This window comes from Drosophila miranda, chromosome XL, assembly GCF_003369915.1.
Source record: "Drosophila miranda strain MSH22 chromosome XL, D.miranda_PacBio2.1, whole genome shotgun sequence".
Lineage (NCBI taxonomy): Eukaryota > Metazoa > Arthropoda > Insecta > Diptera > Drosophilidae > Drosophila > Drosophila miranda.
In genome coordinates this window covers 11,867,245-12,104,009 of record NC_046673.1, presented here as the reverse complement: position 1 = coordinate 12,104,009, position 236,765 = coordinate 11,867,245, and the positions used below count along the sequence as shown (strand labels likewise).

General features: G+C 43.5%; 31 protein-coding genes, 1 long non-coding RNA gene and 1 pseudogene across 46 annotated transcripts; 26 read left to right on the top strand and 7 right to left on the bottom strand.

Moving 5' to 3' along the window:
• Window positions 1-15,412: 15,412 nt before the first annotated feature.
• LOC108165505 lies at window positions 15,413-16,459 on the top strand. Of its 2 annotated transcripts, none has more exons than XM_017301572.2 (2): window positions 15,413-15,666; window positions 15,721-16,459. In XM_017301572.2, exon 2 carries the CDS (start codon window positions 15,742-15,744, stop codon window positions 16,399-16,401), a length of 660 nt encoding a protein of 219 aa, XP_017157061.1. In that variant the 5' UTR covers window positions 15,413-15,666; window positions 15,721-15,741; the 3' UTR covers window positions 16,402-16,459. The 2 variants fall into 2 exon arrangements, with proteins under 2 accessions (XP_017157061.1, XP_017157054.1); XM_017301565.2 differs by having other exon boundaries at window positions 15,724-16,456.
• A 5,454-nt stretch (window positions 16,460-21,913) lies between these two features.
• Window positions 21,914-23,274, top strand: LOC117186006. The gene is made up of 2 exons (XM_033386039.1): window positions 21,914-22,645; window positions 22,705-23,274. Exons 1-2 carry the CDS (start codon window positions 21,980-21,982, stop codon window positions 23,056-23,058), a joined length of 1,020 nt encoding a protein of 339 aa, XP_033241930.1. The 5' UTR covers window positions 21,914-21,979; the 3' UTR covers window positions 23,059-23,274.
• Window positions 23,275-24,456: 1,182 nt separating this feature from the next.
• Window positions 24,457-27,077, top strand: LOC117186001 (condensin complex subunit 2-like). The gene is made up of 4 exons (XM_033386032.1): window positions 24,457-24,562; window positions 24,616-24,947; window positions 25,015-26,448; window positions 26,508-27,077. The coding sequence occupies exons 2-4, from the start codon at window positions 24,732-24,734 to the stop codon at window positions 26,859-26,861; spliced, it is 2,004 nt and encodes a 667-aa protein (XP_033241923.1). The 5' UTR covers window positions 24,457-24,562; window positions 24,616-24,731; the 3' UTR covers window positions 26,862-27,077.
• Window positions 27,078-30,722: 3,645 nt separating this feature from the next.
• On the top strand, window positions 30,723-33,352 carry LOC117185995 (condensin complex subunit 2-like). Its single transcript, XM_033386022.1, has 4 exons — window positions 30,723-30,825; window positions 30,879-31,210; window positions 31,278-32,723; window positions 32,783-33,352. Exons 2-4 carry the CDS (start codon window positions 30,995-30,997, stop codon window positions 33,134-33,136), a joined length of 2,016 nt encoding a protein of 671 aa, XP_033241913.1. The 5' UTR covers window positions 30,723-30,825; window positions 30,879-30,994; the 3' UTR covers window positions 33,137-33,352.
• Window positions 33,353-36,282: 2,930 nt separating this feature from the next.
• Window positions 36,283-43,709, top strand: LOC117185996 (condensin complex subunit 2-like). Of its 4 annotated transcripts, XM_033386023.1 has the most exons (5): window positions 36,283-36,383; window positions 36,437-36,768; window positions 36,836-36,968; window positions 41,768-43,080; window positions 43,140-43,709. In XM_033386023.1, exons 2-5 carry the CDS (start codon window positions 36,553-36,555, stop codon window positions 43,491-43,493), a joined length of 2,016 nt encoding a protein of 671 aa, XP_033241914.1. In that variant the 5' UTR covers window positions 36,283-36,383; window positions 36,437-36,552; the 3' UTR covers window positions 43,494-43,709. The 4 variants fall into 4 exon arrangements, with proteins under 4 accessions (XP_033241914.1, XP_033241915.1, XP_033241916.1 ...); XM_033386024.1 differs by having other exon boundaries at window positions 36,348-36,768; XM_033386025.1 differs by lacking the exons at window positions 36,283-36,383; window positions 36,437-36,768; window positions 36,836-36,968 and adding exons at window positions 41,102-41,182; window positions 41,236-41,567 and having other exon boundaries at window positions 41,635-43,080.
• Window positions 37,982-38,828, top strand: LOC117186008 (condensin complex subunit 2-like). The gene is made up of 2 exons (XM_033386041.1): window positions 37,982-38,199; window positions 38,259-38,828. Exons 1-2 carry the CDS (start codon window positions 38,047-38,049, stop codon window positions 38,610-38,612), a joined length of 507 nt encoding a protein of 168 aa, XP_033241932.1. The 5' UTR covers window positions 37,982-38,046; the 3' UTR covers window positions 38,613-38,828.
• Window positions 43,710-47,630: 3,921 nt separating the features above from the next.
• On the top strand, window positions 47,631-50,194 carry LOC117185994 (condensin complex subunit 2-like). 2 transcript variants are annotated; one of them, XM_033386020.1, is made up of 4 exons: window positions 47,631-47,732; window positions 47,786-48,117; window positions 48,185-49,630; window positions 49,690-50,194. In XM_033386020.1, exons 2-4 carry the CDS (start codon window positions 47,902-47,904, stop codon window positions 50,041-50,043), a joined length of 2,016 nt encoding a protein of 671 aa, XP_033241911.1. In that variant the 5' UTR covers window positions 47,631-47,732; window positions 47,786-47,901; the 3' UTR covers window positions 50,044-50,194. The 2 variants fall into 2 exon arrangements, with proteins under 2 accessions (XP_033241911.1, XP_033241912.1); XM_033386021.1 differs by having other exon boundaries at window positions 47,695-48,117.
• A 3,919-nt stretch (window positions 50,195-54,113) lies between these two features.
• On the top strand, window positions 54,114-56,743 carry LOC117185998 (condensin complex subunit 2-like). The gene is made up of 4 exons (XM_033386028.1): window positions 54,114-54,216; window positions 54,270-54,601; window positions 54,669-56,114; window positions 56,174-56,743. The coding sequence occupies exons 2-4, from the start codon at window positions 54,386-54,388 to the stop codon at window positions 56,525-56,527; spliced, it is 2,016 nt and encodes a 671-aa protein (XP_033241919.1). The 5' UTR covers window positions 54,114-54,216; window positions 54,270-54,385; the 3' UTR covers window positions 56,528-56,743.
• A 2,260-nt stretch (window positions 56,744-59,003) lies between these two features.
• LOC117185997 (condensin complex subunit 2-like) lies at window positions 59,004-61,607 on the top strand. Its single transcript, XM_033386027.1, has 4 exons — window positions 59,004-59,080; window positions 59,134-59,465; window positions 59,533-60,978; window positions 61,038-61,607. The coding sequence occupies exons 2-4, from the start codon at window positions 59,250-59,252 to the stop codon at window positions 61,389-61,391; spliced, it is 2,016 nt and encodes a 671-aa protein (XP_033241918.1). The 5' UTR covers window positions 59,004-59,080; window positions 59,134-59,249; the 3' UTR covers window positions 61,392-61,607.
• Window positions 61,608-66,145: 4,538 nt separating this feature from the next.
• Window positions 66,146-68,785, top strand: LOC117185990 (condensin complex subunit 2-like). Its single transcript, XM_033386014.1, has 4 exons — window positions 66,146-66,234; window positions 66,288-66,619; window positions 66,687-68,156; window positions 68,216-68,785. The coding sequence occupies exons 2-4, from the start codon at window positions 66,404-66,406 to the stop codon at window positions 68,567-68,569; spliced, it is 2,040 nt and encodes a 679-aa protein (XP_033241905.1). The 5' UTR covers window positions 66,146-66,234; window positions 66,288-66,403; the 3' UTR covers window positions 68,570-68,785.
• Window positions 68,786-69,944: 1,159 nt separating this feature from the next.
• LOC117186007 lies at window positions 69,945-71,076 on the top strand. Its single transcript, XM_033386040.1, has 3 exons — window positions 69,945-70,046; window positions 70,100-70,431; window positions 70,499-71,076. Exons 2-3 carry the CDS (start codon window positions 70,216-70,218, stop codon window positions 71,066-71,068), a joined length of 786 nt encoding a protein of 261 aa, XP_033241931.1. The 5' UTR covers window positions 69,945-70,046; window positions 70,100-70,215; the 3' UTR covers window positions 71,069-71,076.
• Window positions 71,040-72,574, top strand: LOC117186005 (condensin complex subunit 2-like). The gene is made up of 2 exons (XM_033386038.1): window positions 71,040-71,945; window positions 72,005-72,574. The coding sequence occupies exons 1-2, from the start codon at window positions 71,142-71,144 to the stop codon at window positions 72,356-72,358; spliced, it is 1,158 nt and encodes a 385-aa protein (XP_033241929.1). The 5' UTR covers window positions 71,040-71,141; the 3' UTR covers window positions 72,359-72,574.
• Window positions 72,575-77,058: 4,484 nt separating this feature from the next.
• Window positions 77,059-79,680, top strand: LOC117185992 (condensin complex subunit 2-like). 2 transcript variants are annotated; one of them, XM_033386017.1, is made up of 4 exons: window positions 77,059-77,147; window positions 77,201-77,532; window positions 77,600-79,051; window positions 79,111-79,680. In XM_033386017.1, exons 2-4 carry the CDS (start codon window positions 77,317-77,319, stop codon window positions 79,462-79,464), a joined length of 2,022 nt encoding a protein of 673 aa, XP_033241908.1. In that variant the 5' UTR covers window positions 77,059-77,147; window positions 77,201-77,316; the 3' UTR covers window positions 79,465-79,680. The 2 variants fall into 2 exon arrangements, with proteins under 2 accessions (XP_033241908.1, XP_033241909.1); XM_033386018.1 differs by having other exon boundaries at window positions 77,120-77,532.
• A 3,268-nt stretch (window positions 79,681-82,948) lies between these two features.
• Window positions 82,949-85,195, top strand: LOC117185915 (annotated as a pseudogene).
• Window positions 85,196-89,133: 3,938 nt separating this feature from the next.
• Window positions 89,134-91,770, top strand: LOC117185991 (condensin complex subunit 2-like). 2 transcript variants are annotated; one of them, XM_033386015.1, is made up of 4 exons: window positions 89,134-89,237; window positions 89,291-89,622; window positions 89,690-91,141; window positions 91,201-91,770. In XM_033386015.1, the coding sequence occupies exons 2-4, from the start codon at window positions 89,407-89,409 to the stop codon at window positions 91,552-91,554; spliced, it is 2,022 nt and encodes a 673-aa protein (XP_033241906.1). In that variant the 5' UTR covers window positions 89,134-89,237; window positions 89,291-89,406; the 3' UTR covers window positions 91,555-91,770. The 2 variants fall into 2 exon arrangements, with proteins under 2 accessions (XP_033241906.1, XP_033241907.1); XM_033386016.1 differs by having other exon boundaries at window positions 89,196-89,622.
• Window positions 91,771-92,749: 979 nt separating this feature from the next.
• On the top strand, window positions 92,750-106,239 carry LOC117185999 (condensin complex subunit 2-like). 2 transcript variants are annotated; one of them, XM_033386030.1, is made up of 5 exons: window positions 92,750-92,852; window positions 92,906-93,237; window positions 93,305-93,457; window positions 104,352-105,632; window positions 105,692-106,239. In XM_033386030.1, exons 2-5 carry the CDS (start codon window positions 93,022-93,024, stop codon window positions 106,043-106,045), a joined length of 2,004 nt encoding a protein of 667 aa, XP_033241921.1. In that variant the 5' UTR covers window positions 92,750-92,852; window positions 92,906-93,021; the 3' UTR covers window positions 106,046-106,239. The 2 variants fall into 2 exon arrangements, with proteins under 2 accessions (XP_033241921.1, XP_033241920.1); XM_033386029.1 differs by lacking the exons at window positions 92,750-92,852; window positions 92,906-93,237; window positions 93,305-93,457 and adding exons at window positions 103,645-103,746; window positions 103,800-104,131 and having other exon boundaries at window positions 104,199-105,632.
• On the top strand, window positions 98,236-100,852 carry LOC117186000 (condensin complex subunit 2-like). The gene is made up of 4 exons (XM_033386031.1): window positions 98,236-98,337; window positions 98,391-98,722; window positions 98,790-100,223; window positions 100,283-100,852. Exons 2-4 carry the CDS (start codon window positions 98,507-98,509, stop codon window positions 100,634-100,636), a joined length of 2,004 nt encoding a protein of 667 aa, XP_033241922.1. The 5' UTR covers window positions 98,236-98,337; window positions 98,391-98,506; the 3' UTR covers window positions 100,637-100,852.
• Window positions 106,240-109,052: 2,813 nt separating the features above from the next.
• LOC117186004 (condensin complex subunit 2-like) lies at window positions 109,053-111,532 on the top strand. The gene is made up of 4 exons (XM_033386037.1): window positions 109,053-109,154; window positions 109,208-109,539; window positions 109,607-110,971; window positions 111,031-111,532. The coding sequence occupies exons 2-4, from the start codon at window positions 109,324-109,326 to the stop codon at window positions 111,382-111,384; spliced, it is 1,935 nt and encodes a 644-aa protein (XP_033241928.1). The 5' UTR covers window positions 109,053-109,154; window positions 109,208-109,323; the 3' UTR covers window positions 111,385-111,532.
• Window positions 111,533-114,586: 3,054 nt separating this feature from the next.
• LOC117185993 (condensin complex subunit 2-like) lies at window positions 114,587-117,045 on the top strand. The gene is made up of 3 exons (XM_033386019.1): window positions 114,587-114,903; window positions 114,971-116,416; window positions 116,476-117,045. Exons 1-3 carry the CDS (start codon window positions 114,688-114,690, stop codon window positions 116,827-116,829), a joined length of 2,016 nt encoding a protein of 671 aa, XP_033241910.1. The 5' UTR covers window positions 114,587-114,687; the 3' UTR covers window positions 116,830-117,045.
• Window positions 117,046-120,703: 3,658 nt separating this feature from the next.
• Window positions 120,704-138,722, top strand: LOC108165003 (condensin complex subunit 2-like). 3 transcript variants are annotated; one of them, XM_033386012.1, is made up of 5 exons: window positions 120,704-120,759; window positions 120,813-121,144; window positions 121,212-122,720; window positions 122,780-123,005; window positions 138,420-138,722. In XM_033386012.1, exons 2-5 carry the CDS (start codon window positions 120,929-120,931, stop codon window positions 138,545-138,547), a joined length of 2,079 nt encoding a protein of 692 aa, XP_033241903.1. In that variant the 5' UTR covers window positions 120,704-120,759; window positions 120,813-120,928; the 3' UTR covers window positions 138,548-138,722. The 3 variants fall into 3 exon arrangements, with proteins under 3 accessions (XP_033241903.1, XP_033241904.1, XP_033241902.1); XM_033386013.1 differs by lacking the exons at window positions 122,780-123,005; window positions 138,420-138,722 and adding exons at window positions 127,557-128,737; window positions 128,797-129,352 and having other exon boundaries at window positions 121,212-121,344; XM_033386011.1 differs by lacking the exon at window positions 138,420-138,722 and having other exon boundaries at window positions 122,780-123,349.
• LOC117186003 (condensin complex subunit 2-like) lies at window positions 132,239-134,782 on the top strand. Its single transcript, XM_033386036.1, has 4 exons — window positions 132,239-132,340; window positions 132,394-132,725; window positions 132,793-134,163; window positions 134,223-134,782. Exons 2-4 carry the CDS (start codon window positions 132,510-132,512, stop codon window positions 134,574-134,576), a joined length of 1,941 nt encoding a protein of 646 aa, XP_033241927.1. The 5' UTR covers window positions 132,239-132,340; window positions 132,394-132,509; the 3' UTR covers window positions 134,577-134,782.
• Window positions 138,723-144,411: 5,689 nt separating the features above from the next.
• On the top strand, window positions 144,412-152,365 carry LOC117186002 (condensin complex subunit 2-like). Of its 3 annotated transcripts, none has more exons than XM_033386035.1 (5): window positions 144,412-144,514; window positions 144,568-144,899; window positions 144,967-145,666; window positions 151,134-151,747; window positions 151,807-152,365. In XM_033386035.1, the coding sequence occupies exons 2-5, from the start codon at window positions 144,684-144,686 to the stop codon at window positions 152,158-152,160; spliced, it is 1,884 nt and encodes a 627-aa protein (XP_033241926.1). In that variant the 5' UTR covers window positions 144,412-144,514; window positions 144,568-144,683; the 3' UTR covers window positions 152,161-152,365. The 3 variants fall into 3 exon arrangements, with proteins under 3 accessions (XP_033241926.1, XP_033241925.1, XP_033241924.1); XM_033386034.1 differs by having other exon boundaries at window positions 144,413-144,514; window positions 144,967-145,099; window positions 150,510-151,747; window positions 151,807-152,364; XM_033386033.1 differs by lacking the exons at window positions 144,412-144,514; window positions 144,568-144,899; window positions 144,967-145,666 and adding exons at window positions 149,823-149,924; window positions 149,978-150,309 and having other exon boundaries at window positions 150,377-151,747; window positions 151,807-152,363.
• Window positions 152,366-171,842: 19,477 nt separating this feature from the next.
• Window positions 171,843-172,679, top strand: LOC108151562. The gene is made up of 2 exons (XM_017280237.2): window positions 171,843-172,099; window positions 172,171-172,679. Exons 1-2 carry the CDS (start codon window positions 171,869-171,871, stop codon window positions 172,480-172,482), a joined length of 543 nt encoding a protein of 180 aa, XP_017135726.1. The 5' UTR covers window positions 171,843-171,868; the 3' UTR covers window positions 172,483-172,679.
• Window positions 172,680-176,975: 4,296 nt separating this feature from the next.
• On the bottom strand, window positions 176,976-177,538 carry LOC108151877. Its single transcript, XM_017280777.2, has one exon. The coding sequence runs from the start codon at window positions 177,439-177,441 to the stop codon at window positions 177,322-177,324; it is 120 nt and encodes a 39-aa protein (XP_017136266.1). The 5' UTR covers window positions 177,442-177,538; the 3' UTR covers window positions 176,976-177,321.
• A 1,794-nt stretch (window positions 177,539-179,332) lies between these two features.
• On the bottom strand, window positions 179,333-180,322 carry LOC108151511. 2 transcript variants are annotated; one of them, XM_017280168.2, is made up of 2 exons: window positions 180,150-180,322; window positions 179,333-180,083 (listed from the first exon to the last, which is right to left on the bottom strand). In XM_017280168.2, exons 1-2 carry the CDS (start codon window positions 180,179-180,181, stop codon window positions 179,414-179,416), a joined length of 702 nt encoding a protein of 233 aa, XP_017135657.1. In that variant the 5' UTR covers window positions 180,182-180,322; the 3' UTR covers window positions 179,333-179,413. The 2 variants fall into 2 exon arrangements, with proteins under 2 accessions (XP_017135657.1, XP_017135649.1); XM_017280160.2 differs by having other exon boundaries at window positions 179,333-180,098; window positions 180,150-180,319.
• A 20,165-nt stretch (window positions 180,323-200,487) lies between these two features.
• LOC108165180 lies at window positions 200,488-202,553 on the bottom strand. Its single transcript, XM_017301250.2, has 2 exons — window positions 202,399-202,553; window positions 200,488-202,325 (listed from the first exon to the last, which is right to left on the bottom strand). Exon 2 carries the CDS (start codon window positions 202,320-202,322, stop codon window positions 200,832-200,834), a length of 1,491 nt encoding a protein of 496 aa, XP_017156739.1. The 5' UTR covers window positions 202,323-202,325; window positions 202,399-202,553; the 3' UTR covers window positions 200,488-200,831.
• Window positions 202,554-208,408: 5,855 nt separating this feature from the next.
• On the bottom strand, window positions 208,409-208,862 carry LOC108151482. Its single transcript, XR_004473189.1, has 3 exons — window positions 208,702-208,862; window positions 208,549-208,641; window positions 208,409-208,489 (listed from the first exon to the last, which is right to left on the bottom strand). It is a non-coding gene; the product is annotated as an uncharacterized LOC108151482 (long non-coding RNA).
• Window positions 208,863-212,379: 3,517 nt separating this feature from the next.
• LOC108151461 lies at window positions 212,380-212,948 on the bottom strand. The gene is made up of 2 exons (XM_017280086.2): window positions 212,797-212,948; window positions 212,380-212,735 (listed from the first exon to the last, which is right to left on the bottom strand). The coding sequence occupies exons 1-2, from the start codon at window positions 212,881-212,883 to the stop codon at window positions 212,523-212,525; spliced, it is 300 nt and encodes a 99-aa protein (XP_017135575.1). The 5' UTR covers window positions 212,884-212,948; the 3' UTR covers window positions 212,380-212,522.
• Window positions 212,949-213,878: 930 nt separating this feature from the next.
• On the top strand, window positions 213,879-214,560 carry LOC108151944. The gene is made up of 3 exons (XM_017280879.2): window positions 213,879-213,991; window positions 214,050-214,130; window positions 214,189-214,560. The coding sequence occupies exons 1-3, from the start codon at window positions 213,917-213,919 to the stop codon at window positions 214,435-214,437; spliced, it is 405 nt and encodes a 134-aa protein (XP_017136368.1). The 5' UTR covers window positions 213,879-213,916; the 3' UTR covers window positions 214,438-214,560.
• A 3,490-nt stretch (window positions 214,561-218,050) lies between these two features.
• On the top strand, window positions 218,051-218,519 carry LOC108152322. Of its 2 annotated transcripts, XM_033386076.1 has the most exons (3): window positions 218,051-218,236; window positions 218,300-218,402; window positions 218,437-218,519. In XM_033386076.1, the coding sequence occupies exons 1-2, from the start codon at window positions 218,065-218,067 to the stop codon at window positions 218,380-218,382; spliced, it is 255 nt and encodes an 84-aa protein (XP_033241967.1). In that variant the 5' UTR covers window positions 218,051-218,064; the 3' UTR covers window positions 218,383-218,402; window positions 218,437-218,519. The 2 variants fall into 2 exon arrangements, with proteins under 2 accessions (XP_033241967.1, XP_017137057.1); XM_017281568.2 differs by having other exon boundaries at window positions 218,300-218,490.
• A 459-nt stretch (window positions 218,520-218,978) lies between these two features.
• On the top strand, window positions 218,979-222,223 carry LOC108151281 (sodium-coupled monocarboxylate transporter 1). Its single transcript, XM_017279813.2, has 5 exons — window positions 218,979-219,559; window positions 220,321-220,480; window positions 220,550-220,615; window positions 220,676-221,766; window positions 221,837-222,223. The coding sequence occupies exons 1-5, from the start codon at window positions 219,318-219,320 to the stop codon at window positions 222,102-222,104; spliced, it is 1,827 nt and encodes a 608-aa protein (XP_017135302.1). The 5' UTR covers window positions 218,979-219,317; the 3' UTR covers window positions 222,105-222,223.
• Window positions 222,224-224,993: 2,770 nt separating this feature from the next.
• Window positions 224,994-225,318, bottom strand: LOC108155830 (F-box/WD repeat-containing protein A). Its single transcript, XM_017286973.2, has one exon. It carries the CDS (start codon window positions 225,308-225,310, stop codon window positions 225,077-225,079), a length of 234 nt encoding a protein of 77 aa, XP_017142462.1. The 5' UTR covers window positions 225,311-225,318; the 3' UTR covers window positions 224,994-225,076.
• Window positions 225,319-226,206: 888 nt separating this feature from the next.
• LOC108152233 lies at window positions 226,207-226,625 on the bottom strand. Its single transcript, XM_017281426.2, has 2 exons — window positions 226,521-226,625; window positions 226,207-226,458 (listed from the first exon to the last, which is right to left on the bottom strand). Exons 1-2 carry the CDS (start codon window positions 226,566-226,568, stop codon window positions 226,318-226,320), a joined length of 189 nt encoding a protein of 62 aa, XP_017136915.1. The 5' UTR covers window positions 226,569-226,625; the 3' UTR covers window positions 226,207-226,317.
• Between the last annotated feature and the right edge of the window lie 10,140 nt (window positions 226,626-236,765).

The window sequence follows — 236,765 nt, the reverse complement described above, 5'->3', positions numbered from 1 at the left end:
AGCTTTGTGGCTTCCGTTTCTGTTGTTTTTGCTCCTCTCGCTCTCTCTATATTTGTTGCTGTTGCTTTCGACGTTCTTGTTGTTGTCCTTCACCGCCATTCGCGCGATTTGCCAAACAAATTACAAATTGGGTTTAACTACTATTTTTTTTACCCTTTGCGATACCTAATACTCTAAGGATTTTAGGCAGAGGGTATACTGGCTTTGTGTAGCTTTGGTTAATGTTGGGAAAGGGCGACCATAGAATGAACAGTGCCCTCGATCGGATGTAATAGAAAGAAGTTACTACATTCTAAAACATGGAACAGTCAGAATCAAGATTTTTCCATTCTCCAAGGGAAATATTTTTGGGCAAGAAGAGCGGTGCTATCCAAGAGGAAGTCTGGCCAAAATAGAAGACTTTGATTTAAATAGATGCCGTTTTCTTTATGTTTGAGGCCACATAAGCTATCGAACTGGAGACATGTCAATGAGTAGCGCGTATTCTATAGTCCATAGAATATCGACTCTTCTACCCCGTTGTTGTCACTGCATGGGAGTAGATGTTGTGTGTGTGAATGGGGGGGGGGGGGCTATTTTTTTCGCTGCCATCGCATTTTGCCTGGTCCAGTGTGGCCGGCCACCTTTCTGCGGTTGCCCGGCTCGGGCTTCCCCTCTCTACGGTATTTTTTATTGTTGTTTGATTTTCGCGGTCGCGCGTTTGGCTTTTCATTTCATTTAACACGCCCGCCAATGTTTTTGCGGCGTTGGCTGTGTCAACATATCGCTCGCCAGCCCCAGCCCCAGCGATCCTTTCGCCAGGACGCACTTTTTGCCCCATGTTAGAAGTGCACTAGACCCCCCGCTCGTCAGGTGGTTGAGGGTCTCGTTTTGGCGCTGGAGTGGTATCAGCTGGGGTTGGGTCTCGGCTTGGACGGTAAAATATCAACATTGGAATACATTTGCCAAATTCAAAAGCACAAAAAAGGGTTTTTGAAATGAGAAAAGGCGCTGAAAACTCCTTGTTTGTTTATATTTCAAGAAGACTGGAGGTCAGTCGATGGTTAAGGAGGGTGCGTACAAATAGAGCTGGGAGAAATTGGGGAGAAAAAAAAGCTACATATAGTAGGAACCCAAATAGCATAATTTTGTGATAAGCATTCTGCGCTACAAAAAGTACTTTTCTGAATAGTGATGGCTTCTTAGATGTCCCGACTAAAGCTTTTAGTTAGCTAGTTTTCCATGATATTGAGTTAGGAAAAAACCTTCAAATATTTCGTTTTCAATGCCGAATCGAAACTGTTCCTTCCCTGGAGGAGGATACCAAATATGAGTACTGCTATAAAGAAAAGCACCGAATATTTATATGCAATCTATGTCTGAGGAATGCTTAAGTAACCCAGGAAAACCATGAACCCCATTCGTATATAAATGGAACCTGCAAACGTTTGCCCGCCAGCCACCACCCACCATATCAATCTCATGTTCCGGAAAGGGATATACCCAACCCTATATATTTTTTTTTTAGTTTAAGGCCAAAGGAAAAAATTCACAGCGTATATAAATTTTATAGCAATTTGCGCATTTAATTAAAATTATGATAAAAGCATGCAAAATATTTCACAAGCTTTCAGACTTGTACTCGTATGGCCAGGACTCAGATACATATATACATACATGTATATATCAGAACATATACACATACATATATATAAATCGCAGATGGGAGCAAAAAAATGTGAATAAATGCGGGGACACAAGAAAGAAGCGGGAGAAGAAATTAAAATAAAAATTGCTCATAGCAAAAATCTTGCGCTGTAATTACATCATTTATGCAGGACGAATATGTCGTTGTGTTTTTCGCTCCCTGACCCACTCCTATGCCCGGATCCGGGACAAACCCCCGGACAACGCGTACATATGCCAAGCATGTGTGCATGTGTTGGTGGCAGCCGGCAAATGCCTTTCAAATAAATACGAAACGGTCAGCGGAATAATAATCAGCAGAGACTACTACAACCACGACCAAGACCACGACTACAGCGACGACGACGACGTGGAGTCTCAGTGTCTCAGTGACAAGGCGACACGTACAGTCCCAGTCACAGCACGGGCCTTGGATACCGGAATACAACGAAGAGATCAGCGTTACGCTGTCTACAACAGGAAGCGGATATGTACAACACAAAGACAGAGAGAGAGACAGAGAGAGAAGCCATAGAATGTTTGGGGCAGCTGCATGAACTTTTCAGAGCTCTACAAGGATAAAGCTTCTAGAGGATCGTGTCGTTGTGATGGAAGATTGTTCATGCATGGGCTCATGTACATATGAGTTTTCAATCGTAATGCGAGTGTTAATGTACTTAAAAACTATAACATATTCGTTATTATTCAAACACTTACATATAATTTGAATCCAACTCTTTTCACTGTTTATCAAAAATATTGTTTACTCGTTTATGACTTGAACTATAATGATTTTAACCATATGAAATGTTGAGTTCAAAAACGTAGCCTCTCTCTTTTGAAATTCATAAAAATCATCATTCATAAAAAAAAGATATTATAAATTAATCATATCAGAAAATCAAGTAATAGTCGAAGGAATTGACAAAAATCAGGCTAATAGTTGCAAACACTGGCCAAAAATCTTCTTTAATCAGTTTCCATGAAAGAAATATAACAAAAACAAAAAATATCGTGTTAGATATCCAATAAATTGCACAAAAATTCTATCTAGTATATCCCCTTTTGATCTGCAGCGAAAAATCCTCGAAATTGGGTCGCCATTGGCCTGGTCGTTAACTGCTTAACGCGTGTGAATAGTTTTTGACTGCTTGATCGGCTTGCACTGCTTTTGACTACTTGCTAGAGTGTAGAGCAGCAGTGTTTTGGCATCACTGACTAATAGAAGGGCTCTCTTTTTCTCTCGTTCTTCCTGACGCTTACTCACTCACTCTCTCTCTCTCTCTCTCGCTCGCAAACTCATTATTAACTGCTGTTGCCTTTGTGCCACGCCTCCCCTTTCCCCGCCTTCGTGGTCGGCATACATTTAATATGAGAAAATGGTTTCAATTTTTTATACGCTCATTTTTCTATGCTATGCTTTGCTAAGCACACACAAAAAACGCATAATGCTCGAGAGTGTCCTGTGGGGGGCGTTGGGGGAGTGGGAGTTGCCTCCTGCAGGAGAGTGGGCTTGGGGCTCTATTCGTGCTGATGTCGCCGCGATACTTCCGCCAAAGTGGCACAAACAGTTGCACAAAAAACCAGAAGAAAAAAACACATATAATATTATATATCAGAGTTGCGATTGCTCTCGTGCCAGCTGCTTGTGGGATGCAAAATGTACAACCAAAAATAATGTATTGTGAAAAAAATGGTATATATCAGGACTCGTATGCATATACATACATACATACGTGTATATCCCTGCACATATGAATGTAAAAGAGCACTAATTTTGTAAGGACACGCGCTCCACGGGACGGACGGCCAGCTCACGTAGGAAGCAGAGCAGAGCAGAGCAGAGCAGAGCAGAGCAGAGCGAGGCATGTGGCACATAAGTAGACGACGACTAGGACGACGGACGACTACGGCGATGATACGAGTGTAAAAAAAACGCGGACATACATACGGACTAGAACCCACGGATACGAGTACACGCTCGCGGACACATACACAGATGCGTACGCTAAATGGCCGCTGGCCGCTGGCTGCTGGCTGCTGGCCCTGGCATGGCCATCGTCATCTCTCCATGGCGGCTTCCGCTTGTGCATATTAAGCGTGAAGGATAATAATTTTACACACACCCAACCCTTCCGTCCGTCACTGGTCCGCCCACACACACACACACAAACATAAAGCATAGTACTGCCTTTTTTTCGGTTAGCAAAAATGGGTATTAATATTACTTATGGTTAAATATACGGGAGGGCTCACGACGTCTGTCTGCGGTCTGGGGAGCGCAGTGACAACGGAAGTGCAGGCAGAAGAGAAAGATATAGAATAAATAGAGGAACGGGGCAGCATGAAAGACAGGATATAGCAGACTGTGTGTGGCGGATAGGTCATCGGTTCATGGTGTATAGCCTAGGATCTTCGGTGACCATTTCCTCTAATCAAAAAAAGAAAAACAATTTAAAGATGCTTAAAAAGTGAATAGAGTGGCATTTGAGAACCCTGACTTTATACACATGAAGTCTGAGCTCTGTGGATGATTTTTGTCTACTCCTCGTAAGAAATAGCAACGCAGCAGAATCCTTCAATCAATCAGATGGCCACTTTGTCAGTCGTTCAATCAATCAGAGCATACTTCTTGGAATCCTCTTTGTTATGAGTAGCTTTAAATGGCGGACTTGCTTAGGCTTGCCCGAAAGACCTTTTAAATTGATTCAAAACGTTAATTTTGGCGATCAGCTTGTCGTACTCCTACTGGCCTTCAGAATCTGCTGCCTAACACAATCTGAAACCCATTCCCTTTCCGAAATGAACAATTAATGTTGTGGACTTCAATTAGACATCGGGGGGAGGACGAATACCAATTTGCTGCACTCCTCTGTGGGTGCCTGGGCACCGTCTTGGCTGCGACTCCTGCCAGGTGGAAATCAACCCATACCGTTGATGACTGTTGCTGCTGCCTCCTGTTGCTGCTGCTGCTGGTGCCCCTGTTTAACCAATTCGAAAATGCTGCAGCTAATCACATACAATTCAATTCGTTTTACAATTTCAACTAATTTCCATTTCAATTAACTTGCTAAAATGTAATTTAGAGCGTAGCACCAGGAGGCTCTCTGCTAGTGGCCAGGAGTCGAGGAGTCCAGGGACCCAGACCTCAGACAGAGACCATCAACGTGGTAAGCTGACCAAAAATCGCGTGGAAACTGTTCGGAAGGAGTATGACGACGACGCCAACAGACAGTTTCCCGTACACACCGACATATATACATATATAGCTACAGGCAGAAATCTGTGCGGTTGGTATGCGCTCAAAATCGTAATTGGACTACAACTGTAAAATCAAACAACTGACTCAACGGACAGACAGATTGAGAGAGTGCGGGAGTGAGTAACTGAAAGGACTGACTGCCGCCTGTCTGTCTGTCCGAAAGCTTGGCTGTCCCACTGCTTGGTTGGGCAGGTGCAGTAAACTGCCTGTTCTGTTCGGTTCGCTCTAGCTCTGCTTACCCCTGCTTTCCCCACCTACTCGTAGCTCTGCCTTGGCACGAGCGTACTGTAGTGTTGCTCACTGACGAACCTGACAAAGGCAGAAACGAATCATGCACATGGATGAATTTTTACCACTGCCAGTTGCCGCTGACTGGGCCATCCCTCGACTAGGGTATACCCTGTGCCAGAGTATGAGTAACCTGAAAAGAGTATGTACAGAGGTTCAAAGCCAATGGAAAGGGATAAATGTGGCGAATGCAATTACAAATTATATTTGTAAAGAAAGACAGATGCTTTAAAAGGCAGGTCTACTTAGGTCAGAGCCCCATCGAAGTCCATATACCCACAGTTTACAAAAAGTTAACAAAAATTATTTTTCGTATCTCTAGTACTCGTACTACGTTATATCTAGTTACTTTCCCTCTCACAGTCGTTATACAAGCCATGGTGAAGCGCCATGAAGTGCCATGGTATAAAACTTAGGGGCCTGAACGTTCCAGCTGCCTGATGCAACAGTTGGAAAATTGTGATTAAGTTTGGAAATTCAGTGAAATTTTCTCCGTGGAAATTCATTCAGTGAATACATCATATTACGTGGCAAGCAGTAAAGCATTTGAGGATCCTAATTATAACTGCAAAACAGTTTAAACTTCCCTGCAAAACTGCTTTGCAGATTCTGCTACCAAGCATTGTGAGCAAGCGAGGGGCGGATGGTAAGGTGGTGCGACGCGCTGGTTCCGAGGCAATTTCAATAAATCAAAAACATTTCGAAAATAATTCAAAAATTTGTCTTCAACTCATTTGCGAGCACATTAAAATGCACATTTCACAATTACGAAATTTATGAATCCTTTTTGTGTCTGTCCCAGTCTGTACCACCCGGCCCTCGTCCTCTCCACCATTCGTGCTTATGTATATTTATGTCAAAAATAAAAAGGCGTGGAGGGACAGGAATCCACCACCCTGAGGAGGGGCGAAAAAGTTTATTTAAGCGTTAAAATGGGGAACGCGGAGACTTGCGCAGGTGAAATTTCACGTGTAATAAATTTTTTGGCTTTGCCAGAATGTAAAAGGAGATTGAGGAGAGTTCGGTGGCAGTGGCAGGAGCTTGGAATCGGCGGAGGCTAGTCCCAGACGCAACAACGGATGCGCCCATCCGCCAAAGTTACGAACGACAAATTTTAATGTGGATTTGTGGCCCAGGCAGCAGGATAGCGTTGTAATCTGAACGAGTGGTGATCCCACTGAAAATGTAGAGAAAAGGCGTAAGGTAACCAAATCATCGGTTGATGGGATCTGCTGCTGTGCTTTCGGGTGATCTTCCGATTAAGTACAATGTTTTAGAAGTGGGAACAGTAACCTACATACTATTGAAAATATGTATCTGATGATCTTTAGCTTGTAATTAAGTTTATATCTGAGTAACCATTCGATCATTACTGATGCACAGTGCACAGGCGCACTTTTTTTGGAGGTGGAACTGGAGTTCTTCTGTCAGCCCCCTCTGGAGCCAAAGAAATATGAAAAGTCAAAGTTTTCACTGCGCTGGCAAGGACAACGCAATGGCAATGACAATGTTTCCGCTGCGTATAACTTTTGCTCAAGGATTTATTGTTAACTGAGGCTCTGGCTCTGAATGCAGGAGTAAGAGCAGGAGTACTCTGGGCTCAGGGTGCTGGGTACTGTGTACTGGGTGCTGGCTAAACCGAGTTGTCATAGCGACACATCCCATAGGCACTGCCACTCTGACTGTTACTCCGACTCCGAGTGCGGCTGCGGCAGTGACTACGACTGCGACTTCGAATACGTGTGTGCGTGTGCAACTCTGGTTGCCGCCTCAAAAGCCATTTGTGCTTAATTGCGTGTAGGGCAACTAATGAGCGGAGTTATATACCCAACCAGGAGTCGTAACAGGCGGCAAGGACAGCAGCCAACACCCAGCAGCGAGAATCCAGCATCCAGCAGGGCACCAGGGCCGGGCCGCTATGCGCCTGTTTATAATTTTTCCAAGAGGAGTAGCCGGGAATTTATTTGTAACGCAGCGAAATATTTATATTTTCTTCTTCAAATAAAATGTAACATTAATTTGCGAATGAGAGAGACGGCGACGGTAATGGGCATACTCGTAGAGCAGTATAGAGCAGAGAGTGAGAGAGAGATACCGAGATACAGAGGAGTAGCAAGGAGCAAGGACTAGAGATAGAACAACTTTCTGCCATTTGAATTATGCGTGCCAAAGGGTTTTATCCCGGTGCTGCCTATGGCCTGGGAGGCCATTAAGCGCAAATTATATTGGCCGAAAAAGTGTTGTAAATTGCCAGACAAATGACTCGCCAAGGTGTTAATATTGATCACGATTATGGGGGCAGGGATGGTAAGTTCAGAAAGTCTCTGCAACATAAATGGGGATGAGACAGATTACGAGAAGAGTGGCCTACAATTAGGGAATGAGAATTCGTAAAAGAAACATGTTCATATCCTGTTTTTGTGAGCAGTAGCGAAAATGTTGTAGTGTTTCTATTAGAGCCTTGCATGAACCCACTGTATTCATAAAATCACAGCTATACTCATTCCTCTTTAGTCCCTTAATCAATAGGAATCCTTCATTCCTTCTCTCTACCAGAATATCAAATGGAGAGTGATCTCGAAAAATGACGATACCTGCTTCGTTCAGTCTGTTTTGGACGAGTGATTCGATGCAATGGGAAAGCTGATTTGAACTGACCGAACGAATCGAGCACCGAATCCCACCGAATCGATTAGGCTGCCTCTTCATGCAAGGATCTAGTTTCTATTGATCATAAACTCACTTCCATTGAAAATACATTGAATCTACCACTTAATCTATTTAAGTCTTACATTTTGTATTTTAATTCTAATCTTTAAATTAATTCTAATAATCAATTCCTATATATTTTATCACTCCTTTGTGTTTCACTTCTTTCAATAAAGATGAATGTGTCTTTACATTTGTCCAACTATATCTATTAATTTGTATATTCAGTATACAGCCGTATGGTTTTCTTGTATTCCTTAATCACAGCACAATGTACAGCTGAATTCACTCATGAATTAGAAAAATACCTTTTAGCAACATCTAGTATTGCTTTCTTCTGCTTTTCCTTTAAGTAAAATTTCGTCTGCAACGTGCACAACTGTACCAAAAAATGCTGATGACAGAAGGAAAGCCCACATTTAGCAACAGCAACACACCAATACAGCAAATCCGCCGGATAGAGTCCAGAACTTGCGGTCACTGATTCATACGACCGGGGTTCTGGTCTGGGGTTCGGATTTGGGATACGGGTCCGTTCTTTGGATATGGATAGAGATGGGGTTGGGGGCTGACAGCAGCTGCTGTATCGTTGTTTCTGTATCTCATTTCTCCATCCGCTAACTGCCGCTGGCGCGGAGGATGGGGGATGAGGGCCAACCTTCTTACGAATGTAATTTTTATTTACACAATTTTAAGCTAATATTACGCTCGAGCCACGCCCCAAAGCCGGACGTAGCCGAATCTGTGGACGAACAAAAAAAAAACAGAAGCAAAAGCAGCGGCAATGGCAATGGCAGAAGCTGAACAAGAACATGGCTGAAAAAAAACGACAGAGAATTTGTCCCAAAAAAGGATTAATGAAATAAAATTATCTCTTTTTCGGCGTAACGTGAGCCCCAGCGGAGTGGGGGGTATTAAGGGGAGGGGGTGTGTGGCGTGTAATGCGCCCTTGCCTACTCATTTCCCACCTATCTATACGCCCCTCCTCCATTGCTGTTTTCTGGGTGTACTTCATTTCCTTTTTACGAGTATTATAATGCCTATTTCCATCTCGCTTGCCTTGTCCAATTCTTTTTGTTACTTTCCGTGATGCATACCTTTTTGAAAGGGTATTACACCTTTGGCGAGAAGATTGCAACGAAGTCCCATTAAAAAATACTACAGTTCATTGCCACTTTTCCAGTATATATGTATGTATCTATATTTCTAATATTAAATACTGCCTCTCGTACTTCGATCTCCAGACTCGATGTTCTCCGAGAAAAACCTATGCCAGCTCCAGGAAAACTCTTTAGCCTCTCTTTGAAGCAACTTTCAGATGCACTTGCATTTTTATATGTGCAGAACTTAAATCGTAAATTTTACAGATACATTTTTATAAGCTTCACCTTCAGAATTGATGGATATCGGTCTTTCTTCGATTTTGTATGAGAATAATTAATTTATTTCCATATTATCCAATTTCTATACAGAGGCGATATTGAATGGGCTATTTATTCTTATCATGAATATAGTTTTAAGTGGGTTAAAAAATTTGTACAAAAATATTTTGAAATCATTTGAAGCAAGTGAGAGCACCATATCTTTACTATATCATATATTTATGTATATTTCTGATATAAGAACAAAATATCTTCAAGGGTATTTCTACCTTCGGCTTACTAACATATTTAATTAAAATTTTTTTTTTTGTGACATCGTGTGTCTGTGGAATTTTTTCGCGTATTCGTACTCGTATTTGGTGAGCAGTGGGTCGGTGGTTAGAAGGCAAGGACCGAGACTGGGCTGGTAAACGGATCTGCTCGGGGCAGCCTCATCAAGTGGGAACACGTACAAATCCTTTGTGTGCCGAGCCTGCTCCGAGCCGAGGCCGAACTTGCTTCCTGCTTAACGTTCAAAGTGCGTGTCTCTGCAGATAAATTCTGCTTGTTTTTCCCCCACATTTCCACGCTTTTTTCCATGGTAATTCCCATATTTTAACATTTTTAAATGCATTCAAATTAAGTAGAGCGAAGGGCAGGGTGGCAGCGCTCAAAGGGTTGCACAAACAACACGGAGAAGATAGCTAAATTGCATATAAATAAGAAAAAAAGGAGAGAAGAGGACTTCTATTGCCCCTCCCATTCAATTCCAGATGTTGCACGGATCGGCGTTAATTGGCTACGCTACTGGGGAAAAGGTGCTCGGTAGATGCGAAGTTGGGGCAGTAATCAAGACCACTCCGAAAGAAGCATCTGCTGGTTAATGTTCTCTATATACGAGTGCCTTCGAAATTGAAACCTGCATTCGGTTTGCTCCATTGAATTCAAATGGAAATTAATGAAAAATGGGGAAAATTAGGAAAAAAGCGCTTGCGGAAAATGAGCTTACATCAAATTAATAGCAATAAATCAACACAAATTAAATCCAAGTGAATTGTCAAAAGTAAGGTTCAATCAATGTTGATTGAGATTTTCTTAAATTGCGGTAGCAGTCCGTCCGTCCATTAGGTCCTCAATTATTATTAAACGGTTCTGTTCAGTGAGTTAGTTATACATTGAACAGCTTAAAAAAGGCAATGAGAACAGACGAACGAAAATGTGCGTGTGAGCATGTCGCAATTGCGTGACTCAAGTACTAGGGGCACGAAATGATCGAAATCAACAACGACAATTGGAACGGCGACCAGTGCGCCAGTTCGTAATTGACACAGAAAAAATTACCGAGAACGCCAACAAGTAAATCGAGCATTTAAATCCACTTCGTTCCTTCGTATCGCATTCGATTACGAAACAGATATGGTTTATCAGCTCATCCGAAAGTGCTTATTGATGCTATGGACAAAGAATGTCACCGAAATCAAACATGTGTCAGAAAAGTACATCAGTGCACATCAGAAAAGTACAAATACCAGAAATTGAGACGCCACCAGAACAATCGGCACGGATCCAGATTCAAACCTGTTCCCAAAGTCCTACTGCTAGTCCTATATACTCTTTCCCCAATTCGACCATTCTGCTTGGATACTCTAGCGGTAACTTCTGTCCTCTCTTCAGTTCTTTCAATTCCATCGTGCTCCTGACTTGCTGTTGAAATTGAACTTTAAGCTTTTTTAATTAAGAATCTTCAGGTTTATCCAAAATCCTTTCAAAGCCTCGACGTCGTCCATTCCCCTCCCTCCAGCAATCCTTCTGAAAATGTCTGAATTCCATTTCGGAATTAATTCAATTATGCACAAATGTCAAGATGAAATTGTGGCTGGATTGAAATTTTCGCTGACACATAATGGGTTAATGGCACGTGGAGTTAACTGCCATACACCTGGGCCCCGGCCCCCTCAGCCCCTTGCCCAGACTGCCTCGAAGAGTCGTTGCCCGAAAGTTGATCAAACAAAGGACATAAAGATTTGAAAAACTCGCGCATCATTTCAGTCAACCAAATGGCTATAGTCTGTCCTTTGGATCCACCAGTCCTTTGCCCCTGTCTCTGTCTCTGCCTCTGCCTCTGCTACTGCCTCCCCTCTTTCCTATGCCAGCTTAAGCCGAGTCCTTGGCTCTGGCTAAATGAAATACATAAATGTCATTCATTCATTCATTTATGCAAAACTTGTAATAATGACAATCGTCCTAGCCGGAGCTGAACGACACTGTGAGAGCGAAAGTTCTGGCTGAAGAACTGAAGATGTGGCACCTCCACTTCCCCTCAGCAGCGGCCCAACCTTTTGCCAAATACAAAAATAAATTACCAGCCAAAAAAGAGAAAAGAAACGGGAAAAGAAGGATTGCTGTGAAGGCATTTGATACTCGAAGCATTAGATACACTTTAGGTTTGAAAGGTTTGAAAAAGAAGAGTCGGTGCTTAGCTATAGCCAAATATCTTTATGTTAAAGAACATTACGAGAAAACCGTATCGTTTCAGATACATACTCTATATGTGTACACTATATATGCTCTTCCTCTGAAAAGCATTCTGAAGGGTGTACATGAAAATAGACTGGAAACTGAAAATTAAAATTTTCTGTTGACACCGAAAGATTTTCGTGGCAATCCCGACGATGGCTGTCAAAAATTTTGTGTGTACGCGCGCGAAAAATTTTTCTGCTAAGGTGCGATGAATTTTCCTACTGTCCCTCCACCCACCCAACATCTCCGCTGTATCCCCTTCCCTTTACCTAGTACCTTCGCCTGCTACCGTTGCTGTTACTGTTGCTGTTGTTGTGCGGTAATAAAATTCTTAATGTGCCATTAAATCCTTCCACTGGCAACGTCATCAGCGCGTCATGACTTTTGTCGACGCCAAAAAGCGGAGCAGCACCAGTAGAGGGAACAGGACTGGGAGTGGGAGTGGGAGTTTTGGGTTGGAGCTATAGTCCGACTTGAGACTGAAGTTGTCTTGGAATTCCGCCAGGCAGTCGACGGGGAGAATGAGAATGGGGAAAATCTAACGAAAATGTTCGCTACGAAATGGCACGTAAATAAATTGCAAAGATTTGTCGTTCCAACCAAAAATGGAAGATGGGCACACAGACACGCCCACTCCGAGCAACCCCTTTGTTGAGCACCTGCACTGGAGGAAGAAGAGGTAGAGGATGAGGAAGCTTCTGTGCGGTTTGCCTGCTGTCAGGGCCAAAAGAAAGCGGACAACAAATGAGTTAACATTTTTGGGACGTATAGCAGGGGCACCACTCTGTCATCATGATTATTGTCATTTGGTTGAGGTGATTCAATGCATTTAGATTGCATAATTAAGTTATCCCCTTCACCTACCAACAGCCAACAGCCACATTTTCGATTGAACGCCCCCGAAGTACGGCATTTGAAATGGCGATTGGAATGGTACTCGTACCAGATAGCCGTTGTCGTGTTCGTCTCGCCTCTGATCATATAAGTCGTCAGTGTTCCATCTTTTTATATTTTTAACACCAGTATATTGCTTTTATTCGCCTGCATATGCGCTTATGTATATATATGTACATATATTCGAAAATTTGTCAAATATGCAATGGATGTGAGTGATGAAACGACGAAGGGAAAACTAAGTGCTCGCTCCTTTGCCACAGTTTTGCTGGAACAGCTCAAGCGATGGGAGAAACTAAGAATTTGCCAGTTCCCAGGCCCTAAAGCTTAGAGTGTCCAAAAAGATCCCAAATACCACCAAATAATCTAGGGCCGCCCTCGCATATCTTGCGGCGGTCTAGAACCTTCCCATTCAACGAATTGCAGTTCGGGTTCACGAGAAAAATGATATATATTGTAATATATATACATATGTATATATTATATATTACTGAATACATAAGAAATTAATAAATGAAAGTTAAAGGAACAAGTCGCCAGAACTCAGCGAGCATACCCTCACTTAGAGTCAACTAAGCCACTGCCACACAGTTGTCAAATCAATCTTTTAGCGAATACAGTTGTTCTTTATAATTGCTTTGAGCTACACGATCTTTTCTTCGATGGCGCCAAGTATTTTTTACAGTACACGGTGCTGACGGCCAGATTATTCTGCAGATGTTTGTTTAGGGCCGACTCGGCTTCCACCAAGCAATACATATTGGCAAAGCGAGCACTTCGCAGATGACATCCACGTCCAGTGAGGATATGGGCATCTTGCCCGAACACAGATAGCCGAGGATTATCTAGAGTGCCTCCAACGGCGCATCCACACCCAGCCGAATCTGGCGTTGCTTTGACTCGGACATGGTTCCGTAGAGCAGAGTACAAAAGTATTCACCCCCACATGGAACGACACGTCTGAGTAGAGCTCGATAATGCAGAGGCGGTCCATGTCAGCCAAGACAGAGCAGTGGTATTTCTTAGCCGAACGGATTCCCTGTGCGTGGACCAAAGGGTGTTTTTGATTATGTTTGTAATCTGCTTACTGTACTTACTTTATTTAATTTTTTTTTTTGCAGTTTCTTGTTTAAAAGCACAATTTTTCGTGTCAATCGCTTGGCTACAGTAAGAAACATCGTTTGATTGTATCGATATATTGAATAGACTACGATAATTTTAATAAATATTTATTTGAGGGGATTATATCCTATTTAAACGCACAGGACGGATCTCTCTACTCTTGTGTTGCCAAAATGGAGTCACTTAACTATAAGAACCTTAGCAGAACCATCCCAAAAATTAGATCTCCCGATACAGATATGAACACAAAGTTACCATCCGCTAATACAGTAACAGCACGTAATATTACTTCCTACACTTGACAGTCCATAACGAGTTCCATCCCTATCGAATAACTCACTACACACTGCTACATGCACAAATCAGCACTTTAAAATCAATCCGAGAAACATGAAACAAACAAATTACTTACCTATTCTGTGAAATAATTACAGTTGCGTATTAGCTGGTGCTGTTTTTTGCTTAACAATCGATCGATCTGAAATACTTATTTTCTTTTTCCAGTGTGCTTGCCCTTTCTCCCACCATTTTGTCACTTACTTCTCCTTTTGTTGCGGGGGAATGCATTTCGATTGTCGGTCTCCACTGGCCTCCTCTTCGAGTGTTTAATATTTCTCTCTCTGGTTTTGCCGGTGCCGCACAACAAAAGCTGGCTCTGGATGGCCACTTGTCGATATTTAACATAATTGTGGCATTGTGCAGATTTCACCCACGCACTGGCCTACACCCTTTGCTCGGGCGAAATCAAAAAGAGTTCAAGTGTCAACGTTTAAGTCGTCGGTGGCTCCGAAGTGCCACCTCAGGCAGTTAATGGACGGGGCCTGTGTTGGCTCCCAGTCGGATTCGTTCGGTCTTCAGGGCTCAGCTCAGGGCGGATGTGAAAATGCTGCAAGATGTCGTGCCTATAATTACTCTTTCATACTCGTATATTACTCGTATAAATATACATATGTATGTACCTATGTGAAATGCTTAAGCATTTATGCCAGCTTTGAGACCATGTTTGAAGTATTCCAAATTGTTCTGCAAATGGATAATAATGGCACAGCTCGGAGTAAAAGAACGATCGGTTGGGCATAGACATAGGAGTAGTCCTTTATTTGGGAGTCGACAATTTCGTCGTTAAAGACATTCTGCAGATTTAAAGCCTCAATATCTAGCCAAAGATGAGATAAATGAATGCCAAAAGGTAGGTATAAATTGGGTTACAATTTAAATGTAACTTCAATGATTTAAGTTTATAAATATAGCCAGGTAACTAATAGATAATTATTCAAAAAATGTGCCTTCATCGAATCCAAGTCCTTGATCCGCCTATATCCTATTCAAATAGTTCCCGCTATCCTCTTTACGACTTTCAGTTTTGGAAGCCCCTTTTTCCTTAACGGAGTCTTGGAGTGTCCTGATATCTCCGCCACTATCCTTTTTAGAGATCTTGTAGTCAAGCACTTAATATTCTTCGACGAAATGTCGCTCTGAGCATTTTCCTGCTTCATGCTGTTGTCGTAGACATTCTTTTATAGGACCCCAGTAGGCACTTGATATTTTGACTGTCAAAAATCTATAGATGTCAAAATCGATAGACTTTATTTAGTTTCTTTCGAGCATTCAAACAGTGAACATCAGCAGTACACAAACAAAATTCAAAATTCAATATAATTCCAATGCACGGCCAATAATTCTTTTTCTAGAGCACAAACAGTAAATCTCTAAAAAAATCAAATCAAAATTCATAAACTTACAAAATTTCAATATCTTTAAATTTTCCCGTTTACCATTACCATTTATCAACATCAGGACGATATCCTCTTCGTTAATATTTCCCGGTCGGTTATTCAATAAAAGGTGGGTGGAAGTGAAATTTGTAGTTGAAAATGAATAGTAAGAAGATCGTTCCAGCAGTCAATCTACTCTTCAATCATGAAACGTGTCAGTGCATTGTTCCGTCCTGCTGTGAAGTCGTCCATGAGCTCAGTTAGCCTCTTTTCGGAGGATGTCTGTGTCGCCCCGGTGCTCAAAATTCGGCGCAGTGTAAGCCACAGCGTCATCCATAGCGTCAACTACTTTGACAAGGAGACCAATCGTAATACTCGGAAGAATCGCTTGACTGGAAGCGACTCAGGGCTCTTCCGGGGCAGGAACATAAGTGACGCTAACAAGTCCCGTGACGCTGCCCGCGGAACGCCACACACAGAAATGACGACTGCAACAGATGAGCAGAAGACAACGGACTACCGAGAATACGCCCGCTACCGCAACTCGATCCGTGAGGAGAACATGTGGCGCGAACCAAGCCACCCAGAGACCAACTGGTTGAAGCCCCGCAGCTCTTCGGCCTACAAGCCGGATTTTGCCAACACCGAGAACAATATCCTAAAGCGGAACTTTATGCGCAGCCCGGACGAGAAGTCAAAGCATATGCTGAACCACGACCTAACCCAGGCCGTGCAGAAGCTGCGCTTTATCCCTAGCCCTGCCCCAATGTCGGCCACAGCCCAAGTGGTGCGCCAGGCTGCCGAGGCCTTCAAGTCGCTTCCCAAGGCCTTTGAGAACAAAACCCCCTCTGAAAAGGAAGAGTAGAGCCACATAAATTTTAAAAAACTAGGAATAATTAAATCTTGAATGCATCTTGAAACAATTGACTTTTTTATCGGAAAATTATGTTGTTTTTTAGAGAGATTATTTTGATGGAAAACAAATCAATTAAAAAGACGCTAGACACTGGCGCTGCACTCGCGCTGCATCTGGAATATCCGTATCGAATATATAACATTCCTTTCCCTGAATATCTAAGGGCCACTGACTCGACACCGACACTCTCTTCACTGTGATACGATACGCGTATATGTACGGTGGCGAGTACTCGTGCTATCAATAAGAAAGCACGAAGAAAGCAGGAGAGGAGGGTAGAATATGGATGGCAACACCTTCGCTACGGCCATTAATTTTTACTGCTTTTGGGTTTTCAATTTTCCTCCAAGAAGGAGACACGACGAGGACGCGGATGCCATTTAACGCTGCATAGAAAATCAAACGCAAAAGGTCAAAGACAAAGACAAGAAGTGGATGTAGTGGCAGGGTAGTGGTGGTGGTGAAGGGGAAAGCACCTTGTGATATATGCCAAGCCCTCTGTCTCTCTCTGTCTGACTGTCGCAGCAACCACGGGTCTTGGGCCTCCCCATCCACTCAACCGCCAAATGGACAGGACCAGTAACCCTTTATCGAGTCAGAGCAGGAGCTGGAGCTGGAGCTAAAGCAGGAGCAGGAGCAGGAGCTGGCAAGTGTTGATTTAGGGTTGCAAACAGAAATTATGATAATGCCTGTGAAAACAACAGAACTCCGAGTGGAAGGGACACCAAGAGATATATAGACAGAGGAGACAAGAGGAGGGGAAAACCCCAAAAGCAAAGGAAAATATATTAAATGTTATTGAGAGGAACTAATTTTCATTAAAAGGATTAAAAAGCATTTGGCAAAATAGAAGAAGGAGGCTGGTAGATGATGCTTGAGGATGGTCCAGGGTGGAATGGTGAGTGGTGGTAACCGCGACGTTGTCGCTGGTTATGAATTAACATAAAAATCATAAAAATATGACACTATGAGGCCAACGCCAACACCAGCATGGGCCATGGGCATGGGCCATGGGCATGGGCCATGGGCATGGGCATGGGTATCTACAGCATCATTTCTTCTAGGGGCGTAGTCTTGAAAGGAGAAGCTCTTGAGGAACTCATAAGCCGAAACCAAGCCAGACATGCTGAAAAGTACTTTAATGATGATTATAAAGTTGTAAATTAGATTTGAAAATCAATGCGAACTTCATATCATACAGTTTGGTAAAGTTGGTAGAATTAACCCCTTTTCATCTGAGCCCATGGTCACCAACATCGTAATCATCATCATCATCACGAACGTGTGATGCTCATTAAGCGAGGGGCTGCGAAAGGGGTGGCTGATGGGTGGCGGATGGTTAAGTGGGAGGACATTGATGGCAATGCGCGACAATCAACACGAGGCGCGCTGATAGCGCACAGCGGGCCGGAGTGGCCGATGTCTGACTGTGGGTGGAGTTACTCCGGAGTTACTTGGATTTCGGGTTCGCTTCTCTTCCCACCGTTCGGTGGGAGGATTAGTAATGGCCGTGGTTGGGGTTAAAGGTGGGCCAGCTCATGCTTGCCATCGTTTTGATGATACCAAATGCTGATGACGATACCGAACCACCTCAGCATCAGCATTAGCATCAACCCAATCCCCTGGCCTGGGCTCTGTTCTATTCTGTGGAACGTTGTTTGCTTTTTTGTGGGCGTCGCTGCTGCCACTTAGTAACTCACCCGCAGTTTATTATTTTCAAAATATTTAAATTTTTTGGTAATAAGCGAAAAATGGTTTTAATATAACCGAATGGGCGGACGTACTGGCGCGGACGTGCCTGATGACGATGATGCCAAAGATGATGCTGACGATGTGGCTCTTCCCATCGCCGTTTCTGCTCCTTCGTAGGTAATCCACCTCGTTGGGCAGGGGGTGAAGGCATTAGGGGGATGATTGGATCACCTGGCAGGTGCAGATTATCCCAGGGAATATTTAGTCACCTATAGAAAACCTTCTTTTAGTAGGAGAATATGGGTAGAGAAAGAGTCGAGGGCGATCTGTAGAGATTATTAATTGATAAATACATATGTATTAAATTAGAGACTTTTTGGACTGGTTCTAGCGTGGGAATTCTTCGATAAAAATCGAAATTGTTCGATTGATTCCAATAACTAACTTGCTTTACAGCTGGGATTTTTCGACAAATTTTATTATTTATTAATATTTCATAAACAACTTTGAGTGGTCCCCTCATTACTATAAAATAGTCATTACAATTATAACGGAAGTTACCTTTTTCCATTTCTAAATCCATGTATTAAATAGGTCAAGTTCCTTAAGATACAAAAGCTGCAAGTAGATTAAAAATTCCATATAATTTTTCCAACATTTTCCACAGAATTGCCTTTAAATTTCTCTCTATGAAATGTACTCCCTAGAGCAAGCATACTCTTTGAATTAGCTATGCGAATGATGCAGCCATAAAGAAGTTCATTAGATGCCAAACAACAGACAGCGTCGAGTCGAGTCGAGTAGAGCTCCATGGAGGTCCAAGGCTGGTTCAATAGACAAAGGCATCTACAGGAATATTTTGTTCATGCATTATAATCATTATCATTATTAGCATTATTGTCAGGCAGGACAGAGTCGCCCAGAGTCGACTGCATAGGGAAGAGGTAAGAGCAGACAGCTCTCCTCTGAATTATGCAATACAGTCCAAAGGGAATGTAAGGGAACGTTGGGGTTTGGTTAGGTGAAGAATGGAATGGAATGGAATGGTGACCCAACTCGTTCATTTCGTTTTCGTTGTCAAATGCAAAAATCGCGAGCCGAAAGGCAGTTTCCTTTTCCTTTTCCCATCACTCCTCTTCCTCCTCTCTCTCTCTCTCTCTGGCGGAGGGAAATTTTCCAAAAATTCTATTATTATTAATAGAGGCAAGAGAGGAGAGAGCTGAAGTTGAAGCTGCCACTGGATCTGTAGCGAGGCGGCCATGACGACTGCGACTACGACTACGACGACGACTGTGCCTTGGTATGCGTTTGTCTTTTGCGCCCGAGAGTCGACTACAATAACCCCGAAAAATGCACACAGTTTGCATTATAATGCGAAATTTTCGATTGCTCATTTGTGGCATTTACTTTTTACTATAAAAGTTTTATAGCCAGTCGGCTGGCTGGAGGATGCCGCGACAAGGACGAGCAACGACAACGGGAAGGGGAACGGCAATGTCGACGACAGCTACAAAATTTTACACAATGTCATCAACGTTGGCTGACAATGTTGGAGGAGGTTCGTTGGACTGCCACAGCCACAGCCTCTGCCACTGCGACAATTGTGTGCAATTTTTGGGCACTAAACTTAAAGGATTACTCTTGGCTAATTTCGCAATGCTTTGGCCAAGGTAAAGGGACTTGGCCAGCGAATAAGGCGGGCTCTCAAGAGCCTTGTCCATCGTCTAAGGTCCTGTTGTTTAGGCTGCTCGACAGCATCTTTGATGTTACTCCCGCGCCTTCGGACAGACAGCCCCGAAGGCAATGCTTTGTCTCGATGGTTCAGGGAATGGTTCAGGCTGGGACCCTGCAGGTGGCTAGATTTTGGGGTTGGACTTGAAAGGATTTTGTGAAACTTTCGTCTATTCGGTTGCTTATTCTGTTGTGCAGCTGAAATCGTTGGCATTCCCATAGAATTGTCTGAGGAACGCATTAAATGCATTATATTTACCTGTTTCTATATATCAAATCTAATTAAAAACATATGGATTTATTTGGCATTGCCAAACACAAGAAACTATTTTTCTTCGATTTTTCAACATTTAAAAATAAAAATGCATACAAAAATAATCAGTTTAGCAGTTTTAAGTTTAATATTACAAGGCGGTAAGCTGAAGCTACAAAATGTTTGGATACGATTTATAGATACATTTATCAGATTTTCACAATTTAAAATGTACTGCAATCATTCTAACCAGATGTAACCTCTGAAAAAAATTAAAAAATTAACTAAAATTTTTTTGTATTAAAAAACCCACCATGAAAAATACTGCAATTCATTAAAAAGCCCGAAATCTATTAGAAATAGTGTTGTGTTGCTCATGAGTGAGTGAAAAAAAAGCGTTAAACTAAACCAGTTCCTTCGAAACTGTTCTTTTTTGCTCATTTGTTCTATTTGGGTTACAAGTTCATTTTTGCTGACTTGTTCTCTATGCCTGTTTTCCTTGGACACTTTTCATATTTTCTTATTTTGCCTATCAACCACATCGCAAATACGTTTTATCTCTTCTTCTTCTCCATATTTTAGCTTTTTTGCCGCTAATCACGCAACCAGGGATATAAAAAAGTAATAAAAATATCAACACCTTGCACAGCTATCGAAACTATCGTTGCCATTTTGACAATTTTTTGACAGTACAAATAATTTTGATATTCATATATTTGTTAAAATCATTGAACCTGAACATCCTAGCGTGCAAACCGGTATTGTGGCATTTGTAAACTATAATTTTCGTTTATTTATATTGCGCTTTCAGCCCTGCGCGTGTGAGTGTGGTTATCCAGATTTCGCAGATTACCAACGCAGCCCAATCAAACGAAATTAGTAAAAATCCGGTGAAAATTTGTTTGTTACGCACACCCCAGCATTGTAATGATGCCGCCACGCTCGGAGAGTCCAGTGCGTCGATCTGCAAACAAGCACAAGAGTTCAACTCTCGAGTCCATTGAGGAGAACGAGACGGTACGCTCTTCCTTGGATCTGTACAACTGCAATAAGCTGAGCATAGCCAATGCCTGGGATATATCGTTGATTGATACACTGGCCAATCTAATGGATAGCCCTCACAAAAAGCTAAGCAGCTTCAGGGTGCGTTTTACTCTTTAACCCTCCGACAAATATGGAGAGCTCCTAACCTACTTTTCTACTTTCACAGATGGCTGGCTCTTTGCTGCAGGTCTTGTGCAAGGTCTACGGCCTGCGTGTAGACTCCATCTACATCGATGCATGTCGTATATCGGCGGGTTTGAATGCTCGCACCTTGACGGGCTTACCTGAGGGACCTCCAGGTGATGGCGAAGAAAGGAATTTATCAACGTTGGCAAAGAACAAGGAAAAGTTGAATGCGCGTTTGGATATGGTACCCATGCAGGACCCTATATTTGCAAAGCTCAATTCGACGGTGGGCTCCCTCGATGCCTCCGATCGAATGATGCACAACATTCTGCCCAGCGTGGACTTTGAGATGCGGCTACGCCCGACTTACAAATTCTTTGATGACACCGAGGGGACGGATGAGCTCATGGATAGCGAAACGCTGAGTGCTGGCGCCAAGGAGTGGCCCGATGAAGAGTTGTGCAATGCGGAATGGCTGCACAAACTGTACAACCGTACGGATGATCTAAATCTGCGGCCACTCCACACGGGTTATGTGATAACCAATCCCAATACCCCCAATACCAAGCCACAGTCGGGATCTATTTCAGAGGCGGTCCCTTCATATGATGACGATGCTGAGGGCTGGATAATGCGCACGATATTGGTGGGAATCGCACAGAGCTATCCGTGGCCTTTGACATGAATGCCGAGTGTGAGCCCATGCCGGATATAGAAGCCGGTCCTCCCATTATCTTAGATATACAATCGAATGATTTGCAGGAGCTCACCGCCGAAGAGCAGACGGTCATCACCAATTGCCGCCGTCCGCGCACCACTCTGGACCAGACGACTGGCCCAAAGGATGCTGTGACTGTTAGCAACCCGAAGAAAACCAAAACCGCTGCCGCTGCCGCTGCCGCCAAGCCACGCATGAAGGAGTTGCACTATGGAAAAGGCAAAGAGGAGCTCTTCCAGCCTCTTGATGCCAACATAAAGCAGCAAAAGGTCAACTATCAAAAGAAATGCGATGCCCGAAAGCTGATGCCCACGAAATCCAACAATGAAGCGGATTACCAAGTTAGCCAGCGATTTGGTAAAGCCGATCTGGTTGAGAGTCTGGGCAATGATGTGGATATGGATAGGGGCTTACACCACGGTGATGCCGATAGAGAGCTCTTTGACAATGAAAATTTCACCACAGATGATTCTGTCATGAACCGAATGTCGGCAGCGGACATTGAAGATCCCATGGACATGATGAATAAGGATTCATGTGGGGATATGCCCAATCAAAGCCAAAGCATGCATGAGGGTGAGGATACAATCATGGAGATATCCACCGAATTTAAGGGTGCACCAAGGCAGGTGGGTCTTTGAGGGATATACCATTCCTAAGGGTATATCAAATATCACTTATTTTTCAGGTCAGCAAAGTGATTGGGCCATTTGCGAAGCGTGCCAAGGTGATCGACATGAAGAATCTCAAGAATAGCTGCCATTATTTGATCCAGAAACAATTCCTCAGTTCTGTCAATGAGGCATCGATACCCTCCCTCCCACTGTCAAAGGAAGAAAGCTACGCCAAGGGTACCGCCAGCTTCCAGGAGGTTTACCGATCGTTGCCTGATGTGTTGAGTGACGAAACGAAAGATTCTCTGTGCCCATCGGTGGCCCTCAATGCGGTTCTCCATTTGGCCAACGATATGAAACTGCGACTCATTCCACAAGAGAATCTAGAGGATTTTCAAATCCGGCAAGTTCTGGATGACGAAGTTTAATGACGAGCTTTAAAAAAAACTGAATTCTGATACAATGCTAGAAGTAATCAATCTTCACACAATTTTAAATACATTTTCATGCAACAACACATACAAAAAACTAAACGAAACGAATCAGGGCTCTTCTCCAATGTGTTCTCGGATGAATTTTTAATTCTATCTCTCAAGTCCTAAGATTTGCAACATATAAACAATAAATTAATATTTTTGAGAGCACATGTACCTTTTTGAACATTTTTGAACCTTTTTTGTTTGTTCTACATGGAACTACATATATCTTCAACCCACTACAGCGGAGACGTTTGTGTAATACTTGATAATTATGAAAATTTAGAATAGTTTTTCTAAATAAAAGAGACCGTAAAACTTGGGTGACTGCAAATTATTGTATTTTACGACGACGAAAAAAAAGGAGTGCGTGCGTTCGTTTCAATAGATTTTTCTCGACTTTTTTCATATATTCAAAACAATTTCTTCTTCGCCTATCTTACCTACGGTGGCAAAGCGGGGCGAATTCGCCAAGAGCGAGAGAGCGAACTTTTATTGCGCTCCCGCTTTGCCCTAGCCTAACTTACAATAGACTTCATAAAATTCGATCCTAATAAAAAAGCCTATTATACGCCAAATGGCGCTACACTGGCCCCGTTGAAGGCCTGGAAGGCTTCAAACCAGTGGCAGAAGCGCCAACTTGTGAATTGGCCTCCTGAACGTGTCTCCGCTGCTCGTCCTTAGGTCGACCACTCTGACGCTTCCGTCCTGCCCGGCGGTAGAACATAGAACAGCTTTTTGGTCGCTCATGCAACATTTTGGTATTGTATAGTCTTTGGTAAAATTTGTTTGTATTAAAAAAACCCACCATGAAAAATACTGCAATTCATTAAAAAGCCCGAAATCTATTAGAAATTGTGTTGTGTTGCTCATGAGTGAGTGAAAAAAAAGCGTTAAACTAAACCAGTTCCTTCGAAACTGTTCTTTTTTGCTCATTTCTTCTATTTGGGTTACAAGTTCATTTTTGCTGACTTGTTCTCTATGCCTGTTTTCCTTGGACACTTTTCATATTTTCTTATTTTCCCTATCAACCACATCGCAAATACGTTTTATCTCTTCTTCTTCTCCATATTTTAGCTTTTTTGCCGCCAATCACGCAACCAGGGATATAAAAAAGTAATAAAAATATCAACACCTTGCACAGCTATCGAAACTATCGTTGCCATTTTGACAATTTTTTGACAGTACTGTAAGATATGAATATTAGTTTATAAGATTTAAATATTAGTTTAAGATTTACTCATCGATAGTATTATAAGAAATACCAATGTACTCGATATATCGATACTTGTCCTCGACAAGTATCGATATGCCAACACACATTCATTCGAATACGCCGATCAAGAAAGAAGAACATATAATAAAACCGTGCTATTAAAAGTTTACAGTACAAATAATTTTGATATTCATATATTTGTTAAAATCATTGAACCTGAACATCCTAGCGTGCAAACCGGTATTGTGGCATTTGTAAACTATAATTTTCGTTTATTTATATTGCGCTTTCAGCCCTGCGCGTGTAAGTGTGGTTATCCAGATTTCGCAGATTACCAACGCAGCCCAATCAAACGAAATTAGTAAAAATCCGGTGAAAATTTGTTTGTTACGCACACCCCAGCATTGTAATGATGCCGCCACGCTCGGAGAGTCCAGTGCGTCGATCTGCAAACAAGCACAAGAGTTCAACTCTCGAGTCCATTGAGGAGAACGAGACGGTACGCTCTTCCTTGGATCTGTACAACTGCAATAAGCTGAGCATAGCCAATGCCTGGGATATATCGTTGATTGATACACTGGCCAATCTAATGGATAGCCCTCACAAAAAGCTAAGCAGCTTCAGGGTGCGTTTTACTCTTTAACCCTCCGACAAATATGGAGAGCTCCTAACCTACTTTTCTACTTTCACAGATGGCTGGCTCTTTGCTGCAGGTCTTGTGCAAGGTCTACGGCCTGCGTGTAGACTCCATCTACATCGATGCATGTCGTATATCGGCGGGTTTGAATGCTCGCACCTTGACGGGCTTACCTGAGGGACCTCCAGGTGATGGCGAAGAAAGGAATTTATCAACGTTGGCAAAGAACAAGGAAAAGTTGAATGCGCGTTTGGATATGGTACCCATGCAGGACCATTCGACGGTGGGCTCCCTCGATGCCCCCGATCGAATGATGCACAACATTCTGCCCAGCGTGGACTTTGAGATGCGGCTACGCCCGACTTACAAATTCTTTGATGACACCGAGGGGACGGATGAGCTCATGGATAGCGAAACGCTGAGTGCTGGCGCCAAGGAGTGGCCCGATGAAGAGTTGTGCAATGCGGAATGGCTGCACAAACTGTACAACCGTACGGATGATCTAAATCTGCGGCCACTCCACACGGGTTATGTGATAACCAATCCCAATACCCCCAATCCCAAGCCACAGTCGGGATCTATTTCAGAGGCGGTCCCTTCATATGATGACGATGCTGAGGGGCTGGATAATGCGCACGATATTGGTGGGAATCGCACAGAGCTATCCGTGGCCTTTGACATGAATGCCGAGTGTGAGCCCATGCCGGATATAGAAGCCGGTCCTCCCATTATCTTAGATATACAATCGAATGATTTGCAGGAGCTCACCGCCGAAGAGCAGACGGTCATCACCAATTGCCGCCGTTTAAAGAAAACCGCCGAATTCATTGACGATCTGAGGCCAGTGGATGGTGTCACTAGGCTGGACTATTCATACAGACCCATGGATCAGATCTCACAGCTTTGTGCGGCTCCTGCGCATTGGAAATTCAGGATCACTCGTCCGTGCACCACTCTGGACCAGACGACTGGCCCAAAGGATGCTGTGACTGTTGGCAACCCAAAGAAATCCAAAACCGCTGCCGCTGCCGCTGCCGCTGCCGCCAAGCCACGCATGAAGGAGTTGCACTATGGAAAATGCAAAGAGGAGCTCTTCCAGCCTCTTGATGCCAACATAAAGCAGCAAAAGGTCAACTATCAAAAGAAATGCGATGCCCGAAAGCTGATGCCCACGAAATCCAACAATGAAGCGGATTACCAAGTTAGCCAGCGATTTGGTGAAGCCGATCTGGTTGAGAGTCTGGGCAATGATGTGGATATGGATAGGGGCTTACACCACGGTGATGCCGATAGAGAGCTCTTTGACAATGAAAATTTCACCACAGATGATTCTGTCATGAACCGAATGTCGGCAGCGGACATTGAAGATCCCATGGACATGATGAATAAGGATTCATGTGGGGATATGCCCAATCAAAGCCAAAGCATGCATGAGGGTGAGGATACAATCATGGAGATATCCACCGAATTTAAGGGTGCACCAAGGCAGGTGGGTCTTTGAGGGATATACCATTCCTAAGGGTATATAAAATATCACTTATTTTTCAGGTCAGCAAAGTGATTGGGCCATTTGCGAAGCGTGCCAAGGTGATCGACATGAAGAATCTCAAGAACAGCTGCCATTATTTGATCCAGAAACAATTCCTCAGTTCTGTCAATGAGGCATCGATACCCTCCCTCCCACTGTCAAAGGAAGAAAGCTACGCCAAGGGTACCGCCAGCTTCCAGGAGGTTTACCGATCGTTGCCTGATGTGTTGAGTGACGAAACGAAAGATTCTCTGTGCCCATCGGTGGCCCTCAATGCGGTTCTCCATTTGGCCAACGATATGAAACTGCGACTCATTCCACAAGAGAATCTAGAGGATTTTCAAATCCGGCAAGTTCTGGATGACGAAGTTTAATGACGAGCTTTTAAAAAAACTGAATTCTGATACAATGCTAGAAGTAATCAATCTTCACACAATTTTAAATACATTTTCATGCAACAACACATACAAAAAACTAAACGAAACGAATCAGGGCTCTTCTCCAATGTGTTCTCGGATGAATTTTTAATTCTATCTCTCAAGTCCTAAGATTTGCAACATATAAACAATAAATTAATATTTTTGAGAGCACATGTACCTTTTTGAACATTTTTGAACTTTAGATCTAACAGAAGTGTGGATACCAAATTTGGTTGCTCTAGCTGTTATAGTCTCTGAGATCCTTGAAATCACATTTTGCAATAGGCAAAGCCAGCCATGAAACCTGTTTGTTAGAGAGAGACAGAGCGAGAGAGAATGAAATTGGTTTCTTGATTTTGGCTATAATAATTGTACGATCTTGTTCAGATTTTTCACTCTAAAAGATGTAGTTTGCCTCTACGGTTATGCGTTTTCTGTTTTCTCGTATCTTTGAAATTGTGGATTCCACAGATTTTCGCCTTTGGTGGGGTCGGAAGTTGGCGGGGTGAAGTTTTGAAATATTCTTGTAACAGTGACATATCAAAGAAGTCCGGATATAAAATATCGTTGCTCTAGCTCTCTAGGCTATAAGCCTTTGAGCACTAGGCGCTGATAGGGACGGACAGACGGACGGACGGACAGTCGGATAGACAGCTATTGATGCTGATCAAGAATATATGTATTTATATATATATACTTTATGGCGTCGGAAACGATTCATTCTGGACGTTACACACATCCACTTTCACCACAGATCTCATATACCCCTATACTCATTTTGAGTATCGGGTATGAAAATGCGTGTTATCAAGGTCGAAGAATTTGGAGAGGGATATTGTTTGGTTTAATTATCTGTCCATGTTTCTAGGTTAGAGGTCGTCTAAGTCGGCAATTGATGCTGATAAAGAATATATATATTTAATGGGGTCGGAAACGCTTCCTTCTTGACATTATACACATCCACTTTGACCACAAATCTAATATACCCCAATACTCATTTTGAGTATCGGGTATAATTAAGTATCGTTTCCGTTAAAACCCACATTAAAAGCACCAACGGCATCGAAAAAGGAAATTCCGTGACGAAACGATGCCAAAACGGTATTTTTCGATATTTTATTACCAGGCGAACAGAAAAACCAGAAAGCGACTTCCTCAGTTAACAGCAGAACCCGCGTTAACAGCATACTGTTGCGCCTAACAGGCCACTGGAAGCAGGCTGGCCACAGGCTGTTGACATAACAGATGATGTTAGAGGTGCCCGCCGATACTTGCAGAGGCGTATTGTAAGTTTCTGATTTTCGTTTACTTTCCGGTTGAAATTATATTTTCTCTGGTTTTCTGATGCTTTGGTGATTGATTTTGGATCAAATTTTAACTAACCTATTGGCCCTCGCTATGATGCACCTATCAATCTTGGCAGCGTAAAGCTTCATGGTCTCGTCATAGAGTCATATAAGCTTCATATAGCACTTCACGGTCTTCTCAGTACGGCGCTTTAACTCCTATAAGTTTTTACAGAGATTCAGGAGTCTGCTGACGTCTGCACATCTTCGAAAGTTGGACCATTGGTCGATTTTTGGTCGAGGTTATGCTAGTTTGCCGATGTTCCTTCTTCTCCGATGTAATCTTCTTTCGGTGAGAAGCCCGAGGCTGTGTAACCATCGCATTTCAATGGATTTATTTTACTTTTATAGCGAAGGAAAAGCTGTATTTGAAGTGAAAAGATCTGTGGAAGTTGTACTTTGATTGGTGGACTTTTAACAAAATATTCGTTAAATGTGTTATGACCTCTATTGAATGATAAGTTTGGAAAAAAAGTGCCTACCAAGTGCTCTAGTAATTCCTTTGGAACATTATAATGGGAATTAATTCATAAGCGAGAAGGGTGACGAGTGCGGCATATTAGTTTCTCCGAATTCGCAAGAAAACCATTCTTCTCGTCTTACTCCAAAATGTACTTCCGCTCAAGTATGCATCCACCTAACTTCGGGTTTCACTCTAGTATATCTTCGGACGGCTCTTTCTGGTTTATTTGGTTGTAGTTATCGTTGGTTTATGTAGATGCTGGTTCCTGGGAAATTCGAGGTCTTTCCCAGATCTACTAAGAAATCGATGGACTTTGACGACCTCGTTCTTGGAGGGGGGTCAATTGGTTTTTCTTTCCCAGTGTCGAACGTAGTAAGATTTCCAGCCCTATGATACGAGACTGTTAAAGCTGTGTCACTATTGTAAGGTCCAAATACCTTTTATTTTTCTTAATCCAAAATGAATAATGTAGTCCACCAGAACTTCAATTTACTTGGCACGTGTTTGATTGCACAACGTTTTCAAATTCACTTGGATATATATATTTGTATAAAAAGACACATCCGAATTCGCACAGCTTCACTATAGCAATGATCTAGCCAGAAGTTCTATTACTTGCATTAGCCCTTACGATCGGAACTTTACCTTCCACAACCAACGGGGTAATCGTACGATTTTAGACAAAGCTTACACCTTGCTTCCCTAGATAACGGAGTAATCGTACGATGCTAGGCAAAGCTTACACATAGCTTCCACGACTAACGGAGTAATCGTATGATTTCTAGTAAAGCTTTAAAACATAACTCCCACAGATCCACGCTGCTTCTCTAAATTAGACATTAAGCTCTTCAATGGAAGCTTTAACTACTGCTCTCTTGTAATTGATCTCTTATCTTGTTTTTGTAAAGAGCAGAGTTAATGTTAAACGCGAGGGCCGTACTCCCAAGCTGTTCTCTGGAGTTTTAGAGTCACAACTGGCCACTACAGATTTGCAACATATAAACAATAAATTAATATTTTTGAGAGCACATGTACCTTTTTGAACATTTTTGAACCTTTTTTGTTTGTTCTACATGGAACTACATATATCTTCAACCCACTACAGCGGAGACGTTTGTGTAATACTTGATAATTATGAAAATTTAGAATAGTTTTTCTAAATAAAAGAGACCGTAAAACTTGGGTGACTGCAAATTATTGTATTTTACGACGACGAAAAAAAAGGAGTGCGTGCGTTCGTTTCAATAGATTTTTCTCGACTTTTTTCATATATTCAAAACAATTTCTTCTTCGCCTATCTTACCTACGGTGGCAAAGCGGGGCGAATTTGCCAAGAGCGAGAGAGCGAACTTTTATTGCGCTCCCGCTTTGCCCTAGCCTAACTTACAATAGACTTCATAAAATTCGATCCTAATAACAATTATTATACGCCAAATGGCGCTACACTGGCCCCGTTGAAGGCCTGGAAGGCTTCAAACCAGTGGCAGAAGCGCCAACTTGTGAATTGGCCTCCTGAACGTGTCTCCGCTGCTCGTCCTTAGCTCGACCACTCTGACGCTTCCGTCCTGCCCGGCGGTAGAACATAGAACAGCTTTTTGGTCGCTCATGCAACATTTTGGTATTGTATAGTCTTTGGTAAAATTTTTTTGTATTGAAAAAACCCACCATGAAAAATACTGCAATTCATTAAAAAGCCCGAAATCTATTAGAAATTGTGTTGTGTTGCTCATGAGTGAGTGAAAAACAAGAGTTAAACTAAACCAGCTCCTTCGAAACTGTTCTTTTTTGCTCATTTGTTCTATTTGGGTTACAAGTTCATTTTTGCTGACTTGTTCTCTATGCCTGTTTTCCTTGGACACTTTTCATATTTTCTTATTTTCCCTATCAACCACATCGCAAATACGTTTTATCTCTTCTTCTTCTCCATATTTTAGCTTTTTTGCCGCTAATCACGCAACCATGGATATAAAAAAGTAATAAAAATATCAACACCTTGCACAGCTATCGAAACTATCGTTGCCATTTTGACAATTTTTTGACAGTACAAATAATTTTGATATTCATATATTTGTTAAAATCATTGAACCTGAACATCCTAGCGTGCAAACCGGTATTGTGGCATTTGTAAACTATAATTTTCGTTTATTTATATTGCGCTTTCAGCCCTGCGCGTGTAAGTGTGGTTATCCAGATTTCGCAGATTACCAACGCAGCCCAATCAAACGAAATTAGTAAAAATCCGGTGAAAATTTGTTTGTTACGCACACCCCAGCATTGTAATGACGACGCCACGCTCGGAGAGTCCAGTGCGTCGATCTGCAAACAAGCACAAGAGTTCAACTCTCGAGTCCATTGAGGAGAACGAGACGGTACGCTCTTCCTTGGATCTGTACAACTGCAATAAGCTGAGCATAGCCAATGCCTGGGATATATCGTTGATTGATACACTGGCCAATCTAATGGATAGCCCTCACAAAAAGCTAAGCAGCTTCAGGGTGCGTTTTACTCTTTAACCCTCCGACAAATATGGAGAGCTCCTAACCTACTTTTCTACTTTCACAGATGGCTGGCTCTTTGCTGCAGGTCTTGTGCAAGGTCTACGGCCTGCGTGTAGACTCCATCTACATCGATGCATGTCGTATATCGGCGGGTTTGAATGCTCGCACCTTGACGGGCTTACCTGAGGGACCTCCAGGTGATGGCGAAGAAAGGAATTTATCAACGTTGGCAAAGAACAAGGAAAAGTTGAATGCGCGTTTGGATATGGTACCCATGCAGGACCCTATATTTGCAAAGCTCAATTCGACGGTGGGCTCCCTCGATGCCTCCGATCGAATGATGCACAACATTCTGCCCAGCGTGGACTTTGAGATGCGGCTACGCCCGACTTACAAATTCTTTGATGACACCGAGGGGACGGATGAGCTCATGGATAGCGAAACGCTGAGTGCTGGCGCCAAGGAGTGGCCCGATGAAGAGTTGTGCAATGCGGAATGGCTGCACAAACTGTACAACCGTACGGATGATCTAAATCTGCGGCCACTCCACACGGGTTATGTGATAACCAATCCCAATACCCCCAATCCCAAGCCACAGTCGGGATCTATTTCAGAGGCGGTCCCTTCATATGATGACGATGCTGAGGGGCTGGATAATGCGCACGATATTGGTGGGAATCGCACAGAGCTATCCGTGGCCTTTGACATGAATGCCGAGTGTGAGCCCATGCCGGATATAGAAGCCGGTCCTCCCATTATCTTAGATATACAATCGAATGATTTGCAGGAGCTCACCGCCGAAGAGCAGACGGTCATCACCAATTGCCGCCGTTTAAAGAAAACCGCCGAATTCATTGACGATCTGAGGCCAGTGGATGGTGTCACTAGGCTGGACTATTCATACAGACCCATGGATCAGATCTCACAGCTTTGTGCGGCTCCTGCGCATTGGAAATTCAGGATCACTCGTCCGTGCACCACTCTGGACCAGACGACTGGCCCAAAGGATGCTGTGACTGTTGGCAACCCAAAGAAAACCAAAACCGCTGCCGCTGCCGCTGCCGCCAAGCCACGCATGAAGGAGTTGCACTATGGAAAATGCAAAGAGGAGCTCTTCCAGCCTCTTGATGCCAACATAAAGCAGCAAAAGGTCAACTATCAAAAGAAATGCGATGCCCGAAAGCTGATGCCCACGAAATCCAACAATGAAGCGGATTACCAAGTTAGCCAGCGATTTGGTAAAGCCGATCTGGTTGAGAGTCTGGGCAATGATGTGGATATGGATAGGGGCTTACACCACGGTGATGCCGATAGAGAGCTCTTTGACAATGAAAATTTCACCACAGATGATTCTGTCATGAACCGAATGTCGGCAGCGGACATTGAAGATCCCATGGACATGATGAATAAGGATTCATGTGGGGATATGCCCAATCAAAGCCAAAGCATGCATGAGAGTGAGGATACAATCATGGAGATATCCACCGAATTTAAGGGTGCACCAAGGCAGGTGGGTCTTTGAGGGATATACCATTCCTAAGGGTATATAAAATATCACTTATTTTTCAGGTCAGCAAAGTGATTGGGCCATTTGCGAAGCGTGCCAAGGGGATCGACATGAAGAATCTCAAGAACAGCTGCCATTATTTGATCCAGAAACAATTCCTCAGTTCTGTCAATGAGGCATCGATACCCTCCCTCCCACTGTCAAAGGAAGAAAGCCACGCCAAGGGTACCGCCAGCTTCCAGGAGGTTTACCGATCGTTGCCTGATGTGTTGAGTGACGAAACGAAAGATTCTCTGTGCCCATCGGTGGCCCTCAATGCGGTTCTCCATTTGGCCAACGATATGAAACTGCGACTCATTCCACAAGAGAATCTAGAGGATTTTCAAATCCGGCAAGTTCTGGATGACGAAGTTTAATGACGAGCTTTTAAAAAAACTGAATTCTGATACAATGCTAGAAGTAATCAATCTTCACACAATTTTAAATACATTTTCATGCAACAACACATACAAAAAACTAAACGAAACGAATCAGGGCTCTTCTCCAATGTGTTCTCGGATGAATTTTTAATTCTATCTCTCAAGTCCTAAGATTTGCAACATATAAACAATAAATTAATATTTTTGAGAGCACATGTAGCTTTTTGAACATTTTTGAACTTTAGATCTAACAGAAGTGTGGATACCAAATTTGGTTGCTCTAGCTGTTATAGTCTCTGAGATCCTTGAAATCACATTTTGCAATAGGCAAAGCCAGCCATGAAACCTGTTTGTTAGAGAGAGACAGAGCGAGAGAGAATGAAATTGGTTTCTTGATTTTGGCTATAATAATTATACGATCTTGTTCAGATTTTTCACTCTAAAAGATGTAGTTATACCTAGTTATATGTGTATATGTATTTAGGACTTATGTGTAGAGAATATGGCGTAAAAGAAATTAAATTGGAAAGAAGAGAAAAATATGATAATTATATAACTAGAAGGCAAACGTGAAAGAAAAATTAGTAGCCGATCCGCTTTAAATTATGGCACGGATATGGTTGTTTTATATACCGGAATAGAAGTTTTATAAGACAGATTTATATATCGAAAATACTCGAGAATTCCGTTTAAGGAAGTTCGTAACTCACTCATACTTTATACGAATTATCCGGCGTGTCCGTTGAGCTCAAGGGGCGACGTAGGAACATATTCTGAGGAAGGGAGAAAAATTATGAATATACAGGTCTTCACTTCTAATTCGGATGAAACACCGACTCAACGGCTGATCTTAAAAAAATGTGGTTTTCATTTGCGCTAATTTCTAATTATGGGTAATTATATACATTATTGGTTTTTTTCTTTTTAAATCTATACAATACAAAAATAGTTAGTGCGTAGCCTAATCTTTAATAAATGGAAAATCTCATGACGAGACTCAAAACTAATACTTTGGTACATTTTCATACGACGACTATTAAACGGCAGTGTGGATCGCCGCAGAATAATGTTTTATTTTCACAGTTTGAGAACCACTCCACACACTGCGAAGAACTATATGCGAAAGCCTTAGCCGCGCGCTTAATTCATAAGCGAGAAGGGTGACGAGTGCGGCATATTAGTTTCTCCGAATTCGCAAGAAAACCATTCTTCTCGTCTTACTCCAAAATGTACTTCCGCTCAAGTATGCATCCACCTAACTTCGGGTTTCACTCTAGTATATCTTCGGACGGCTCTTTCTGGTTTATTTGGTTGTAGTTATCGTTGGTTTATGTAGATGCTGGTTCCTGGGAAATCCGAGGTCTTTCCCAGATCTACTAAGAAATCGATGGACTTTGACGACCTCGTTCTTGGAGGGGGGTCAATTGGTTTTTCTTTCCCAGTGTCGAACGTAGTAAGATTTCCAGCCCTATGATACGAGACTGTTAAAGCTGTGTCACTATTGTAAGGTCCAAATACCTTTTATTTTTCTTAATCCAAAATGAATAATGTAGTTCACCAGAACTTCAATTTACTTGGCACGTGTTTGATTGCACAACGTTTTCAAATTCACTTGGATATATATATTTGTATAAAAAGACACATCCGAATTCGCACAGCTTCACTATAGCAATGATCTAGCCAGAAGTTCTATTACTTGCATTAGCCCTTACGATCGGAACTTTACCTTCCACAACCAACGGGGTAATCGTACGATTTTAGACAAAGCTTACACCTTGCTTCCCTAGATAACGGAGTAATCGTACGATGCTAAGCAAAGCTTACACATCGCTTCCACGACTAACGGAGTAATCGTACGATGCTAAGCAAAGCTTACACATAGCTTCCACGACTAACGGAGTAATCGTATGATTTCTAGTAAAGCTTTAAGACATAACTCCCAAAGATCCACGCTGCTTCTCTAAATAAGACATTAAGCTCTTCAAAGGCATCTTTAACTGCTGCTCTCTTGTAATTGATCTCTTATCTTGTTTTTGTAAAGAGCAGAGTTAATGTTAAACGCGAGGGCCGTACCTCCCAAGCTGTTCTCTGGAGTTTTAGAGTCACAACTGGCCACTACAGATTTGCAACATATAAACAATAAATTAATATTTTTGAGAGCACATGTACCTTTTTGAACATTTTTGAACCTTTTTTGTTTGTTCTACATGGAACTACATATATCTTCAACCCACTACAGCGGAGACGTTTGTGTAATACTTGATAATTATGAAAATTTAGAATAGTTTTTCTAAATAAAAGAGACCGTAAAACTTGGGTGACTGCAAATTATTGTATTTTACGACGACGAAAAAAAAGGAGTGCGTGCGTTCGTTTCAATAGATTTTTCTCGACTTTTTTCATATATTCAAAACAATTTCTTCTTCGCCTATCTTACCTACAGTGGCAAAGCGGGGCGAATTCGCCAAGAGCGAGAGAGCGAACTTTTATTGCGCTCCCGCTTTGCCCTAGCCTAACTTACAATAGACTTCATAAAATTCGATCCTAATAACAATTATTATACGCCAAATGGCGCTACACTGGCCCCGTTGAAGGCCTGGAAGGCTTCAAACCAGTGGCAGAAGCGCCAACTTGTGAATTGGCCTCCTGAACGTGTCTCCGCTGCTCGTCCTTAGGTCGACCACTCTGACGCTTCCGTCCTGCCCGGCGGTAGAACATAGAACAGCTTTTTGGTCGCTCATGCAACATTTTGGTATTGTATAGTCTTTGGTAAAATTTGTTTGTATTAAAAAAACCCACCATGAAAAATACTGCAATTCATTAAAAAGCCCGAAATCTATTAGAAATTGTGTTGTGTTGCTCATGAGTGATTGAAAAAAAATAGTTAAACTAAACCAGCTCCTTCGAAACTGTTCTTTTTTGCTCATTTGTTCTATTTGGGTTACAAGTTCATTTTTGCTGACTTGTTCTCTATGCCTGTTTTCCTTGGACACTTTTCATATTTTCTTATTTTCCCTATCAACCACATCGCAAATACGTTTTATCTCTTCTTCTTCTCCATATTTTAGCTTTTTTGCCGCTAATCACGCAACCATGGATATAAAAAAGTAATAAAAATATCAACACCTTGCACAGCTATCGAAACTATCGTTGCCATTTTGACAATTTTTTGACAGTACAAATAATTTTGATATTCATATATTTGTTAAAATCATTGAACCTGAACATCCTAGCGTGCAAACCGGTATTGTGGCATTTGTAAACTATAATTTTCGTTTATTTATATTGCGCTTTCAGCCCTGCGCGTGTGAGTGTGGTTATCCAGATTTCGCAGATTACCAACGCAGCCCAATCAAACGAAATTAGTAAAAATCCGGTGAAAATTTGTTTGTTACGCACACCCCAGCATTGTAATGACGACGCCACCCTCGGAGAGTCCAGTGCGTCGATCTGCAAACAAGCGCAAGAGTTCAACTCTCGAGTCCATTGAGGAGAACGAGACGGTACGCTCTTCCTTGGATCTGTACAACTGCAATAAGCTGAGCATAGCCAATGCCTGGGATATATCGTTGATTGATACACTGGCCAATCTAATGGATAGCCCTCACAAAAAGCTAAGCAGCTTCAGGGTGCGTTTTACTCTTTAACCCTCCGACAAATATGGAGAGCTCCTAACCTACTTTTCTACTTTCACAGATGGCTGGCTCTTTGCTGCAGGTCTTGTGCAAGGTCTACGGCCTGCGTGTAGACTCCATCTACATCGATGCATGTCGTATATCGGCGGGTTTGAATGCTCGCACCTTGACGGGCTTACCTGAGGGACCTCCAGGTGATGGCGAAGGCGGCGATGGGGCTCCCAGTCAACAGCAGCAGGCGGCACCTAAGCTCAAGCGCCAGAAAAGGAATTTATCAACGTTGGCAAAAAACAAGGAAAAGTTGAATGCGCGTTTGGATATGGTGCCCATGCAGGACCCTATATTTGCAAAGCTCAATTCGACGGTGGGCTCCCTCGATGCCCCCGATCGAATGATGCACAACATTCTGCCCAGCGTGGACTTTGAGATGCGGCTACGCCCGACTTACAAATTCTTTGATGACACCGAGGGGACGGATGAGCTCATGGATAGCGAAACGCTGAGTGCTGGCGCCAAGGAGTGGCCCGATGAAGAGTTGTGCAATGCGGAATGGCTGCACAAACTGTACAACCGTACGGATGATCTAAATCTGCGGCCACTCCACACGGGTTATGTGATAACCAATCCCAATACCCCCAATCCCAAGCCACAGTCGGGATCTATTTCAGAGGCGGTCCCTTCATATGATGACGATGCTGAGGGGCTGGATAATGCGCACGATATTGGTGGGAATCGCACAGAGCTATCCGTGGCCTTTGACATGAATGCCGAGTGTGAGCCCATGCCGGATATAGAAGCCGGTCCTCCCATTATCTTAGATATACAATCGAATGATTTGCAGGAGCTCACCGCCGAAGAGCAGACGGTCATCACCAATTGCCGCCGTCCGCGCACCACTCTGGACCAGACGACTGGCCCAAAGGATGCTGTGACTGTTAGCAACCTAAAGAAAACCAAAACCGCTGCCGCTGCCGCTGCCGCCAAGCCACGCATGAAGGAGTTGCACTATGGAAAATGCAAAGAGGACCTCTTCCAGCCTCTTGATGCCAACATAAAGCAGCAAAAGGTCAACTATCAAAAGAAATGCGATGCCCGAAAGCTGATGCCCACGAAATCCAACAATGAAGCGGATTACCAAGTTAGCCAGCGATTTGGTAAAGCCGATCTGGTTGAGAGTCTGGGCAATGATGTGGATATGGATAGGGCTTACACCACGGTGATGCCGATAGAGAGCTCTTTGACAATGAAAATTTCACCACAGATGATTCTGTCATGAACCGAATGTCGGCAGCGGACATTGAAGATCCCATGGACATGATGAATAAGGATTCATGTGGGGATATGCCCAATCAAAGCCAAAGCATGCATGAGGGTGAGGATACAATCATGGAGATATCCACCGAATTTAAGGGTGCACCAAGGCAGGTGGGTCTTTGAGGGATATACCATTCCTAAGGGTATATAAAATATCACTTATTTTTCAGGTCAGCAAAGTGATTGGGCCATTTGCGAAGCGTGCCAAGGGGATCGACATGAAGAATCTCAAGAACAGCTGCCATTATTTGATCCAGAAACAATTCCTCAGTTCTGTCAATGAGGCATCGATACCCTCCCTCCCACTGTCAAAGGAAGAAAGCTACGCCAAGGGTACCGCCAGCTTCCAGGAGGTTTACCGATCGTTGCCTGATGTGTTGAGTGACGAAACGAAAGATTCTCTGTGCCCATCGGTGGCCCTCAATGCGGTTCTCCATTTGGCCAACGATATGAAACTGCGACTCATTCCACAAGAGAATCTAGAGGATTTTCAAATCCGGCAAGTTCTGGATGACGAAGTTTAATGACGAGCTTTTAAAAAAACTGAATTCTGATACAATGCTAGAAGTAATCAATCTTCACACAATTTTAAATACATTTTCATGCAACAACACATACAAAAAACTAAACGAAACGAATCAGGGCTCTTCTCCAATGTGTTCTCGGATGAATTTTTAATTCTATCTCTCAAGTCCTAAGATTTGCAACATATAAACAATAAATTAATATTTTTGAGAGCACATGTACCTTTTTGAACATTTTTGAACTTTAGATCTAACAGAAGTGTGGATACCAAATTTGGTTGCTCTAGCTGTTATAGTCTCTGAGATCCTTGAAATCACATTTTGCAATAGGCAAAGCCAGCCATGAAACCTGTTTGTTAGAGAGAGACAGAGCGAGAGAGAATGAAATTGGTTTCTTGATTTTGGCTATAATAATTGTACGATCTTGTTCAGATTTTTCACTCTAAAAGATGTAGTTTGCCTCTACGGTTATGCGTTTTCTGTTTTCTCGTATCTTTGAAATTGTGGATTCCACAGATTTTCGCCTTTGGTGGGGTCGGAAGTTGGCGGGGTGAAGTTTTGAAATATTCTTGTAACAGTGACATATCAAAGAAGTCCGGATATAAAATATCGTTGCTCTAGCTCTCTAGGCTATAAGCCTTTGAGCACTAGGCGCTGATAGGGACGGACAGACGGACGGACGGACAGTCGGATAGACAGACATGGCTCTATCGACTCGGCTATTGATGCTGATCAAGAATATATATATATATATACTTTATGGGGTCGGAAACGCTTCATTCAGGACGTTACACACATCCACTTTCACCACAGATCTCATATACCCCTATACTCATTTTGAGTATCGGGTATGAAAATGCGTGTTATTAAGGTCGAAGAATTTGGAGAGGGATATTGTTTGGTTTAATTATCTGTCCATGTTTCTAGGTTAGAGGTCGTCTAAGTCGGCAATTGATGCTGATAAAGAATATATATATTTAATGGGGTCGGAAACGCTTCCTTCTTGACATTATACACATCCACTTTGACCACAAATCTAATATACCCCAATACTCATTTTGAGTATCGGGTATAATTAAGTATCGTTTCCGTTAAAACCCACATTAAAAGCACCAACGGCATCGAAAAAGGAAATTCCGTGACGAAACGATGCCAAAACGGTATTTTTCGATATTTTATTACCAGGCGAACAGAAAAACCAGAAAGCGACTTCCTCAGTTAACAGCAGAACCCGCGTTAACAGCATACTGTTGCGCCTAACAGGCCACTGGAAGCAGGCTGGCCACAGGCTGTTGACATAACAGATGATGTTAGAGGTGCCCGCCGATACTTGCAGAGGCGTATGTTAAGTTTCTGATTTTCGTTTACTTTCCGGTTGAAATTATATTTTCTCTGGTTTTCTGATGCTTTGGTGATTGATTTTGGATCAAATTTTAACTAACCTATTGGCCCTCGCTATGATGCACCTATCAATCTTGGCAGCGTAAAGCTTCATGGTCTCGTCATAGAGTCATATAAGCTTCATATAGCACTTCACGGTCTTCTCAGTACGGCGCTTTAACTCCTATAAGTTTTTACAGAGATTCAGGAGTCTGCTGACGTCTGCACATCTTCGAAAGTTGGACCATTGGTCGATTTTTGGTCGAGGTTATGCTAGTTTGCCGATGTTCCTTCTTCTCCGATGTAATCTTCTTTCGGTGAGAAGCCGGAGGCTGTGTAACCATCGCATTTCAATGGATTTATTTTACTTTTATAGCGAAGGAAAAGCTGTATTTGAAGTGAAAAGATCTGTGGAAGTTGTACTTTGATTGGTGGACTTTTAACAAAATATTCGTTAAATGTGTTATGACCTCTATTGAATGATAAGTTTGGAAACAAAGTGCCTACCAAGTGCTCTAGTAATTCCTTTGGAACATTATAATGGGAATTAATTCATAAGCGAGAAGGGTGACGAGTGCGGCATATTAGTTTCTCCGAATTCGCAAGAAAACCATTCTTCTCGTCTTACTCCAAAATGTACTTCCGCTCAAGTATGCATCCACCTAACTTCGGGTTTCACTCTAGTATATCTTCGGACGGCTCTTTCTGGTTTATTTGGTAAAATTTTTTTGTATTAAAAAAACCCACCATGAAAAATACTGCAATTCATTAAAAAGCCCGAAATCTATTAGAAATTGTGTTGTGTTGCTCATGAGTGAGTGAAAAAAAAGAGTTAAACTAGACCAGTTCCTTCGAAACTGTTCTTTTTGCTCATTTGTTCTATTTGGGTTACAAGTTCATTTTTGCTGACTTGTTCTCTATGCCTGTTTTCCTTGGACACTTTTCATATTTTCTTATTTTCCCTATCAACCACATCGCAAATACGTTTTATCTCTTCTTCTTCTCCATATTTTAGCTTTTTTGCCGCCAATCACGCAACCAGGGATATAAAAAAGTAATAAAAATATCAACACCTTGCACAGCTATCGAAACTATCGTTGCCATTTTGACAATTTTTTGACAGTACAAATAAGTTGATATTCATATATTTGTTAAAATCATTGAACCTGAACATCCTAGCGTGCAAACCGGTATTGTGGCATTTGTAAACTATAATTTTCGTTTATTTATATTGCGCTTTCAGCCCTGCGCGTGTAAGTGTGGTTATCCAGATTTCGCAGATTACCAACGCAGCCCAATCAACCAAAATTAGTAAAAATCCGGTGAAAATTTGTTTGTTACGCACACCCCAGCATTGTAATGATGCCGCCACGCTCGGAGAGTCCAGTGCGTCGATCTGCAAACAAGCGCAAGAGTTCAACTCTCGAGTCCATTGAGGAGAACGAGACGGTACGCTCTTCCTTGGATCTGTACAACTGCAATAAGCTGAGCATAGCCAATGCCTGGGATATATCGTTGATTGATACACTGGCCAATCTAATGAATAGCCCTCACAAAAAGCTAAGCAGCTTCAGGGTGCGTTTTACTCTTTAACCCTCCGACAAATATGGAGAGCTCCTAACCTACTTTTCTACTTTCACAGATGGCTGGCTCTTTGCTGCAGGTCTTGTGCAAGGTCTACGGCCTGCGTGTAGACTCCATCTACATCGATGCATGTCGTATATCGGCGGGTTTGAATGCTCGCACCTTGACGGGCTTACCTGAGGGACCTCCAGGTGATGGCGAAGAAAGGAATTTATCAACGTTGGCAAAGAACAAGGAAAAGTTGAATGCGCGTTTGGATATGGTACCCATGCAGGACCCTATATTTGCAAAGCTCAATTCGACGGTGGGCTCCCTCGATGCCTCCGATCGAATGATGCACAACATTCTGCCCAGCGTGGACTTTGAGATGCGGCTACGCCCGACTTACAAATTCTTTGATGACACCGAGGGGACGGATGAGCTCATGGATAGCGAAACGCTGAGTGCTGGCGCCAAGGAGTGGCCCGATGAAGAGTTGTGCAATGCGGAATGGCTGCACAAACTGTACAACCGTACGGATGATCTAAATCTGCGGCCACTCCACACGGGTTATGTGATAACCAATCCCAATACCCCCAATCCCAAGCCACAGTCGGGATCTATTTCAGAGGCGGTCCCTTCATATGATGACGATGCTGAGGGGCTGGATAATGCGCACGATATTGGTGGGAATCGCACAGAGCTATCCGTGGCCTTTGACATGAATGCCGAGTGTGAGCCCATGCCGGATATAGAAGCCGGTCCTCCCATTATCTTAGATATACAATCGAATGATTTGCAGGAGCTCACCGCCGAAGAGCAGACGGTCATCACCAATTGCCGCCGTTTAAAGAAAACCGCCGAATTCATTGACGATCTGAGGCCAGTGGATGGTGTCACTAGGCTGGACTATTCATACAGACCCATGGATCAGATCTCACAGCTTTGTGCGGCTCCTGCGCATTGGAAATTCAGGATCACTCGTCCGCGCACCACTCTGGACCAGACGACTGGCCCAAAGGATGCTCTGATTGTTGGCAACCCAAAGAAAACCAAAACCGCTGCCGCTGCCGCTGCCGCCAAGCCACGCATGAAGGAGTTGCACTATGGAAAAGGCAAAGAGGAGCTCTTCCAGCCTCTTGATGCCAACATAAAGCAGCAAAAGGTCAACTATCAAAAGAAATGCGATGCCCGAAAGCTGATGCCCACGAAATCCAACAATGAAGCGGATTACCAAGTTAGCCAGCGATTTGGTAAAGCCGATCTGGTTGAGAGTCTGGGCAATGATGTGGATATGGATAGGGGCTTACACCACGGTGATGCCGATAGAGAGCTCTTTGACAATGAAAATTTCACCACAGATGATTCTGTCATGAACCGAATGTCGGCAGCGGACATTGAAGATCCCATGGACATGATGAATAAGGATTCATGTGGGGATATGCCCAATCAAAGCCAAAGCATGCATGAGGGTGAGGATACAATCATGGAGATATCCACCGAATTTAAGGGTGCACCAAGGCAGGTGGGTCTTTGAGGGATATACCATTCCTAAGGGTATATAAAATATCACTTATTTTTCAGGTCAGCAAAGTGATTGGGCCATTTGCGAAGCGTGCCAAGGGGATCGACATGAAGAATCTCAAGAACAGCTGCCATTATTTGATCCAGAAACAATTCCTCAGTTCTGTCAATGAGGCATCGATACCCTCCCTCCCACTGTCAAAGGAAGAAAGCTACGCCAAGGGTACCGCCAGCTTCCAGGAGGTTTACCGATCGTTGCCTGATGTGTTGAGTGACGAAACGAAAGATTCTCTGTGCCCATCGGTGGCCCTCAATGCGGTTCTCCATTTGGCCAACGATATGAAACTGCGACTCATTCCACAAGAGAATCTAGAGGATTTTCAAATCCGGCAAGTTCTGGATGACGAAGTTTAATGACGAGCTTTTAAAAAAACTGAATTCTGATACAATGCTAGAAGTAATCAATCTTCACACAATTTTAAATACATTTTCATGCAACAACACATACAAAAAACTAAACGAAACGAATCAGGGCTCTTCTCCAATGTGTTCTCGGATGAATTTTTAATTCTATCTCTCAAGTCCTAAGATTTGCAACATATAAACAATAAATTAATATTTTTGAGAGCACATGTACCTTTTTGAACATTTTTGAACTTTAGATCTAACAGAAGTGTGGATACCAAATTTGGTTGCTCTAGCTGTTATAGTCTCTGAGATCCTTGAAATCACATTTTGCAATAGGCAAAGCCAGCCATGAAACCTGTTTGTTAGAGAGAGACAGAGCGAGAGAGAATGAAATTGGTTTCTTGATTTTGGCTATAATAATTGTACGATCTTGTTCAGATTTTTCACTCTAAAAGATGTAGTTTGCCTCTACGGTTATGCGTTTTCTGTTTTCTCGTATCTTTGAAATTGTGGATTCCACAGATTTTCGCCTTTGGTGGGGTCGGAAGTTGGCGGGGTGAAGTTTTGAAATATTCTTGTAACAGTGACATATCAAAGAAGTCCGGATATAAAATATCGTTGCTCTAGCTCTCTAGGCTATAAGCCTTTGAGCACTAGGCGCTGATAGGGACGGACAGACGGACGGACGGACAGTCGGATAGACAGACATGGCTCTATCGACTCGGCTATTGATGCTGATCAAGAATATATATATATATATACTTTATGGGGTCGGAAACGCTTCATTCTGGACGTTACACACATCCACTTTCACCACAGATCTCATATACCCCTATACTCATTTTGAGTATCGGGTATGAAAATGCGTGTTATTAAGGTCAAAGAATTTGGAGAGGGATATTGTTTGGTTTAATTATCTGTCCATGTTTCTAGGTTAGAGGTCGTCTAAGTCGGCAATTGATGCTGATAAAGAATATATATATTTAATGGGGTCGGAAACGCTTCCTTCTTGACATTATACACATCCACTTTGACCACAAATCTAATATACCCCAATACTCATTTTGAGTATCGGGTATAATTAAGTATCGTTTCCGTTAAAACCCACATTAAAAGCACCAACGGCATCGAAAAAGGAAATTCCGTGACGAAACGATGCCAAAACGGTATTTTTCGATATTTTATAACCAGGCGAACAGAAAAACCAGAAAGCGACTTCCTCAGTTAACAGCAGAACCCGCGTTAACAGCATACTGTTGCGCCTAACAGGCCACTGGAAGCAGGCTGGCCACAGGCTGTTGACATAACAGATGATGTTAGAGGTGCCCGCCGATACTTGCAGAGGCGTATGTTAAGTTTCTGATTTTCGTTTACTTTCCGGTTGAAATTATATTTTCTCTGGTTTTCTGATGCTTTGGTGATTGATTTTGGATCAAATTTTAACTAACCTATTGGCCCTCGCTATGATGCACCTATCAATCTTGGCAGCGTAAAGCTTCATGGTCTCGTCATAGAGTCATATAAGCTTCATATAGCACTTCACGGTCTTCTCAGTACGGCGCTTTAACTCCTATAAGTTTTTACAGAGATTCAGGAGTCTGCTGACGTCTGCACATCTTCGAAAGTTGGACCATTGGTCGATTTTTGGTCGAGGTTATGCTAGTTTGCCGATGTTCCTTCTTCTCCGATGTAATCTTCTTTCGGTGAGAAGCCCGAGGCTGTGTAACCATCGCATTTCAATGGATTTATTTTACTTTTATAGCGAAGGAAAAGCTGTATTTGAAGTGAAAAGATCTGTGGAAGTTGTACTTTGATTGGTGGACTTGTAACAAAATATTCGTTAAATGTGTTATGACCTCTATTGAATGATAAGTTTGGAAAAAAAGTGCCTACCAAGTGCTCTAGTAATTCCTTTGGAACATTATAATGGGAATTAATTCATAAGCGAGAAGGGTGACGAGTGCGGCATATTAGTTTCTCCGAATTCGCAAGAAAACCATTCTTCTCGTCTTACTCCAAAATGTACTTCCGCTCAAGTATGCATCCACCTAACTTCGGGTTTCACTCTAGTATATCTTCGGACGGCTCTTTCTGGTTTTTTTTGGTTGTAGTTATCGTTGGTTTATGTAGATGCTGGTTCCTGGGAAATCCGAGGTCTTTCCCAGATCTACTAAGAAATCGATGGACTTTGACGACCTCGTTCTTGGAGGGGGGTCAATTGGTTTTTCTTTCCCAGTGTCGAACGTAGTAAGATTTCCAGCCCTATGATACGAGACTGTTAAAGCTCTGTCACTATTGTAAGGTCCAAATACCTTTTATTTTTCTTAATCCAAAATGAATAATGTAGTCCACCAGAACTTCAATTTACTTGGCACGTGTTTGATTGCACAACGTTTTCAAATTCACTTGGATATATATATTTGTATAAAAAGACACATCCGAATTCGCACAGCTTCACTATAGCAATGATCTAGCCAGAAGTTCTATTACTTGCATTAGCCCTTACGATCGGAACTTTACCTTCCACAACCAACGGGGTAATCGTACGATTTTAGACAAAGCTTACACCTTGCTTCCCTAGATAACGGAGTAATCGTACGATGCTAAGCAAAGCTTACACATCGCTTTCACGACTAACGGAGTAATCGTACGATGCTAAGCAAAGCTTACACATAGCTTCCACGACTAACGGAGTAATCGTATGATTTCTAGTAAAGCTTTAAAACATAACTCCCACAGATCCACGCTGCTTCTCTAAATTAGACATTAAGCTCTTCAATGGAAGCTTTAACTACTGCTCTCTTGTAATTGATCTCTTATCTTGTTTTTGTAAAGAGCAGAGTTAATGTTAATCGCGAGGGCCGTACCTCCCAAGCTGTTCTCTGGAGTTTTAGAGTCACAACTGGCCACTACAGATTTGCAACATATAAACAATAAATTAATATTTTTGAGAGCACATGTACCTTTTTGAACATTTTTGAACCTTTTTTGTTTGTTCTACATGGAACTACATATATCTTCAACCCACTACAGCGGAGACGTTTGTGTAATACTTGATAATTATGAAAATTTAGAATAGTTTTTCTAAATAAAAGAGACCGTAAAACTTGGGTGACTGCAAATTATTGTATTTTACGACGACGAAAAAAAAGGAGTGCGTGCGTTCGTTTCAATAGATTTTTCTCGACTTTTTTCATATATTCAAAACAATTTCTTCTTCGCCTATCTTACCTACGGTGGCAAAGCGGGGCGAATTCGCCAAGAGCGAGAGAGCGAACTTTTATTGCGCTCCCGCTTTGCCCTAGCCTAACTTACAATAGACTTCATAAAATTCGATCCTAATAACAATTATTATACGCCAAATGGCGCTACACTGGCCCCGTTGAAGGCCTGGAAGGCTTCAAACCAGTGGCAGAAGCGCCAACTTGTGAATTGGCCTCCTGAACGTGTCTCCGCTGCTCGTCCTTAGGTCGACCACTCTGACGCTTCCGTCCTGCCCGGCGGTAGAACATAGAACAGCTTTTTGGTCGCTCATGCAACATTTTGGTATTGTATAGTCTTTGGTAAAATTTTTTTGTATTAAAAAAACCCACCATGAAATATACTGCAATTCATTAAAAAGCCCGAAATCTATTAGAAATTGTGTTGTGTTGCTCATGAGTGAGTGAAAAAAAAGAGTTAAACTAAACCAGTTCCTTCGAAACTGTTCTTTTTTGCTCATTTGTTCTATTTGGGTTACAAGTTCATTTTTGCTGACTTGTTCTCTATGCCTGTTTTCCTTGGACACTTTTCATATTTTCTTATTTTCCCTATCAACCACATCGCAAATACGTTTTATCTCTTCTTCTTCTCCATATTTTAGCTTTTTTGCCGCCAATCACGCAACCAGGGATATAAAAAAGTAATAAAAATATCAACACCTTGCACAGCTATCGAAACTATCGTTGCCATTTTGACAATTTTTTGACTGTACTGTAAGATATGAATATTAGTTTATAAGATTTGAATATTAGTTTAAGATTTACTCATCGATAGTATTATAAGAAATACCAATGTACTCGATATATCGATACTTGTCCTCGACAAGTATCGATATGCCAACACACATTCATTCGAATACGCCGATCAAGAAAGAAGAACATATGTATAATAAATCCGTGCTATTAAAAGTTTACAGTACAAATAATTTTGATATTCATATATTTGTTAAAATCATTGAACCTGAACATCCTAGCGTGCAAACCGGTATTGTGGCATTTGTAAACTATAATTTTCGTTTATTTATATTGCGCTTTCAGCCCTGCGCGTGTGAGTGTGGTTATCCAGATTTCGCAGATTACCAACGCAGCCCAATCAAACGAAATTAGTAAAAATCCGGTGAAAATTTGTTTGTTACGCACACCCCAGCATTGTAATGACGCCGCCACGCTCGGCGAGTCCAGGGCGTCGATCTGCAAACAAGCGCAAGAGTTCAACTCTCGAGTCCATTGAGGAGAACGAGACGGTACGCTCTTCCTTGGATCTGTACAACTGCAATAAGCTGAGCATAGCCAATGCCTGGGATATATCGTTGATTGATACACTGGCCAATCTAATGGATAGCCCTCACAAAAAGCTAAGCAGCTTCAGGGTGCGTTTTACTCTTTAACCCTCCGACAAATATGGAGAGCTCCTAACCTACTTTTCTACTTTCACAGATGGCTGGCTCTTTGCTGCAGGTCTTGTGCAAGGTCTACGGCCTGCGTGTAGACTCCATCTACATCGATGCATGTCGTATATCGGCGGGATTGAATGCTCGCACCTTGACGGGCTTACCTGAGGGACCTCCAGGTGATGGCGAAGAAAGGAATTTATCAACGTTGGCAAAGAACAAGGAAAAGTTGAATGCGCGTTTGGATATGGTACCCATGCAGGACTCTATATTTGCAAAGCTCAATTCGACGGTGGGCTCCCTCGATGCCTCCGATCAAATGATGCACAACATTCTGCCCAGCGTGGACTTTGAGATGCGGCTACGCCCGACTTACAAATTCTTTGATGACACCGAGGGGAAGGATGAGCTCATGGATAGCGAAACGCTGAGTGCTGGCGCCAAGGAGTGGCCCGATGAAGAGTTGTGCAATGCGGAATGGCTGCACAAACTGTACAACCGTACGGATGATCTAAATCTGCGGCCACTCCACACGGGTTATGTGATAACCAATCCCAATACCCCCAATCCCAAGCCACAGTCGGGATCTATTTCAGAGGCGGTCCCTTCATATGATGACGATGCTGAGGGGCTGGATAATGCGCACGATATTGGTGGGAATCGCACAGAGCCATCCGTGGCCTTTGACATGAATGCCGAGTGTGAGCCCATGCCGGATATAGAAGCCGGTCCTCCCATTATCTTAGATATACAATCGAATGATTTGCAGGAGCTCACCGCCGAAGAGCAGACGGTCATCACCAATTGCCGCCGTTTAAAGAAAACCGCCGAATTCATTGACGATCTGAGGCCAGTGGATGGTGTCACTAGGCTGGACTATTCATACAGACCCATGGATCAGATCTCACAGCTTTGTGCGGCTCCTGCGCATTGGAAATTCAGGATCACTCGTCCGCGCACCACTCTGGACCAGACGACTGGCCCAAAGGATGCTCTGACTGTTGGCAACCCAAAGAAAACCAAAACCGCTGCCGCTGCCGCTGCCGCCAAGCCACGCATGAAGGAGTTGCACTATGGAAAAGGCAAAGAGGAGCTCTTCCAGCCTCTTGATGCCAACATAAAGCAGCAAAAGGTCAACTATCAAAAGAAATGCGATGCCCGAAAGCTGATGCCCACGAAATCCAACAATGAAGCGGATTACCAAGTTAGCCAGCGATTTGGTAAAGCCGATCTGGTTGAGAGTCTGGGCAATGATGTGGATATGGATAGGGGCTTACACCACGGTGATGCCGATAGAGAGCTCTTTGACAATGAAAATTTCACCACAGATGATTCTGTCATGAACCGAATGTCGGCAGCGGACATTGAAGATCCCATGGACATGATGAATAAGGATTCATGTGGGGATATGCCCAATCAAAGCCAAAGCATGCATGAGGGTGAGGATACAATCATGGAGATATCCACCGAATTTAAGGGTGCACCAAGGCAGGTGGGTCTTTGAGGGATATACCATTCCTAAGGGTATATAAAATATCACTTATTTTTCAGGTCAGCAAAGTGATTGGGCCATTTGCGAAGCGTGCCAAGGTGATCGACATGAAGAATCTCAAGAACAGCTGCCATTATTTGATCCAGAAACAATTCCTCAGTTCTGTCAATGAGGCATCGATACCCTCCCTCCCACTGTCAAAGGAAGAAAGCTACGCCAAGGGTACCGCCAGCTTCCAGGAGGTTTACCGATCGTTGCCTGATGTGTTGAGTGACGAAACGAAAGATTCTCTGTGCCCATCGGTGGCCCTCAATGCGGTTCTCCATTTGGCCAACGATATGAAACTGCGACTCATTTCACAAGAGAATCTAGAGGATTTTCAAATCCGGCAAGTTCTGGATGACGAAGTTTAATGACGAGCTTTTAAAAAAACTGAATTCTGATACAATGCTAGAAGTAATCAATCTTCACACAATTTTAAATACATTTTCATGCAACAACACATACAAAAAACTAAACGAAACGAATCAGGGCTCTTCTCCAATGTGTTCCTGGATGAATTTTTAGTTCTATCTCTCAAGTCCTAAGATTTGCAACATATAAACAATAAATTAATATTTTTGAGAGCACATGTACCTTTTTGAACATTTTTGAACTTTAGATCTAACAGAAGTGTGGATACCAAATTTGGTTGCTCTAGCTGTTATAGTCTCTGAGATCCTTGAAATCACATTTTGCAATAGGCAAAGCCAGCCATGAAACCTGTTTATTAGAGAGAGACAGAGCGAGAGAGAATGAAATTGGTTTCTTGATTTTGGCTATAATAATTATACGATCTTGTTCAGATTTTTCACTCTAAAAGATGTAGTTTGCCTCTACGGTTATGCGTTTTCTGTTTTCTCGTATCTTTGAAATTGTGGATTCCACAGATTTTCGCCTTTGGTGGGGTCGGAAGTTGGCGGGGTGAAGTTTTGAAATATTCTTGTAACAGTGACATATCAAAGAAGTCCGGATATAAAATATCGTTGCTCTAGCTCTCTAGGCTATAAGCCTTTGAGCACTAGGCGCTGATAGGGACGGACAGACGGACGGACGGACAGTCGGATAGACAGACATGGCTCTATCGACTCGGCTATTGATGCTGATCAAGAATATATATATATATATATACTTTATGGGGTCGGAAACGCTTCATTCTGGACGTTACACACATCCACTTTCACCACAGATCTCATATACCCCTATACTCATTTTGAGTATCGGGTATGAAAATGCGTGTTATTAAGGTCGAAGAATTTGGAGAGGGATATTGTTTGGTTTAATTATCTGTCCATGTTTCTAGGTTAGAGGTCGTCTAAGTCGGCAATTGATGCTGATAAAGAATATATATATTTAATGGGGTCGGAAACGCTTCCTTCTTGACATTATACACATCCACTTTGACCACAAATCTAATATACCCCAATACTCATTTTGAGTATCGGGTATAATTAAGTATCGTTTCCGTTAAAACCCACATTAAAAGCACCAACGGCATCGAAAAAGGAAATTCCGTGACGAAACGATGCCAAAACGGTATTTTTCGATATTTTATTACCAGGCGAACAGAAAAACCAGAAAGCGACTTCCTCAGTTAACAGCAGAACCCGCGTTAACAGCATACTGTTGCGCCTAACAGGCCACTGGAAGCAGGCTGGCCACAGGCTGTTTACATAACAGATGATGTTAGAGGTGCCCGCCGATACTTGCAGAGGCGTATGTTAAGTTTCTGATGTTCGTTTACTTTCCGGTTGAAATTATATTTTCTCTGGTTTTCTGATGCTTTGGTGATTGATTTTGGATCAAATTTTAACTAACCTATTGGCCCTCGCTATGATGCACCTATCAATCTTGGCAGCGTAAAGCTTCATGGTCTCGTCATAGAGTCATATAAGCTTCATATAGCACTTCACGGTCTTCTCAGTACGGCGCTTTAACTCCTATAAGTTTTTACAGAGATTCAGGAGTCTGCTGACGTCTGCACATCTTCGAAAGTTGGACCATTGGTCGATTTTTGGTCGAGGTTATGCTAGTTTGCCGATGTTCCTTCTTCTCCGATGTAATCTTCTTTCGGTGAGAAGCCCGAGGCTGTGTAACCATCGCATTTCAATGGATTTATTTTACTTTTATAGCGAAGGAAAAGCTGTATTTGAAGTGAAAAGATCTGTGGAAGTTGTACTTTGATTGGTGGACTTGTAACAAAATATTCGTTAAATGTGTTATGACCTCTATTGAATGATAAGTTTGGAAAAAAAGTGCCTACCAAGTGCTCTAGTAATTCCTTTGGAACATTATAATGGGAATTAATTCATAAGCGAGAAGGGTGACGAGTGCGGCATATTAGTTTCTCCGAATTCGCAAGAAAACCATTCTTCTCGTCTTACTCCAAAATGTACTTCCGCTCAAGTATGCATCCACCTAACTTCGGGTTTCACTCTAGTATATGTTCGGACGGCTCTTTTTGGTTTATTTGGTTGTAGTTATCGTTGGTTTATGTAGATGCTGGTTCCTGGGAAATTCGAGGTCTTTCCCAGATCTACTAAGAAATCGATGGACTTTGACGACCTCGTTCTTGGAGGGGGGTCAATTGGTTTTTCTTTCCCAGTGTCGAACGTAGTAAGATTTCCAGCCCTATGATACGAGACTGTTAAAGCTGTGTCACTATTGTAAGGTCCAAATACCTTTTATTTTTCTTAATCCAAAATGAATAATGTAGTCCACCAGAACTTCAATTTACTTGGCACGTGTTTGATTGCACAACGTTTTCAAATTCACTTGGATATATATATTTGTATAAAAAGACACATCCGAATTCGCACAGCTTCACTATAGCAATGATCTAGCCAGAAGTTCTATTACTTGCATTAGCCCTTACGATCGGAACTTTACCTTCCACAACCAACGGGGTAATCGTACGATTTTAGACAAAGCTTACACCTTGCTTCCCTAGATAACGGAGTAATCGTACGATGCTAAGCAAAGCTTACACATAGCTTCCACGACTAACGGAGTAATCGTATGATTTCTAGTAAAGCTTTAAAACATAACTCCCACAGATCCACGCTGCTTCTCTAAATAAGACATTAAGCTCTTCAATGGAAGCTTTAACTGCTGCTCTCTTGTAATTGATCTCTTATCTTGTTTTTGTAAAGAGCTGAGTTAATGTTAAACGCGAGGGCCATACCTCCCAAGCTGTTCTCTGGAGTTTTAGAGTCACAACTGGCCACTACAGATTTGCAACATATAAACAATAAATTAATATTTTTGAGAGCACATGTACCTTTTTGAACATTTTTGAACCTTTTTTGTTTGTTCTACATGGAACTACATATATCTTCAACCCACTACAGCGGAGACGTTTGTGTAATACTTGATAATTATGAAAATTTAGAATAGTTTTTCTAAATAAAAGAGACCGTAAAACTTGGGTGACTGCAAAATATTGTATTTTACGACGACGAAAAAAAAGGAGTGCGTGCGTTCGTTTCAATAGATTTTTCTCGACTTTTTTCATATATTCAAAACAATTTCTTCTTCGCCTATCTTACCTACGGTGGCAAAGCGGGGCGAATTCGCCAAGAGCGAGAGAGCGAACTTTTATTGCGCTCCTGCTTTGCCCTAGCCTAACTTACAATAGACTTCATAAAATTCGATCCTAATAACAAAGCCTATTATACGCCAAATGGCGCTACACTGGCCCCGTTGAAGGCCTGGAAGGCTTCAAACCAGTGGCAGAAGCGCCAACTTGTGAATTGGCCTCCTGAACGTGTCTCCGCTGCTCGTCCTTAGGTCGACCACTCTGACGCTTCCGTCCTGCCCGGCGGTAGAACATAGAACAGCTTTTTGGTCGCTCATGCAACATTTTGGTATTGTATAGTCTTTGGTAAAATTTTGTTGTATTAAAAAAACCCACCATGAAAAATACTGCAATTCATTAAAAAGCCCGAAATCTATTAGAAATTGTGTTGTGTTGCTCATGAGTGAGTGAAAAAAAAGAGTTAAACTAAACCAGTTCCTTCGAAACTGTTCTTTTTTGCTCATTTGTTCTATTTGGGTTACAAGTTCATTTTTGCTGACTTGTTCTCTATGCCTGTTTTCCTTGGACACTTTTCATATTTTCTTATTTTCCCTATCAACCACATCGCAAATACGTTTTATCTCTTCTTCTTCTCCATATTTTAGCTTTTTTGCTAAAATACTTAAAAAAGTAATAAAAATATCAACACCTTGCACAGCTATCGAAACTATCGTTGCCATTTTGACAATTTTTTGACAGTACTGTAAGATATGAATATTAGTTTATAAGATTTAAATATTAGTTTAAGATTTACTCATCGATAGTATTATAAGAAATACCAATGTACTCGATATATCGATACTTGTCCTCGACAAGTATCGATATGCCAACACACATTCATTCGAATACGCCGATCAAGAAAGAAGAACATATAATAAAACCGTGCTATTAAAAGTTTACAGTACAAATAATTTTGATATTCATATATTTGTTAAAATCATTGAACCTGAACATCCTAGCGTGCAAACCGGTATTGTGGCATTTTTAAACTATAATTTTCGTTTATTTATATTGCGCTTTCAGCCCTGCGCGTGTAAGTGTGGTTATCCAGATTTCGCAGATTACCAACGCAGCCCAATCAAACGAAATTAGTAAAACTCCGGTGAAAATTTGTTTGTTACGCACACCCCAGCATTGTAATGACGACGCCACGCTCGGAGAGTCCAGTGCGTCGATCTGCAAACAAGCGCAAGAGTTCAACTCTCGAGTCCATTGAGGAGAACGAGACGGTACGCTCTTCCTTGGATCTGTACAACTGCAATAAGCTGAGCATAGCCAATGCCTGGGATATATCGTTGATTGATACACTGGCCAATCTAATGGATAGCCCTCACAAAAAGCTAAGCAGCTTCAGGGTGCGTTTTACTCTTTAACCCTCCGACAAATATGGAGAGCTCCTAACCTACTTTTCTACTTTCACAGATGGCTGGCTCTTTGCTGCAGGTCTTGTGCAAGGTCTACGGCCTGCGTGTAGACTCCATCTACATCGATGCATGTCGTATATCGGCGGGTTTGAATGCTCGCACCTTGACGGGCTTACCTGAGGGACCTCCAGGTGATGGCGAAGAAAGGAATTTATCAACGTTGGCAAAGAACAAGGAAAAGTTGAATGCGCGTTTGGATATGGTACCCATGCAGGACTCTATATTTGCAAAGCTCAATTCGACGGTGGGCTCCCTCGATGCCTCCGATCAAATGATGCACAACATTCTGCCCAGCGTGGACTTTGAGATGCGGCTACGCCCGACTTACAAATTCTTTGATGACACCGAGGGGACGGATGAGCTCATGGATAGCGAAACGCTGAGTGCTGGCGCCAAGGAGTGGCCCGATGAAGAGTTGTGCAATGCGGAATGGCTGCACAAACTGTACAACCGTACGGATGATCTAAATCTGCGGCCACTCCACACGGGTTATGTGATAACCAATCCCAATACCCCCAATCCCAAGCCACAGTCGGGATCTATTTCAGAGGCGGTCCCTTCATATGGTGACGATGCTGAGGGGCTGGATAATGCGCACGATATTGGTGGGAATCGCACAGAGCTATCCGTGGCCTTTGACATGAATGCCGAGTGTGAGCCCATGCCGGATATAGAAGCCGGTCCTCCCATTATCTTAGATATACAATCGAATGATTTGCAGGAGCTCACCGCCGAAGAGCAGACGGTCATCACCAATTGCCGCCGTTTAAAGAAAACCGCCGAATTCATTGACGATCTGAGGCCAGTGGATGGTGTCACTAGGCTGGATAATTCATACAGACCCATGGATCAGATCTCACAGCTTTGTGCGGCTCCTGCGCATTGGAAATTCAGGATCACTCGTCCGCGCACCACTCTGGACCAGACGACTGGCCCAAAGGATGCTGTGACTGTTGGCAACCCAAAGAAAACCAAAACCGCTGCCGCTGCCGCTGCCGCCAAGCCACGCATGAAGGAGTTGCACTATAGAAAATGCAAAGAGGAGCTCTTCCAGCCTCTTGATGCCAACATAAAGCAGCAAAAGGTCAACTATCAAAAGAAATGCGATGCCCGAAAGCTGATGCCCACGAAATCCAACAATGAAGCGGATTACCAAGTTAGCCAGCGATTTGGTGAAGCCGATCTGGTTGAGAGTCTGGGCAATGATGTGGATATGGATAGGGGCTTACACCACGGTGATGCCGATAGAGAGCTCTTTGACAATGAAAATTTCACCACAGATGATTCTGTCATGAACCGAATGTCGGCAGCGGACATTGAAGATCCCATGGACATGATGAATAAGGATTCATGTGGGGATATGCCCAATCAAAGCCAAAGCATGCATGAGGGTGAGGATACAATCATGGAGATATCCACCGAATTTAAGTGTGCACCAAGGCAGGTGGGTCTTTGAGGGATATACCATTCCTAAGGGTATATCAAATATCACTTATTTTTGAGGTCAGCAAAGTGATTGGGCCATTTGCGAAGCGTGCCAAGGTGATCGACATGAAGAATCTCAAGAACAGCTGCCATTATTTGATCCAGAAACAATTCCTCAGTTCTGTCAATGAGGCATCGATACCCTCCCTCCCACTGTCAAAGGAAGAAAGCTACGCCAAGGGTACCGCCAGCTTCCAGGAGGTTTACCGATCGTTGCCTGATGTGTTGAGTGACGAAACGAAAGATTCTCTGTGCCCATCGGTGGCCCTCAATGCGGTTCTCCATTTGGCCAACGATATGAAACTGCGACTCATTCCACAAGAGAATCTAGAGGATTTTCAAATCCGGCAAGTTCTGGATGACGAAGTTTAATGACGAGCTTTTAAAAAAACTGAATTCTGATACAATGCTAGAAGTAATCAATCTTCACACAATTTTAAATACATTTTCATGCAACAACACATACAAAAAACTAAACGAAACGAATCAGGGCTCTTCTCCAATGTGTTCTCGGATGAATTTTTAATTCTATCTCTCAAGTCCTAAGATTTGCAACATATAAACAATAAATTAATATTTTTGAGAGCACATGTACCTTTTTGAACATTTTTGAACTTTAGATCTAACAGAAGTGTGGATACCAAATTTGGTTGCTCTAGCTGTTATAGTCTCTGAGATCCTTGAAATCACATTTTGCAATAGGCAAAGCCAGCCATGAAACCTGTTTGTTAGAGAGAGACAGAGCGAGAGAGAATGAAATTGGTTTCTTGATTTTGGCTATAATAATTGTACGATCTTGTTCAGATTTTTCACTCTAAAAGATGTAGTTTGCCTCTACGGTTATGCGTTTTCTGTTTTCTCGTATCTTTGAAATTGTGGATTCCACAGATTTTCGCCTTTGGTGGGGTCGGAAGTTGGCGGGGTGAAGTTTTGAAATATTCTTGTAACAGTGACATATCAAAGAAGTCCGGATATAAAATATCGTTGCTCTAGCTCTCTAGGCTATAAGCCTTTGAGCACTAGGCGCTGATAGGGACGGACAGACGGACGGACGGACAGTCGGATAGACAGCTATTGTTGCTGATCAAGAATATATATATATATATATACTTTATGGCGTCGGAAACGATTCATTCTGGACGTTACACACATCCACTTTCACCACAGATCTCATATACCCCTATACTCATTTTGAGTATCGGGTATGAAAATGCGTGTTATCAAGGTCGAAGAATTTGGAGAGGGATATTGTTTGGTTTAATTATCTGTCCATGTTTTTAGGTTAGAGGTCGTCTAAGTCGGCTATTGATGCTGATCAAGAATATATATACTTTATGGGGTTGGAAACGATTCCTTCTGGACGTTACACACATCCACTTTTACCACAAATCTAATATACCCCAATACTCATTTTGAGTATCGGGTATAATTAAGTATCGTTTCCGTTATAACCCACATTAAAAGCACCAACGGCATCGAAAAAGGAAATTCCGTGACGAAACGATGCCAAAACGGTATTTTTCGATATTTTATTACCAGGCGAACAGAAAAACCAGAAAGCGACTTCCTCAGTTAACAGCAGAACCCGCGTTAACAGCATACTGTTGCGCCTAACAGGCCACTGGAAGCAGGCTGGCCACAGGCTGTTGACATAACAGATGATGTTAGAGGTGCCCGCCGATACTTGCAGAGGCGTATTGTAAGTTTCTGATTTTCGTTTACTTTCCGGTTGAAATTATATTTTCTCTGGTTTTCTGATGCTTTGGTGATTGATTTTGGATCAAATTTTAACTAACCTATTGGCCCTCGCTATGATGCACCTATCAATCTTGGCAGCGTAAAGCTTCATGGTCTCGTCATAGAGTCATATAAGCTTCATATAGCACTTCACGGTCTTCTCAGTACGGCGCTTTAACTCCTATAAGTTTTTACAGAGATTCAGGAGTCTGCTGACGTCTGCACATCTTCGAAAGTTGGACCATTGGTCGATTTTTGGTCGAGGTTATGCTAGTTTGCCGATGTTCCTTCTTCTCCGATGTAATCTTCTTTCGGTGAGAAGCCCGAGGCTGTGTAACCATCGCATTTCAATGGATTTATTTTACTTTTATAGCGAAGGAAAAGCTGTATTTGAAGTGAAAAGATCTGTGGAAGTTGTACTTTGATTGGAGGACTTGTAACAAAATATTCGTTAAATGTGTTATGACCTCTATTGAATGATAAGTTTGGAAAAAAAGTGCCTACCAAGTGCTCTAGTAATTCCTTTGGAACATTATAATGGGAATTAATTCATAAGCGAGAAGGGTGACGAGTGCGGCATATTAGTTTCTCCGAATTCGCAAGAAAACCATTCTTCTCGTCTTACTCCAAAATGTACTTCCGCTCAAGTATGCATCCACCTAACTTCGGGTTTCACTCTAGTATATCTTCGGACGGCTCTTTCTGGTTTATTTGGTAAAATTTTTTTGTATTAAAAAATCCCACCATGAAAAATACTGCAATTCATTAAAAAGCCCGAAATCTATTAGAAATTGTGTTGTGTTGCTCATGAGTGAGTGAAAAAAAAGAGTTAAACTAGACGAGTTCCTTCGAAACTGTTCTTTTTTGCTCATTTGTTCTATTTGGGTTACAAGTTCATTTTTGCTGACTTGTTCTCTATGCCTGTTTTCCTTGGACACTTTTCATATTTTCTTATTTTCCCTATCAACCACATCGCAAATACGTTTTATCTCTTCTTCTTCTCCATATTTTAGCTTTTTTGCCGCCAATCACGCAACCAGGGATATAAAAAATTAATAAAAATATCAACACCTTGCACAGCTATCGAAACTATCGTTGCCATTTTGACAATTTTTTGACAGTACAAATAAGTTGATATTCATATATTTGTTAAAATCATTGAACCTGAACATCCTAGCGTGCAAACCGGTATTGTGGCATTTGTAAACTATAATTTTCGTTTATTTATATTGCACTTTCAGCCCTGCGCGTGTAAGTGTGGTTATCCAGATTTCGCAGATTACCAACGCAGCCCAATCAACCAAAATTAGTAAAAATCCGGTGAAAATTTGTTTGTTACGCACACCCCAGCATTTTAATGACGCCGCCACGCTCGGCGAGTCCAGGGCGTCGATCTGCAAACAAGCGCAAGAGTTCAACTCTCGAGTCCATTGAGGAGAACGAGACGGTACGCTCTTCCTTGGATCTGTACAACTGCAATAAGCTGAGCATAGCCAATGCCTGGGATATATCGTTGATTGATACACTGGCCAATCTAATGGATAGCCCTCACAAAAAGTTAAGCAGCTTCAGGGTGCGTTTTACTCTTTAACCCTCCGACAAATATGGAGAGCTCCTAACCTACTTTTCTACTTTCACAGATGGCTGGCTCTTTGCTGCAGGTCTTGTGCAAGGTCTACGGCCTGCGTGTAGACTCCATCTACATCAATGCATGTCGTATATCGGCGGGTTTGAATGCTCGCACCTTGACGGGCTTACCTGAGGGACCTCCAGGTGATGGCGAAGAAAGGAATTTATCAACGTTGGCAAAGAACAAGGAAAAGTTGAATGCGCGTTTGGATATGGTACCCATGCAGGACCCTATATTTGCAAAGCTCAATTCGACGGTGGGCTCCCTCGATGCCTCCGATCGAATGATGCACAACATTCTGCCCAGCGTGGACTTTGAGATGCGGCTACGCCCGACTTACAAATTCTTTGATGACACCGAGGGGACGGATGAGCTCATGGATAGCGAAACGCTGAGTGCTGGCGCCAAGGAGTGGCCCGATGAAGAGTTGTGCAATGCGGAATGGCTGCACAAACTGTACAACCGTACGGATGATCTAAATCTGCGGCCACTCCACACGGGTTATGTGATAACCAATCCCAATACCCCCAATCCCAAGCCACAGTCGGGATCTATTTCAGAGGCGGTCCCTTCATATGATGACGATGCTGAGGGGCTGGATAATGCGCACGATATTGGTGGGAATCGCACAGAGCTATCCGTGGCCTTTGACATGAATGCCGAGTGTGAGCCCATGCCGGATATAGAAGCCGGTCCTCCCATTATCTTAGATATACAATCGAATGATTTGCAGGAGCTCACCGCCGAAGAGCAGACGGTCATCACCAATTGCCGCCGTTTAAAGAAAACCGCCGAATTCATTGACGATCTGAGGCCAGTGGATGGTGTCACTAGGCTGGACTATTCATACAGACCCATGGATCAGATCTCACAGCTTTGTGCGGCTCCTGCGCATTGGAAATTCAGGATCACTCGTCCGCGCACCACTCTGGACCAGACGACTGGCCCAAAGGATGCTCTGACTGTTGGCAACCCAAAGAAAACCAAAACCGCTGCCGCTGCCGCTGCCGCCAAGCCACGCATGAAGGAGTTGCACTATGGAAAAGGCAAAAAGGAGCTCTTCCAGCCTCTTGATGCCAAAATAAAGCAGCAAAAGGTCAACTATCAAAAGAAATGCGATGCCCGAAAGCTGATGCCCACGAAATCCAACAATGAAGCGGATTACCAAGTTAGCCAGCGATTTGGTAAAGCCGATCTGGTTGAGAGTCTGGGCAATGATGTGGATATGGATAGGGGCTTACACCACGGTGATGCCGATAGAGAGCTCTTTGACAATGAAAATTTCACCACAGATGATTCTGTCATGAACCGAATGTCGGCAGCGGACATTGAAGATCCCATGGACATGATGAATAAGGATTCATGTGGGGATATGCCCAATCAAAGCCAAAGCATGCATGAGGGTGAGGATACAATCATGGAGATATCCACCGAATTTAAGGGTGCACCAAGGCAGGTGGGTCTTTGAGGGATATACCATTCCTAAGGGTATATAAAATATCACTTATTTTTCAGGTCAGCAAAGTGATTGGGCCATTTGCGAAGCGTGCCAAGGTGATCGACATGAAGAATCTCAAGAACAGCTGCCATTATTTGATCCAGAAACAATTCCTCAGTTCTGTCAATGAGGCATCGATACCCTCCCTCCCACTGTCAAAGGAAGAAAGCTACGCCAAGGGTACCGCCAGCTTCCAGGAGGTTTACCGATCGTTGCCTGATGTGTTGAGTGACGAAACGAAAGATTCTCTGTGCCCATCGGTGGCCCTCAATGCGGTTCTCCATTTGGCCAACGATATGAAACTGCGACTCATTCCACAAGAGAATCTAGAGGATTTTCAAATCCGGCAAGTTCTGGATGACGAAGTTTAATGACGAGCTTTTAAAAAAACTGAATTCTGATACAATGCTAGAAGTAATCAATCTTCACACAATTTTAAATACATTTTCATGCAACAACACATACAAAAAACTAAACGAAACGAATCAGGGCTCTTCTCCAATGTGTTCTCGGATGAATTTTTAATTCTATCTCTCAAGTCCTAAGATTTGCAACATATAAACAATAAATTAATATTTTTGAGAGCACATGTAGCTTTTTGAACATTTTTGAACTTTAGATCTAACAGAAGTGTGGATACCAAATTTGGTTGCTCTAGCTGTTATAGTCTCTGAGATCCTTGAAATCACATTTTGCAATAGGCAAAGCCAGCCATGAAACCTGTTTGTTAGAGAGAGACAGAGCGAGAGAGAATGAAATTGGTTTCTTGATTTTGGCTATAATAATTGTACGATCTTGTTCAGATTTTTCACTCTAAAAGATGTAGTTTGCCTCTACGGTTATGCGTTTTCTGTTTTCTCGTATCTTTGAAATTGTGGATTCCACAGATTTTCGCCTTTGGTGGGGTCGGAAGTTGGCGGGGTGAAGTTTTGAAATATTCTTGTAACAGTGACATATCAAAGACGTTACACACATCCACTTTCACCACAGATCTCATATACCCCTATACTCATTTTGAGTATAGGGCATAAAAACTCCTCCCTATATGATTTTCAGTATAAAAGGCATTTCGTTAATATATTTGTGAAATTGCATGGGAATGCACTATCTTTCCTAGCAGCCCTAGCGGCAGAAATGGAATTACAAAATAATGGCGGTGCTGGCCTCAGATGTGTGGTCCAAATATGTTCTAAAAAAAAAACGAGGGGGAACGTTGTGAGTTGCTGCGTACACCGCAACTCTACAGTTATACCCGATACTAAGTCAGTATGGCTCTCCTGCGGCAGACGCCGCTAATATTGAACCACACGACAAAGAGTGCGTGCGAGAGAGACAGAAAATCAGTCTGAGCGTGACGTCGGGCGCTGCGTGGCCACTGCAAATTGATTTCTTGCTTTTGGCTACAAAAATGATCTGATCTGATCCAGATTCAGCAATCTGATAGATATGGTCATTCTGCGTTTTTAGTTTTCTCGAATGTGCAATTTTGTGGATGCAACAGATTTTCGTCCTTTGTGGGGGCGGAAGGGGGTGGGGCGAAATTCTGAGATATACGTCTTATAGTGAGATCTAACAGAAGTGCGGATACCAAATTTGGTTACTCTAGCCTTAATAGTCTCTGAGATTTGTGGATGCCCCAGATTTTCGTCCTTTGCGGGGGCGGAAGGGGGTGTGTTGCGAAATTTGGACACGAAACGGTCAAGGTCCGATATCACAGGAGTGTGGATACCAAATTTGGTTGCTCTGGATCTTATAGGTTCTGAGATCCTTGAACTCATATTTTGCAATTGGCAAAACCGACCATGAAGCCTGTGTGTTAGAGAGAGACAGAGCGAGAAAGAATGAAATTGTTTTCTTGATTCTGGCTATAATAATTATACGATCTAATTGAGATTTTACACTTTAGAACATATAGTCATCCTCTACGACTCTGCGTTTTTGGTTTTATCGTATCTTTAAAAATGTGGATGCCACAGATTTTCGTCCTTTGTGGGGGCGGAAGTGGGCGGGGCGAAGTTTTGAAATATTTTTGTAGCAGTGACATATCGCAGAAGTCTGGATCCAAAACATCGTTGCTCTAGCTCTTATAGTCTTTGAGCACTAGGCGCTGAAGGGGACGGACGGACGGACGGACGGACGGACGGACGGACAGACGGACAGACAGACAGGGCTCAATCGACTCGGCTATTGATGCTGATCAAGAATATATATACTTTATGGGGTCGGAAACGATTCCTTCTGGACGTTACACACATCCACTTTTACCACAAATCTAATATACCCCAATACTCATTTTGAGTATCGGGTATAATTAAGTATCGTTTCCGTTAAAACCCACATTAAAAGCACCAACGGCATCGAAAAAGGAAATTCCGTGACGAAACGATGCCAAAACGGTATTTTTCGATATTTTATTACCAGGCGAACAGAAAAACCAGAAAGCGACTTCCTCAGTTAACAGCAGAACCCGCGTTAACAGCATACTGTTGCGCCTAACAGGCCACTGGAAGCAGGCTGGCCACAGGCTGTTTACATAACAGATGATGTTAGAGGTGCCCGCCGATACTTGCAGAGGCGTATGTTAAGTTTCTGATGTTCGTTTACTTTCCGGTTGAAATTATATTTTCTCTGGTTTTCTGATGCTTTGGTGATTGATTTTGGATCAAATTTTAACTAACCTATTGGCCCTCGCTATGATGCACCTATCAATCTTGGCAGCGTAAAGCTTCATGGTCTCGTCATAGAGTCATATAAGCTTCATATAGCACTTCACGGTCTTCTCAGTACGGCGCTTTAACTCCTATAAGTTTTTACAGAGATTCAGGAGTCTGCTGACGTCTGCACATCTTCGAAAGTTGGACCATTGGTCGATTTTTGGTCGAGGTTATGCTAGTTTGCCGATGTTCCTTCTTCTCCGATGTAATCTTCTTTCGGTGAGAAGCCCGAGGCTGTGTAACCATCGCATTTCAATGGATTTATTTTACTTTTATAGCGAAGGAAAAGCTGTATTTGAAGTGAAAAGATCTGTGGAAGTTGTACTTTGATTGGTGGACTTTTAACAAAATATTCGTTAAATGTGTTATGACCTCTATTGAATGATAAGTTTGGAAAAAAAGTGCCTACCAAGTGCTCTAGTAATTCCTTTGGAACATTATAATGGGAATTAATTCATAAGCGAGAAGGGTGACGAGTGCGGCATATTAGTTTCTCCGAATTCGCAAGAAAACCATTCTTCTCGTCTTACTCCAAAATGTACTTCCGCTCAAGTATGCATCCACCTAACTTCGGGTTTCACTCTAGTATATCTTCGGACGGCTCTTTCTGGTTTATTTGGTTGTAGTTATCGTTGGTTTATGTAGATGCTGGTTCCTGGGAAATCCGAGGTCTTTCCCAGATCTACTAAGAAATCGATGGACTTTGACGACCTCGTTCTTGGAGGGGGGTCAATTGGTTTTTCTTTCCCAGTGTCGAACGTAGTAAGATTTCCAGCCCTATGATACGAGACTGTTAAAGCTGTGTCACTATTGTAAGGTCCAAATACCTTTTATTTTTCTTAATCCAAAATGAATAATGTAGTCCACCAGAACTTCAATTTACTTGGCACGTGTTTGATTGCACAACGTTTTCAAATTCACTTGGATATATATATTTGTATAAAAAGACACATCCGAATTCGCACAGCTTCACTATAGCAATGATATAGCCAGAAGTTCTATTACTTGCATTAGCCCTTACGATCGGAACTTTACCTTCCACAACCAACGGGGTAATCGTACGATTTTAGACAAAGCTTACACCTTGCTTCCCTAGATAACGGAGTAATCGTACGATGCTAAGCAAAGCTTACACATCGCTTCCACGACTAACGGAGTAATCGTATGATTTATAGTAAAGCTTTAAAACATAACTCCCACAGATCCACGCTGCTTCTCTAAATTAGACATTAAGCTCTTCAATGGAAGCTTTAACTACTGCTCTCTTGTAATTGATCTCTTATCTTGTTTTTGTAAAGAGCAGAGTTAATGTTAAACGCGAGGGCCGTACCTCCCAAGCTGTTCTCTGGAGTTTTAGAGTCACAACTGGCCACTACAGATTTGCAACATATAAACAATAAATTAATATTTTTGAGAGCACATGTACCTTTTTGAACATTTTTGAACCTTTTTTGTTTGTTCTACATGGAACTACATATATCTTCAACCCACTACAGCGGAGACGTTTGTGTAATACTTGATAATTATGAAAATTTAGAATAGTTTTTCTAAATAAAAGAGACCGTAAAACTTGGGTGACTGCAAATTATTGTATTTTACGACGACGAAAAAAAAGGAGTGCGTGCGTTCGTTTCAATAGATTTTTCTCGACTTTTTTCATATATTCAAAACAATTTCTTCTTCGCCTATCTTACCTACGGTGGCAAAGCGGGGCGAATTCGCCAAGAGCGAGAGAGCGAACTTTTATTGCGCTCCCGCTTTGCCCTAGCCTAACTTACAATAGACTTCATAAAATTCGATCCTAATAACAATTATTATACGCCAAATGGCGCTACACTGGCCCCGTTGAAGGCCTGGAAGGCTTCAAACCAGTGGCAGAAGCGCCAACTTGTGAATTGGCCTCCTGAACGTGTCTCCGCTGCTCGTCCTTAGGTCGACCACTCTGACGCTTCCGTCCTGCCCGGCGGTAGAACATAGAACAGCTTTTTGGTCGCTCATGCAACATTTTGGTATTGTATAGTCTTTGGTAAAATTTTTTTGTATTAAAAAAACCCACCATGAAAAATACTGCAATTCATTAAAAAGCCCGAAATCTATTAGAAATTGTGTTGTGTTGCTCATGAGTGAGTGGAAAAAAAGAGTTAAACTAAACCAGTTCCTTCGAAAGTGTTCTTTTTTGCTCATTTGTTCTATTTGGGTTACAAGTTCATTTTTGCTGACTTGTTCTCTATGCCTGTTTTCCTTGGACACTTTTCATATTTTCTTATTTTCCCTATCAACCACATCGCAAATACGTTTTATCTCTTCTTCTTCTCCATATTTTAGCTTTTTTGCCGCTAATCACGCAACCAGGGATATAAAAAAGTAATAAAAATATCAACACCTTGCACAGCTATCGAAACTATCGTTGCCATTTTGACAATTTTTTGACAGTACAAATAAGTTGATATTCATATATTTGTTAAAATCATTGAACCTGAACATCCTAGCGTGCAAACCGGTATTGTGGCATTTGTAAACTATAATTTTCGTTTATTTATATTGCGCTTTCAGCCCTGCGCGTGTAAGTGTGGTTATCCAGATTTCGCAGATTACCAACGCAGCCCAATCAAACGAAATTAGTAAAAATCCGGTGAAAATTTGTTTGTTACGCACACCCCAGCATTGTAATGACGCCGCCACGCTCGGCGAGTCCAGGGCGTCGATCTGCAAACAAGCGCAAGAGTTCAACTCTCGAGTCCATTGAGGAGAACGAGACGGTACGCTCTTCCTTGGATCTGTACAACTGCAATAAGCTGAGCATAGCCAATGCCTGGGATATATCGTTGATTGATACACTGGCCAATCTAATGGATAGCCCTCACAAAAAGCTAAGCAGCTTCAGGGTGCGTTTTACTCTTTAACCCTCCGACAAATATGGAGAGCTCCTAACCTACTTTTCTACTTTCACAGATGGCTGGCTCTTTGCTGCAGGTCTTGTGCAAGGTCTACGGCCTGCGTGTAGACTCCATCTACATCGATGCATGTCGTATATCGGCGGGTTTGAATGCTCGCACCTTGACGGGCTTACCTGAGGGACCTCCAGGTGATGGCGAAGAAAGGAATTTATCAACGTTGGCAAAGAACAAGGAAAAGTTGAATGCGCGTTTGGATATGGTACCCATGCAGGACTCTATATTTGCAAAGCTCAATTCGACGGTGGGCTCCCTCGATGCCCCCGATCGAATGATGCACAACATTCTGCCCAGCGTGGACTTTGAGATGCGGCTACGCCCGACTTACAAATTCTTTGATGACACCGAGGGGACGGATGAGCTCATGGATAGCGAAACGCTGAGTGCTGGCGCCAAGGAGTGGCCCGATGAAGAGTTGTGCAATGCGGAATGGCTGCACAAACTGTACAACCGTACGGATGATCTAAATCTGCGGCCACTCCACACGGGTTATGTGATAACCAATCCCAATACCCCCAATCCCAAGCCACAGTCGGGATCTATTTCAGAGGCGGTCCCTTCATATGATGACGATGCTGAGGGGCTGGATAATGCGCACGATATTGGTGGGAATCGCACAGAGCTATCCGTGGCCTTTGACATGAATGCCGAGTGTGAGCCCATGCCGGATATAGAAGCCGGTCCTCCCATTATCTTAGATATACAATCGAATGATTTGCAGGAGCTCACCGCCGAAGAGCAGACGGTCATCACCAATTGCCGCCGTTTAAAGAAAACCGCCGAATTCATTGACGATCTGAGGCCAGTGCATGGTGTCACTAGGCTGGACTATTCATACAGACCCATGGATCAGATCTCACAGCTTTGTGCGGCTCCTGCGCATTGGAAATTCAGGATCACTCGCCCGCGCACCACTCTGGACCAGACGACTGGCCCAAAGGATGCTCTGACTGTTGTCAACCCAAAGAAAACCAAAACCGCTGCCGCTGCCGCTGCCGCTGCCGCTGCCGCTGCCGCTGCCGCCAAGCCACGCATGAAGGAGTTGCACTATGGAAAATGCAAAGAGGAGCTCTTCCAGCCTCTTGATGCCAACATAAAGCAGCAAAAGGTCAACTATCAAAAGAAATGCGATGCCCGAAAGCTGATGCCCACGAAATCCAACAATGAAGCGGATTACCAAGTTAGCCAGCGATTTGGTGAAGCCGATCTGGTTGAGAGTCTGGGCAATGATGTGGATATGGATAGGGGCTTACACCACGGTGATGCCGATAGAGAGCTCTTTGACAATGAAAATTTCACCACAGATGATTCTGTCATGAACCGAATGTCGGCAGCGGACATTGAAGATCCCATGGACATGATGAATAAGGATTCATGTGGGGATATGCCCAATCAAAGCCAAAGCATGCATGAGGGTGAGGATACAATCATGGAGATATCCACCGAATTTAAGGGTGCACCAAGGCAGGTGGGTCTTTGAGGGATATACCATTCCTAAGGGTATATAAAATATCACTTATTTTTCAGGTCAGCAAAGTGATTGGGCCATTTGCGAAGCGTGCCAAGGTGATCGACATGAAGAATCTCAAGAACAGCTGCCATTATTTGATCCAGAAACAATTCCTCAGTTCTGTCAATGAGGCATCGATACCCTCCCTCCCACTGTCAAAGGAAGAAAGCTACGCCAAGGGTACCGCCAGCTTCCAGGAGGTTTACCGATCGTTGCCTGATGTGTTGAGTGACGAAACGAAAGATTCTCTGTGCCCATCGGTGGCCCTCAATGCGGTTCTCCATTTGGCCAACGATATGAAACTGCGACTCATTCCACAAGAGAATCTAGAGGATTTTCAAATCCGGCAAGTTCTGGATGACGAAGTTTAATGACGAGCTTTTAAAAAAACTGAATTCTGATACAATGCTAGAAGTAATCAATCTTCACACAATTTTAAATACATTTTCATGCAACAACACATACAAAAAACTAAACGAAACGAATCAGGGCTCTTCTCCAATGTGTTCTCGGATGAATTTTTAATTCTATCTCTCAAGTCCTAAGATTTGCAACATATAAACAATAAATTAATATTTTTGAGAGCACATGTACCTTTTTGAACATTTTTGAACCTTTTTTGTTTGTTCTACATGGAACTACATATATCTTCAACCCACTACAGCGGAGACGTTTGTGTAATACTTGATAATTATGAAAATTAAGAATAGTTTTTCTAAATAAAAGAGACCGTAAAACTTGGGTGACTGCAAATTATTGTATTTTACGACGACGAAAAAAAGGAGTGCGTGCGTTCGTTTCAATAGATTTTTCTCGACTTTTTTCATATATTCAAAACAATTTCTTCTTCGCCTATCTTACCTACGGTGGCAAAGCGGGGCGAATTCGCCAAGAGCGAGAGAGCGAACTTTTATTGCGCTCCCGCTTTGCCCTAGCCTAACTTACAATAGACTTCATTAAATTCGATCCTAATAACAATTATTATACGCCAAATGGCCTGGAAGGCTTCAAACCAGTGGCAGAAGCGCCAACTTGTGAATTGGCCTCCTGAACGTGTCTCCGCTGCTCGTCCTTAGGTCGACCACTCTGACGCTTCCGTCCTGCCCGGCGGTAGAACATAGAACAGCTTTTTGGTCGCTCATGCAACATTTTGGTATTGTATAGTCTTTGGTAAAATTTTTTTGTATTAAAAAAACCCACCATGAAAAATACTGCAATTCATTAAAAAGCCCGAAATCTATTAGAAATTGTGTTGTGTTGCTCATGAGTGAGTGAAAAAAAAGAGTTAAACTAAACCAGTTCCTTCGAAACTGTTATTTTTTGCTCATTTGTTCTATTTGGGTTACAAGTTCATTTTTGCTGACTTGTTCTCTATGCCTGTTTTCCTTGGACACTTTTCATATTTTCTTATTTTCCCTATCAACCACATCGCAAATACGTTTTATCTCTTCTTCTTCTCCATATTTTAGCTTTTTTGCCGCCAATCACGCAACCAGGGATATAAAAAAGTAATAAAAATATCAACACCTTGCACAGCTATCGAAACTATCGTTGCCATTTTGACAATTTTTTGACAGTACTGTAAGATATGAATATTAGTTTATAAGATTTAAATATTAGTTTAAGATTTACTCATCGATAGTATTATAAGAAATACCAATGTACTCGATATATCGATACTTATGCTCGACAAGTATCGATATGCCAACACACATTCATTCGAATACGCCGATCAAGAAAGAAGAACATATAATAAAACCGTGCTATTAAAAGTTTACAGTACAAATAATTTTGATATTCATATATTTGTTAAAATCATTGAACCTGAACATCCTAGCGTGCAAACCGGTATTGTGGCATTTTTAAACTATAATTTTCGTTTATTTATATTGCGCTTTCAGCCCTGCGCGTGTAAGTGTGGTTATCCAGATTTCGCAGATTACCAACGCAGCCCAATCAACCAAAATTAGTAAAAATCCGGTGAAAATTTGTTTGTTACGCACACCCCAGCATTGTAATGATGCCGCCACGCTCGGAGAGTCCAGTGCGTCGATCTGCAAACAAGCGCAAGAGTTCAACTCTCGAGTCCATTGAGGAGAACGAGACGGTACGCTCTTCCTTGGATCTGTACAACTGCAATAAGCTGAGCATAGCCAATGCCTGGGATATATCGTTGATTGATACACTGGCCAATCTAATGGATAGCCCTCACAAAAAGCTAAGCAGCTTCAGGGTGCGTTTTACTCTTTAACCCTCCGACAAATATGGAGAGCTCCTAACCTACTTTTCTACTTTCACAGATGGCTGGCTCTTTGCTGCAGGTCTTGTGCAAGGTCTACGGCCTGCGTGTAGACTCCATCTACATCGATGCATGTCGTATATCGGCGGGTTTGAATGCTCGCACCTTGACGGGCTTACCTGAGGGACCTCCAGGTGATGGCGAAGAAAGGAATTTATCAACGTTGGCAAAGAACAAGGAAAAGTTGAATGCGCGTTTGGATATGGTACCCATGCAGGACCCTATATTTGCAAAGCTCAATTCGACGGTGGGCTCCCTCGATGCCCCCGATCGAATGATGCGCAACATTCTGCCCAGCGTGGACTTTGAGATGCGGCTACGCCCGACTTACAAATTCTTTGATGACACCGAGGGGACGGATGAGCTCATGGATAGCGAAACGCTGAGTGCTGGCGCCAAGGAGTGGCCCGATGAAGAGTTGTGCAATGCGGAATGGCTGCACAAACTGTACAACCGTACGGATGATCTAAATCTGCGGCCACTCCACACGGGTTATGTGATAACCAATCCCAATACCCCCCCTAACCAAGCCACAGTCGGGATCTATTTCAGAGGCGGTCCCTTCATATGATGACGATGCTGAGGGGCTGGATAATGCGCACGATATTGGTGGGAATCGCACAGAGCTATCCGTGGCCTTTGACATGAATGCCGAGTGTGAGCCCATGCCGGATATAGAAGCCGGTCCTCCCATTATCTTAGATATACAATCGAATGATTTGCAGGAGCTCACCGCCGAAGAGCAGACGGTCATCACCAATTGCCGCCGTTTAAAGAAAACCGCCGAATTCATTGACGATCTGAGGCCAGTGGATGGTGTCACTAGGCTGGACTATTCATACAGACCCATGGATCAGATCTCACAGCTTTGTGCGGCTCCTGCGCATTGGAAATTCAGGATCACTCGTCCGCGCACCACTCTGGACCAGACGACTGGCCCAAAGGATGCTCTGACTGTTGGCAACCCAAAGAAAACCAAAACCGCTGCCGCTGCCGCTGCCGCCAAGCCACGCATGAAGGAGTTGCACTATGGAAAAGGCAAAGAGGAGCTCTTCCAGCCTCTTGATGCCAACATAAAGCAGCAAAAGGTCAACTATCAAAAGAAATGCGATGCCCGAAAGCTGATGCCCACGAAATCCAACAATGAAGCGGATTACCAAGTTAGCCAGCGATTTGGTAAAGCCGATCTGGTTGAGAGTCTGGGCAATGATGTGGATATGGATAGGGGCTTACACCACGGTGATGCCGATAGAGAGCTCTTTGACAATGAAAATTTCACCACAGATGATTCTGTCATGAACCGAATGTCGGCAGCGGACATTGAAGATCCCATGGACATGATGAATAAGGATTCATGTGGGGATATGCCCAATCAAAGCCAAAGCATGCATGAGGGTGAGGATACAATCATGGAGATATCCACCGAATTTAAGGGTGCACCAAGGCAGGTGGGTCTTTGAGGGATATACCATTCCTAAGGGTATATAAAATATCACTTATTTTTCAGGTCAGCAAAGTGATTGGGCCATTTGCTAAGCGTGCCAAGGTGATCGACATGAAGAATCTCAAGAACAGCTGCCATTATTTGATCCAGAAACAATTCCTCAGTTCTGTCAATGAGGCATCGATACCCTCCCTCCCACTGTCAAAGGAAGAAAGCTACGCCAAGGGTACCGCCAGCTTCCAGGAGGTTTACCGATCGTTGCCTGATGTGTTGAGTGACGAAACGAAAGATTCTCTGTGCCCATCGGTGGCCCTCAATGCGGTTCTCCATTTGGCCAACGATATGAAACTGCGACTCATTCCACAAGAGAATCTAGAGGATTTTCAAATCCGGCAAGTTCTGGATGACGAAGTTTAATGACGAGCTTTTAAAAAAACTGAATTCTGATACAATGCTAGAAGTAATCAATCTTCACACAATTTTAAATACATTTTCATGCAACAACACATACAAAAAACTAAACGAAACGAATCAGGGCTCTTCTCCAATGTGTTCTCGGATGAATTTTTAATTCTATCTCTCAAGTCCTAAGATTTGCAACATATAAACAATAAATTAATATTTTTGAGAGCACATGTAGCTTTTTGAACATTTTTGAACTTTAGATCTAACAGAAGTGTGGATACCAAATTTGGTTGCTCTAGCTGTTATAGTCTCTGAGATCCTTGAAATCACATTTTGCAATAGGCAAAGCCAGCCATGAAACCTGTTTGTTAGAGAGAGACAGAGCGAGAGAGAATGAAATTGGTTTCTTGATTTTGGCTATAATAATTGTACGATCTTGTTCAGATTTTTCACTCTAAAAGATGTAGTTTGCCTCTACGGTTATGCGTTTTCTGTTTTCTCGTATCTTTGAAATTGTGGATTCCACAGATTTTCGCCTTTGGTGGGGTCGGAAGTTGGCGGGGTGAAGTTTTGAAATATTCTTGTAACAGTGACATATCAAAGAAGTCCGGATATAAAATATCGTTGCTCTAGCTCTCTAGGCTATAAGCCTTTGAGCACTAGGCGCTGATAGGGACGGACAGACGGACGGACGGACAGTCGGATAGACAGACATGGCTCTATCGACTCGGCTATTGATGCTGATCAAGAATATATATATATATATACTTTATGGGGTCGGAAACGCTTCATTCTGGACGTTACACACATCCACTTTCACCACAGATCTCATATACCCCTATACTCATTTTGAGTATCGGGTATGAAAATGCGTGTTATTAAGGTCGAAGAATTTGGAGAGGGATATTGTTTGGTTTAATTATCTGTCCATGTTTCTAGGTTAGAGGTCGTCTAAGTCGGCAATTGATGCTGATAAAGAATATATATATTTAATGGGGTCGGAAACGCTTCCTTCTTGACATTATACACATCCACTTTGACCACAAATCTAATATACCCCTATACTCATTTTGAGTATAGGGCATAAAAACTCCCCCCTATATGATTTTCAGTATAAAAGGCATTTCGTTAATATATTTGTGAAATTGCATGGGAATGCACTATCTTTCCTAGCAGCCCTAGCGGCAGAAATGGAATTACAAAATAATGGCGGTGCTGGCCTCAGATGTGTGGTCCAAATATGTTCTAAAAAAAAAACGAGGGGGAACGTTGTGAGTTGCTGCGTACACCGCAACTCTACAGTTATACCCGATACTAAGTCAGTATGGCTCTCCTGCGGCAGACGCCGCTAATATTGAACCACACGACAAAGAGTGCGTGCGAGAGAGACAGAAAATCAGTCTGAGCGTGACGTCGGGCGCTGCGTGGCCACTGCAAATTGATTTCTTGCTTTTGGCTACAAAAATGATCCGATCTGATCCAGATTCAGCAATCTGATAGATATGGTCATTATCTATGATTCTGCGTTTTTAGTTTTCTCGAATGTGCAATATTGTGGATGCAACAGATTTTCGTCCTTTGTGGGGGCGGAAGTGGGCGGGGCGAAGTTTTGAAATATTTTTGTAGCAGTGACATATACCAGAAGTCTGGATCCAAAACATCGTTGCTCTAGCTCTTATAGTCTTTGAGCACTAGGCGCTGAAGGGTGTCCGTCCCCTGACAGACTGACAGACGGACGGACGGACAGAAAGACAGGGCTCAATCGACTCGGCTATTGATGCTGATCAAGAATATATATACTTTATGGGGTCGGAAACGATTCCTTCTGGACGTTACACACATCCACTTTTACCACAAATCTAATATACCCCAATACTCATTTTGAGTATCGGGTATAATTAAGTATCGTTTCCGTTAAAACCCACATTAAAAGCACCAACGGCATCGAAAAAGGAAATTCCGTGACGAAACGATGCCAAAACGGTATTTTTCGATATTTTATTACCAGGCGAACAGAAAAACCAGAAAGCGACTTCCTCAGTTAACAGCAGAACCCGCGTTAACAGCATACTGTTGCGCCTAACAGGCCACTGGAAGCAGGCTGGCCACAGGCTGTTTACATAACAGATGATGTTAGAGGTGCCCGCCGATACTTGCAGAGGCGTATGTTAAGTTTCTGATGTTCGTTTACTTTCCGGTTGAAATTATATTTTCTCTGGTTTTCTGATGCTTTGGTGATTGATTTTGGATCAAATTTTAACTAACCTATTGGCCCTCGCTATGATGCACCTATCAATCTTGGCAGCGTAAAGCTTCATGGTCTCGTCATAGAGTCATATAAGCTTCATATAGCACTTCACGGTCTTCTCAGTACGGCGCTTTAACTCCTATAAGTTTTTACAGAGATTCAGGAGTCTGCTGACGTCTGCACATCTTCGAAAGTTGGACCATTGGTCGATTTTTGGTCGAGGTTATGCTAGTTTGCCGATGTTCCTTCTTCTCCGATGTAATCTTCTTTCGGTGAGAAGCCCGAGGCTGTGTAACCATCGCATTTCAATGGATTTATTTTACTTTTATAGCGAAGGAAAAGCTGTATTTGAAGTGAAAAGATCTGTGGAAGTTGTACTTTGATTGGAGGACTTGTAACAAAATATTCGTTAAATGTGTTATGACCTCTATTGAATGATAAGTTTGGAAAAAAAGTGCCTACCAAGTGCTCTAGTAATTCCTTTGGAACATTATAATGGGAATTAATTCATAAGCGAGAAGGGTGACGAGTGCGGCATATTAGTTTCTCCGAATTCGCAAGAAAACCATTCTTCTCGTCTTACTCCAAAATGTACTTCCGCTCAAGTATGCATCCACCTAACTTCGGGTTTCACTCTAGTATATCTTCGGACGGCTCTTTCTGGTTTATTTGGTTGTAGTTATCGTTGGTTTATGTAGATGCTGGTTCCTGGGAAATCCGAGGTCTTTCCCAGATCTACTAAGAAATCGATGGACTTTGACGACCTCGTTCTTGGAGGGGGGTCAATTGGTTTTTCTTTCCCAGTGTCGAACGTAGTAAGATTTCCAGCCCTATGATACGAGACTGTTAAAGCTGTGTCACTATTGTAAGGTCCAAATACCTTTTATTTTTCTTAATCCAAAATGAATAATGTAGTCCACCAGAACTTCAATTTACTTGGCACGTGTTTGATTGCACAACGTTTTCAAATTCACTTGGATATATATATTTGTATAAAAAGACACATCCGAATTCGCACAGCTTCACTATAGCAATGATCTAGCCAGAAGTTCTATTACTTGCATTAGCCCTTACGATCGGAACTTTACCTTCCACAACCAACGGGGTAATCGTACGATTTTAGACAAAGCTTACACCTTGCTTCCCTAGATAACGGAGTAATCGTACGATGCTAAGCAAAGCTTACACATAGCTTCCACGACTAACGGAGTAATCGTATGATTTCTAGTAAAGCTTTAAAACATAACTCCCACAGATCCACGCTGCTTCTCTAAATTAGACATTAAGCTCTTCAATGGAAGCTTTAACTACTGATCTCTTGTAATTGATCTCTTATCTTGTTTTTGTAAAGAGCAGAGTTAATGTTAAACGCGAGGGCCGTACCTCCCAAGCTGTTCTCTGGAGTTTTAGAGTCACAACTGGCCACTACAGATTTGCAACATATAAACAATAAATTAATATTTTTGAGAGCACATGTACCTTTTTGAACATTTTTGAACCTTTTTTGTTTGTTCTACATGGAACTACATATATCTTCAACCCACTACAGCGGAGACGTTTGTGTAATACTTGATAATTATGAAAATTTAGAATAGTTTTTCTAAATAAAAGAGACCGTAAAACTTGGGTGACTGCAAATTATTGTATTTTACGACGACGAAAAAAAAGGAGTGCGTGCGTTCGTTTCAATAGATTTTTCTCGACTTTTTTCATATATTCAAAACAATTTCTTCTTCGCCTATCTTACCTACGGTGGCAAAGCGGGGCGAATTCGCCAAGAGCGAGAGAGCGAACTTTTATTGCGCTCCCGCTTTGCCCTAGCCTAACTTACAATAGACTTCATAAAATTCGATCCTAATAACAATTATTATACGCCAAATGGCGCTACACTGGCCCCGTTGAAGGCCTGGAAGGCTTCAAACCAGTGGCAGAAGCGCCAACTTGTGAATTGGCCTCCTGAACGTGTCTCCGCTGCTCGTCCTTAGGTCGACCACTCTGACGCTTCCGTCCTGCCCGGCGGTAGAACATAGAACAGCTTTTTGGTCGCTCATGCAACATTTTGGTATTGTATAGTCTTTGGTAAAATTTTTTTGTATTAAAAAAACCCACCATGAAAAATACTGCAATTCATTAAAAAGCCCGAAATCTATTAGAAATTGTGTTGTGTTGCTCATGAGTGAGTGGAAAAAAAGAGTTAAACTAAACCAGTTCCTTCGAAAGTGTTCTTTTTTGCTCATTTGTTCTATTTGGGTTACAAGTTCATTTTTGCTGACTTGTTCTCTATGCCTGTTTTCCTTGGACACTTTTCATATTTTCTTATTTTCCCTATCAACCACATCGCAAATACGTTTTATCTCTTCTTCTTCTCCATATTTTAGCTTTTTTGCCGCTAATCACGCAACCAGGGATATAAAAAAGTAATAAAAATATCAACACCTTGCACAGCTATCGAAACTATCGTTGCCATTTTGACAATTTTTTGACAGTACAAATAAGTTGATATTCATATATTTGTTAAAATCATTGAACCTGAACATCCTAGCGTGCAAACCGGTATTGTGGCATTTGTAAACTATAATTTTCGTTTATTTATATTGCGCTTTCAGCCCTGCGCGTGTAAGTGTGGTTATCCAGATTTCGCAGATTACCAACGCAGCCCAATCAAACGAAATTAGTAAAAATCCGGTGAAAATTTGTTTGTTACGCACACCCCAGCATTGTAATGACGCCGCCACGCTCGGCGAGTCCAGGGCGTCGATCTGCAAACAAGCGCAAGAGTTCAACTCTCGAGTCCATTGAGGAGAACGAGACGGTACGCTCTTCCTTGGATCTGTACAACTGCAATAAGCTGAGCATAGCCAATGCCTGGGATATATCGTTGATTGATACACTGGCCAATCTAATGGATAGCCCTCACAAAAAGCTAAGCAGCTTCAGGGTGCGTTTTACTCTTTAACCCTCCGACAAATATGGAGAGCTCCTAACCTACTTTTCTACTTTCACAGATGGCTGGCTTTTTGCTGCAGGTCTTGTGCAAGGTCTACGGCCTGCGTGTAGACTCCATCTACATCGATGCATGTCGTATATCGGCGGGTTTGAATGCTCGCACCTTGACGGGCTTACCTGAGGGACCTCCAGGTGATGGCGAAGAAAGGAATTTATCAACGTTGGCAAAGAACAAGGAAAAGTTGAATGCGCGTTTGGATATGGTACCCATGCAGGACTCTATATTTGCAAAGCTCAATTCGACGGTGGGCTCCCTCGATGCCCCCGATCGAATGATGCACAACATTCTGCCCAGCGTGGACTTTGAGATGCGGCTACGCCCGACTTACAAATTCTTTGATGACACCGAGGGGACGGATGAGCTCATGGATAGCGAAACGCTGAGTGCTGGCGCCAAGGAGTGGCCCGATGAAGAGTTGTGCAATGCGGAATGGCTGCACAAACTGTACAACCGTACGGATGATCTAAATCTGCGGCCACTCCACACGGGTTATGTGATAACCAATCCCAATACCCCCAATCCCAAGCCACAGTCGGGATCTATTTCAGAGGCGGTCCCTTCATATGATGACGATGCTGAGGGGCTGGATAATGCGCACGATATTGGTGGGAATCGCACAGAGCTATCCGTGGCCTTTGACATGAATGCCGAGTGTGAGCCCATGCCGGATATAGAAGCCGGTCCTCCCATTATCTTAGATATACAATCGAATGATTTGCAGGAGCTCACCGCCGAAGAGCAGACGGTCATCACCAATTGCCGCCGTTTAAAGAAAACCGCCGAATTCATTGACGATCTGAGGCCAGTGCATGGTGTCACTAGGCTGGACTATTCATACAGACCCATGGATCAGATCTCACAGCTTTGTGCGGCTCCTGCGCATTGGAAATTCAGGATCACTCGTCCGCGCACCACTCTGGACCAGACGACTGGCCCAAAGGATGCTCTGACTGTTGGCAACCCAAAGAAAACCAAAACCGCTGCCGCTGCCGCTGCCGCTGCCGCCAAGCCACGCATGAAGGAGTTGCACTATGGAAAATGCAAAGAGGAGCTCTTCCAGCCTCTTGATGCCAACATAAAGCAGCAAAAGGTCAACTATCAAAAGAAATGCGATGCCCGAAAGCTGATGCCCACGAAATCCAACAATGAAGCGGATTACCAAGTTAGCCAGCGATTTGGTAAAGCCGATCTGGTTGAGAGTCTGGGCAATGATGTGGATATGGATAGGGGCTTACACCACGGTGATGCCGATAGAGAGCTCTTTGACAATGAAAATTTCACCACAGATGATTCTGTCATGAACCGAATGTCGGCAGCGGACATTGAAGATCCCATGGACATGATGAATAAGGATTCATGTGGGGATATGCCCAATCAAAGCCAAAGCATGCATGAGGGTGAGGATACAATCATGGAGATATCCACCGAATTTAAGGGTGCACCAAGGCAGGTGGGTCTTTGAGGGATATACCATTCCTAAGGGTATATAAAATATCACTTATTTTTCAGGTCAGCAAAGTGATTGGGCCATTTGCGAAGCGTGCCAAGGTGATCGACATGAAGAATCTCAAGAACAGCTGCCATTATTTGATCCAGAAACAATTCCTCAGTTCTGTCAATGAGGCATCGATACCCTCCCTCCCACTGTCAAAGGAAGAAAGCTACGCCAAGGGTACCGCCAGCTTCCAGGAGGTTTACCGATCGTTGCCTGATGTGTTGAGTGACGAAACGAAAGATTCTCTGTGCCCATCGGTGGCCCTCAATGCGGTTCTCCATTTGGCCAACGATATGAAACTGCGACTCATTCCACAAGAGAATCTAGAGGATTTTCAAATCCGGCAAGTTCTGGATGACGAAGTTTAATGACGAGCTTTTAAAAAAACTGAATTCTGATACAATGCTAGAAGTAATCAATCTTCACACAATTTTAAATACATTTTCATGCAACAACACATACAAAAAACTAAACGAAACGAATCAGGGCTCTTCTCCAATGTGTTCTCGGATGAATTTTTAATTCTATCTCTCAAGTCCTAAGATTTGCAACATATAAACAATAAATTAATATTTTTGAGAGCACATGTAGCTTTTTGAACATTTTTGAACTTTAGATCTAACAGAAGTGTGGATACCAAATTTGGTTGCTCTAGCTGTTATAGTCTCTGAGATCCTTGAAATCACATTTTGCAATAGGCAAAGCCAGCCATGAAACCTGTTTGTTAGAGAGAGACAGAGCGAGAGAGAATGAAATTGGTTTCTTGATTTTGGCTATAATAATTGTACGATCTTGTTCAGATTTTTCACTCTAAAAGATGTAGTTTGCCTCTACGGTTATGCGTTTTCTGTTTTCTCGTATCTTTGAAATTGTGGATTCCACAGATTTTCGCCTTTGGTGGGGTCGGAAGTTGGCGGGGTGAAGTTTTGAAATATTCTTGTAACAGTGACATATCAAAGAAGTCCGGATATAAAATATCGTTGCTCTAGCTCTCTAGGCTATAAGCCTTTGAGCACTAGGCGCTGATAGGGACGGACAGACGGACGGACGGACAGTCGGATAGACAGACATGGCTCTATCGACTCGGCTATTGATGCTGATCAAGAATATATATATATATATACTTTATGGGGTCGGAAACGCTTCATTCTGGACGTTACACACATCCACTTTCACCACAGATCTCATATACCCCTATACTCATTTTGAGTATCGGGTATGAAAATGCGTGTTATTAAGGTCGAAGAATTTGGAGAGGGATATTGTTTGGTTTAATTATCTGTCCATGTTTCTAGGTTAGAGGTCGTCTAAGTCGGCAATTGATGCTGATAAAGAATATATATATTTAATGGGGTCGGAAACGCTTCCTTCTTGACATTATACACATCCACTTTGACCACAAATCTAATATACCCCTATACTCATTTTGAGTATAGGGCATAAAAACTCCCCCCTATATGATTTTCAGTATAAAAGGCATTTCGTTAATATATTTGTGAAATTGCATGGGAATGCACTATCTTTCCTAGCAGCCCTAGCGGCAGAAATGGAATTACAAAATAATGGCGGTGCTGGCCTCAGATGTGTGGTCCAAATATGTTCTAAAAAAAAAACGAGGGGGAACGTTGTGAGTTGCTGCGTACACCGCAACTCTACAGTTATACCCGATACTAAGTCAGTATGGCTCTCCTGCGGCAGACGCCGCTAATATTGAACCACACGACAAAGAGTGCGTGCGAGAGAGACAGAAAATCAGTCTGAGCGTGACGTCGGGCGCTGCGTGGCCACTGCAAATTGATTTCTTGCTTTTGGCTACAAAAATGATCCGATCTGATCCAGATTCAGCAATCTGATAGATATGGTCATTATCTATGATTCTGCGTTTTTAGTTTTCTCGAATGTGCAATATTGTGGATGCAACAGATTTTCGTCCTTTGTGGGGGCGGAAGTGGGCGGGGCGAAGTTTTGAAATATTTTTGTAGCAGTGACATATACCAGAAGTCTGGATCCAAAACATCGTTGCTCTAGCTCTTATAGTCTTTGAGCACTAGGCGCTGAAGGGTGTCCGTCCCCTGACAGACTGACAGACGGACGGACGGACAGAAAGACAGGGCTCAATCGACTCGGCTATTGATGCTGATCAAGAATATATATACTTTATGGGGTCGGAAACGATTCCTTCTGGACGTTACACACATCCACTTTTACCACAAATCTAATATACCCCAATACTCATTTTGAGTATCGGGTATAATTAAGTATCGTTTCCGTTAAAACCCACATTAAAAGCACCAACGGCATCGAAAAAGGAAATTCCGTGACGAAACGATGCCAAAACGGTATTTTTCGATATTTTATTACCAGGCGAACAGAAAAACCAGAAAGCGACTTCCTCAGTTAACAGCAGAACCCGCGTTAACAGCATACTGTTGCGCCTAACAGGCCACTGGAAGCAGGCTGGCCACAGGCTGTTTACATAACAGATGATGTTAGAGGTGCCCGCCGATACTTGCAGAGGCGTATGTTAAGTTTCTGATGTTCGTTTACTTTCCGGTTGAAATTATATTTTCTCTGGTTTTCTGATGCTTTGGTGATTGATTTTGGATCAAATTTTAACTAACCTATTGGCCCTCGCTATGATGCACCTATCAATCTTGGCAGCGTAAAGCTTCATGGTCTCGTCATAGAGTCATATAAGCTTCATATAGCACTTCACGGTCTTCTCAGTACGGCGCTTTAACTCCTATAAGTTTTTACAGAGATTCAGGAGTCTGCTGACGTCTGCACATCTTCGAAAGTTGGACCATTGGTCGATTTTTGGTCGAGGTTATGCTAGTTTGCCGATGTTCCTTCTTCTCCGATGTAATCTTCTTTCGGTGAGAAGCCCGAGGCTGTGTAACCATCGCATTTCAATGGATTTATTTTACTTTTATAGCGAAGGAAAAGCTGTATTTGAAGTGAAAAGATCTGTGGAAGTTGTACTTTGATTGGAGGACTTGTAACAAAATATTCGTTAAATGTGTTATGACCTCTATTGAATGATAAGTTTGGAAAAAAAGTGCCTACCAAGTGCTCTAGTAATTCCTTTGGAACATTATAATGGGAATTAATTCATAAGCGAGAAGGGTGACGAGTGCGGCATATTAGTTTCTCCGAATTCGCAAGAAAACCATTCTTCTCGTCTTACTCCAAAATGTAATTCCGCTCAAGTATGCATCCACCTAACTTCGGGTTTCACTCTAGTATATCTTCGGACGGCTCTTTCTGGTTTATTTGGTAAAATTTTTTTTATTTAAAAAAACCCACCGTGAAAAATACTGCAATTCATTAAAAAGCCCGAAATCTATTAGAAATTGTGTTGTGTTGCTCATGAGTGAGTGAAAAAAAAGAGTTAAACTAAACCAGTTCCTTCGAAACTGTTCTTTTTTGCTCATTTGTTCTATTTGGGTTACAAGTTCATTTTTGCTGACTTGTTCTCTATGCCTGTTTTCCTTGGACACTTTTCATATTTTCTTATTTTCCCTATCAACCACATCGCAAATACGTTTTATCTCTTCTTCTTCTCCATATTTTAGCTTTTTTGCCGCCAATCACGCAACCAGGGATATAAAAAAGTAATAAAAATATCAACACCTTGCACAGCTATCGAAACTATCGTTGCCATTTTGACAATTTTTTGACAGTACTGTAAGATATGAATATTAGTTTATAAGATTTAAATATTAGTTTAAGATTTACTCATCGATAGTATTATAAGAAATACCAATGTACTCGATATATCGATACTTATGCTCGACAAGTATCGATATGCCAACACACATTCATTCGAATACGCCGATCAAGAAAGAAGAACATATAATAAAACCGTGCTATTAAAAGTTTACAGTACAAATAATTTTGATATTCATATATTTGTTAAAATCATTGAACCTGAACATCCTAGCGTGCAAACCGGTATTGTGGCATTTTTAAACTATAATTTTCGTTTATTTATATTGCGCTTTCAGCCCTGCGCGTGTAAGTGTGGTTATCCAGATTTCGCAGATTACCAACGCAGCCCAATCAACCAAAATTAGTAAAAATCCGGTGAAAATTTGTTTGTTACGCACACCCCAGCATTGTAATGATGCCGCCACGCTCGGAGAGTCCAGTGCGTCGATCTGCAAACAAGCGCAAGAGTTCAACTCTCGAGTCCATTGAGGAGAACGAGACGGTACGCTCTTCCTTGGATCTGTACAACTGCAATAAGCTGAGCATAGCCAATGCCTGGGATATATCGTTGATTGATACACTGGCCAATCTAATGGATAGCCCTCACAAAAAGCTAAGCAGCTTCAGGGTGCGTTTTACTCTTTAACCCTCCGACAAATATGGAGAGCTCCTAACCTACTTTTCTACTTTCACAGATGGCTGGCTCTTTGCTGCAGGTCTTGTGCAAGGTCTACGGCCTGCGTGTAGACTCCATCTACATCGATGCATGTCGTATATCGGCGGGTTTGAATGCTCGCACCTTGACGGGCTTACCTGAGGGACCTCCAGGTGATGGCGAAGAAAGGAATTTATCAACGTTGGCAAAGAACAAGGAAAAGTTGAATGCGCGTTTGGATATGGTACCCATGCAGGACCCTATATTTGCAAAGCTCAATTCGACGGTGGGCTCCCTCGATGCCTCCGATCGAATGATGCACAACATTCTGCCCAGCGTGGACTTTGAGATGCGGCTACGCCCGACTTACAAATTCTTTGATGACACCGAGGGGACGGATGAGCTCATGGATAGCGAAACGCTGAGTGCTGGCGCCAAGGAGTGGCCCGATGAAGAGTTGTGCAATGCGGAATGGCTGCACAAACTGTACAACCGTACGGATGATCTAAATCTGCGGCCACTCCACACGGGTTATGTGATAACCAATCCCAATACCCCCCCTAACCAAGCCACAGTCGGGATCTATTTCAGAGGCGGTCCCTTCATATGATGACGATGCTGAGGGGCTGGATAATGCGCACGATATTGGTGGGAATCGCACAGAGCTATCCGTGGCCTTTGACATGAATGCCGAGTGTGAGCCCATGCCGGATATAGAAGCCGGTCCTCCCATTATCTTAGATATACAATCGAATGATTTGCAGGAGCTCACCGCCGAAGAGCAGACGGTCATCACCAATTGCCGCCGTTTAAAGAAAACCGCCGAATTCATTGACGATCTGAGGCCAGTGGATGGTGTCACTAGGCTGGACTATTCATACAGACCCATGGATCAGATCTCACAGCTTTGTGCGGCTCCTGCGCATTGGAAATTCAGGATCACTCGTCCGCGCACCACTCTGGACCAGACGACTGGCCCAAAGGATGCTCTGACTGTTGGCAACCCAAAGAAAACCAAAACCGCTGCCGCTGCCGCTGCCGCCAAGCCACGCATGAAGGAGTTGCACTATGGAAAAGGCAAAGAGGAGCTCTTCCAGCCTCTTGATGCCAACATAAAGCAGCAAAAGGTCAACTATCAAAAGAAATGCGATGCCCGAAAGCTGATGCCCACGAAATCCAACAATGAAGCGGATTACCAAGTTAGCCAGCGATTTGGTAAAGCCGATCTGGTTGAGAGTCTGGGCAATGATGTGGATATGGATAGGGGCTTACACCACGGTGATGCCGATAGAGAGCTCTTTGACAATGAAAATTTCACCACAGATGATTCTGTCATGAACCGAATGTCGGCAGCGGACATTGAAGATCCCATGGACATGATGAATAAGGATTCATGTGGGGATATGCCCAATCAAAGCCAAAGCATGCATGAGGGTGAGGATACAATCATGGAGATATCCACCGAATTTAAGGGTGCACCAAGGCAGGTGGGTCTTTGAGGGATATACCATTCCTAAGGGTATATAAAATATCACTTATTTTTCAGGTCAGCAAAGTGATTGATCCCACTGTCAAAGGAAGAAAGCTACGCCAAGGGTACCGCCAGCTTCCAGGAGGTTTACCGATCGTTGCCTGATGTGTTGAGTGACGAAAGGAAAGATTCTCTGTGCCCATCGGTGGCCCTCAATGCGGTTCTCCATTTGGCCAACGATATGAAACTGCGACTCATTCCACAAGAGAATCTAGAGAAGAATCTAGATTTTCAAATCCGGCAAGTTCTGGATGACGAAGTTTAATGACGAGCTTTTAAAAAAACTGAATTCTGATACAATGCTAGAAGTAATCAATCTTCACACAATTTTAAATACATTTTCATGCAGCAACACATACAAAAAACTAAACGAAACGAATCAGGGCTCTTCTCCAATGTGTTCTCGGATGAATTTTTAGTTCTATCTCTCAAGTCCTAAGATTTGCAACATATAAACAATAAATTAATATTTTTGAGAGCACATGTACCTTTTTGAACATTTTTGAACTTTAGATCTAACAGAAGTGTGGATACCAAATTTGGTTGCTCTAGCTGTTATAGTCTCTGAGATCCTTGAAATCACATTTTGCAATAGGCAAAGCCAGCCATGAAACCTGTTTGTTAGAGAGAGACAGAGCGAGAGAGAATGAAATTGGTTTCTTGATTTTGGCTATAATAATTGTACGATCTTGTTCAGATTTTTCACTCTAAAAGATGTAGTTTGCCTCTACGGTTATGCGTTTTCTGTTTTCTCGTATCTTTGAAATTGTGGATTCCACAGATTTTCGCCTTTGGTGGGGTCGGAAGTTGGCGGGGTGAAGTTTTGAAATATTCTTGTAACAGTGACATATCAAAGAAGTCCGGATATAAAATATCGTTGCTCTAGCTCTCTAGGCTATAAGCCTTTGAGCACTAGGCGCTGATAGGGACGGACAGACGGACGGACGGACAGTCGGATAGACAGACATGGCTCTATCGACTCGGCTATTGATGCTGATCAAGAATATATATATATATATACTTTATGGGGTCGGAAACGCTTCATTCTGGACGTTACACATATCCACTTTCACCACAGATCTCATATACCCCTATACTCATTTTGAGTATCGGGTATGAAAATTCGTGTTATTAAGGTCGAAGAATTTGGAGAGGGATATTGTTTGGTTTAATTATCTGTCCATGTTTCTAGGTTAGAGGTCGTCTAAGTCGGCAATTGATGCTGATAAAGAATATATATATTTAATGGGGTCGGAAACGCTTCCTTCTTGACATTATACACATCCACTTTGACCACAAATCTAATATACCCCAATACTCATTTTGAGTATCGGGTATAATTAAGTATCGTTTCCGTTAAAACCCACATTAAAAGCACCAACGGCATCGAAAAAGGAAATTCCGTGACGAAACGATGCCAAAACGGTATTTTTCGATATTTTATTACCAGGCGAACAGAAAAACCAGAAAGCGACTTCCTCAGTTAACAGCAGAACCCGCGTTAACAGCATACTGTTGCGCCTAACAGGCCACTGGAAGCAGGCTGGCCACAGGCTGTTTACATAACAGATGATGTTAGAGGTGCCCGCCGATACTTGCAGAGGCGTATGTTAAGTTTCTGATGTTCGTTTACTTTCCGGTTGAAATTATATTTTCTCTGGTTTTCTGATGCTTTGGTGATTGATTTTGGATCAAATTTTAACTAACCTATTGGCCCTCGCTATGATGCACCTATCAATCTTGGCAGCGTAAAGCTTCATGGTCTCGTCATAGAGTCATATAAGCTTCATATAGCACTTCACGGTCTTCTCAGTACGGCGCTTTAACTCCTATAAGTTTTTACAGAGATTCAGGAGTCTGCTGACGTCTGCACATCTTCGAAAGTTGGACCATTGGTCGATTTTTGGTCGAGGTTATGCTAGTTTGCCGATGTTCCTTCTTCTCCGATGTAATCTTCTTTCGGTGAGAAGCCCGAGGCTGTGTAACCATCGCATTTCAATGGATTTATTTTACTTTTATAGCGAAGGAAAAGCTGTATTTGAAGTGAAAAGATCTGTGGAAGTTGTACTTTGATTGGTGGACTTGTAACAAAATATTCGTTAAATGTGTTATGACCTCTATTGAATGATAAGTTTGGAAAAAAAGTGCCTACCAAGTGCTCTAGTAATTCCTTTGGAACATTATAATGGGAATTAATTCATAAGCGAGAAGGGTGACGAGTGCGGCATATTAGTTTCTCCGAATTCGCAAGAAAACCATTCTTCTCGTCTTACTCCAAAATGTACTTCCGCTCAAGTATGCATCCACCTAACTTCGGGTTTCACTCTAGTATATCTTCGGACCGCTCTTTCTGGTTTATTTGGTTGTAGTTATCGTTGGTTTATGTAGATGCTGGTTCCTGGGAAATCCGAGGTCTTTCCCAGATCTACTAAGAAATCGATGGACTTTGACGACCTCGTTCTTGGAGGGGGGTCAATTGGTTTTTCTTTCCCAGTGTCGAACGTAGTAAGATTTCCAGCCCTATGATACGAGACTGTTAAAGCTGTGTCACTATTGTAAGGTCCAAATACCTTTTATTTTTCTTAATCCAAAATGAATAATGTAGTCCACCAGAACTTCAATTTACTTGGCACGTGTTTGATTGCACAACGTTTTCAAATTCACTTGGATATATATATTTGTATAAAAAGACACATCCGAATTCGCACAGCTTCACTATAGCAATGATCTAGCCAGAAGTTCTATTACTTGCATTAGCCCTTACGATCGGAACTTTACCTTCCACAACCAACGGGGTAATCGTACGATTTTAGACAAAGCTTACACCTTGCTTCCCTAGATAACGGAGTAATCGTACGATGCTAAGCAAAGCTTACACATAGCTTCCACGACTAACGGAGTAATCGTATGATTTCTAGTAAAGCTTTAAAACATAACTCCCACAGATCCACGCTGCTTCTCTAAATTAGACATTAAGCTCTTCAATGGAAGCTTTAACTACTGCTCTCTTGTAATTGATCTCTTATCTTGTTTTTGTAAAGAGCAGAGTTAATGTTAAACGCGAGGGCCGTACCTCCCAAGCTGTTCTCTGGAGTTTTAGAGTCACAACTGGCCACTACAGATTTGCAACATATAAACAATAAATTAATATTTTTGAGAGCACATGTACCTTTTTGAACATTTTTGAACCTTTTTTGTTTGTTCTACATGGAACTACATATATCTTCAACCCACTACAGCGGAGACGTTTGTGTAATACTTGATAATTATGAAAATTAAGAATAGTTTTTCTAAATAAAAGAGACCGTAAAACTTGGGTGACTGCAAATTATTGTATTTTACGACGACGAAAAAAAAGGAGTGCGTGCGTTCGTTTTAATAGATTTTTCTCGACTTTTTTCATATATTCAAAACAATTTCTTCTTCGCCTATCTTACCTACGGTGGCAAAGCGGGGCGAATTCGCCAAGAGCGAGAGAGCGAACTTTTATTGCGCTCCCGCTTTGCCCTAGCTTAACTTACAATAGACTTCATAAAATTCGATCCTAATAACAATTATTATACGCCAAATGGCGCTACACTGGCCCCGTTGAAGGCCTGGAAGGCTTCAAACCAGTGGCAGAAGCGCCAACTTGTGAATTGGCCTCCTGAACGTGTCTCCGCTGCTCGTCCTTAGGTCGACCACTCTGACGCTTCCGTCCTGCCCGGCGGTAGAACATAGAACAGCTTTTTGGTCGCTCATGCAACATTTTGGTATTGTATAGTCTTTGGTAAAATTTTTTTGTATTAAAAAAACCCACCATGAAAAATACTGCAATTCATTAAAAAGCCCGAAATCTATTAGAAATTGTGTTGTGTTGCTCATGAGTGAGTGAAAAAAAAGAGTTAAACTAAACCAGTTCCTTCGAAACTGTTCTTTTTTGCTCATTCGTTCTATTTGGGTTACAAGTTCATTTTTGCTGACTTGTTCTTTATGCCTGTTTTCCTTGGACACTTTTCATATATTCTTATTTTCCCTATCAACCACATCGCAAATACGTTTTATCTCTTCTTCTTCTCCATATTTTAGCTTTTTTGCCGCCAATCACGCAACCAGGGATATAAAAAAGTAATAAAAATATCAACACCTTGCACAGCTATCGAAACTATCGTTGCCATTTTGACAATTTTTTGACAGTACAAATAATTTTGATATTCATATATTTGTTAAAATCATTGAACCTGAACATCCTAGCGTGCAAACCGGTATTGTGGCATTTGTAAACTATAATTTTCGTTTATTTATATTGCGCTTTCAGCCCTGCGCGTGTAAGTGTGGTTATCCAGATTTCGCAGATTACCAACGCAGCCCAATCAAACGAAATTAGTAAAAATCCGGTGAAAATTTGTTTGTTACGCACACCCCAGCATTGTAATGACGACGCCACGCTCGGAGAGTCCAGTGCGTCGATCTGCAAACAAGCGCAAGAGTTCAACTCTCGAGTCCATTGAGGAGAACGAGACGGTACGCTCTTCCTTGGATCTGTACAACTGCAATAAGCTGAGCATAGCCAATGCCTGGGATATATCGTTGATTGATACACTGGCCAATCTAATGGATAGCCCTCACAAAAAGCTAAGCAGCTTCAGGGTGCGTTTTACTCTTTAACCCTCCGACAAATATGGAGAGCTCCTAACCTACTTTTCTACTTTCACAGATGGCTGGCTCTTTGCTGCAGGTCTTGTGCAAGGTCTACGGCCTGCGTGTAGACTCCATCTACATCGATGCATGTCGTATATCGGCGGGTTTGAATGCTCGCACCTTGACGGGCTTACCTGAGGGACCTCCAGGTGATGGCGAAGAAAGGAATTTATCAACGTTGGCAAAGAACAAGGAAAAGTTGAATGCGCGTTTGGATATGGTACCCATGCAGGACCCTATATTTGCAAAGCTCAATTCGACGGTGGGCTCCCTCGATGCCCCCGATCGAATGATGCGCAACATTCTGCCCAGCGTGGACTTTGAGATGCGGCTACGCCCGACTTACAAATTCTTTGATGACACCGAGGGGACGGATGAGCTCATGGATAGCGAAACGCTGAGTGCTGGCGCCAAGGAGTGGCCCGATGAAGAGTTGTGCAATGCGGAATGGCTGCACAAACTGTACAACCGTACGGATGATCTAAATCTGCGGCCACTCCACACGGGTTATGTGATAACCAATCCCAATACCCCCAATCCCAAGCCACAGTCGGGATCTATTTCAGAGGCGGTCCCTTCATATGATGACGATGCTGAGGGGCTGGATAATGCGCACGATATTGGTGGGAATCGCACAGAGCTATCCGTGGCCTTTGACATGAATGCCGAGTGTGAGCCCATGCCGGATATAGAAGCCGGTCCTCCCATTATCTTAGATATACAATCGAATGATTTGCAGGAGCTCACCGCCGAAGAGCAGACGGTCATCACCAATTGCCGCCGTTTAAAGAAAACCGCCGAATTCATTGACGATCTGAGGCCAGTGGATGGTGTCACTAGGCTGGACTATTCATACAGACCCATGGATCAGATCTCACAGCTTTGTGCGGCTCCTGCGCATTGGAAATTCAGGATCACTCGTCCGCGCACCACTCTGGACCAGACGACTGGCCCAAAGGATGCTCTGACTGTTGGCAACCCAAAGAAAACCAAAACCGCTGCCGCTGTCGCTGCCGCTGCCGCCAAGCCACGCATGAAGGAGTTGCACTATGGAAAATGCAAAGAGGAGCTCTTCCAGCCTCTTGATGCCAACATAAAGCAGCAAAAGGTCAACTATCAAAAGAAATGCGATGCCCGAAAGCTGATGCCCACGAAATCCAACAATGAAGCGGATTACCAAGTTAGCCAGCGATTTGGTGAAGCCGATCTGGTTGAGAGTCTGGGCAATGATGTGGATATGGATAGGGGCTTACACCACGGTGATGCCGCTAGAGAGCTCTTTGACAATGAAAATTTCACCACAGATGATTCTGTCATGAACCGAATGTCGGCAGCGGACATTGAAGATCCCATGGACATGATGAATAAGGATTCATGTGGGGATATGCCCAATCAAAGCCAAAGCATGCATGAGGGTGAGGATACAATCATGGAGATATCCACCGAATTTAAGGGTGCACCAAGGCAGGTGGGTCTTTGAGGGATATACCATTCCTAAGGGTATATAAAATATCACTTATTTTTCAGGTCAGCAAAGTGATTGGGCCATTTGCGAAGCGTGCCAAGGGGATCGACATGAAGAATCTCAAGAACAGCTGCCATTATTTGATCCAGAAACAATTCCTCAGTTCTGTCAATGAGGCATCGATACCCTCCCTCCCACTGTCACAGGAAGAAAGCTACGCCAAGGGTACCGCCAGCTTCCAGGAGGTTTACCGATCGTTGCCTGATGTGTTGAGTGACGAAAGGAAAGATTCTCTGTGCCCATCGGTGGCCCTCAATGCGGTTCTCCATTTGGCCAACGATATGAAACAGCGACTCATTCCACAAGAGAATCTAGAGGATTTTCAAATCCGGCAAGTTCTGGATGACGAAGTTTAATGACGAGCTTTTAAAAAAACTGAATTCTGATACAATGCTAGAAGTAATCAATCTTCACACAATTTTAAATACATTTTCATGCAACAACACATACAAAAAACTAAACGAAACGAATCAGGGCTCTTCTCCAATGTGTTCTCGGATGAATTTTTAATTCTATCTCTCAAGTCCTAAGATTTGCAACATATAAACAATAAATTAATATTTTTGAGAGCACATGTACCTTTTTGAACATTTTTGAACCTTTTTTGTTTGTTCTACATGGAACTACATATATCTTCAACCCACTACAGCGGAGACGTTTGTGTAATACTTGATAATTATGAAAATTTAGAATAGTTTTTCTAAATAAAAGAGACCGTAAAACTTGGGTGACTGCAAATTATTGTATTTTACGACGACGAAAAAAAAGGAGTGCGTGCGTTCGTTTCAATAGATTTTTCTCGACTTTTTTCATATATTCAAAACAATTTCTTCTTCGCCTATCTTACCTACGGTGGCAAAGCGGGGCGAATTCGCCAAGAGCGAGAGAGCGAACTTTTATTGCGCTCCCGTTTTGCCCTAGCCTAACTTACAATAGACTTCATAAAATTCGATCCTAATAACAATTATTATACGCCAAATGGCGCTACACTGGCCCCGTTGAAGGCCTGGAAGGCTTCAAACCAGTGGCAGAAGCGCCAACTTGTGAATTGGCTTCCTGAACGTGTCTCCGCTGCTCGTCCTTAGCTCGACCACTCTGACGCTTCCGTCCTGCCCGGCGGTAGAACATAGAACAGCTTTTTGGTCGCTCATGCAACATTTTGGTATTGTATAGTCTTTGGTAAAATTTTTTTGTATTAAAAAAACCCACCATGAAAAATACTGCAATTCATTAAAAAGCCCGAAATCTATTAGAAATTGTGTTGTGTTGCTTATGAGTGAGTGAAAAAAAAGAGTTAAACTAAACCAGTTCCTTCGAAACTGTTCTTTTTTGCTCATTCGTTCTATTTGGGTTACAAGTTCATTTTTGCTGACTTGTTCTCTATGCCTGTTTTCCTTGGACACTTTTCATATTTTCTTATTTTCCCTATCAACCACATCGCAAATACGTTTTATCTCTTCTTCTTCTCCATATTTTAGCTTTTTTGCCGCCAATCACGCAACCAGGGATATAAAAAAGTAATAAAAATATCAACACCTTGCACAGCTATCGAAACTATCGTTGCCATTTTGACAATTTTTTGACAGTACAAATAATTTTGATATTCATATATTTGTTAAAATCATTGAACCTGAACATCCTAGCGTGCAAACCGGTATTGTGACATTTGTAAACTATAATTTTCGTTTATTTATATTGCGCTTTCAGCCCTGCGCGTGTAAGTGTGGTTATCCAGATTTCGCAGATTACCAACGCAGCCCAATCAAACGAAATTAGTAAAAATCCGGTGAAAATTTGTTTGTTACGCACACCCCAGCATTGTAATGACGCCGCCACGCTCGGAGAGTCCAGTGCGTCGATCTGCAAACAAGCGCAAGAGTTCAACTCTCGAGTCCATTGAGGAGAACGAGACGGTACGCTCTTCCTTGGATCTGTACAACTGCAATAAGCTGAGCATAGCCAATGCCTGGGATATATCGTTGATTGATACACTGGCCAATCTAATGGATAGCCCTCACAAAAAGCTAAGCAGCTTCAGGGTGCGTTTTACTCTTTAACCCTCCGACAAATATGGAGAGCTCCTAACCTACTTTTCTACTTTCACAGATGGCTGGCTCTTTGCTGCAGGTCTTGTGCAAGGTCTACGGCCTGCGTGTAGACTCCATCTACATCGATGCATGTCGTATATCGGCGGGTTTGAATGCTCGCACCTTGACGGGCTTACCTGAGGGACCTCCAGGTGATGGCGAAGAAAGGAATTTATCAACGTTGGCAAAGAACAAGGAAACCCATTGACGAAAGGAAAGATTCTCTGTGCCCATCGGTGGCCCTCAATGCGGTTCTCCATTTGGCCAACGATATGAAACTGCGACTCATTCCACAAGAGAATCTAGAGGATTTTCAAATCCGGCAAGTTCTGGATGACGAAGTTTAATGACGAGCTTTTAAAAAAACTGAATTCTGATACAATGCTAGAAGTAATCAATCTTCACACAATTTTAAATACATTTTCATGCAACAACACATACAAAAAACTAAACGAAACGAATCAGGGCTCTTCTCCAATGTGTTCTCGGATGAATTTTTAATTCTATCTCTCAAGTCCTAAGATTTGCAACATATAAACAATAAATTAATATTTTTGAGAGCACATGTACCTTTTTGAACATTTTTGAACTTTAGATCTAACAGAAGTGTGGATACCAAATTTGGTTGCTCTAGCTGTTATAGTCTCTGAGATCCTTGAAATCACATTTTGCAATAGGCAAAGCCAGCCATGAAACCTGTTTATTAGAGAGAGACAGAGCGAGAGAGAATGAAATTGGTTTCTTGATTTTGGCTATAATAATTATACGATCTTGTTCAGATTTTTCACTCTAAAAGATGTAGTTTGCCTCTACGGTTATGCGTTTTCTGTTTTCTCGTATCTTTGAAATTGTGGATTCCACAGATTTTCGCCTTTGGTGGGGTCGGAAGTTGGCAGGGTGAAGTTTTGAAATATTCTTGTAACAGTGACATATCAAAGAAGTCCGGATATAAAATATCGTTGCTCTAGCTCTCTAGGCTATAAGCCTTTGAGCACTAGGCGCTGATAGGGACGGACAGACGGACGGACGGACAGTCGGATAGACAGACATGGCTCTATCGACTCGGCTATTGATGCTGATCAAGAATATATATATATATATACTTTATGGGGTCGGAAACGCTTCATTCTGGACGTTACACACATCCACTTTCACCACAGATCTCATATACCCCTATACTCATTTTGAGTATCGGGTATGAAAATGCGTGTTATTAAGGTCGAAGAATTTGGAGAGGGATATTGTTTGGTTTAATTATCTGTCCATGTTTCTAGGTTAGAGGTCGTCTAAGTCGGCAATTGATGCTGATAAAGAATATATATATTTAATGGGGTCGGAAACGCTTCCTTCTTGACATTATACACATCCACTTTGACCACAAATCTAATATACCCCTATACTCATTTTGAGTATAGGGCATAAAAACTCCTCCCTATATGATTTTCAGTATAAAAGGCATTTCGTTAATATATTTGTGAAATTGCATGGGAATGCACTATCTTTCCTAGCAGCCCTAGCGGCAGAAATGGAATTACAAAATAATGGCGGTGCTGGCCTCAGATGTGTGGTCCAAATATGTTCTAAAAAAAAAACGAGGGGGAACGTTGTGAGTTGCTGCGTACACCGCAACTCTACAGTTATACCCGATACTAAGTCAGTATGGCTCTCCTGCGGCAGACGCCGCTAATATTGAACCACACGACAAAGAGTGCGTGCGAGAGAGACAGAAAATCAGTCTGAGCGTGACGTCGGGCGCTGCGTGGCCACTGCAAATTGATTTCTTGCTTTTGGCTACAAAAATGATCCGATCTGATCCAGATTCAGCAATCTGATAGATATGGTCATTATCTATGATTCTGCGTTTTTAGTTTTCTCGAATGTGCAATATTGTGGATGCAACAGATTTTCGTCCTTTGTGGGGGCGGAAGTGGGCGGGGCGAAGTTTTGAAATATTTTTGTAGCAGTGACATATACCAGAAGTCTGGATCCAAAACATCGTTGCTCTAGCTCTTATAGTCTTTGAGCACTAGGCGCTGAAGGGTGTCCGTCCCCTGACAGACTGACAGACGGACGGACGGACAGAAAGACAGGGCTCAATCGACTCGGCTATTGATGCTGATCAAGAATATATATACTTTATGGGGTCGGAAACGATTCCTTCTGGACGTTACACACATCCACTTTTACCACAAATCTAATATACCCCAATACTCATTTTGAGTATCGGGTATAATTAAGAATCGTTTCCGCTAAAACCCACATTAAAAGCACCAACGGCATCGAAAAAGGAAATTCCGTGACGAAACGATGCCAAAACGGTAATTTTCGATATTTTATTACCAGGCGAACAGAAAAACCAGAAAGCGACTTCCTCAGTTAACAGCAGAACCCGCGTTAACAGCATACTGTTGCGCCTAACAGGCCACTGGAAGCAGGCTGGCCACAGGCTGTTGACATAACAGATGATGTTAGAGGTGCCCGCCGATACTTGCAGATTCGTATGTTAAGTTTCTGATTTTCGTTTACTTTCCGGTTGAAATTATATTTTCTCTGGTTTTCTGATGCTTTGGTGATTGATTTTGGATCAAATTTTAACTAACCTATTGGCCCTCGCTATGATGCACCTATCAATCTTGGCAGCGTAAAGCTTCATGGTCTCGTCATAGAGTCATATAAGCTTCATATAGCACTTCACGGTCTTCTCAGTACGGCGCTTTAACTCCTATAAGTTTTTACATCTTCGAAAGTTGGACCATTGGTCGATTTTTGGTCGAGGTTATGCTAGTTTGCCGATGTTCCTTCTTCTCCGATGTAATCTTCTTTCGGTGAGAAGCCCGAGGCTGTGTAACCATCGCATTTCAATGGATTTATTTTACTTTTATAGCGAAGGAAAAGCTGTATTTGAAGTGAAAAGATCTGTGGAAGTTGTACTTTGATTGGTGGACTTTTAACAAAATATTCGTTAAATGTGTTATGACCTCTATTGAATGATAAGTTTGGAAAAAAAGTGCCTACCAAGTGCTCTAGTAATTCCTTTGGAACATTATAATGGGAATTAATTCATAAGCGAGAAGGGTGACGAGTGCGGCATATTAGTTTCTCCGAATTCGCAAGAAAACCATTCTTCTCGTCTTACTCCAAAATGTACTTCCGCTCAAGTATGCATCCACCTAACTTCGGGTTTCACTCTAGTATATCTTCGGACGGCTCTTTCTGGTTTATTTGGTTGTAGTTATCGTTGGTTTATGTAGATGCTGGTTCCTGGGAAATCCGAGGTCTTTCCCAGATCTACTAAGAAATCGATGGACTTTGACGACCTCGTTCTTGGAGGGGGGTCAATTGGTTTTTCTTTCCCAGTGTCGAACGTAGTAAGATTTCCAGCCCTATGATACGAGACTGTTAAAGCTGTGTCACTATTGTAAGGTCCAAATACCTTTTATTTTTCTTAATCCAAAATGAATAATGTAGTCCACCAGAACTTCAATTTACTTGGCACGTGTTTGATTGCACAACGTTTTCAAATTCACTTGGATATATATATTTGTATAAAAAGACACATCCGAATTCGCACAGCTTCACTATAGCAATGATCTAGCCAGAAGTTCTATTACTTGCATTAGCCCTTACGATCGGAACTTTACCTTCCACAACCAACGGGGTAATCGTACGATTTTAGACAAAGCTTACACCTTGCTTCCCTAGATAACGGAGTAATCGTACGATGCTAAGCAAAGCTTACACATAGCTTCCACGACTAACGGAGTAATCGTATGATTTCTAGTAAAGCTTTAAAACATAACTCCCACAGATCCACGCTGCTTCTCTAAATTAGACATTAAGCTCTTCAATGGAAGCTTTAACTACTGCTCTCTTGTAATTGATCTTTTATCTTGTTTTTGTAAAGAGCAGAGTTAATGTTAAACGCGAGGGCCGTACCTCCCAAGCTGTTCTCTGGAGTTTTAGAGTCACAACTGGCCACTACAGATTTGCAACATATAAACAATAAATTAATATTTTTGAGAGCACATGTACCTTTTCTCCACTACAGCGGAGACGTTTGTGTAATACTTGATAATTATGAAAATTTAGAATAGTTTTTCTAAATAAAAGAGACCGTAAAACTTGGGTGACTGCAAATTATTGTATTTTACGACGACGAAAAAAAAGGAGTGCGTGCGTTCGTTTCAAGAGATTTTTCTCGACTTTTTTCATATATTCAAAACAATTTCTTCTTCGCCTATCTTACCTACGGTGGCAAAGCGGGGCGAATTCGCCAAGAGCGAGAGAGCGAACTTTTATTGCGCTCCCGCTTTGCCCTAGCCTAACTTACAATAGACTTCATAAAATTCGATCCTAATAACAATTATTATACGCCAAATGGCGCTACACTGGCCCCGTTGAAGGCCTGGAAGGCTTCAAACCAGTGGCAGAAGCGCCAACTTGTGAATTGGCCTCCTGAACGTGTCTCCGCTGCTCGTCCTTAGGTCGACCACTCTGACGCTTCCGTCCTGCCCGGCGGTAGAACATAGAACAGCTTTTTGGTCGCTCATGCAACATTTTGGTATTGTATAGTCTTTGGTAAAATTTTTTTGTATTAAAAAAACCCACCATGAAAAATACTGCAATTCATTAAAAAGACCGAAATCTATTAGAAATTGTGTTGTGTTGCTCATGAGTGAGTGAAAAAAAGAGTTAAACTAAACCAGTTCCTTCGAAACTGTTCTTTTTTGCTCATTCGTTCTATTTGGGTTACAAGTTCATTTTTGCTGACTTGTTCTCTATGCCTGTTTTCCTTGGACACTTTTCATATTTTCTTATTTTCCCTATCAACCACATCGCAAATACGTTTTATCTCTTCTTCTTCTCCATATTTTAGCTTTTTTGCCGCTAATCACGCAACCAGGGATATAAAAAAGTAATAAAAATATCAACACCTTGCACAGCTATCGAAACTATCGTTGCCATTTTGACAATTTTTTGACAGTACAAATAATTTTGATATTCATATATTTGTTAAAATCATTGAACCTGAACATCCTAGCGTGCAAACCGGTATTGTGGCATTTGTAAACTATAATTTTCGTTTATTTATATTGCGCTTTCAGCCCTGCGCGTGTGAGTGTGGTTATCCAGATTTCGCAGATTACCAACGCAGCCCAATCAAACGAAATTAGTAAAAATCCGGTGAAAATTTGTTTGTTACGCACACCCCAGCATTGTAATGACGACGCCACCCTCGGAGAGTCCAGTGCGTCGATCTGCAAACAAGCGCAAGAGTTCAACTCTCGAGTCCATTGAGGAGAACGAGACGGTACGCTCTTCCTTGGATCTGTACAACTGCAATAAGCTGAGCATAGCCAATGCCTGGGATATATCGTTGATTGATACACTGGCCAATCTAATGGATAGCCCTCACAAAAAGCTAAGCAGCTTCAGGGTGCGTTTTACTCTTTAACCCTCCGACAAATATGGAGAGCTCTAAACCTACTTTTCTACTTTCACAGATGGCTGGCTCTTTGCTGCAGGTCTTGTGCAAGGTCTACGGCCTGCGTGTAGACTCCATCTACATCGATGCATGTCGTATATCGGCGGGTTTGAATGCTCGCACCTTGACGGGCTTACCTGAGGGACCTCCAGGTGATGGCGAAGAAAGGAATTTATCAACGTTGGCAAAGAACAAGGAAAAGTTGAATGCGCGTTTGGATATGGTACCCATGCAGGACTCTATATTTGCAAAGCTCAATTCGACGGTGGGCTCCCTCGATGCCTCCGATCAAATGATGCACAACATTCTGCCCAGCGTGGACTTTGAGATGCGGCTACGCCCGACTTACAAATTCTTTGATGACACCGAGGGGACGGATGAGCTCATGGATAGCGAAACGCTGAGTGCTGGCGCCAAGGAGTGGCCCGATGAAGAGTTGTGCAATGCGGAATGGCTGCACAAACTGTACAACCGTACGGATGATCTAAATCTGCGGCCACTCCACACGGGTTATGTGATAACCAATCCCAATACCCCCAATCCCAAGCCACAGTCGGGATCTATTTCAGAGGCGGTCCCTTCATATGATGACGATGCTGAGGGGCTGGATAATGCGCACGATATTGGTGGGAATCGCACAGAGCTATCCGTGGCCTTTGACATGAATGCCGAGTGTGAGCCCATGCCGGATATAGAAGCCGGTCCTCCCATTATCTTAGATATACAATCGAATGATTTGCAGGAGCTCACCGCCGAAGAGCAGACGGTCATCACCAATTGCCGCCGTTTAAAGAAAACCGCCGAATTCATTGACGATCTGAGGCCAGTGGATGGTGTCACTAGGCTGGATAATTCATACAGACCCATGGATCAGATCTCACAGCTTTGTGCGGCTCCTGCGCATTGGAAATTCAGGATCACTCGTCCGCGCACCACTCTGGACCAGACGACTGGCCCAAAGGATGCTGTGACTGTTGGCAACCCAAAGAAAACCAAAACCGCTGCCGCCAAGCCACGCATGAAGGAGTTGCACTATGGAAAATGCAAAGAGGACCTCTTCCAGCCTCTTGATGCCAACAAAAAGCAGCAAAAGGTCAACTATCAAAAGAAATGCGATGCCCGAAAGCTGATGCCCACGAAATCCAACAATGAAGCGGATTACCAAGTTAGCCAGCGATTTGGTAAAGCCGATCTGGTTGAGAGTCTGGGCAATGATGTGGATATGGATAGGGGCTTACACCACGGTGATGCCGATAGAGAGCTCTTTGACAATGAAAATTTCACCACAGATGATTCTGTCATGAACCGAATGTCGGCAGCGGACATTGAAGATCCCATGGACATGATGAATAAGGATTCATGTGGGGATATGCCCAATCAAAGCCAAAGCATGCATGAGGGTGAGGATACAATCATGGAGATATCCACCGAATTTAAGGGTGCACCAAGGCAGGTGGGTCTTTGAGGGATATACCATTCCTAAGGGTATATAAAATATCACTTATTTTTCAGGTCAGCAAAGTGATTGGGCCATTTGCGAAGCGTGCCAAGGGGATCGACATGAAGAATCTCAAGAACAGCTGCCATTATTTGATCCAGAAACAATTCCTCAGTTCTGTCAATGAGGCATCGATACCCTCCCTCCCACTGTCAAAGGAAGAAAGCTACGCCAAGGGTACCGCCAGCTTCCAGGAGGTTTACCGATCGTTGCCTGATGTGTTGAGTGACGAAAGGAAAGATTCTCTGTGCCCATCGGTGGCCCTCAATGCGGTTCTCCATTTGGCCAACGATATGAAACTGCGACTCATTCCACAAGAGAATCTAGAGGATTTTCAAATCCGGCAAGTTCTGGATGACGAAGTTTAATGACGAGCTTTTAAAAAAACTGAATTCTGATACAATGCTAGAAGTAATCAATCTTCACACAATTTTAAATACATTTTCATGCAACAACACATACAAAAAACTAAACGAAACGAATCAGGGCTCTTCTCCAATGTGTTCTCGGATGAATTTTTAATTCTATCTCTCAAGTCCTAAGATTTGCAACATATAAACAATAAATTAATATTTTTGAGAGCACATGTAGCTTTTTGAACATTTTTGAACTTTAGATCTAACAGAAGTGTGGATACCAAATTTGGTTGCTCTAGCTGTTATAGTCTCTGAGATCCTTGAAATCACATTTTGCAATAGGCAAAGCCAGCCATGAAACCTGTTTGTTAGAGAGAGACAGAGCGAGAGAGAATGAAATTGGTTTCTTGATTTTGGCTATAATAATTATACGATCTAGTTCAGATTTTTCACTCTAAAAGATGTAGTTATACCTAGTTATATGTGTATATGTATATAGGACTTATGTGTAGAGAATATGGCGTAAAAGAAATTAAATTGGAAAGAAGAGAAAAATATGATAATTATATAACTAGAAGGCAAACGTGAAAGAAAAATTAGTAGCCGATCCGCTTTAAATTATGGCACGGATATGGTTGTTTTATATACCGGAATAGAAGATTTATAAGACATTTATATTTCGAAAATACTCGAGAATTCCGCTTAAGGAAGTTCGTAACTCACTCATACTTTATACGAATTATCCGGCGTGTCCGTTGAGCTCAAGGGGCGACGTAGGAACATATTCTGAGGAAGGGAGAAAAATTATGAATATACAGGTCTTCACTTCTAATTCGGATGAAACACGGACTCAACGGCTGATCTTAAAAAAATGTGGTTTTCATTTGCGCTAATTTCTAATTATGGGTAATTATATACATTATTGGTTTTTTTTTTTTTTTTCTTTTTAAATCTATACAATACAAAAATAGTTAGTGCGTAGCCTAATCTTTAATAAATGGAAAATCTCATGACGACTATTAAACGGCAGTGTGGATCGCCGCAGAATAATGTTTTATTTTCACAGTTTGAGAACCACTCCACACACTGCGAAGAACTATATGCGAAAGCCTTAGCCGCGCGCTTAATTCATAAGCGAGAAGGGTGACGAGTGCGGCATATTAGTTTTTTCGAATTCGCAAGAAAACCATTCTTCTCGTCTTACTCCAAAATGTACTTCCGCTCAAGTATGCATCCACCTAACTTCGGGTTTCACTCTAGTATATCTTCGGACGGCGGTTTATTTGGTTTATTTGGTTGTAGTTATCGTTGGTTTATGTAGATGCTGGTTCCTGGGAAATCCGAGGTCTTTCCCAGATCTACTAAGAAATCGATGGACTTTGACGACCTCGTTCTTGGAGGGGGGTCAATTGGTTTTTCTTTCCCAGTGTCGAACGTAGTAAGATTTCCAGCCCTATGATACGAGACTGTTAAAGCTGTGTCACTATTGTAAGGTCCAAATACCTTTTATTTTTCTTAATCCAAAATGAATAATGTAGTCCACCAGAACTTCAATTTACTTGGCACGTGTTTGATTGCACAACGTTTTCAAATTCACTTGGATATATATATTTGTATAAAAAGACACATCCGAATTCGCACAGCTTCACTATAGCAATGATATAGCCAGAAGTTCTATTACTTGCATTAGCCCTTACGATCGGAACTTTACCTTCCACAACCAACGGGGTAATCGTACGATTTTAGACAAAGCTTACACCTTGCTTCCCTAGATAACGGAGTAATCGTACGATGCTAAGCAAAGCTTACACATCGCTTCCACGACTAACGGAGTAATCGTATGATTTCTAGTAAAGCTTTAAAACATAACTCCCACAGATCCACGCTGCTTCTCTAAATTAGACATTAAGCTCTTCAATGGAAGCTTTAACTACTGCTCTCTTGTAATTGATCTCTTATCTTGTTTTTGTAAAGAGCAGAGTTAATGTTAAACGCGAGGGCCGTACCTCCCAAGCTGTTCTCTGGAGTTTTAGAGTCACAACTGGTCACTACAGATTTGCAACATATAAACAATAAATTAATATTTTTGAGAGCACATGTACCTTTTCTCCACTACAGCGGAGACGTTTGTGTAATACTTGATAATTATGAAAATTTAGAATAGTTTTTCTAAATAAAAGAGACCGTAAAACTTGGGTGACTGCAAATTATTGTATTTTACGACGACGAAAAAAAAGGAGTGCGTGCGTTCGTTTCAAGAGATTTTTCTCGACTTTTTTCATATATTCAAAACAATTTCTTCTTCGCCTATCTTAACTACGGTGGCAAAGCGGGGCGAATTCGCCAAGAGCGAGAGAGCGAACTTTTATTGCGCTCCCGCTTTGCCCTAGCCTAACTTACAATAGACTTCATAAAATTCGATCCTAATAACAATTATTATACGCCAAATGGCGCTACACTGGCCCCGTTGAAGGCCTGGAAGGCTTCAAACCAGTGGCAGAAGCGCCAACTTGTGAATTGGCCTCCTGAACGTGTCTCCGCTGCTCGTCCTTAGGTCGACCACTCTGACGCTTCCGTCCTGCCCGGCGGTAGAACATAGAACAGCTTTTTGGTCGCTCATGCAACATTTTGGTATTGTATAGTCTTTGGTAAAATTTTTTTGTATTAAAAAAACCCACCATGAAAAATACTGCAATTCATTAAAAAGACCGAAATCTATTAGAAATTGTGTTGTGTTGCTCATGAGTGAGTGAAAAAAAGAGTTAAACTAAACCAGTTCCTTCGAAACTGTTCTTTTTTGCTCATTCGTTCTATTTGGGTTACAAGTTCATTTTTGCTGACTTGTTCTCTATGCCTGTTTTCCTTGGACACTTTTCATATTTTCTTATTTTCCCTATCAACCACATCGCAAATACGTTTTATCTCTTCTTCTTCTCCATATTTTAGCTTTTTTGCCGCTAATCACGCAACCAGGGATATAAAAAAGTAATAAAAATATCAACACCTTGCACAGCTATCGAAACTATCGTTGCCATTTTGACAATTTTTTGACAGTACAAATAATTTTGATATTCATATATTTGTTAAAATCATTGAACCTGAACATCCTAGCGTGCAAACCGGTATTGTGGCATTTGTAAACTATAATTTTCGTTTATTTATATTGCGCTTTCAGCCCTGCGCGTGTGAGTGTGGTTATCCAGATTTCGCAGATTACCAACGCAGCCCAATCAAACGAAATTAGTAAAAATCCGGTGAAAATTTGTTTGTTACGCACACCCCAGCATTGTAATGACGACGCCACCCTCGGAGAGTCCAGTGCGTCGATCTGCAAACAAGCGCAAGAGTTCAACTCTCGAGTCCATTGAGGAGAACGAGACGGTACGCTCTTCCTTGGATCTGTACAACTGCAATAAGCTGAGCATAGCCAATGCCTGGGATATATCGTTGATTGATACACTGGCCAATCTAATGGATAGCCCTCACAAAAAGCTAAGCAGCTTCAGGGTGCGTTTTACTCTTTAACCCTCCGACAAATATGGAGAGCTCTAAACCTACTTTTCTACTTTCACAGATGGCTGGCTCTTTGCTGCAGGTCTTGTGCAAGGTCTACGGCCTGCGTGTAGACTCCATCTACATCGATGCATGTCGTATATCGGCGGGTTTGAATGCTCGCACCTTGACGGGCTTACCTGAGGGACCTCCAGGTGATGGCGAAGAAAGGAATTTATCAACGTTGGCAAAGAACAAGGAAAAGTTGAATGCGCGTTTGGATATGGTACCCATGCAGGACTCTATATTTGCAAAGCTCAATTCGACGGTGGGCTCCCTCGATGCCTCCGATCAAATGATGCACAACATTCTGCCCAGCGTGGACTTTGAGATGCGGCTACGCCCGACTTACAAATTCTTTGATGACACCGAGGGGACGGATGAGCTCATGGATAGCGAAACGCTGAGTGCTGGCGCCAAGGAGTGGCCCGATGAAGAGTTGTGCAATGCGGAATGGCTGCACAAACTGTACAACCGTACGGATGATCTAAATCTGCGGCCACTCCACACGGGTTATGTGATAACCAATCCCAATACCCCCAATCCCAAGCCACAGTCGGGATCTATTTCAGAGGCGGTCCCTTCATATGATGACGATGCTGAGGGGCTGGATAATGCGCACGATATTGGTGGGAATCGCACAGAGCTATCCGTGGCCTTTGACATGAATGCCGAGTGTGAGCCCATGCCGGATATAGAAGCCGGTCCTCCCATTATCTTAGATATACAATCGAATGATTTGCAGGAGCTCACCGCCGAAGAGCAGACGGTCATCACCAATTGCCGCCGTTTAAAGAAAACCGCCGAATTCATTGACGATCTGAGGCCAGTGGATGGTGTCACTAGGCTGGATAATTCATACAGACCCATGGATCAGATCTCACAGCTTTGTGCGGCTCCTGCGCATTGGAAATTCAGGATCACTCGTCCGCGCACCACTCTGGACCAGACGACTGGCCCAAAGGATGCTGTGACTGTTGGCAACCCAAAGAAAACCAAAACCGCTGCCGCCAAGCCACGCATGAAGGAGTTGCACTATGGAAAATGCAAAGAGGACCTCTTCCAGCCTCTTGATGCCAACAAAAAGCAGCAAAAGGTCAACTATCAAAAGAAATGCGATGCCCGAAAGCTGATGCCCACGAAATCCAACAATGAAGCGGATTACCAAGTTAGCCAGCGATTTGGTAAAGCCGATCTGGTTGAGAGTCTGGGCAATGATGTGGATATGGATAGGGGCTTACACCACGGTGATGCCGATAGAGAGCTCTTTGACAATGAAAATTTCACCACAGATGATTCTGTCATGAACCGAATGTCGGCAGCGGACATTGAAGATCCCATGGACATGATGAATAAGGATTCATGTGGGGATATGCCCAATCAAAGCCAAAGCATGCATGAGGGTGAGGATACAATCATGGAGATATCCACCGAATTTAAGGGTGCACCAAGGCAGGTGGGTCTTTGAGGGATATACCATTCCTAAGGGTATATAAAATATCACTTATTTTTCAGGTCAGCAAAGTGATTGGGCCATTTGCGAAGCGTGCCAAGGGGATCGACATGAAGAATCTCAAGAACAGCTGCCATTATTTGATCCAGAAACAATTCCTCAGTTCTGTCAATGAGGCATCGATACCCTCCCTCCCACTGTCAAAGGAAGAAAGCTACGCCAAGGGTACCGCCAGCTTCCAGGAGGTTTACCGATCGTTGCCTGATGTGTTGAGTGACGAAAGGAAAGATTCTCTGTGCCCATCGGTGGCCCTCAATGCGGTTCTCCATTTGGCCAACGATATGAAACTGCGACTCATTCCACAAGAGAATCTAGAGGATTTTCAAATCCGGCAAGTTCTGGATGACGAAGTTTAATGACGAGCTTTTAAAAAAACTGAATTCTGATACAATGCTAGAAGTAATCAATCTTCACACAATTTTAAATACATTTTCATGCAACAACACATACAAAAAACTAAACGAAACGAATCAGGGCTCTTCTCCAATGTGTTCTCGGATGAATTTTTAATTCTATCTCTCAAGTCCTAAGATTTGCAGCATATAAACAATAAATTAATATTTTTGAGAGCACATGTAGCTTTTTGAACATTTTTGAACTTTAGATCTAACAGAAGTGTGGATACCAAATTTGGTTGCTCTAGCTGTTATAGTCTCTGAGATCCTTGAAATCACATTTTGCAATAGGCAAAGCCAGCCATGAAACCTGTTTGTTAGAGAGAGACAGAGCGAGAGAGAATGAAATTGGTTTCTTGATTTTGGCTATAATAATTATACGATCTAGTTCAGATTTTTCACTCTAAAAGATGTAGTTATACCTAGTTATATGTGTATATGTATATAGGACTTATGTGTAGAGAATATGGCGTAAAAGAAATTAAATTGGAAAGAAGAGAAAAATATGATAATTATATAACTAGAAGGCAAACGTGAAAGAAAAATTAGTAGCCGATCCGCTTTAAATTATGGCACGGATATGGTTGTTTTATATACCGGAATAGAAGATTTATAAGACATTTATATTTCGAAAATACTCGAGAATTCCGCTTAAGGAAGTTCGTAACTCACTCATACTTTATACGAATTATCCGGCGTGTCCGTTGAGCTCAAGGGGCGACGTAGGAACATATTCTGAGGAAGGGAGAAAAATTATGAATATACAGGTCTTCACTTCTAATTCGGATGAAACACGGACTCAACGGCTGATCTTAAAAAAATGTGGTTTTCATTTGCGCTAATTTCTAATTATGGGTAATTATATACATTATTGGTTTTTTTTTTTTTTTCTTTTTAAATCTATACAATACAAAAATAGTTAGTGCGTAGCCTAATCTTTAATAAATGGAAAATCTCATGACGACTATTAAACGGCAGTGTGGATCGCCGCAGAATAATGTTTTATTTTCACAGTTTGAGAACCACTCCACACACTGCGAAGAACTATATGCGAAAGCCTTAGCCGCGCGCTTAATTCATAAGCGAGAAGGGTGACGAGTGCGGCATATTAGTTTTTTCGAATTCGCAAGAAAACCATTCTTCTCGTCTTACTCCAAAATGTACTTCCGCTCAAGTATGCATCCACCTAACTTCGGGTTTCACTCTAGTATATCTTCGGACGGCGGTTTATTTGGTTTATTTGGTTGTAGTTATCGTTGGTTTATGTAGATGCTGGTTCCTGGGAAATCCGAGGTCTTTCCCAGATCTACTAAGAAATCGATGGACTTTGACGACCTCGTTCTTGGAGGGGGTCAATTGGTTTTTCTTTCCCAGTGTCGAACGTAGTAAGATTTCCAGCCCTATGATACGAGACTGTTAAAGCTGTGTCACTATTGTAAGGTCCAAATACCTTTTATTTTTCTTAATCCAAAATGAATAATGTAGTCCACCAGAACTTCAATTTACTTGGCACGTGTTTGATTGCACAACGTTTTCAAATTCACTTGGATATATATATTTGTATAAAAAGACACATCCGAATTCGCACAGCTTCACTATAGCAATGATATAGCCAGAAGTTCTATTACTTGCATTAGCCCTTACGATCGGAACTTTACCTTCCACAACCAACGGGGTAATCGTACGATTTTAGACAAAGCTTACACCTTGCTTCCCTAGATAACGGAGTAATCGTACGATGCTAAGCAAAGCTTACACATCGCTTCCACGACTAACGGAGTAATCGTATGATTTCTAGTAAAGCTTTAAAACATAACTCCCACAGATCCACGCTGCTTCTCTAAATTAGACATTAAGCTCTTCAATGGAAGCTTTAACTACTGCTCTCTTGTAATTGATCTCTTATCTTGTTTTTGTAAAGAGCAGAGTTAATGTTAAACGCGAGGGCCGTACCTCCCAAGCTGTTCTCTGGAGTTTTAGAGTCACAACTGGTCACTACAGATTTGCAACATATAAACAATAAATTAATATTTTTGAGAGCACATGTACCTTTTCTCCACTACAGCGGAGACGTTTGTGTAATACTTGATAATTATGAAAATTTAGAATAGTTTTTCTAAATAAAAGAGACCGTAAAACTTGGGTGACTGCAAATTATTGTATTTTACGACGACGAAAAAAAAGGAGTGCGTGCGTTCGTTTCAAGAGATTTTTCTCGACTTTTTTCATATATTCAAAACAATTTCTTCTTCGCCTATCTTAACTACGGTGGCAAAGCGGGGCGAATTCGCCAAGAGCGAGAGAGCGAACTTTTATTGCGCTCCCGCTTTGCCCTAGCCTAACTTACAATAGACTTCATAAAATTCGATCCTAATAACAATTATTATACGCCAAATGGCGCTACACTGGCCCCGTTGAAGGCCTGGAAGGCTTCAAACCAGTGGCAGAAGCGCCAACTTGTGAATTGGCCTCCTGAACGTGTCTCCGCTGCTCGTCCTTAGGTCGACCACTCTGACGCTTCCGTCCTGCCCGGCGGTAGAACATAGAACAGCTTTTTGGTCGCTCATGCAACATTTTGGTATTGTATAGTCTTTGGTAAAATTTTTTTGTATTAAAAAAACCCACCATGAAAAATACTGCAATTCATTAAAAAGCCCGAAATCTATTAGAAATTGTGTTGTGTTGCTCATGAGTGATTGAAAAAAAAGAGTTAAACTAAACCAGCTCCTTCGAAACTGTTCTTTTTTGCTCATTTGTTCTATTTGGGTTACAAGTTCATTTTTGCTGACTTGTTCTCTATGCCTGTTTTCCTTGGACACTTTTCATATTTTCTTATTTTCCCTATCAACCACATCGCAAATACGTTTTATCTCTTCTTCTTCTCCATATTTTAGCTTTTTTGCCGCTAATCACGCAACCATGGATATAAAAAAGTAATAAAAATATCAACACCTTGCACAGCTATCGAAACTATCGTTGCCATTTTGACAATTTTTTGACAGTACAAATAATTTTGATATTCATATATTTGTTAAAATCATTGAACCTGAACATCCTAGCGTGCAAACCGGTATTGTGGCATTTGTAAACTATAATTTTCGTTTATTTATATTGCGCTTTCAGCCCTGCGCGTGTGAGTGTGGTTATCCAGATTTCGCAGATTACCAACGCAGCCCAATCAAACGAAATTAGTAAAAATCCGGTGAAAATTTGTTTGTTACGCACACCCCAGCATTGTAATGACGACGCCACCCTCGGAGAGTCCAGTGCGTCGATCTGCAAACAAGCGCAAGAGTTCAACTCTCGAGTCCATTGAGGAGAACGAGACGGTACGCTCTTCCTTGGATCTGTACAACTGCAATAAGCTGAGCATAGCCAATGCCTGGGATATATCGTTGATTGATACACTGGCCAATCTAATGGATAGCCCTCACAAAAAGCTAAGCAGCTTCAGGGTGCGTTTTACTCTTTAACCCTCCGACAAATATGGAGAGCTCCTAACCTACTTTTCTACTTTCACAGATGGCTGGCTCTTTGCTGCAGGTCTTGTGCAAGGTCTACGGCCTGCGTGTAGACTCCATCTACATCGATGCATGTCGTATATCGGCGGGTTTGAATGCTCGCACCTTGACGGGCTTACCTGAGGGACCTCCAGGTGATGGCGAAGGCGGCGATGGGGCTCCCAGTCAACAGCAGCAGGCGGCACCTAAGCTCAAGCGCCAGAAAAGGAATTTATCAACGTTGGCAAAGAACAAGGAAAAGTTGAATGCGCGTTTGGATATGGTGCCCATGCAGGACCCTATATTTGCAAAGCTCAATTCGACGGTGGGCTCCCTCGATGCCCCCGATCGAATGATGCACAACATTCTGCCCAGCGTGGACTTTGAGATGCGGCTACGCCCGACTTACAAATTCTTTGATGACACCGAGGGGACGGATGAGCTCATGGATAGCGAAACGCTGAGTGCTGGCGCCAAGGAGTGGCCCGATGAAGAGTTGTGCAATGCGGAATGGCTGCACAAACTGTACAACCGTACGGATGATCTAAATCTGCGGCCACTCCACACGGGTTATGTGATAACCAATCCCAATACCCCCAATCCCAAGCCACAGTCGGGATCTATTTCAGAGGCGGTCCCTTCATATGATGACGATGCTGAGGGGCTGGATAATGCGCACGATATTGGTGGGAATCGCACAGAGCTATCCGTGGCCTTTGACATGAATGCCGAGTGTGAGCCCATGCCGGATATAGAAGCCGGTCCTCCCATTATCTTAGATATACAATCGAATGATTTGCAGGAGCTCACCGCCGAAGAGCAGACGGTCATCACCAATTGCCGCCGTCCGCGCACCACTCTGGACCAGACGACTGGCCCAAAGGATGCTGTGACTGTTAGCAACCTAAAGAAAACCAAAACCGCTGCCGCTGCCGCTGCCGCCAAGCCACGCATGAAGGAGGTGCACTATGGAAAATGCAAAGAGGACCTCTTCCAGCCTCTTGATGCCAACATAAAGCAGCAAAAGGTCAACTATCAAAAGAAATGCGATGCCCGAAAGCTGATGCCCACGAAATCCAACAATGAAGCGGACTACCAAGTTAGCCAGCGATTTGGTAAAGCCGATCTGGTTGAGAGTCTGGGCAATGATGTGGATATGGATAGGGGCTTACACCACGGTGATGCCGATAGAGAGCTCTTTGACAATGAAAATTTCACCACAGATGATTCTGTCATGAACCGAATGTCGGCAGCGGACATTGAAGATCCCATGGACATGATGAATAAGGATTCATGTGGGGATATGCCCAATCAAAGCCAAAGCATGCATGAGGGTGAGGATACAATCATGGAGATATCCACCGAATTTAAGGGTGCACCAAGGCAGGTGGGTCTTTGAGGGTTATACCATTCCTAAGGGTATATAAAATATCACTTATTTTTCAGGTCAGCAAAGTGATTGGGCCATTTGCGAAGCGTGCCAAGGGGATCGACATGAAGAATCTCAAGAACAGCTGCCATTATTTGATCCAGAAACAATTCCTCAGTTCTGTCAATGAGGCATCGATACCCTCCCTCCCACTGTCAAAGGAAGAAAGCTACGCCAAGGGTACCGCCAGCTTCCAGGAGGTTTACCGATCGTTGCCTGATGTGTTGAGTGACGAAACGAAAGATTCTCTGTGCCCATCGGTGGCCCTCAATGCGGTTCTCCATTTGGCCAACGATATGAAACTGCGACTCATTCCACAAGAGAATCTAGAGGATTTTCAAATCCGGCAAGTTCTGGATGACGAAGTTTAATGACGAGCTTTTAAAAAAACTGAATTCTGATACAATGCTAGAAGTAATCAATCTTCACACAATTTTAAATACATTTTCATGCAACAACACATACAAAAAACTAAACGAAACGAATCAGGGCTCTTCTTCAATGTGTTGTCGGATGAATTTTTAATTCTATCTCTCAAGTCTTAAGATTTGCAACATATAAACAATAAATTAATATTTTTGAGAGCACATGTAGCTTTTTGAACATTTTTGAACTTTAGATCTATCAGAAGTGTGGATACCAAATTTGGTTGCTCTAGCTGTTATAGTCTCTGAGATCCTTGAAATCACATTTTGCAATAGGCAAAGCCAGCCATGAAACCTGTTTGTTAGAGAGAGACAGAGCGAGAGAGAATGAAATTGGTTTCTTGATTTTGGCTATAATAATTATACGATCTTGTTCAGATTTTTCACTCTAAAAGATGTAGTTATACCTAGTTATATGTGTATATGTATATAGGACTTATGTGTAGAGAATATGGCGTAAAAGAAATTAAATTGGAAAGAAGAGAAAAATATGATAATTATATAACTAGAAGGCAAACGTGAAAGAAAAATTAGTAGCCGATCCGCTTTAAATTATGGCACGGATATGGTTGTTTTATATACCGGAATAGAAGATTTATAAGACATTTATATTTCGAAAATACTCGAGAATTCCGTTTAAGGAAGTTCGTAACTCACTCATACTTTATACGAATTATCCGGCGTGTCCGTTGAGCTCAAGGGGCGACGTAGGAACATATTCTGAGGAAGGGAGAAAAATTATGAATATACAGGTCTTCACTTCTAATTCGGATGAAACACCGACTCAACGGCTGATCTTAAAAAAATGTGGTTTTCATTTGCGCTAATTTCTAATTATGGGTAATTATATACATTATTGGTTTTTTTCTTTTTAAATATATACAATACAAAAATAGTTAGTGCGTAGCCTAATCTTTAATAAATGGAAAATCTCATGACGAGACTCAAAACTAATACTTTGGTACATTTTCATACGACGACTATTAAACGGCAGTGTGGATCGCCGCAGAATAATGTTTTATTTTCACAGTTTGAGAACCACTCCACACACTGCGAAGAACTATATGCGAAAGCCTTAGCCGCGCGCTTAATTCATAGGCGAGAAGGGTGACGAGTGCGGCATATTAGTTTCTCCGAATTCGCAAGAAAACCATTCTTCTCGTCTTACTCCAAAATGTACTTCCGTTCAAGTATGCATCCACCTAACTTCGGGTTTCACTCTAGTATATCTTCGGACGGCTCTTTCTGGTTTATTTGGTTGTAGTTATCGTTGGTTTATGTAGATGCTGGTTCCTGGGAAAACCGAGGTCTTTCCCAGATCTACTAAGAAATCGATGGACTTTGACGACCTCGTTCTTGGAGGGGGGTCAATTGGTTTTTCTTTCCCAGTGTCGAACGTAGTAAGATTTCCAGCCCTATGATACGAGACTGTTAAAGCTGTGTCACTATTGTAAGGTCCAAATACCTTTTATTTTTCTTAATCCAAAATGAATAATGTAGTCCACCAGAACTTCAATTTACTTGGCACGTGTTTGATTGCACAACGTTTTCAAATTCACTTGGATATATATATTTGTATAAAAAGACACATCCGAATTCGCACAGCTTCACTATAGCAATGATCTAGCCAGAAGTTCTATTACTTGCATTAGCCCTTACGATCGGAACTTTACCTTCCACAACCAACGGGGTAATCGTACGATTTTAGACAAAGCTTACACCTTGCTTCCCTAGATAACGGAGCAATCGTACGATGCTAAGCAAAGCTTACACATAGCTTCCACGACTAACGGAGTAATCGTATGATTTCTAGTAAAGCTTTAAAACATAACTCCCACAGATCCACGCTGCTTCTCTAAATTAGACATTAAGCTCTTCAATGGAAGCTTTAACTACTGCTCTCTTGTAATTGATCTTTTATCTTGTTTTTGTAAAGAGCAGAGTTAATGTTAAACGCGAGGGCCGTACCTCCCAAGCTGTTCTCTGGAGTTTTAGAGTCACAACTGGCCACTACAGATTTGCAACATATAAACAATAAATTAATATTTTTGAGAGCACATGTACCTTTTCTCCACTACAGCGGAGACGTTTGTGTAATACTTGATAATTATGAAAATTTAGAATAGTTTTTCTAAATAAAAGAGACCGTAAAACTTGGGTGACTGCAAATTATTGTATTTTACGACGACGAAAAAAAAGGAGTGCGTGCGTTCGTTTCAATAGATTTTTCTCGACTTTTTTCATATATTCAAAACAATTTCTTCTTCGCCTATCTTACCTACGGTGGCAAAGCGGGGCGAATTCGCCAAGAGCGAGAGAGCGAACTTTTATTGCGCTCCCGCTTTGCCCTAGCCTAACTTACAATAGACTTCATAAAATTCGATCCTAATAACAATTATTATACGCCAAATGGCGCTACACTGGCCCCGTTGAAGGCCTGGAAGGCTTCAAACCAGTGGCAGAAGCGCCAACTTGAGAATTGGCCTCCTGAACGTGTCTCCGCTGCTCGTCCTTAGGTCGACCACTCTGACGCTTCCGTCCTGCCCGGCGGTAGAACATAGAACAGCTTTTTGGTCGCTCATGCAACATTTTGGTATTGTATAGTCTTTGGTAAAATTTTTTTTGTATTAAAAAAACCCACCATGAAAAATACTGCAATTCATTAAAAAGCCCGAAATCTATTAGAAATTGTGTTGTGTTGCTCATGAGTGAGTGAAAAAAAAGAGTTAAACTAAACCAGTTCCTTCGAAACTTCTTTTTTGCTCATTTGTTCTATTTGGGTTACAAGTTCATTTTTGCTGACTTGTTCTCTATGCCTGTTTTCCTTGGACACTTTTCATATTTTCTTATTTTCCCTATCAACCACATCGCAAATACGTTTTATCTCTTCTTCTTCTCCATATTTTAGCTTTTTTGCCGCTAATCACGCAACCAGGGATATAAAAAAGTAATAAAAATATCAACACCTTACACAGCTATCGAAACTATCGTTGCCATTTTGACAATTTTTTGACAATACAAATAATTTTGATATTCATATATTTGTTAAAATCATTGAACCTGAACATCCTAGCGTGCAAACCGGTATTGTGGCATTTGTAAACTATAATTTTCGTTTATATTGCGCTTTCTGCCCTGCGCGTGTGAGTGTGGTTATCCAGATTTCGAAGATTACCAACGCAGCCCAATCAAACGAAATTAGTAAAAATCCGGTGAAAATTTGTTTGTTACGCACACCCCAGCATTGTAATGACGCCGCCGCGCTCGGAGAGTCCAGTGCGTCGATCTGAAAACAAGCGCAAGAGTTCAACTCTCGAGTCCATTGAGGAGAACGAGACGGTACGCTCTTCCTTGGATCTGTACAACTGCAATAAGCTGAGCATAGCCAATGCCTGGGATATATCGTTGATTGATACACTGGCCAATCTAATGGATAGCCCTCACAAAAAGCTAAGCAGCTTCAGGGTGCGTTTTACTCTTTAACCCTCCGACAAATATGGAGAGCTCCTAACCTACTTTTCTACTTTCACAGATGGCTGGCTCTTTGCTGCAGGTCTTGTGCAAGGTCTACGGCCTGCGTGTAGACTCCATCTACATCGATGCATGTCGTATATCGGCGGGTTTGAATGCTCGCACCTTGACGGGCTTACCTGAGGGACCTCCAGGTGATGGCGAAGAAAGGAATTTATCAACGTTGGCAAAGAACAAGGAAAAGTTGAATGCGCGTTTGGATATGGTACCCATGCAGGACCCTATATTTGCAAAGCTCAATTCGACGGTGGGCTCCCTCGATGCCCCCGATCGAATGATGCACAACATTCTGCCCAGCGTGGACTTTGAGATGCGGCTACGCCCGACTTACAAATTCTTTGATGACACCGAGGGGACGGATGAGCTCATGGATAGCGAAACGCTGAGTGCTGGCGCCAAGGAGTGGCCCGATGAAGAGTTGTGCAATGCGGAATGGCTGCACAAACTGTACAACCGTACGGATGATCTAAATCTGCGGCCACTCCACACGGGTTATGTGATAACCAATCCCAATACCCCCAATCCCAAGCCACAGTCGGGATCTATTTCAGAGGCGGTCCCTTCATATGATGACGATGCTGAGGGGCTGGATAATGCGCACGATATTGGTGGGAATCGCACAGAGCTATCCGTGGCCTTTGACATGAATGCCGAGTGTGAGCCCATGCCGGATATAGAAGCCGGTCCTCCCATTATCTTAGATATACAATCGAATGATTTGCAGGAGCTCACCGCCGAAGAGCAGACGGTCATCACCAATTGCCGCCGTTTAAAGAAAACCGCCGAATTCATTGACGATCTGAGGCCAGTGGATGGTGTCACTAGGCTGGACTATTCATACAGACCCATGGATCAGATCTCACAGCTTTGTGCGGCTCCTGCGCATTGGAAATTCAGGATCACTCGTCCGCGCACCACTCTGGACCAGACGACTGGCCCAAAGGATGCTCTGACTGTTGGCAACCCAAAGAAAACCAAAACCGCTGCCGCTGCCGCTGCCGCCAAGCCACGCATGAAGGAGTTGCACTATGAAAAATGCAAAGAGGAGCTCTTCCAGCCTCTTGATGCCAACATAAAGCAGCAAAAGGTCAACTATCAAAAGAAATGCGATGCCCGAAAGCTGATGCCCACGAAATCCAACAATGAAGCGGATTACCAAGTTAGCCAGCGATTTGGTGAAGCCGATCTGGTTGAGAGTCTGGGCAATGATGTGGATATGGATAAGGGCTTACACCACGGTGATGCCGATAGAGAGCTCTTTGACAATGAAAATTTCACCACAGATGATTCTGTCATGAACCGAATGTCGGCAGCGGACATTGAAGATCCCATGGACATGATGAATAAGGATTCATGTGGGGATATGCCCAAGCAAAGCCAAAGCATGCATGAGGGTGAGGATACAATCATGGAGATATCCACCGAATTTAAGGGTGCACCAAGGCAGGTGGGTCTTTGAATGATATACCATTCCTAAGGGTATATAAAATATCACTTATTTTTCAGGTCAGCAAAGTGATTGGGCCATTTGCGAAGCGTGCCAAGGTGATCGACATGAAGAATCTCAAGAACAGCTGCCATTATTTGATCCAGAAACAATTCCTCAGTTCTGTCAATGAGGCATCGATACCCTCCCTCCCACTGTCAAAGGAAGAAAGCTACGCCAAGGGTACCGCCAGCTTCCAGGAGGTTTACCGATCGTTGCCTGATGTGTTGAGTGACGAAAGGAAAGATTCTCTGTGCCCATCGGTGGCCCTCAATGCGGTTCTCCATTTGGCCAACGATATGAAACTGCGACTCATTCCACAAGAGAATCTAGAGGATTTTCAAATCCGGCAAGTTCTGGATGACGAAGTTTAATGACGAGCTTTTAAAAAAACTGAATTCTGATACAATGCTAGAAGTAATCAATCTTCACACAATTTTAAATACATTTTCATGCAACAACACATACAAAAAACTAAACGAAACGAATCAGGGCTCTTCTCCAATGTGTTCTCGGATGAATTTTTAATTCTATCTCTCAAGTCCTAAGATTTGCAACATATAAACAATAAATTAATATTTTTGAGAGCACATGTAGCTTTTTGAACATTTTTGAACTTTAGATCTAACAGAAGTGTGGATACCAAATTTGGTTGCTCTAGCTGTTATAGTCTCTGAGATCCTTGAAATCACATTTTGCAATAGGCAAAGCCAGCCATGAAACCTGTTTGTTAGAGAGAGACAGAGCGAGAGAGAATGAAATTGGTTTCTTGATTTTGGCTATAATAATTATACGATCTTGTTCAGATTTTTCACTCTAAAAGATGTAGTTTGCCTCTACGGTTATGCGTTTTCTGTTTTCTCGTATCTTTGAAATTGTGGATTCCACAGATTTTCGCCTTTGGTGGGGTCGGAAGTTGGCGGGGTGAAGTTTTGAAATATTCTTGTAACAGTGACATATCAAAGAAGTCCGGATATAAAATATCGTTGCTCTAGCTCTCTAGGCTATAAGCCTTTGAGCACTAGGCGCTGATAGGGACGGACAGACGGACGGACGGACAGTCGGATAGACAGCTATTGATGCTGATCAAGAATATATATATATATATATACTTTATGGCGTCGGAAACGATTCATTCTGGACGTTACACACATCCACTTTCACCACAGATCTCATATACCCCTATACTCATTTTGAGTATCGGGTATGAAAATGCGTGTTATCAAGGTCGAAGAATTTGGAGAGGGATATTGTTTGGTTTAATTATCTGTCCATGTTTCTAGGTTAGAGGTCGTCTAAGTCGGCTATTGATGCTGATCAAGAATATATATACTTTATGGGGTCGGAAACGATTCCTTCTGGACGTTACACACATCCACTTTTACCACAAATCTAATATACCCCAATACTCATTTTGAGTATCGGGTATAATTAAGTATAGTTTCCGTTAAAACCCACATTAAAAGCACCAACGGCATCGAAAAAGGAAATTCCGTGACGAAACGATGCCAAAACGGTATTTTTCGATATTTTATTACCAGGCGAACAGAAAAACCAGAAAGCGACTTCCTCAGTTAACAGCAGAACCCGCGTTAACAGCATACTGTTGCGCCTAACAGGCCACTGGAAGCAGGCTGGCCACAGGCTGTTGACATAACAGATGATGTTAGAGGTGCCCGCCGATACTTGCAGAGGCGTATTGTAAGTTTCTGATTTTCGTTTACTTTCCGGTTGAAATTATATTTTCTCTGGTTTTCTGATGCTTTGGTGATTGATTTTGGATCAAATTTTAACTAACCTATTGGCCCTCGCTATGATGCACCTATCAATCTTGGCAGCGTAAAGCTTCATGGTCTCGTCATAGAGTCATATAAGCTTCATATAGCACTTCACGGTCTTCTCAGTACGGCGCTTTAACTCCTATAAGTTTTTACATCTTCGAAAGTTGGACCATTGGTCGATTTTTGGTCGAGGTTATGCTAGTTTGCCGATGTTCCTTCTTCTCCGATGTAATCTTCTTTCGGTGAGAAGCCCGAGGCTGTGTAACCATCGCATTTCAATGGATTTATTTTACTTTTATAGCGAAGGAAAAGCTGTATTTAAAGTGAAAAGATCTGTGGAAGTTGTACTTTGATTGGTGGACTTTTAACAAAATATTCGTTAAATGTGTTATGACCTCTATTGAATGATAAGTTTGGAAAAAAAGTGCCTACCAAGTGCTCTAGTAATTCCTTTGGAACATTATAATGGGAATTAATTCATAAGCGAGAAGGGTGACGAGTGCGGCATATTAGTTTCTCCGAATTCGCAAGAAAACCATTCTTCTCGTCTTACTCCAAAATGTACTTCCGCTCAAGTATGCATCCACCTAACTTCGGGTTTCACTCTAGTATATCTTCGGACGGCTCTTTCTGGTTTATTTGGTTGTAGTTATCGTTGGTTTATGTAGATGCTGGTTCCTGAGAAATCCGAGGTCTTTCCCAGATCTACTAAGAAATCGATGGACTTTGACGACCTCGTTCTTGGAGGGGGTCAATTGGTTTTTCTTTCCCAGTGTCGAACGTAGTAAGATTTCCAGCCCTATGATACGAGACTGTTAAAGCTGTGTCACTATTGTAAGGTCCAAATACCTTTTATTTTTCTTAATCCAAAATGAATAATGTAGTCCACCAGAACTTCAATTTACTTGGCACGTGTTTGATTGCACAACGTTTTCAAATTCACTTGGATATATATATTTGTATAAAAAGACACATCCGAATTCGCACAGCTTCACTATAGCAATGATCTAGCCAGAAGTTCTATTACTTGCATTAGCCCTTACGATCGGAACTTTACCTTCCACAACCAACGGGGTAATCGTACGATTTTAGACAAAGCTTACACCTTGCTTCCCTAGATAACGGAGTAATCGTACGATGCTAAGCAAAGCTTACACATAGCTTCCACGACTAACGGAGTAATCGTATGATTTCTAGTAAAGCTTTAAAACATAACTCCCACAGATCCACGCTGCTTCTCTAAATAAGACATTAAGCTCTTCAATGGAAGCTTTAACTGCTGCTCTCTTGTAATTGATCTCTTATCTTGTTTTTGTAAAGAGCAGAGTTAATGTTAAACGCGAGGGCCGTACCTCCCAAGCTGTTCTCTGGAGTTTTAGAGTCACAACTGGCCACTACAGATTTGCAACATATAAACAATAAATTAATATTTTTGAGAGCACATGTACCTTTTTGAACATTTTTGAACCTTTTTTGTTTGTTCTACATGGAACTACATATATCTTCAACCCACTACAGCGGAGACGTTTGTGTAATACTTGATAATTATGAAAATTTAGAATAGTTTTTCTGAATAAAAGAGACCGTAAAACTTGGGTGACTGCAAATTATTGTATTTTACGACGACGAAAAAAAAGGAGTGCGTGCGTTCGTTTCAAGAGATTTTTCTCGACTTTTTTCATATATTCAAAACAATTTCTTCTTCGCCTATCTTACCTACGGTGGCAAAGCGGGGCGAATTCGCCAAGAGCGAGAGAGCGAACTTTTATTGCGCTCCCGCTTTGCCCTAGCCTAACTTACAATAGACTTCATAAAATTCGATCCTAATAACAATTATTATACGCCAAATGGCGCTACACTGGCCCCGTTGAAGGCCTGGAAGGCTTCAAACCAGTGGCAGAAGCGCCAACTTGTGAATTGGCCTCCTGAACGTGTCTCCGCTGCTCGTCCTTAGGTCGACCACTCTGACGCTTCCGTCCTGCCCGGCGGTAGAACATAGAACAGCTTTTTGGTCGCTCATGCAACATTTTGGTATTGTATAGTCTTTGGTAAAATTTTTTTGTATTAAAAAAACCCACCATGAAAAATACTGCAATTCATTAAAAAGCCCGAAATCTATTAGAAATTGTGTTGTGTTGCTCATGAGTGATTGAAAAAAAAGAGTTAAACTAAACCAGCTCCTTCGAAACTGTTCTTTTTTGCTCATATGTTCTATTTGGGTTACAAGTTCATTTTTGCTGACTTGTTCTCTATGCCTGTTTTCCTTGGACACTTTTCATATTTTCTTATTTTCCCTATCAACCACATCGCAAATACGTTTTATCTCTTCTTCTTCTCCATATTTTAGCTTTTTTGCCGCTAATCACGCAACCATGGATATAAAAAAGTAATAAAAATATCAACACCTTGCACAGCTATCGAAACTATCGTTGCCATTTTGACAATTTTTTGACAGTACAAATAATTTTGATGTTCATATATTTGTTAAAATCATTGAACCTGAACATCCTAGCGTGCAAACCGGTATTGTGGCATTTGTAAACTATAATTTTCGTTTATTTATATTGCGCTTTCAGCCCTGCGCGTGTGAGTGTGGTTATCCAGATTTCGCAGATTACCAACGCAGCCCAATCAAACGAAATTAGTAAAAATCCGGTGAAAATTTGTTTGTTACGCACACCCCAGCATTGTAATGACGACGCCACCCTCGGAGAGTCCAGTGCGTCGATCTGCAAACAAGCGCAAGAGTTCAACTCTCGAGTCCATTGAGGAGAACGAGACGGTACGCTCTTCCTTGGATCTGTACAACTGCAATAAGCTGAGCATAGCCAATGCCTGGGATATATCGTTGATTGATACACTGGCCAATCTAATGGATAGCCCTCACAAAAAGCTAAGCAGCTTCAGGGTGCGTTTTACTCTTTAACCCTCCGACAAATATGGAGAGCTCCTAACCTACTTTTCTACTTTCACAGATGGCTGGCTCTTTGCTGCAGGTCTTGTGCAAGGTCTACGGCCTGCGTGTAGACTCCATCTACATCGATGCATGTCGTATATCGGCGGGTTTGAATGCTCGCACCTTGACGGGCTTACCTGAGGGACCTCCAGGTGATGGCGAAGGCGGCGATGGGGCTCCCAGTCAACAGCAGCAGGCGGCACCTAAGCTCAAGCGCCAGAAAAGGAATTTATCAACGTTGGCAAAGAACAAGGAAAAGTTGAATGCGCGTTTGGATATGGTGCCCATGCAGGACCCTATATTTGCAAAGCTCAATTCGACGGTGGGCTCCCTCGATGCCCCCGATCGAATGATGCACAACATTCTGCCCAGCGTGGACTTTGAGATGCGGCTACGCCCGACTTACAAATTCTTTGATGACACCGAGGGGACGGATGAGCTCATGGATAGCGAAACGCTGAGTGCTGGCGCCAAGGAGTGGCCCGATGAAGAGTTGTGCAATGCGGAATGGCTGCACAAACTGTACAACCGTACGGATGATCTAAATCTGCGGCCACTCCACACGGGTTATGTGATAACCAATCCCAATACCCCCAATCCCAAGCCACAGTCGGGATCTATTTCAGAGGCGGTCCCTTCATATGATGACGATGCTGAGGGGCTGGATAATGCGCACGATATTGGTGGGAATCGCACAGAGCTATCCGTGGCCTTTGACATGAATGCCGAGTGTGAGCCCATGCCGGATATAGAAGCCGGTCCTCCCATTATCTTAGATATACAATCGAATGATTTGCAGGAGCTCACCGCCGAAGAGCAGACGGTCATCACCAATTGCCGCCGTTTAAAGAAAACCGCCGAATTCATTGACGATCTGAGGCCAGTGGATGGTGTCACTAGGCTGGACTATTCATACAGACCCATGGATCAGATCTCACAGCTTTGTGCGGCTCCTGCGCATTGGAAATTCAGGATCACTCGTCCGCGCACCACTCTGGACCAGACGACTGGCCCAAAGGATGCTGTGACTGTTAGCAACCCAAAGAAAACCAAAACCGCTGCCGCTGCCGCTGCCGCTGCCGCCAAGCCACGCATGAAGGAGTTGCACTATGGAAAATGCAAAGAGGACCTCTTCCAGCCTCTTGATGCCAACATAAAGCAGCAAAAGGTCAACTATCAAAAGAAATGCGATGCCCGAAAGCTGATGCCCACGAAATCCAACAATGAAGCGGATTACCAAGTTAGCCAGCGATTTGGTGAAGCCGATCTGGTTGAGAGTCTGGGCAATGATGTGGATATGGATAGGGGCTTACACCACGGTGATGCCGATAGAGAGCTCTTTGACAATGAAAATTTCACCACAGATGATTCTGTCATGAACCGAATGTCGGCAGCGGACATTGAAGATCCCATGGACATGATGAATAAGGATTCATGTGGGGATATGCCCAATCAAAGCCAAAGCATGCATGAGGGTGAGGATACAATCATGGAGAAATCCACCGAATTTAAGGGTGCACCAAGGCAGGTGGGTCTTTGAGGGATATACCATTCCTAAGGGTATATAAAATATCACTTATTTTTCAGGTCAGCAAAGTGATTGGGCCATTTGCGAAGCGTGCCAAGGTGATCGACCTGAAGAATCTCAAGAACAGCTGCCATTATTTGATCCAGAAACAATTCCTCAGTTCTGTCAATGAGGCATCGATACCCTCCCTCCCACTGTCAAAGGAAGAAAGCTACGCCAAGGGTACCGCCAGCTTCCAGGAGGTTTACCGATCGTTGCCTGATGTGTTGAGTGACGAAACGAAAGATTCTCTGTGCCCATCGGTGGCCCTCAATGCGGTTCTCCATTTGGCCAACGATATGAAACTGCGACTCATTCCACAAGAGAATCTAGAGGATTTTCAAATCCGGCAAGTTCTGGATGACGAAGTTTAATGACGAGCTTTTAAAAAAACTGAATTCTGATACAATGCTAGAAGTAATCAATCTTCACACAATTTTAAATACATTTTCATGCAACAACACATACAAAAAACTAAACGAAACGAATCAGGGCTCTTCTCCAATGTGTTCTCGGATGAATTTTTAATTCTATCTCTCAAGTCCTAAGATTTGCAACATATAAACAATAAATTAATATTTTTGAGAGCACATGTAGCTTTTTGAACATTTTTGAACTTTAGATCTAACAGAAGTGTGGATACCAAATTTGGTTGCTCTAGCTGTTATAGTCTCTGAGATCCTTGAAATCACATTTTGCAATAGGCAAAGCCAGCCATGAAACCTGTTTGTTAGAGAGAGACAGAGCGAGAGAGAATGAAATTGGTTTCTTGATTTTGGCTATAATAATTATACGATCTTGTTCAGATTTTTCACTCTAAAATATGTAGTTATACCTAGTTATATGTGTATATGTATATAGGACTTATGTGTAGAGAATATGGCGTAAAAGAAATTAAATTGGAAAGAAGAGAAAAATATGATAATTATATAACTAGAAGGCAAACGTGAAAGAAAAATTAGTAGCCGATCCGCTTTAAATTATGGCACGGATATGGTTGTTTTATATACCGGAATAGAAGTTTTATAAGACATTTATATTTCGAAAATACTCGAGAATTCCGTTTAAGGAAGTTCGTAACTCACTCATACTTTATACGAATTATCCGGCGTGTCCGTTGAGCTCAAGGGGTGACGTAGGAACATATTCTGAGGAAGGGAGAAAAATTATGAATATACAGGTCTTCACTTCTAATTCGGATGAAACACCGACTCAACGGCTGATCTTAAAAAAATGTGGTTTTCATTTGCGCTAATTTCTAATTATGGGTAATTATATACATTATTGGTTTTTTTCTTTTTAAATCTATACAATACAAAAATAGTTAGTGCGTAGCCTAATCTTTAATAAATGGAAAATCTCATGACGAGACTCAAAACTAATACTTTGGTACATTTTCATACGACGACTATTAAACGGCAGTGTGGATCGCCGCAGAATAATGTTTTATTTTCACAGTTTGAGAACCACTGCACACACTGCGAAGAACTATATGCGAAAGCCTTAGCCGCGCGCTTAATTCATAAGCGAGAAGGGTGACGAGTGCGGCATATTAGTTTCTCCGAATTCGCAAGAAAACCATTCTTCTCGTCTTACTCCAAAATGTACTTCCGCTCAAGTATGCATCCACCTAACTTCGGGTTTCACTCTAGTATATCTTCGGACGGCGGTTTATTTGGTTTATTTGGTTGTAGTTATCGTTGGTTTATGTAGATGCTGGTTCCTGGGAAATCCGAGGTCTTTCCCAGATCTACTAAGAAATCGATGGACTTTGACGACCTCGTTCTTGGAGGGGGGTCAATTGGTTTTTCTTTCCCAGTGTCGAACGTAGTAAGATTTCCAGCCCTATGATACGAGACTGTTAAAGCTGTGTCACTATTGTAAGGTCCAAATACCTTTTATTTTTCTTAATCCAAAATGAATAATGTAGTCCACCAGAACTTCAATTTACTTGGCACGTGTTTGATTGCACAACGTTTTCAAATTCACTTGGATATATATATTTGTATAAAAAGACACATCCGAATTCGCACAACTTCACTATAGCAATGATCTAGCCAGAAGTTCTATTACTTGCATTAGCCCTTACGATCGGAACTTTACCTTCCACAACCAACGGGGTAATCGTACGATTTTAGACAAAGAGTACACCTTGCTTCCCTAGATAACGGAGTAATCGTACGATGCTAAGCAAAGCTTACACATAGCACATAGCCACAGATCCACGCTGCTTCTCTAAATTAGACATTAAGCTCTTCAATGGAAGCTTTAACTACTGCTCTCTTGTGTGGACGTTGACATGCAATGACTGCATCTTTCAAGAGGCGATGCAGTTACTGCACCGTCAAGTGGCCCGTGTGACACCAGCAGAAGGCTGTTACGCGCGGATCCCAGGCAAAACGCAGCCCTCCTCCCGCCCAACCGACCGAGGGGCGCTGCCGCATGACGCGCGGTGCGTAGCCGAACCAAACGCGAACATGCAAGAAAGATAGCTATTAGACTAACATACGAGGAAAATTAGTACTAAACTTACTAAGAAACTAAGCATGCAATCAAAGTACAAATACCACTACAGTTACTAATTAATAGAAAGGTGTGTAAGGATTAATAATTTAATAAGAGGAAGAGAATTAGTGGTGGATATAATATGGTAGAGGGAATTATAATCCGAGCATAAGACCGTAAACGGTTCGTGCAAGGAATAATTCGATCTACAAAGTGGAAGGAACAACGGTATAAAATTTCTAGTCAGTCTAATAGGAATCGTGAAGTTTATGCGGCTCAACAGATCAGGGCTGTCTATGTCACCCCTGATCAAGTTTTGCATAAATATCACACCAAGCATTTTTCTACGGTTAACTAAGGATGGGAGGTTTACTAATAGTAGTCTACTAGAGTAAGATGGGAGTCTTACACCCGCATCCCAGTTGAGGCCCCGCAGAGCAAAGAGTAAAAAGTTTTTCTGTACTGATTCTATTGTAATTGATCTCTTATCTTGTTTTTGTAAAGAGCAGAGTTAATGTTAAACGCGAGGGCCGTACCTCCCAAGCTGTTCTCTGGAGTTTTAGAGTCACAACTGGCCACTACAGATTTGCAACATATAAACAATAAATTAATATTTTTGAGAGCACATGTACCTTTTTGAACATTTTTGAACCTTTTTTGTTTGTTCTACATGGAACTACATATATCTTCAACCCACTACAGCGGAGACGTTTGTGTAATACTTGATAATTATGAAAATTTAGAATAGTTTTTCTAAATAAAAGAGACCGTAAAACTTGGGTGACTGCAAATTATTGTATTTTACGACGACGAAAAAAAAGGAGTGCGTGCGTTCGTTTCAAGAGATTTTTCTCGACTTTTTTCATATATTCAAAACAATTTCTTCTTCGCCTATCTTACCTACGGTGGCAAAGCGGGGCGAATTCGCCAAGAGCGAGAGAGCGAACTTTTATTGCGCTCCCGCTTTGCCCTAGCCTAACTTACAATAGACTTCATAAAATTCGATCCTAATAACAATTATTATACGCCAAATGGCGCTACACTGGCCCCGTTGAAGGCCTGGAAGGCTTCAAACCAGTGGCAGAAGCGCCAACTTGTGAATTGGCCTCCTGAACGTGTCTCCGCTGCTCGTCCTTAGGTCGACCACTCTGACGCTTCCGTCCTGCCCGGCGGTAGAACATAGAACAGCTTTTTGGTCGCTCATGCAACATTTTGGTATTGTATAGTCTTTGGTAAAATTTTTTTGTATTAAAAAAACCCACCATGAAAAATACTGCAATTCATTAAAAAGCCCGAAATCTATTAGAAATTGTGTTGTGTTGCTCGTGAGTGAGTGAAAAAAAAGAGTTAAACTAAACCAGTTCCTTCGAAACTGTTCTTTTTTGCTCATTCGTTCTATTTGGGTTACAAGTTCATTTTTGCTGACTTGTTCTCTATGCCTGTTTTCCTTGGACACTTTTCATATTTTCTTATTTTCCCTTTCAACCACATCGCAAATACGTTTTATCTCTTCTTCTTCTCCATATTTTAGGTTTTTTGCCGCCAATCACGCAACCAGGGATATAAAAAAGTAATAAAAATATCAACACCTTGCACAGCTATCGAAACTATCGTTGCCATTTTGACAATTTTTTGACAGTACAAATAATTTTGATATTCATATATTTGTTAAAATCATTGAACCTGAACATCCTAGCGTGCAAACCGGTATTGTGGCATTTGTAAACTATAATTTTCGTTTATTTATATTGCGCTTTCAGCCCTGCGCGTGTGAGTGTGGTTATCCAGATTTCGCAGATTACCAACGCAGCCCAATCAAACGAAATTAGTAAAAATCCGGTGAAAATTTGTTTGTTACGCACACCCCAGCATTGTAATGACGACGCCACGCTCGGAGAGTCCAGTGCGTCGATCTGCAAACAAGCGCAAGAGTTCAACTCTCGAGTCCATTGAGGAGAACGAGACGGTACGCTCTTCCTTGGATCTGTACAACTGCAATAAGCTGAGCATAGCCAATGCCTGGGATATATCGTTGATTGATACACTGGCCAATCTAATGGATAGCCCTCACAAAAATCTAAGCAGCTTCAGGGTGCGTTTTACTCTTTAGCCCTCCGACAAATATGGAGAGCTCCTAACCTACTTTTCTACTTTCACAGATGGCTGGCTCTTTGCTGCAGGTCTTGTGCAAGGTCTACGGCCTGCGTGTAGACTCCATCTACATCGATGCATGTCGTATATCGGCGGGCTTGAATGCTCGCACCTTGACGGGCTTACCTGAGGGACCTCCAGGTGATGGCGAAGAAAGGAATTTATCAACGTTGGCAAAGAACAAGGAAAAGTTGAATGCTCGTTTGGATATGGTACCCATGCAGGACCCTATATTTGCAAAGCTCAATTCGACGGTGGGCTCCCTCGATGCCTCCGATCGAATGATGCACAACATTCTGCCCAGCGTGGACTTTGAGATGCGGCTACGCCCGACTTACAAATTCTTTGATGACACCGAGGGGACGGATGAGCTCATGGATAGCGAAACGCTGAGTGCTGGCGCCAAGGAGTGGCCCGATGAAGAGTTGTGCAATGCGGAATGGCTGCACAAACTGTACAACCGTACGGATGATCTAAATCTGCGGCCACTCCACACGGGTTATGTGATAACCAATCCCAATACCCCCAATCCCAAGCCACAGTCGGGATCTATTTCAGAGGCGGTCCCTTCATATGATGACGATGCTGAGGGGCTGGATAATGCGCACGATATTGGTGGGAATCGCACAGAGCTATCCGTGGCCTTTGACATGAATGCCGAGTGTGAGCCCATGCCGGATATAGAAGCCGGTCCTCCCATTATCTTAGATATACAATCGAATGATTTGCAGGAGCTCACCGCCGAAGAGCAGACGGTCATCACCAATTGCCGCCGTCCGCGCACCACTCTGGACCAGACGACTGGCCCAAAGGATGCTGTGACTGTTAGCAACCTAAAGAAAACCAAAACCGCTGCCGCTGCCGCTGCCGCTGCCGCCAAGCCACGCATGAAGGAGTTGCACTATGGAAAATGCAAAGAGGACCTCTTCCAGCCTCTTGATGCCAACAAAAAGCAGCAAAAGGTCAACTATCAAAAGAAATGCGATGCCCGAAAGCTGATGCCCACGAAATCCAACAATGAAGCGGATTACCAAGTTAGCCAGCGATTTGGTAAAGCCGATCTGGTTGAGAGTCTGGGCAATGATGTGGATATGGATAGGGGCTTACACCACGGTGATGCCGATAGAGAGCTCTTTGACAATGAAAATTTCACCACAGATGATTCTGTCATGAACCGAATGTCGGCAGCGGACATTGAAGATCCCATGGACATGATGAATAAGGATTCATGTGGGGATATGCCCAATCAAAGCCAAAGCATGCATGAGGGTGAGGATACAATCATGGAGATATCCACCGAATTTAAGGGTGCACCAAGGCAGGTGGGTCTTTGAGGGATATACCATTCCTAAGGGTATATAAAATATCACTTATTTTTCAGGTCAGCAAAGTGATTGGGCCATTTGCGAAGCGTGCCAAGGGGATCGACATGAAGAATCTCAAGAACAGCTGCCATTATTTGATCCAGAAACAATTCCTCAGTTCTGTCAATGAGGCATCGATACCCTCCCTCCCACTGTCAAAGGAAGAAAGCTACGCCAAGGGTACCGCCAGCTTCCAGGAGGTTTACCGATCGTTGCCTGATGTGTTGAGTGACGAAACGAAAGATTCTCTGTGCCCATCGGTGGCCCTCAATGCGGTTCTCCATTTGGCCAACGATATGAAACTGCGACTCATTCCACAAGAGAATCTAGAGGATTTTCAAATCCGGCAAGTTCTGGATGACGAAGTTTAATGACGAGCTTTTAAAAAAACTGAATTCTGATACAATGCTAGAAGTAATCAATCTTCACACAATTTTAAATACATTTTCATGCAACAACACATACAAAAAACTAAACGAAACGAATCAGGGCTCTTCTCCAATGTGTTGTCGGATGAATTTTTAATTCTATCTCTCAAGTCCTAAGATTTGCAACATATAAACAATAAATTAATATTTTTGAGAGCACATGTAGCTTTTTGAACATTTTTGAACTTTAGATCTAACAGAAGTGTGGATACCAAATTTGGTTGCTCTAGCTGTTATAGTCTCTGAGATCCTTGAAATCACATTTTGCAATAGGCAAAGCCAGCCATGAAACCTGTTTGTTAGAGAGAGACAGAGCGAGAGAGAATGAAATTGGTTTCTTGATTTTGGCTATAATAATTATACGATCTTGTTCAGATTTTTCACTCTAAAAGATGTAGTTATACCTAGTTATATGTGTATATGTATATAGGACTTATGTGTAGAGAATATGGCGTAAAAGAAATTAAATTGGAAAGAAGAGAAAAATATGATAATTATATAACTAGAAGGCAAACGTGAAAGAAAAATTAGTAGCCGATCCGCTTTAAATTATGGCACGGATATGGTTGTTTTATATACCGGAATAGAAGATTTATAAGACATTTATATTTCGAAAATACTCGAGAATTCCGTTTAAGGAAGTTCGTAACTCACTCATACTTTATACGAATTATCCGGCGTGTCCGTTGAGCTCAAGGGGCGACGTAGGAACATATTCTGAGGAAGGGAGAAAAATTATGAATATACAGGTCTTCACTTCTAATTCGGATGAAACACCGACTCAACGGCTGATCTTAAAAAAATGTGGTTTTCATTTGCGCTAATTTCTAATTATGGGTAATTATATACATTATTGGTTTTTTTCTTTTTAAATATATACAATACAAAAATAGTTAGTGCGTAGCCTAATCTTTAATAAATGGAAAATCTCATGACGAGACTCAAAACTAATACTTTGGTACATTTTCATACGACGACTATTAAACGGCAGTGTGGATCGCCGCAGAATAATGTTTTATTTTCACAGTTTGAGAACCACTCCACACACTGCGAAGAACTATATGCGAAAGCCTTAGCCGCGCGCTTAATTCATAAGCGAGAAGGGTGACGAGTGCGGCATATTAGTTTCTCCGAATTCGCAAGAAAACCATTCTTCTCGTCTTACTCCAAAATGTACTTCCGTTCAAGTATGCATCCACCTAACTTCGGGTTTCACTCTAGTATATCTTCGGACGGCTCTTTCTGGTTTATTTGGTTGTAGTTATCGTTGGTTTATGTAGATGCTGGTTCCTGGGAAAACCGAGGTCTTTCCCAGATCTACTAAGAAATCGATGGACTTTGACGACCTCGTTCTTGGAGGGGGGTCAATTGGTTTTTCTTTCCCAGTGTCGAACGTAGTAAGATTTCCAGCCCTATGATACGAGACTGTTAAAGCTGTGTCACTATTGTAAGGTCCAAATACCTTTTATTTTTCTTAATCCAAAATGAATAATGTAGTCCACCAGAACTTCAATTTACTTGGCACGTGTTTGATTGCACAACGTTTTCAAATTCACTTGGATATATATATTTGTATAAAAAGACACATCCGAATTCGCACAGCTTCACTATAGCAATGATATAGCCAGAAGTTCTATTACTTGCATTAGCCCTTACGATCGGAACTTTACCTTCCACAACCAACGGGGTAATCGTACGATTTTAGACAAAGCTTACACATCGCTTCCACGACTAACGGAGTAATCGTACGATGCTAAGCAAAGCTTACACATCGCTTCCACGACTAACGGAGTAATCGTACGATGCTAAGCAAAGCTTACACATAGCTTCCACGACTAACGGAGTAATCGTATGATTTCTAGTAAAGCTTTAAAACATAACTCCCACAGATCCACGCTGCTTCTCTAAATTAGACATTAAGCTCTTCAATGGAAGCTTTAACTACTGCTCTCTTGTAATTGATCTCTTATCTTGTTTTTGTAAAGAGCAGAGTTAATGTTAAACGCGAGGGCCGTACCTCCCAAGCTGTTCTCTGGAGTTTTAGAGTCACAACTGGCCACTACAGATTTGCAACATATAAACAATAAATTAATATTTTTGAGAGCACATGTACCTTGTCTCCACTACAGCGGAGACGTTTGTGTAATACTTGATAATTATGAAAATTTAGAATAGTTTTTCTAAATAAAAGAGACCGTAAAACTTGGGTGACTGCAAATTATTGTATTTTACGACGACGAAAAAAAGGAGTGCGTGCGTTCGTTTCAATAGATTTTTCTCGACTTTTTTCATATATTCAAAACAATTTCTTCTTCGCCTATCTTACCTACGGTGGCAAAGCGGGGCGAATTCGCCAAGAGCGAGAGAGCGAACTTTTATTGCGCTCCCGCTTTGCCCTAGCCTAACTTACAATAGACTTCATAAAATTCGATCCTAATAACAATTATTATACGCCAAATGGCGCTACACTGGCCCCGTTGAAGGCCTGGAAGGCTTCAAACCAGTGGCAGAAGCGCCAACTTGTGAATTGGCCTCCTGAACGTGTCTCCGCTGCTCGTCCTTAGGTCGACCACTCTGACGCTTCCGTCCTGCCCGGCGGTAGAACATAGAACAGCTTTTTGGTCGCTCATGCAACATTTTGGTATTGTATAGTCTTTGGTAAAATTTTTTTGTATTAAAAAAACCCACCATGAAAAATACTGCAATTCATTAAAAAGCCCGAAATCTATTAGAAATTGTGTTGTGTTGCTCGTGAGTGAGTGAAAAAAAAGAGTTAAACTAAACCAGTTCCTTCGAAACTGTTCTTTTTTGCTCATTCGTTCTATTTGGGTTACAAGTTCATTTTTGCTGACTTGTTCTCTATGCCTGTTTTCCTTGGACACTTTTCATATTTTCTTATTTTCCCTATCAACCACATCGCAAATACGTTTTATCTCTTCTTCTTCTCCATATTTTAGGTTTTTTGCCGCCAATCACGCAACCAGGGATATAAAAAAGTAATAAAAATATCAACACCTTGCACAGCTATCGAAACTATCGTTGCCATTTTGACAATTTTTTGACAGTACAAATAATTTTGATATTCATATATTTGTTAAAATCATTGAACCTGAACATCCTAGCGTGCAAACCGGTATTGTGGCATTTTTAAACTATAATTTTCGTTTATTTATATTGCGCTTTCAGCCCTGCGCGTGTGAGTGTGGTTATCCAGATTTCGCAGATTACCAACGCAGCCCAATCAAACGAAATTAGTAAAAATCCGGTGAAAATTTGTTTGTTACGCACACCCCAGCATTGTAATGACGACGCCACGCTCGGAGAGTCCAGTGCGTCGATCTGCAAACAAGCGCAAGAGTTCAACTCTCGAGTCCATTGAGGAGAACGAGACGGTACGCTCTTCCTTGGATCTGTACAACTGCAATAAGCTGAGCATAGCCAATGCCTGGGATATATCGTTGATTGATACACTGGCCAATCTAATGGATAGCCCTCACAAAAAGCTAAGCAGCTTCAGGGTGCGTTTTACTCTTTAACCCTCCGACAAATATGGAGAGCTCCTAACCTACTTTTCTACTTTCACAGATGGCTGGCTCTTTGCTGCAGGTCTTGTGCAAGGTCTACGGCCTGCGTGTAGACTCCATCTACATCGATGCATGTCGTATATCGGCGGGTTTGAATGCTCGCACCTTGACGGGCTTACCTGAGGGACCTCCAGGTGATGGCGAAGGCGGCGATGGGGCTCCCAGTCAACAGCAGCAGGCGGCACCTAAGCTCAAGCGCCAGAAAAGGAATTTATCAACGTTGGCAAAGAACAAGGAAAAGTTGAATGCGCGTTTGGATATGGTGCCCATGCAGGACCCTATATTTGCAAAGCTCAATTCGACGGTGGGCTCCCTCGATGCCCCCGATCGAATAATGCACAACATTCTGCCCAGCGTGGACTTTGAGATGCGGCTACGCCCGACTTACAAATTCTTTGATGACACCGAGGGGACGGATGAGCTCATGGATAGCGAAACGCTGAGTGCTGGCGCCAAGGAGTGGCCCGATGAAGAGTTGTGCAATGCGGAATGGCTGCACAAACTGTACAACCGTACGGATGATCTAAATCTGCGGCCACTCCACACGGGTTATGTGATAACCAATCCCAATACCCCCAATCCCAAGCCACAGTCGGGATCTATTTCAGAGGCGGTCCCTTCATATGATGACGATGCTGAGGGGCTGGATAATGCGCACGATATTGGTGGGAATCGCACAGAGCTATCCGTGGCCTTTGACATGAATGCCGAGTGTGAGCCCATGCCGGATATAGAAGCCGGTCCTCCCATTATCTTAGATATACAATCGAATGATTTGCAGGAGCTCACCGCCGAAGAGCAGACGGTCATCACCAATTGCCGCCGTCCGCGCACCACTCTGGACCAGACGACTGGCCCAAAGGATGCTGTGACTGTTAGCAACCTAAAGAAAACCAAAACCGCTGCCGCTGCCGCTGCCGCTGCCGCCAAGCCACGCATGAAGGAGTTGCACTATGGAAAATGCAAAGAGGACCTCTTCCAGCCTCTTGATGCCAACAAAAAGCAGCAAAAGGTCAACTATCAAAAGAAATGCGATGCCCGAAAGCTGATGCCCACGAAATCCAACAATGAAGCGGATTACCAAGTTAGCCAGCGATTTGGTAAAGCCGATCTGGTTGAGAGTCTGGGCAATGATGTGGATATGGATAGGGGCTTACACCACGGTGATGCCGATAGAGAGCTCTTTGACAATGAAAATTTCACCACAGATGATTCTGTCATGAACCGAATGTCGGCAGCGGACATTGAAGATCCCATGGACATGATGAATAAGGATTCATGTGGGAATATGCCCAATCAAAGCCAAAGCATGCATGAGGGTGAGGATACAATCATGGAGATATCCACCGAATTTAAGGGTGCACCAAGGCAGGTGGGTCTTTGAGGGATATACCATTCCTAAGGGTATATAAAATATCACTTATTTTTCAGGTCAGCAAAGTGATTGGGCCATTTGCGAAGCGTGCCAAGGGGATCGACATGAAGAATCTCAAGAACAGCTGCCATTATTTGATCCAGAAACAATTCCTCAGTTCTGTCAATGAGGCATCGATACCCTCCCTCCCACTGTCAAAGGAAGAAAGCTACGCCAAGGGTACCGCCAGCTTCCAGGAGGTTTACCGATCGTTGCCTGATGTGTTGAGTGACGAAACGAAAGATTCTCTGTGCCCATCGGTGGCCCTCAATGCGGTTCTCCATTTGGCCAACGATATGAAACTGCGACTCATTCCACAAGAGAATCTAGAGGATTTTCAAATCCGGCAAGTTCTGGATGACGAAGTTTAATGACGAGCTTTTAAAAAAACTGAATTCTGATGCAATGCTAGAAGTAATCAATCTTCACACAATTTTAAATACATTTTCATGCAACAACACATACAAAAAACTAAACGAAACGAATCAGGGCTCTTCTCCAATGTGTTGTCGGATGAATTTTTAATTCTATCTCTCAAGTCCTAAGATTTGCAACATATAAACAATAAATTAATATTTTTGAGAGCACATGTAGCTTTTTGAACATTTTTGAACTTTAGATCTAACAGAAGTGTGGATACCAAATTTGGTTGCTCTAGCTGTTATAGTCTCTGAGATCCTTGAAATCACATTTTGCAATAGGCAAAGCCAGCCATGAAACCTGTTTGTTAGAGAGAGACAGAGCGAGAGAGAATGAAATTGGTTTCTTGATTTTGGCTATAATAATTATACGATCTTGTTCAGATTTTTCACTCTAAAAGATGTAGTTATACCTAGTTATATGTGTATATGTATATAGGACTTATGTGTAGAGAATATGGCGTAAAAGAAATTAGATTGGAAAGAAGAGAAAAATATGATAATTATATAACTAGAAGGCAAACGTGAAAGAAAAATTAGTAGCCGATCCGCTTTAAATTATGGCACGGATATGGTTGTTTTATATACCGGAATAGAAGATTTATAAGACATTTATATTTCGAAAATACTCGAGAATTCCGTTTAAGGAAGTTCGTAACTCACTCATACTTTATACGAATTATCCGGCGTGTCCGTTGAGCTCAAGGGGCGACGTAGGAACATATTCTGAGGAAGGGAGAAAAATTATGAATATACAGGTCTTCACTTCTAATTCGGATGAAACACCGACTCAACGGCTGATCTTAAAAAAATGTGGTTTTCATTTGCGCTAATTTCTAATTATGGGTAATTATATACATTATTGGTTTTTTTCTTTTTAAATATATACAATACAAAAATAGTTAGTGCGTAGCCTAATCTTTAATAAATGGAAAATCTCATGACGAGACTCAAAACTAATACTTTGGTACATTTTCATACGACGACTATTAAACGGCAGTGTGGATCGCCGCAGAATAATGTTTTATTTTCACAGTTTGAGAACCACTCCACACACTGCGAAGAACTATATGCGAAAGCCTTAGCCGCGCGCTTAATTCATAAGCGAGAACGGTGACGAGTGCGGCATATTAGTTTCTCCGAATTCGCAAGAAAACCATTCTTCTCGTCTTACTCCAAAATGTACTTCCGTTCAAGTATGCATCCACCTAACTTCGGGTTTCACTCTAGTATATCTTCGGACGGCTCTTTCTGGTTTATTTGGTTGTAGTTATCGTTGGTTTATGTAGATGCTGGTTCCTGGGAAAACCGAGGTCTTTCCCAGATCTACTAAGAAATCGATGGACTTTGACGACCTCGTTCTTGGAGGGGGGTCAATTGGTTTTTCTTTCCCAGTGTCGAACGTAGTAAGATTTCCAGCCCTATGATACGAGACTGTTAAAGCTGTGTCACTATTGTAAGGTCCAAATACCTTTTATTTTTCTTAATCCAAAATGAATAATGTAGTCCACCAGAACTTCAATTTACTTGGCACGTGTTTGATTGCACAACGTTTTCAAATTCACTTGGATATATATATTTGTATAAAAAGACACATCCGAATTCGCACAGCTTCACTATAGCAATGATATAGCCAGAAGTTCTATTACTTGCATTAGCCCTTACGATCGGAACTTTACCTTCCACAACCAACGGGGTAATCGTACGATTTTAGACAAAGCTTACACCTTGCTTCCCTAGATAACGGAGTAATCGTACGATGCTAAGCAAAGCTTACACATCGCTTCCACGACTAACGGAGTAATCGTACGATGCTAAGCAAAGCTTACACATAGCTTCCACGACTAACGGAGTAATCGTATGATTTCTAGTAAAGCTTTAAAACATAACTCCCACAGATCCACGCTGCTTCTCTAAATTAGACATTAAGCTCTTCAATGGAAGCTTTAACTACTGCTCTCTTGTAATTGATCTCTTATCTTGTTTTTGTAAAGAGCAGAGTTAATGTTAAACGCGAGGGCCGTACCTCCCAAGCTGTTCTCTGGAGTTTTAGAGTCACAACTGGCCACTACAGATTTGCAACATATAAACAATAAATTAATATTTTTGAGAGCACATGTACCTTTTCTCCACTACAGCGGAGACGTTTGTGTAATACTTGATAATTATGAAAATTTAGAATAGTTTTTCTAAATAAAAGAGACCGTAAAACTTGGGTGACTGCAAATTATTGTATTTTACGACGACGAAAAAAAAGGAGTGCGTGCGTTCGTTTCAATAGATTTTTCTCGACTTTTTTCATATATTCAAAACAATTTCTTCTTCGCCTATCTTACCTACGGTGGCAAAGCGGGGCGAACTCGCCAAGAGCGAGAGAGCGAACTTTTATTGCGCTCCCGCTTTGCCCTAGCCTAACTTACAATAGACTTCATAAAATTCGATCCTAATAACAATTATTATACGCCAAATGGCGCTACACTGGCCCCGTTGAAGGCCTGGAAGGCTTCAAACCAGTGGCACAAGCGCCAACTTGTGAATTGGCCTCCTGAACGTGTCTCCGCTGCTCGTCCTTAGCTCGACCACTCTGACGCTTCCGTCCTGCCCGGCGGTAGAACATAGAACAGCTTTTTGGTCGCTCATGCAACATTTTGGTATTGTATAGTCTTTGGTAAAATTTTTTTGTATTAAAAAAACCCACCATGAAAAATAGTGCAATTCATTAAAAAGCCCGAAATCTATTAGAAATTGTGTTGTGTTGCTTATGAGTGAGTGAAAAAAAAGAGTTAAACTAAACCAGTTCCTTCGAAACTGTTCTTTTTTGCTCATTCGTTCTATTTGGGTTACAAGTTCATTTTTGCTGACTTGTTCTCTATGCCTGTTTTCCTTGGACACTTTTCATATTTTCTTATTTTCCCTATCAACCACATCGCAAATACGTTTTATCTCTTCTTCTTCTCCATATTTTAGCTTTTTTGCCGCCAATCACGCAACCAGGGATATAAAAAAGTAATAAAAATATCAACACCTTGCACAGCTATCGAAACTATCGTTGCCATTTTGACAATTTTTTGACAGTACAAATAATTTTGATATTCATATATTTGTTAAAATCATTGAACCTGAACATCCTAGCGTGCAAACCGGTATTGTGGCATTTGTAAACTATAATTTTCGTTTATTTATATTGCGCTTTCAGCCCTGCGCGTGTAAGTGTGGTTATCCAGATTTCGCAGATTACCAACGCAGCCCAATCAAACGAAATTAGTAAAAATCCGGTGAAAATTTGTTTGTTACGCACACCCCAGCATTGTAATGACGCCGCCACGCTCGGAGAGTCCAGTGCGTCGATCTGCAAACAAGCGCAAGAGTTCAACTCTCGAGTCCATTGAGGAGAACGAGACGGTACGCTCTTCCTTGGATCTGTACAACTGCAATAAGCTGAGCATAGCCAATGCCTGGGATATATCGTTGATTGATACACTGGCCAATCTAATGGATAGCCCTCACAAAAAGCTAAGCAGCTTCAGGGTGCGTTTTACTCTTTAACCCTCCGACAAATATGGAGAGCTCCTAACCTACTTTTCTACTTTCACAGATGGCTGGCTCTTTGCTGCAGGTCTTGTGCAAGGTCTACGGCCTGCGTGTAGGCTCCATCTACATCGATGCATGTCGTATATCGGCGGGTTTGAATGCTCGCACCTTGACGGGCTTACCTGAGGGACATCCAGGTGATGGCGAAGAAAGGAATTTATCAACGTTGGCAAAGAACAAGGAAACCCATTGACGAAAGGAAAGATTCTCTGTGCCCATCGGTGGCCCTCAATGCGGTTCTCCATTTGGCCAACGATATGAAACTGCGACTCATTCCACAAGAGAATCTAGAGGATTTTCAAATCCGGCAAGTTCTGGATGACGAAGTTTAATGACGAGCTTTTAAAAAAACTGAATTCTGATACAATGCTAGAAGTAATCAATCTTCACACAATTTTAAATACATTTTCATGCAACAACACATACAAAAAACTAAACGAAACGAATCAGGGCTCTTCTCCAATGTGTTCTCGGATGAATTTTTAATTCTATCTTTCAAGTCCTAAGATTTGCAACATATAAACAATAAATTAATATTTTTGAGAGCACATGTACCTTTTTGAACATTTTTGAACTTTAGATCTAACAGAAGTGTGGATACCAAATTTGGTTGCTCTAGCTGTTATAGTCTCTGAGATCCTTGAAATCACATTTTGCAATAGGCAAAGCCAGCCATGAAACCTGTTTATTAGAGAGAGACAGAGCGAGAGAGAATGAAATTGGTTTCTTGATTTTGGCTATAATAATTATACGATCTTGTTCAGATTTTTCACTCTAAAAGATGTAGTTTGCCTCTACGGTTATGCGTTTTCTGTTTTCTCGTATCTTTGAAATTGTGGATTCCACAGATTTTCGCCTTTGGTGGGGTCGGAAGTTGGCGGGGTGAAGTTTTGAAATATTCTTGTAACAGTGACATATCAAAGAAGTCCGGATATAAAATATCGTTGCTCTAGCTCTCTAGGCTATAAGCCTTTGAGCACTAGGCGCTGATAGGGACGGACAGACGGACGGACGGACAGTCGGATAGACAGACATGGCTCTATCGACTCGGCTATTGATGCTGATCAAGAATATATATATATATATACTTTATGGGGTCGGAAACGCTTCATTCTGGACGTTACACACATCCACTTTCACCACAGATCTCATATACCCCTATACTCATTTTGAGTATCGGGTATGAAAATGCGTGTTATTAAGGTCGAAGAATTTGGAGAGGGATATTGTTTGGTTTAATTATCTGTCCATGTTTCTAGGTTAGAGGTCGTCTAAGTCGGCAATTGATGCTGATAAAGAATATATATATTTAATGGGGTCGGAAACGCTTCCTTCTTGACATTATACACATCCACTTTGACCACAAATCTAATATACCCCTATACTCATTTTGAGTATAGGGCATAAAAACTCCTCCCTATATGATTTTCAGTATAAAAGGCATTTCGTTAATATATTTGTGAAATTGCATGGGAATGCACTATCTTTCCTAGCAGCCCTAGCGGCAGAAATGGAATTACAAAATAATGGCGGTGCTGGCCTCAGATGTGTGGTCCAAATATGTTCTAAAAAAAAAACGAGGGGGAACGTTGTGAGTTGCTGCGTACACCGCAACTCTACAGTTATACCCGATACTAAGTCAGTATGGCTCTCCTGCGGCAGACGCCGCTAATATTGAACCACACGACAAAGAGTGCGTGCGAGAGAGACAGAAAATCAGTCTGAGCGTGACGTCGGGCGCTGCGTGGCCACTGCAAATTGATTTCTTGCTTTTGGCTACAAAAATGATCCGATCTGATCCAGATTCAGCAATCTGATAGATATGGTCATTATCTATGATTCTGCGTTTTTAGTTTTCTCGAATGTGCAATATTGTGGATGCAACAGATTTTCGTTCTTTGTGGGGGCGGAAGGGGGTGGGGCGAAATTCTGAGATATACGTTTTATAGTGAGATCTAACAGAAGTGCGGATACTAAATTTGGTTACTCTAGCCTTAATAGTCTCTGAGATTTGTGGATGCCCCAGATTTTCGTCCTTTGCGGGGGCGGAAGGGGGTGTGTTGCGAAATTTGGACACGAAACGGTCAAGCTCCGATATCACAGGAGTGTGGATACCAAATTTGGTTGCTCTGGATTTTATAGGTTCTGAGATGCTTGAACTCATATTTTACAATTGGCAAAACCGACCATGAAGCCTGTGTGTTAGAGAGAGACAGAGCGAGAAAGAATGAAATTGTTTTCTTGATTCTGGCTATAATAATTATACGATCTAATTGAGATTTTACACTCTAGAACATATAGTCATCCTCTACGATTCTGCTTTTTTGGTTTTATCGTATCTTTAAAAATGTGGATGCCACAGATTTTCGTCCTTTGTGGGGGCGGAAGTGGGCGGGGCGACGTTTTGAAATATTTTTGTAGCAGTGACATATCGCAGAAGTCTGGATCCAAAACATCGTTGCTCTAGCTCTTATAGTCTTTGAGCACTAGGCGCTGAAGGGGACGGACGGACGGACGGACAGACGGACAGACAGACAGGGCTCAATCGACTCGGCTATTGATGCTGATCAAGAATATATATACTTTATGGGGTCGGAAACGATTCCTTCTGGACGTTACACACATCCACTTTTACCACAAATCTAATATACCCCAATACTCATTTTGAGTATCGGGTATAATTAAGAATCGTTTCCGCTAAAACCCACATTAAAAGCACCAACGGCATCGAAAAAGGAAATTCCGTGACGAAACGATGCCAAAACGGTATTTTTCGATATTTTATTACCAGGCGAACAGAAAAACCAGAAAGCGACTTCCTCAGTTAACAGCAGAACCCGCGTTAACAGCATACTGTTGCGCCTAACAGGCCACTGGAAGCAGGCTGGCCACAGGCTGTTGACATAACAGATGATGTTAGAGGTGCCCGCCGATACTTGCAGAGGCGTATTGTAAGTTTCTGATTTTCGTTTACTTTCCGGTTGAAATTATATTTTCTCTGGTTTTCTGATGCTTTGGTGATTGATTTTGGATCAAATTTTAACTAACCTATTGGCCCTCGCTATGATGCACCTATCAATCTTGGCAGCGTAAAGCTTCATGGTCTCGTCATAGAGTCATATAAGCTTCATATAGCACTTCACGGTCTTCTCAGTACGGCGCTTTAACTCCTATAAGTTTTTACATCTTCGAAAGTTGGACCATTGGTCGATTTTTGGTCGAGGTTATGCTAGTTTGCCGATGTTCCTTCTTCTCCGATGTAATCTTCTTTCGGTGAGAAGCCCGAGGCTGTGTAACCATCGCATTTCAATGGATTTATTTTACTTTTATAGCGAAGGAAAAGCTGTATTTGAAGTGAAAAGATCTGTGGAAGTTGTACTTTGATTGGTGGACTTTTAACAAAATATTCGTTAAATGTGTTATGACCTCTATTGAATGATAAGTTTGGAAAAAAAGTGCCTACCAAGTGCTCTAGTAATTCCTTTGGAACATTATAATGGGAATTAATTCATAAGCGAGAAGGGTGACGAGTGCGGCATATTAGTTTCTCCGAATTCGCAAGAAAACCATTCTTCTCGTCTTACTCCAAAATGTACTTCCGCTCAAGTATGCATCCACCTAACTTCGGGTTTCACTCTAGTATATCTTCGGACGGCTCTTTCTGGTTTATTTGGTTGTAGTTATCGTTGGTTTATGTAGATGCTGGTTCCTGGGAAATCCGAGGTCTTTCCCAGATCTACTAAGAAATCGATGGACTTTGACGACCTCGTTCTTGGAGGGGGGTCAATTGGTTTTTCTTTCCCAGTGTCGAACGTAGTAAGATTTCCAGCCCTATGATACGAGACTGTTAAAGCTGTGTCACTATTGTAAGGTCCAAATACCTTTTATTTTTCTTAATCCAAAATGAATAATGTAGTCCACCAGAACTTCAATTTACTTGGCACGTGTTTGATTGCACAACGTTTTCAAATTCACTTGGATATATATATTTGTATAAAAAGACACATCCGAATTCGCACAGCTTCACTATAGCAATGATCTAGCCAGAAGTTCTATTACTTGCATTAGCCCTTACGATCGGAACTTTACCTTCCACAACCAACGGGGTAATCGTACGATTTTAGACAAAGCTTACACCTTGCTTCCCTAGATATCGGAGTAATCGTACGATGCTAAGCAAAGCTTACACATCGCTTTCACGACTAACGGAGTAATCGTACGATGCTAAGCAAAGCTTACACATAGCTTCCACGACTAACGGAGTAATCGTATGATTTCTAGTAAAGCTTTAAAACATAACTCCCACAGATCCACGCTGCTTCTCTAAATTAGACATTAAGCTCTTCAATGGAAGCTTTAACTACTGCTCTCTTGTGTGGACGTTGACATGCAATGACTGCATCTTTCAAGAGGCGATGCAGTTACTGCACCGTCAAGTGGCCCGTGTGACACCAGCAGAAGGCTGTTACGCGCGGATCCCAGGCAAAACGCAGCCCTCCTCCCGCCCAACCGACCGAGGGGCGCTGCCGCATGACGCGCGGTGCGTAGCCGAACCAAACGCGAACATGCAAGAAAGATAGCTATTAGACTAACATACGAGGAAAATTAGTACTAAACTTACTAAGAAACTAAGCATGCAATCAAAGTACAAATACCACTACAGTTACTAATTAATAGAAAGGTGTGTAAGGATTAATAATTTAATAAGAGGAAGAGAATTAGTGGTGGATATAATATGGTAGAGGGAATTATAATCCGAGCATAAGACCGTAAACGGTTCGTGCAAGGAATAATTCGATCTACAAAGTGGAAGGAACAACGGTATAAAATTTCTAGTCAGTCTAATAGGAATCGTGAAGTTTATGCGGCTCAACAGATCAGGGCTGTCTATGTCACCCCTGATCAAGTTTTGCATAAATATCACACCAAGCATTTTTCTACGGTTAACTAAGGATGGGAGGTTTACTAATAGTAGTCTACTAGAGTAAGATGGGAGTCTTACACCCGCATCCCAGTTGAGGCCCCGCAGAGCAAAGAGTAAAAAGTTTTTCTGTACTGATTCTATTGTAATTGATCTCTTATCTTGTTTTTGTAAAGAGCAGAGTTAATGTTAAACGCGAGGGCCGTACCTCCCAAGCTGTTCTCTGGAGTTTTAGAGTCACAACTGGCCACTACAGATTTGCAACATATAAACAATAAATTAATATTTTTGAGAGCACATGTACCTTTTTGAACATTTTTGAACCTTTTTTGTTTGTTCTACATGGAACTACATATATCTTCAACCCACTACAGCGGAGACGTTTGTGTAATACTTGATAATTATGAAAATTTAGAATAGTTTTTCTAAATAAAAGAGACCGTAAAACTTGGGTGACTGCAAATTATTGTATTTTACGACGACGAAAAAAAAGGAGTGCGTGCGTTCGTTTCAAGAGATTTTTCTCGACTTTTTTCATATATTCAAAACAATTTCTTCTTCGCCTATCTTACCTACGGTGGCAAAGCGGGGCGAATTCGCCAAGAGCGAGAGAGCGAACTTTTATTGCGCTCCCGCTTTGCCCTAGCCTAACTTACAATAGACTTCATAAAATTCGATCCTAATAACAATTATTATACGCCAAATGGCGCTACACTGGCCCCGTTGAAGGCCTGGAAGGCTTCAAACCAGTGGCAGAAGCGCCAACTTGTGAATTGGCCTCCTGAACGTGTCTCCGCTGCTCGTCCTTAGGTCGACCACTCTGACGCTTCCGTCCTGCCCGGCGGTAGAACATAGAACAGCTTTTTGGTCGCTCATGCAACATTTTGGTATTGTATAGTCTTTGGTAAAATTTTTTTGTATTAAAAAAACCCACCATGAAAAATACTGCAATTCATTAAAAAGACCGAAATCTATTAGAAATTGTGTTGTGTTGCTCATGAGTGAGTGAAAAAAAGAGTTAAGCTAAACCAGTTCCTTCGAAACTGTTCTTTTTTGCTCATTTGTTCTATTTGGGTTACAAGTTCATTTTTGCTGACTTGTTCTCTATGCCTGTTTTCCTTGGACACTTTTCATATTTTCTTATTTTCCCTATCAACCACATCGCAAATACGTTTTATCTCTTCTTCTTCTCCATATTTTAGCTTTTTTGCCGCTAATCACGCAACCAGGGATATAAAAAAGTAATAAAAATATCAACACCTTGCACAGCTATCGAAACTATCGTTGCCATTTTGACAATTTTTTGACAGTACAAATAATTTTGATATTCATATATTTGTTAAAATCATTGAACCTGAACATCCTAGCGTGCAAACCGGTATTGTGGCATTTGTAAACTATAATTTTCGTTTATTTATATTGCGCATTCAGCCCTGCGCGTGTGAGTGTGGTTATCCAGATTTCGCAGATTACCAACGCAGCCCAATCAAACGAAATTAGTAAAAATCCGGTGAAAATTTGTTTGTTACGCACACCCCAGCATTGTAATGACGACGACACCCTCGGAGAGTCCAGTGCGTCGATCTGCAAACAAGCGCAAGAGTTCAACTCTCGAGTCCATTGAGGAGAACGAGACGGTACGCTCTTCCTTGGATCTGTACAACTGCAATAAGCTGAGCATAGCCAATGCCTGGGATATATCGTTGATTGATACACTGGCCAATCTAATGGATAGCCCTCACAAAAAGCTAAGCAGCTTCAGGGTGCGTTTTACTCTTTAACCCTCCGACAAATATGGAGAGCTCTTAACCTACTTTTCTACTTTCACAGATGGCTGGCTCTTTGCTGCAGGTCTTGTGCAAGGTCTACGGCCTGCGTGTAGACTCCATCTACATCGATGCATGTCGTATATCGGCGGGTTTGAATGCTCGCACCTTGACGGGCTTACCTGAGGGACCTCCAGGTGATGGCGAAGAAAGGAATTTATCAACGTTGGCAAAGAACAAGGAAAAGTTGAATGCGCGTTTGGATATGGTACCCATGCAGGACTCTATATTTGCAAAGCTCAATTCGACGGTGGGCTCCCTCGATGCCTCCGATCAAATGATGCACAACATTCTGCCCAGCGTGGACTTTGAGATGCGGCTACGCCCGACTTACAAATTCTTTGATGACACCGAGGGGACGGATGAGCTCATGGATAGCGAAACGCTGAGTGCTGGCGCCAAGGAGTGGCCCGATGAAGAGTTGTGCAATGCGGAATGGCTGCACAAACTGTACAACCGTACGGATGATCTAAATCTGCGGCCACTCCACACGGGTTATGTGATAACCAATCCCAATACCCCCAATCCCAAGCCACAGTCGGGATCTATTTCAGAGGCGGTCCCTTTATATGATGACGATGCTGAGGGGCTGGATAATGCGCACGATATTGGTGGGAATCGCACAGAGCTATCCGTGGCCTTTGACATGAATGCCGAGTGTGAGCCCATGCCGGATATAGAAGCCGGTCCTCCCATTATCTTAGATCGAATGATTTGCAGGAGCTCACCGCCGAAGAGCAGACGGTCATCACCAATTGCCGCCGTTTAAAGAAAACCGCCGAATTCATTGACGATCTGAGGCCAGTGGATGGTGTCACTAGGCTGGATAATTCATACAGACCCATGGATCAGATCTCACAGCTTTGTGCGGCTCCTGCGCATTGGAAATTCAGGATCACTCGTCCGCGCACCACTCTGGACCAGACGACTGGCCCAAAGGATGCTGTGACTGTTGGCAACCCAAAGAAAACCAAAACCGCTGCCGCTGCCGCTGCCGCCAAGCCACGCATGAAGGAGTTGCACTATGGAAAATGCAAAGAGGACCTCTTCCAGCCTCTTGATGCCAACAAAAAGCAGCAAAAGGTCAACTATCAAAAGAAATGCGATGCCCGAAAGCTGATGCCCACGAAATCCAACAATGAAGCGGATTACCAAGTTAGCCAGCGATTTGGTAAAGCCGATCTGGTTGAGAGTCTGGGCAATGATGTGGATATGGATAGGGGCTTACACCACGGTGATGCCGATAGAGAGCTCTTTGACAATGAAAATTTCACCACAGATGATTCTGTCATGAACCGAATGTCGGCAGCGGACATTGAAGATCCCATGGACATGATGAATAAGGATTCATGTGGGGATATGCCCAATCAAAGCCAAAGCATGCATGAGGGTGAGGATACAATCATGGAGATATCCACCGAATTTAAGGGTGCACCAAGGCAGGTGGGTCTTTGAGGGATATACCATTCCTAAGGGTATATAAAATATCACTTATTTTTCAGGTCAGCAAAGTGATTGGGCCATTTGCGAAGCGTGCCAAGGGGATCGACATGAAGAATCTCAAGAACAGCTGCCATTATTTGATCCAGAAACAATTCCTCAGTTCTGTCAATGAGGCATCGATACCCTCCCTCCCACTGTCAAAGGAAGAAAGCTACGCCAAGGGTACCGCCAGCTTCCAGGAGGTTTACCGATCGTTGCCTGATGTGTTGAGTGACGAAACGAAAGATTCTCTGTGCCCATCGGTGGCCCTCAATGCGGTTCTCCATTTGGCCAACGATATGAAACTGCGACTCATTCCACAAGAGAATCTAGAGGATTTTCAAATCCGGCAAGTTCTGGATGACGAAGTTTAATGACGAGCTTTTAAAAAAACTGAATTCTGATACAATGCTAGAAGTAATCAATCTTCACACAATTTTAAATACATTTTCATGCAACAACACATACAAAAAACTAAACGAAACGAATCAGGGCTCTTCTTCAATGTGTTCTCGGATGAATTTTTAATTCTATCTCTCAAGTCCTAAGATTTGCAACATATAAACAATAAATTAATATTTTTGAGAGCACATGTAGCTTTTTGAACATTTTTGAACTTTAGATCTAACAGAAGTGTGGATACCAAATTTGGTTGCTCTAGCTGTTATAGTCTCTGAGATCCTTGAAATCACATTTTGCAATAGGCAAAGCCAGCCATGAAACCTGTTTGTTAGAGAGAGACAGAGCGAGAGAGAATGAAATTGGTTTCTTGATTTTGGCTATAATAATTATACGATCTAGTTCAGATTTTTCACTCTAAAAGATGTAGTTATACCTAGTTATATGTGTATATGTATATAGGACTTATGTGTAGAGAATATGGCGTAAAAGAAATTAAATTGGAAAGAAGAGAAAAATATGATAATTATATAACTAGAAGGCAAACGTGAAAGAAAAATTAGTAGCCGATCCGCTTTAAATTATGGCACGGATATGGTTGTTTTATATACCGGAATAGAAGATTTATAAGACATTTATATTTCGAAAATACTCGAGAATTCCGTTTAAGGAAGTTCGTAACTCACTCATACTTTATACGAATTATCCGGCGTGTCCGTTGAGCTCAAGGGGCGACGTAGGAACATATTCTGAGGAAGGGAGAAAAATTATGAATATACAGGTCTTCACTTCTAATTCGGATGAAACACGGACTCAACGGCTGATCTTAAAAAAATGTGGTTTTCATTTGCGCTAATTTCTAATTATGGGTAATTATATACATTATTGGTTTTTTTTTTTTTTTCTTTTTAAATCTATACAATACAAAAATAGTTAGTGCGTAGCCTAATCTTTAATAAATGGAAAATCTCATGACGACTATTAAACGGCAGTGTGGATCGCCGCAGAATAATGTTTTATTTTCACAGTTTGAGAACCACTCCACACACTGCGAAGAACTATATGCGAAAGCCTTAGCCGCGCGCTTAATTCATAAGCGAGAAGGGTGACGAGTGCGGCATATTAGTTTTTTCGAATTCGCAAGAAAACCATTCTTCTCGTCTTACTCCAAAATGTACTTCCGCTCAAGTATGCATCCACCTAACTTCGGGTTTCACTCTAGTATATCTTCGGACGGCGGTTTATTTGGTTTATTTGGTTGTAGTTATCGTTGGTTTATGTAGATGCTGGTTCCTGGGAAATCCGAGGTCTTTCCCAGATCTACTAAGAAATCGATGGACTTTGACGACCTCGTTCTTGGAGGGGGTCAATTGGTTTTTCTTTCCCAGTGTCGAACGTAGTAAGATTTCCAGCCCTATGATACGAGACTGTTAAAGCTGTGTCACTATTGTAAGGTCCAAATACCTTTTATTTTTCTTAATCCAAAATGAATAATGTAGTCCACCAGAACTTCAATTTACTTGGCACGTGTTTGATTGCACAACGTTTTCAAATTCACTTGGATATATATATTTGTATAAAAAGACACATCCGAATTCGCACAGCTTCACTATAGCAATGATCTAGCCAGAAGTTCTATTACTTGCATTAGCCCTTACGATCGGAACTTTACCTTCCACAACCAACGGGGTAATCGTACGATTTTAGACAAAGCTTACACCTTGCTTCCCTAGATAACGGAGTAATCGTACGATGCTAAGCAAAGCTTACACATCGCTTCCACGACTAACGGAGTAATCGTATGATTTCTAGTAAAGCTTTAAAACATAACTCCCACAGATCCACGCTGCTTCTCTAAATTAGACATTAAGCTCTTCAATGGAAGCTTTAACTACTGCTCTCTTGTAATTGATCTCTTATCTTGTTTTTTTAAAGAGCAGAGTTAATGTTAAACGCGAGGGCCGTACCTCCCAAGCTGTTCTCTGGAGTTTTAGAGTCACAACTGGCCACTACAGATTTGCAACATATAAACAATAAATTAATATTTTTGAGAGCACATGTACCTTTTCTCCACTACAGCGGAGACGTTTGTGTAATACTTGATAATTATGAAAATTTAGAATAGTTTTTCTAAATACAAGACCGTAAAACTTGGGTGACTGCAAATTATTGTATTTTACGACGACGAAAAAAAAGGAGTGCGTGCGTTCGTTTCAATAGATTTTTCTCGACTTTTTTCATATATTCAAAACAATTTCTTCTTCGCCTATCTTACCTACGGTGGCAAAGCGGGGCGAATTCGCCAAGAGCGAGAGAGCGAACTTTTATTGCGCTCCCGCTTTGCCCTAGCCTAGCTTACAATAGACTTCATAAAATTCGATCCTAATAACAATTATTATACGCCAAATGGCGCTACACTGGCCCCGTTGAAGGCCTGGAAGGCTTCAAACCAGTGGCAGAAGCGCCAACTTGTGAATTGGCCTCCTGAACGTGTCTCCGCTGCTCGTCCTTAGGTCGACCACTCTGACGCTTCCGTCCTGCCCGGCGGTAGAACATAGAACAGCTTTTTGGTCGCTCATGCAACATTTTGGTATTGTATAGTCTTTGGTAAAATTTTTTTGTATTAAAAAAACCCACCATGAAAAATACTGCAATTCATTAAAAAGCCCGAAATCTATTAGAAATTGTGTTGTGTTGCTCATGAGTGATTGAAAAAAAGAGTTAAGCTAAACCAGTTCCTTCGAAACTGTTCTTTTTTGCTCATTTGTTCTATTTGGGTTACAAGTTCATTTTTGCTGACTTGTTCTCTATGCCTGTTTTCCTTGGACACTTTTCATATTTTCTTATTTTCCCTATCAACCACATCGCAAATACGTTTTATCTCTTCTTCTTCTCCATATTTTAGCTTTTTTGCCGCTAATCACGCAACCAGGGATATAAAAAAGTAATAAAAATATCAACACCTTGCACAGCTATCGAAACTATCGTTGCCATTTTGACAATTTTTTGACAGTACAAATAATTTTGATATTCATATATTTGTTAAAATCATTGAACCTGAACATCCTAGCGTGCAAACCGGTATTGTGGCATTTGTAAACTATAATTTTCGTTTATTTATATTGCGCTTTCAGCCCTGCGCGTGTGAGTGTGGTTATCCAGATTTCGCAGATTACCAACGCAGCCCAATCAAACGAAATTAGTAAAAATCCGGTGAAAATTTGTTTGTTACGCACACCCCAGCATTGTAATGACGACGCCACGCTCGGAGAGTCCAGTGCGTCGATCTGCAAACAAGCGCAAGAGTTCAACTCTCGAGTCCATTGAGGAGAACGAGACGGTACGCTCTTCCTTGGATCTGTACAACTGCAATAAGCTGAGCATAGCCAATGCCTGGGATATATCGTTGATTGATACACTGGCCAATCTAATGGATAGCCCTCACAAAAAGCTAAGCAGCTTCAGGGTGCGTTTTACTCTTTAACCCTCCGACAAATATGGAGAGCTCCTAACCTACTTTTCTACTTTCACAGATGGCTGGCTCTTTGCTGCAGGTCTTGTGCAAGGTCTACGGCCTGCGTGTAGACTCCATCTACATCGATGCATGTCGTATATCGGCGGGTTTGAATGCTCGCACCTTGACGGGCTTACCTGAGGGACCTCCAGGTGATGGCGAAGGCGGCGATGGGGCTCCCAGTCAACAGCAGCAGGCGGCACCTAAGCTCAAGCGCCAGAAAAGAAATTTATCAACGTTGGCAAAGAACAAGGAAAAGTTGAATGCGCGTTTGGATATGGTGCCCATGCAGGACCCTATATTTGCAAAGCTCAATTCGACGGTGGGCTCCCTCGATGCCCCCGATCGAATGATGCACAACATTCTGCCCAGCGTGGACTTTGAGATGCGGCTACGCCCGACTTACAAATTCTTTGATGACACCGAGGGGACGGATGAGCTCATGGATAGCGAAACGCTGAGTGCTGGCGCCAAGGAGTGGCCCGATGAAGAGTTGTGCAATGCGGAATGGCTGCACAAACTGTACAACCGTACGGATGATCTAAATCTGCGGCCACTCCACACGGGTTATGTGATAACCAATCCCAATACCCCCAATCCCAAGCCACAGTCGGGATCTATTTCAGAGGCGGTCCCTTCATATGATGACGATGCTGAGGGGCTGGATAATGCGCACGATATTGGTGGGAATCGCACAGAGCTATCCGTGGCCTTTGACATGAATGCCGAGTGTGAGCCCATGCCGGATATAGAAGCCGGTCCTCCCATTATCTTAGATATACAATCGAATGATTTGCAGGAGCTCACCGCCGAAGAGCAGACGGTCATCACCAATTGCCGCCGTCCGCGCACCACTCTGGACCAGACGACTGGCCCAAAGGATGCTGTGACTGTTAGCAACCTAAAGAAAACCAAAACCGCTGCCGCTGCCGCTGCCGCTGCCGCCAAGCCACGCATGAAGGAGTTGCACTATGGAAAATGCAAAGAGGACCTCTTCCAGCCTCTTGATGCCAACAAAAAGCAGCAAAAGGTCAACTATCAAAAGAAATGCGATGCCCGAAAGCTGATGCCCACGAAATCCAACAATGAAGCGGATTACCAAGTTAGCCAGCGATTTGGTAAAGCCGATCTGGTTGAGAGTCTGGGCAATGATGTGGATATGGATAGGGGCTTACACCACGGTGATGCCGATAGAGAGCTCTTTGACAATGAAAATTTCACCACAGATGATTCTGTCATGAACCGAATGTCGGCAGCGGACATTGAAGATCCCATGGACATGATGAATAAGGATTCATGTGGGGATATGCCCAATCAAAGCCAAAGCATGCATGAGGGTGAGGATACAATCATGGAGATATCCACCGAATTTAAGGGTGCACCAAGGCAGGTGGGTCTTTGAGGGATATACCATTCCTAAGGGTATATAAAATATCACTTATTTTTCAGGTCAGCAAAGTGATTGGGCCATTTGCGAAGCGTGCCAAGGGGATCGACATGAAGAATCTCAAGAACAGCTGCCATTATTTGATCCAGAAACAATTCCTCAGTTCTGTCAATGAGGCATCGATACCCTCCCTCCCACTGTCAAAGGAAGAAAGCTACGCCAAGGGTACCGCCAGCTTCCAGGAGGTTTACCGATCGTTGCCTGATGTGTTGAGTGATGAAACGAAAGATTCTCTGTGCCCATCGGTGGCCCTCAATGCGGTTCTCCATTTGGCCAACGATATGAAACTGCGACTCATTCCACAAGAGAATCTAGAGGATTTTCAAATCCGGCAAGTTCTGGATGACGAAGTTTAATGACGAGCTTTTAAAAAAACTGAATTCTGATACAATGCTAGAAGTAATCAATCTTCACACAATTTTAAATACATTTTCATGCAACAACACATACAAAAAACTAAACGAAACGAATCAGGGCTCTTCTCCAATGTGTTGTCGGATGAATTTTTAATTCTATCTCTCAAGTCCTAAGATTTGCAACATATAAACAATAAATTAATATTTTTGAGAGCACATGTACCTTTTTGAACATTTTTGAACTTTAGATCTAACAGAAGTGTGGATACCAAATTTGGTTGCTCTAGCTGTTATAGTCTCTGAGATCCTTGAAATCACATTTTGCAATAGGCAAAGCCAGCCATGAAACCTGTTTATTAGAGAGAGACAGAGCGAGAGAGAATGAAATTGGTTTCTTGATTTTGGCTATAATAATTATACGATCTTGTTCAGATTTTTCACTCTAAAAGATGTAGTTTGCCTCTACGGTTATGCGTTTTCTGTTTTCTCGTATCTTTGAAATTGTGGATTCCACAGATTTTCGCCTTTGGTGGGGTCGGAAGTTGGCGGGGTGAAGTTTTGAAATATTCTTGTAACAGTGACATATCAAAGAAGTCCGGATATAAAATATCGTTGCTCTAGCTCTCTAGGCTATAAGCCTTTGAGCACTAGGCGCTGATAGGGACGGACAGACGGACGGACGGACAGTCGGATAGACAGCTATTGATGCTGATCAAGAATATATATATATATATATACTTTATGGCGTCGGAAACGATTCATTCTGGACGTTACACACATCCACTTTCACCACAGATCTCATATACCCCTATACTCATTTTGAGTATCGGGTATGAAAATGCGTGTTATTAAGGTCGAAGAATTTGGAGAGGGATATTGTTTGGTTTAATTATCTGTCCATGTTTCTAGGTTAGAGGTCGTCTAAGTTGGCAATTGATGCTGATAAAGAATATATATACTTTATGGGGTTGGAAACGATTCCTTCTGGACGTTACACACATCCACTTTTACCACAAATCTAATATACCCCAATACTCATTTTGAGTATCGGGTATAATTAAGTATCGTTTCCGTTAAAACCCACATTAAAAGCACCAACGGCATCGAAAAAGGAAATTCCGTGACGAAACGATGCCAAAACGGTATTTTTCGATATTTTATTACCAGGCGAACAGAAAAACCAGAAAGCGACTTCCTCAGTTAACAGCAGAACCCGCGTTAACAGCATACTGTTGCGCCTAACAGGCCACTGGAAGCAGGCTGGCCACAGGCTGTTGACATAACAGATGATGTTAGAGGTGCCCGCCGATACTTGCAGAGGCGTATTGTAAGTTTCTGATTTTCGTTTACTTTCCGGTTGAAATTATATTTTCTCTGGTTTTCTGATGCTTTGGTGATTGATTTTGGATCAAATTTTAACTAACCTATTGGCCCTCGCTATGATGCACCTATCAATCTTGGCAGCGTAAAGCTTCATGGTCTCGTCATAGAGTCATATAAGCTTCATATAGCACTTCACGGTCTTCTCAGTACGGCGCTTTAACTCCTATAAGTTTTTACAGAGATTCAGGAGTCCGCTGACGTCTGCACATCTTCGAAAGTTGGACCATTGGTCGATTTTTGGTCGAGGTTATGCTAGTTTGCCGATGTTCCTTCTTCTCCGATGTAATCTTCTTTCGGTGAGAAGCCCGAGGCTGTGTAACCATCGCATTTCAATGGATTTATTTTACTTTTATAGCGAAGGAAAAGCTGTATTTGAAGTGAAAAGATCTGTGGAAGTTGTACTTTGATTGGTGGACTTTTAACAAAATATTCTTTAAATGTGTTATGACCTCTATTGAATGATAAGTTTGGAAAAAAAGTGCCTACCAAGTGCTCCAGTAATTCCTTTGGAACATTATAATGGGAATTGGAAGGGTATTATGGTTCCTGATTATTAAGAACTGTGGAGTTTTCTATCCCAAAGTTTTGGTCTCGGAAACTTTTATCAACTTGAGTGGGAGTTCTGTTCCCACGGCTGCCACCTGCCACTTGCTTCTGCCCTTTTGGGTGTCTGTTCATAAGCCATAAAAATGCCAAAAACTCATTGACTTATGGAGGCATTAGCCTTCGCTCCCTAAATGGGCAGAGTTAATGCCTGCAGGAGGGAAAATTCAAATTGGATTGCTCAAATATACCTATATATACATACATACATACAATACAGAATATGTATTACTTATTACTATATAAACGAGTACATCTATCTATATATAAATTAGCATTTTTGTGCGACCGACGGTCGCCTTGGAATGGTTTATTAATGGCAAATTAAAAGCAATAAAAAACAGATGTGCTTAACGTGGCATATTCTAAGCAATGGGGAAGGGGGTGCTTTCAGTGGGTGACGGGGGTGGTGCAGGTGTTGGAGGTGGTGGAGGGGCGGCTATGGGTTGCAGCTCATCAGGCTTTCTGGGTGGCGTGGCGCACCTTTTGCCAAGTTCGGCGACTTTGCTGTTGTCGTTATGAAAATTACTTTGCTCTTTGCTGTTGCGGCACTTTGACTGGAGGTCCGAGTGTGGGGAAGGGGGCTGGAAAATGTTTGAGGGTGGGGGAAGCACTTGTGCAAAAAACCGAAAGCAGAAGGAGGAAAAAATAAAGTTTTGCATTTGAAATTTTCGTTAGTCTGTTGCTGTGTTGCCCTCAGCTCTCAGCCGTTTATGTAGTTTATCATTTCGCAAACTCCTCTCCGGTGGCGCCCCATTATCCCCGCACCCATCAGCCCCGCTGTGGGACCATTCAGGTGGGTAATTTTAATTTTAAGCTTGAGTAATGACAATATTTACTTCCACTCTATCGTTATAGTCAAGCGGTACAGCTCTTTAATGTCATTTTGATTCGAGATTTTCCACTTGCCCTTGGCTTCACCCTGGGCTCCAGCTGTTGTCCTCCTCCTCGTCAGGAAACTCTGGCGTGGCTATAAGCATGTGAAAGCCATTAGATTTTTAAGATTTGCAAAAGAAATTTTCGCAAATTGCTTGTTCCGGTCAAAGGAATGAGAAATCAAGTTTTAGTTTGAAAAGTTTATTGCTATGTAATGGCGGAAATCAACAAACTCCTCGGTATATCAAAAATATCACAAAAATATCTTTAGTCCTCTCACCATTGGCTTGGCATATACGTAACTCTTCACGAAGTACGAGTAGCCTGTTCCATAAAAATATGCCCTATTGCACTTAAGCGCAAAAAGAAGAAGAAATACATTTGATGGCCAGGAAGGAGTCAGATTTTCTCCAACTCTCAGAGCTCTGCCGACAACTTTTCACAGTCGGAACAATAAGATGCATCTGTTTATAGAACTTCTGATAGAGATTGTTGAACATAAACAAGCGAAACATTCGCACAACCGTCTCACACCCTTTCCAGCACTCGCTCCAGAAGATCAACAAAAGTCATAAAAATATAGATATAAGAATGCATACATACGATTACATACATATGTGCTCCGATATGTGTGTAAATTTGGAGGAATACACGGAGCTTAGGAGCGTAGGACACTTGAAAAAACGTCGACATTGTCTATAGAAATTCTTGTGTCTAACAGAAAGATGAGAATAATTTCTGTGCTTGTTAACAATGCAAACTCTCGCTCACACACACATACACATGGGTACTCCCATAACCTTGCCCTGCCCCCTGTCCCCTGCACTGCTCTGCCTCCCACAACAATTACACATCACACGGTTAGGGGAATGGAAGGGTTGTATGTGCAAGGGAGTGGGGTGGAAAAAGTTCAAGGCAAGTAAAAAACAAAAGCAATTGGCGCTGTCCCACCTCCCTGCTTCTTTTTACGGGTGTACTCTTTAAAAGGGTATGGGGATTTTGAGCAGACCTTTGAAATACATTTCAGAAGGGTATCCTCTTTAATATTCTAAAGGTTCTGTAAAGGCAGATCGGACTTGAAGATGCCACAGGAACACTCTTAGAGAAATGCAATTGGAATTGGCAACTTTTATTCGAGAAAACATACTATAATGAAATTGTATTCTGAATGGTCCTCTGCTTAATTAAGAAAATGATATAGAAAGATATTTTGTCTCTTTTAAGTCGGCATTCATAGTCCGATGGATCTTCAAGGGTATCTGTAGCTTCGCCTTTGAATTCACCTTTTAATACTTATTTTGTGTTGTATTCCTTTCTCTCTAGGTCCAAAGAGTTGACTCGTATCTTAGCCAAGATTCCCCAGTCTAGGTGTGGGGCTGACGGTGGATGGGGCATGGTCTAGGGTTGGGGTTTGTGTCAGAACCGGCAGAAGTTCGGCTAAAATGTGAGCGGAGCACTAATCTCGTTTATGTTGCGTAAAATGCATGTAATTCGTGCAAACAAAACGTCTCCGCCGTGTAGGCTGTGTGGCAGTCAGGCGGCAGGCACTGATGCATAGATACAGCTCTGATAATTGTGTGACATATATGTGAAATGAATGGAAAGAGCGCCAGCGAAAGGGCATCAAGTGCGTGAAATGTGACGGGGTAAAGGACGCACTTCTTGGGAGTCTATGGGCACGGGAATACCCTAAACTTGTGCAAAGGAATTCCATTTAATTTGTTATTTGATTGCTTTTCTCTTGATTCTCATAGATAAGATTCTTTTAGTATTTCTGCAGTCATCTATAATCATTCGTTAATGGTCCATACATTTCGCGTTCATAATTTTTCAATGAATGAATGAATCCTTCTATCATTTAGATATAACTTTTAGCTCGATTAAATGTTCCTTACTCTCCGATCTGTAGAACTCTCTTTCTTGCCCTTCGATTTATTGTTTTTCCTTCATTGCTTCTCTCTTCGACTCTATATATGTAGACTTGTTTTCTGTGCCTTCGTCTTGGGATCCTCCCTTTGTTTCGATCATCTAGGCTCTACTCAAAGAAGGGCATCCCAACATTATGCCATTCAATGTGGTATGAGTGAGAACATCAATGAGCAGAAAAAAATTATGAAGCTCATCAAAATGTGCGCTGAATTGTAAAATTGCCGCCTCCCCGAAACTGGAGGCAGGAGGCTACGGGGACCTTGGGATGGGAGCAAGTTATGCGTAATTCTTATCTGAGGCAATTAAAAGTACTTTTTTCTTTCTTTTTGACTTCCGTTGCTGAAGACGTCAGTGGCACACAACAAAGGCGCCAGCCATCATATGTACATACTCGCATACACTCGGATGAGATTGGGGAAGACGTTTGTAAGGGGCTTGGAGTTGGGGCAGGAGTCTCTGCCGGGAGCTTGTAAAACTTTGGCTCTTTGTGTTGATGTGTTTATTAATGTCGGGTGCCGCCTCGTTCTCTTACGATTTCACTGATTTGAAGAAACATTTCACGGAACTACAAACATCTTTCCCGAATGTCAAATACTTGGATACCAAAGACTTTCAATCGATTCAACTATTTTTGATAGCTCTTACGAAAAGATAGCGAGAGAAAGAAACAAAAAGGACCGTTGAGAGGATCCCAGCGAACATCCTGCTACCCTGCTCATTCGTGCCGTACCGCACCGTACCCCAATACTCGTACGAACCATAAATCTGTTTAATCAAATCGCACAGGCCGAAGGCCGCTGATTGATTGAGATGTCACACTAAATGCGCTACCGCTGTCGCTTGAGAGAATTTACAAAGCGGGGGGAAAAAATTAAAAGGAAAACGCATCAAAAATGCCAAATGAAACATAAATGTCACAGGGATCAGGGAACCGGGGCACCGGGGGGACAACCGCAACCCGTAGAATGGTAAGGGTGGGGTGGGGGGAGAAAAAAAAAAAGTGAAGAAAATATCCATTTACCAACCGACCAGGCAACCCTCCTCGTGTGCGTTATTTTTTTTTTTTTGATAAGCATGAAAAAATGCACAAAAAACTGGGAATTGTTTTAGATGCCGGGCGGGGACCCACTGACTGACTGCCAGACCGACTGACTGACGGACGGACAGACGGAGGCAGCCTTCGCCCAAAACAGAATCCTTAAAAAATAGTGCTACTTAAAAGTGAAAAGTGAAACAGGAACAGCAACAGTAACAGCCACAACGGACGGAAGGAATGAAAAGTGGAATAGGCCAGTGGGCGGGGTGGGATGAAGAGGGGTGTCGTGCGGGTGTCAGTGGCCAGCAAATGTTTTATCGCTTATACTTTTTATTTCTGCGTTTGTTAAGTTGGAAAAATGGCCGTCGATTAATTTAATAGAGACAAAAAGCCTTCGCACACAAATGAGCCTCCAGCTCGTATTCGCAACCGAATGGGAAGTGGATGGGGAATGGGAATAGTAGCGGGGTGGAGGATGTAGCAGGGGTTGACGTACCATTGGAGTGTACCATTGGTGGACCAGGTAACAGTGTTTGAAGCTCCATTGGATACCAGTTCAGAATCCTTTGAAAAAATAGTTGAATAAGCGATATGATTAATGTATAGACATATAAATATGTGTTCTTAGGATAATTTTGTAGAAACAGAAATGGGCTTAAGGCAAAAGAAAAGTTATTTGAAGCTAAAATTTCAGTGTTGGCTTAATAGCAGTGTTGCCAAAAAGTGTTGGCAAACTGTGTTGGCAAACTGTGCTGCCAAACATATACATAAATGGTACCCAATTCAAATAAATGTGCTGTAAAGTCGCTTAGAGCTCACAGTACTTCCCCCCTTGAGTGGTATTGGTCTGCACAATTTCTGAGTTCCCATAGATAACGAGAAAAAGGGAGGTAGCGCTGGTAGATGATCATCAGCCCCTGCCTGCTCGGCATGGAGATTACCCAACTGACCTCTGGAATGGCCGGCGAAGTTCGGTGAAGTCTCCCAGTAGACCCGCCAACGCTCCCGGGTAACTTTTCATATCAAACAACAACGATAATATAAAATAACAGACATTTGTCCAAACGTTTAGCCATTTATTAGGGAGAGCCCGAGTCCATCCGCCGCTGCCCCTTTGGAGAATAAATAAAAAAAGGAAACAGGAGTATCGACCCATTAGTGGGCATGTGTTGGTGTTTGTGACTCTGTCTCAGTTAAAAAAAAAAAATAAATAAACAGATTGTAGACTGAAGCATATAAAACTAATGAAATCCTTATTAATATGCTTTGGACCTTTGCTGTTTGCTTTGGACGCCCTTGTGGCGTCGTCTCGTTGATGCTGATGTTCGTTCATCTGCCATCATCCCCGTTCCGGACCCAAAACCCAGGATCCGGAGAACACAGAACATAGAACCGAGAACCCAAAAAACTCAAACCCAAACGAGCAAATTGAATATGCAATGAATTGTAAAACGCAAAAGTTTTGCATACAACAAGAAATATACATACATAAGTATGTATATAGATATACGAGTACGAGTATATGCGGGTACATATAAGTATAGTGTAGAAGCGGAGTATGGAGAGGGGAGGGAGAAGTGGAGCTTGGTCAGCTTTGAATAGAAAAAATGTACGCACATTTTTCAGCGCATATTATGTAATTTTTCACATTTCTCCATGCTGTTTCTTCAAACGCTCAAACCCAATCTCCCCCATACCCATCCGCATCTCCATCCCCAACCAGACCCATTCTGACTGACCATTTTTTTATGCTCCTTCTTTTTCTGTCTTTGGGTATTCCATTACATTTTCTTTTCAGTTTTCGTTTTTTTTTTATTTTTTTTTGGTGTGGTGTTTGGCCAGAAGGGAAATGCGTCCAATCAGCTGCCTGCAGCTGTCGCACGATTGGTTGTCTTTGGACTTGTGGCCCCGAAATCGAAGCCAGAAAGGGACCTCATTGCTTTTGTCTCTCTCTCTCTGTCTCTCTTACCCTCTTCTTTTATATATATGTGTGTGTGTGTGTGTGTGTGTGGGGGGTTGGGGGCAGCTATTGATATCTGATGCGTATTCAATAGCTTTCGATGCGGAGGAGCTCGCGCCTGCGTCTCCATGTGGGGGTTAAACCGAGCACTGCACTCAACGACCAACCCTTTGATGCGTGTGTGGGGCCACGTGGTGGAGTAAATGCGTGTGTGTACGTTAGCGTGTCTGTGTGTGTGTGCATGGGTAGAAGAGGTGGTAGGAGTGTCGACGGTCAGCATCTGTGTGCGTGTGTAAGGGTTATATTTTAGGTTTCGTCATATTTGGGCACCATCTTGGTGATCTCTTAGAGGCAGTAAATATCAATGGGAGCCATTGGAACCTATAATTTCAAATAGATTGGAAAAATCGATTTAAACTTGTCCTATCCACAGAAAATGACTCGAACAATAAATACAAAATAGTTCCAAAATGCTATATTCGAAGTTCCGACTAGTCGGGAACAGTTTCCCTTTCCTCCCACAAAAGAAAAAGAGATTTAAACGGCACTAGACATAATCTCCATGTAAATTTCATTCTCTAAATTCTCTTCCTCTTATTAAATTATTAATCCTTACACACCTTTCTATTAATTAGTAACTGTAGTGGTATTTGTACTTTGATTGCATGCTTAGTTTCTTAGTAAGTTTAGTACTAATTTTCCTCGAATGTTAGTCTAATAGCTATCTTTCTTGCATGTTCGCGTTTGGTTCGGCTACGCACCGCGCGTCATGCGGCAGCGCCCCTCGGTCGGTTGGGCGGGAGGAGGGCTGCGTTTTGCCTGGGATCCGCGCGTAACAGCCTTCTGCTGGTGTCACACGGGCCACTTGACGGTGCAGTAACTGCATCGCCTCTTGAAAGATGCAGTCATTGCATGTCAACGTCCACACTATAGATTTGTTGACTATCTTGGTGTACATTTTAAAGAACGATCATTGAGGGATTCACCTGTATCTATATATAGACTGTGTCTTTAGACTAAAAAAGGGTTACTTTAAAAAGATTTTTTTTGATTGAAATTGATTTATTTGGATGCATATTTGTATATTGAACATATGTGTTAATGATTTCCTAGCTATGTTATTTTCCATTTTTTATTGCATTTTAAAAGTTATTTTGTATATATTTTCTATACTGATTTGTTCCACGGAAAACCCAATAGAATCTGAAAGAAGTGAACAATCACATATGTACATGTATATATTTAACTCTTCTTTAGCTCCCCAACTTCTCCCTCAATCCCTAGATGTTACTTCATTCTATTCTCTTCCTTCTGCGCTCCTCCTCAAGAGTCTACGCAAATGTGCCAATAAAAATACTTAAACTTCATTAATAAACAATTATGTGCTCCGCTATTGCGAGCTAAGCGCAACGAATTAATGGCCCTTTGTCGGCTTCAATAATTTTAATGTGTTTTTGCATCTACACCAGCCCGTCTAACTGCCCCCACGCCCCCAACTACCTTCCTCTATCGCCCCATAAAGGTCCATTAAAATGCCAATGTGTTTGCTACAATGTAGCAGACCATAAATTAAGGGCCACAGTCAAAATAAACGGGGAAAAAACCTGCAAAAAAATTATTAACACTCACTTCGTGTATGTATGTATGCATGTGTTTGTGTGTGTGAGGCCTGACTGAATAGGAATTACGATTATAAGGATCCCTGCTCGACTGAGGAATACCATACCGCCAGTCCCTTAAAGTAGGCAACAGCTTAGCCCGCCTCAATTTTGCACGGAAATGTGTAAGATAGTCAAGTCCATAAATATGTATGTTACATATAACACGATCCGATTTCTCGAATAAAAAAAAAAAAATTAAATATCATTTGCAGAAAGCTCTTGGACTGGGCAATCGATTAAAAAATATCTGCAATGCAGGCTGGTGTTCCAGCCACCAGATTATAGTGATCGATATACGATAATCGGTAAGTGTAACCCATCGATTTCGAACCATTTCAAAGACGGTATAAACTGATGAGAGTACTATCCCTGGCACACTAAAATTCCCCCCACTGCTAAAAACGACGCACCAGAAATGATAATACATTATCAAGCCCAAGCATTAATGAGCTGAACCTCAAACACAAATACTCGTACGCGTAGGATGTTGCCGAAAAAGGGTTTCAGAGCGCGCGCATGTTTGTGTCTGCGTGTGTGTGTGTGGGGGGCGTTAGGGAGAGCCATTAAATTTATGGGCCGCAAAAAAAGGACCAAAAATCAACGACAGCCAAACCAGATGAGCATCGTGGAGAGGGAGATAGAGAGTATCAATGGGTTTATCCGCTGCGACTTTGGCCCAGGAAAATGAAGTTTCTCTCTTTCGTTTGGTCTTTGCGGCGCTGGCATCTTGGATGGCAAATAATTTTATAGCATATTTTTCGGCTGTTTTTATATTTATTACATTGGGGACTTTTCATTGTTACGCATCGGTCGTTCCACCACCACCCAACCAAGCCACCCGAACCACTCGAACCACCCACAGACCCACAGACGGCACAACGTTGACAATGTCTTGGAAGATGTACCGAAACGAGGCCATCCTCCTCCATTTCCCAGGTCTCGGCCTCGTCCTCGTCCTCGTCGTCGGCCTCCCTCTCCTTCTCCTTCTCTTTCTCCTTCTGGCCTGGCCGTGTTTGTTTTAGCTTAAATTAACAAATGTGCTTTTGTGTGATAATTATAATTTTACATTACCTTTTGTTAATTGTTCAACGGGATACAGTCCCTGCCACAGCGGACGGGTGGGGCAACGGGTGGCTGCAAAAAGGTGTTAAAAAGACGTAAATAAGATGATGGTGCTGCCTGGTTCCTCGTACTTACTCGTATTAGTTTCCATCTCTCGTCCAACCCTTCCTTCCACTGGCTGTGGCGTCTCCGAGCGGGTAGATGCGGGGGTGTGTGTGTGTGTGTGACATATTGGCAATTTGATCATGCTACGTGTAGTGTCCCACTCCTCCCTCAGTTTGTGTGTGTGTGTGTTATGCATTAATGGCACAAAATTTTTAATGATGTGCTACGTGTTAAGTCATCTCCAGAGTGCCGCAAAGCCGGGCCTAACACGGCAAGTGGAACGTGGAACGTGGCAGCCAGCAGCCCCATTGCCAAGGTAATAATCGTAAGCAACAAAATTGGTAATTTTTGGGAATATGTTTTGCTGCGGGACGGCATCGCATCGCATCGCATCGCATCGCATCGTATATGTATCGCATGGCATCGCATCCCCCATAAGTATATAAAATTGTAATAAGTAAAATTATGTTTTCCCGCTTCGGAAGTGGCGGAAGGAGGTGGAGCTGGAAGGTAGCCAAGAACGAGGCTTTCATTTAGGACCCACCTTAAAAGGTGTTGAATGTTCTCGGGTACTTTTTTGCTCTCTGCTCTGCTCTGCTCTGCTGTCTGCCATTTGTGGCTCGTATTGTACTGGCGGCTGCGGCTGCATCTGCTTTTGGCTAATAATAAAATAGTGTTCGTTGTGTCGTTGCTAATAGGCTTTTTGGTTAATTAGAAATTTTATGTGGCACCTGCTAATGGCTGTTTGGTTGGCCCGATGTCCCGGGTATCAGGACGAGTGTCTGCGGCAAAAGGCAGATAGCAGATGACAACAATGATCGCTGGCCATTGGGAATTTGGGCAGGCGCTCTCCCAGAGACAGAGAGTGCTCAAGGAGGACAAAGAATGGCAGATTTAATTAGAGGAGATTCGAACAGTGTGGCCATGTCGTATTTGATTTGATCAGTGTATGCGAGTACCTTAAAACCATAATAGTATGGCTGCCAGTGTTACCACAAGCTAGTCGAAAATCTCTTCAAGTGTTGGGTCATGGCAATATAAAATATATAGCTAGCAAAAGAGAAACACATAGAGAAAGAGCGACAGGGAGACCGAGAAGGGAAAGCAAACTGTTTGAATTATTTGCAACATTTGTACAAATTAACTTTATGACCGCTGGCTAAATACAGTCAAACATGGCAGATGCCCGGCCCGCAGTATAGGTACAGGAGGTACAGAAGGTACAGGAGGTACAATATGTATACAACACACAAAGCATAACAAGGCAAACACAAAATATGAACCGAGAAGAAGCGAAAATACCAGCACAGAGAGAAAAAAATGTACGAGTATTCTGTCTGTTGGAAGCGGTATAAAAAAGAAAGAAAATTGTAAACATTGTTTCCGCTTCATTGTTGGAACCGGTCCTGGTTCTCGGGACAACTGTCACTGGCGACAACGACAACGACAACGACAACGACGACAACGATGACGATGACGATGACGCCAACGTCGCTGCTCAGCCGAGATTCAGTGAGAGCAGTTCCAACCAATCAGCCACCCAATCAGACTAACAAGCCAGGCCCAAGCCCAAGCCAAAGCCCAGACCAGACCAGCACCAGGTCCAGGACCAGGACACTGCTTGCATTTTAGAGCAGATGTCCTTTACTCTACCTTTACCTCGTGTGCGAGTCTGTGTCGGTGTCCAGGTGCTGCTGCTGGTGCAGGTGCAGGCCCAGGCCCAGTCACAGTTCACATTTTGTTTTCTTACCGCGCTGACTTTATTTACACGGACAGTCCGGGACGGGACCAGCAGCAGCAGCAGCAGCAGCAGCAGCATCAGAAGCAGAGTGCTTGAAGAGCACAACAGAAAGCTGAAATTGAGGTTGATATGGTTGGCAGCGTCGAATCCCGTTCGCCAAACTGCAGTAAAAACTCAATGATTTAACAATGAATGCAGCGCCAGGCGGGTCCTGGCAAGCAGGACAGCAAGCCGGCGAGCCATCAAGCCAGCAAGCTGTTCAAATATATGACAGTCAAAGAATGACAAAAAATGGAAAAATTACAAAAAAAGAAACGTAAAATGAAAGCAAAACATTGACAGACAACGTGAAGGACCAAAGGGATGATGGGGCTCGGTCCTGCATCCCAGCCCCCTGTGCGTGTCGAAGGACGACCCACTCTTTCCTGCAGAAATATGAATGCCTCACCGGTTCAAAATGAATTAATAATCAGTAATTCTTGAACAAAAAAGAGAAAAAATAATGGCTAGGCCAGAGCCGAGCGGAGCACTGAGAATGTGAGAAGAATCTCTTGGCAGAGGTCGGTCTGTGTCTGCCTTTGGGCTTCCATTCGACTCCCATGCCCATGTCTTATTCTCCTCTCCACCTGCAGTGACAAGTACAGCCGGACCCCACAGAGCCCCCATGCCACCTTGCCACCATGCCACCATGCCACCGAGCGGTGGTTGACTGGTCTGTGACTGATTGGCGCAGCTGAGCACCTGACTGAATCACTCGGAGAAGCCAAGGCCCCCCACCAATCCACCAATCCACCCATCCACCGGCTAAGTGGGCTGGGACTGAAAAGGCCATGGATTTTAATTACAAGAAATTGTTTGCGTTTTTTTTTGTATCTTCTTCTGCTCCGCTCTCTCCTGTTCCGTTCTGTGCGCTTTACAAAAGGTTTTGTGGCCCCGAGTTCGACTAAAACAAAAGCCAGAGTTATAATATCACATATATATACACGTAAATATATATATATATATATATATGTGTATGCACATACATACATATACTCATACAAAATATTTGTATAAATTTGCATGGGGCAGTGAACTTTGGCGAATTGAACGAGTGTGCACACACTATCCAGTGTTGGATAGGAGTATACCTGGGAGCCCTGCTTCCCGATTGCCTGTTGCTTCATTCATTCATAAAACAAATTGTCTTTTATTACCAAAAAAAGAAGGATCGTGAATGAAACTAACTATTGTCACTTGATATGGCTCGACTTGGGCAACAATTTTTCCACGCCACGCCTTTCACAATGAAAAGGGTTCGACATTGACTGCGAAGCTGTAGCCGTGGCCGTGGCCGTAGCCGGAGTTGAAGCTGGATGCCATACAAAAGGTCCAGCCGGACCACAATGCCACTTGAAAAACAAGGAATAAAGAAACAAGAATGGAAAGAAATAGAAAACCGAAACCGTAAAAGGTGTCTCGAAACATAAAAATAGCTAAAATTTATTGGACAGTCGCACGCCACCCATTTAATTTATATTTATAGAAAATAAACACCAGAAGCGACTCCAACCCCATTTCAATCCAGACGCATAAAACAAAAATGCCAAATGAAAGAGGGCAAAGGCAAGGAGTGGGCAGCCCCTGAGAAAAGGGACAGTTTTTGTAGAAGCCAGGGTTGCCAGCCCCAGCACGAAGAAATTCCGAAGAAAAATAAGCCTGAAGCTATTGAATAAATATTTTAACCATCAAACATCAACATTCTTTTCCACTGACCAATGAAATAAATGCAGTACTTTTTTATTGCCTTTGATTTGAAATTGCCTAAAACTAAACTTTTAGCCCTTCCAAGCCTATCAAACATTTGGCCTGTCCAAGATCCCCCATAGAGTTCCCACCATCTCCTATAGCGTCTTCCCTTTTTTTTCTTCTTCTACTTCCACTTTCTCACTCTCCTTGTCGAGTGTTCTGTAATAAATTAGCCTTCTTTCTTTGAAACTGTTTCTGCCCCACAGAAGCGCAACAAATTAAATGTCAAACTACAACGGAACCCCAACAAAAAAAAAGAAATAAAGAAAAGTTCTCACTTTCACACTGGTAGCAGAGCCAGGATATTGGGGGAGCCAGACTTTTTCTTGTATTAAAAAACAATTTGCACCAACACATGATACGAGAAGAGCAGCGACACGCGTCACAAAAGGGCCACACACACACAAAGTACTCGGAGAAGGACACGCGGAGCACGAATGTGGCGAGAAAACTGGCTACAAAAGATGCTAATGATTTATTTAATCGATTTGACCATGAACATATGTCCTGTTTAGCCCAGACCCGTACACGGGACTGGGAAGCAGCGTGTGAAAAATGGCAAAAACCCTAGAACGGTGGGACATCCTCTTCAATTTTATTTCATTTTTTTCCCACTTTATTCCTCCCCCATATATGTCTTACCGCCTCTGTCCGACGCTGACCATGAAGGCAGTCAAGTGTTTGGCTGATCTTTTTAATAGTTTCGGATACGCAACGTTGACAAGGGTTTTGGACAGGCGAAAGGGTCAATATTGGACACGAGTCGCTCGAACGAGCGAGGGACCGAAGAAATGGTGGGAGGACTGGGGACTGGGCGAAGTGTGGTCAAGTGTAAGTCGTTTCGGCTTTGCTGTGTAAATTATGTTAAACGTTTGTCAATTTGTGTGATTTGTCTTGTTCGTGTCCGTGGACAAGGTGCGAAAGGGGTTGACTGTCCATGGTCACGCGCTATTAAGTCCAATAAGTGTCAAACGGTGGGGTTGAATGCCATAGGTGTGGATTTGTGGCTATGTGTGCTGATGGGGCTGAGGGACCTCCGAACCTTTTCCTTTCTCCCTGTAATGGGAGCTACTTAAGAGCTGCCTAAGTAGTGCCCTCAGGGCTCTTAAACCTCTAAAGGTTCGCTGACTCTTCTAAGTGATCGAAAATTTCCGTTTTAGCCTCATATTTAATTTAATTATTGTATATATTTGAATAATAAACTGTAACTAAGATGTAATTAGAAGCCATAGAAACCAAGCAAACTCTCTACCAACGTGACTTAGTGTTCATATCCACAATGTTCTTAAAGGAACCTCTTTCTGTCTTTCTTAGCCCTCTGTGTAACAGCTATCTTAATGTCGAGCCTCTACAAAAAAGAAAAGTTTCGACTGGTTTGATAGTAGTAGTAACGATAGTTACTATTCCGATACTGCTTTGATCGTTTGGATACCTGGGAGCACATTCTCTTCTCTTTCTCCTACGAGTGTTTTTTCTTAACCATCTTTCAGATGAGAGGCTTCTGTTCGGCTCTGCTTTGGTCAGACATTGATTGAGCAGCGGATGGAGAGGAAGGAGATGCTCGTATCTTAGGGATTTTTTTCGTAACACCAAAGGAAAATGACTAACAATGGGTGTGGCTGTGGGCTGTGAGGAGGGGCGAATAAAGGGGGCGGCTAATAAATCGGCTTCAATATATCAAAGACTTAAATTTCAATTTTTTTCAAATTTCCTGCCATTTAAATGCACTCCTTCGTCCGGGCATCCATCCCATCCTCGTCCCGGTGCTGATGGTCGGGGGGGACTCCCATTGTTATGGTTGGTTGGTAAATGGTGCGGACTCTGCCACTGGAGTGGGCTGGAAGAGGGGGTGGTGTCGTGGCATTCGCTGCAGAATTCTGCCTTTTTGAGAGAGCCAAGAATTGAATATTTTTCTTTTCACTTCGGCTTTTTTTTCGCTCTGCTTTGGCGACAGACAACGACGCAATTCTTTAGCATTTTATTTCAATTTTCTTCATTTTTTTCCGCCCGTTTTCCAGATAGCCTGGTAAGAGGGCTGTACAGCACATTTACTGCCTCATCTATTTAATACCATAAATAATTGCATCTAATTAAATATGCTCAAATGAAAATGTCCGCTTTTCTTTCTTTCTTTTTTTTTTTTTTTTCTGCTCTCTGGCCGGATCCCAGACCGTAGCCGTCGCCGTCGCCAGGCTACGTGCCAGAGCTGGGCTGCAGTTGACGCGTGATGGAGCGAATGTCATTCGGAATGAAATTCAAGTTCCAATTTGGACCGGCAGGGAGTGTAAGAGAGGGGGAAGGTTGGGTGTCAGGAAGAAATTAAGTAGCAGAGGGAAAAACCAAGGAAAAAAAAGAAGAATTTAATAGTTTTCAATTAGGAATCGTTTGCAGCCTTTTCTTTTCGCACCCATCTACCCTGGTTTCTCTCTCTCTCTCTCTCTCCCTCTCTCTGGCTTTCGTCCTCTCTTCTACTGCTGCTGTCTCTGTTATTGCCGTTCCTTTGTGGCACACACTTGACGCCACAGTCCCGCTCTGCTCTTCTGCTACTTTCCACAGCCAAGTGTCAAGCAAATGAAGTCACGACTCGTCCTGCTCTTGCCCACTCCTGCCACTCTTTGCACGTTTTTCGCTTATCAGCTACCCTGTAAGCGTTGATTTAGCGAATGGGGTAGGTTAGGCTGGCTGGAGTAGGTTTGTTAATGGCTCAGAGGAATAGAGAATAGACAAGGTATATCCATTAAAATGATGAATAGATGCAGTGATAGGACATACATTGATACATTCATGCAGCATGCCTCTTGCACTTTTAATGATTATTAAAATTTTAACAATATATTTCTGAGTACAACAACAGGGGAACATAATACCATAGATCCAGCTTTGCAGGTAGTTTTGATTCTGCTGCTTAGGATCCCTATCTCTCCATATCCACGCCCCTTAAATCGTCACGTCATCAAATAGTCGATACTCTCTCCTAATACCCAACATTCTTCAGTACTCTGCAGCTATTGCTGTTGTCTCTTGTTGCTTTGGCTGCCTTCTTTTTAATTCAACGTAAATTTTATTTTATTTTAATTTCGCTGCAATTCTTTCAGCTCTACCCTCCCTCTAAAGGGGTGTCTTCATAAAGACACAACGTCGCCTGGGACTCTTTTTTTGTTTTTGTTTTTTTTTTGCTTTTCCTTTCGGTTTTCGTTTTTTTTTTTTCTTCTTTTAAATGATGTCCCGTGTATTTTGTCACGTGACTCTCATTTGAGGGAAAATTGTTAGGTGGTAGGGTAGGGCCCTACCAGTAGGCACTGTCCGCGTATATGCGAGTAATTATTGCTTTAATTAAATATATTCATTTTGTAGATAAATACAAAATCAAGTGGAAATTGAGAAACATTCTTGTCATATGAAAAGTTTCGAAAAAAATTATGTTGCGTTTTTCCTTGAGGAATATCCATTTATTTTTTTTTCCTTTTTGTTTGAACATGTGGACATAGTCAATCAGTTTTGATTAGTTTGAGCTAACCCATTGAATATACATATGCATAAGCAAGTCGGAACTCAATAATCAGTTTCTAGACATGAATATATCCACCCGGCTATCAATGCTGATCAAGAATACATGTATCCACTATATATGTAGGGTTGGAAGCGCTTTTTCTGGCAAAAAGCAGCTGATGAGCATAAAATAATACAGTTTTGGTTTGAATTGTGAAATTTCAACAATTTTATATTAGTATATTGGCTTTTTTATTGGCCAAAATAAAAAAATTCATATATGTATAATAAACGTTACGCTTTGGAATTTGTTTTGGCCGTGGCTGCTCGAAATTTACTGGAGTATGTCTCACTTTGTTTCCTGGTGCTCGTCCTGTAATTTCTGCTGCTCCTTCTGGACTTTGAGAAATTCCCGAGCAACCTCCAGAAGATTTTCCAGTCCAATCCGCTTGGGTTCGGCTTGGTTGCAGAAGAATACTAGAGCTGCTACTAGGCGAGAACTATTTTTGATTGCCATTCATTATTTTTTAGGGTTGCATTTGTAAACCATCGGCTAAATATCGCATAGAACATCCTAGATGGATGGTGGAATAACTGAGAAATTTTAAGAGCGGCAAAAACTTACGGACTATCCCTGAAATGCATGTTGGGTTGTGGCCACTGCATTCCTTGGGTAGCAAGTATAATTAGCCAATTTCCACCACTAATGTTCGCACTGAAATAGTTCCGCTGTGCGGCCAACTAGTGCCAACTAGCCACAGAGCAGCGTTTCGATTAGAAACCCATAAATAACATAAGCCTGGAAATACTTGCACAAAACTTTCAGAGACATTTAACTTCTGTTTCGGGCGAAATGGAATTTATGGGGGACTCTACTCGACTCCAATCCAACCAAAACCGAACCCAAAAACTCCAACTAAGGACTGAGGACTGTGGACTGAGGGGCAATCAATGCAGGGACAAGAAACAAGTCAAGACAGTTACTTAAATAACTTTGCAGCAACAAACTGAAGACAGAAACAACAGCAAACAACGAGGCAGAACGATGGAAATTAACGGCCAGGCCGATGCCGGGCCCGGCGAGAGGCAATGGGAGCTCCTCCATTCTCCTCTGCTCTGCAAGTACAGTACTCCGGGCAGGAAGTTATTGAGCAACAGCAACGGCAACGGTGAAAGCTGAAAGCAGCGCCAGAGACGCGACCTAAAACAACAAAATCAAGCCGCCACCTGCCGCCCTGCCCGACACTCCTCCGAAGACGGCCGCGTCGGCGAGGCACATTTCTGGCCCGGCGATGGCGATGGTTCGATGAATTTATTACTTTTGATGTTCAAACACAAAAACTGCTGCAGGCTATAAAACAAGGGCCCAGACCAGACCGCACCAACCCACCGAATTTCCCCAATCTCTTCTCTACCATCCATTCGAACAGACTTTGGCAGAGTACAGCAAATGCTATTAAAAGTTTACATGTCTCAATAGAGTGTTAAGAGATTAGTTGGCATAAAATATTTGCAGAATTTCAACAGGAAAGTTAAGATGCCAGCGGACGGAATAGGGGAGCAAAATAGGGATTGATTGTGCGGTTGGAGCAGGGGGTGATGGAGGGGAATTTTGAATCAAATTGAACAGAAATGAGATTAGAATACGAAGTGTAATGGATGGGAGGAACTAGTATGAATGAAGCAAATTGTTCTCCAGAACTAAAGGAAACTATGCATGAAATTGAAGAACTTACAGATTTGTGATTGTAGAGAGAGAGCATCTAACGGTGAACAAAGCATGAAGTAAAATCCATGATTAATCCATGACTTATTATGATCATCATCGAATGTTTGATAGCTATAACCACCTTCAATTTAACGATAACTTTGTCCCTGAATCGCTGCACACTGCATGTCTGACATTGTGAACACTATGTGGGAACGGAACAAACATGAAAACTAATTTCGATCCATTGGCATGTTCGAACAGCGATCTGGCGTGAGAGATAGCGTATGAGGGAGCCCTAATATACCCACTGATATGTATATATGAGCGATGTGCTGGAGTTCAGTGGATCAGTGGTACGAGAAAAATGAAGAGCTTCTGCAGTCTGTGGCCGTTCGCGCTGCTCCTGGCGATCCACGTTTGCCGCGCTGAAAAGCCCTACAACGTCGAACTCAACTCGTTTGATCAGAATAAGGACTACGAGACCGATGGCAAATGGGTCGACTGGGGCACGCTGCGCATGAAGAAGGTGGCACGCAACAAGTTCGCCCTCGCCGGCGACTTTGAGTTCAAGCTGAACATGGGCGACGAGCAAGGGGTGAGTGGAGTGGTGTCATCCGAATAGTACCCGAAATGGTCGCTCATCTTTCTCCTGAAAATTCCACCCAGATAATGCTGCGGGTGTTCGTCTACGACTCGAATGCCGGCCAGAAGGGTCCCCTGGTGATGAACGTGAAGAAGCCCTTCTGCCAGTTCATCAACGAGGACGAGGACACCTATCCGTATCTGCAAAAGGCCTCCAACATGCCCGAGCAGGGTGACTGTCCCTTCCCAAAGGGCCAGTACAAGATCGACAACTACGAGCTGGAGACCGAGTTCCTGCCCGATGATGCCCCCAAGGGGGACTACTTACTCGAGCTGACCATTCTGGACAAGGATCTCGGCGTGGCCGGCCTCATAGCCATTGTTACGCTGACCTGATCCGACACGCCCTTTTGTTCTTTAATTTTTTTTTGTGTGTGGTTTTTTTGGGTTTTTGGGTGGATCCATTCGACACGACAAGCGTTCTTCCATGCTGTACCCTTAGTTCGTAATGTTCATTATGAATAGTATACGTTTTTTTTGTATGTTTATTAATCACGGACCGCAAAATATAATGATATCGCTTTCAAAGACAATTACCCGACTCCAGCAGCTGCATTGGTGGTTCGATGGTACGACAGGGGGTTTCGACAGTCAAGTGCAGCACTCGTATGCTTGAAATGACAGGGACAAATAAAATCGAGCCACAAAATTTCTGCTCCAACACCTCATCTAATTGCAATTTGTCCCACTCCCCACTCAGGGATTGCCAACCAGCCTGCTATCCAGCCATCGTGCTATCCTAGCATCCTGCTGTTTGTGGCATTTGTCATTGACAAAGCAGGTTGGCAGGGCCGCACGTTGGCAACGCCCATCATCATCGTCATCGGTCGGTCCTTCCAGCGAATTTAATGATATCCCTCCACTCTCCACCCGTTCTCCTCTTCCGCGCGTAGGTTTTTTGCTAAAAATGATTATCTCTGCATCACGATCCATTGATTCCACTTAAGCACCGTTACCATTGCACACACGCTGGCAGGCAGAGGCAGACAGAGGCGTCTCGCGGTGGCATAGAGAGAGAGAGAGGGAGAGAGGGGGACATACACATGCGACACTTAATTAACAAATATGCATTACAAACACCCGCAACGAGCGGCAATTGGTTGGTCATGTTATCCCCTTATCCCCCCGGTACGCGTACGAGTACGCCCCCCAAAAGACCTACTCGTTAACCCTTTTACGTGCATCGTTGTCGCAGCAGCCCTCCCAGCGTGCGACGCCCCCCTTCGTGTAGCAGCAGCGGGTTGCATGTGTTTAATTGAAAAATCATATGCAGCGCGCATAATTATGTTTATTGCAATAATCCGATGCAAATTTTCCAAAACTCCAACTGACACACAATCACCGAAATGCTTTAGACGATTGCCACCACCTATGGGCAGGGGCTTAAGTCAAAGGGGGCCCATTACTTTATGTGGGGGATCGCAAGACCCTCTAATGTTAGCTGGGATGAATGAATTGAGTACCTTTTGGCTGGGGTGAATCAATGCAATTGATTATTTAATTATATTTAATATACCAAAAAATCAACTTTTGTGTAATTCTAATATTATTTTCATGTTATTCAATGTTAGCTCAGCATTGGGCTGATAATTGCCATGAATAAAAACTGTACCCCCTTCTAAAGTGTTTGACTATGCCTCTGATTCATCCACCCAATCTGATGCACTTGCCTCCCCCTGGAAACCGTGGCCACTGCAGCTACGCCCTTGCGCTTTTGTGCATCTCCCTCTGCTGGGATCTCCGCAGTCGTATCTGTATCTGTATCTGTATCTGTAAAGCCATGGCTGAATCTATATCTGTTGTTTTTAGCTGCTGGCGCGCATTAAATTGCACTTTGCATTGCACATTTCAACGCCTACTGATTATGACAGATAATTATGTTATCGAGTGCCGCCACACGCCGCAGTCAACCCTGTGCTCTTTTTCCCTAGTTCCTGTCTCTGTCACAGTGCTTGGTTCCTGTCTCCTGGTTCTCTCCCCACAATTGTGCGTATAGCCCATTTCGATTGGAGAGTGCAGATCGCACATTTGGAGAGTATTCTAGACATATGGCAAGGGGCAGGGACTTGCAAATATAGCCATTGCACAGCTCTTGCATCTCCGATTAAGCTTAGAGATAATGGTCAAACTGAATCACTTATTCGGATAATGTATGATGATGTTATGCTATGAACTTAGTCCTTGGCTACACCGTTCGGCATAGGAAGAAGCACCTTTCGAATTCAACGAATTGAAGTTTGAGCTGCACGTAAAGTCAAAGTCAAGTGAACTCGAATCCACTCTGGTTCTCTTTGGGGACATATGTATGTACATACTCACGTATGAGTACGTATGTATACCATTCCATGCCACATTATGCCATGTACCATGCTTCATCCCCATTATTTCTTAGCTCTTTGCTTTGTGGTGCGCGTGTGTGTGGGTCTCCTTACCTTGGGCGCAGGTACACATATTTTTAATCATCATTAACAATAATTCGAGAAATACTTTTAATTTTTTCTTCTTTTCGCTGGGCTCGAGATGGCGCAGGGCTACGAATCACACACACAGGCACAGGGGGTGTCTGCGCGAGTGTGGGCCTTTTCTTTTCTTATGCTCGTACGTATGGGCACGGGTATTCCCCTTTCTATTCGCGCCTCAATGACATTGCACTTACTGTCGCCCCGTCCCCGTCCGCCACTGGGCCGGTCTCGCTCTCCTCCAAGATTTATGAGAATCCCCCTCTGGGGGATTGCTTTCGACGCCTGTGCTCATGTTGTTGCCTCCAGCTCCAGCCCCAGCGACAGCTACAGCTCCTTCCAGTCTTAGGTTCGTTGTAGTATTTTTTCTGCCACTTTCTTGTGTGCAATATTAATTATTATGGGCGCCGCCACCCACACAAATAAATCATAAATTAAAAGCCAAGACCAGAGACCGGGAAGGGGGCTGGGAAAGTGGCCAGCCACACCCCCATATCACCCGCTTAGACAATTTTTATCATTAAACGCATTTGATAATTAAAAATTGTCATTTTTTAGAAGCTTCCCACCCACACTCTGCGGTGAAATATCATTTCCCCCATACAGAAAACTTTGGAAAAAATGAAAAATATTAAATTACCAAATGCTCGCTGATGGTGGGCGCATGGAGAGGGGGTTAGCTGAAGGGCATTTATCATTTTGCCAACTGTTTGCTTGATAAGGGAAAAGCAAACCAACAATGAACCAACCAACCAAAAAAAAAAAAACAAGAGAGAGACATAAATAAAAATTAATTGGTGAGGAGCAAACCAAAAAAAAATGGAAAGAGCCGCGCATAAATATTACTTAAAATAGATTCGGGAAAAGCCGAGAAATGCCAGGCGAATCTGGGATAATTTTTCCGGCCAGTGGAAAGCCAATCTCCGATGTCACTGGCCATGGCACTGCCTCTCTCTCTCGTCTCTTTCACTTACCTTACTTTCTGTTCCATTTGTAGGGTTTCATTTCATTAAGTTTTACTACTAGCTCTTCGATGGTCCCGAAAACAGATTCCTGCCTCGAATGGCAGCAGGCAGCAGGCAGCAAGCAGCGGCAGCAGAAACAGACAGAAGACAGCCGTAAAAAGTAATGCCAGAAGTGGAAACCATTATAATTGTTGCTAAATGAAGCAGATAGACAGCAGGACAGACAGGCAGTGAGCCGGTGGAAAGACGGCAAGCTAACTGCAAATGTGTTTCCAATTGATAGAACCCCCACCTGTCTGCAGCTGCCTGTCCCAATTCGGAATGGCTTGCCCCCTGGCAAGGGCCTGGGTATTATATGGTTTCCTACTTTTCTGGCTATCTTTTTGCCGAAAATTAATATTAAAAGCTTAACAGGAAATTCACTAAGAATTCCAAATAATCTCTTGTGTTCGAATTGAATGTATCAATGGCTTGGCAGCATCGGAGCATGAACATGTGTACATGGTCTTTGTACATCCCCGTTCTGGATTGGTGGCATTCAATTGGAATGCCACTACAGTTTGAGTGCGGATTGAGTGGTGCGACACGATAGACCTCTACTGGTCTGTCTCCACTGCCTTCTGGCTGCTCATGCCCCGTACTTCGGTTTGTGCCTTGGCATTTTACGCGCTATTACCACTTTTCGAAGCAATAAAATATTATTAAAATTATATTTTGCCTGCCGCACACACAGACCGAAAGAGACAGACGGAGGAGATTGAAAGAGAGGCACACAGAGGCTGTAAATCAACGTCTCGATGACATTAAAATAAAATTTTAATGCCACGACAGAGAGGGGGCAACGGAGAAGGCAGCCATGCAATTTCCTTCGCGCTTTTCGATCGAAAAACTTTCCCCGTCTGTAGTTTGGTTCGCTCCACGTCACGTCAAATGGGGGACGAGTGGGGTGACGAGTGGGGGGTGTGGGTGTGGGTTAGGGAGGACTCTCATCATTTTCACCTTGGTTACACTGCAGCGCATGGCGCACGGAATTTATTTGAATTTATCAGCGCTGCATACTCCCAGCGAAAGTGCTTCCCGCCCGTGTCCCATGTCCCGTGGCCTGTGTCCCGTGGCAGTGGCATCGCCCTCGACGTGCGGGGCCGTGTCTGTCTGCTCATTTTCATGGGCTCCGGGGCAAATAATTGTAAATATTTGATACACAATAAGGCAATAAAAATAAAATTGAAAATTGTTCGCTTTGTGCTACGTTGCCTTTTATTATTATCATCATCATCATCATCATGCGGAGAAGCACCCAGAATCAGCCTTCAGTCCTCATCCTCATCCCCCTGCCTCTCCCGCTCCTCCTCCTGCAGGGCCGTGCCGATTCCATTCTGTCTGGGACTCCGTGTCGTAAAGGAAATTGATACATAAGTCATTTTTATTGGCATATTCTTTTGTGTAATTACGTTGCAGGTAATTTAAATTTCCGTATTCCATTTTCCGTTTCCGTTTCATGCTTCTCGCTCGATGTACTCGTAATTTATGCCTGATGAAAAACCTATTAAAAATTGTATGTAATTTGCGTAAATCGCATCGATTTTCAGCTTGAATGCAAATAATTTGGCCATCTTGACTCCGACTTTTGGAAAAGCAGAATGGATGGAAAGAGGAAGACCCAAAGACAAAGGATAGAACGGAGCTAGAAAGGGAGCTTCTTTGCTCTGACTCTGTCTCAGACTATATTTTTTGGCATGGTGTGTTCCTCCTCATTGCTGGTTGAGACGCTGCAGAAAATGCTCCAGCATGTTCACACAGACGCAGTAGATGATGATGATCTTGAAGCAGTGCATGCTGAATGCCAGGAAGGCCATGGCATCGCTCGACATGGCTGGACGAGACAGTAATGCCAAACAGAAAGTAATATAACAATCGACAAGGAATTTACCAAGTGAAGTTTGTATAAAGTCTGAGGCTACTGGGGGAAAAGGGGTTTCAAAAGTTTCGAATTTGAACTGCAGATAAAGATTCAATTTTTGAGTAGTGTCTTTCAATTCCTATTTTTAACAACTTTTAGGGTACTAGAATATGTGCTGATAGAACCTCTTTACATGGTTGAATCAACATAATAGCCATATTATCCCACAGGATCCGTGTTCTGTAATCGGTTCAAGCAAAGTAAGGGTAAGGGCGGTAAAGTCAAGTCAGGTGAAAAAACTTTTGCTGCTTGCCACTTAACCGTTCAATTTGGGGTTCCGACATCCTGCCGCAAATTTCTTCCACCATTCGGAGACTCCTCCCTCTTTCAGATGCTCCTTTGCGCCATCTACTATGTGTGCGTGTGTTTATGGAGCTGGAGCTTTTTTGGTGCAAACTTTTTGCGGCTTTTTCAATATTTTATGAGTCAAGCTTTTGCGTTCACACCTTAAGTACGCAGGGCATTGCGGTTGCAGGAAGGGGGTTTCCACTCTATGTTTGCGTCTATGTATGTGTGTGTGTCGGTGTGTGTGTGTGTGTGTGGCAGGAAATAACGCGCAAGTTGCAAGTTTTAACTAGCAAACAACTTGCTTTAGACCAAGACCCGAAACCCAAAAACCAAGCACCACCCTCCCCACTGCCAGTGCCACAACCACAAAATTGAGGATGAGAAGGACGATGACGACGTTGACTGTTGCGCCTGTTGCTGTGGATGCAATGAAGCATCGAATATTCCACACTCTCCATCGTGCCGGTCCCCCACCCACAGAAAACCCCAACCACTCCCCCCTTTAGTCCATGGCACATTGTAGACGTCGACTACGATTTATTTCCCAGGCAACTTAAGTGCGCCTGCCGTTCCCCACCCCCCCACCACACCCCACCCACAGCAATTGCTGGCCAGAAGCGCGCGAGAGCCTTTGAACAATGCCCATTCATACAGACACGCCCACAAGCCCACGAACACACAAACACATTCATAGAGTGTCGGAGCGTGGGGGGGGGGGGGGGGATGGCCTAACTCAATGAGTCGAAATTAAACAATGCAAAAGATTAAGTGCAGATTTGGGACTTTATCTGCTTGTGCCATAAATTGGTATTTAAGGGATACCTCACAAATGTCTATAGCACCCACACACACCCACATATAAACAAACACTAGAGCACACACACAAGATTCTAGAGGAGGCCCCTCAAAGTATTCGGCAAAGTTTGCTTTGCCAACAAAGGATCAGCACACCCACACCCACGCAACACAACGATATCGCGCCTCTGCCGCTGTCTCTGCCGCTGTAGGTGGCAACCCTGGCAAGCGAAAAAAAACCCCCCACAGTTTCTGTTCTGTTTGTTGTTTCCCAATACAGTTTACCTCCAGAGGAACAGTGGAGTCGAGCAGGAGCGGGAGTGGCGCCGCAACATGCACAAGATTAATTGCAATCGGTGTTTGGGCATATGTTTTATACTTTGTCTTCTGCAACTCTACTTCCGCTTCCTCCTCTTTTTTGTGTGTGTGTATGTGTGTGCTCGGTGTTTCTTCTGTGGAAGTTTTTTGTGCTCCGTTACGGGGGAGAGAACAGAAGGGACAGCAGGTGAGTGCACTTGGCACTTGAGAAGGTAATTAAGCAACTATTTATGGGGTTTTCTGGTTTAGCAGAGCAGACAGAAAACACATGTTGAAGAAACCCCCGGAATCACTCAGAGACAATGATTCTGGAAGGAGCGGAGAATATGATTGAATGGAATGAATTTGTTTCTACTTGAGCGAGAGTCTTTGGTTTTTACGGAACTCTCAGGGTCAAGATATTGCTACGATCGGCACATTTGAGTTACATTTTATTACTCAAATATATATATATGGCCAAACCAACTGAAAGTCGCTATCATTTAGAAAAAATTTTCATCGAATTGATGCAGTAGAAAGATCAAGATTTTAAGTCCCGGACCCGAATTCTGCATCTTGGCCTGGTAGCGTCCCTCCGCAGTGCTGGGCCCCCAGATTTCATCCTTGTAAAACAACAAGACAATAACGATCAGGAACAGCACCAGGAGACATGTATAAATATGAGAACCGATCAGCCGTGAAACTAGGTTAATAACTTTCTGGACGAAAGTTGTTGCAAGTGGGCGCTCCTCTTGCCCGTCAGCAATGGGGACAAGGGCGTTTGATCCAACCTCAGCTGTATGTTCGAGATTTCTTTCAGAAGCATCGCACGTATCCACTGCCAGGGGCTGGGGCTGATCATCAACTGCGAAACGGCCGATAGATTTAACCTCTGAGAGAACTTCCTTCAGTCGCTTATTCAGACGGTACACCATGTGATTCTCCAAATATTGCAATGATATCCGTCGTTTCAAGGCCATTTTCAATGGAAACTCGGTCTTCTCCTTAAAGACCGGTGGCTTTGCATCCAACTTGTAATCTTCGTTTTCAGCCTGGGACTTCTCACTAATGACCGATACCTTTAGAGAATTCGCTTGTGGATCTAATTTAGAACCTTCGAACTCATCGATGGTGGAGTCATTGGTTGATTCTGAAGATGATGACATCATCAGCCTGTAAGCAAAGGAACTATGTTTGGGATCTAATAAGGTGCCCATGGATATGGATAAACACACTTACGCCTGTTTGAAAATACGAGAATATTTCGGCATTTTTAATTGTTGATTTTGTTTGCGTCACAAATACGACTTACTAACGCGACGACTACTGGAGTGTCGGGGCTTGCTGGGTCATAAACATGTAAGATGTTTGAGAGAATTTTAGCTTCACAGCAGCGTCTCTGCAAATCGGTTAAATCTCCAGCACGGATTTATAAAGCGATTTTAAATCTGTATTACATAAATAACAGGGGCCACTTAAATGTTCGCGTAACACACTAAACTCCGCGCTACTAAGCACATTGTCAAGGACATGAGAAATTGAAACATATCGATGATAAAAATTTGTGAAAACGGACCTTCCTTTGGCTTTCTTATAAATATACTTATATGTAAACTCCTACCATATCATTTGTTCTCGATTCTTTGCCAGTTCCCACTCGAAGCTGTTCCCCTGCCGCCAGCCCGTTCTTACTGACACCCAAAATTCAGCTTCCTTTTGCCACCCACCATTCTCTTTCTAGCTGAAATCGTTCGTTATTCAATTGCATTTGCAGGCCAGGACCATAATTCGATTGCCCCATGTCTTAATGCCATAATCTCAAGAGAGGACATGTGGCAACAATAACAGCATACTGTGCTGGCCTCCTTTCATCCATCCCAACCGCCCAACAGCCCAACCCTATGGCATCATGCCCCTCATGGCTGGCTGTGGCATCAACACCATATCACTTTGATTACTTTATTATTGGTGGGCATGCACACAGGACACCTTTGTATCGTATGAAGTGCTCGTACACGTATTCGTATGGATCCGGGAAATGATTACGGTGCTGCCCCCTTCCGGCATCCTTGTCATTATACCACTTTACTTATTAGAAGCAATCATACAACACTCTCCGTCCCCCTCCAACATCCATGCCATATGATAGAGAGAGAGAGAGGCGGATAGTTAGAGGGAAAAGGACAGCTGAAGAAGGAGAAGTAAGCGAATTATAAATCATTTTTTCTGTTTTTGTTGTTGATTTATGCGTTTGTTCGATGGCTCTCACTCCTTCGCGGTATCTCTGCTTCTTTCTGTGTATATTTGTCCCCCCCTTTCTCTTTCTCTTTCTCTATCTCTTTATCTCTTTCTCTTCTTATTTATATATAAGTGTACCCTGTATTAACGGAGTACCAGAGTATATGATATTTACGCCAAATGATAACTGAAGTAAGAGGGCGATGCCTGCCCAGATAGACAAAACACATGCCATATCGAACATTTTTAGGTTGATTTATTATTTAGTTTATTTTTGTGGCGTCGGTACATTTTACTCACGAGAGAAGCGAGTAAGCTAGGGTGGGCAGGGGGCTTAGCCCCATAAGGGATTTTCATTTAGTTTGGATTCATTTCAAGGGGTACTCGATTCCCAATTCGTGGGTATTTTTTAGTCGGAATATCGAGCAAAGAGCATTTTCTTTCCCTCTGCACTCCTGTTGATAATGAGCCAAATCATTTTTCGTGAGATATATTTCCCCCCATCGTTCGGCATACAAGTAGCTGCAAAACTTATGTTCCCCCCTCCCCCTGCCTAAGCTAGTTACTATGCTTTTGTCTGGCAAGTCATTCCCTCTCTCAGCACCGCACACCTTAGGCTTAGCCGGAGAGACAGACAAATAGAGAGAAAGAGAGAGATATACCGAAAGAATGAGATGGGGAGTTGGCGTCGACAAGTTTGAGTTTGGTTCGGTCCTTGAAAGCGTTATAAATCATTGACATGATTAAGCGACGCGGCACGACACGACATCCTTTTGTTGTACGAGTATTTACTGTAGTTGTATGCGTATGCGTATGTGTGTGTGGTGCAGAGGGGTTCGGAATATGGTGCAGGGGCGGAGATTAGAGTAGTAGTGAACGTAATCCACGAAGGAGGGGAAGTGGAAGTTGGGCGAAATGATAATTTAATATCGAAAATTGTTTTTATTGGGTTGATTTGTAAGTGGAACTATTCGCGAGTGGAGCGGGAAAGCCAATTGGATCCCACTACAGCTTTAACAGGAATTTAATGGGAAGATTTTCAGTCGCAATAGGAAGCAATTATGCAGTGCTATAGAAGGAAGACCAACAACCTTTGGACCTATACTTATACCTTAAGTGGTGAGGTATTATTTGGGCTTAGGTAAGGGATAACTTCAGGTGTGTTCAAGGGTAATTCTGAGCTTAGCATACGAGTAAGTGAAGCAACATTGTTCAGTTCCCTACGAGTCTTGAATAGTCTGTAAATAGTGGCACTTGGTAGGCCATGCTTTTACGAACTCTGCTTTCAGCTGAATTTTTAACAAAGTTTTAATCATTCCACATTTCGTTCATGTGGAAAGAGCACGTCTCGTTTTTCAAAAAAATTTGAAAATTAAAAATTTTCCCATACGGCATTTTTGATATAAAATTTTGAACTAAGTTAACTTGGGAATATAAACGCACCGAGAGAAATGCCACCATTTGTACGCGACGACGTGCCATTGGTCTGGTACCCGGAGGACCAGGAGGAACAGCAGGACCAGGACCCGATCCCGAACGAAGAACCACCAATCCTAGAAGCAAATCTTTTGACTCTTCGCCTGGATACGGTTATGCAAGAGGTCAGAGATTCTGTGGAGCATCCTGTAGATGGGGATGGACAAGGCCAGGGGACCCTCCAACAACGCTTTACCGCCTATTTCAGCCTCCTTAGGGAGTTTAGAATTACGGTCGACATGAAGCTGGCTCTTAGCCAGCAGCCAAACACCGCGGCGACTGCCACGGCGCACGTAGCCCTTAACGCGCAGCTCAATCGACTGGTCCGGGAGATCACCGAATTTTACGACACATACTTGAGAAGATGACTCCGCTCGATTATTTACTTACGAGCGTTTTTTGATTGATGAAACATCTTTCGGTTAATATAATTTCGGCCTGCTAATTTCAATATAGACTTATTTATTGGGCTAGATAGGTTCATACGATTGGATGACAGGTCATGGTATATATATGATACCATAAATGAGGCATAAGTAAGTATAACAATGTTATTACCGAACACTGGTATACTTCCACACTTTCATGTACAATGTAGTGCAATGTTTCGATGCATTCAAGATTACTTGTAGGTCTGTAAATGGTTTCAATGTTCGTGGTCTTGGTTTTCGTCTCTTAAAGCCACGCCACTCGCAAGAGCTACATACGAGTATTATGCCACTTGGAAGCCCTCGCTTTGGCTTCTTACATGCGAGTACGAGTACTCGCAGCGTTTCGTTTGCCTTTGCACTTGTTGTCGTTTCTTCCTTCGTTCCCGTTCCCGTTCCCGTTCCCGATCCCGTTCGCTCTCGCTCTCGCACCCCCATTCCATTCCCACTCCATTCCACCATTCGTTTCTCACATCAAACATATTTTTGTGTACTTTAAGAAACTTTGCTAATATGTTAAAACTGTTCATTGACGCCAAAAAATGAGCAAAAAGCGTGCCAGCGGAAAAAAGGCCAAAGGAGGGTAGAGCTCAAGTGCTCTCTCGGTCTCTCTCTCTCTCTCTCTCTCTCTCTGTTTGAGTTTTGACTGCCTGCACGAGTGGAGTGGGAGTAGAAGAACTCGCTCATATGTGAGGAGCGGCGCGGCGCGGCTGCTGCTGCTGTCAGTGTTTACAGTGTTGGAAAACACAAACACAAACTGTGCGCTTATTAAACGGCAGATGGCAGCCCTTACCAGCTCTTACCAGCCGTTACCAGGAGGGAGGGCAGAGAGTTCTAGTCAAATAGCCGAAATAGAAGCAACCGAAACAAACTTTGTTTGCCGCTACTGCAATATTAACTGTTAATTATGGCCATTCTGCCGCCCTCGAGGCCCCATCTTCGTCTGTCAATATTGGTTGAAACACTTTCTGATAGCCGAATCCGAACCGAAGCGGGAAAAGTTATGCAATTGCACAATTGCAATTGCCTCCGCGAGGGTACAGCATTCACTATTTTATTAGAAAAGTTTCCATCGACCATTCGTTCCATCCACACCACCATTCAGCAGAGAGGTGGTCGGGGCCGGTCTACCCCAACGTTTGACTTTATGCGCTATTTTTTAATATTTATTATGGCTGATTGCGATTCTCCTGAAGCCTCTACCCCCTCCAGACCATAGTCATCGCCAGCCCATGCGGGAGACCGGGTCCACAGTACATTCAGATGGGGGAGCTGTGGGGATCCGGACCCCTCCTTATTGTTTGCTTTGCGGCGGAACAAAACCAACTCCAAGGAGCGGAGGAGCAGAGAGGGAGAGAGAAAAAAAAAACACAACGGAACAAAAAAACACATTCTGTGGAAATGTAAAAGTTTAGACAGAGGGCTGACTGCATTCACGCATTATAATTTAAGTGAAACATAAATATTGATGTAATAAATTAATTTCTGTTAAATTGAAAGATAGAACCCCAGAGCCCTGATCCAGACTAAGGACCAAGGCAGATCCCTTCAGTTCGTGGCTTTGATTGGAATACTAATACTATGGATATGGACAAGGACGTGCCCAGGATTTCGCAAAGGGGGGTCTTATTTTTTGCATGCGTGATTTTTACGCGTAAGATGATACTGTTATATGTTTTCAGAAGGATTGATTCGGAAAATCATATCAAATCAATTAATTAGCAAAAAACATGTTTTTGAAATATGCAGCGAAAATTAAATGAAAATTTGTTTACCACCAATAAGCATGTAGAATGGGGGCCAGCTGACTCCCCCTGCGTCAGCCCTTGAGTATGGATATGGAATGGTAATGGGGATAAAATGGGGATAGCGAGAGGTGGAGGAAAGTGTTTTGTTTTCCTTCCTATAAAGCCTTTTCAAAATATTAAAATGTTGCTTTAACTTTCTTATGTGTGTTTGGCAGTTTTCGAGCCTTGATTCCAGAAGCATTTGGACGGAGCTTTAATGACATTTGTATTCTGTTGTAAAAAGTAACTCAAATACATTAGAACATAGGCATCAGAATTGATTCTGTCAAGTTTTTGTTTGTTTTGATAAAAGAAAGTTGCTCTAAAAGAAAATTTCGAAATCTACAAATACGCTTAGAGAAATGACACCATTTATACGCGAAGATAACGCACCATTGTTGGTTTCATCGGACCCTTACCAGGAGATCCGGGAACTGATCGAACGTCTTACTGAAATAGAAATGGAATTGGATGCCCTCCTAGTCGAGATGGAGCTTGCAACAGATCCCTTGCAGCAATTGTCTGTTCAGCAAGCGGAATACCCCACCGATATTCAAGTCGACTTGGAGCTTGCAACAGATCCCTTGCAGCAATTGTCTGTTCAGCAAGCGGAAGATATTCAAGAGTTCTCCGATACAATAGATGATCTTGGCCAACAGGAGCATACGGAGCATACGGAGCATACGGAGCACCCCCGACGAGCTGATTAAAATACTGAGAAACGAGTATCAATAAAGCAACGAATCATTCGATTTGGTTCGTTTAATGCACTTTTCAATGTCTTTCCAATTTATAGGATGTTTGGCTACCCCGCTCCCAGAAACCAGCGTATCCGAGCAATCCGAATTCCCTGCTGGGAATAGTATTTTCCTTTTTTGACAAGATAACAAATGACGACAGTGGCGTCCCCCCATTCCCAATCTCTTCCCATTCTCTGGATGTTGTGTGGCTCTATTAAGCGCATAAAAATTTGCCAACCCATTGTCTTTAAATGGAAAATTCAATTTGTATTCCGAATGCCACCCGACTTCCAGTGGGGAATGGCCAGAAAGTACGAGTATGCAATGGTCCCAGTTTTTGTTTGGCCGACAACTAGATGAAGAGCTGGAGTAGTGGTACAGGAAGAGGGATAGCTTGTAGACGACATTTGATGCCATTGCATTTGTATAGAAGAGCACTCGTACAATGGGGTAGTCCTTGCCACGGACCTGGACCGGGCAGAGTCCACTCCTCGGAGGCTTAGCTTTTTGTTAATTTGGAATTCAAATTGATTTTGACGCTGGTTCAAGATCTGGGTAAGATCTCATTCCCCTGGCCAATTTCGATTCTTGTTTGTTTTTCGTTACTTTTATGTATTTTTGTGACCGATGATTGTGGATTGAAATTAATTGGTGTGAAATGGAATTATCAACCACGCTGTGATTTACTTTGTCCTAGCTCTGAGCTGCTTTCGAGTAGCCTCGCAGGCGAAGTCCTTCACCTGGCCAGCGTCCTTCGGTATTCCCAGCATAGTTTATGAACTATTTATAGCCCGGGGACCGGGACCTCCGACCAACAAAGAGGACCAACTGCCGGCAAAAAAGGTCAATGCTGTCAACTATGTAAAGTTTCTCCGGCACAACCTTTTGGGGGCAAGTTCTGCACATAACTTCGATGATGTCTTCGACATGGAATCCTCCGTCCGCTCCATGCAGCGGAGACAACAGACAACAAAGAGCAGCGACGGGTTGAAAACTGGAGTCCAGGGCGAAAAAATCTTCATTGGCCTGCAAAGTTTGCAATTCTTGTGGGAACACTTGATCATAAGTTGCACATTTTTCACTGATTTATTCTGCTCCTCGTCTTTGGGCGTGCTCTGCTCCTTATTTCCCTACTCCCCACTCTTTGCCGTCGACATCATCTTCTGCTAGAAGTTGCATTCCTGGGAGCTGTACCCCGCCCGGACTTGGTGCCCGCCGGAAGCTGCAAGCTTGCCTCGCCTGGTTACGGTTGTTGTTGATGTTACGGCACGGCCACTTGACTTGGCCCCGTCCAACCCCGTTCCGGCTCCTGCTCCAGCTCCTGTTAATGCCATGAGCGATGCATGCCGCCGAGTGTGGCAAAGAACTGTTAAGAGAAGAGTAAAACTTTGCAAGTTGCGCCCCATGCCTCATGCCCCAATGTTGCATGCTCCATAACAAAGCAGGTAAATGGAGTCGAATGGAGAGGCTAGATAAAGCCGAAGGAATGCCAGGCATGGCCATGGCCAAATGGTCGCACAGCCACATAGCATGAGGTTAAGTCATATGTTTTCCAACAGTTCCTTCGAGGGTTAATCCTTCGATTCGGCCAGGGCAAAGAAATGTCTCTGGCAGGAATGTCCGACCTGTAAGGGCACAGAGGATGTGCGCATACAAGTTTCAAGTTCATGTTACCGAGCAGGAAATTTAGTTCTGATTAGGTTGAATATACTCGTTGTTGATTTTAATTGAAGTCGGGACAGGTTTCTTAGAGCTGTTTCCTCTACTTTGAACTGATGGCAAATTAATATCATTAAAGACCTCTTCTCAACGGTTCTGGTGAATGCTCCATATTCCTGATCCCTGCCAACTTGTTTTGCAATCTTTACCCAAGTCTCGAGCAAATCAATTCCCTTTAGTGGCATTTCCTTCACACACACACACACACACACACACACACACACACACACACACACACACACACACCCACACATGCAGTTTCGCAGTCCCCATCTCCACCTCAGGCCGGAAACACAACACAACCCACACGACACACCGCTGATATGCCACAAATTTGTCGTTGTCGTTGATGTTGTTGGTGTTGTTGCCGTTGTTTGCTGTTAAGACAAACATACCTTCGGGTGCCTTTTTGCAAAGAGGAAACAAAGTTGAGGCTAACGGTAGATAAAAGTTAGTTTTTTGCTGACTTCCAATGCAGAGCTCTCTCTCGCTCTCAAGACTGTCATGTGTCTTCCACACTAGCTCTCGCAAAAACACACAAGCACACACACACACACACACAAAAACACACAGACACGCGCGGCCGGCTCACTTTTAGCTGTGAATCGTGTGAATTATTAAAATCTAATAAACCACAAGATTTTATGTAGCACGGAACTCGTTCATCGTCGTCGCTGGCTTCGTCGGCGTCTTGCAGCCAAAGTTTTGTGCGGTTTTCTTTGGTTACGCTATTGAACCTTAAATTAAGTTTGAACATAACTTCCGGCCGGCTCTTCCTCGAAACTCCCCCAGCACACACTCACACACACTTTCTTCGAGAGGATACCTTTTGCTGGTCGTGTTTACATAGGTACGTTTAATTTTCCTGTAGCACACTTTTCGGCGCCATGCATGAAACATGTGCGTTCCGTCCCCTTCCGTGCGAATGCGAGCGAGTGTGTTTGTTCATAAATTTTCTTAATGTCTAAGTGTGAAAATCTTTGCCGTTCGATGGTGCTTTTCACACTTTCCTTTGGCCTCCTGGTCGCATGTCCTTGGTGCGGTGGGACTGGGCCTGGGCTTGGGGTTGGGTTTGGTTGGGATGAGGGTGAGGGTGAGGGTGAAATCAAGCAGCAATGTGTAAACTTTCAATAGGTTCGTTAAAATTTTATGATTTTCCCTGTGTGTCTGTGTGTGTGAAGGCCCCGCAAACGTGTTGAAAATTGTTGAGCCACTTCCGACCATCCCTCCTTCCTTACTTCCTTGCATCCATTCACCTGCCCCGAATTTCCTTGCCTTCCCTAGGCTTTTGGCTTTGAAGTTGTGTTGCTCCACTTGTTGTCGATGAAATTTTTAAGTTCTCTCGGTTTTTGTTTGTTGGCCAAAACTTTTTTATGCACTTTTATGGGTATTTATCAAATATTTATGACTTGCAGAAGCAGAGGATAGGGCTAAGCAGTCGATGGCGAGGCCATGCTTGAAGATGGTTTGATAGATGACTGATAGATTCATGGCCATACACTTTCTATTGTTGTCTGATAATTGTCATTTTTTTCCAGTATCTTTAATAGTATTTATCTTTATCTAAGATTATCTAATGGATTAGGATAAACCGTAAGGAAAAGCTATTGGTTATAGCTGAATAATGATTTGGTACCTGGAGGAGCAAACCGTACAATAGTCGGCTCAACGTACAGTCTAGGTCGATTTGAGATTTAATCTAATATAATATCCATACCACATCGTAGTCCACAAATCTTACTCTCTCCATCTTTCAGCACCTCCATTGCTTCTCCAGCTCCAAAATGTTGCTGTAATGTTGCCAAAGTTTTGGTAGCTGCATGTTGGCGGCTGGGCTTTGACAGCTGCATGTGCAAGTATAGAGGGACCAGAGACCTCAAACCCCTTGGATCCTTTGGATAGCTGGCTAGCTTAATGCCTTTGGGGCTTAGCAGATGATTCCAGGTCCTCATGCTCGGCTTGTCTAGCTGCATGTAGTCGCTCAAGATGGCAACAAAAAAAGTTGAGAGTTGAGCGAAGAAAAAGAACAACTAGGAGAAACAGGAGCTGGAGTGGGAGTGAAAGTAGATGAACACGAACTTGCACTGCTTGCAGGTAACAGGAGCTAAAGCAGCTGTCAAAATGACAGTTGAAAAAACAAACGAGGTGTCGGATGCCAGTGGAAAGGGAAGGTGCAGAGGAAAGGGCGTGGCCAGAGGGCAGCGGTTGGAACATTATGCAAGATTTCACTAAGTCTGCATTCAACTCAGGAGAGACTTTCCTGATGTGTGTGTGTGTTGCACCACCTTGTGTGCAACACATTTCTGGACACGAAAAAGATGTGGGGCTATGAAGGGGGTGCGGTGCGGCAGAGAGAAGGTGCACGTACCACACAATACAGCACTGGCGCGTAAGAGAGTGAACTTTTGACTAAACTAATTATATGCGAAAAGAAATCAAAGCCAACACTCGAGCACTTCTGCCCGTACACGCCCACAAGTGGGTGCGGTGCAGTGCGGTGCGGTGGGGCACCGACCCTTTGTTGCTGCCACAAAAACCCACCAGACCGCTGTCCTGTCCCCTTTTCACTGTATTTTCGTTTGATGTGCAGCAATAAAAGGCGATCGGCAGCGGCAGCCAGCACAAAAACACCATCCGAACTCGTCTTGTGTCGCCACTTGACTTTTCCACAACACCAGCAGCACGGAAAGAGAACGAGAAGGCTTAGAAAAGAGAAAAGCCCAGAGACAGAGACTGAGATTTCTGCACGCATTTTCAATAAATTTTCTCAAGCAGCCAGAGATTTGAGTGCTCCATTGTTGTTCTTGTTGATTTCGTTGGATATTTTATGGTCTGCCTTCAGTTTTCTTTTTTTTTTTTCAGTTCTGTAGGGTCGTCTTGTGATGAGATTTGAGCGGGGAAATTATGAAATTACAGCGCAAAGTTCGGAAGAGGCGTTCAAGTACACTGCGACCTTTGACTTTCATCTTGTTCATTTGGAATGTTGATTTATTATTGTAATAAGAGCACTCGTGATTTTAATTTGTTTCGAAAGTTGGATATTTACTCTGAGAGAAATGTACTCCAAGGGTTCAGTGTTTTTAATGATGCACGTACATGTTGTCCTGGATCCACGGCTTTTTCCCTAGTCTTCGCAGCATTTTTGACCGTGGCAAATAGGTTTTCATCGTGTTGAAACTTGGGAGGATACACGGCCACACAGTTCCCAAATCTATTCTCTAGGAAACTAAGTTTTTCTTTAGCTTAATATGGAGCCTCACATATGTATCTGAACGAATCGGTGCGTCCAGTCTCTGTATTCACGATGCGAACTGGCAGATGCGGGAGCCGTACGAGCGACACCACCGACTTGATGTCCTCATGTGGATTCTGTTGACTAAATTTGTTGATAGAAATTGATTGATGACAGAAAAGGTAACAAGAGGAAAGAAAGAACTAGAACTCTAGTTGTAAGTCAGTTGTATATCGCGGTTGCCGCTCCTATAGCCTCGAGTTCCACACCCGACCCATGGGCCGAAAGCTCGGATATGTGCAAGAAGAGGATGATTTGGACGCTTGAAGCGCTCGATAAAGTGGTCCTTTGTGGGATTTTTTTGCACAGCCTCTACATTCTGGCCAACTTCTTGGTCTACGATTCGTTGATTCCACTTCTGCTTCTTTTTAGCTGTTTTCCACCAAATTGTTGACCTGTTGCTCGCTGTTCCCCTGTGATGTAGGCGCCTTGGGCTCCCCTAACACCTCCCATTCCTCTACCATTGCCCCCTCTTTTCTTATAGCTTCACCAATGTCGCCCCGCCCAGTTTATGGCCCACTCTCCTCTCCACCCTGAACTGAGCACCAAATCAAGCATGCAAATTTCTTAAGCTCACCACAAGACGGCACCACCTCTGCACCACCCTCAAGCTCACCAGCATCCTGCCAGTCTCTGCACCTCCCTCAGCCTCAGCTTCGGCCTCAGCCGCACCATCACCATCACCACCAACCACACCATCTCCGTCAACACCAGGCACTAGACAAAAAAGCTGGAACTGGAAGAGCTCGAGGAGGAACTGGAGGACTGGGAGCTGGAGCCAGCGAGGCAGCAAATGCGTCAACTTAATTAGCAGCGTCACGTTTATGCCCCAGGATGGGGTGGTGGTGGTGGCCATGGGGCAAGCATATTGTTTAATATTGTATTCTTTTTTGGTTGTTGGTTGCTTGTTGCCACCCCACCTGCTCCCCCCCTTGTCGATTCGGTTGCGTGCTAATTGTTGCGCCTCACACAAAATTAATGAACCCAAGTTGTTTGCTGTTGTTTCTGGGAGGGTTTTCTTCAAGTTTTTCTTTTTTTTTTTTTTGTACAAATTCCTTAACGGAAATTGATACGTTAAATGTGAAGGGAGGAGGCGGAGTTGGAGCAGGAGAAGGCGGACAGGGATCCAGGAATATGGGGGAGGAGTCGGTCTCTGTCTCTGGTCATGGCTGGCAGTCACTTCAATGACATAATCTAATTGAAAAGCCATTTAAGCGTGCTGCATGATAATTTTTTTTGTTCCAACTCTGGCAATTTTTTCATCCAAGGAGGGGTCTTAACGTGATTTGAATTGATAATTTGAAACAATTAGAGCGAAGTTGAAATTGGAGGCAGAAAGTTGCCTGCTTAATTGAATCGAATGAAGTTTGATGTTTTGATGGGGCTTTGAATTACAGGATAGGGCGAGCATACAGGTTGCGGGGAGGAAAGGCAGAGAATTGGAAGTGGACATTGAATATTGAAATCTGATAGAAACAGCTCTCAAACTTAATCAAATTTAACAGTCGTCTCTCTCTGAAACTTCTTCTTTTTCCACGTGCCCTGCTCTCTTTGTCCCTGGCTCTCTCTCGTTTCCGTTTCCGTTTGTGGTTCCGCTCGTTTCTCTGACGTGACATACGATATTTGAGTTTAGAGTTTTGTGGCTTTTAACTTGATTTTTTTGTGCTCTTAACCCCGCCTTGGCCACCCTCCGCTTTGTGTCTGGAGCCTGGCCTTCCTTCGTGTCGTCGTTCCATCTATGAGGTGTTAATGCTTTGTAAAGTTTACACACACACAAACCAAATGAAAAAAAAAAAAAAAACAAAAGAAAAACCCCAGAAGCTAAGGCAGTCTGGGGGCAGAGGACAAAAAGAGCCCCATCCACAGGAGTTATACGATAAAAAATTACAACAAAAGTGGGAGAGAAAAGAAAAGAAATTTCGCAACCACAAAGCATTTTTATGAGTTTCGTGTGTGGCTCTCAGTCTTTCCCACAGTCTCCATCTCCATCTCTATCTCTTTCTCCGACTCTGTCTCTGGTTCTGGTTCTGTCTCTGCACTCGCTTACTTTCCTCGTTTGGATTTTAAGTGGCTTTTACTTAGTAGGACCAAAACTTGGCACTAACTTTTGGCAGAACTGTGCGGGCAACAGGGTTTCGGGACGAGCGCTTGGGATCTCACTTTACAGCAGGCTATGGGTTGTGTGTTTGATACGTGGTTTCGATACGTGCTTAGCGTTCGATTTTTCAATCAGTTTTTAATAGAGGAAAACTTTGCCTAACGATGGATTAATTTCAAGCTCTACGAATTGATTCGTGATCAATTCTTGAAGGTCAAGATGGGTAATGCTTCGCATGGTGGAAGATGTCATATCTATTGGAAAGCTTTCGTTACTGTATCTTAAAGAATAAGTATTCATGATTTCTCTAGCTTCTCTAAACAAAAACAGCATCTGAAATACTCCTTTTAATAAACCCTCCTCCCTAGCAAGGAACATCAGTTAAGATCCACTTGAAGTATTTGTATCTGGGAGCATCCGTGTATGCCTCTTTTCTACTTTGCAAACACAATCTTTCAGGATGGGAGCAGAATGGGAGAATGGTGAATGGGGGAAGGGAGCAAGGGGGGCTCGAGTGGAAATAGTTTTATTTCAATTAACAAGAGAAATTCGATGAGTTTATTTTGGTGTAGATGTGACTGGCTTTTGTGACTACTGTCTGGCATTGTATTGTATTGTCGCTGGAGAACGAGAACTGGCGTTTTATGCGAGACAAGATAAGAGCGATGGCGACGGGAAAGAATGTAATGTACGCTCCGTTTCATGGGTCCACTACGGGTGCGTGTGTGGGGCTTTGTGTGCGTGCGATAATGTTGACAGATAATAAACTGGGAAAATTACAAAATTACAATCAAACATGGTAGGTCAGAGGCAGGGGCAGGGACAAAACGTAACGTAACCCATATGAAGGACATTTCAGAAAATGTTGTAGTATATATTCTGAAGAGGGGGGGGGGATGCGATGCGATGGAACGATGCTGCTAATGGCGGGCGGACCATTGTCGCTTGGAGTCGACGTTCTTCTCGGTTTTATGGCCAAAACTTACGCCAAACTTGGGCGAACGTAAATTTGCCACCACAAAACTATTCAATTGAAAGTTATTTACGTTTATTGTTTCATTTCATGCCCGCAGGGCTGTCGCTGCCTCTGTATTGGTGAGCTTTACAAGCTCCCATTGATCGGCACTAGGCGGGCTGCTCTGCTCCGCATGTGTGAGACGTGTCTGTGTGAAAAGCTCACTAAGTTGCGTGGATTTAAGGCGAAGCTTTAAGCTAGCGCTAGACAATTTGGCAACTGTGTGATTTATGGACAAATGCCATTAAGGAATCCGCCGGGCAATCGATTTGGCATGCCTCCACTCCACCCAACTCCCCTCCACTCAACTCAACTCAACTCAACTCAACTCCACTCCCTTCACTTTCGAGTCTCTCCAAATCTATACTTCCGTTGTTAATCATTGGCATCACTTAATGGCCCCTTCCGCCTTCCGTTCCGTTCCGTTCCGTTCGCACAGAGAAATGCAATCAGCCAGACAAGCGCATAGTCGGAGGCAGAGTCAAGTGGTTTTTTCCTCCTTTTTTCGGGCAACAGCGAACACGCCCTTCAATTACAAATCTATGCAGGACTCTGGACTGTGGACTCTCCTCTCTACTGCCTGCGCAGATAATCTGCTAAAGGACTTCCGCCTGGTGCGTGCGCTGCCTTCCCGAAGGAAAGAAGCGAGCAAATATATACAGAGTGACGGGAAGGAGGGGAACGACTGTTACTGAAATCGCAATGATATACGGCCGTGAAATCGAATCGCAGCCCGGGCCAAGCACAAAAGGCTTTAAGTGCGCCATACTCCAATTTGAGATATATGTAGTTCCATATTCTGCACTGCGGAAAAAAGTGCACTTCCGCTGCCGGATCCCAGGACAATCCAAAAGGTATTTTTCTGAGCAGACATCTTACTATGGTCGTATTTTTCACTGTATTTCCCAGATATATGATTTTGTTCAGTGTGCCCTGCCGTTCGACAAAAATCAACAGACTATAGCCGGGGCCCCAGAAGACTTGGAGACTTCTGTGCGGCGTCTTTTGTGCATGGATTTCTTGGCGCGGTCTCGCCAGAAGCCAATTTATTGCCCCATTGTGCCGTGTAGCGTGTCCGAAGGACAACGACAACGACTCAGCGGGTTGCATGTTCTGGCTCTTCCTTGGTTCTGGTTCTGGTCCTGGTCTCTGGTCTCTGGTCGTTCTCCCGTTTAGGCGTTGGCATTGCGTTTTCGGCGGCCGTGTTGAAATTGACAGCAAAATAATTGGTTGATTATTTATGAGAAGCGACTTGGCAGACAGACAGTCGGACAGTCAGACGGTAAATACGTTTGTTTAGGCCTCATCGGCAGAGACAACGATAACAGCAGAGAGACAGCAAAGAGCGTATAGGACTTGTTCAGGAATAGTTTATCATGGGGACTTAGTCTGGGCAGGTGTCCGACCATCCATTAGGACTGTCCGGGTACGTCCTTTGATGTTCCCGAGAGAGAGAGAGAGAGAGAGAGGAGCAAGCGGACAGTCGACTGATTGTTATCCAAATAGTTATTTAAGAAATTCAAATTTTGGTAATTAAAAATGGCCAAAAGGGCCCGGCCCGCTCACACGTGCTGGGAAACCGAAGCCGGCACTTGACATATGGGAGTCATAGCCAGAGAGCCAGGGCTAAAATCAGGGCCAGAATCAGCAAAAGAACCAGAAGGAGAACCAGGACGAGGACTTGAACCGGTGACGGTGGACAAGAGTAAGAGCTTTGGCTCGGCCTACGGCTGGCTGTTATTATTTTTGTCACTGACAAAGCAAATCACCAAAAACCAACAAAAGGTCTACCCCCACCAGTTTCCAGCCCTGTCCCTCTCACTATGCCTCTCTTCCTCTTCACCACAGGCGTAACAAACGATACCGCAGAAAAACCCCATAGGCCGAGGCCTAGTTCCCCGACTTGTAACCCTCCTCAGACCTACTCCATTCCCCACTCCACGGGTGCTTCTGCTTCTGCTGCTGCCAACTGCGGGGCAATTTTCCTGTTGAATTATGAGGATATTTGTTTCGTCATGAAAGATTGGCCCCGCTACCGGTCCGGGTCCGAGTCCGGGTCCGAGTACGGGTCCGAGTCCTCCATCCCATTCCCAGGCTTCTATTATAATCCTTACGCACTCCGATCCGTGTCCGGGTCCAACGGGGGCAACTGTACATTTCTTTTCCAAGCTTTCATCTTCTTCTGCTGGCGGCGGGGACATGGAGTTTTCAATTTGCATTGCCCAGACCCCAAGCCCAAGCCCAAGCCCAAGCCCAAGCCCAAGCCCAAGCCCAAGCCGGCCGCAAAACCCAGAGCCGACAGCCGGAGCCCGGAGCCGTAGAGAACGGAACGGAACAGAATCGTCAACTTTGCCTTCGTCGTGAGCTTACCAAATGCACTGCAAGTGAAATGCACTCCACTGACTTTTGGGGTCGGCTGGGTTCGTGAACCATGACCGAGGCCGAGGGCGAGGGCGAGGGCGAGGAGGGAGAATGGGGATTGGGAATGGAAATGGGAATGGGAATCACTGTGCCACACATGTAACACATGAGTCTTAGCCCAGGCGGCCTGGACGATTGCATCTACAATTCATAGAAATTTCAAACGATGCGTAAACGAAAACGGAAAATGCACACAGCAACAGCAGCAGGCGACGACGACGGCGACGGCGACGGCGACAACGACAACGTCTGAGGAGGCTGACTACGACTAGGACCAGGAGAAGGACTACTGGGACATTCACTGGGCACCAGCATCAGCATCCCGTAGAAAGTAAACGAATTGTGGGTATGACCAAAAATTGCGTTTACTGTTGCGTTTCTGAAATGCATGGGAAAGGGGGTGCTGGGCCCCTAAAGGACATTGGGAGGGACAGTGGAACAGGGTGGCTCCGATCCGAGCAGGAGAAGGAGCAAGGAGCATCGGAGCATCGGAGTGCGAGCCAAATCCGACTTTGCTTGATGATGAGTGTCGTTATCGTTTTTGTGGAGTTTTGTTTTGTTAGACCCTTCCATCGCACACCACCATGCAACACCATCCATGAGCCACAATCCCTACGCTCGGACCCTCCTGCCCCCCACCATCTAGGATATTCTAACTGCAAGAGGAATTTGCATTTCGATATGTGGCACTGCCCCGAATCCGTCTCCAGCTCAGACTCCGACCCCGGGGCCCAGCCCACAAAACAATCAAGAAAAGCAATTGGTGCACTCCAGATGGATACAGATGTGTCTGTGTGAGTGTGTGTGAGCAGAGGTCCTTCTAGGACTTGGACTACTCGCACTCGGATCGAGCTGTGGGCCGGAAAGCATCGTCATGGCCACAGAGACAGACGACGACTCGGACTACGACTACGACTCGGACTCCGACGCAGTCGGACGATGATGTAGCTGCACGGATTGATTTACGTTCGAAAAGATTTCTCAACTGTGCAGCCTCCGGACTCCCAGCCCCACATTCGCATTCGCATTCCCCATCGACCAGGGTCAACTGTACATTTTTCTATATGTTTTGTTTGGTTCTGTTTCATTTTGAGTTTCTGCTTCTGTTTGTATTTCTGTTTCGTAGTTTTGCATTTGGTGCCGGGGCCCAACGACGACTGAGATTTATCAAAAGGTAATTTATATATGTGGGTGTGTAATTTATCCCTGCACCATTACCCTCCTCTCTCAGAGAACCCAGTGACTTGTTTGCCCTGCTGTCTGTTTGGCTTTAGTTCTCCTCAGAGCCAAGTCTTCAGTCCCGAGTCCCGATCCCCGATCCCCAATCCCCGAGTGCATTTTGCATTTTATGTACGCAACATTTTTAAGAGTATTTCGTTGAGAATAAATCGCATGCCCAAGCATGACATATGACCGAAAAGCTTCGAGATGGAGTCTCGTCCAGAGAGAGAGAGAGAGAGAGAGAGAGAGAGAGAGAGAGCGAGAGCATGGGCAAAGTAAATAGTTTGGGATGCAATCCAAAAGATTATTTTTTGCGGGTTTGAGTGAGTGGAATGTAAAAGATACAAACCGAAACAGAGAGAGAGAGAGAGAGACAGAGAGAGACTTCTGTTTGGGAGCAATCCCACCCCCCGGGAAACCTTAATCTGAGTGCCAGGCAAAGCAAATGCATAAATTCAATTTACCGAAAGAGCTCCAGCCCCAACCCCAGCCTCAGCGCCGAAAGGAGAAAAAAAAACAGTTGCATAATTTAACGCCGACCATCCATGGATCTATGTGGATGGGATCCTGCCATCAATGGGTGCTGGATAGCATGTAAAAAATTGCAAATCGAATCGCGAAGCAAGCGACCAACAAACATCCATTGGGTCGGGGGGACGGGGACATACCGAAACGTCAAGAGCACTCCGCCGACAGTTACACGCCTAAGCCCCTGAACCCGCACCCGCACTTGCACTCGGATCAGAGGAGTACGACCACGATGCCACGATACCATGCCAATGCCAATGGCCATGTGAATGGTATAAACATTGTTGACATTTGCCAAACCTACTTTAATCACTTTTTAACCCCATTTGATACAGTGTCAGCGTGCATGGGGCCACGGAAACGGCCACGGGACCGTAGCGGCTCATAAAATGGACAGTCCGCACTCGACTTTTGTCTGGCGGGAGTCCTGCCCCCTGCCCCCTGCCCCCAGTTCTCGGTCCAGACCAGCCACATTGAATGCAGGCTGGAAGGCTGCAAAAAAGCAACCACACTGACAAAAAATCCCAATGACAAACGCAGAAAGAAAGCAAAAACCAACAAAAGCAAACACAACCAAGCGAAAAAAAGCATTACGTAAAATGGGAGTCCAAATATGGGGGGAATGATAGCCATAGCCATAGACATGGACACGGACGCGGACTCGGACATGGCTGTGGATATGTGGATATGTGGATATGTGGATGTGGCCCTGCCATGACCCGTTGGCCCAGCTGCCAAAGCAATTGATTTACTGCACTTTGTTTGCCAAAAATTAATTGAGTTGATGACAAGTGCAATTGATTTATGCGGGACTCAAATGAGTGTGGACAGAACAGACGAACAGACGCCTGGACAACGGATGGATATCATCGGATGGACACTGGCAATTGGAATGGGACTGGAACCGTGTTGGGGTTGGACTTGGGCTGTTTTTCGAATGGGGGTAATGGGTTGTCGCCATCGCCATCGCCATCGGTTACAACATGCGGGCAGGCACAAGATCTACTCATGGATTAACACTATTCCCCGCAGTGGAACTTCCGATGGCCCGAAAAGACCAAACGCCAGCCCCCACTATGGCAGGTGTCAAAGTTGAAAAGAAACACCAACCATCCATGGAGCAACCATCCATCCAGTGCCGACTCCCAAAGTCCCTACCCCAACAAGAATAACAAGAGCCGAGCCACGGAAAAGAATCAGCAAAAGAGTCTAGTCAACCCCTAAGGAGGCTTTCCCAAGGACTGCACCCCAAAAGTATTACCATAGAGTATTACCAAAGAAACAATACCCGTGGAAAGGTTTGGCCCTGGTCCGGGTCCGTGTTGTGTAACGGAAGCGTGCCGCGCACACATGTCGTCCGACCGGGGCCCAGGTTTTAGGCCAAAAAAGCAACACGGGAAAGTGGCAAACGGCAGAGGTGGGAAAACGCAGGGACAGACGCAACGGAAATAAGCGCCAACCGGATGCCAACAAACGAAGCAAATGATTCATTTCCGATGATGCGACAGCGTCCTGCGTTTTCCCATTGCCAGGTTCAGGTTAGCCGTGTCTCCTGTGAGCACTGGATCCTGGCTGGTGTGTCGTCTGCCCACCAAAAATTTGCATGAAATGTGAAATCAAACGGCTCGCGGCTGGCTACAACAAATGGTGCACGAGTGGAACAGGACCAGGACCAGGACCAGGACCAGCAGGGGGACCAATGGACGAAGTGGAGCTGGAGCTGGAGCTGGAGCTGGAGAAGTCGTCGTCAGCAGGCGTCGTTGGTGTCACGTTCTCATTCACGTGCAGGTTGACGGACGCCCGTTGCCATATTTTATGACTGCCGCCAGATCGCCCTCTTGTGTGTGTGTGTGTGTGTGTGTTATTGATATGCTAACGGTAAATGCTTTTGGGTGGGCAGACGGGGGAGTGGCTACCTCTGGATTTGACGGCTGTACGGAAGTGGTTAAAGCGACCTCGCCTCGACACTGCAGCTGGATGTGGTGGATGTGGAGCTGGTGTTGGAACGGGAGGACGACATCTGTCGCGGGCGACGTGTGAAATTTTTTAGCCAAAAATTTTGCACTCTTCTCCTCGGCCGTGGCCGTGGCCGTGGCCGTGGCCATTTATAATGCCACCGATGTGTTCTGGCTCAGGGAGAACATGGACATCCAGCACCAACGACGACGACGACATATTGGAAATCAAAATGTTGACATACAGCAGGGACAACATTTTTCAATTAAGCCGATGACAACACACGACCCCGGGGGGCAAGCGCTGAGGCAGGAGATGCAGATGGGGCCAAGGATGGGGCATGGAGAGTTTGGAGACCCAAGGGCTGGAGACGCAGATAACATGGCTAATAATAATTAAATAAATTTACCGAAGGAGAGTGCCTGATCTTTGTGTTCCTGAGCTCTTTCTTGTTAAGTAGCGGTGCCACGTAGAACAGGAAAACCATAGCACTTTGGGAAATACGCCTTGTCGTTATTATTAAGCAGCAACAAAATTAACAGAGTTCATCACTGTTATGTTAACAGCTGTCAAAAGCTGTTTGCTAGCGAGAAGCAAGTGTTTTTGCAAGAATTTTTTCTGCCAAGCAATTCAAGTGCATTTTTCACAATGGATTCAATTCCGAGAGGTATTTAATATTTATTTAGAAATTGTCTTATCGGCTAATAGTTTAACGAGAATAAATTTGGGACGAAACTAGGCTTTGAAGAGGTGTGTAAAAAGAATTCCCATCGGGCGACTGCTGTTGGGCTGTTGGGCTGTTGTCGGATGATGGTTACCACGGCCGTTCTCTGTTGGACAGCACTCACTGGCAATTGTTCACAGGATCGGGGGATGTGCATCCCCCCATCTGTGGCTCATTCGCCAGTGACTGCTGCCAGTGGTGTCGCATCTTTGGATGGTGGTGTCGGTAGCCGGATTCCTTGATAGCAGTCGCTATATATTTTTCCATAAACTGGAAAACTAATTGACCACCGCCAGGACGATGGTGATGTCATCCATCTTCAAGTTGCGGCCAGCTCGTCGAACGTTGCTGCAGGCGGCGGCGCGTGCCATCAGCGCCATGGTTTCCGCATACAGGTGCATTCGACGGGGGTCTGTGCCGCCGTCGAGTTCGGTGATCAGGGACAGCACGCACTCATCGTCCACATTGTCGAAGAACCCGTCGGTGCCCAGGAGCAGCATGTCGCCCACCTCGACGCAGAGCTCCTGAATCGGCGCCTGGTAGGGGTCTTCATAGAGGAAGGCGCCAACCCCCTGGAACTGGGTGCTAAAGACCTGAAGTTTGCTCGAGCGAGCAGCTATTTGTCCATTTCGCACCACCAGGAAGCCGCAACCACCGACGTTTGTCGCGTAGACGGTGCCGGTGCGGCGGTCCAGGCTGAGCATGCAAGTGTTGCAGCTGGCCAGGACAGGATGGCGCACATCCAGCACATCGCGATGGGCCCGGTGCAGGAGAACGTCTAGGCGACGAGGATCGTGGCTGGGCCTCAGGGCCAGACGCTCGCAGGAGCGCATCAAGGAGTAGCTAAACTCTCCGGGAGAGAGGTTACAGATCCGCCCGCTCTTGACGCCGTTGGCCTTGGCCACGCCCAGTGTCTCGCCGCGGCTGGTGCTGGTCGCGAACCAGGCATCCTCCCCGCACTGCCCCAACATTGGGCGCGCTGCATGCTTCTTCGGTATGCCGCATGCCACGCTCAGCAGCCGCAGCTCCTTCGGCCCGTACATCTTCCAGCCATGAATGTCTTTTATCTCCGGCTTCCCGGCATCAATGATTTGTTGTTCGTATTCCTCGACCAGCTCTCGCAGTCGCCCGTAACCACGGAAGAAGGGTCTGAGCAGGTTCATGCATTGCCCGCCGCCGAATGTGGCGGCGCGTTGCGACAAGTAGACACCGCCATTGGTGACTCGGCTGACCAGGCGAAAGCCACCCGTGGAGAGCACGTGGGCAAGCCGTGATCCGGTGGTGCCAACCCTGGTGGTGGCCTGGTTGATCATCCGACCGCCGTTTGTATATGTATTCTGGCAGACGTGAGTGCCGCATGCGATGGCATGCTCCAGTAGATCTTCGCCATCGGCCGACAGCATGCCTCCGATCTGTGTGATCCTGGCGACAAGCTCGTCGCCACTGATGCAGGCCTGCTCGAAGAGCTGTGCGCCGCGGCAGCAGCAGACCTCAAATAGGTTTCCGCCTCTGACGACTGCAATGTCCACAAGTTCGGCGAAGCTGAGGCGTGCACGGCAAACCACACGGGCACTCCTTGTGGCGACGACATCGAGCATTTTGCCACTGCCTGAGATCACGATCCTGATCAGTAGCCCACTCCCCCCCACGACGATCTTGATCAGGTGGCCGCCGCCGCTGGCCGCCTTGCCGATCATCATCTGCACGAAGGTTAGCAGCTGTGTCTCCATTCGCTGGATTCCTGCATTCAATCGCACAAGTCTGTCCATATTCTGTTGGGCACAAGGAAGGAGAGCTTTACCCTCACAATTCGAAGATGAGTACGGCCCAGAGATAATTACGAACCAATTGAGTTATTTTAACATCAAGTGATGGGTTTATTATTCTTGCGTGATCTTTTGTTGGTGTCTCGTCCGAGATAAAAGAAATCCTATTAAAAAAACGATCTGAAATTGTGTACAAAACGACTAACGAATACCTTATGACATTTTCCTTGACTGTTCTTGGGTCGGGGTCAGGGCCTGCTTAGTTCAAACAAAACAAGACAGAACAGTAAAAACAGTTCCAGTTCAGAGATCTCTAAGGTTGAGGCCAAACTATGACCGTTTATCTCTGGTTTAGAATTAAATCTGGTACTCCTGAGTCTAAAAATGCCTGTAAATACATCTCTCTGATAGAGAGATAATCCTCTGTATCCCATCTATACTTCCATAATCATTTAGCTGGCGCCACACTCCCTACCGCCCTCATCATATCCATTGCACTGCACTCCTCATGGTTAGCTCCGTCTCCTATGCAGTTCTCCAGAAGCGGGGCACGAGCACGGGTCTGGGGCTCAACTCAATTATGCACAATTACGGACACAAACAGATACCAAGTGGCAGGAGTGGCGGGACGGGAATGAGGTAAGTATGCAGATGATATCTACACCTCTGCCCCATCCTGGGCTCTGGATGGAATTGTGAAATTTTTTGGCTGCTGGGTATCCCCCATGCAGCTGCAGTTGCCGTTGCAGTTGCAGATGTGGCACTCGAATTGCATGCATAGCTCATTGCTTGCCACTCGACGTGGATGAAGTGTGCCGTGCTGTGGCATGTGGCATGGGAACACGGAGGCGACTGCTGCAACTGCTGCTGCTGCTGCTGCTGCTGTCAAAATGCCATTGAATTGCTTAAATATTTTCATCGTCGTCATCGCCATCGTCATCGCTTAATGGCTTGCCTTTTTTGGTTTCCATGTCTACCCCCAAACACCCAAAACCAAAAACCAAAAACGATGCTGAATGCTGAAACATATGTGAATGGCAGCCAGAATGGTCGGGATATGAATAAGGGGCCTGCTTGAACGAATGACTGACTGAGTGAATGAGTGAATGAGCGATATGAAGTGCAATCAATGCAAAAATGTTTTCAAGTACCCAGCCAACCAGCCAGAGCATCCAGAGCATTCAGAGCATCCAGAGCCAACACGAAGGCTAGACAATCCCTGCAACAGATGCAGTGCTCCATGGGGCATGGTAATGGGTGTGGGATGAGGACCTATTAGATGATATTCCAGCTCCAACTAGATGGTGGGTGTGTGTGGGAGCGTTGGTGTGAAAGGATTATTCACACACTATTGATTTCAAATTGAGTTGACTTCAAATCCGTCTGAATTGACAGCAGCACATGGCAACACATCCTCTCACTCCAGCCTCTCCCCCTGCGAGTATGTGTGTGTGTGTGTGTATGTGTGCTGCCGGAAGTTGACTAATGAATTTAATTTGCAGTGGGTGTTGGAGCAAATAGAGCGACAAGCGGCTGGTGGGGCTTGTGGGGCACTAGACATCAGCGAGGCAGAGGCAGTCAGCCAGGGAACTGACTGATTGACTGTCTGCTATTCGGGCCTGCCTCGATGCCTGGCTGTATATTTGTCTATCTGTTTGCCTGGCTGATGTCTCTGCCACAGCGGCTGCAAGTAGGCAACTGTTTTTGTTTGCCCACACGACTCCTTCACACAATTGATTGACATTGGCAGTTGTTGCCACAGAATGCCTCTTAATGGAATGCAGGGGGATGCATTCAATACATCTGCAATTGATTCCATGCCAAGGAAACCAGCACTTCATACTGTCCAAAGTCTACAGCCCTCTCTCTCCCTCTCTACAGGGACAAAGAACACAATGGACACCGCTTAGTGTCCTTTTGGAGCAGCCACAATTGTTGCCTGACCAATGATCAATTTAATAGGAAAACAATATTGATAGCCAAGGGCTCCGTCGCTCCGTCTCTCCTCCAGAGAGACTTCCACAAAAGCGGCAGCCGCACAGGACACTTGAAGCCCCTTGGGGACAGGAACTGAGGTGGGGATTGAGGCAGGGACTGGGGCAGGCGTAAGCGGAAGTGTTGCGGTTTCTGGTAAAGATTGGGGCACCCAAAGCCTCAATGGGACTCCTGGGCTTTGTTTGTTTGCCTGCCTCGTGGGTTGGTCTGGTCGGAAACTTGCTAAACTTTTGGTGTTGTGTTGTAACTAAATTTGAGCAGACACATGCGAACACACCCAGGACACCCAGGACACACAGGACACCCGGACACACGCGGACACACACTCGAGAGTCCCGGCAACACTTTCACTTGTGCGTAGCGCTCCTTGGCCCCCCCTCCCAACAGCCAACCCGTTCGAGTCCTGTTTGGTTTCTTGTGGTTTATTATTCACGCCTGAATTGATTGTAAATTAAAGTTTGCTCAGCCCGTGCGGGCCGGACGGCTCCTTGGTCCGTAGCCCTATGTGTCCTTCGTGTCGTTGTGCATTTTGAGGTCAGCCTATGGCAAAGTTTTCTTTTGTGTGTGCATTGGATCTTGGGCCGGGTCCGGCCTTTGTCCGGGCCACTCATCGCCCTTGTCCGCTTGTCGGCCCTCTGTCCTTGGTCTGCTCTCTCTCTGGTTCCTCCTGCTCCTTCCGTTGGCTGCTTAGTCCAAGGGTCCATATTAGAAGCCAAAAGGCATTCAAGTGCACATAAGACGATTACACATCATTTAACCGACGCACTGCAAAACTATGAGGCGCCCCAGAGCCCATACCCCATACCCCATACCCCAGTCCCCCGGACCACAGTTCCCAGTCCCCAGACCCATTGAGGGTCTGTAATTGTTGCTCCTTTGCTCGCTTTTATTGACTGCTGCATATTGATTATAGTTACGATGCCTTCGTCTTGCGCCTCATGCGGCATGCCATACCACTTCCCGCCCCTGCTTCTACTTCTGTCTCCTCCGTCTTCCTTCTTCCTTCATCTTTCGGCCAAGGAAGTTCATTTTCGCCTTCTGTCGGGCATGACTTGACTTGATTGCTGGCATTTGTCGTTCTTGTTTAAAATTCAATCGCTGCACTCAAGTGTGTACGAGATGTATTCATGTGTACATCTCTCTCTGTCTGTTTGTCTGTGTCTGGGTCTGTGTCTGTGTCTGTATGTGTGTGGGTGTGGGTGTGGGTGGAGTGGGTCTGGGTGCGTTTTGAGACAAAATTAATTTGGTGTTAATAAAGTGAAAGTGTGGCCTTCCATTCACAGTTTGTCTGTGCGAAATTGTTTTCAGTTCTTGGGTCTTTAAGACTTAAGGCTTATAATGATTGGCATCCCACAAACTTTAAGAAAACCCACTTGGTGGCAGGGGCTATTCTTGAGCTATTTATTGCCGCTGAGCTTTTTACGGGGACTCTGGGACTCCGGTAGCTGACGTTTCGCTTCAAACGAAAATCCAACTCAACTGTACTCATTCGAGTACGATCCAAATATTGAATATTCCGTTCACCCGAAAGTGCTGATTGTTTTTATGAGCACACTGTATAATCGAGCGAGATTAAAAAATTGAAAAATTCCAACAGACGTGCTAATCCAATTCAAACGCGTTGAATTTCCTATTAGATTGGCATTCGCAATGAGAATGGGCAGCGCGCATCTTCGCCATGTTGACACTGGATGTGATGCCCAGGATCTAGGAGGTTCGCGCGTCGTCATCGAATTATTGAAGCCACTGCGATAATGCCGTCTAATGAGTGCAGATGTCGCCTCTTGCATCTCTCCTCTCTCGCAGATCGAAGGACCATTGCGGCGCAGATGTTTATTTATGGCATTGGGTAACATCGATTGTCCTGACCTGCTTAGTAGGATTAGCTTCAGTGCCCCTGCCAGGAACCTAAGGACCCATGCACCCTTTGCAGTTCATCTCCACCGGACCAATTATGGCTTTAATGAGCCCATTTGTAGGGCGCTTCGAAAGCACAATGCGCTGCCAGCTGGAATGCCTTTTGGCTTTTGCCAGGGGAAGGGAGCCGTCATACGGTTACTTGTAGACCTCGTCCTTTACCTTAATTAATTCTTGTCATTTTCTAATAATACCTTAAGTTAGAAATAAGTTAGTGTAGCCCAATAAGGATTTTTGATTCCGTTGGCGAATAAGAATAAATAAATAGCTAATACTGCACGGGGCTAAGGTCCATCATATTCCGCTAGATCTTGCCGAGCCTTGAGACGGTTGTCGACATGCGACGACAGCAGATAAATGGCGGCAAGACTGCAGTCGGCCAGGCCCACGCTCCCACTGGTTACGATTATCGAGTTGTTAGGTTTAGTTTTCATTTGATTGGGTCGTTCTCAAAATAATATGCGAATATAATGTTTTGCGACAGATGTGGTAGTAGGGCCTTCTGTGTTCCTGATCCTGGGGCTGTCCCTTTTGGTTGGGAGATGGGATGGGAGGAAACGTGCGTCAACTTCTGCTTTTTAAGAAGCAAAACTTTGGATACTTGGCCACATTGCTCAAGTGTTTTGAGGCAGGGACGCAGGCATGCACTCGACGGCCCGGGTCCACCTCCGATGCACAGTTGCTGTATGTCGAGTGCAGGCGGGAGGCAGTCGGGAGAGAGCGGCTCCTGCTCGGACATCAAAGTTGCCAACTTTCGACTTGAGGAATTTTCGACAAGGCGACTTGGAACTTTTGTTACTTTGCTGCCGAGCTGGTGGAAGATACCTGAGCGACGGCAGAGGGTCAGGAGAGGCTGCAGAGAAGAGAACTCCGCCGGAAAAGGAGGTGGAATCAGAGGCAGAAGCCAGAAGTTTAATTGTTGTGTGTTGTCCTGCGCCCTGGCCCTGGAGCTGTGCTCAGGTGTCCTTAGTGGTGTTCTAATTACTAACAAACTTAATTTGCTACAAGTTATTTTCTTGCGGACACCGCTTGCCCTCGCCTTGCCCCTACCTTGTCCCACAGCGAACGGCATGACCATAACCACTTGAGTCGCCACTCCTCTGCCTTGCCATTCGGCTGGGACACTTAAGCCACACGCGGACCTTTCTAGCGGAGTCATTCGGTGGAGAAGTGCCCATGGAAGAGGCTCCAAAGGCTTTGGCAGCAATTCTAGGTCTTAGAGCCCAAAGAAACTTCGAGGAGCTCCTGAGGGGTGGATTGCGAACACACCAGCGTTTCTACAGAAGATCTTCTGCCTCAGTTCCAGTCAGAACCTTCTGAATCTTCTGCAATCAATTAAATCTGAAATCAATGTTGCTGGCCCTCCGTTAGGGGTTACCACGACCGGTTTGACGGACCCTCCACAGAGCCAGAGCAATGCGGCCCACCACATACATTTGAGGAATCGAAGAAATTGTCAAAGCAGACTTCCTTTTAACTGTTCAAATATTATAGGGACATATCAAATTGATAACAAAAATGCATCATTCAAACACACATTATTCACCGATCATTTCCTGTTAGACCACCCAAAAAAACTACCGCAATTTATTTAACTTTTACCCTATTTTTGAATTTTTTTGGTTTGGTGGCAATCCGATTGGCTGCAATTAGCAAGCACATAATTTGTTGTGTAGATTGTGTGGGGAAACAAATTGATTACAAACGACGCTTCAATAAATCAATGGCTTTCTTAATGCCATTTTGCATCTTGAAAATCTCACTCTCCGTTATCTTAGATATAGTTTCTTGTTGCATCTGCAACTGTTCTTTGAAGTTATCCTTTCCCATCATCAGTGCCTCTTTGAAATCGAACTTATTTTGCTGTATTGTCTCTTTCATATTCAGCATGTTTTGCCCAAGCTTAGCCAATTCCCCCCATAGGTCCAGGGGGAGTTTGTGAGGAGGCATCGGCAGCACGGCATCGTCTGGGTTTTTTTGCTTGCCCTCATACGTCTCGACAACTGGCCCACGAGAGCGTATGTCCTTGGGCGACACGGGCAAAGAGCTCTGCGGCATGGGATCGGTAATAAGTTGGTTACAGCGCAGCTGCTGAACAAAAATAGCTAGAAGTCCCAGCATCTAGTTAAATATTTAGAAAGAGAACAGCATATCAATAGTTATTCAATGGATATTCTGCTTACCTTATTATTATCAATGAATTCGTTTTAGAAAAACAAAAATGTTTCCTGGTTAGATGTTATCTGTTTAAAGTTCAGCTGTAAATGATTGGTCGAGACTTTTTTTTAGAAACTAACACATTGACATATGTACATACTATATCGTTCATTTATTTCAAGCATGCTTTGATTGATGATTTTCACATACTTTTTGCCTGGTTTGGAATCCAGTCCTCTAATTTATTATTTGTCTATTGTTGGAAGTTTTACTGTGTAAAATGTCAGACTGTTATTCATTTTTCTTTACTTACTATGCTGTCCGGTAGAAAAATATATATGTTTATTGATGATTTGACTTTTACTTCCAAGCGGTTTCGATTCTTTTTCGGATATCCTTTTTTAAAAAATATAAATATTTTTTTCCCGTCTCCGAGCTGTTCTGCTGACGACAGTTAGTTTTAGAATGATTTTGTGAGACTCGAAACATTGACTGTTAACTATAAGCACATATATTCAAAGGGCACTATGATGGCTTAAATCTGTAAATCTATGAAACAAATTCTTGTGCATGTAGATTTTTTCTAGACTGGTAGAATGTTTTTCCCGTATTTTAAGAGCGAATCTGGATTCGTGTGCAGGGTCCAAAATACATAGGGATAGGACACTCTGGGCAGCCGCGCACGACACATTTTTTTTTTTTGTTGCTGTGTTATTGTTTGATTGATTTCTCCAGATGATGTATCCATGGTAAATGTTGATCCCGCTTTATTTTAATTTCATTTGGTGGTGGTGGATTTCTATAGTTTTGACCTAAACAAATAGGCTATCCATTGTCCTCCTGGCCCCCTATCACTGACAGCGGCAGCTTCTGCCTCTTACCGCTCAAGGAACGAGACCCGTGTCTCAAGACAGTGTAGACGTGGTCAGGTCTGAGCTGGGATGCAATGTCCATGTCCGTTGTAAATTATGCGCTTTGGCTTACAAATTGCATGTGCCTGGCAGCATGAAGCATGTGGCAAGTCTCAACTGACTGACTCTTGTCAGGACTGGGTCTGGCCAGGGGTCCGAGGAGCAGCATCGTCACCTACCCCACTGGCGCTGCACCTCCACCTCCATTTCATGCTGCATCTTAAGAGTACGAGTGCATCTTTCGACTAATGCGTGGTCAAAGTTGTTTGCCTGTCCGAGCACCGAGCACCGAGCACCGAGCCCCGACCACCGAGCACCTAGCACCGAGCACGGGGGCGGTGTATTCAAATGAGCGGCTGGCAACTCTTGTGTTTTGTGGTACTGCTAAACTGGCGAGGCAACTTTCTTAGACATACTTTTCTTATGGTCCCTGGTCGCTGGACAGCAGGGTGGCCGCCTCAAAGGCAAATATTTTATGCTTTACGTGGTTGGGTTACTTGAGAAATTACGTGGTCCGTACGCCACTCCTCCTCCTCCAGCTCCACCACAGCTCTTTCATTGTCTTTTGATGGTGCTTCGTCTATGCGATGGGCTACCAAAGGAACGGGGACCTGCATTAGTATTTAACATGAGCTGCCTAAAAGTATGCAAAGTTATTTCTTGCTCGTTGTTTCTGTCTCTCTCTCTTATGATACCCTCAAGATGGTACTCTGAAAGTGAAGTGCCATTTCTGCGAGAATATGTTACCTGGAAAAGAACGCGCTTACGATCCTAAAGAGCATTTATAGCAATGAATTAAGAATGTAGGTCTTTGGAGCTGTTTCAGCCTAAAAGTATGCAAATATGTATCTTACTTGGAGAGTTACGATTCTGCGAGCGTATGCAACAGGCAGGAGATTGCGTATACGATACCTTGCACCTAAATCTTAAAAATCATAGGAGTTTATGTGCATAAATTGCAAGATATCCACAAATATGGAACAAAATACATGATTATTCAGCCTGAAGGTCATGTTGCTCCGGCTACACTAGTTATTGATTATGATTTAGGATATATTTCAGTCTACAATTGCTTAAAATATATCAATAAAATAAATCTACGATTGAAGATACTACTAGCTGAGCCTTTGCTCAATCTATTCCAGACTGAATATAACTATGGCATGCAACATACATATATGTACATAGGATATGCACCATTTCCCCAGTAGAGGGTAACATACGGTCTATTATACTCTATCTAGTTGCCTCAGTTGTGTGCGGTGGGTTAACTTAATGTTATGTTCTAACTCTATACGCATCCAACTTGACTTTTTATCTTTAACCGCCCACCACTGCTTGACCCTCGACATTCTCGAGCCCCCCATTTACCCCCATTCTCGACTCCCCTGGAGTCCTTCGGCAAATGCTTTTGTGTACTTAGCGGCTGTCGAAAAAAAGTTGTAAAAATCGTGTAAAAAATTCTCGCACACAAAACGTGCAAAATGCGTTTTACTCGTAGTTCCAGCAACCGGCAGCAGCCCGATCCGATCCCCCTCTCTGACCGAACTCTAATAATTTATTTTAATGATAATGCATGGGAGCCATTCTGGTGCAGGTTCATGTCCAGATCTAGTTTCGTGGTTGGGGCTGTGACTGGGGACTGGGGGCTGTGGACTGTGGTTCTTCTGGGGTTAAGTGAATGCGTAGTCCGAATCCGAGATGGGTTAAGTGAGTGTGTGCGCCACACTCTCAAGACGGAGCTCTGCCTAAAACTTTCAACTTATAGACACTGTTCCTGCCCCCCTCACGAAGCAACCCAGAGGCAAGCCCTCGATTCAGTTTTCGGGATATTGCTCGCCTAATGATATGCCTCAAATATTAAGTGCATGACACGCCCACTTGGACAGCGGCAGAGGACAGTTGGGGGCACCACCACCAGCCGCATCACCAGCACCACCGAGGAGGTGGACGGACGCACTCGTATAGCGCATCATTGTAAAACCCTTTCGGCGGCTTCCAGCTACAAGACAAGTGCAAAGTTTTCCCCACAAAAACTTTTATGGAAGCATAAAACTTGTGCATTTTTCTACAAAACAAAGAAGAAACAACCGAAAAACAAAAAAAAAGGGAAAACCACGCACACACTCACTAAAAATACGAGAAAAAAAATATATACGGTAGCAGAAACTGAAACAGAGTTGGTCTCACTTTTTTCCCTCCTCCCCTCTTCTGCCTAAAACAAAATGCAAATAAAAAAGTTTTCCCTGCGACGGCCGCTTTTTCCAGCCACGTTTCTGCTTTCGCTCGCTTTTTTATTACTTTCCCAAGAACTACTTGGGCTGAAGGTTGCCTTGGCTGTGAGTAGGGTGGGAGTGGGGCTGGGCTCAGAGTTGACCAATGGGAAGGAAGTTCTGACCCATAGATGAAAATGTATGGGATACCCTCACAGGAATTTTAACCTCTTTCATTGACGTGAGCCTGTTGGACAGATCCTATTATGAGTAGACAATATTGAGCCATAACTTCTAGAAGTCCCATAGTGCTGGATGATATTTTAAGATATCTCTGCAAAAGGAATTTCAATGATTCTATTAGGGTGCTGTGTAAGATATGCTATGCAAAATCAGAATGATTTCAATTATTGCTGGAGCTCTCTCCGTTCTGCTCTCTAAAATCATATTCAAAATGTTTCCATTTCTTGAAGTCTCAAATCCCTTCGAAGATACAAATTTATTGGTAAGATGGCCTGTTTTGGATCACTAGAAAACAGCTTCCAACTGTGGATCTTCTTGCAGGACCTAATGCTTCTTCTGTTGCTGGTCATGGCAATGTCGTTTTCCATGCGTGGCTTCGTGAACCGTGGAGTACTCTGCAACCGTGGCGCAGGTGCTGAAACCCCAATTCCATCAACAAGGTTTATGTATTCGGTGATCCCCAAAATCCGTCCGATGAGCTTTACCCTTTTCAGTTCGTTTGTGATCGGCGCTTTTCTCATCTTAATAGGATTTGCTGCGTTTTGCGATTCGTTCCATAATTGTCTTAAAACATTACTCTAGTAATATAGATAATAAATAAAGAAACAAGCCGGTGCCAGAATGTGCTCTATCGATAGCATAGTTTATTCCATTCTGAGCACATTGGCTCGTCGGACAACGAATTCCAGTAAGTTTTCATATGTATACGAGTATAATATAGATTATTTGGTCACGATTTGGGTTGGGCTTACACACCTCCCTATCTCCTATCGCCGCTTGATCACGTCCACTTTCTGCAGGGGAATGCGCTCCCAGAGTTGACGGAAGCCGGCATCTGACTTGCGCGGATTGAAATGTGCAATCGTGTCCCGGGTATAGCCTGTCGATATGGCTGGTGCTTCTGCGGAGGATTCCTCATCCACTGGGTGCCCCTCGTCGTGCACAAATGCTCCGTCATCCATGAACTCGAGCGCCATAGCCTGGGGAACCTCACTTGGATGTTGTATTCATTGATTTGCTGCGGATTAGGTCAAGACTCACCGTGCGGTTGAGTGAGGGGCTACTGAGGAGGGCCAGGGCCAGTGCCAGCAGCAGCAGTAGGGGCAACAGGGTGCAACGGAAGGTCATAGTCGATATTTGGCGAATGCCTCACAACATTTTCCATTGACTAACGAAACTCGACTGACCACACGACACCGACATCCAATCCGACTTCCAATCGGATTTCCAATCGGCTCCACGTGTGCCGCATACCGAAAAGCTTCGTTGACCCTGCCAAGCGGTCGGGCAGCGTTTTATTTTTAGAGTATCGCATCATTCCCCATTCAAACCCCATAGCCCAACCCCCTCACCGCCCACCCAGCAGAGCCCATAGTTTGGCTAAGCTCTGGCCACCTCTCCAAACGGTTGACTCATCCGATTGCTCGCTTTAATGATGGCAACTGTTTTGCACAGAGAGCAAACGTTGGATACTCGCTTGACCCGTGCGTTGAGAGAAGAAGCGACACATCAGATCAAAAATCAAAAGTATGATCTTGATCTGAAGTTACTTAATGGTAGCAAAGGCAAGAGCAAAATTCCAAAACGACTCGCAACGAGAGGACCAAAACTGATTCCATATTTTCCAAATGTGTATGTTTTTTTCATGATCAATTAACAAATTAATATTCCATCGAATTAATTGAAGTTATCGCACATTTCTTCGGATTGAAACCATTTCTACCCGGGGTACTGGGTTATTTTTTCCAGTGTTGGCCGTAACCACTTCGACTGCGCTAAAGCAATTGTTCATAATTTTCATTCATTTGATTTGTGTGTGTTTAATTACCATCAATGGCTGTGCAATTTATTGACCAGAACGCCACAAGGAAGAAGGTGTCGGAAATGCTGGGCCATTCGCGTGATGAATGAGTGCCATTCTCTTTCTGAAATAAAAACATTCATAAGCTGCAAACGGAAATGGAGAGCACTGAATATGCGAAAGAAGTTCTTTTGAGTCTCATAAAGATAGCAGCCCGTCAAAAGTCACGATTCGTATTAAATGCACGACTGCAGTCTGAAATCTTTCCAGCACGAGGTCCTGATATGGGTAGTCCCCATAAAAAGGGCCAGCTCAGGTTAGTTCAACATCAGTTTCAAGCAAGCCCTAATCCACACCAAGATGAAGCATTCATTTGCTGTCGTGGGCCTTCTCCTGGCCCTCTACAGTACTCAGCCCTCTACGGCAATTGGAGGAGTAAGTTCTGACCCAGAATCGTCTCGGACCAATTCACATTTTTCTTTCGATCGTTTAGCCATGCGATCTAATGTTCGATTCGGCAAAGGCTATGTGCGAATCCGGTTCCATTAAGAACAACTGTGCAGAGATTAACCAGGTAAAAGGTGTCCTGAAGTAGCCTGAATTTAATCCCATCTAATGCACTTCTCTGACAGGGCATCGAGGCCTTCACGAAGCTTGTTCAAGCCGCCCAATCCAAATTCTGCGCGTTCCCGAGTCCCCTTTGGTTACTCTGCAAGTACTGCAAAGCCTCAGAATCTGAATCATCTCAGCTGGAAAATGAAAGAAACGGCACAGCTTCGGCTGGAAACGAAATCGCTCCAGCAGCAGAAACCGTTTCTTCACCCGCCATTCGCTCTTATCCCGTTCTTGAACCCATTAAACTCTACACTCATGAAGCTTGAGATCAGCACTAGGTAGATTATGGAACCTCCTTGGAACTCTTTATATTTTATCCAAACTATTCTTATCCTCGTTTCTTGCACCCTGGCATGCCAATTATTCAAATATATTCCCTAGCAATGCAAGTGTATTATTGTTATTATTTTTGGGATCGACAAAGAAAGTATTGTGGGTCTTCTGTAAATAATTGGGTTCTGAACTCAGAGTAAATTGCAAGATCTATTAGATCAAAAATTTGATGCACTTCCCATGTCTCTAGAAGCTCTTCCGTCTTCTCCTTCGATCCCTCTCTCATCACAAAGATTGAGTCATATTATGCAAATGCTCCGGAAAATAGCTTCCTCCTGTGTGTGCTTAACCATCGATCATAGCCATCCCCCGAAAACCCACTAATTTCATATGCTTAATCACTCCCGAGGATTCCACACACCTTTGCAGAGTGGCCATGTCTGAGTTTCGGTAAAAATTCAATTAATCGCAGCCTTATCGGGCACTGCATCGCTTATGAACTCATGAGTACATCGTGCCACGTACCACGTCCATCCGCAACTGGAATACGAGTATGTATGTATTTAGTGGCCACAGTTAAAGATCGTTATCCAATTAGTCAAAAGCTCGTGTAATAAATTGCCCGAATTAAGGTGTGGAATTTTAATTACATAATTTACGCGCGCGTTGCGTGGACATCGATGATGCGATGCGCGAGGGATGGTCCGACATTAGCCCTCTGGAAAACCACCGAAAAAGCGAGCAAACAAGCGAAATGAATCGAGCGAATGAGCGCCGTGCAGTCAAAGTGCGTTTGATAGCTCATCTTAATAGAAAAGTACACGCAACAGCCGGGTCATTAGAAAAATGACAGTAATAACAATAATTATGAATTTTATCCGATTAGCGAGAAGAGTCGGACAGACAGGCGGCAAGGGGGTGTGTTTAAGTCAGAAGTCAGTGGTCGGGGGCAGGGGGAGGTTACCTGCTTGGACATATTCAAATATTTAGTGCAATGCGTGCCATTGAACAATTAATTCTTATCTAGTTGGGCTGATGCAACAGTCCCGTCCCGGACACAGAAGCGAAGCGGAGCTCCTCCTTAGCCACTGACTTCTGCTTTCTGTGGCATTTCTCACATGTCATCGTCATCGCCATCGCCATCGTCCCCGTACCGCCAACTGTGGGGCAATTGCGTGTCAAATGCGCTCAATTTTGTTATGACAATGCGATGTAATTAGAGGCCACGCATAGGCCTGCTGCTGACGATGATGACCAGAGCCAAAGCCCCTAATATATGATGCCCCCTGTCCGAGGCTGAGTCCTAGTACGTCCTAATCGCGCTCCCCGCCCAGGTTTTGGGTGTGTTCGCGCACTTGATAAATATTGTAAATGGGTGCTCAAGCCTGGCCCCCTCATGATGACCGAAGTGTGAATGACAGTGGGCTGCGGTGGGGTCTTGATAGAGGGTTGAGTGGGCATTTGCATACGTGTATAAAGAGTGTTCCACCATCAGGGAGTGTTATATGGAAATAATTCAGTTTTGGGCCAGAGCCTTCGAAGATTTTCAAATCATTAAAATGAGAACCGAATCCACTAACTACTCTTGTAGCATATGCATCAGATGCTCTTTGTCCTTGGGATACACTAGTACTCGTATTCGTACTCGTATTCGTATTCGTATTCGTATTCGTAATATTGGATTGAGTGCTTTGGCTGAGGCGCATACCTCAAAACCATGGTCGCTGGTCGCGGGCGAAAGCAAGTCGGAGGCAACTAATTAAAACCACTTAGCAAATGCTTTCTCAACTGTAAAGTTAGCTATAAACAACGAGCCACACACACAGGTGTAGGGCGAGAGACATATGCAACTTGAAACAAAATTAAAAAGCAAAAAAGCAAATAATTTTCATGGCATTTCCCAGCAGCAGCCGCAACAGCGGCAGTGGGCTGAAAAAACATGTAGGGAAAACGTAAAGAAAAACATGAAATTCCAGCATAATTCCAAATAATATTACAACACCTGCGAAACCGTTTTGAGTGGGCCAACCCAAAGAGAGTGAGAGGGTAGCGGGTAGAGCGTAGTTGGCAGGGTATGTGGCATGCACCCCCACTAATGGCAAAAAGGGCTTTTTCTTGAAAAACCGCTCCACTGGAATTAATTAATTCGCCGTTGACGTTGCAGTGAAAAAAAGCATAAAAATAAACAAGAAATGCGAGAAAAATCAGTCAGCGAAATCAAAAAGATATATACACCCCCGCTCGCATACATACTCGTGCTCGTACTCTCAGTAATAGACGAATCCACAGAGACCCTACACATCTAATCACAAACATCACGGATATTTTGTATAATTTGAAATCAAAATCTGCACTCTCTGCCTTCCTATTGTGTAACTTTCAAAATGAAGACGGAATTCCGCCTGGATGTTCTATTATATGGGAGATCCTCTTGGGGTATCTGAGCCTACACATACATATGTACAATCCTTTGATTATATCCATCTTTACACAAATCACTGATTGGTCAACCATTCTTCATTGAAATTCCCGTCTGATTAATTTGGAGTCAAGAGCTGTGTCCCCGTTGTTAGATATGGACCAAGCCCCAACCGAATGGATGTAGCGCAGAGAGTGAGTATTTGTAGTATTCATTTGGTGAGTGGCGTGAATAAAATTTCACCTGGTGTGTACTCGTACTCTGCGACGCATGTTCAAGGTGCCAACGCATACAATTTTTGATTCTGATTTGCTTCTGTGTGTGTGTGTGTGTAGTACATAGGTGCTCGGGTGTACATTTTCTGTACATCAGTACGGGTGTACGGGTGTACGGTTATGTGTCTCCAGCTGTGTAGTGGCACTTGCTGCTCATTTTATGCTTCGATTGGCACAAAAGTGCAGACGCTTTTTGCCACAGCTGAAGCTGAAACTGAAGCTGCCGCCTGCATCAGCAGCATCAGAATTTCCATCTGCCAACGCGCAGATGGAAAAAATGTGTACGATAGGGGACGTCAAAGTGCTGTGGCAAAAGAGAGAGAAATGTGTAGATGCATCCCCCATGCAACCCCCATCAAACGAATCACAGATCGTTTCTCGCCAATCGCATTTCAGCGTTGCATACTTTCGGGCTGCCATCGATCAATGATCGCGTAGGGTAACCGAACTTTAATTTGGAAACGTAAGGCAACCCTGCCTCTAATGGTAGCAGCATTTCGATTACTTGGAATATTTAATCGATAATCAAAAATCAAAGTCATTTATGTTAATTTTCGACTGGAGTCTGAACACACATGATCTTCGATGCTTAAGACTTATTGAAATCATAACCCTTTTGGCTAAGAAGGTTTTTTGTGACTCGGTCGATTTCTGATACGAAACTCTTTCAGAAATCCTAAAAACTGAGCTGAAAGTTGCGTCGATGTGTGATATTTTTTACCATAATCAGCCCATGACCGCCAGATAGGAATCTTAGTGGGATTTCCAGTCTCAGTTCATTTGCCAATCGTTGAAGCGTGGACAGCGAATCGTTTATAACAAGTAATGATCCATGAAGGGATTCCCGATCTAGATGGGAGCGGACATATAAAAAGGCCAAACATCGTATACGGCCACCACATAACAGTATAACCGTAGTCCACGCGATGGCCCATCCAATCTGTGCTTTTGTGTGCCTCGCTCTATTTTTGTGCTTGACCCAGAACTGCTGGGCGGCTCCCTCCGGCGAAGATTTGGCCAAGCTCGGAGAACTGGAGCGCACCATCAAGGAGCTGACCAGCTCGATACTGACCATGAGTGCAGGAGGAGCAGGAGCAGGTGAGTCCGGCCACTGACTTCTGATCGATGCACACCAAGTCAAATACTCTCCTCCACGTCCAGGCTTGTTTGAGCGTAGCGATGGCGATGTCCTGGCAAGCAAGGAGGCAGGCAACAGTGGCTGGCCCGAAGATAGTCGGGCTTAGGACGATGGCCATGGCCTCCACTCAGCTCAATCTACTAAACGGCGTTTAGCAGCTCTGCAGTTTATCCTTCACATCCTTTATTATTATTTTGTTGTTCCACTTAATAAAACAGCAATGATAGCTGTGCTGTATCCAAATCTTCTCCAATGATTCCCTCCCCATAGTCCCACCAAAATCTTATAAATTCTGGCAAATTGAGGTGCCGCGGCCTACATAGCGATTTCAATCCCAACAGAGACAGCGGCGGGTGCAAATTGCCAGCTAAATCTAATCAAGTTAATTTACGCAGTCGCACCCCATTCCGCAGTTCCCACTCGCATTACCCATTTCCAATCTCTCGATCCACAAAGTTGCCTCCAAGTTGAGCGCCAAGGCAAAGACAACGCGTTGGCTTAAGTGCCCGATGGCGACTCAATTTGCGGACCACTGACTCAATTAGCTAAGAAATAGGCGCTGGGACTGGGATAGGACTGACGCTGAGGCGTAGATCAGCTGTCCGTCTGCCATCAGCTGTTGGATCAGCAATGACTTTGGCTATGGCTGTGGCTGTCACAGCGGTGGCTCCGAGTGTCAACTGTCGAGTGTCGTTTGTCGAGTGCTGAGTGTGTCATAATATCATTAATACTAATAATAATACTTTAGTTGGTGTGTGGCAACAACAACTACGAGTGCTGCAGTTGGAGCCCAACAGGAAGGGGGGCATACATGGTTGGATGGATGGACGGATGATAAAACAAATCTAAATCAAAGTGTAACCAGACGCGGCTCTCCAGAGCCGCCTTCCTTCGGTGTGCGGCAGTCACCTCTGATGCGTACCACAGAGCGGTGCGGTCAGTGCGGTACACCTTCAAGAAATTCGCGTCCATTTATCGATTGATCGGTAGTGCCCTGTTTTTGTTCGAGTGTCCAATAGGTGTGTGAGGTTCTTTGGCAAAATGCATGTGGAGGAGCTGCGCGCCAGCCTACAGAGCTTCGGCTGGCCGGACTATCTGGTCTTTTGCATGATGCTGGCCATCTGCGCCGTGATTGGGGTCTACTTCTGCCTGCAGCTGCGTCGAGAGTCCCGCAAGCAGCGGGCCCACGGTGGCGCCGAGGAGGCGGCCAACAGTGCAGCCTCCTATCTAGTGGGCGGCAGGCAGATGAAGATATTTCCCATCACCATGTCTCTGATATCGAGGTGGGTATGAATTTGGGATGTCAAGTTTTCGTCGGATAGCTTATGGTCAATCTTATATCATTTAGAATTCCGAGTTTCTAGATGGAATAAGCTCAAATTGCTTATAAAAATAAAGGCTTACAATTTCAATATATGTACATATGAAATTAAACTCATTCAGAAAGTACCTTAAAAAAGGATCAATAGATCATATTAAGTCGTTCCTGATACAAGTATAAAATGAACCCAAAACGCAGATAGGCCTTCACCATTTAGCTCCCAGTGATTTGGCGAACATCCCCATTAAGACCATGCAGTTCCCGATCCCCCATTGTAGGTCGTAGTCTGCCCTAGTTTCTGCCCATAGCGGCCGTCCGCTGGGGTTTATTTTTAGCAAACTCGTTCTCCTATCAACGCACCAAATCGGAATGTTTCATAATTAATAATTGGCCCGCAAAAGCTGGGCTCCGTGGATTGCCTAACGTCGCTAACGAACCAACTAACCCGCATGCAGGGCATTCAAATTGATGACGCTCAATTGCCTGCGCGACTGAGACTGAGACTGAGACTGCGACTGAGACTGCGACTAAGATTCCGGACAATTTAAGCGACGAAGACGACATTGGTGCTAATTGAATTGTATAAAACGCACTTTGATCTCCCCTGAGATGATGACAGAGATCGACGACAGTCGACAGTACTATTGTGAAGGTCAAGGCAATTGGGAAACGTTATACGGATACCTTCTCATGTCGAGCTGTTGTTGCAATCTTTACCCTCAGCTTCATCTCGGGCATCACTCTGCTGGGCACTCCCACGGAGGTGTATCTGTATGGTGCCCAGTACATGTACATCATGGGCTCACTGGTGCTGATGGGTTTCTGCATGTACTACTTATTCCTGCCGGTCTTCCATGAACTCAATCTGATATCCACGTATAAGGTAAGCCTCCGCCTCCCTCCATCTTCCGACAGGACGTGATCCGACTGACGGTTGACGGTCTCTTTGCAGTACCTGGAACAGCGCTACAATCGGAGTCTACGTCTCTTTGGCTCCGTCATGTTCATTGTTGCTTCGGTGAGTGATCATTGCTTCAGTGCAGCATTGTTGCGGTTTCTTATAAGATATCCCCTTTAGCTCCTTTGGCTGCCGATTGTGATCTATGTCCCGGCTATAGCCTTCAACCAGGCCACCGGGGTGAACATCCACATAGTAACGCCCATTGTCTGTGTGGTCTGCATCTTTTACACCTGCATCGGAGGCCTTAAGGCCGTTGTCTGGACGGATGTCATTCAAACCATCATCATGTTCGGTGCTATGGCTCTGGTGCTCATCAAAGGCACCCTGGACATCGGGGGACCGAGCGTCGTCTGGCAGAGGGCCCAGGAGACGGCGCGCCTGGAGAGGCCCAACTTCACGCCGGACATCACCGAGCGGTATACCTTCTACTCCCTGGTCCTCGGCGGCGTAGCCCATTGGCTCAAGTCGAACGCGATCAGCCAGAACATGATCCAGCGCTACCTCTCGCTGCCAACCCTTAAAGATGCCCGCATCGCCATCTGGACCTTCATTGCCGGGGTGCTGGCCTTCCTCATGATCTGCGGCTACACGGGTCTCCTGATCTACGCCACCTATGCCCAGTGCGATCCCCTGGAGACGAAGTTGGCCAAGCGCAACGACCAGCTCCTGCCTTTGCTTGTAATGGAGACCCTGGGCTCGTATCCGGGTCTGCCCGGTGTATTTGTGGCCGGGGTTTTTAGTGCGGCCCTCTCCTCGCTCTCTACGGGACTCAACTCCCTCTCGGCCGTCGTTCTGGAGGACTTCGTGAAGACCTTCAGGAGTCAGCCTCTCACTGAGGGACAGACGGCCTTCGTGATGCGCAGCGTCGTCGTCGTCTTTGGCATCGTCTTCGTGGCGTTGGTCTTAGTAGTGGAGAAGCTGGGCGCTGTCTTGCAGCTGACCATCACACTCTCCTCGGTGGCCAATGGCCCGCTCCTGGGCATCTTCACGGCCGGAGTCATGCTGCCTTGGGTGAACTCCAAGGGAGCCCTACTCGGCGGCTTCAGTTCGCTGGTGGTCATGGCCTGGATGTGTGTGAGCGCCCAACGAGAGCTGGTCACGGGGAATCTGGTGTACCAACGGAAGCCCTACTCCACAATGGGCTGCAACTACACCTTTGCCGGCGAGCCGCGCAATTTTGCCAGTCTGCCGCTCGACGGTGCCTTCAGGTGGGGTCTCCTTTTTTACAGATTCCCTCACTCTTAATTTAATGGATCGGTTCTTTGTTTTTGTCTGCAGTCATGAGGCCTCCAGTGGACCCTTCCAGCTGTATCGCATCTCGTATCTCTACTTCACCCTCTTTGGGGCACTGTTGACTATCGTGGTGGCCCTCGTCACCAGTCTACTGCTGCGGGAAACGGACCTGGACGCCGTGGACGCGCGGCTGCTCACGCCCTTCGTCCGCCGCTGGCTGGAGCGACGTCGCCACAAGCAGTCACAGATCCCCTCCAGGACGCCAGATGGACTTGGACTCAAGCACAAGGCCATACAGGAGACGGCAACGTGAAGCGAATGGTGAATGGGTGAATGGGTGGATGGATGGATGGATGGTGGCTGACCAGCGGGTGGATGAATGTTCCTTCGGTAGCTTAGCAAATATTTAAAATAAAACACAATTCATAATTATTTGGGCTTTGTACCGGAGAAATGGGTTCAAAGCAGTTGTGCTTTGCTATCCTCTGTACATAATTAGAAAAATGCCCGCAGTTATGGTACCATTCCTGGAGATGAACCCGGAGCCAGAGCCGGAGCTGGACACCGACCCAGACTCAGACCCAAACCACTATCCGACCCGAGAAATCAAAGAGCTGGCTACCCAAATAGAAAGCGAAAAGGAACAAAAAAAAAACAAAAAGGGGGAACCCGCTTTCAAGTGCCAGGCACGAGCGATTGAGTTTTGCGTTACTCTCCGTTCCGGGGGTCACTCTTTCTCTCTCTCTCTCTCTCTCTGTCTCTGGGGTGAATGGGGGCTACCCCAAAAAGGTTCCACGTTAGTTTTACTTCTGCCATTAATTGAGTATTTACTGCGTTTGCATGTGTGGTACAACTATTCTACGCCTTAGGTCGCCGTTCCTGGGCCTGGGCCTGGTCCTGGTATTTGTATGTTTAGGTCGTTTATGCAGCAAATTGAATTGTTAATGAGCTGACAAATGTTTGCAAAATTAGTTTCTGTCCCAGCCAGGGACCGACCCGGGATCGATGAGGAAGACAACCATTGGGTTGAGGGGCGTCTCTTCAATCCAAATCCGCTTGGTTCTTCAGCTCTCTGCAGTCCTCTTAATTAGCCGACAGCAAAAATAATTTTGCACAAAAGACAACGGCAAAATGTCATCAGAATGCATAATGACAGCCTCCGAGCTGGGCCTTTGGACAGGTGCAAATCTCGTCAAAGCGTGGTGGGGTGGGGAGGGGAGATGTTCTGCATGCGGCACAGGTGTGCACCACCTCGCGGCATTTTCAAAAACTATGTTGTATGCATGGCCAGTGACAGGAGCATGAGTAGGGACTGGGAATGGGACTGGGACTGGGACAGGGACAGCGACAGTTGTCATATGGGTGGATTGTTTTTTGGCCAGGGCAGGAAACGGATGTTAGCAGCGCTAACGTGCCATCCGAGCCGAGCTGCCGAGCTGCCACTACCAGCAACAACTACTGCAGCAGGTCCTGGCCAACAGCGACAGCCACAAAGGGCAAACAACTCCTCGCTCTGTTAACTTGTTTATGTCGCCGTGTTGCTTTTGTGTTACTTTTTATGCTGGAATATAATTTGCCCACTCCCTTTACTCACTTACTCTCTCTCTTTCCCCCTCTCGCTATCTCTCTCGCTCTCTCTCTGTCTCTCTCTCTCTCTCTCGGAATAGAGCATATACATATGTTCTGTAAATGCCCTCGGCCTGGAGTTTATCTCTGATTTGGTGCCGTATATTTTTCAGAAAAGGATCTGCTCTAAAGAGATCTGGAACATTCATTGTTCCTTGAGAATTTCATTTGATTAACATTTTCAATCGCTTTTTTATGGTGAAACTTTGATCTCTTTTATTCTTCGATATTGGCATCTTCGGCATATTTCCTTCTGAAAATTCCTTTCTTTTAAGAAAGAATGTCTGGCTGTTCCTCTCCAAGAAGTATTTCTAATGGGTTTATTCAATGATCTTCTGTATTTTTTGCTGATCGGAGACAAATTATGTATTTAAGAGGGAACTTGTATTTTAAATTCATATTTCTTAAATGTATTGTTCTTTATTTTCTCGATTCCTTGCTTTTATTTTCCTTCTGTATCTATACATTCAATGATCTCTGAAACTCTTTTTTCTGGATTCCATCTGGGTTCCGGTATAGTTTTTGCAATTATTTTCTTTGTAATCTGTCTCTATGCCTTTTTCCGATCTTTGATCGACCTGCGAAAATGTTCCATTTGATTCCATCTCTGATCTAGGAGTACGAGTATCTAAAAATGACAGTATCCATTCCACTCCTCCCATCTTTCTGTTAGAGCATTCCATCCACAGCTGTACCTTTGGGACATTTCTGCGAACAAAGCCACTTGACATGTAGTTCGCCACCTCCGATCCCCTGCCTGGCAGCTGCCACTGGCGACTGGGCCTCCAGCCATATAAATGCCAGTGACAATTTGCAACGGGTCCCTGCCCCATTTCCCTGTCCTGCCCTGCCCTGCCACTGCCACTGAAGTGTAGTTTTTTTTTGGAGAGCAGGCACAAAAGTCATTTTTGATTGTTTTCATGAAAATGAGCATAGAAAAATTATAATTAAAATTCATATGGAAATTGTCGGAACAACAAAATGGAGTAGAGAACAATGGGCGACGGGTGGGGGTGCTGTAGTTGTTGCTGTAGTAGTTGCCGGCAACCGAAAGATTCCATCTGAAAGGACCCAAGAAATGCACTGCCCGAAAGGTAGAGGAAGAGGGGATCTGCGGGTTTATTGTTTGTGGGGAAACATAGGTTCCACACTCACTCGGCCCCACCTTGCCCTTACCCTTATCCTCATACAATCTTTTCCCGACTGCCAAAACAATGTCAGCTTACAGAATTAGAAGGAAAGCGGGGCTCTACCTGGGCTCTCCACACTTCCACAATGGTCCAGGCCGAGGACCAACCAGGCCCAGTACCAGTGCCAGACCCTGGTAGCCGGCCAAACGCATGCCGGTTGCTCATTTTCTTGTTGTCGTTTCATTTTTGGCACTTTTTGTGCGATAAAATATTTAATTATATTCGGCAGCTTCGTTTGTGCATTGTGCGGTCTGCCTTTGGCCCATTACCTTGGGGAGGATATGGAGGATGGGGGCTGGGGGCTGGAAGACGGAGAATGGAGAATGGAGGCTGGGGGCTGGAGTGCTTTTGAAATTACATTTCGAGTGGCTGCCTGAGAGTATGCTATTAACATGATTCCGCCTTTCGCTTGGGCTTTTATTTCATTCGAATACAGAAATCTAATTCGAATTCCATCGCATCTGCATCTTCAGCCAGTGGCTACTGTGGTGGCCGCCGTTGTCGTTGTGGTGGTGGTGGTGGTGGTGGTCGTCGTCGTTGTGGTTGTCGGGGTCGCCAGTGGCCGCTTTACTATCGTTATCCGAATGCAGCCAGCATGATCCACATGCTCGCCAATGGGTGCTGCTCCAACTCCAAGTCCAACGCAGGCGAGGCAATGCAGGGCCAACAGGAGCACCACGAAGCGGCACTTTATCGTCCTCATCTCTTCAGTATGAGTGGAAAACTGATGGCGGCTCTCGCTCCGGCGATTGCTTTATAGAGAATATGTCCCATCTTGGCCAGCTAAATATGAGATGGACAGGGGCTTCCGTTCAATTGACTGAAACAATAAACAATCGGGTATGCTGTATCAACAAATGTGATTACAAATTGCAGTCTCACCTCACCTCAGTCATGGGTCACGTGCTGCGCTTCGTTCTGCTTTCCTCTCCCTGATCTGTTCTATTCAGATAAAGGTAATTTCGCTAATTCCTACTAACTTTATTCGCATTATTCCGATGATAATCGTATAGTGTGCACTAGTTCTATCAGGTTTGCGGTGAAATCATTCATTCATCTACGCGAGCTTTTATATAGAGATCTTGTGAAAAAATCTTCTTGACAGATCGATGCGTTTCGAGGCCTTAATGTTCTGGAAAAGCGTTTCCAAGTATTCACGAGGGTAATTGACAGAGCCAAAGATGCTTTTATAAAATCGCGACCTTTTAACATTGTTTCATGTACCCAAAAGGTACTATTATTAAAAGTATTATTTTTATTATTACTAGAGGGCAAGCACATGTGCATGATATGAGTAAAATTTCGGACAACGGCGACGACCCAAAAAATTTGTATATAATAGAGAGATATCTTATTATATAATTTATTAAAATATATATTAAAATAATAACAGTATCAACGTCATTATATGTCCATACGTAAATAATTGTAGGCGTTATAGCGGATAAGCAACACCCAAAAAATTTTGATGTTAACATATTTGGATTTGGGTGTCTGGTCTGTCTCTTCCGTTCAATTATCGCAGTATTTTTCTAACTTTTATAATTCCTATGACTTGGCAGAAAGGAAAGCTTGCTATGATAATATCAAACCAAACTATTGATTTTTGCTGTGTGACAATGCTCTGTTTATTCTGAAACTAATGTGCTTATACAACAAAGGTACGGGGTCATATTAGGGGTCGATCCAATCTCCGTATCCAAGGTTCTGCTACCCCGAGGAGGCTGTGGTGCTGGGTGGTGGTGGCGGCGGAGCACCACGTGGTGGCGGGGAACCCGTCAAGTTGCGATGGTGGCCCACACCCAGTAGTCCCTGGCCCAGGCCATGGCTCACTCCGGCTGCCGACAGATGCTGAAAGAGAGTGAAAAGTCGGTATTAGCTAGGTACTGAACCTACTTATGGCTTTTATTCACCAGCAGACAGCAGCTTAGGACGAAGGCAAACAGCAGATAGAGACGCATCTTGATGGAGCTCCGGCGGTTCAATGGATGGCATTGGCTTCGAGGCTGCCGCTTTTATGGGCCGACCGCTCTCTATGTCACACCCACCGTAATTGCACTTGCTATTCAAATGACACATTAAAAACCTAATTGAGGTGTTGATTTTGTAATAATATTATTTCAATTGTGAACCGCAATTATCATGTGCACTGAAGCCGAGACCCTCGGTCAGAAAAACTGGCTCTAAACCGATGTGGGAATGGGTCTCGGTCTGGGTCGTGGTCGAGGTTCTTGGTTCTGGGAATGGCTATTTTTAGTCACCTTTTAATGTTTATTATGTTAATTTATATTGTACTGAGTTTATCATTCCGATTTTTAAGCACAGTGACCAATACAGCCTTTCTTTGTTGAGAAATAATCGAAGTCTTCAAAGTATTTAACTTTTATACAAATCTTAGTTCGAAGACTTGACCAAAGCCTCGACTCGACCTGGGGTACTGAGGGTAGTAGGAGCCTAGCAGGGACCTGGGATGCAGTTCGGGTTCTCTTCCTGGAGGGTACAATCTTCTCTCGTGTATCGACGGTGAGCTTTGCCTTCGTGATTCAAATAATCTCCATTTTTAAGATGGCAAAAAGAAAATAATAATATTGGTATAATTAATAATAGTTTGCAATTTGAAGGATCTAAAGTTTTACATATCGCTTGAGCCAAAGATAGAAGATGCAAGCAATCAGAATATTGCCCATTGTTCCTATTTTAAATAGCTTGTGTTTCGAAACCACAATCTTATCCTTCGTAAGACGTATCTTAGGATAATGCTGATATCGGGGGCAGCGAAGAGTACTTTCTCCGAAAATTGTAATTTCACCCACAAGACTAGAACCTTAAATAAATATGCATACATTTATATACATATGTACATGTTGTATTTATTTATATATCGCTATAAGCCAGCCATCGACAGGGAAACCGCATTAGCCAGCCACTCAGGCACACGTCCCTATCAATAACGTATAGTAATGCCAAACTAATGAAAAGTGTCCCACAATTGATGTCTCTGAAAGCTATAAGCCAGTCGTGACTTGTCGTCAGACATTTGATGAACTGCCAGGACATGTCTGGTGCTTGGCTGGTCCTAGGATTGGGATTGGGATTGCGATTACGTTCGAGATAAGCATAAACGTGTCGGGAAACTTTTATTGCCAGTTCCGTTCCTTTTTCCGTGGATCAGTCATCCCCATTCCCTAAGAAGGTGGATGGATGAAATCATGTAACTGAACTTTGACAGATTTGGCAGGGAGGCACAGCAGTCATAAACTACATTATATGATACCGCAAGTAGCAGCAGGTAAGAACTTGAACTCGAACTCCAAACAGAACAAACAGAACACGAGGGGTGAAACATAAAAAGCTTGAGAAACGAGGGGGAATCCATGGCCCACTTTTATTGGATTTTTATGATAAGCTCTCCGACAGGCAGCGAGAAAATCTTTGTTCCATTCTCTATACTCTCATACCTATGTACATATTTTTAATATTTTTGTTATTTGGGGATGATTCGAAAAGCACTTTGGGCGCAAATTGCAGCTGTTATCGCTGATTAAATGGCTCTAACAATGAAGAATAGGGAGAGAAAGAGAGTTCCGATAGCCATGATATCCATATATTGTATATGGCCACCACACAAATTGCAGTGCAGGGCGGGATAGTATCTGGCGACTGGCAATTGTCTAAGGGGCACAGACAATGCAAATCAAACAAACAATAAATTGAATCAGGATACATTGTTGAATGTAACAGATAGGTTTGGGCGAGCATCCGGCGACAGTGGCTCGTGCATCGTACAAGGCAGAGGCATGCACATCCTAGAGACATTAAGGATATCCTTGAGTAGATGCAATTTTCTAACCAATATAATTCATAAATTTATTTTCAATCCTTTCCGCACATAAATTTTCATATTATGCACACACACATCGGTCACCCAGTCACCACTTCTCGTCCCGCTTCCACAATTCTTTCAGGCCTATTGTCCTGCCATGTCCTGTGTCCTGTGCGAGTGTCTGTGTCTCTCTCTCTCTCTGTGTGTGTATGTGTGCATTATTATTTGTCGTCGTGCTTGTCATTATTTATATGGGCAGGCGAGAGATAAGTTGCTGCAATTGTGGCCCACACACAGGGACCCACCTCAAGCCACATCCTACGCCCATCTTCCCGGCAGGATGCAGTCCAGGTCCTGGCAATTACACAATCCTCACAGATACTCTCAGAATCAGAAACAGAAACAGGCCTAGAGATGTCCTCCCTTTGTGTTAGTGCGAGTGCGTCTGTGTTCAGTTTGTTGGCCCAAAATTTTGATTTATAAATGCCAACACCGACCCGGTCGCCCTTTCCCTCCCTTCCTTGGCCTCCTACCTTCTGCCCCGTTGGCAACTCCTGCCCCAGGAAGTTGCAGTTACTTTTGCTGACAAACGTCCCCAAGTCCTGGCTCAGCGGAGAGTGCAACTCAAGTGGCCATTAATATATCAGTTCAATTCATATTTGAAATTTTGCATTTCCTACCAGGACGAGGCCTGCCTGCCTGCCCTGTGGACCTCGGCACAGATCCATGTCCAGTTGCCATTGCCCTCAGCCCCCAGCCCCCAGCCCTCAGCCCCCATGCCCACGCATACGATTATGATTTGTGTCTTACTTAATGCACAGACGCACCAACTTTTGGGACACTGAGAGAATGCGAGAGGAGCTTTGCAGAAAGAGGAGATGGCCCCAGATAGCCAATGGTCTTTCGACTATCTTGTATCACACCGGAATATCTGTGCAAATATTTATTGGGACATGCACTGGGTACCTTCCTTCATCGAAATACATAAAAAGAATGTTATATCGTGAGATAATTAACTAAATTTAAGTTTAAAAAAACTATACAAGTATGACTTCATTTCGTTCTATTAGCGATGATAGATATCATTTAGACTATCTTACTGTTGAATAGTTTTATATCCATTCATATTCATATGTAGGCTTAAGATCTTTATACTTGTGTGAGAGATACTACTTACCCGCCCTGTGCTATGCTTATTGTGCAGTGAAGAAGATGGCAGCTGCTTTGCTCTTTTCTCTGAGTGCATCCAGTGCATTGGCAAGCTGAGTTGCTGGCCCCGTCTCAATCTGATTGATTTAGAATTCCAATTGAGACTGCATGAAATATGTTTGCTTCGTGTCTGGCTTCTGCCTGATGTCGGCTGTGACTCCTTCCTGACCTGACCTGTTTCGCTCCCTGGTCCCCGGCTGTCCTCCGGTCCTCCACATTTATGCATGGGCATATCCTTTTGCGAAATTTGCATTTTCCAACAATTGCAAACGGCAGCAGCAGTAGCAGAAGCAATAGAACGAGGAACAGCAGCAGCAGCAGCAGCAGCAGGACAACGACAACGACGACGACGACTTATTGGTATTTCATTGATTTATGACACTTGTGAAACAATTTGGAAAATCACAGATTAGCAGCCAAGAGCCAAGAGTCTCGAGGCCGGCACTAATTACACCCTACGGCTCATTGGCCCGGCACCTTTGCTCCGCTTCGGGGCTCGGCTTTGGGGCTCACCTTGGAGACAGAAAACCTCTTAGTGCATTGCCAGAGGAACGGGAAGATTCTTTGAACTTTGTCATGTAAATGGGTCCAGAGCTGGGAATTAATTGCACACCCCGAGTGGAGTGTACGTGAACCGGTCCTAAGTAGAGGGCACGCTGCCATTGGAATATTTTACGTAAATACGAAATAAAACTAAATAAATTCCCAGCATTTTATTTGTTGGCTTTTGCCTTGGTGTTCGAATGAGTGAGGATGAGTGGTGGGTTGTAGGTGGCGGCTGGTGGCTGGTGGCTGGTGGCTGGTGGGTAGGGAGTTCTTCTATCAATCATGCCTATTAATCAGAGCTTTTTGGAAAAATTCCTAGTTCTACTGGTCACATTCATTGGCTGTTCTTTAGCATCGGCTATTTCATTACCTTGAATCCACTAAAACTTGATTGAACCATCAATAATCTCAGTCAATAAATAATGTTTAAATTGCATCAATAAGTTTTTGAGTTGTTCCTTTCAATCAATGCCAAGCATGTACAAGCAATCATTACAGGCTATTATCATTCAAAATGTGAAACATTTCCATAGGTACTACAACATCAATCACAGCATAATCATCATCATCAATAGGTGTAGAGCATCAGCAAGTGTCGGACAGACCGAACAGCCCCCGAATGAATGGAATGGAATGGCTCCTTCATCATCATCTCCATCGTCCTGAGGCATTCCCTATCAGAAGTTGAGACCTGCCTCGAGTGCAGTGGAACAATTGAACTTTCCCCTTGCCACATCTTCAGCCCCCTTCCGACCGGGCATCGTCTTTGCCAACTGCGACTCCAACTGAGATTTATATGTCAGCAAAAAGAGGGACGGGGAGGGCATCCCCTTTGTACGGCTGTACGTGCAGTGATTAGCCTACCAGGCTACAAACGATTTGTTGCATGTTGTTGCAATTGATTGTTGCAATTTCAATTTTGAATTATGAGGCTGCCTGCCAAAGGGGCCAAGGCACTGCCATAGCCCATTGCACATTGCCCACTTGCATTACCATTGCCTTTTGCAGCCTTGCGTCCGTTTCCGTTTGCCACTCTCTCTCTCTCTCCCACTCTTTCTCTGTGTGGGTGGGTGATGTTTTGCATGTTAAGCCTCAGTTTTCGGGGACTCTGGCTCTATGCAATGTGTTGCAAGTTGCATTGGCAGCGTCATTCAAGTGTTTAGTGATTTATTGAATGCCGTTAGAGTTGTTGTTTCTGCTGTTATTGCAGTGGCACTGCCACTGCCATTGTTGCCTTGCATCCAGCATCCAGCATCCTCTGTCTCTCTGCTTCCCTGTCTCTCTGCTTTTCTGTCTGTGCTCCTCTGAGATTAGCACAATGGCTTTGAGCACTTTTGACAGCCAAGATTTGTTTATGCCCGGCCAGACTCTGCCTCTGCCCGTTCCAGGAGTCTGAGAGATGTCCTTATCTTGCGGCATGTCTGGGGTGGGGGATGGCCCGGGGGTCTGAGGTCTGGGGTCCGTGATTCATGTCTTTGCATATTGGTAACAAATTTGTGGTAATTGATTTGAAATTGATTAATTAAGTCTCCCCCTTTCTGTCTGTCTGTCTCTGTGCATGTGCGTATGCGACTGTGGCTCTTTAAACGTTTGCAGAAGCAGCCTCAGCCTCAGATCATGTCTGTGGGGAGGAGAGGAGGAGCAGACCTCCAAAGCCCGACATTTAACCATCAAGCGTCAAACCCATCAACCGCATGCAGCAGCCACAAATGGCGGCATCGTCGTCAGCCTGCCACATTCTGTAGCTCCTGCTGCCACTCTGCTCTCTATGTGTGTGTGTGTGTGTTTGCCACCAAGTGTGTGTTCGAGTGCGGCTCAGTGTGTGTGTGTTAGACCGGCTTGTTTGAACGCTATCGACACGATTTTGACATATTGAATAACAGTAAAATGTTGCCAACAGCCAGACAACATGACAGACGTCTGGCTCCAGGACCAGAGCTCCTGCCTGTGCTCCCGCCCCTGCTCCTTTTCCTGGGTTGTGGCTCCTCTGGCGCGCATGTTTGTGGCTGGCATTTTGGCAGCCAGCTGCCAAATGGTGCATATGGGCCACAGGCCACACACAACGAGGCAGAGGCACCCGTCGCCAGGAACCAGTCATAGCCAAAAATATGCCAGAATCCCTTCCCTTCTCTTTCCTCTGACTCTATGTTTGAGTGTGTTGACATATGGCCTCTGCCCTGGCGGGCTACAGGGTGTTAACATACATCAAATATTGACAGTTTGCTTAGATCACACTCTGCTCTCGCACTCCTGCACTCCAGACACCAGACTCCAGACCTCAGGTCCTGGCCCTCGTCCTCACTGTGGCCCTGCAATCAATCCCTGCACCACAAGAGTGTTTGGTTCTCGCAGCGTGGCTGTGTGCGTGAGGCGCAAAACTGTTGCATACCGAAGGGCGCTGCAAGGCATTGTCTGCTCGGCAGCGGATTGATCGAAAGATATGGAAAATATAGCAGATATAGAGCTGTTGTCTACTCAGTCCGTAGACCCCAACTCCACCCCCCGTCCGAGCACTTTGACTAATGCCCTTGTAATACCTCGCTCCTCATGGGTTACACAGGGTACATCGTAAACGGGAAAATACTTGTAGATGGAAAAGCCTTCAACCTTAAAGAGTTTGAGCCATATTTCTTCTGATCAGCATTAATTGAATCTCTTCGAGCTTAAGACCAGAAAAACCCACGGATGTGTTCTATGTCCTATGGTATTCCCAATTTAAAAGGTATGAAACATTCATTTAACTACTTATTGTGTTCCTAAACTATAAATATAACGAAACCAAACATAAGCAAAACAAAAATGTTTCCATTAATATTTAAAATTGCTTGATTTCATACATACTCGTATACCAAAAGAAATGAGGATTTAACAAATGTTTAGTATTAAAGATCAATGTACAATGTATGAATATTAGAAGATTATAATACCCTAATGACTAATACCCTAAATATAAGTAAATCTTATAGCACTAGGATAAATAAACAAATAAATTTAATTCTCGGATTCACTACGTTTCTTGGTGTTTTTTATAGAAATCATTGTCGCTTTATTTCGGTTTTCTCTATTTCCTCTTCATTTCGGGTTCCCTTGCGGAAATAAATCTGCGCCTTGGAGTTTTGTGGTTATGATTTATCAATGCTTTTAACTGCAGCCAATTGGGGTGTTGCAGGGACAGTGGTGGAGAGTTGAAAATTTGCATAAGATGCTGCTTCCTCTTCCAGCAAATGGAAAATGTCAATCGAGGCTGCAGTCGAACGGCGGAAGGAGGCCCCTGTCATGATTAATGGCTGTGATTTTTTCATATTATCCGCCGAGTCTGAAATTGTAATTTAATTTAGAGGCAGCCCAGCCCATTCGCCCATTCGCCCACTCTACTGCCTCCGCCAAGGGCTCTATGCAAATGAGCAGCTTTGTGTTTTAAGCCAGGACTAAGTGCGAGAGGGGTCCCACGGCCCTGGGCCCAGAGACAATTGTCAATTGCATATCCTTTTCGCATTAATATTTCATTAACAACATTTGGCGGAAGTTTGATCTTCTGCATCAATGGTTTGTAAAATTGACTTGCTTCAAAAACAGCAACAACAAGGCAACAAAGTTTGAACTCTGTTGCCTTCACCCCATCGACACACCCACAACAACCACAAAGACAGCAACTGGAGAGGAAGGCCAACCTTGGATGCTCTTGCGGGTACATCGTTTATACACACATACATATATGAGATGTCCTTCGATTTCGATAAGCTTTGTCTTAGTTATATATGTAGTTGTAATATTTTAAAATCAAGCCTGTTTTTTGTCCCTTTTGACCACAAATTCCAGTGCTCTTGCTGTACGGGCTCTGCACTACTTCCCTCTCTGTTTTTTAAGCATCTTATATAGTTCATGATACCCTCGGAAAGGGTATTACAACAAGGACAATGTTGCCTTATTAGATTAATTTCATTTGAGTTTTATTTTTTGTGGCCGGTACTCGGTTCTCGGCTCTCAGCTCTCGGCGTAATCATCCTGTTGATTCAAAACAACGTCGGGTGCTCGCCCCCTCCACCGTTTTCATTCCCCCTCTTACCATTCCTGCCACCACCTCTGTCGAGTTATGCAAATTTTTCCTTTTCCATCTATTCCCGTTCTGTGCTGTTTTTGGTATGTTTTTTTTGGCCAACCCTCAGACAGCTCTACTTTCAATTTGGCTCCGCGCTGCTCTGCTGTAATTTTCATTATTTATATTTTTTCCATTTTACTGATTATGATTTAAAGCCGCGTCCTTGGTTCCATCCACTCCCATTCCTCCTTCCTCCCCATCGCACTGATTGCCGCGTATCAATTTCGCCAGCAGTTTGCCAATTTTTCAAAAAAACTCTGCCGCTCCGCTCCACAATTTTAAATAAGCCATTAACCGCAGTGGCAGCACAGGCTACGGGCCCGCCAGTCGCCAGTCGCCAGTCGCGGGTCGCGGATCGAAGTTGGGGGTCGCCGATGTTCAATATATCACAAGAAATTTAAAGAGGCCACATTTGAGGCGAGGGCGGTTCGAAGGTCTCGAGTAAGATATAGAAAGAGAGAACGAACCACTGGAAGAGCGCAGGAATTATCTGTTTTTTGTTTATTTAGCAGAAAATTCAAAAAATAAAAATATAAAAATAGCGCGTTTTATAACTAGCGAGTAAAATATCAATATGGCAATATCTACACTTTTTTCCTTCCACACTCTACTCTTTCGTACTTCTCATGCGACCCTCGCACGGAGCCAGCCCGGTTGGCAACATGACTGATATTTGCATGATGCCCGCTAACTACGCCTGTCAAGTGGGATTTTGTGCGATTTTTCTTGTAAGCGAGCGCGACCCCCGTATTGAACATTGCCCAATCCGCACCCCAGACCCAGACCCAGGCCCAGGGCCAGGCCTGTCCTCCGTCCTTCTCCTCTGCGGCCTTGGTGGGGTGGTGTCTTAGGTGAATGGGTGGATGGGTGGTGGTGCGGCGGCATGCATGCCGAAAATTGCGTTGTTTTGCGTGTAACCGCGCGTGGTAATCAAACACGCAGTGTGGCTCGCGATCCGCCTGTTGGCAGGCGGAATCGGGGAGGCTGTGGGGGAGAATTCGCGTGGGGAAGTGGGGGGAAGTTCTGTGGGTGAGCCTTAGGCTTTAGCCTTGGCTTTGGCGTGCCGTCGTCAATGTCGCTGCTTTGGTATTCCTCATCTCATCTCTTCTTTATTTTTTTGTGTTTTTGTAGCGAAAAAATACCCTTGAATTGAGGCATGTGGCATGGGGCATGGAGCATGACGGTTGCTGGGCTTTCATTAGATATAAAAACATTTTCCGTGCCTTTGCCTTGGTGTTTCTTGTATTTAATCCATGGCCAGGGTATCCACACGTCGATGCAGTGACCTGCTCTGTTCTGCTCTGCTCTGCTCTGCCCTCTGCAGTGGCATATGCCGCAGGCTGCCCTTGCTCGCTTATGTTTGGGGTTGGAGGCTGATGATGAGGCCCTCGCGCTTTTCGCGACTGTTCGCAAATATGTTGCCAATTCGGCGGCGCATTGACGTTTGCCGTTTGCCTTTTGTTTGGCGTCTCCGTCTTCATCCGTGGGCATCAGAATCAGCTTCAGATCCACCATTATCCACCTTCCCCCCTTCGTCGTCGTCAACAGCTCAACTTAAGTTGCTAACGAGCTGCTGCGCGGCTTTTGCCATTGGCGGCTGCCGCAACATTAATAAAAATAAAAGGAAGTAGAATGGAAAAAATTTTCAATTTTTTTTCCTTTGCACTTCATATGCTCTGGGCCTTTCACGTGGAGGGAGGGGCAGGGCTGCTATGCTTCATTTTTTTGTGTGTAATTTTTCAAATATTGTTCAATTTGCAAACGCGCGTTTAACGATGTGTGCGTAATTTAAGTGGTGCTGAAATGACGGTGTGGTGGTTGTAGAAGGTGGTGCGGAGGCGCCTTTTGAGGTTTCACTTTGATGCTGCCCCACACCGCCGAAAAAAATGGGCATTGGGCGCATATTGTGCAATCGTTTGTGCCATCAATGGAATATGATTTCATTAATTTGATTCAACATTTTAATTGTATTGATGCCGGGGCTTAAAATCTCAAAGCACTGAACGAGAGTGTCAAATAATAATTTCACAAACAAACGAACACAAAGTCGTCGGCATCGTAGCATTAATTGCAGTAAATCATTTCATTTGATGGAAATATCCAAAATTGCATTGTGCATTATATGCTCAGCGATCTATAGTAACCATTTAAGCCATCTCATAGAATAAGGCTCATCAATCATTCAGAATTATTTGAGCGAAATGGGGAATATTAGGAGCATCTCCTGATGTAATAGGAGCAAGTATGTATAAATATAACCCTTTTCTAACGATTTGGTTCCCCATGAGGCACCTCCTAAATATCTTTATTGTCTTTAAATATATTTCAATCATACAACACCTTTTTGTCACCCACTCTTTTCCCATACCTCCGATATTTGGCGTCCCTGAGCTGTATACTCCTTTGTAATCCCTTTATCTGGACAAACTTCTGTCACAATAGAGCACTCCTCGGTTGTAAGTAGCTTGGTCATCGTCGACC

Coding starts and splice junctions, on each gene's coding strand:
- LOC108165505 (XM_017301572.2), top strand. CDS start 15,742: ATGAAACGTGTCAGTGCATTGTTCCGTCCTGCTGTGAAGTCGTCCATG.
- LOC117186006 (XM_033386039.1), top strand. CDS start 21,980: ATGAATGCCGAGTGTGAGCCCATGCCGGATATAGAAGCCGGTCCTCCC. Junction 22,646..22,704: donor TTAAGGGTGCACCAAGGCAG/GTGGGTCTTTGA, acceptor CTTATTTTTCAG/GTCAGCAAAGTGATTGGGCC.
- LOC117186001 (XM_033386032.1), top strand. CDS start 24,732: ATGATGCCGCCACGCTCGGAGAGTCCAGTGCGTCGATCTGCAAACAAG. Junction 24,948..25,014: donor AAAAGCTAAGCAGCTTCAGG/GTGCGTTTTACT, acceptor CTACTTTCACAG/ATGGCTGGCTCTTTGCTGCA. Junction 26,449..26,507: donor TTAAGGGTGCACCAAGGCAG/GTGGGTCTTTGA, acceptor CTTATTTTTCAG/GTCAGCAAAGTGATTGGGCC.
- LOC117185995 (XM_033386022.1), top strand. CDS start 30,995: ATGACGACGCCACGCTCGGAGAGTCCAGTGCGTCGATCTGCAAACAAG. Junction 31,211..31,277: donor AAAAGCTAAGCAGCTTCAGG/GTGCGTTTTACT, acceptor CTACTTTCACAG/ATGGCTGGCTCTTTGCTGCA. Junction 32,724..32,782: donor TTAAGGGTGCACCAAGGCAG/GTGGGTCTTTGA, acceptor CTTATTTTTCAG/GTCAGCAAAGTGATTGGGCC.
- LOC117185996 (XM_033386023.1), top strand. CDS start 36,553: ATGACGACGCCACCCTCGGAGAGTCCAGTGCGTCGATCTGCAAACAAG. Junction 36,769..36,835: donor AAAAGCTAAGCAGCTTCAGG/GTGCGTTTTACT, acceptor CTACTTTCACAG/ATGGCTGGCTCTTTGCTGCA. Junction 43,081..43,139: donor TTAAGGGTGCACCAAGGCAG/GTGGGTCTTTGA, acceptor CTTATTTTTCAG/GTCAGCAAAGTGATTGGGCC.
- LOC117186008 (XM_033386041.1), top strand. CDS start 38,047: ATGAACCGAATGTCGGCAGCGGACATTGAAGATCCCATGGACATGATG. Junction 38,200..38,258: donor TTAAGGGTGCACCAAGGCAG/GTGGGTCTTTGA, acceptor CTTATTTTTCAG/GTCAGCAAAGTGATTGGGCC.
- LOC117185994 (XM_033386020.1), top strand. CDS start 47,902: ATGACGCCGCCACGCTCGGCGAGTCCAGGGCGTCGATCTGCAAACAAG. Junction 48,118..48,184: donor AAAAGCTAAGCAGCTTCAGG/GTGCGTTTTACT, acceptor CTACTTTCACAG/ATGGCTGGCTCTTTGCTGCA. Junction 49,631..49,689: donor TTAAGGGTGCACCAAGGCAG/GTGGGTCTTTGA, acceptor CTTATTTTTCAG/GTCAGCAAAGTGATTGGGCC.
- LOC117185998 (XM_033386028.1), top strand. CDS start 54,386: ATGACGACGCCACGCTCGGAGAGTCCAGTGCGTCGATCTGCAAACAAG. Junction 54,602..54,668: donor AAAAGCTAAGCAGCTTCAGG/GTGCGTTTTACT, acceptor CTACTTTCACAG/ATGGCTGGCTCTTTGCTGCA. Junction 56,115..56,173: donor TTAAGTGTGCACCAAGGCAG/GTGGGTCTTTGA, acceptor CTTATTTTTGAG/GTCAGCAAAGTGATTGGGCC.
- LOC117185997 (XM_033386027.1), top strand. CDS start 59,250: ATGACGCCGCCACGCTCGGCGAGTCCAGGGCGTCGATCTGCAAACAAG. Junction 59,466..59,532: donor AAAAGTTAAGCAGCTTCAGG/GTGCGTTTTACT, acceptor CTACTTTCACAG/ATGGCTGGCTCTTTGCTGCA. Junction 60,979..61,037: donor TTAAGGGTGCACCAAGGCAG/GTGGGTCTTTGA, acceptor CTTATTTTTCAG/GTCAGCAAAGTGATTGGGCC.
- LOC117185990 (XM_033386014.1), top strand. CDS start 66,404: ATGACGCCGCCACGCTCGGCGAGTCCAGGGCGTCGATCTGCAAACAAG. Junction 66,620..66,686: donor AAAAGCTAAGCAGCTTCAGG/GTGCGTTTTACT, acceptor CTACTTTCACAG/ATGGCTGGCTCTTTGCTGCA. Junction 68,157..68,215: donor TTAAGGGTGCACCAAGGCAG/GTGGGTCTTTGA, acceptor CTTATTTTTCAG/GTCAGCAAAGTGATTGGGCC.
- LOC117186007 (XM_033386040.1), top strand. CDS start 70,216: ATGATGCCGCCACGCTCGGAGAGTCCAGTGCGTCGATCTGCAAACAAG. Junction 70,432..70,498: donor AAAAGCTAAGCAGCTTCAGG/GTGCGTTTTACT, acceptor CTACTTTCACAG/ATGGCTGGCTCTTTGCTGCA.
- LOC117186005 (XM_033386038.1), top strand. CDS start 71,142: ATGAATGCCGAGTGTGAGCCCATGCCGGATATAGAAGCCGGTCCTCCC. Junction 71,946..72,004: donor TTAAGGGTGCACCAAGGCAG/GTGGGTCTTTGA, acceptor CTTATTTTTCAG/GTCAGCAAAGTGATTGGGCC.
- LOC117185992 (XM_033386017.1), top strand. CDS start 77,317: ATGACGCCGCCACGCTCGGCGAGTCCAGGGCGTCGATCTGCAAACAAG. Junction 77,533..77,599: donor AAAAGCTAAGCAGCTTCAGG/GTGCGTTTTACT, acceptor CTACTTTCACAG/ATGGCTGGCTTTTTGCTGCA. Junction 79,052..79,110: donor TTAAGGGTGCACCAAGGCAG/GTGGGTCTTTGA, acceptor CTTATTTTTCAG/GTCAGCAAAGTGATTGGGCC.
- LOC117185991 (XM_033386015.1), top strand. CDS start 89,407: ATGACGACGCCACGCTCGGAGAGTCCAGTGCGTCGATCTGCAAACAAG. Junction 89,623..89,689: donor AAAAGCTAAGCAGCTTCAGG/GTGCGTTTTACT, acceptor CTACTTTCACAG/ATGGCTGGCTCTTTGCTGCA. Junction 91,142..91,200: donor TTAAGGGTGCACCAAGGCAG/GTGGGTCTTTGA, acceptor CTTATTTTTCAG/GTCAGCAAAGTGATTGGGCC.
- LOC117185999 (XM_033386030.1), top strand. CDS start 93,022: ATGACGCCGCCACGCTCGGAGAGTCCAGTGCGTCGATCTGCAAACAAG. Junction 93,238..93,304: donor AAAAGCTAAGCAGCTTCAGG/GTGCGTTTTACT, acceptor CTACTTTCACAG/ATGGCTGGCTCTTTGCTGCA. Junction 93,458..104,351: donor GTGATGGCGAAGAAAGGAAT/TTATCAACGTTG, acceptor GAAGAAAGGAAT/TTATCAACGTTGGCAAAGAA.
- LOC117186000 (XM_033386031.1), top strand. CDS start 98,507: ATGACGACGCCACCCTCGGAGAGTCCAGTGCGTCGATCTGCAAACAAG. Junction 98,723..98,789: donor AAAAGCTAAGCAGCTTCAGG/GTGCGTTTTACT, acceptor CTACTTTCACAG/ATGGCTGGCTCTTTGCTGCA. Junction 100,224..100,282: donor TTAAGGGTGCACCAAGGCAG/GTGGGTCTTTGA, acceptor CTTATTTTTCAG/GTCAGCAAAGTGATTGGGCC.
- LOC117186004 (XM_033386037.1), top strand. CDS start 109,324: ATGACGACGCCACCCTCGGAGAGTCCAGTGCGTCGATCTGCAAACAAG. Junction 109,540..109,606: donor AAAAGCTAAGCAGCTTCAGG/GTGCGTTTTACT, acceptor CTACTTTCACAG/ATGGCTGGCTCTTTGCTGCA. Junction 110,972..111,030: donor TTAAGGGTGCACCAAGGCAG/GTGGGTCTTTGA, acceptor CTTATTTTTCAG/GTCAGCAAAGTGATTGGGCC.
- LOC117185993 (XM_033386019.1), top strand. CDS start 114,688: ATGACGCCGCCGCGCTCGGAGAGTCCAGTGCGTCGATCTGAAAACAAG. Junction 114,904..114,970: donor AAAAGCTAAGCAGCTTCAGG/GTGCGTTTTACT, acceptor CTACTTTCACAG/ATGGCTGGCTCTTTGCTGCA. Junction 116,417..116,475: donor TTAAGGGTGCACCAAGGCAG/GTGGGTCTTTGA, acceptor CTTATTTTTCAG/GTCAGCAAAGTGATTGGGCC.
- LOC108165003 (XM_033386012.1), top strand. CDS start 120,929: ATGACGACGCCACCCTCGGAGAGTCCAGTGCGTCGATCTGCAAACAAG. Junction 121,145..121,211: donor AAAAGCTAAGCAGCTTCAGG/GTGCGTTTTACT, acceptor CTACTTTCACAG/ATGGCTGGCTCTTTGCTGCA. Junction 122,721..122,779: donor TTAAGGGTGCACCAAGGCAG/GTGGGTCTTTGA, acceptor CTTATTTTTCAG/GTCAGCAAAGTGATTGGGCC.
- LOC117186003 (XM_033386036.1), top strand. CDS start 132,510: ATGACGACGCCACGCTCGGAGAGTCCAGTGCGTCGATCTGCAAACAAG. Junction 132,726..132,792: donor AAAAGCTAAGCAGCTTCAGG/GTGCGTTTTACT, acceptor CTACTTTCACAG/ATGGCTGGCTCTTTGCTGCA. Junction 134,164..134,222: donor TTAAGGGTGCACCAAGGCAG/GTGGGTCTTTGA, acceptor CTTATTTTTCAG/GTCAGCAAAGTGATTGGGCC.
- LOC117186002 (XM_033386034.1), top strand. CDS start 144,684: ATGACGACGACACCCTCGGAGAGTCCAGTGCGTCGATCTGCAAACAAG. Junction 145,100..150,509: donor CTTACCTGAGGGACCTCCAG/GTGATGGCGAAG, acceptor AGGGACCTCCAG/GTGATGGCGAAGGCGGCGAT. Junction 151,748..151,806: donor TTAAGGGTGCACCAAGGCAG/GTGGGTCTTTGA, acceptor CTTATTTTTCAG/GTCAGCAAAGTGATTGGGCC.
- LOC108151562 (XM_017280237.2), top strand. CDS start 171,869: ATGAAGAGCTTCTGCAGTCTGTGGCCGTTCGCGCTGCTCCTGGCGATC. Junction 172,100..172,170: donor ACATGGGCGACGAGCAAGGG/GTGAGTGGAGTG, acceptor AATTCCACCCAG/ATAATGCTGCGGGTGTTCGT.
- LOC108151877 (XM_017280777.2), bottom strand. CDS start 177,441: ATGTCGAGCGATGCCATGGCCTTCCTGGCATTCAGCATGCACTGCTTC.
- LOC108151511 (XM_017280160.2), bottom strand. CDS start 180,181: ATGCCGAAATATTCTCGTATTTTCAAACAGGC. Junction 180,099..180,149: donor TCTCGTATTTTCAAACAGGC/GTAAGTGTGTTT, acceptor TCCCAAACATAG/TTCCTTTGCTTACAGGCTGA.
- LOC108165180 (XM_017301250.2), bottom strand. CDS start 202,322: ATGGACAGACTTGTGCGATTGAATGCAGGAATCCAGCGAATGGAGACA.
- LOC108151461 (XM_017280086.2), bottom strand. CDS start 212,883: ATGACCTTCCGTTGCACCCTGTTGCCCCTACTGCTGCTGCTGGCACTG. Junction 212,736..212,796: donor GCCCCTCACTCAACCGCACG/GTGAGTCTTGAC, acceptor GAGGTTCCCCAG/GCTATGGCGCTCGAGTTCAT.
- LOC108151944 (XM_017280879.2), top strand. CDS start 213,917: ATGAAGCATTCATTTGCTGTCGTGGGCCTTCTCCTGGCCCTCTACAGT. Junction 213,992..214,049: donor CCTCTACGGCAATTGGAGGA/GTAAGTTCTGAC, acceptor TCGATCGTTTAG/CCATGCGATCTAATGTTCGA. Junction 214,131..214,188: donor ACTGTGCAGAGATTAACCAG/GTAAAAGGTGTC, acceptor CTTCTCTGACAG/GGCATCGAGGCCTTCACGAA.
- LOC108152322 (XM_033386076.1), top strand. CDS start 218,065: ATGGCCCATCCAATCTGTGCTTTTGTGTGCCTCGCTCTATTTTTGTGC. Junction 218,237..218,299: donor TGCAGGAGGAGCAGGAGCAG/GTGAGTCCGGCC, acceptor CTCCACGTCCAG/GCTTGTTTGAGCGTAGCGAT.
- LOC108151281 (XM_017279813.2), top strand. CDS start 219,318: ATGCATGTGGAGGAGCTGCGCGCCAGCCTACAGAGCTTCGGCTGGCCG. Junction 219,560..220,320: donor ACCATGTCTCTGATATCGAG/GTGGGTATGAAT, acceptor CTTTACCCTCAG/CTTCATCTCGGGCATCACTC. Junction 220,616..220,675: donor TCATGTTCATTGTTGCTTCG/GTGAGTGATCAT, acceptor TATCCCCTTTAG/CTCCTTTGGCTGCCGATTGT.
- LOC108155830 (XM_017286973.2), bottom strand. CDS start 225,310: ATGAGGACGATAAAGTGCCGCTTCGTGGTGCTCCTGTTGGCCCTGCAT.
- LOC108152233 (XM_017281426.2), bottom strand. CDS start 226,568: ATGCGTCTCTATCTGCTGTTTGCCTTCGTCCTAAGCTGCTGTCTGCTG. Junction 226,459..226,520: donor TCCTAAGCTGCTGTCTGCTG/GTGAATAAAAGC, acceptor ACTCTCTTTCAG/CATCTGTCGGCAGCCGGAGT.